We start from the raw sequence: 258,395 nt of genomic DNA, 5'->3' as shown, positions 1-258,395 counted from the left end.
TAGTACACTATATATGAGATATACTTTATGAGATGTTTTATGGTATACTAGGGTTTTCGGAAAACCTACCACTTATTATGCTATTAGTTGGTTTTGTTTCTGGGGACTCACGTGAGAACTTTTCAGTGGGTCACCCATCTTGAGAATGCTCACTTGAACTCGCTTAACTTCGAGGTTCTGATGGAACCCAAAGCCAGTGAGTTCCCAAAAGGCCGCGTACTATATGGAGGTGGGCATGTACATATAAGTCACATCCCAGTCTCAACTCCGTCGTAGCACGATATTGTCCGCTTTGGGCCCTAGCCACGCCCTCATGATTTTGTTTCTGGGAATTCACATGAGAACTTCCTAGTGGGTCATCCATCTTGGGAATGCTCTCGCCCGAACTCGCTTAACTTTGAAGTTTCGATGGAACCCGAATTTAGTGAGTTTCGAAAAGGCCTCGTGCCATATAGAGGTGGGCAAGTACATATAAGACACATCACCTCCTCTCCGTTGATCCATGTGGGATGTTACAATAAGTCATTTATTCTTGTTCTCATGCATTCTAAATGGCTTGCGTCACCCTCAGGTGTCGGCCAGCACGTGCCTATCCTGGTGTTCGTGAAATATAGGGGTCGTGGCGTGTCAATCACTATCTCGTTCCCCATTGGTTTTGATTGAGATATGTCCGCTTTCACATTGATCACAAGGCTTTCAATCGCCCACGTACTCTCATACAAAGATATTGGACTACTTTTTTCGTTCAAATGTCAAATATCTGACATTTCGAAGTTTTCTGCCAATCATTTTGAGAGCAATGGTAGACTTTTCCTCGTAACAAAATTGAAGAGTCATTTCGTCACAAGGAAATTTACAGATACGCTTCTCAATTCTTTTTCTAGAAAACATATTAGAATTCCGATGGGTTTAGAACCGAAACCATTGGTAGTATTTTCGGTTCCACCATGTTCTTCCTAATCTTCTTCAGCTTGCTTCTGTCACAGCATCATTGTGCTGAAGTTTATGAAATAACACCGTCACAACCATTTTCACAGACACAAACCCTTGTCTCCCCCAGCCGCATTTTTGAATTGGGGTTCTTCAGTCCTAATGGTTCGATTAACAAGTACGTGGGGATATGGCACACGGCCATATCTCCGCGTAAAGTTGTATGGGTTGCCAACAGAGAAAATCCTATTGCAGCTTCAGATACGTTGGCTAATTTGACAATTAGCAGCAATGGGAATCTGGAGCTTGTAGATGGGAAGCAGAATTCTTTTTGGTCAACGAATATTTCAGTGCCATTTAATGGTTCAGCTGCAGGGCTTTTGGACAGTGGAAATCTTGTCGTAGAACATGACGATGTCGGAGCTGATCCATTATGGCAGAGTTTTGATTATCCTAGTGACACACTTCTACCAAGTATGGTGCTGGGATTCGATAGTAAATCCGGGAAGTGCAGTTTAATGAAAGCCTGGAAAAGTGAGAGTGATCCATCAGCTGGCTTGTTCTTGGTTGAACTTTCACTGGACGTTCCGTCACAAGTGTTCATTTGGATTAATGAATCGAAACCCTACTGGAGAAGTGGGGCATGGGATAAATCAAGGTTCATCGGGGTACCGGATATGAATAATCAATATCTAAGTGGATTCACTCTAAATGATGATCTGAACCAGGGAACAAAATTGTTTTCTTACAGGGTTTTTAACAATACGCCTTCATATCTTGGCATCTCTTCAGACGGAGTACTGAGTTTTTTTAAGCCTTCAGACAATGGCAGCAAATGGTGGATTCCCTGGGTGGCACCGGTGAATCCATGTGACATTTATGGAACGTGTGGAGTTTATGGTGTCTGCAAAGGTTCTGAATCTCCAAATCCAAATTGCGAGTGTTTGAAAGGGTTTGTACCAAAAACAAATGTGGAATGGAGCAACAGAAACAGGACTGGAGGGTGTGTGAGGCACACCGAATTGTTTTGTGATCAGAGTAACACAAGCAGGTTATTTTCTTCGGAAGGAAAAGAAGATGGGTTCCGGAAGATGGTGGGATTAAAGCTACCAGATTTTTGTGAGCTTATCAAAAATCTGGAGGCTGACGAGTGCAAGATACGATGCCTAAATAATTGTTCTTGTCAGGCTTATGCGCAAGTTAATAATATAGGGTGTTTGGTCTGGTCCAGTGACCTTATTGATATACAAGAGTTTGCCTCTGGCGGGATGGATCTTTATATTCGCCTAGCAAACGGAGAATTAGGTAAACAAATGAGAATTATTTCCTGCAGAATAATTAGAAGTATCTTTTATTTTCTGTCTCATACTTTACTCATTGCAATTCATAAATTCATTTTTTCAGATGAAGGAAAGCCTGTAAAGCTAATTGCTAGCGTCACTGCTGTTGGTTTTATCAGTATCTTGACTGCCATAGCTTTCGGCGTTCAGAGACTGCGCGGTAAAAAAACAGGTAGGAGAATAACATAGAGTGATAGCAGCTGATGCATTATTCAAATTAGTATATAACTTCGATGCATAACTTCACAAGAACATATTTACTGCTTCATATCCATTACTTGATAACCTTGTTGTGATGAAGAAGTTGTGATTGTTATATTTTCGAAACAGGGAACACGAAAGAAAAAATGAAGTTAATGCAGTTGAATCATACAAGTGATAATTCAAGGGACAATCTCCAAGAATACATAAGAAAATATGATCCATCAGAGCTATTCATCTACAATTTTGACAGCATATTAAATGCCACAAACAATTTCAGCAACATGAACAAACTCAGGGAAGGAGGTTTCGGCCCTGTTTACAAGGTGACTATTTATTTATTTATTTCAATTCCAAAATACAATATAGTGTTTTCAACACCGGCTAGAAGCCTAAAACTACAGGACACGGACATAAATCGAATGCTTAATATGTAGGGTAAGCTACAAGAAGGAAAGGAAATAGCAGTAAAAAGACTATCTAGTAGGTCGGGGCAAGGCATAGAGGAGTTCAAGAATGAGATGCTGTTGATCTCCAAACTCCAACACAAGAATCTTGTTAGGATCATGGGCTGCTGCGTCAAAGACGATGAAAAGTTACTGATATATGAGTTCATGCCGAACAGAAGCTTGGATACTCTTCTATTCGGTTAGTTTCACTGCCACCTTTCATGTTCCGATGAAATTTCTCATTGTTACATATTGTTCTTTTGTTACCACAATTGGAAATCCCTTAGCTCTTTGTAATCCCCCGATTCTTATGATTTTGTTACTATTATTGATCACATTTTTTATGGATTTTATCGATTAGATCGTACGCGCAGAGCATAGCTTGATTGGGCTAGACTCTTCAATATTATTCTGGGAGTTGCTAGAGGACTTCTTTATCTCCACCACGATTCCCGTTTGAAGGTAATCCATAGAGATTTGAAGGTTCGTAACATTCTCTTGGATGAGAATATGAACCCAAAAATTTCAGATTTTGGATTGGCATGAATCTTTGAAGCGCCACGGAGTCTAGCAAATACTCACAGGGTTGTAGGAACACGGTATGCACATTCTTTTCCTATTATTGGCACTTTCATTAAGACTAGAAACAGAGAAGACATTTTTTTTCCAGTTATTAATACAAATGAATTGCTTGTGCAGTGGTTATATGTCTCCAGAGTATGCCATGGATGGGATATTTTCTGAAAAATCTGATGTCTATAGCTTTGGCGTCTTGTTATTGGAGATTATCGCCGGCAAAAAGAATACTAGCTTCTATTACAACGAGGAACAGCATGGATTTTTAGCTCATGTAAGCTAATCACTCAAAATCTTCATTTGGATTTGTGTTTTTAAGATGCTAAATATGGCAGATTATAACAATTGTAGGCAACATTTACAATATGACTTTTGTCAGGTTTGGCACTTATGGAATGAAGGCAGGGGACTGGACTTGCTAGATGAAGTATTGGTGGGTTCATATTTGTCCTCAGAAGAAATGAGATGCATGCACATCGGACTCCTTTGCGTGCAGGACAAGTCTGAAGATAGGCCAACCATGCCGGACGTAGTTTTCACACAAAGTAGTGAGACGGATCTTAAACTACCTAAGCAACCTATATTTTCTTATTTCCGAATCTCTCTCTCTAATCCTAAACCCCGATATGACAATATTTTCTCCGCAAATGAAGATACCATACCGTGATCGAAGGTCGGTAAGCAATAGAACGTTGTTACATCACAATGCAATGGATTTTGGCGATTGCACGTGTAAATACAAGTAGGGTTATTGCACGTGTAAAAGTTCCGCAGCTTATAGACCGCAAATCTGTTATTTAATACACGGCGATGTCTTATTATCCTCAAACAATTTCACAATTTCAATGGTAGGCTGAGGTGACAGATAATCGAAACATTTTGTTTAGTGAATTGTTTCTTCTGAATCTTATTTGACGCAGCACAAAGTGATGAATGGGTTACCAACGTAATCTTCTGTAGAACAAAGTTTGGAATTTACCAGAAAATTGAAAGAAATCTCGAAAGGTTGTGTTTGATAAATTCTTGAATGCCCAAATGATTACATCCAGATGACTTAAATGAAGTTTTCAAACGTTTGGAGCAACTCAAAAGGACTGTTAGAAATTAAAACAACATTAACTAAACACTAATAGGATGGAGAAACAAGATTTGATTTTTAATACAAAACTTTAAATGCCGTTTTGGAGGATGAAACAACCCCGGATGATCATCAGCTATCGTACTTCACAGCAAAGAAGTGAGTTGGACTTGTAGCATCGTTTCCTTTCCGAAAAGGTATCACATGCCCAAATCGGTGCTCGGACATCGAATCTGCAAATTTCTAGTGTGTCCTTTTATCTTCCGACGGTCCATTTCCTTTTCGATCTAGTTTTTCATTTGTTCTACATCATTATTTTTGTTAGATCTCACATCACCCAGGGGAGAGGATCCTCTATGCCTTATATGTACATGCTCACCTCCATATAGCATGAGATCTTTTTGGAGCTCAGTGGCTTCAGAGTTCATCGGAACTCCGAAGTTAAGCGAGTTTGTGCGAGAGCAATCCCAGGATGGGTGACCCACTGGGAAGTTCTCGTCTGAGTTTCCAGAAACAAAACCGTGAGGGCGTGGTCGGAGCCCAAAGCGGACAATATCATGCTAAAGCGGAGTTGAGCCCGAGATGTGGTGGAGCCTGGATTGGGATATGACAATTTTCTACTAAAATTACAATCATGCATGGAAATCACACATAGCATGATATGGATGGACAAACAAAGTGATGACACTGCCCGCAGTGCAGATCGCCTCAGACTTGTTTTTGTAACAATTTTGATCAAGGCGGGTGCTTATCTCTGGCTAGTAAAATAAAATTTTCAAGATGTAAAATTCGGAACTAAACAAATTAAAAAAACCCCACAAATAAAAGCATTTTAATTCTCAGAAAACAACCTTTAAGCTTTAAGCAGCGGTACAAACACATCGTCTCACCGGTAATGATCTACACAATATATCTTGTCCCGTTCATCGTTTATGAATTAGGCACCCCAAAAATCATATTTACCAAAAAAAACAAAAAAAAAAGACTATATATATGCATATGATATTTTCAGTCTGCAGGAGATCCAACTGCTCTCAGTTCGCCACGTGAGGCGAGAAACTATTGGTAGCAATGAACCGTTAGATATGTACAGAAGGAGCCAAAATATATATCAAAGTCTTGTGCATGACTTTGACAGCATTGGTTGAAGTTTACCGATATGCTTGAAACAGGGACACCTATGTTTGAAATGTGAATCATCCACCTACTCAATTTTAGCCCAAAACAGTATTTCAATGTTCGTTCGTATTGCTTTTCAGGGAATTTTTTAATCATGCAGATGCAAATTAGAACCGAAAGTTGTTGTGTTTGGCTCATATACTTATGAGTTGGCAACAATTTTGATAGTGTAACTTTCTGAATGCTACAAGGAAATGGCAGCAGCCATTTGTGATTTTGTGTTTGGCTTTCGGTTGTGGCATGGAAGTCTTGTTTCAAGAGAAGACATGGTGACCGCCACAAGCAAAGATGGAAGCAAGCAAGTCTTGACTTTGTGTTTGCTTGCATGCAATTGTGCATGTTTTATTTTCTATGCATTGAATGGCAAATGGAGAAAAAGTTGTACTTTATAGGCTACGTATAGAAAAGGGTGTTGAATATGCCATGTGAACTTGAGATTTTCTTGGTCTTGGTTGTTGGCATAATTGTTGGTGCATAAGTGAAGGAAATAGTTATGCATTGTGTGTGCATCCGGAGGAGAACACAAAGGAGATAAAGTGTATCTTGTACTAGTTATTCTCATAGTGAAGAGTAATATCTATCCGGGGACGTAGGCAGGATTTTGCCGAATCTTGTAATTCTCTCGGTGTCTTTATTTCTTGTTCTTTAAACTGTTCAACTGTGTGTTTGTATTTTGGTGAGATAATCTGAATATAGTTTTGCACTGACCGGCCAAAGTACAACAAAAGTAGTGTTAATGCTTTGAATTCCTCCATGTTCTTCCTATTCTTCTTCAGCTTGCTTCTTCTGTCACGGCACCATTGTGCCGCAGTTTACGAGATAAGTCCTGCATAACCATTATCTGCGGGACAAACTCTTGTCTCTCCCGGCCAGGTTTTCGAATTGGGATTCTTCAGTCCTAATAATAGTTCCGGTATTCATTCATGTTAAAAGCTTTATATATATAATCACTATATTCATACTGCAGGGGTTATATATCACCTGAATATGCAATAGAAGGTCTGTTTTCAGTAAAGTGGGATGTTTATAGCTTTCGGGTATTGCTGCCAGAGATTGTAAGCGGCAGAAGGAACACTAGCTTTCCATCAAAGGAATACTTGAGCCTTATTGCATTCGTAAGTACACACATGATGTTTCAAATGCTCAGTGCACGCTATTTACTTCTCTAATCCGTAGCTGTAACATTGGAACGACACTTTGGAATGTTTTCAGTCACCCGTGTATTCCCATACTATTGTATATGCAAAGATAGTGTTAAAGAAATCAACCCCATCTCATTAAAGGACCTACACAAATCTAGAATAAAGAATTCTAGAACATTCACTAAGGTTGGTTAGCTAGATTATCCAAGTTAAAGTAGTACTTTGTGGAAATGACTAGAATATTGTTTCTTAAGTTGGTGGAAGAGTCTAGAAGAATGGTGAGGTTTCCACCAACATGCAAGATTAGTGTAGATAATTCTAGCTTAGGAAGTTAGCGGAATTATCTAGATATCTCTAGCATGGTGTGTCCATGCTTCTCCAAGGTTCCATCCATGCCTATAAAAGGAGAAGACATCCACACCATTTGTATCAACAAATCAACAAGCAACCAATCAATTAAGAAGAGCTAAGTAAGAGAGTGGGAAGCCTTGTAAGTAGTCTTGTAAGAGTGTGAGTGCTCTAGAGTTTGTCTCTAGAAAGTAAGTGAGTGTCATTGCTTCTAAGAGTGTCCTTTGAGAGTGTTGTAATATTTGTTTGTGTAATACAAGTAATTTGTTTACTTGTATTGTCTCTCCAACACTTGTGTTAGAGCTGAGTACTCCAAGTTTTTTTTTTCACCCCAACAGACTAAGTTTTCAGTCAAATGTCAAACATCTACAACGATTTCTTTGAGAGCAATGGTAGAATTTTCCTTATAACAAAATTGAAAAGTCATTTTCTCCCAACGATTTCTTTTTTTTATTTTTTTTTATTTTTTAACCCAGATACTCTTCACCTTTCTTTTTCTAGAAAACGTATTAGAATTCAAATGGGGTTTGGAAACGAAACCATTGGTAGTATTTTCGGTTCCACCATGTTCTTCCTAATCTTCTTCAGCTTGCTTCTGTCACAGCATAATTGTGCTGAAGTTTATAAAATAACTCCGTCGCAACCATTTTCACAGACACAAACCCTTGTCTCCCCCAGCCGCATATTCGAATTGGGGTTCTTCACTCCTAATGGTTCGGTTAACCAGTACGTGGGGATATGGCACACGAACATATCTCCGCGTAAAGTTGTATGGGTTGCCAACAGAGAAAATCCGATTGCAGCTTCAGATACCTTGGCTAATTTGACAATTAGTAGCAATGGGAATCTGGAGCTTGTAGATGGGAAGCAGAATTCTCTTTGGTCAACAAATATTTCGGTGCCATCTAATGGTTCAGCTGCAGAGCTTTTGAACAGCGGAAACTTTGTCGTAAAAGATGATGATGTAGGAGCTGATCCATTGTGGCAGAGTTTTGATTATCCTAGTGACACACTTCTACCAACTATGCAGCTGGGATTCGATAGTAAATCCGGAAAGCGCAGTTTCTTGAAAGCCTGGAAAAGTGAGAATAATCCATCAGCTGGCTGGTTCTTGGTTGGACTTTCACGGCAGGTTCCATCACAACTGTTCGTTTGGATTAATGAATCAAAACCCTACTGGAGAAGTGGGGCATGGGATAAATCCAGGTTCATTGGGGTGCCGGATATGGATAGTCAATATCTAAGTGGATTCACTCTAAATGATGATGTGAACCAGGGAACAAAATATTTTTCTTATAGGTTTTTTGACAATACCCTTTCATATATTGGCATCTCTTCAGACGGAGTACCGAGTCTTAAGCTTTCGGACAATGGCAGCAACTGGTGGCTAAGCTGGGAGGCACTGGTGAATCCATGTGAAATTTATGGAACATGTGGATTTTATGGTGTCTGCAAAGGTTCTGAATCTCCAAACCCAAATTGCGAGTGTTTGAAAGGGTTTGTACCGAAATCAAATGAGGAATGGAGCAATGGAAACTGGACTGGAGGGTGTGTTAGGCACACCGAATTGTTTTGTGAACAGAGTAACACAAGCAGGTCATTTGCTTCGGGAGGCAAAGAAGATGTGTTTTGGAAGATGGTGGGATTAAGGCTACCAGATTTCCATGAGCTTATCGAAAACCTGGGGGCTGACGAGTGCAAGATACGATGCCTAAATAATTGTTCTTGTCAGGCTTATGCGCAAGTTAATAATATAGGGTGTTTGGTCTGGTCCAGTGACCTTATTGATATACAAGAGTTTTCCTCTGGCGGGAACGATCTTTATATTCGCCTAGCACACGAAGCATTAGGTAAACAAACAAGAATTGTTTCCTGCAGAATTATAATAAGTATCTTTTATTTTATGCCTCATACTTTACTCATTGCAATTCATAAATTCATTTTTTCAGATGAAGGAAAACCAGTAAAGCTAATTGCCAGCGTCACTGCTGTTGGCTTTATCAGTATCTTGGGTGCCATAGCATTTGGCGTGCAGAGACTGCGTTCTATTAAAACCGGTAAGAGAATAAAATAGAGTGATAGCAGCTGATGCGTTGTTCAAATTAGTATACAACTTCCATGCATAACTTCACAAGAACATATTTACAGATTGATATCCATTACTCGATAACCTTGTTGTGACTACTATATTTTTGAAACAGGGAACATGAAAGGAAAAACAAAATTAATGCAGTTGAATCATACAAGTGATAATTCAGGTGACAATCTTCAAGAATACATAAGGAAACATGATCCGTCGGAGCTATTCATCTATGACTTTGACAGCATATTAACTGCTACAAACAATTTCAGCACCACGAACAAACTCGGGGAAGGAGGTTTCGGCCCTGTTTACAAGGTGACTATACACTTGTTTATTCATTTCAATTTCTAAAGGAAATTATAGTGTCTTCAATACCGGCTAGAAGCCTACAACTACAAGTTACAGACATGAATCGAATGTTTAATTTATATTTGTAGGGTAAGCTAGAAGAAGGGAAGGAAATAGCAGTAAAAAGACTATCCGGTAGCTCGGGGCAAGGCATGGAGGAGTTCAAGAATGAGATGCTGTTGATCTCCAAACTCCAACACAAGAATCTTGTTAGGATCATGGGCTGCTGCATCAAAGGCGATGAAAAGTTACTGATTTATGAATTCATGCCGAACAGAAGCTTGGATACTCTTCTATTTGGTTAGTTTCACTGCGACTTTTCATGTTTCAATGAAATTTCTCATTGTTACATTTTGTTCTTTTGTTACCATAATTGGCAATCCCTTACCTCTTTGAAATCCTCTACTACTTATGATTTTGCTACTGTTATTTCTTACATTTTTATTGATTTATTGATTAGATCCTAAGCGCAAAGAAGAGCTTGATTGGGCTACACGCTTCAATATTATCCAGGGAGTTGCTAGGGGACTTCTTTATCTCCACCACGATTCCCGTTTGAAGGTAATCCATAGAGATTTGAAGGTTAGTAACATTCTCCTGGATGAGAATATGAACCCAAAAATTTCAGATTTTGGATTGGCCCGAATCGTTGAAGCGACACAGAGTCTAACAAATACTCACAAGGTTGTGGGAACACGGTAAGCATCATTCTTTTCCTATTATTGGCATTTTTCTTAAGACTAGAAACAGAGAAGACATTTTTGTCCAGTTATTAATACAAACGAATTGCTTTTACAGTGGTTATATGTCTCCAGAGTATGCCATGGGTGGGATATTTTCTGAAAAATCTGATGTCTATAGCTTTGGCGTCTTGCTATTGGAGATTATCGCCAACAAAAAGAATACTAGCTTCTATTGCAACGAGGAACAGCACGGATTCTTAGCTCATGTAAGCTAATCACTCAAAATCTTCATTTGGATTTGTGTTTTTAAGATGCTAAATATAGCAGATTCTAACAATTGTAGGCAACATTTACAATATGACTTTTGTCAGGTTTGGCACTTATGGAATGAAGGCAGGGAACTGGACTTGCTAGATGAAGTATTAGTGAATTCATATTCGTCCTCGGAAGTAATGAGATGCATGCACATCGGACTCCTTTGCGTGCAGGACAAGTCTGAAGATAGGCCTACCATGCCGGACGTAGTTTTCACACTAAGTAGTGAGACGGATCTTCCACTACCTAAGCAGCCTATATTTTCTTATTTCCGAGTCTCTAATCCTCAACCCAAATATTACAATATTTCATCTGCAAATGAAGATACCATAACCGTGATCGAAGGTCGGTAAGCAATGGAACGTTGTTACATCACAATGCAATGGATTTTAGTGATTGCACGTGTAAGTATAAGTAGGGTTATTGCACGTGTAAAATCTGCTATTTAGTACACGGCAACGGTTTATTATCCTCAAACAATTTCACAATTCAATGGTAGACTGAGTGACAGATAATCGAAACATTTTGTTTAATGAATTCTTTCTTCTTAATCTTATTTGACGCAGCACAACGTGATGAATGGGTTACCAATGTAATCCTTTGGACAACAAAGTCTGAATTCACCAAAAAGTTGAGAGAAATCCCGGAAGGTTGTGTTTGATTAATTCTCAAATGCCCAAATGATTACATCTAGATGACACAAATAAAGTTTACAAACATTTGGAGCAACTCAAGGGACTCCTAGAAATTAAAATAACATTAACTAAACACTAATAGGATGGAGAAACAAGGTCTGCTTTTTAATATGAAACTTTAAATGCCGTTTTGGAGGTTGAAACAATCCCGGATCACCAAAAGCCACTGTACTTCACAGCAAAGAAGTGAGTTGGACTTGTAGCGTCGTTTCCTTTCCGAAAAGGTATCACGGGCCCAAATCGGAACTTGGACATCGAATCTGCAAATTTCCGCTGCGTCCTTTTATCTTCCAATGGTCACTTTCCTCTTCAATCTAGTCTGCCATTTGTTCTACATCATTATTTTCTACTAAAATTACGAATGGATCATGCATGGAAATCACACATAGCATGATATGGATGGACAAACAAAGTGATGACACTGCCCACGGTGCAGATCGCCTTAGACTTGTTTTTGTAACAATTTTGATCAAGGCGGATGGTAAAATAAAATTTTCAAGACGTAAAATTTGAAACTATGAAAAAAAAACCCCACAAATAAAAGCATTTTAATTCTCAGAAAACAACCTTTAAGGCCTTAAGCAGCAGTACAAACACATCGTCACACCGGTAATAATCTACACAATATATCTTGTCCCGTTCATCGTTCATGAATTAGGCACCCCAACAATCATATTTACCAAAAAAAAAGACTACATATGCATATGATAATTTCAGTCTGCAGGAGATCCAACTGCTCTCAGTTCACCACGTGAGGCGAGAAACTAATGGTAGCAATGAACCGTTAGATATGTACAGAAGGAGCCAAAATATATATCGAAGTCTTGTGCATCACTTTGACAGCATTGGTTGAAGTTTACCGATATGCTTGAAACAGGGACACCTATGTTTGAAATGTGAATCATCCACATACTCAATTTTAGCCCAAAACAGTATTTCAATGTTCGTTCGTATTTCTTTCCAGGGACTTTTAAATCATTCTGATGCAAATTAGAACCGAAAGTAGTGTTAATGCTTTGAATTCCTCCATCTTCCTATTCTTCTTCAGCTTGCTTCTTCTGTCACGGCACCATTGTGCCGCAGTTCACGAGATAAGTCCTGCACAACCACTATCTGAGGGACAAACTCTTGTCTCTCCCGGCCAGGTTTTCGAATTGGGATTCTTCAGTCCTAATAATAGTTCCGGTATTTATCTCATGTTAAAAGCTTTATAGATCTAATCACTATATTCATACTGCAGGGGTTATATATCACCTGAATATGCAGTAGAAGGTCTGTTTTCAGTAAAGTGGGATGTTTATAGCTTTTGGGTATTGCTGCTAGAGATTGTAAGCGGCAGAAGGAACACTAGCTTCCCATCAAAGGAACACTTGAGACTTATTGCATTCGTAAGTACACACAAAATGTTTCAAATGCTCAGTGCACGCTATTTACCTCTCTAATCCTGCACAACCACTATTTGAGAGCAATGGTAGACTTTTCCTTATAACAAAATTGAAAAGTCCTTTTCTCTCAACGATTTCATTTTTTTTTTTTTTTTTTTTTTCCCAGATACTCTTCACCTTTCTTTTTCTAGAAAACGTATTAGAATTCAAATGGGGTTTGGAAACGAAACCATTGGTAGTATTTTCGGTTCCACCATGTTCTTCCTAATCTTCTTCAGCTTGCTTCCGTCACAGCATAATTGTGCTGAAGTTTATAAAATAACTCCGTCACAACCATTTTCACAGACACAAACCCTTGTCTCCCCCAGCCGCATTTTTGAATTGGGGTTCTTCAGTCCTAATGGTTCGATTAACAAGTACGTGGGGATATGGCACACGAACATATCTCCGCGTAAAGTTGTATGGGTTGCCAACAGAGAAAATCCTATTGCAGCTTCATACTGCAGGGGTTATATATCACTTGAATATGCAATAGAAGGTCTGTTTTCAGTAGAGTGGGATGTTTATAGCTTTCGGGTATTGCTGCCAGAGATTGTAAGCGGCAGAAGGAACACTGGCTTTCGATCAAAGGAACACTTGAGCCTTATTGCATTTGTAAGTACACACATGATGTTTCAAATGCTAAGTGCACGCTATTTACTTCTCTAATCCGTAGCTGTAACATTGAAACGGAGTCACCCACATATTCTCATATTATTTTTACTAGCCTTTGTGCACGTGAGTGAGACATTTTTTGAATCGTGGTATGCTACGCATAACTTACATATTTGAAATGTATTTATATTTGTAAATTGAAAAAAGGAATGTCAAATATTTGAAGTAAATGAATAATCTTAGATCATGCTAGAAGAAACTCCCCATAAACCAATTAAAGCAGCTGAATTCACATAATAAAATTAGTCTCTATAGAATTTATATTAAGAATAGAGAAAATAATATTTAATAAACAATTGATTAAATCACATTATTGATAACCCATTGTGAGGTAAGCCCACCCTTTACCCTTAGTGTAGATAATATCGTTTGTTAAAAAAAAAAATCATTTGACAACTAATTTAATCACATTATTATCCGCATGTAAAAGACCTTTTTTTTTATAACCAGCATTACACGCATCTTAAGATGTTTTGAACGTGTTTAAAAATAGAGAAAAAAAAAATTCAATAAACAACTTATTGAATCACATTATTGTTAGCCTATTGTGAGGCTAAACCCACCACCTCCACTAATATCGTTTGATAAAAAAAAATCATTTGACAACTAATTTAATGTAATTTAATCACACTATTATCCGCATGCGAAAGACCTTTTTTTATAATCGGCATTACAAGCCTCTTAAGATATTTTGAACATGTTTAAAAATAGAGAAAATAATATTTAATAAACAACTAATTGAATCACATTATTGCTAGCCCATTGTGAGGCTAAACTCACTCCCTCCCTCTTAGTATAGATACTATCGTTTGTTAAAAAAAAAAAAAAATCATTTGACAACTAATTTAATCACATTATTATGCGCATGAGAATGATTTTTTTTTTTTTAATATAACCACGCCTCTTAAGATGTTTTGTACGTGTTTAAAATAGAGAAAAGAATATTTAATAAACAACTGATTAAATCACATTATTGCTAACTTATTGTGAGGCTAACTAAGCCCACTCTCCTCCCCATTAGTGTCGATAATATCATTTGTTAAAAAAAAAACAATCACTTGACAGCTAATCTAATCACATTATTATCCGCGTGTGAATAACCTTTTTTATAACCGGCATTATACGTCTCTTAAGATGTTTTGAACGTGTTTAAAAATAGAGAAATTGAATCACATTATTGCTAACCTATTGTGAGGTACAAATAAAAAACCACAAAAAATTAATTATTAAAAAAATACTATTCAAATGACGAAAATGCCCCTACCTTATTTGATGCATTATTTTGAAATGCCTTTGAAGTTTTTATCTTGGGGGCATTTTTGTCCAAACATTTTTGTTGAAGTTTGGTAACACCAAAATAACTATTCACCTTTTCCATTGGCTTTATATATAGATACTAGCCTACTTGCGCAGGGAAGGCTTTTTTTATAATTACGACGCTCTACACGCGACTTATACAATTTAAATGTATTTATCTACGCGGATTTGAAAAGTGAATTAAAAATTAAAAAAATGAATATAACCTTATCATATATTTGATGAAAGCAAAATATCTTTATACATAACATTTCTTGTGAAGACTCCCATAATTCACAAACACATAAAACACATAGTAAAACAACACAACACACTAATTATTAACAAACCACCGAAATTAGGACTTCAATTTAAACACGATAAAAGCTAAAAGGAATACCAAAGTTTATTCAAACTTAAAAAACAGAACGAAAAAAATATTCTTAAAATGTGATGTTAACAATTCTCTAATTTTAGATCACTCACCTTTAGTGCCGAAATCCTTGAAACAGAAAGGAAATGATGCAGAAACGTGAAAGCACAGTATTTCGAAACCTTCTTATTTTTCTTTTTTTTTCACAACATGCAGAGCTGAAAATTTTCAAACACCTGTATTTGTCAAAGGAACTGATCACATTATATCCAGTGAAAAAATTTGTTTTTTCGGAGACTAATGTTAACAATTCCCTAATTTTAGAATCACTCACCTTTAGTGCAAAAATCCTTGAAACAGAAACAGAAAGATGCTGAAACGTGAAAGCACAGTATATCGAAAACCTTTTTTATTCAATAAGCATCACGCAAGCTGTCAAGAACAACTAAAAAAAAAGTATCAAATAACACAAAAGATCAACTGCATTGTACACAATAGGAGAGTGAGAATTAAGAAGGCAGCAAGAGTCACTATATCTCTCTAATTGTTAGAGCTATGACCTGTCCTTTCACATGTAATTAGGTTGGGTCAGGCTGCGAACCAAATTAATATCAAGTCAAAAACTATTTAAGACTAGGAAGTCAAAGGTTTTGTTTGACAATTCTGAGATTGCCCAGATCCTGCTGAGTCAAGTCAACTTAGCAATTCAAGCGCCAGTAAAATTCCTCCATTTCTTCCAGCACATTAAAGTCAACTTAAACAGGTTTGGCCCAAGAAATTTGGCCCTTTCAGGTATTGGCTTCGGTGACATACAGGTCAAAATTTTCATATAGTACAGTAAAACAGCTTTTGAAGGAAGTCATTCGGAAGTTGTTCTCACAATTAAAATAAAAAAAGTTGTATAGCTCATTACCAATTAATAAATCAATGACCAAATAACCAAAATTTTGCATTCTTTAATTTGTTTGAAATTAATTTCGTCTCTGTCTTTTTCAAATCTGATAAAATCCCCAAACACACAAAAAACAACAGCTAACTATCTTTTATACACTGTAAAGAACGACATGCATCTTAACCCATTTAACATATTCATAAAATAACATCAAACACATTTATGCATTAGATTATATAAAAGTGAAGTCTCACAACATTCATAAAAAATTATTACTTCGTTAGAGAGAAGCTTAAAAAAAATGTAAATTACTCACCTCTATTACAAAAACATTACAACAGCAGATAAAAACCAAAAAAGGAACTAAAGCCAGTAAGAAAATCACAAGACTCACAAAAAATGATACAAACCCGGCGACTTAAAAATCAATTCTAATAAAATTGAAAACCCAGTAATTCTGGCAGTCACCGTACCACTGAGAAAACATCAAAAACCAAAATCAGATGCCAAAAGTCCATAAAATTAAACCAAAAGAGAAGTGAAAGGGGAGGGAGGCCAAAAAAATAGGCCTTTGCTATTTAAAGAGAATGAGAAGGCTGAGAAGCATTTAAGACAAACCTAATTTTTATAGACCTGGCAGTGAATCTTCAGGGTTGATACAAAGATTTTGTCCCAACATAGCTAAAAGATTTAGACGCTGGGTTACAGACCTACACCCTGTTATGCCAGTGTGTTACGCCAAACAAATAACGTGATCCCATATGTTTTAACGCTCTCACATGACATTATATAATTAGTCTAAGATGTCACAGCCTAAAAAGGTATAGGAAAGCTCTCTCGATGAAATTAAAAAGAAAATAGACATTCAAATACGCCCTGATGGAAAGTAAAGATGTATACCTTCTTCCTTAGGCGACTCTTCCTTGCTACTTCTCTGTTCTGGGCCAGCCTACGTAGTGTCTGTAGATAAGTTAGTTTAATCGGATTAGCATTTAAGATCGAAAATTACTTCCTAATAAAATCACGTTTATCAATAATCCAAATATTCTAACCTTTTGGTCACCAGTAGTTCTTTCCTTTGCCTGCTATATGGAATCCACTACCATTAGTGCTCCATGCTGCACTCCATGAAGCTATAACAAAATCGTATCTCACATTAATCCACTGACAATAAAAATTAGAAAGCTTAATAAAGTTTACAGTAAAATATGCAGATTTAAAGCAAATCAATTTAGATATGGGCCATGTTATTAAGCTAGTAGTTGAATTGAAAGCATTCTGGAAACTATCGTTTTAACTAACAAAGCGATATTCTAAATTACTATAATTTACGGGAGGGAGATTCGAACTATAATGCAAAGAGGCTGAGCCGTCAGCCCAACTGACCAAACAAACGTCTACACGTTGATTGAAGCTTGAAACAACATGGATGGTAATCCAAAATTCCAAATTCCAAATGATTCTCAATTCCACTAAGGCTATAGAAAGATTCCCATGAAAAAGTATGGTAGCAGTCTGGCAAACACATATGCTCATGAAACAGAGACCACAGAGAGAGATGGTGATACAAGGTTTTTGTCATCGGTGTCAACATTCGTATAAGTGTCAGTCTGCTGGCTGTTTCTCAAATTGTCCGTTTCCAGATGTCATCGTCCCTTTCTGTTGCTAGTACATGCATGGCTGCTGATGTCCCATGTCCACACACCTTATTCCTCCGGTTATAGTTGATCCTATGTCCATACACCTGCCAACGTTCAAGGTCCTGTAGTGCAAGCTATTAGGTACACCGCCAACATTGTTAGCTTTTAAGCTGAACATGGAGCCTACACCAAATTAAATGTGACATCCAACATCGCCCAAGAGTGTGATCCTTATATGTATATTCCCATCCCTACCTAGCACGAGGCCTTTTGGGAGCTCACTGGCTTTAGGTTCCATATGAACTCCGAAGTTAAGCGAGAAGGGGGCTAGAACAATCCTATGATGGGTGACCCACTGGGAAGTTGCTCGTGAGTTCCCAAAAACAAAACCGTGAGGGAATGGTAAGCCTCAAGCGGACAATATCGTGCTACGGTGGTGGAGCGGGCCTGGGAAGTGATTCGCCCCGGGTCGGGATGCGACAATTTGGTATCAGAGCCTAACCCTGGTCGCATATGTGCCGACGAGGACGTCGGGCCCCTAAGGGGGGTGGATTGTGACATCCCACATCGCCCAGGGGTGTGATCCTTATATGTATATTCTCATCCCTACCTAGTACGAGGCCTTTTGGGAGCTCACTGGCTTTGGGTTCCATAGGAACTCCGAAGTTAAGCGAGTAGTACGCGAGAGCATTCCCAAGATGAGTGACCCATCGGGAAGTTCTCATGTGAGTTCCCAGAAACAAAACCGTGAGGGCGTGGTCGGGGCCCAAAGCGGACAATATTGTGCTACGGTGGTGGAGCGGGTCCGAGAAGTGGTCCGCCCCGGGCAGGGATGTGACATTAAAACCCATATGTTAGAGAGGGAAAGAGACAGAAATGAGAGAAAGAGAGAGAGAAAGAAAGGATACTTGGGCTTAAAACAACAACATCATCGTGAGGGAAGGCGGTAATAGACTGTTCAAGCTCTCCAAGATTCGTAAAACGCGTTTGGTTCCAATCACTGTCGTCTCTCCTGTTTTTTCACATCGCAGAAAAAACAGAGCAATTGGGTTTATCTTTTACTGCTAAAAATCTGTATACTCCCATAAATTTCAAGACTTTATGTTTTTTTCGGCACAACCCATTTCTCATACGCCATTAAAACAAAACCAGTGGAAGAAAAAAACGTAAACAAAAACAGTAAGAAGAAGGGAGAGAGAGAGAGACCTGAAATAGAAGTGAGAGTGGGAGTAGAATTCTGGGTTTGTTGACGCTGCTTTGAAGCTCTGCATTTTTTTTTTTTTACTGATAGGGTGGTGATTCCTTCTGCCTGTATCACTTTAAAGCAAAGAAAATGTCAAAAAAAGACGATCTTCATACAACCTTTTACAGTTGGAGAAGGAGAGAGAGAGAGAGAGAGTGAGAGAGAGAGAAAAAAACTGTCACATCTCGGTCCGGGTGGGACCACTTCCCGGGCCTGACTCTACCGTAGCATGATATTGTCCGTTTTGGGCTTACCATTCCCTCACAGTTTTATTTCTGGGAACTCACGAGCAACTTCCCAGTGGATCACCCATCCTGGGAGTGCTCTCGCGCGCTACTCGCTTAACTTCGGAGTTCCCATGAAACCCGAAGTCAGTGAGCTCCCAAAAAGCCTCGTGCTAGGTAAGGATGGGAATATACATTTAAGGATCACTCCCTTGGGGGGCGATGTGGGATGTTACAATCCACCCCCGACGTCTTCGTCGACACACACGCGACCAGGGTTAGGCTCTGATACCAAATTGTCACATCCCAGCCCGGGGCGGACCACTTTCCAGACCCGCTCCACCACCGTAACACGATATTGTCCGCTTTGGGCCCCGATTACGCCCTCATTGTTTTGTTTTTGGAAACTCACACGAGAACTTCCCGACGGATCACCCATCTTGGGAATGCTCTCGCGCGCCACTCGCTTAACTTCGGAGTTTCTACGGAACCCGAAGCCAGTGAGCTCCCAAAAGGCCTCGTGCTAGATAGGGATGAGAATATACATATAAGGATCACTCCCCTAGGTAATGTGGGATGTCACAAAAACCTCTCTAACCCAATGAAAGGTGCTCCTATCAAGTCCTTTAGTAAACATATCTCTTATGGGTTCATCTTTTACCTGCACAAAAAATAAAAAAAATAAAAACTCACAAACCAAAAAATAAAAAAAAAATTAACTTTCATTTCACTCAATGAACTCAAAGTATAGGTAGAAAGATCGTCAGGAGAGGATCAACTTTCTCTCTTGGGCCAAGACCAAATTCCGGTGGGATTGGGCGGAATCAGCAAAACTCCGCCAAAAACCGTCATTGTTCTAGGCTCCAATCTTTGACCACAGTTGATTTTGAGGTGTGGGTGTCATATCAGATGGAAGAAGGTTCTGATATGAATCCGTAGGCTCCGAATTTGTGCGATTTCGTTGCCGTATGAAAAAGTTAAGATGAAATGAAGTTTTTGGAGTGGAAGAATTAAGGAGGAGGAGAGGAAGAACAGCAGTGCAGCTGCTGATCTGCATGCAGGGAGCAAAAGGGAAAAGTAGAAATGAGGAAAGCAAACTGACAGAGAAAAGCTTGGGTATGGCTAAGGAGGAGAGAGAGGACTTTTAGAGAGAGGACTTTTAGAGAGAGAAGGCAGAATCTTTTAGAGAGAGAATGACAGAAGCAGAAAAGACCGAGCTAGAATGAAGCGGTGGAAGACTGTAGACTGATTGAAAAGGCAAGATATTATTAAAAAATAAATTTACCAAATTACCCTTGTTTTATTTTCTGCATTCTTTTTTATTGCTTTGAAATGTTTTTGGCTGAGGGGCATTTGTGTCCAAAACATTTTGTCGAAGAGGGTGACCCCAACATGGGCCTCCGGCTTTGTATATATAAAAAAGAAGATATGCAAAAGATGGAGGACTACGTTTTCAGTCAAATGTCAAACATCTACAACAAAATTTTCTGCCTTTGACTTTGAGAGCAATGCTAGACTTTTCCTTACAACAAAATTGAAAAGTCATTTTCTCTCAATGAAATTTACAGATACTCTTCACCCTTCTTTTTCTAGAAAACGCATTAGAATTCAAATGGGGTTTGGAAGCGAAACCGTTGGTACTATTTTCGATTCCACCATGTTCGTCCTAATTTTGTTCAGCTTGCTTCTGTCACAGCATCATTGTGCTGAAGTTTATGAAATAACTCCGTCACAACCATTTTCACAGACACAAACCCTTGTCTCCCCCAGCCGCATTTTCGAATTGGGGTTCTTCACTCCTAATGGTTCGGTTAACAAGTACGTGGGGATATGGCACACGAACATATCTCCGAGGAAAGTTGTATGGGTTGCCAACAGAGAAAATCCTCTCGCAGCTTCAGATACCTTGGCTAATTTGACAATTAGCAGCAATGGGAATCTGGAGCTTGTAGATGGGAAGCAGAATTCTCTTTGGTCAACGAATATTTCGGTGCCATCTAATGGTTCAGCTGCAGAGCTTTTGGACAGCGGAAATTTTGTCGTAAAAGATGACGATGTCGGAGCTGATCCATTGTGGCAGAGTTTTGATTATCCTAGTGACACACTTCTACCAAATATGGTGCTGCTGGGATTCGATAGTAAATCCGGAAAGCGAAGTTTACTGAAAGCCTGGAAAAGTGAGAGTGATCCATCCGCTGGCTTGTTCTTGGCTGGACTTTCACGGGACGTTCCATCACAAGTGTTCATTTGGATTAATGAATCGAAACCCTACTGGAGAAGTGGGGCATGGGATAAATCAAGTTTCATCGGGGTACCGGATATGAATAATCAATATCTAAGTGGATTCACTCTAAATGATGATGTGAACCAGGGAACAAAATCTTTTTCTTACAGGTTTTATGACAAAACGCTTTCATATCTTGGCGTCTCTTCGGACGGAGTACTGAGTCTTAAGCTTTCGGACAATGGCAGCGACTGGTGGCTTAACTGGGAGGCACCGGTGAATCCATGTGACATTTATGGAACATGTGGAGTTTATGGTGTCTGCAAAGGTTCTGAATCTCCAAATCCAAAGTGCGAGTGTTTGAAAGGGTTTGTACCAAAATCAAATGAGGAATGGAGCAACGGAAACAGGACTGGAGGGTGTGTGAGGCACACCGAATTGTTTTGTGATCAGAGTAACACAAGCAGGTCATTGGCTTCAGGAGGAAAACAAGATGGGTTTCGGAAGATGGTGGGATTAAAGCTACCAGATTTTCATGAGCTTATCGAAAATCTGGAGGCTCACGAGTGCAAGATACGATGCCTAAATAATTGTTCTTGTCAGGCTTATGCGCAAGTTAATAATATAGGTTGTTTGTTCTGGTCCAGTGACCTTATTGATATACAAGAGTTTCCCTCTGGCGGGAACGATCTTTATATTCGCCTAGCAAATGGAGAATTAGGTAAACAAATGAGAATTATTTCCTGCAGAATTATAATTAGAAGTATCTTTTATTTTCTGTCTCATACTTTATTCATTGCAATTTATAAATTCATTTGTTTTTCAGACGAAGGAAAGCCAGTAAAGCTAATTGCCAGCCTCACTGCCGTTGGTTTTATCAGTATCTTGAGTGCCATAGCGTTCGGTGTTCAGAGACTGCGCCGTAAAAAAACAGGTAAGAGAATAACATAGAGTTATAGCAGCTGATGCATTATTCAAATTAGTATATAACTTCCATACATAACTTCCCAAGAACATATTTCCTGATTGATATCCATTACTTGATAACCTTGTTGTGATTGTTATATTTTCGAAACAGGGAACACGAAAGAAAAAACGAAGTTAATGCAGTTGAATCATACAAGTGATGATTCAAGGGACAATCTTCAAGAATACATACGAAAACATGATCCATCGGAGCTATTCATCTATGATTTTGACAGCATATTAAATGCCACAAACAATTTCAGCACCATGAACAAACTCGGGGAAGGAGGTTTCGGCCCTGTTTACAAGGTGACTATTTATTTATTTATTTCAATTCCAAAAGGAAAACATAGTGTTTTCAACACCGGCTAGAAGCCTAAAACTACAAGACACAGACATAAATCGAATGTTTAATATGTAGGGTAAGCTACAAGAAGGAAAGGAAATAGCAGTAAAACGGCTATCTAGTAGCTCGGGGCAAGGCATAGAGGAGTTCAAGAATGAGATGCTGTTGATCTCCAAACTCCAACACAAAAATCTTGTTAGGATCATGGGCTGCTGCGTCAAAGACGATGAAAAGTTACTGATTTATGAGTTCATGCCTAACAGAAGCTTGGATACTCTTCTATTCGGTTAGTTTCACTGCCACTTTTTATGTTTGAATGAAATTTCTCTTTGTTACATTTTGTTCTTTTGTTACCATAATTGGCAATTCTTTAGCTCTTTGTAATCCCCCACTACTTATGATTTTGTTGCTATTATTGGTTGCACTTTTTATGGATATATTGATTAGATCCAAAGCGCAGAGCAGAGCTTGATTGGGCTAGACGCTTCAATATTATTCAGGGAGTTGCTAGGGGGCTTCTTTATCTCCACCACGATTCCCGTTTGAAGGTAATCCATAGAGATTTGAAGGTTAGTAACATTCTCTTGGATGAGAATATGAACCCAAAAATTTCAGATTTTGGATTGGCACGAATCGTTGAAGCGACACAGAGTCTAGCAAACACTCACAAGGTTGTGGGAACACTGTAAGCGCATTATTTTCCTATTATTGGCCTTTTATTAAGACCAGAAACAGAGAAGACATTTTTTTCAGTTATTAATACAAATGAATTGCTTGTGCAGTGGCTATATGTCTCCCGAGTACGCCATGGGTGGGATATTTTCTGAAAAATCTGATGTCTATAGCTTTGGTGTCTTGCTATTGGAGATTATCGCCGGCAAAAAGAATACTAGCTTCTATTACAATGAAGAACAGCACGGATTTTTAGCTTATGTAAGCTAATCACTCAAAATTTTCATGTGGATTTGTGTTTTTTAAGATGCCAAACATGGCAGATTCTAACAATTGTAGGCAACATTCATAATATGAATTTTGTCAGGTTTGGCACTTATGGAATGAAGGCAGGGGACTGGACTTGCTGGATGAAGTATTGGCGGATTCATTTTCGTCATCAGAAGTAAGGAGATGCATGCATATCGGACTTCTTTGCGTACAGGACAAGTCTGAAGATAGGCCAACCATGCCGGACGTAGTTTTCACACTAAGTAGTGAGACGGATCTTCCACTACCTAAGCAGCCTATATTTTCTAATTTCCGAAACTCAGTCTATGATCCTCAACCCCAATATGACAATATTTTCTCTGCAAATGAAGCTACCATAACCGTGATCGAAGGTCGGTAAGCAATAGAACGTTGTTGCATTACAATGCAAAGGATTTTGGTGATTGAACGTGTAAGGACAAGTAAGGTTACTGCATATGTAAAATTTCTGCATCTTGTAGACCGCAAATCTGCTATTTAATTACCACAGTGGTAGACTGAGTTGAAAGATGATCGAAACATTTTAAGGAATTCTTCTTCTGAACCTTATATATTTTCTGTTAGTCCTTCTAGAGATCGTAACCATCAAACCCTAATTTGTGTATGGAGAATCTACCGCTTGAGCGGCAGAATACAGTTATACCACAGCTTGAGCGACAGAACTCAGTTACACCTCCGCTTGAGCGGCAGAGAATTACATTAAAGGTTGACGACACTAACCTGTCCAAGTCTTAATTCCGGAAACTGCATTAGTGCATTAGTTAGGCTAAATTCAATATATATAACTCACTTAACTTATAATATTACACTGTCAAATGTTTGATGAAACTCACATTAAGTTTCTTACATTTTCCTCTATAAATACGAATGGATCATGCATGTGGAAATCACACTTGCATGGCAATGGCAAGCATGATATGAATCGACAAACAAAGAGATGACACTGCCCGCAATGCAGATTGCCTTTGACTTGTTTCTGTAACTATTTTGATCAAGGCGGATGCTTATCTCGGCTAATAAGATAAAATTGTCAAGATGTAAAATTTGAAACTACCAAAAAAAATCATGAACAAAAGCACTTTAATTCTTAGAAACCAACATTTAAACAGCAGTACAAACACATTGTAGCACCGGTAATGATCTACTTACTGTATCTTGTCCCGTTCACCGTTCATGGATTAGGCACCCCAACAATCATATTTACCCTATACATACATACATACATACATATATATATGATATTTTCGGTCTGCAGGAGATCCAACTGCTCTCAGTTCGCCACGTGAGTGAGAAACTAGTGGTAGCATTCTCATAATGAACGTTAGGTGTGTCCCGAAGGAACCAAAATCTATATCAAAGTCTTCTGCATGACTTTGACTGCATTAGTTGAAGTTTACCATCCACATACTATTGAGAAATTTATTTCATCTGTTGTAAAATCGACGATGTGTGTACAGTGGAATAAATAAAATAAGACACAAAATTTACGAGGTTCCTCTACAGTCAGTGTGACTGGAGTACGTCCTCGGGCAGCAGTAGTGCTTTGATTATAATTTGAATAATAAGAGTACAAAGATAACTCTATTTATTCTCTCCTCTCCTCTTCCTCTCTTTCTCTTCCCTCATCTCTTTTTTTCTGTGCTCTGTATTGAAAACATACGGAGTGCTCTATTTATAGAGCAACTCCAAGCACACATCTTTGACAATATAATATTTCTTCATCCCCCAAGTCAAGATTGATTTTATGGGCATTGAAAATCTACCCAGTTTCTATGTGGGCATTCATTACCCACCTGACTTTTCAACACTTCCCCTTGGATGCCCACATATCAACATGAGTTGCCTCATTAAGATCTTGATCTATTTTTAGATGTTCCCCCTTGATGAGTATCTTCCCCTTATTTCAAATTATTTAGGCTGATCATTGATCCTGCTGCTTTAGTCTTTTAGCGGCGATAGTTGCCCAATGAGGTGTTTCACTTGTTGTTAACTTTCCACAGACTTGTTCTTGAACTGGGTTGGAGGGTCTTCTGCTAGACTTCCTCCAAATGTCTAAATTTACCTATTTTATCTGGAGCTGAATTTGATTCAAGGGTGGTGGACACTTGATCTTGAATCGGACTTGTGATTTCTTCAAAGACCGTCTAGGCTTGATCTTGAATGAAATTGGACCATGAGGAGCTTCATGTGACAAGTGATCTTAGGCTTTGTCGGGGATGAACTGACATGTGTTTGTTGTGGTTGTCTCCATATGCTTCAATGTATCATTTTCACTTGCCTTACTTGCTCCCCTTGCAGAAGTGGTATTTTCCTTATGCAGGTTTGACATCTTCTCTTGTAGTATTTGTCCTCTGATACAGGAGTGGAATGCAAACCTTGCATTTGAATGGACCATCACTTCTTGGTGGCAGCGAAAGTTTGAGTGGAGGTTCCGACATATTGCTTTCTCTGTCCTTGTCTTGGCAGGTAAGAACAAGGACAAAGGAAAGGACAAGGAGATTGCATGATATGAGATACTCTTACTCTCGTCCCTGATGATATGAGATACTCTTACTCTGGTGTGATTTGTTTGTAGAGGTATTCTCGGAGAGGAAGAAAACTGAGTATTTCGAGATACTTTGTGAAAGATGCATTCTCGGAGATGAGGAAGAGTTAGATATGTTTCAGTTCTGCCTTGCCATGGAGGACAGAGGTTGACATATATATGGATTTCCCAATAACAGGTAGTAGTGTTGTGCCTTTACTCTTGTCAGCAACTGTGGTGTAATTAGAACAGTAAGATTCATGCGTTTTCAACTTTATCAGAGATCTTTGACAAAGTTGCACGTGATATCCAAGAGCTGAGATTGCGTCTGAGAAATGTTGACAGACGTCATGCAGGGAAATCCGGCTTTTGAAATTCGAAAATCGGTGTCTCTTCGATTTTTGAATAAGTGTTCCTGTTGCCCCCCCTTTTATAGAGATATCAATTTTGTTCAAAAACATTCAGAAAATTGTTGCCTGCAGAAATTTCCCTTTCTTGCACTTCTGAGATTTTATCTGACTTCCTTCATCATTTCTGAAAATGGCTTGCCCATCTAATATTTGCTTAGATTTAAGTCTAAAGATTGATACAGACGAGCAGCGTCAGGATAACATATGGCGCCCGTCCTTCTCATCTTCTAATGGTCCTCTTACGGTTGGGGACTCTGTGATGAAGAATAACATAACCGCTACAGTGGTAGCCAGGGATCTTCTCACTCCAAAGGACAACAGAATCCTTTCAAACCGGTCTGATGAGGCAGCCGTTCAAGACTCATTGGCTCTCAGTGTTCAATGTGCAGGCTCTGTATCCAATATGGACCAGCGCCTACTTGCTCGAACTCACCAAGTTGAATCATTAATGGCTGAGGTTGCAAGTCTTAAACAAGAGATTAGAGGGCTCAAGCATGAGAATAGAGTGTTACATATGCTTGCAAATAATTACTCTACGAGCATGAAAAGAACGCTCGACCAGCTACTAGAATCCGAATGTCGGACTCAAAATGACAATCGGGGGTTCGAGTCTTTATTCCAAAGACATCCATTGTCTTAGCTGTCTGGAGTTCCACCAAGTATTGAGACTACAAATAATCAACTTCTGGTGTCTTCCCCTTCTGGGGTACTTCCGAGTACTAAGCCTTCACATGAGCAACCTTTGTGAAGGTTCCCTCTTATTTGTTTGTTTTAACTCATGTGTATGTAATTTCTCGGAGATAAGCTTTATTTCATTCAGTGTATTGTGTTAAATACAATAAAGCATATATTTTACTAAGATGTGGTACTTCTGGACCAAATATCAATTTATCTTTACCCCTCGCGAAGATAAATGATCATTCTTAGTGTCTAAATCATTTGAGTATTTAACTCATGATCTTCAATCCATATGATTCTTTAATATCATAAATATCATGGATAAGATTCGTGTTGGCATATTGTTCGATTCTGCAGTTCGAGACAATATTTCTCTCAACACTTTATAATCTTTCTTGACTCTTCAGGAGTCCCAATTTAATATCATCAACTCTTGCAAGAGATTTTAGTATGTTGCAACAATACCATAATGAAAGTACTCACTAAGGCAGTATATATCATCCATTGGTATTGAGTACATATTTTATGCTTTACCCTTCGGGGGCTTTCTTCAAGCAATTTGAATCCTTCAGGGATTTTCTACATTTCATGACACATTTTCCTTTAGAATTTATACAGAGCAATTCGCTTCCATGTATATTTGAGGGATTTACTTATGGAGATATGATGTGGGTGACTCATAACCCTTCGTATATAATTCTCCATTTATATGAACTCGTTTCTAACCTTGTGTCATATCATGTGGATGTATTTCATGGTATTACAAATGCCCATATGTAACCTTCTAGGTTCAACATCTTTTGGCTATTTGTATTGTATCCAAGTATATAGGTCTATTTTTCCACGTTCTTACAAAATTGTAATGGATTTGCCTTTATCCATTTTGGCCCATAATTTTGTTGATAGAAAAAGAACGGGACTCAATATCACCACAGCTCATTGATGAATTTAGTAGCTACTTGTAAAAACCAAAATTATCATTGGTTATCATCAATCTTTGATCCCATATTCTCATGTGCATGCGCATGCATAAAAGCTTTTCATTTCTTTTGGGATATTCATTGCCTCTTCAAGGGCATTACACTATCTCTTCCAGGATAGTTATAATTTAGAGAATGCGGATCATAACCTCCTTTTGAGCGTTATAGAGCTTGGATTTTAATCTCCACTTCGGGAGTTGAGTCATTGGAACTTATACGTCTATCATGCTTCATGCATGAGACATCAATATTCCCATGTCCGCGGATTGACCTTTTCAGGACAAGTATCCTTACGGCAACTGTCATGCGTCTGACATGCGACAGTTATGCTTCGGGAATGCAATAGTTTTAGTAGTGCCATATTCTTCTTCTTTTGAAGGACTAAACCTTTTGAATTTGAGGGTCTGCCACGCTTCAGGCGTGCAACAGATAAATCATTTGCTGCCATATTATTTTGTCCAACAGGGACATTAATTCTTGTAGGCACATTTGCAGCAAGTATATGCGATTTCATCACTTTAGTTGCATCATTAAATGCATCTGGCATTTGATTTGCATATCGTTGCATCATTTAATTATTCTCACTTCGTTTGTATATTGATTGCTTCATGAATCAAAATAAGACAAATTCTTTTCGTTCTTCTGGAACGGTTTTTTTTTTTTTTTTTTTTTTTTCTTATCATTCTTCTGGAACGAAGTTATTTTCTCCCCCTAACGGCGGGAAAATTATCTTATCAAAATGACAGTCTGCAAACTACGCGGTAAATATATCCCCAGTCAAGGGTTTTAAATATTGAATGATAGATGATGTTCAACATCAATGCCTAATCCGCAATGATGCTTCATTTCAGTATGTTGTGACAGTGCAATAGGCACATAGATAACACAACCAAAAACTCGTAAATGTATAATGTTTGGCTGGTTCCCAAACACGAGTTGTACTGAGAAGTATTGATGGTTTTCAACAGGTCTCAACCAAATCAATAATGCATCATGTAAAATGACATGTCCTTATGTAGAAAATTGGCAATTTCATTTTCATCAACAGAACGCGGGTAATCAATTTCATCCGCTTAATAAATGCTTCTGCTAAACCATTTTTGAGTATGGACATAAGGAACTTCTGGTCCTTATTTAATAGTCTGTAGACTGAGACTCTTATGGCTTTTATTGCAATTAAGTTGAGGCACTACGACACTTCAAACTTAAGGTACTTATCAAGGAACTTCATGTCCTGATCTTGAGGATCAAAGGACTTCATGCTCGATCTTTTTGTTTGATGGAACTTCAGGTCCAATCATTTTTATTTGATGAGGATCAAGAAACTGCAGGTTCTGATCTGATCAAGGAACTTCGGGTCCAGTATGTACTCATCGTAACAAAAAGAAGTACAATAAATAAATTAAAGCAATAGGCGGTAATTCCAGCCATAATGAATAAATTGCATTTAAGTAAATAAAGCTTGTGACAAGGGCTTTAATTCAGCATCATTCACATAAATCAAAACTTAAAGCAGTAGGCGGTAAAACAGTCCATGATAAATAAATTGCTTTAAAGTAAATAGAACTTGTGAAAGGGTTTTAAACCAACATCAATTCACATAAATAACAAGAAGTATCATACCTCCTTTTATTTATTATTTTTCTTTCTTTTGTCAGCACTTATTCAAACCTTATTATTGTTACTTTTCTTATTTCTGTAACATGGTGCCATGCACCAACATAAACCTATTTATATTATTTTGACCAAATGGTGTCATGCAACATTCAAATCCTTTTATATATATATATTTTTTTTTTTCTTATGTTGCAGTCAACATCCCTTTTTTTTTCTTCTTCACATGTGCCTTGCCATTCCATCAATCCCCCTTTTCTATTATTTTTCTTCTTCTCTGTCTCTGCCAGTCTCGAAACACAAGGCCAGCTGGATAGTTATGGAGGTTGCCCAAATTCAATTCAGAGACTGGCGTTGTTCTTGCATGACCCAGGGAACATGGCATCGTGAAGCAAGAACCTCCTTACAGAGACATAGATGACAGTGGGGTTGACGAAGGCACAAGAGAGGGAGGCCTGTGTGGATTCATTCTTGCCATCACCATCTCAAACAACCAAGTATTCATGGGAGTTCTCAAGATCCGTCGAAAACAACGTGATCTGGGTTTCCAAGTCTGATGAGATTCTTCTGGATCTCTGGAAACCAGTTGTCAAGTACGAGTTTTCTCATCTTGTGACGACTTCAGGTCGTAAATTTCAATTCTCACCGGAATTCGGTGGGGCGCTTCTGGCGCAGTGGGAGAGACGAAAAATGGACATACCTTTTATTCTGAGATGAGAGGTGGATAGTGCTTCACCGGATTTATGGTGTTGTGCTTTCCACTGACATAAGAGTTTCTCGTGCTGATAACGTGTTGTAAAATCGACGATGTGTGTACAGTGGAATAAATAAAACAAGAAACAAAATTTACGAGGTTCCTCTACAGTCAGTGTGACTGGAGTACGTCCTCGGACAGTAGTAGTGCTTTCATTATAATTTGAATAATAAGAGTACAAAGATAACTCTATTTATTCTCTCCTCTCCTCTCCTCTTCCTCTCTTTCTCTTCCCTCATCTCTTTTTTTCTGTGCTCTGTATTGAAAACATACGGAGTGCTCTATTTATAGAGCAACTCCAAGCACACATCTTTGACAATATAATATTTCTTCATCCCCCAAGTCAAGATTGATTTTATGGGCATTGAAAATCTAACCAGTTTCTATGTGGGCATTCATTACCCACCTGACTTTTCAACATCATCTGAATTTTAGCCCAAAACAGTATTTCAATGTTTCAATGTTTGATCGTATTGCCTTTCAGGGAATTTTTAATCATTCAGATGCAAATTAGAACCGAAAGTAGTGTTAGTGCTATGAATTCCTCCATGTTCTTCCTATTCTTCTTCAGCTTGCTTCTTCTGTCACGGCACCATTGTGCCGAAGTTTACAAGATAAGTCCTGCACAACCATTATCAGAGGGACAAACTCTTGTCTCCCCCGGCCAGGTTTTCGAATTGGGATTCTTCAGTCCTAATAATAATTCCGGTGATAATAAGTATGTGGGGATATGGCACAAGAGTATTTTTCCTCGAAAAGCTGTATGGGTGGCCAACAGAGAAAAGCCGATTGCAGCTTCAGACACCTTGGCTAGTTTGAGAATAAGCAGCAAGGGGAATCTGGAGCTTGTAGATGGAAAACAGAATCCTCTTTGGTCAACGAATATTTCGGTGCTATCTAATGGTTCAGCTGCATCTCTTTTAGACACCGGAAACTTTGTCGTAAAAGATGATGATGTCGGAGCTAAACCGTTGTGGCAGAGTTTTGATTATCCTAGTGACACACTTCTACCAAATATGCTGCTGGGGTTCGATAGCAAATCTGGAGAGACGAATTTCCTGACTTCCTGGAAAAGTGAGAGTGATCCATCGACGGGGATGTTCATGGTTGGATTGACACCACAGGTGCCATCACAGATTGTAGTTTGGATTAATGGATCAACTCCCTACTGGAGAACCGGGCCATGGGATAAATCAACGTTCATCGGGCGACCAGGTTCAGATGATGGATATACAAGTGGATCCAGATTAGATGATAATGAAAAGGAAGGAACAAAGTATTATTCTTATAATTTCGGGGACACTTTGGAATACGTAGACATCTCTTCAGACGGTACACTTAAGCTGCATAAGTGTTCGGAACGTGGAGAGAACTGGATTCTTGACTTTGTATCACAAAATAATTCATGTGATAAGTATGCAGCATGCGGACCTTTTGGGGTTTGCAAACGTTCTGAATCTCCAACAACTCCAATATGCAAGTGTTTGAAAGGGTTTGTACCAAAGTCACACGAGGAATGGAGCAAAGGAAACAGGACAGGAGGGTGTGTGAGGCAAACCAAATTGTTTTGTGAGACTAATACAAGTCAGTCAGCCGCTTCGAGAAGAAATGAAGACGGGTTTTTGAAGATGACGCAGTTAAAAGTACCAGATTTTCATGAATATATCAAGTCTTCAGATGCACCAAAATGCAGGACACAGTGCCTAAAAAATTGTTCTTGCCTGGCTTATGCACATGTTGATAACATAGGCTGTTTGGTCTGGTCTAAGGACCTTCTTGATATACAGGAATTTGCCTATGGCGGAGAAGATATTTTTATTCGCCTGGACCGCTCAGAACTAGGTAAATAATAACATCGTTTGTACAGCTCCAATTAGCTAGCTATATGCTTTACACAACTTCTCTGTTACAAAAACAATTTTTTCAGGTGAAGGAAAGCCAATAAAGTTAATTGCCAGCCTTGCAGCAATTTGTTTGATTAGTATCTTGGGTGCTGTATGGTTTGGTTTCCACAGGTTGCAAGCTAATAATAAAAAGGGTAAGAGAATGAGATGGATGTGAATGATATGAAAAAACTAGCAAAAAATGCTTGGTTTGATCTGAATTATTTGTTAGTCCGCTGATCTGACTTGGTTTTTGATTCTTGTGTTCCATATCAGGAAACGCCAGATTAACTGATACAATTGAGAACGGAAGAGACACTCTTCAAGAATATATTGGAAATCATGATCCATCAGAGCTGTTCATCTATAATTTCGATAGCATATTAATCGCAACGAACAATTTCAGTATCACAAACAAACTCGGGGAAGGAGGATTTGGCCCTGTTTACAAGGTGATTGCGCATTCATTTTTTTCTCTATCTATACTATATTATCACAACAGCTACAAGCCTACAAGTATACAACTGCAAGATACAGATATGAATCTAATGATTAATTTTTCGCCGGCCTCGTGTAGGGTAAGCTGCAAGAAGGGAAGGAAATAGCGGTAAAAAGACTATCTAGTAGCTCAAGGCAGGGCATGGAAGAGTTCAAGAATGAAGTGCTGTTGATCTCCAAACTCCAACATAAAAATCTTGTTAGGATCTTGGGTTGCTGCGATAAAGACGACGAGAAGTTACTGATTTATGAGTTCATGCCAAACAGAAGCTTGGATACTCTTCTATTCAGTTAGTTTCTTTCACTGGCACTCTTTATGTCTTGCTACAATTTCTTTTCGTTAGCTGTCGCGTTCTTTAACTAAGGTATTGGTAATCTCTGTTCTATTTGTTTTAAATTGTACATTTTTAATGGGTATTGTGATTAGATCCAACACAGAGAGCAGTGCTTGATTGGGGTAGACGCTTCAATATTATTCTGGGTGTCGCTAGAGGGCTTCTTTATCTCCATCGTGATTCCTGTTTGAAAATAATACATAGAGATTTGAAAGTCAGTAACATTCTCTTGGATGAGAAAATGAACCCAAAAATTTCAGATTTTGGATTGTCACGAATCATTGAAGCAACACAGAGTCCAGCAAATACTCACAAGGTTGTGGGAACACTGTAAGCATCATTTCTTTGGCTCTTAATGGAAGAACATTTTTCTTAAGACAGTACACAAAGAAGAAATATTATAGCTAAATACTAATTAATGAATTGCTTGTCAGTGGTTATATGTCTCCGGAGTATGCCATGGGCGGAATGTTTTCTGAAAAATCTGATGTCTATAGCTTCGGCGTCTTGCTATTGGAGATTCTTGGGGGTAGGAAGAGTACCAGCTTCTATCACAACGAAGAACAGCTAGGCTTCCTATCTTATGTAAGCTCACACTCTAAATCTGATAAACTTGAAGTTATGAGCAGATCAGTTTAGAAATTGTGGCCAATATATATGAATTTTGTCAGGCATGGCACTTATGGAATGAAGGCAGGGGATTGGAATTTGTAGATGAAGTGTTGGCCGATTCTTATTCCTCATCAGAAGCAACGACATGCATGCATATCGGGCTTCTTTGTGTGCAGGACAAGGCTGCAGATAGGCCTACCATGCTGGATGTAGTTTTCGCGCTAAGTAATGAGAAGGATCTTCCACCACCTAAGCAGCCTATATTTACAAATTTCGAAAACCCATCAGTCTATGATCCTCACCCACATTACAACAACATTTTCTCTGTGGATAACGCTACCATAACAATGATTGCAGGACGATAAGCAATCCCATACCGTCGCATCACAATGCGACGAATTTCGACCATTATTTTGAAAAGTTCTTACACCTACAAGTCAAGTTAGGACTAGTTTGGTATTGTTGTGCTTAAAAAAAAAAAAAATACTTGTGCGGTTGTGTGCTATTAATTTAATTGCTTGACAAACAATGGTCAATTATTAACTATACTTTGTTGTTTGTAAAATATTTATATCTTAATTTAAATCTATTCTAAATTCTAATTAGTATACAAATTACTTTAAAATGTTAAAATCTTTTAAACTGAATAGTAAGAATGATCAAAAGATCTTCAATACTAATTGCTTTAGTCTAAAGTAGGGGGGAGAACAAAGGATCTTGGGGAAAATTCAAATTCTCTCCATGTGAGAGTTCCTTCTCTCTTCTTGAGAGTCTTTTCCACCATCTGTGTGAGTAATTTCTCCACCGTATAACATCGTTGCCGACGACCCTCGCTGTGGTGGGGGTCGGAAGAGAGCTTTTCATTTCGCTGTCTATTTCTTAGTTTTTACGTTAGTTTTCTCCCCAGTTCTTCCTGATTCAACCAAAATGTTTCTACCCAAAGCCTATCTTCCCCAAATACTTTCAATTCGATTTGTAGTCAAATTTCAACGCAAATTTTTGCAATCTTTTGAGAGGGTGTGTAGAGCTTTGGTGGCCTAATCGGCTCGGGTGTTTACAACACCACCTCCCTCTCTCTGTCTGCCTTCTATGGCACTGTCGTTTGGGGTGTTCCCATAGACTTCTTCCACTTCTAGCTGAGATTGGGGCAATCAAGACAGCTTTCGTGGTTGGGTTCCGTGGAGTTGCTCGATTGGATTTGGCATTGGCAGGAAGATTGGTTCTGGGTTGATCGGGAAAACTTTGAAGGCGATGGATGCTAGGGTCAAGAAACGTCTTTTGTTTTGTCTCTAGTGTTGGGCTCTTTTGTTGAACTTTGTTGGGAGTCAATTTGTGTGTCTGGTACTTTTTTGTATGTGGGCCTTTCTTTGTTATCTAGTGTGTGTTTGAAATAAAATTGTCTCATTTCTTGGCAAAAGGTTTTATCCCAAAAAAACAAAAAAAAGTAGGGGGGCGAATCGCACTCCGAAATTTTGCCTGAGTTTACCACCGCGCTGATTTCAGCCCAAACTTCGCTTCATTTACAAGATAGCCACTGGGCTTAAGAACGGGTCTTCACTCTTTGGGCTGGATCTGGGCTTTTGACTCGGGGAGAGAGAGGGAAGGGCGACAGAAGGGTTGAGAGGGAGAGGTTCGCCGGGATTTCGGGTGTGGATTTTCGGGAGGGACATGGGGCCGGGTGTCCTGTGGTTGATGCATCGGTCAGAAGGTTGTTGGGGGGAGGAGAGGAGGGGGACAGAGGGACTGACGGATTGGAGAGAGATGGGAGCTACGGGTATGTGTCGACCATCGTAGAAAGGGTGGGGGATGGAAATGCACTTCGTCTTCCGTTTGCTTCCTGAAACCCTAAGCTCCGATCTCCCCTCCCAATTTCTTTCATTTTCAACTTTCCCGGGAAACAAACAGAAAATTCCAGAACCCTTCCTTTGCGAGTTCCTATTTCCCTACAATATGACCTCCCCCCGCTCGCTCACTGTAAATTCCCTAATCCCCCTTCCCAATTTCCTTCCTCTTCAACTTTCCGGAAAACAAACAGAAATTTTCCAGAACCCTTTCTTTGCGACTTCCTATTTCCCTATAATATCACCCTCTTTCTCTCCCAAAATCCCTAATTCCCACTTCAATTCCATATCTTTCCATCAAATTCACCGTAAAAGATCAGTCTTTCGCGTATGATTTCTTTCTGGGTCCGGTTTTTGAGCCCTGGTTCTACCGGTATTGCGTAACAAGGCGGAGGGCAATAGCGCAAGGGTTTGGAATTAGTTTATCGATCGTTGCGGTGGTTAAAAATGCTACCTTGGGGTGGATTGAGTTGTTGTCTGAGTGGAGCTGCTCTTTACCTTCTTGGCAGGAGCAGTGGCAGGTCAGTTTATTCTCTCTGTTTTTCGATATCAAATTAGCTTTACTGATGATCAAATTGCACATTTCTAAGTTGTCAGTAACTTTTTTTTGTTGGTATGTTGAACTTTGGTGTTTTGTGATTACACAGGGATGCAGAGATTCTTAAATCTGCCACTCGGATTAATCAGTTAAAGGAATTGGGTATGCGCCTTTCTTCGAAACTGAAAGATTAGTTTTTGCTTCATTTTTTTTTGTTTTGGTGCCTTGCTTGAATCAAATGCATTTTCATGTGGAACATTTGGTGGGAGAAGATTTATAGATTTATTTACTTTTCTGGTGCTAGCCGTTAGTTTGTTTGGATTTGTTCCCTGAAGTAGAGTTGATTTCTACTTTGACTTTTCAGCAAAATTGTTGGATTCTGAATGTAGATTGCCATTGGTGGTTGCAGTTTCGGGGAGAGTTAGCTCTGAAACCCCCATCAACTGTGAGTTCACTGTTTTACGAGGTGTAGTTGTGGAGGAAACAGTACACAAATCATAACTCTAAAGAACATATTTGGATGCTTTCGTTGGTTGTGTTTTCGTGTGATTGGTAATTAACTATATTGTTTATCTTCTTCAGGCAGAACAACATTTTTTTGAAACACAATGGTGCTGGCTCATGGATACAGGATTATGCTTTGATGCTTTCAATGAGTAAAGAAGTTCCCTGGTACTTGGTAAGAATTCTCTCTCTACATGCCCCTTCTTGTGCTTATAGAGTAAATATTATTTTTAATTCACTTGGAGCTGAAATTTGACTAACTGGATATGATGGTGGTTCCTGGAATTTTTTATTTTATTTTATCAGGATGATGGACCTGGTCGTGTGTTTGTGGTGGGAGCACGAGCTGCCACAGGATTTGTGTTGCCGGTTGCAAGTTAGGTATTTGAAGAGTTCGTACGTTGGACATTAGATTATCTCCAAGGCCTCAAGGTTTACTTAGTTTAGTAATTGTTATATAATTCTGAATGATTTGTTTTTCATTTCATGGAAAGGACCTGTTATTTGATTTAACTGAGTAATTTAATGGAAATATATTGTCTATTTTTCCATACTTCGTTTTCTCTGCAACCAAACAGGGGCTGTGAGTTTTATTTTTTAAAGGATGTACTAAGGTTTTGGCTAAATTACCAGACCTAATTAGGAAAAGGAATTGCTGAATTAGATTTCTCAATCTCTTTTGTATGTTGTAGAAGGCTATTTAATTTATGCAGCTCTTGTACCAGTCTTTCTTTTTCGGCTTTATTTGATTTATTCTCATTTTTACTAAACTCATGTTTCCATTTCCTTTTTCTGTTTATCATACGTAAGCTGCTACTACGCGCTTGAATGCATTTTATTAGTGGCGGGATGCGAAGAATGCTAGATATATGTGCAGGATTGCTTGATTAGTGTTAGGGTTTTAACAACTAATTGTTAGCAGCTAGAAGCTCTGGTTAGATGAATGCTAATCTGATTTTCCTTACAGTACTTGAGTGCCAGTTTCATAGTGTTTGTTCCCTGCTGTATACCTGCTGTACAGTTTCATTTCTGTTTCTTCATAACTCTCTTGGTCCTGGGATATATGTAGATTGAGTACAACGAATGTCCAGTGTTCTCTAACTGTTGGGGTATTTGTCATAGGTGTAGTTCAAGAAATTTAACGTTTAGCAATTGGCGAGTTAGATGGAGCCGTTGGGCTTTACTATCTTTGTAGCAGCCTGCCTAACATTTTTTAGGCTCTACACTCTACCATCCAATTTAATGAAAAATTCAAAGATTGGACGATATTGATTACAGAAATGAAAAAAAATACTATGATATTAGAAAGGTGAAAGTAATTCTGTTAGAAGAAGCGGCTAGCATGATGGGTAATATTTTAAGTTTGTATTTTTAAGAGTATTCGTTCTGCGTTTTTACTTCTGTCCTTTGTATGTTTGCAGTAAGATCAATGGGTTCAAACCCTTGAACTGAAATTTGTTTGACAGTCTTGAAAGTGTTTGGCTTTTTGGTGCTCTTTAATGTGCACTTTCTTTTGGCAATGGATACATTCTTCAACAGGAGTGTGTTATTCCGGTTTGTTACTTTGCTAAGGAAGCGAGTTGCTCTGTGCTAAAGGAGGATGGTGAGTTGAAATCCCTATTTAAGGTTATCAGATGCTATTCATTGTGATTTGCAAGGTTTTCCAAAATAACAACATTCAAAACAATGGGGTGGTTTCGCTTTTCACAAATTTACATTGGTTGTCATCTGTAAATGTTATACAATGCTGAGTTCCAAACTTTATCTCTGGCATTTTAGTGCGTTTTAGATAGGATGCAGTTATGGCCCAATAGCTATGTAATTTTTTTATCTTATTTTTTTCTTTCCATTATTAGGTGCACAGTACAGGGCAGACAAGCTTAGTGGGTTTCCTAAATGACGAGAAATTTTGGAATTGAAAACATGATGGGATTTTAGGAACTACCCATGGGCTGTAGTTTTCCCCATTTGTAATTAGCAATTTCTTTAATCATGTTAGTTTGATATTGTTTCGGTGCTCAGAAAATTTAAGGATTTAAAATATCATGGGTTTGGGGTTTTAAGAAATACCCAAGTTCTATAGTTTAGCGCCTTTGTTCTTATTAGGATTCTTCAACTTTGATTTGGATCAATTTTCGGTCTGCATGTTGTAATTGAAGTTAAAATTCAAAAGTTTTATAAATCTTTGATTGATTGATCAAGTTTACAGTATAGATGATGTAAGCATTTGTCGCCAAGGGTTTGAGAGAAGGGTGGTTTCACAGGAATTGAAGCTCTGGCTCTCGGTTGTGAGTTCCATAAATATTTGATTGTGCAAATATACAATGATTTGTATTTTATGTCGATGATCAAAATGTGATCATAATCAATATTTATATATAGATAGAGATGGAATAGGTATGAGTGGTTAATGAAATCTGTTCTGTTGTGTTTTTATTTCTACAGGAGAAGCAAGAAATTACAATTGAAAAAGCCATGTGTAATAAGCAGAAATGTATCACCATTGTGAAAGGGCTACACCTTTTTGGTGAGCTATCTGTTGTATTATATCCTTTGTCTTTCTATTTGGAGATTCTTATTTTAATCCTACCATAATAGGTAACTGCAATTTACTTTTGGATTTGATTCTTCACCGATGGGATGTTGTGGGGGCGTGATTTGGGGGAGATAGGGGAGGGGGTTGGTTGCAGAGAAAGGGTGAGGGCGGGTGCACGATTAGGGGGGACAGAAAGAGAGTTGATTGGGTGCTCGGTTTGAGGGTAGGGTTGAGGGAACAAGTGTGTTGGCTGCACAGAGAGGGTGGGGTTGAGGGATTGTATCTCTCCCTCTGTCACATCTCTTCTTCTTGCATTTACCCTTTCCTTCCATTTGGGATTGTGTTGGGGGTTTTGTTTGTAGCCTGTGATTCTACGTGTGGTTGTTTAATTTGGTTTTGTTTTCAGTTTCAGGAGACCCTGGTTTTTTGTTTTTTGGGGTTTTTGTTTGCAGCCTCCAAAGCTGTCTGTGCTCACGCCCTATGATAGCAGTGGTGAGCTTCCCTTTCAAAGATTCATTCTTTCCAGTATTTAGGGATTATGAAGTGATTTCTCTGCTTAATTTGGAATTGGGGTTACTTTTTTCTTATAATAAAAATCTGTGTATGCCACCCGGAAGCTTCCCTTTCAAAGATTCCTTCTTTCCAGTATTTAGGGATTATGAAGTGATTTCTCTGCTTAATTTGGGATTGGGGTTACTCTTTTCTTATAACAAAAAACTGTGCATGCCACCTGGAACAGTAATTGGGTTTTGGGGTTTGTTGCAATGAAGGATTTAAGATTTTTCCCAATATAATTATGGTGTTTAGGTTTTTGAAATTTGGGCTTTTCCGGATGTATTATGGTGTTTAATGTTTATTAGTATATTTTGGGTATTTAATCTTCGCTTTTCGATTACCAAGATGAAGTTTTTTACTAATTTTTGTTGATTTGATTTGTGATTTTTGTAAAAAATGAAGCAGAGTTCAAAGTCGAGAGGGAAAGAAAGCACAGATTCCGGTTCACAATTGAACAATCTGCAATTAAATTCAGAGATTGTTGGGTAAGCATTCGTTTTCTTCTATGTATAATTTCTTTGAGAGGTGATATTGGTTGGTGGTTTTACACGAGATGATGTCAAATTCATATTTGGACTAAGAAAATAATATGCATGTTTGCTAAAGTCATAGATTTGCTTTCGACTCCCGTCCAATTGATATTTCGTGCTGATCGAATTTTGTTTTTGTGTTTAATTTCAGGACTTCTAAGGTTAATTGCGACCTGGGTGATCAGAAAAAAGAAGGGAAAAGAAGTGACTTTGTGGAGGAGTGTCCGACAATACCAAACAAAAATCCAAAATTGCTCTTCAACCAGTGGGTTAAGTGTAAAGTCATTCAATCGGTTCTTCAACTAGTTTTTTCAGAAACTTACTATTCCTGCCAGATGCTCAAATATTATGTCTTCTACGTTTCTGGTTTCCCTTTTTCAGTTTTCCCCCAAGTAGTGGGCTGACCACTTGAAACTATGAGTATAATACTGCTAGCACAGTACGATCTACAAATGAATGCTTTCTTATAGCATGCATATCCATATATAGCAAGCAAAATTTCACTTCATTAGTTCTTACGTACTACACCGTCTTTTAAATTATTGTGTGAAAATTATTCATGTGGTTAAGGTTAGTGCATTCAAGTCTTGTAGTAACCCACGGGTTTTTTACTAGTTTTTTGCTATTTCAGCTAGCCAAATGACATAAACTCCTACAACTGGTCAATTTATCATAAGCATCTCCAATACTTACGGTTATTTTAACAAAAAAAAAATTGAACTAGTTTATTAATTAAAATCCTCATCTTTTTATGTTTTATTATCATAATTAAAATCAGCCCACTATCTTCCTAGAAGCACCTCTCAAACTCTCTCTCTCTCGCGTGAGTTGTTAGGTTTGGACCGTTTGGTTAATAGACTAGCCGTAGTCTTAGTTTATCAGTATTGTATATTAATTAGTCAGGTTGTCAAAATTGGTTGCAGTCAGAGTTCGTGTAGAAGCTTCTTTCACCGTATAAAACACAGATGTCAACTTATATTATTTACTGAATGAAAGTAACCAGTTTTATAATCTCAGCTGTTGAAATAAAATGTCAAACTGGAAATTTCCGTCACGGCTTATGCTGCTGAGATTCAATAGACGAATTTCTTGACTTCGGGGAAAGGTGAGATTGATCTTTATTGGATTGACACCGGAGGTGCCATCACAAGCCGTAGTTTGGATTAGTGGATCGAAAACTCCCTGCCGGCGAACCAGGCCGTTCTGATCCTCAACCATAGTCTGTGAATTTTCTCCCCATATGAAGCTACCGGATAAAAATGATTGTAGGACGGTAGGAAATTCTTGCATCACAATGCAATGACTTTCCGGTCATTCCAAAATGTGATACATAATTTGTCTCTTTATTAAGATTGCGCGGAATCCGCTAGAACGAAGTGAGATTGGTTAAAATTGACTGTTCTATCATTTCTTTGTTCATTAGTTAGATTAGTTAAAGTTCATTGTAAGCTGCTGGTTTTCGGGCAATTTGTTAGAAGCTTCTTTTTCATCGAAAACACAGATGTGAGCTTATTATCAGTTACTGAATGAGAATACAGAATTTTATAATCTCGGCTATTCAAACAAAATTAATTTCAAACTATCTAAGAAGAATCAGATTACGAAGATAAATAGCACTGGAAAACACTTGTTTGATGCATATTGTTGATGTTGTATTCGTCAGATGCATCTCCTTAATTCGCTAAAAAAACATCTTCTTAACGGTCTGATCCAATGCTATTGCACATTTAGTCAAATTGACTATATGGGTGAAGAAAACTATATTAATAACTGATTAACTGGTCATATAAGCAAATTTTTTATACGATTATCACATCTAGAAGCAGCCGAAGACAAGTTCAAAGTTCTCTCTGCAGGTGATTATTTTTTTGCTGCTCAATCACCTCCAAGGATTATCATCATTAATCAATTAATGGCCGCACCATCAATACCAAGTGTAACAGTAAAGGTAGAGGGGCCTTCTCCGCCTGAAGTTCTGCGGTCCATCTGCTACTGAAGGAGTTTTTTCTTCTGAATTGTAGAACCGAAAGTGCTTTTAGTGCTATGAATTCCTCCATGTTCTTCCTATTCTTCTTAAGCTTGCTTCTGACGCAGCATTATTGTGCTGAGGTATATAACATAACTTCTTTGCAACCATTAGCGCAGGGACAAACTCTTGTCTCCCCCAGCCACATTTTCGAATTGGGTTTCTTCAGTCCCAACAATTCCGAAAATAAGTATGTGGGAATATGGCACAAGAATATTTTTCCTCACAAAGTTGTGTGGGTTGCCAACAGAGAAAAGCCTCTTGCAGTTGCAGACGCATTGGCTAGTTTAGCAATTAACAATGGGAAACTTGAGCTTGTAGATGGGAAACGGAAATCTATATGGTCAATCAATATTCCGGAGTCATCATATAGCTCAGCTGCAGTTCTTTTAGACACTGGAAACCTCGTTGTTGCGGATGATATGGGAGCTCAATTATGGAAGAGCTTTGATTATCCTGGTGACACATTTCTTCCTGGAATGTTGATTGGATTTGATAGTGAATCTGGAAAGCGGCATGTCTTGACTGCCTGGAAAAATTTGAACGATCCATCAAGAGGGTTATTCTTGGTTGAATTGGCACCACAGATCCCAGCTCAGATATTCCTTCAGATTAACGGATCAACGCCCTACTGGAGAAGCGGTCCATGGGATAAATCAAAGTTCATAGGCATACCCGAAATGGATGATCAATATCTTAGTGGTCATATGGTGCTTGATTATGAGCAACAGGGAGCAGCGTCCTTTTTCTATAGTAGTGCATATAACAAAAATTTGGTATATATGGATATCTCTTCGAACGGTAGACTAAAGACTATGGAATCGGAACATGGTGAGAACTGGCGTATTAACTGGGAGGCCCAAAAGACTCCATGCGACTATTACGGAACATGTGGACCTTTTGGGGTTTGCAAAGCTGCTGATTCTCTAACAGCTCCAATCTGCAAGTGTTTGAAAGGGTTCGTACCCAAGTCACTTGAGGAATGGAGTAAGGGAAACATGACAGGAGGGTGCGTGAGGAAAGCCAAATTGTTTTGTGAGAGTAACACAAGTCAGCCAATTGCTTCAGGAGGAAAAGAAGACGGGTTTCAAAAAATAGAAAGCGTAAACCCACCAGATTTTCATGAATATATTGTGAATATGGATTCCCAAGGCTGCAGGACGCAGTGCCAAAATAATTGTTCTTGCCTGGCTCATGCATATGTTACCAATATAGGTTGTTTATTCTGGTCCCAGGACCTTATAGATATTCAACAGTTTTCCACTGGTGGAGTAGATCTTTTTATTCGCCTAGCAGATGCCGAATTTGGTAAGTGATAGTATCCACTTGCACAACTCTATTAAGCAATATACCTTCTTTTCTATCTTGTATAACAGTAATACAAATTCCTTTTTTTCAGGTGAAGAAAAGCAAACAAAGTTAATTGTCAGCCTTACATCTATATGTTTTATCAGTATCGCTGCAGTAGTGTTCGGTTTGCGCAGGTTACACGCTAAACAAAAGGGTAAGATAATGAAATAGAGGCATGTAATCAATGTATTAACACGATCTTTGTATTAACCAAATCAGTATAACTTCGTTTTTGTTTCTCTGACTCTGAATTTGGTTGTTATATTTGCAAAATCAGGAAACATCAAAGTAACAACAATGCGCATTGAATTGAATGACACGACTAAGAATTCAAGGGACACTCTCGAAGAACTTATAAGAAAACATGATCCATCAGAGCTTATAATCTATGATTTTGATAGCATATTAATTGCTACCAGCAATTTCAGCATCAACAACAAACTTGGGGGAGGAGGATTTGGCCCTGTTTACAAGGTGATTATTTTGATTATTTTGCTATTTCTAAAGGGAAATGTTGTATTACGACACTGGCCACAAGCCTACCACTGCAAGATACAGGCATGAATTCAGTGGTTAACTTTTCGTTCTTTTTAGGGAAAGCTACAAGAAGGGAAGGAAATAGCAGTAAAAAGACTGTCTAGTAGCTCGGGGCAAGGCATAGAAGAATTCAAGAATGAAGTGATGTTGATCTCTAAACTCCAACATAAAAATCTTGTTAGGATCATGGGTTGCTGCATTAAAGATGACGAGAAGTTACTGATTTATGAGTTCATGCCAAACAGAAGCTTGGATACTCTTCTATTCGGTTAGTTTTCTTTCACCGGCATCTTTGTGTCTTGCTACAATTTCTCCTTGTTACCTATCTTTCAATATCATCTGTTGGTTTCAGTATCTAGACCTCAAAATCGACTTTAATGTAATATATCAGACCAATCTACACACTGTACTTATGGATGGCATTATTGGTTACATTTCCAATATGTGCACCGATCAGATCCAATGAGAAGAGCAGTGCTTGATTGGGCTAAACGCTTCAATATTATTCAAGGTGTCGCTAGAGGACTTCTTTATCTCCATCATGATTCCTGTTTGAAGGTAATACATAGAGATTTGAAGGTCAGTAATATTCTCTTGGACGAGAACATGAACCCGAAAATTTCAGATTTTGGACTGGCACGCATCGTTCAAGGGACGCATAATTTAGAAAACACTCAGAAGGTGGTGGGAACTCTGTAAGCATCATTTCTTCCTATTCTCATAATCGTCGTTCACCAACTAAAGTTTAACACATAAATAGCTCATAATTGTCAATTAAGTGGGACTGAATTTGCCTGTGCAGTGGCTATATGTCTCCAGAGTACGCCATGAGAGGGATATTTTCTGAAAAATCTGATGTCTATAGCTTTGGGGTCTTGCTATTGGAGATTATCGCCGGCAGAAAGAATACCAGCTCCTTTTACAAGGAACAAGAGCTAGGTATCCTAGCTTATGTAAGTTCCTCTACGAAAACTCGATGCAGCAGTTCAGTCTAGCAATTGTAGCCAACATATATAACTTTTTTCAGGCATGGAACTTATGGAATGAAGGCAAGGGATTGGACTTTGTAGATGAAGTATTGGAAGATTCATATTCGGCATCAGAAGTGATGAGATGCATGCATATCGGGCTTCTTTGCGTGCAAAACAATGCTGCAGATAGGCCAACCATTGCAGATGTGGTTTTCATGCTAAGGAGTGAGACAGATCGTGCGCAGCCTAAGCAGCCTACATTCACCTTCCAAAACTCTCTATCTGATATTCAACCACACCATAACCATGTTTGGTCTGCAAATGAAGTCACCATATCACTTCTCGAAGGACGATAGTAAAAGAATACGTGTTTGAAAGAGAACATCCCCAGCTCATTGAAGTCCCTACTCAAATTTACAAGTCAAAAGTCAGAGCGCTGCACTATCTAGAATATCTAAATAAATATCTTAAGATTGTTGTCATGGAATGTTAGTGAAAAATCTAGAAACAAACCACAATTGTGGTTGAGGCAATATTTTTGCTCATCACCCTCAAGTGCTGACGTTGCTTACCATCCTATTTATTACCATTATATGAATTTAAATTTTGAGATCTGTGTAGTAGATAGGCACAAATCTCAAAATTTAACTCATCTAGTGATAAATAGGACTGTCGATAATTATTAAGAATATATTGTAATCAATGTATAATATTGTGTTTGTCTAAACTAGGAAAGGTTATTCCATGAATTATGGATTGTATCTTTATAGGATTAGAATTAGGGTTTGACTCTTCTATCTTGTACTTGTATATATGGCTTACCTAGCCTCTGTAAAATATATGAAAATATTCAGCCGTATTGCTTCTTCACACATTCTCGCATACATCCCAGAACCTACCTAGCTCTTTCTTTAATTTGGTATCAAAGCCTAGCAAAGTTCCCCTTCATCAAACCCTAGCAAAGTTTCCAACACCATAACAGGCAGTTCAACATCCAATACCAACACAAACAACAGCCCTAGTATGGATTTATCACATCTATACTACGTTCACCCTTCAGATCACCCTGGCCATATCCTTGTTTCTGAAAAACTGAATGGCACTAATTATTCCTCCTGGAGCAAGTCCATGCTCCATGCTTTACGTGCTAAAAATAAAATCGGGTTCATCGATGGTTCCCTTCAACCCCCTTCGGAAGATAAACAACCAGGAGACTATGCCTTATGGGCACGCTGCAACAGCATGATCCTATCATGGATCTCCAACTCAGTCGAATCTCATCTCTCTAACAGAGTTGTTCATGCCACATTTGCGTACAAGATTTGGGAAGATTTCAAGCATCAGTTTTCCCAGCAAAACACACCAACAATTTACCAAATCCAGAAACAGATTGCCTCTCTGTCTCAAGGCTCCATGACTGTCTCAGCATACTTTACTGAACTTAAGCATCTCTGGACCCAACTCGATGCTTATGAAGACCCCGTCATCTGTAACCTGATGGTGATGGATAAGCATCATGAGCAACGAGAACAGTACCGGATTATGCAATTTCTTATGGGTCTTAACGACGTTCACGACACCGTTCGCACTAGCATCCTCATGATGACACCATTGCCCAATATTCATCAAACTTATTCCTTTGTCAGCAATCATGAGCAACAACGTCAGTTGACATCAGAACAACATCAACAATCGCCATCTGATAATTTTTCCCTTGCTACCGCAGCACAGACCCGCAACTCTACCCAACGCTGTGATCATTGTAACCGAGAGGGACACACCATCGACAATTGCCGTACTCTGAAATACCATTGCAGTTTCTGTGACAAACGGGGACATACAGATGATAGATGCAAGATTAAGAATGGCACGTGGGTCCCTAACCCTAATAGAGGACACGGCAACAAAAACGGTCGACAGCAAAGAGGCCCTTCCTCACGTCCCGTGCATGCCGCTCATGCAACATAAACCATCTCAGGTCCTCAAGGGCCATCAATGCCGCATCCAACATGCCCTCCTGCACCCACCACTACCAATCCATTGAGTGCATTCTCTGCGGATCAGATTCAACAATTAACTCATGCTCTCTCTTTACTTTCCTCTGGTAATGGGAACGCCTATGCAAATGCCGCAGGTTTGAATTCCTTTACTTCCATTAATTCTGCGTTTACTAAACCATGGATCTTGGATAGTGGAGCTACAGATCATATCGTTTCTGATTCTACTTTATTTACCACCATCAAACCTCCGCCTATACCCGCTGTTAATTTGCCCACTGGTTCTTCAATTCCCATCACTTGCACTGGCACCATACCATTTAATTCTGACATACCTTTGGCCGATGTTTTGTGTGTTCCGTCCTTTAACCTCAATCTCATGTCCGTTAGCAAAGTGACTGCCTCTCTCATTTGTTGTGCTATTTTGTTTCCCTCCTTTTGTGTTTTGCAGGACTTGGCTTCAGGGAAGATGATTGGTTCGGGTAAGATGCGTGATGGTCTTTACTACATGTCACCTATTCCACAGCCACCGGCCTCTCATCAAGTCTCTAATGCCTCCCATTTATGACACCAACGCCTTGGACATCCATCCCCTTATTGTCTCAAATTAGCTTCCTCCTTGTTATCTCCTCATACTATTTCCTTTGACAATAATTGTAGTGTTTGCCCTTTGGCCAAACAGACAAGACTTCCATTTTCTTTAAGTTCAATATCAACTTCTGCACCATTTGTTTTATTACATTGTGACATATGGGGTCCTTACAAAATTCCCACTCATACTGGGGCTCGTTTCTTTCTCACAATTATGGACGATTTTAGTCGATACACCTGGGTATTTTTAATGTCTCACAAATCTGAAACACAAACTCTTTTAAAGTCCTTTATCACATTTGCTCACACTCAATTTAATGCCACTGTTAAAGCCATCCGCGTAGACAATGGGTTTGAATTCCTATCCATGAGAGGTTATTTTCAATCCACTGGCATCGAACTTCAACGCACTTGCGTTTACACCCCCCAACAGAATGAGGTTATTGAGCGCAAACATCGCCATATCCTTACAGTGGCCCGTGCTTTACGTTTTCAGTCCAACATACCCCTCATATTTTAGGGTGATTACGTACTCACTGCCGTCTACCTCATCAACCGTTTACCTTCACCCTTACTTTCCAACAAATCACCCTTTGAACTCTTGTACAACCGTTCCCCATCCCTCGAGCATCTACGTGTTTTTGGATGTCTCAGTTATGCTACCACTGTTCATCCTACCCACAAATTTGAACCTAGAGCTCACCGGTGTGTTTTCGTTGGCTATCCCATAAGTCACAAAGGGTATAAGCTCTACAATTTGGAAACAAAAAAATTTTTGATCAGTCGTGATGTCAAGTTTCATGAGACTTCCTTCCCATTTTATAATCTTTCATCTCCTAGTTTCCCTCCAACTACCCTTAACCTTCCTACTCCAAACCCTACGTCATTTTCTCCCATTTCCACTTTACCCCCACACCTTGATGTCCCTTCCACCATCCCTGCTGACACTGCCCATTCCCCGGCCAACATTTCCTCTCCCACTACCCCACCTATTACCCCCCTCCCTGACACTATTCCAGAACCCATGCCCCATTCTCCAGAACCTGTGCCCCACTCTCTTCACCCTGACCCCCCTCCACCTTCCACTGACATTCCCACTTCTTCCCTGCCCCTACTCCCTTCTCTTCGGCAATCCACTCGTTCCAAACAACCCCCAACATGGACTAAAGACTACCACATATCTCACTCCGTCCATCATCCTTCTCTGGCGCCACGTTCTACCCCAGGTACCCGTTATCCCCTCTCTAATTTTCTTTCCAACTCTCGTTTTTCTCCTACCCATTGTTCCTTTTTAGCTAACATTACAGGTCCCTTTGAGCCCACCACCTATGCAGAAGTTATCCTCGATCCACATTGGCAACAAGCTATGCGCACTGAATTAGATGCCTTACACCATAATCACACTTGGGACTTGGTTCCCCTTCCTGTTGGTCACAAGCCTATCGGCTCCAAATGGGTTTTCAAAAAGAAGTACAAGTCTGACGGTTATCTTGATCGTTACAAGGCTTGTGTTGTTGCTAAAGGATACACCCATGATGAAGGTATTGATTACCAAGAAACGTTTTCCCCACTGCCAAACTCACCACCCTGCGTTGTCTTCTTACTGTTGTTGATGCCCGTACTTGGTTCATCCACCAGTTAGATGTTCAGAATGCATTTCTTCATGGCACTCTTCTTGAAGAGGTCTACATGGAACCCCTTCCAGGTCTTCGCCGACAGGGGGAGACTCTTGTATGTCAGCTCAACAAGTCCCTTTACGGACTCAAACAGGCATCTAGAACTTGGTTCACTACTTTCTCAAAGGCTATTCAAAAGGCCGGATATCATCAATCGAAAGCAGACTATTCCTTGTTCACTAAGGTCCGAGGTACCTTAATCACTGTTGTTCTTATTTATGTTGATGACATACTTATCACAGGAAATGATCTCCAAGAGATAGAACAACTCAAAGCTTTTCTTCTTAAACGCTTCCACATCAAAGACCTTGGCGATCTTAAGTATTTTCTGGGTATTGAGTTCGCACGCTCAGACAAGGGAATTTTTATGTCACAACGAAAGTATGCACTCGATATTCTACAGGATTCTGGACTACTTAGTGCACGGCCATATCATTTTCCAATGGAACAAAACTTAGTACTTACATCCACTGATGGTGCATTGTTGAGTGACCCAACCAAATACAAAAGGTTAATTGGGAGGTTGATATATCTCACAGTTACTAGACCAGACATCGTTTATCTCGTTCGTACCTTGAGCCAGTTCATGCACGAGCCGCGAAAACCACATTAGGATGCAGCTATGAGGATTCTTAGGTATATTAAAGGCACTCCAGGTCAAGGTTTACTATTTTCAGCGAACAATAATCTTGACTTGAAAGCTTTTTGTGATTCTGACTGGGGAAGATGTCGTGCCACAAGAAGATCAGTTACGGGATATTGTGTTTTTCTCGGCAACTCACTCATTTCGTGGAGGTCCAAGAAGCAAGATAATGTGTCCAGATCATCAGCTAAGGCGGAATATCGTGCTATGGAAAATACTTGCCTAGAAATAACTTGGTTGCGATACATATTACAAGATTTACGAGTTCCCCAGAAAACTCCTGCTTCATTGTTTTGTGATAATCAAGCAACTTTGTATATCGCAGCAAATCCTGTTTTTCACGAACGTACCAAGCATATTGAGATAGACTGTCACATTGTTCGTGAAAAATTACAAGCTGGAATAATCCGTCCTACGTATGTGCCTACACTCTTCCAGTTGGCTGATATATTTACGAAGGCTTTAGGGAAGGATCAATTTATGAAGCTGCGAGACAAGTTGGGCGTTCATAATCTTCACTCTCCAACTTGAGGGGGAGTATTAAAAATATATTGTAATCAATGTATAATATTGTGTTTGTCTAAACTAGGAAAGGTTATTCCATGAATTATGGATCGTATCTTTATAGGATTAGAAGGGTTTAACTCTTCTATCTTCTAACGGATTTTTGAAGATGGCGCAGTTAAAAGTACGATATTTTCATGAATATATCACGTCGTCGGATGCAGAAGAGTGCAAAACACTGGCTTATGCATATGTCAATAATATAGGGTGTTTGGTCTGGTTAATTAGGTGGTGTTAATACTGACTGTTGGTCCATTTCTTTGTTCATTAGTTAGGTTAGTCAAAGTTCATTGCAAGCCGTTGTTTTTCTGGCAATTTGTTAGAAGCTTCTTTTTCGTTGCAAAACGCAGATTTAAGCATATTATCAGTTACTGAATACAGAATTTTATAACCTTGGCTATTCAAATAAAATTAATTTCAAACTACTTACGAAGCAGCAGATTACAAAGACAAATAGAACTGGAAAACACATTGTTTAATGTATATTGTTGATGTGGTATTCGTCAGATGCATCTCGCTAATTCACTAAAAAAAGCATCTTCGGTATTGTGACTGCATCTATACATACACATTTAGTCATTTAGTCGAACTGACTTTATATGGGTGAAGATTACTATATTAGTAACTGATTAACTGGTCATATAAGCAAAATTTTTATAGGATTATCACATCTAGGAGTAGCCGAAGACTAGTTCAAAGTTCACTCTGAAGGTGATTATTTTTTTTTTGCTGCTCAATCTCTTCCAAGGATTATCCTCGTTAATCAATTAATGGCTACATCATCAATACCAAGTGTAACGTTAAGGGTAGGCTCCAACCGGGGAGGGGCCTCCTCCTCCTGAACAATCAATTCGTTACAAGCCAGCGCATGATTTTGTAAGCATTGGTACAATTTTCTTCACAATGGAGTTTCTGCTGTTGTATCTATTAATATAAAGAAAGAAAGAGCGAACACAAATGCAGTTCACTAAGAAGTTCTGCGGTCCATCTGCTACTGACAGAGTTTTTCTTCTGAATTTTAGAACCGAAAGTGCTTTTAGTGCTATGAATTACCCCATGTTCGTCCTATTCTTCTTAAGCTTGATTCTGACACAGCATTATTGTGCTGAGGTATATAACATAACTTCTTTGCAACCATTAGCACAGGGACAAACTCTCGTCTCTCCCAGCTACATTTTCAAATTGGGTTTCTTCAACACTTACGAAAATAAGTATGTGGGAATATGGCACAAGAATATTCTTCCTCGCAAAGTTGTGTGGGTTGCCAACGGAGAAAAGCCTCTTGCAGTTGCAGATGCATCGGCTAGTTTAGCGATGAACAATGGTAATCTTGAGCTTGTAGATGGGAAACAGAAATCCATATGGTCAATCAATATTCAGGAGTCATCTAATAGTTCAGCTGCAGTTCTTTTAGAGACTGGAAACTTCGTTGTTGCAGATGATATAGGACATCACTTATGGAAGAGTTTTGATTGTCCTGGTGACACACTTCTACCAGAAATGGCACTGCAATTTGATAGTGAATCTGGAAAGCGGAATGTCTTCACTGCCTGGAAAAGTTTGAATGATCCATCAAGAGGGTTATTCTCGGTTGAATTGGCACAACAGATCCCAGCTCAGGGATTCATTTGGATGAACGGATCAACTCCCTACTGGAGAAGCGGTCCAAGGGATAAAATCAAAGTTCATAAGCATACCCGGCATGGATGTTGAATATCCTAGTGGTTTTAAGGTGGTTGATTATGAGCAACAGGGAACAGAATCCTTTTCCATTAGTTTATATAAAAAATTTCTGGCATTTTATTATATCTCTCCAAATGGTATGCTAAAGCTTATGTATTCGGAACAAGGTGAGAACTGGAGTATTAACCGGGAGGCCCCAAAGAATCCATGTAACTATTATGGAACATGTGGACCTTTTGGGGCTTGCAGAGCTTCTGATTCTTTGACAACTCCAATCTGCAAGTGTTTGAAGGGGTTCGTACTAGAGTCACTTGAGGAATGGAGTAAGGGAAACATGACAGGAGGGTGCGTGAGGAAAACCAAATTGTTTTGTGGAGGTAACGCAAGTCAGCCAGTTGCTTCGAGAGGAAAAGAAGACGGGTTTAAAAAAATAGGAAGGGTAAACCCACCAGATTTTCGTGAGTATATTTTGAATATGGATCCTCAAGGCTGCAGGACGCAGTGCCAGAATAATTGTTCTTGCCTGGCTTATGCATATGTTAACAATATAGGTTGTTTGATCTGGTCCAAGGACCATATTGATATTCAGCAGTTTTCCACTGGTGGAGTAGATCTTTTTATTCGCCTAGCAGACGCAGAATTCGGTAAGTGATAATATCCACTTGCACAACTCTAATAAGCAATATACCTTCTTTTCTGTCTTGTATATTTTTGTAATACGAATTCATTTTTTTTCAGGTGAAGGAAAGCGAACAAAGTTACTGTCAGCCTTACATCTTTTGTTTTATCAGTATCGCAGCAGTAGTGTTCGGTTTGCACAGGTTGCGCGCTAAACAAAAGGGTAAGAAAATGAAATGGATGGATGTAATCAATGCATTAACACATGATCTCTGTATTAACCAAATCAGTATAACTTCGTTGTTGTTTCTCTGACCCTGAATTTGGTTGTTATATTTGCAAAATCAGGAAACATCAAAGTAACGACAGTCCGCTTTGAATTGAATGGTAAGACTGAGAATTCAAGAGACGCTCTTCAAGAACTTATAAGAAAAAATGATCCATCAGAGCTTATAATCTATGATTTTGATAGCATATTAATTGCTACCAGCAATTTCAGCATCAACAACAAACTTGGGGGAGGAGGATTTGGCCCTGTTTACAAGGTGATTATTTTGCTATTTCTAAAGGGAAATGTTGTATTACGACACTGGCCACAAGCCTACCACTGCGAGACACAGGCATGGATTCAGTGATTAACTTTTCGTTCTTTTTAGGGCAAGCTACAAGAAGGGAAGGAAATAGCAGTAAAAAGACTGTCTAGTAGCTCGGGGCAAGGCATAGAAGAGTTCAAGAATGAAGTGATGTTGATCTCTAAACTCCAACATAAAAATCTTGTTAGGATCATGGGTTGCTGCATTAAAGATGACGAGAAGTTACTGATTTATGAGTTCATGCCAAACAGAAGCTTGGATACTCTTCTATTCGGTTAGTTTTCTTTCACCGGCCCTCTTTATGTCTTGCTACAATTTCTCCTTGTTACCTATCTTTCAAATTCATCTGTTGGTTTCAGTATCTAGACCTGGAAATCGACTTCAATGTAATATATAAGAGCAATCTATACACTGTACTTATGAATGATATTATTGATTACATTTCCAATATGTGCATCGATCAGATCCAATGAGAAGAGCAGTGCTTGATTGGGCTAAACGCTTCAATATTATTCAAGGTGTCGCTAGAGGACTTCTTTATCTCCATCATGATTCCTGTTTGAAGGTAATACATAGAGATTTGAAGGTCAGTAATATTCTCTTGGATGAGAACATGAACCCGAAAATTTCAGATTTTGGACTGGCACGCATCGTTCAAGGAACGCATAATTTAGAAAACACTCAGAAGGTGGTGGGAACTCTGTAAGCATCATTTCTTCCTATTCTCATAATCGTCGTTCACCAACTAAAGTTTAACACATAAATAGCTCATAATTGTCAATTAAGTGGGACTGAATTTGCCTGTGCAGTGGCTATAAGTCTCCGAAGTATGCCATGGGCGGGATATTTTCTGAAAAATCTGATGTCTATAGCTTTGGGGTCTTGCTATTGGAGATTATCGCCGGCAGAAAGAATACCAGCTCCTTTTACAAGGAACAAGAGCTAGGTTTCCTAGCTTATGTAAGTTCCTCTATACGAAAACTCAATACAGCAGTTCAGTCTAGCAATTATGGCCAACATATATAACTTTTTTCAGGCATTGAACTTATGGAATGAAGGCAAGGGATTGGACCTTGTAGATGAAGTATTGGCAGATTCATATTCGGCATCAGAAGTGACAAGATGCATGCATATCGGGCTTCTTTGCGTGCAAAACAATGCTGCAGATAGGCCAACCATTGCAGATGTGGTTTTCATGCGAAGGAGCGAGACAGATCGTGCGCAACCTAAGCAGCCTACATTCACCTTCCAAAACTCTCTATCTGATCTTCAACCACACCATAACCATGTTTCGTCTGCAAATGAAGCCACTATATCACTTCTCGAAGGACGATGGTAAAAGAGAACCAGCCCAGCTCGCTCAAGTCCCTACACAAATCTACAAGTCAAAGTCAGAGCACTATCTAGAATTGTCTAAATAAATATCTTAAGATTGTTGTAAGTGAATGTTAGTGAAAAATCTAGGAACAAACCGCACTTGTGGTTGGGAGAATATTTTTCTCACCACACATAGTTCAACACTTTATTTTTTTACTGTTAAATGAGTTTAAATTTTAAAATTTATGTAGATAGACACAAATTTAAAAATTTAAACTTATTCAACAATAATAAACAAATGATAAATATTACAACCACATGAGAATGAATACACGCTGGTAAAATAATTAAGTAGGTCGATCGGTTGTAATTAGAATATTACTAGAACTTGTCTTGAAATAGTGGCTGGGTTGTGGTCAGCCATAGCACCGACCTAACAAAGTCGGCTAGTATCATCTGTACGATGGCTGCTATATGTAAGTGTAGGGAACAAGCAAGAGAGTGCTAGCTTGTAATGAAGTTGTGTTGCTCTTTCCCTTGTGAAGTAGTGTTATAATATATTATGGGCGTGTTTGTTTGCCCTCATTAAAGTTCACTAGACTGGATTGCTTTGCTAAGACTACTAATCCCGTGTTTGATGCAAGCTGGACTAAACTTAAATGAGACTAAGTTGGACTCGTTCCAACTAAGTGCTTCGCTAGGTCGTCCTAGTCCTAGTGAGACCCCCCAAAAAGCATGGGATTCCTAATCCCATCTCCAACATCGTTTGCAAGCCCTTGTCTACAACTCCGACTCCCTTACCCATGCCCAGATCTTAAACCCACTGCCTAAATCTCAAAATCAACACCTAAAATTCAAAACAAAAAAATGCAAAACCCCCAGAATTAAGCACCTGCAGACGAATCCCCCATGCAAATTCAAAATAAAAAGGCAAAATCACCATAAAATTTCGAGATTTTCCTAGAAAATCAGTGAAGGTGGTGGGTGGAGAGCTCCGATAAATCCTATATGCGAATCTTTGCATAAGGAAAAGAGGGGGAGAGTGGGCGAGGAAAAGTGGGAGAGGGGAGGGAGAGAGTGGGCAGAGGAAAATAGGGAGAGGTATACGGAGAGGAAGAGAATTCTAGAAAATGGTGAAACAGGATAAAAGGTGGGAGAGGGGAGGGAGAGAGTGGGCAGAGGAAAATAGGGAGAGGTATACGGAGAGGAAGAGAATTCTAGAAAATGATGAAACAGGATAAAAGGAGGGAGAGGATAGGGAGAGACTGGCAGAGGAAAAGAGGAATCAGTTAAGATGATTTTAGAAAAAATAAAATAAAAAGATATTGGCTATTAGATAGAAAGATAATTCTAGAAACCAAAAAAATGATAAATTATTAATAAATGTAGATTAAATAATATAATATTTGAATCTTTTAGTTATCCTGATTCTTAATCTGATATTGCACTAAACATTTCACTAAGTTAGTCCAGATTAATCTAGTCTAAGCCAATCCAGTTTAGTATCTAAAACTAGTTTAGTCCGAGATAATCCGGTACAACAAACGCACCCTATAAGTGTAATACAAATAATTAGTTTACTTGTCTTGTCTCTAGCCATTAATAATTAGAGTTATGTACTTTAATCTTTTTTAATAGTTTGGCACAACAATCAAAAGAGCGTGAAAGTTGTGTGGCTGAAGTCCTTGATAGTTTGAGGGTTGATTCTCATTCAAACCGTATTCAATTAAGAATTTGAGTGATTTTAATTGAGTTGTAAATATTTCGTGTAAAAATTTTAATTCAATTCTTTAGAAATCTCATGGGAAGAGATAAGATTTATAAGAATTTTAATAAAGGATCTTAAAATCCTAATTGAATACCTTATGAATTTCAGAGAATTACTTAAAATCCTAATTGAATACCTCTAAATTTATTAAAATAATTAAAATTTCTTAAAATCTCAGTTGAATACACCCCAATTTACACATATGTCCCTCATCTATTTCTTGTATTTTATTTTTCTTGCTTTATGAGGGGTATGGTTTTTCCTTTTTGACTAAGTGTACTTTTTCTTTTGTATCAATAAAAAAATATGTACCGTCGAGATTTTTTAAAAAAAAAAAAAAAAAAAAATCTGATTTATACAAAAATATTAATTAGAGATCATAATAAGTTAGGAATCATAATTATCGTCTATCAGATAGGCGGAAGCAAAATTTGATCGGGGCAGGTGTTAATTCAAATCAATCACACCGGGCGTCAAAGTTGGGTGCTGGGAATCCTTGATTTCAACTTCCCACACCATATTCACGTTTTCATTTTTCACAACAACATGCAATGCTAGAGAGATTAAATTTGTAAATAAATTCTTAAAAATTAAAGGACATAGAAAGTGATAATTAATTTATTACTTAAACATTAATAAACGTCCTTATTCCAATTAATAACACATTATTTAATTTATAAATTTAATCTCCCTAACATTACATTTTCACAATATATTCCTTTTGATTTTTCTATTGTGATTATATAACTTGCCAGCAGATACATCTGTGTTTTATTCTTTTCTTTTCACAATAAAGTTTCTACTTTGTAGTTTGAATTAAAAATAGAGAGAGGAACAGCCAAAGTTTGACCATCCGAGAAGACAAACTTTGTAAGATTTGCCGGTGGAACTTTGACCCGTAAAGTATAGTCTTAAGTGCAGGAAGTGTTAGGATTCCTTTTCCCACATCGGTTAGAGGATTTGAAAATAAGATCTTTAAATACATTTATTTTATTATAATTAATATCGAGATCTTTTGTATTAAAACCGTGAGATAGCATGTGGTTAAATGAATGTTGGAATGTACCTATAAGCCGTCCTGCTTTCGTCGCTCTCGACTTCTGCCGTCGCTCTCGACTTCTGCTTCTATATCGGTTAGAAGGAATAGGTGTGAGATTCGGTGAGAGGAAAGAAGGTGAGGAGGAATCTATAGACTCAGCACTCAGCACTCATGGAATAATCATGGATTATTGTTGACGTAATTTGATTGTTTCCTCTTTTGTAAGTTCTTTCTGTTAGTTTATTGTTCTTGAATTTTAATTTTTCTCTTTTCCGACTTGGAACAGTCAACCTCGGGTGAAAGAATCGTGATGTGACCATCATCGTCTCTTTCACAACTCACAACAACGAAATTGCGCAAGGCTTCGTCGATTTCTGTCAACTCCAACCACGGCCAGTGTTGGGTTAGCTATCGACTGCCCCATCTCCATCTTCTTTGTCTTCTTCCGCTTCTCCCTGTGCATTCCAGTTTGATTTTAGTTCAGGTACGAATAGTGGAGTGAGAGTGTTTGCTTTTTGGTTTAGCTGGTTCCACCTCTACATTTTCAACCTTTACTTGATTTTCCCAATTGAAAAACCCTAGAAATTTCTGATTTTACTGTAATTATTTAAATCATTGTCAAAAATTGATTGTTTTTTTTCTTTTCTTTTCTGTTATGTGATTCACATTGGGGTCTCTGCATATGCATATGGGTTATCGTGGGAGAGTCTCAATTGGGGCTCTCAGCAACATAAAGCATCGAGTTTTGTCTTCAGAAACTCAAGACTCTTTTTTATATATTGGTGGAAATGCAGAGATGGGTGCTCTTTGCTGCTGCCCTTGCCTTGAGGAATTCCAAGAATATGCGCTTTCGAGCAATTCATAGGCATTGCTTATGTCTGAGATACTTCTTCCACCAGCTGGGTAGGTATAAAAGCCATGATCAACTCAATACTTTGTCGGTTCTTCCGTTCAGGAACTCTCCTAGGAAATTTACGTAGTTTTCTATTATCGGATGCATTTGGTTATATAAATGTTTTAGATTTATTGTCTGAAAATGAAAGGGCAGTGGACCATAAATTGGCATGTCAATTGGAAACTGAGGGGCCTGATGCAACTAAACAAATCTGTCTACATTACTTCTAAAAATTTGTAATGTTAATGATGGCTACAAAGTAAACTGTTTGAAATCATCTATCAGTTTTAAGTTTGGGCCAACTTACTTGAATAGAAAGACATTTTCAAGGTTATTGTTAAATGAAAATGTTCTGTTTCTTATGCGTATTAGAAAAGAAAAAAAATTCATGTTTCATTCTGAGTTCATGTTTCTTCCCAGTATGTCTAGAAGTATGAATTTTCCTTTTTGTTGACCTTTTTAGTCGGTGCTCATATTCTTTCTTACGCGTAGTAAATATGCCTTGTGCTTCTGTATTTTTTTCTTTTAATGAGGCTTGATTCAAATATGCATCAACTTGATTCAAATATGCATCAAATTGATTGATTATACTGCTGTGTTCTCTCTCTGTAATTTCTTTTTTTCAATTTACAACACTTTTAAACATTGAAGAAAACCTAGGATTCTGTTTTTTTTTTTTTTTTTTTGTCAAAAAACCAAGGATTATAGTAAGGTTTTCAATTTACAAATGGTTTTTCTGTTCGGATTTTCTTTTTGTGAGTTTTGTGTATGAATTTGTAGCATGATCTTCCACTGCATCATCCAAATTTTGCATTTGTAAATTGTCAAAGAAAAACAAAGTATGAGGAAATTATAGGAGATTGTGTCGGCTTTGGCCATGAAGGGTATCAGCAGGTTGTTCCCCCATACAGGTGATTAATCGTTTTTCAGTATGTGTTCTATTGGGATGAGAAAGTGAATGAAAAAGATGATTTTTTTATTTGTTGGTTGATTTGTGTATGGACTATGTATTAAATTATTATTATTTTTTTTAATTTTTTTTTTTTGGGGATTTTGTGTTTTGTGTAGAACCAGCAATGCAAGAGCAGGATCTGATCAGTCACACCCGAAAAGAGGTTTGTTTCTCAAATCACATTCATTAGTTTGATTATTAATGTACTTGGGAAGGCTCTTCAATATGATTTTCTAATTTCTCCTTTCCAGCATTCTCTTTTTGGTGTTTGGAGTATGTATGTGATTTATATTTGATTATAGAATAAAAATTAATAAACACGAGATGCAGCAATTAATTTGCATCCTTATGACAACACATGTATGAGAGTGCATTCAATTTCAATGTGTGTATGTGTGACAGGATGTGCCTGCTTGCTGCTGCTGGGTATGCTTGCTGTTGCTTCTCGCGCTGTTAATTTTTTTTGTGTGTGTTGATTTGATTAACAATTCAAGCGTATCTTTATTTTGTTGGTGTGTGTTGGTTAGCAGCCAGTTTTATATATTGGTTTTTTATTTGGATTTATAGCACTGAGGGTAAAGGTGAACGGTGAATCGGTTTGTATGGGCTCATGTATCTTAAACATGTAGTGAGAAGTGAGGATTTTGTTTTAGTGTTTTAGACAATCTGAAGGAATATGTAGATACTATGATTTGGGGTTGCTTTCTTAAACCATGATAAAGCAGTCAAAGTAATTTTAACATAGATATCATTTTTTATGTAATGCATGAGTATATGAAATGTTAAGACGATAATATATCAAGTGATTTAAAATTCAAAGAGAGACAATGAACCGTGTTTGATATTTTGTTTGTCTTGATTCGTTTAAATTTGGGCGTTTTTCAGTTGGATTCATGGGTTTCGTTTAAGATATCATTTTTGGTTTATGAATGGTTTGCCAATGCAAAAGTTTGCATCTTTTCTTTGTTGGATTCATGGGGTTTTCTTAAGCTTTCAAGTTTTCAGTATTTATCAAGAAATTTTGGGTTTCATTTATTTTTCAAACTAGACACTTTTTTGTTAAGATTTTCTTTATACTTCAGTAAATGATTGCTTCTTTACCTGTAAATTTTCAGGTTGTACCCGCAGCAAAGCGCGTGCATTTTTTTCTAGTATACATCCATTATTTAAGTATCATCATTAATTTGATTTGTTCATGAAGAGAACATATGGGTTTTTGTGGTTTAGTATTCCTCTCCAGCTTCCTTCTTCTGTCACGGATTTCTTGTGCTGCGGAAGTTTATAACATTACTTCTCTGCAACCATTAGCACAGGGACGAACTCTCGTCTCCCCCAGCCGCATTTTCGAATTGGGATTCTTCAGTCCTAACAGTTCTGGTAATAAGTATGTCGGAATATGGCACAAGAGTATACTTCCGCGGAAAGTTGTATGGGTGGCCAACCGAGACAACCCTCTTGCAGTTACAGACGCGTTGGCTAGCTTGACAATCACCAGCAACGGGAATCTGCAGCTCGTAGATGAGAAGCGGAATGCAGTTTGGTCAACGAATATTTCGGTATCATCTAATGGTTCCCCAGCTGCACTTCTTTTGGACAGCGGAAACTTTGTCATCGAACTCAAAAAAGGAGATGAGTACTTGTGGAAGAGCTTCGATTATCCTGGCGACACTCTTCTACCGGGTATGCGTCTGGGATTCAATAGTAAATCTGGAAAGCGGAGTTTCTCGACTTCTTGGAAAAGTGAGAATGATCCATCAACCGGGAAATTCTTGATTGGATTGACACCGCAGAACCCGGCACAGGTTTTCATTTGGATTAATGGATCAACTCCTTATTGGAGAAGCGGTCCGTGGGATAAAGCGATGTTCGTCGGCATACCGGACATGGATGATCAATATCTAAGTGGATTTCATCTGGATGTTAATGTGCGGCAGGGAACAAAGTATTTCTGGTACAATTTATTCGGCGAGACTCTAGCATATCTGTACATCTCTTCAGAAGGGGTACATAAGTATATGTATTCAAAATATGGAGAAAACTGGAATCTTCACTGGGAGGCCCCAAAATTTCCATGTGACATCTATGGAACATGTGGACCTTTTGGGGTTTGCGAAGCTTCGAAATCTTCAACAACTCCAATCTGCAAGTGTTTGAAGGGGTTTGCGCCTAAGTCAGTTGATGAATGGAGCAGGGGAAACAGGACAAGAGGTTGTGAGAGGCAAACCGAATTGTTTTGTGAGAGTAACACAAGTCGGTCAGTTTCTTGGAGCAGAAAAGAAGATGGGTTTTGGAAGATGTCAAGTGTAAAACTACCAGATTATCATGAATATTCGTCTTTGGATGACGAGGACTGCAGGATACTTTGCCGAGATAATTGTTCGTGCCTGGCTTATGCTTACGTTAACACTATAGGGTGTTTGGTCTGGTTCAAAGACCTTATTGATATTTCAGAGTTTTCCTCTGGTGGGGCGGACCTTTTTATTCGCTTAGCAAACGCAGAACTCGGTAAGTGACAATATTGTTTGCACAACTTTACTTACAAATATCTGTTGTTTTCTGTCTAATACGTTATGTAATACACATTCATCTTTTCAGGTGTTGAACAAAAGAAAATAAAAATAAAGTTAATTGTCAGCCTCGCATCGATTTTTTTTATCATCATGGCTGCCATTGTGTTCGGTTTGTACAAGTTGCGAGCTAACCAAAAGGGTAAGAGCGTGAGGTAGAGGGATGCAGTCAATAGATTAACAATTCATTAGTTTACGATGCCATATATCTTTGGAATCTTCAATATAATAAAGTAATTAGATGAGCATATTGATCTGACTTCTTTGTTGTTTCTCTAACTCTGAATTTTGGTTGTTTTATACTTGCAAAATCAGGAACCATCAAAGTGACGAGAAATGAGATTACATTGACTGATACAACTGATTCATCAAGAGAAAGTCTTCAGGAATATATTCGAACGCATGATCCATCAGAGCTATTAATCTATGAATATGATTTCGATAGCATATTAACTGCTACTAGCAATTTCAGCATCACAAACAAGCTCGGAGAAGGAGGATTTGGAGCAGTTTATAGGGTGATTATTCGTTTGCATTTTCTTCATTTGAAAGGAAAATATATAATGATATAGACATAAATGTAATGTGTAATATGTGGATGTAGGGTAAGCTAGAAGAAGGGAAGGAAGTAGCAGTAAAAAGACTATCCAGCTGCTCGGGGCAAGGCGTAGAAGAGTTCAAGAATGAAATGTTGTTGATCTCCAAACTCCAACACAAGAACCTTGTAAGGCTGATGGGCTGCTGCATCAAAGACAATGAGAAGTTAATAATTTACGAGTTCATGCAAAATAAAAGCTTGGATACTCTTCTATTCGGTTAGTCTCACTGGCCCTTTATGTTTGCCTTCATTTTCTAGCGATTAAGATCGATGTTTTCATTGTACCATATGCATCAGATATGTGAATGCAATAATTAGTTTCATTTTGAATGTGTTCATTTATTAGATCCAATGAGAAGAGGAGTACTAAATTGGGAGAAACGCTTCAATATTATTAAAGGTGTGGCCAGAGGACTTCTTTACCTCCATCATGATTCCTATTTGAAGGTAATACATAGAGATTTGAAGGCAAGTAATATACTCTTGGACGAGAACATGAACCCGAAAATTTCGGATTTTGGACTGGCACGTATCTTTCAAGGGACACAGAACTTAGCAAACACTCAGAAGATTGTTGGAACTCTGTAAGCTTCATTTCTTCCTATTCTCATAATTCTAGCGGATAATTCTTAGTTGGGTAAATTATAGCGGATGATTCTTAGTTGAATACTAATGAATTTCTTGTGTAGTGGCTATATGTCTCCAGAGTATGCCATGCGCGGTATATTTTCTGAAAAATCTGACGTGTATAGCTTCGGGGTCTTGGTATTGGAGATTATTGGCGGCTGGAAGAATACCAGCTTCTATGACCATGAAACAGAGCTATGCTTCCTACCTTATGTAAGTTCAAACTCTCAATCTTAATGTGAAACTGTGAAGCTTAAACAATCTATACGAAGCTTAATACATAATCTAACATTTGTAGCCGATATATATATGACTGTTGCCAGATATGGCACATCTGGAATGAAGGAATGGGATTGTGCATAGTAGACGAAGTATTGGCGGATTCATATTCGGCATCAGAAGCAATGAGATGCTTGCATGTTGGACTTCTTTGTGTACAAGACAATGCTGCAGATAGGCCAACCATGCCGGAAGTGGATTTCATGCTAAGTAGTGAGACAGATCGTCCACAACCTAAGCAGCCTCTATTCACTTTCCAAAACTCAGTTTCTGATCGTAGGCCGCGGTATGATAATACTTGCTCCGCCAATGAAGCCACCATAACGCTTCTTGAAGGACGATAGGCAGAAGCTAAATGTTATTTCGCAGTGAAATGTTAACATCCTCTAATGCCTTCCAAACTTGGTTGCACGGACACTCCGAAACCCCAAACTGTAGAAACGTCGGACACGCCCCGGATACGGTTTGGACAAGGTCAAGACAAGGCAGGAGCTTTTCTTTAAATTTCAAAAAAATTTGGGGGCATTTTTGGAGATAAATAAAAATTTTGAGGCAGCTTTGTAAATATTAAAAAAATTGAGGGCAGTTTGTAAATATAAAAAATTATAAAACCTGAAGTTTGTAAGTTCCGTTTATGGTGGGGGTGGGCGGTATCATAAATATAAAAACTCCTTGACTCCAAAATTAGAGGCAAGCATTTCATATTTTGATTAGGTGAGTATTGTTTTTAATATATGTAATACTTATCATATTTTAATCACCGTGTTCTAATCCTCTTTATGTTCTTATTTTTTGAGATTCGTTATGTCCAACATAAATTTTTAGAAACTTCGAATACGACGACAATGATACGAGAAAATACTTTATAATGACTTGAGAAAATACTTGATAATAATTTTTGTAGAAATTTACAAAATCGCTGTCTACTCGCACTATTTTATTATGATGGGTGAAGACAATTCGTCACTAGTCCTTTCACGCAAGCATTACTTTTATAGTATTTTTTTTTTTCCTGTTAATTTACCATGATATCTTCAAGTTTCCCAAATACTCTCAAAGTTATGGTTAGTAATTAAAAAGGTTGGAGACCAGAAACTGGGAACAAACAAAGGGACCCAAAAGTACCAACCCCAAAAGAGTGTAAGCTAATGCCGACAGAATAATCGACTATCAAACCACTGAAATTAGCGGAGTGACAAAGTAGATAACACCACATTAGCTAAAACTTCAGTACTTAAGTGTCATCATTCATTGTTTTAATGATCATTGAACAAAAGTTAATTGGATACAAATGGTTCTTAACACTCAAAGTTTTTGTGTTTTCTTCATCTTACTTTTCTTCACTTTGCTTCTTCTGTCACCGGTTTCTTGTGCCGTAGAAGTTCACGACATAACTCTGTTGCGACCGTTAGCTCAGGGACAAACTCGTCTCGGCAGGCAACGTTTTCGAGTTGGGATTCTTCAGTCCTAATAATTCTGCTAACAAGTACGTGGGGATATGGTACAAACATATACTTCCTCGAAAAGTCGTGTGGGTTGCCAACAGAGAAAAGCCTCTTGCAGTTACAGATACCTCGGTTGGTTTGACAATCAGCAGCAATGGGAATTTGGAGCTTGTCGATGGCAAACAGAATTCTGTTTGGGCTACCAATTTCTCGGCGAGGCCATCTAGTTAGAATAATGGTTCAGCAGCAGTTGCAGTTCTTTTGGACAATGGAAACTTTGTTGTCAAATTTAATGTAGGTGTACCAGCTGATCGGTACTTGTGGGAGAGCTTTAATTATCCTAGCGACACGCTTCTACCGCGAATGCTTGTGGGATTCGATAGTAAATGTGGAACGAGGAATTTGTTGACTTCTTGGAAAAGTGAGAATGATCCGTCAACTGGGATGTTCTTGGTTGGATTGTCACAGCAGGAGCCATCACAGTTGGTTATTTGGATCAATGGATCGACTCCCTATTGGAGAAGCGGGCCGTGGGATACATCAAAGTTCATCGGCGTGCCAGGAATGGATGATCAATATCGAAGTGGATTTAATCTTGAGGATAATGCGCAGCAGGGAACAAAGTATTTCTCTTTTAATTTGTTTGCTAAAACTATTGAAGCATTTATGGACATCTCTTCCGAAGGTGTATTAAGGCTTATGCATACAACACATAGCGAGAACTGGAAAACTTTCTGGGAAGCCCCAGCGGCAAAGAATCCATGTGACAAGTATGGAGCATGTGTCCCTTTTGGGGTTTGCAAATCTTCTGAATCTCCAATCTGCAAGTTTTTGAAAGGGTTCGTGCTGAAGTCACATGAGGAATGGAGCAGAGGAAACAGTGCAGGAGGGTGTGTGAGGCAAGCCAAATTGTTTTGTGAAAGTAACACAAGTCAGTCAGTTGCTTCGAGAGGAAATGAAGACGGGTTTTCAAAGATATCAAGTGTAAAACTACCAGATTTTCATGAATTAATTTTGTTCTTGGATAGAGAAGAGTGCAAGATACAATGCCTCAGTAATTGCACTTGCCTGGCTTACGCGTATGTTGACAACATCGGGTGTTGATCTGGTCCAACGAACTAATAGATATTCAGGAGTTTTCGTCTAATGGACAAGATATTTTTATTCGCCTCCAACACACAAAATTTGGTAAGTTATAATAGTGATTACACAACAACTTAAATATGCAGTATCTTTAGTTTCTGTCTCATGCATTTCGTACTATAAATTCATTTTTTTCAGGTCAAGGAAAGCGAACAAAGTTAATTGCCAGCCTCTCGGCTATTTGTTTTATCAATGTCTTGGTTGCCATAGTGTACGTTTTTCACAGATTGCAAGCTAACCGAGGGGGAAAGAGACAGATAATGATATAGAGGGGTAGCAGTTAAGCATATTTACTAGTTGCAAGCTTACTCTTTTGAGATTGGATCTTAACCTCTGATTGTTTATTTGATTATTGTAGTTGCCAAATTAGGAAACATCAAAGCAACAACAAAGTTTGAACATGCTGATCTGAACGCTTGCATGTGCTTATAAGTAGTTGGTGTGAAACCCCGTCCCAAATTATTGTACTTTTTGTCGGATATTTTTGTGTTTCGTCCCTTACGAACCGTGGGACCCACATGGGATTTTTGTCCCCTTGTAATAACCCGTCCCGGGATTTACGTGGGAAAATAGGTATTTTTGTATTTTCAGTAAGTTTGGGGGATACCTTCCTTTTTAAAATTGTTTTTTAGCCTTAATTGGTGAGCCCAAGGGGGGCCCACCCCCTGTTTTTGTTCCCCGTTCCCTTTCCCTTTCCCTTTCTTTTCTTCTATTTCTGAAAAGTCTTCTCTTCTCTCTTCTCTCTTTCTTCCCGTGCTCTCTCTCCTTTCTCCCCCTCTCGGTGCTTCTTCCTCCGACAAGAACACACACACACACACACCCATGCCCACACCTATAACTCTTTTCTAACCCCATGGTTGTGTTTTGGACGTCAAACCATGAAGAAACAACCTCGGAGACATTTCCCAGTTTTCCGGCGAGCACCGCCCCTTTCGAGGCAATTTCCGGCCAAACCACGGCGAGTTGGCCGGCGTGCGAGGTATCAATCTCTTCGTCTCGCTGAGTACTACAACTTTCCTTTTTGTTTCACCTAATTTCTTTGAGTATTGAAGAAGTTATGCTCATTTGAATCTTACTCAGTTCCGGCGGACACCCGTGGCTTCCAGGCTGTTTTCCGGCCAACTCCGACCACAATGACGGGAACCAAGGGTATATTTCGATTCCTTACCTTCGGGGCTTCAATTTGGTATATTGAATGACATGTTTTGGTTGAGTTTTGAGCTCCAACGGAGCTTGGGAATTCTCCGGCCGAATTCCGGCGTCTCCGGCGCACCCAGGCCTTCGGGCCGTTCTCCACCCTCACACGGGCCTTAGGCCTGTTTGGTCTTTGGCCCAAAACCCTAACCCTTTCCATTTTTATTTTTATTTTGTTTCTTTAAAAACCCAAAAGGCCTTAGGGCCTGTTAGCCCAAAACCCATCACCCTTTCTGTTGTGGGCCTTTGGGCCGTATGGGTTCAAGCCCAACCCAACCCACCTAAAACCTAACCCAATTACCTTAGACCCAAACCCGGATCCAACCCAAGTCCAAACCCTTTAACCCAATCCGGATCCAAGCCCAAACCCATTGACCCGTGACCCGTGACCCGTGACCCTGACCCGTTGACCTGACCCGTGACCCGTTGACCCTGACCCGTTGACCTGACCCGTGACCCGTTGACCGTTGACTGGGTCAACGGTCAGCGTTGACTTTGACCGGTCAACGGTCAACGTTGACTTTGACCGTTGACTTTTTGGGTTTTCGTGCGGGACCCCCCCAGGCTAATTTCGACGTCCTGAACCCGTTTCCGATGTCCGTTTTCCCAAATTCAATCGTTTGAGTAGAGTTTGACTAAATGTACCCTTTATGTGCTTAGGGGCGTTTATCTGTGGCGTTTCCTTCTTCGCTAAGTGGCGTGGCTTTTCGACGGCGAAGTACTGTGAGTGGACCCCTTCTAAAAATGCATGTTTTAATGGTAGAATTGCATACACAGAAAAGCATGACTTTATGATTATGTTTTATGAACGTTTTACGAGATAACATGCTTACTGAGGCTAGTTTGAATTATTACTATTTTTCCTATAACCCATGTTCTTATAGCATATCTGATGGATGACGATATGATATTTAGAACATGTTTAGAACACCTCTTTATAGTATAGATGATGGATGACTTTATACTATGAAGTTGATTTTCAATATATGTATGTTCACTGATTTTGTACTTACCTAGTTGTCCTTTCCGCTACGGGACGTAGGGATAGATCCGGTCCGTCCCGGGCGACGGTTTGGTGTTGGCATAGGGCCTGGAGTGTGTTTTCCTCTGACTGTCTGCTCAGAGACGGGGAGCCGGCAAGGGGCCTGAAGTGCATTTTCCTCTGACTGTGTGCTCAGAGACGGGGAGCCGGCATGGGGCCTGAAGTGTTATATTGGACATTCACTAGTGATTATTATTTTATGCGAATGATGATTTGAGACATTGCACGACATGCTAGGTTTCGGAAAACCTATGTTTCTCATTATATATATGTGTTTTCATAAAACCTGGGGGTTAGTACGTTGATAACTGTTTTATATTATATATATATCAACTTGGTCCACTCATGTTTGTTTTGCGCCCCCTTCAGGACTTAGAATCGAGGCATACAATCCCGACGTCCAGGCACTTCCGCATCGGCATCTTCGAGTCCTCTCGGTGTAGGACCCACTCCTTTGTTTCATTCAATTTTATTATTATTTTCTTTTAGTGTTCTAGATTAGTGGTGTGCTCTGAACACGGTCCTTATTTACATATTCATTATTCTTTTATATTTATAAACCTTATTTATCCCTTGTTTTCAGCATTTGCACTCAATAAATGGCTTTCGTCACCCTCGGGTGTCGGCCAGCACGTGCCTATCTTGGTATTCGAGGAATATCGGGGTCGGGGCGTGTCACCCCTTATCCCCCACCTCACCCGGATCCCCCTTTCCCTTTTTGGGATTTTCTTATCCTTCTCTCTCTCTCTCCCTCACCTCTCACATCCTCTCTTTTGCTCCACCCTCCCCGTGCACTCTCTTTGTCAACCCTCCCTCTCTCCACTGAGTTTTACTCACACAAACAACAACAACCCCAGACCTCATCACTGGACGTAGAGGTCTCAAGAACCCCACACCCCACACCGTGGAACTCCACAATGATGGTGTCACTGTTCATCGTCTTTCCCAACGTGTTTCGTAATTTTCTGAAGTTGGTAAGCTTCTAGAAACTCTTGGGATGTGTTTTAGGGTTAGATTGAGGCTTGTTTTAAATTGTGTTTATGTGTGAATCGCAAAAAATAGCTCGAACTAGCTTTTCCAAATTTTCCGGTGAGCACTGCCCCTTTCAAGGCATTTTTTGGTCAAAACACAGTAAGTTAGCCATCGTGCAAGGTACCAATCTCTTCATCTCGTCGAGTACTACAACTTTTATTTTTGGGTCACTTGATTTGGTTGAGTAACGAATAAGTTATAAGCGTTTTGAAGTGGTGCCCAGAAACCGGCCAATTCTAACCTGAAAACGGGTCAACCCGACCCAAATCCTTTGAACCCAACCCAAAACCTTGAAGCCCAACCCAAATCCTTAGGCCAAGCCTTTAGGCCTGAACCCAGGCCTTAGGCTCAACCCAGTTTCCAAACCCATCCACCCTATAAACCTTATGGACCTAAGCCCTTGGGCCGTACGAACTTGGGCCTCTGGCCCGGTAGATTTAAGCCCAAAACCTTTTAAGCCCCCGCCCAGCCCATTGAACCGGTTTGACCCAAACCCCAGGCCCGTTTGACCCGATCCAGTTGGAATATTCCTCCAGGTCGGGTTAAACAGGCATGTGTTGACTTTTTTGAAATTTACTTACGACCCTTCTTAGGATAATTCGACGTCCTGAATCTTTTTTATGTCCGTTTTCCCAAATTCAATCATTGTAGTATAGTTTTATTAATTGGACATTTTATGTGCTTAGGTGCGTTTATTAGCGGCATTTCCGTCCTTCCTATTTCGCATGGCTTTTCGATGACAGAGTATCTGTAAGTGGACCCCTTCTAAAATGCATGTTTTAATAGTAGAAATGCATACATGAAAATCATGATTTAATTGTTACGTTTTATGAGTAAATTAGATTTACACTTTATGATTATCATGCTTTACTGAGAATATTTTGGAATAACATACGTTATCGAATTTATGTATAGATTGGATGACTATTTACTATTTATGAACATGTTTTTACACTCTTTGTAATATATATGATGGATGACTATATACTATGAAGATGTTTTGAGATATATATTTTTATGTTGGAAATATTATATTCAATGATTTTGTGTTTGTCTAGTGATCAATGTTCTGCCTACGGACGATGATACTTATATTGGCTTCGGCCGGGCATAGGTTGGTGGCTTCGGCCGGTAGATACTTATATTGGCTTCGGCCAGGCATAGGTTGGTGACTTCAGCCGTGAGATACTGATACATGATACCATTATTTAGCACACTATACGATATATGTTTTATGAAAGGTTTTATGGCATGCTAGAGTTTTCGGAAAACCTATTACATATTATGTTACATGAATTTTCATAAACTTTAGGGGTTAGTACATTGTTGAATAATTATGTTCGTACTATTTATATATCAATTTGGTTCACTCATGTTTGTTTTACGCCCCTTCAGGACATAGGAACGTGGCGTACGATTAGAGCTACGAGGCTTTTCCCTACCAGTGACATCGTGCCACCCTCTCTACTTTGACATCACTTGTAATAGCACATTCCGCTTGTATTCTTAATTAGATGTATGCTTTGAACATGTCATGCATTATCACTATCACTTATTTGACGATAGAATATTACCTTATGTATTTCGCATGAAATTTATATGCATGTTTCACATGTTCTCAGCATATGCATTCATTAAATGACTTGCGTCACCTTCGGGTGTCACCCAACACGTGGCCATCCCACTGTCCTCTGGACATTGGGATCGAGGCGTGTCAGTTGGGCTATTCCTTGTATTGCCAATTGATTTTACGATAGAACCTCAACTTTCTTCAATAACACGTGTAAATACGTTTCATGCAAAAAGGCAATCCCAGTAATCGCACAAGATACAAGTATCGTCCTTTCTTAAAACCGTCTTCGTACATTGCACTTTTTTAATGTGGCTTTTTTTTTTCTTGTGCTTCAAGAAGTTTTTCATAGTTTCTTGGTGTGCTAAATTGATACGCCTTTTTTTTATATTAAAAAGGGAAAAGTGCACCATGACTTTTAAAAGCCCTAGTTTTTGGCTAGGAAGGAATGCAGGTCAAACAGATTCGTCGTCATTCTCAAGCAATCCGGGAGAACTACATTCTGTAAACAAGTCACGATAACAACATTAGACGGAGACAGAGAAAAACAGTGCATACGTCCGTGCACGATTTAATTTTTTTAGGTTACACTGGACGGAATGAAATCCTTTAACTTAGCCTAATCCTAACCCATATTTCTACTCACCCTCACCACTTGGGCTACTGCTAAGCACTTTATGTGCTTTAAGTTTTTCTTCAAAAGGTATGACTTCACTTCGCAAGGTACATTATATGATTACACTTCACAGACAAACAAGATATACTGTGCAGATCATCTAGGACTTTTAGTCACGCAAGAGTACAGAAACAGACTCAATTATAAGAGAATAAAAAAGAATAGAAGTTCGATAACTATGCAAGCAAAAGAGCCTGCATCATTATCGAGCTTCAAATTTAGTTATTGTCAGGTCGTTTATAGAACATGATTCCTTCGAAACTGATGGATCAGCATTACTGCAGGGGTTTTTTCTGAATACAAATGCAGGCTGCTTAGGTACTGGAGGAGATGCTTCGCCACTTAACATGAAAACAACAGCTGCCATGGTTGGGCGGTCCTCTGGATCTTCTTGCACACACAAAAGGCCAACCTGAATGCATCTCATGACTTCCTCGGACTGATATGACTCTAATGACGAATCTACAATTTCTAAGGCTCTGTCTTCTCTCCACAGCTGCCAAACCTGCAGTTGATAGTATTTCATTTGAGATAAGGCATGAAAAAGTTTGAGGGGTAGATTGCAACAAAAATTAGTGTTTTTTACATGTCCTATCAAGTTCATGGAATGATCCTCCTGATATAAACCGTTGTTTTTCTTGCTGCTTACAATCTCCAATAATATGATCCCAATACTAAAGACATCCGACTTTGTTGAAAATCTCCCAAACACTGCATACTCTGGTGACATATAGCCACTGCATATGATGAAAAGAAAATGTTAAAGCCAAATAATAGTTTATAGTTAAATTGATTGTGTAATGTGAATATTTGGTGATTCATTCCATCAATAAATGTTTGAGCACAAGTAAAATTCTTACTATGTTCCAACAATTCTGTTCGTCTTGTCCTGCAGTTGGTCCCCATGGAGTATTCTTGCCATGCCGAAATCAGAAATTTTTGGGTTCATCTCAGCATCTAGAAGAATATTGCTGGTTTTTAGATCCCTATGGATAATCCTAACTCTTGAGTCCTGGTGAAGATACAGAATCCCACGAGCAACCCCATTGATGATTTCAAAACGCTTATCCCAATCCAACAAGGACCTTCTTCTGTGATCTGCATCAAGATATTTCTATTTATGTAAAATACATGTTATATATCTCGCTATGAAGCTTCGAGTATGTTTGGCATAGTTTTAGAAACAGTAAGAATAAATGAATCATTCCTGTAGACATACCAAAAAGAAAGTAGTCTAAACTTTTGTTTGGCAAGTGTTCCAAGACTAATATCCTTTCTTCTCCCTTTATACAACAGCCTAAAAGTTTCACCAGATTCCGGTGTTGAAGTCTCGCTATCAGCGCAACTTCATTTTTGAATTCTTCAACCCCTTGTCCAGAAGTTTTTGACAATCTTTTTACAGCTATAATCTGATCATTTGGTAACTGGCCCTGAAGCAACGAATCGGTATTACAATTACTACTAGGCCTTCATGCTTTACAATGAAAAAAAAAAAAAAAAATACTCTGAGACTTGAAGAAACAGAACAAAATTATACTGCTCAGAAGAAATCATACAGTTAAAAAATGTGCAGGACTTCTAAATTGGGATTTACCTTATAAACAGTGCCAAAACCCCCTTGGCCGAGTTTATTAACGGGCGAGAAGTTGTCTGTGGCCGCTAGTATGGTGCTCAGGTCGAAATATTGCAACTCGGGGTGTCTCCCAGTTTCCTCAAGTTCATCTACCTCCACGTAGTCTGTGCTATCACAAAAACCAATTGCAGACATTCATTTAGATGAAATTGGATTGCTTTTATTTAGATCAAACCATTAAACAACTCAGAGGGGACGACTACTTCTCATACCTTTTGTTTTACTCTTTTTGTTATGACGCCGGCAGGCAAACACAATGATTAATACCAATGCCAGCAGTACCGAAACGATTGGAATAGCCAAAGCGCCACTCCTCAAAAAACCCTTTGATTTGTTGGTATGCTTAGCTACACATTCGAGTTGGACAAAGGATTAGAAAACCATGAAAAACAGAACTAGTAAGGACACTGAACCAGACCAACAAAATCACTACCTAATTCGATTTTGTCCACACGAACATATAAGTCTCGTCCCAACTCTGTGTGCACTAAAATGTCCATCAAATCATCATACCATGTCATGCAATCAATCCGCCCTTCCCACTCTATGCTCATATACGCTGTGCACAAACAATTGTTTAAGCACGCTTGCTCACACTCTTTAGCACTCATGCTTTTAACCAACTGTGCGTTCAAAGCATCCGGATCTTTCACTCTTTGAACAGTCACAAACCCATCCCCATTCCCACATTTCAACCCCCCAATTCGCTTACTCACGCACCCATCCGACCCATTTCTCTGATTCCAATCATTCACAGATTTTGGTTCATACCCAGGTAAACACTCACACTCAAACATATTAACATTGTCAGGGCTACATACGCTGTTAGCACCACACTGTCCGTACTTCTCACACCGATATTTTGGTGCAGCAAAAGTTTCCTCCCACTGATCATCAGCATCACTCCATTTCAGCTGCTGATACAATCCATAATCCCTCAACACCGCTCGTGCTACAGAACCGTTATCACTCGGAGCAAAATAATTGTACATTTCCTCATCATTGCTCACAAAATTCCGCCACGGACCCGGATCAGATCTCCAATACTTGCTCAAACCCTTAAACAAAACAATTTGAGGGATGGCGGTTGAATTGGAAACTATCCTTAAACTGTAGTCCCCGGTTCCAGGGATGTTTTCCGTAATCCAAGATGTCAATTTCCATTCCAACCCAGTTTTCCAATTGAAACCAATTTTCATTCCTGGAAGTAGAGTGTCAGTTGGGTAATCAAAACTCTCCCAAATAAAGCTCTCACTTTTATTTTCCTGGAAAAGCACTAAATTTCCAGAATCTAAAAGCTGAGCCACAAAAGTGCTTCTGGTTTGGACATCGACAGACACATTCGTTGACCAAATGGAAATGTTCCCAGCAGCAGAGAGAACCAGATTTCCGTACCTGTTAATTGCTAGAACTCCGGAACTATCGTTGACGGGGTTGTCTCTGTTTGCCACCCAAACAACTGTTTTTTGAGGTTGATCTGCATACCAGATTCCGACGTACGTGGAACTACTGGAGTTGTCGGGCCTGAAGAAACCCAACTCAAATTTTCTGTCTTTGGAGACTAGAGTTTCGCCGTCCTTGAGCAGTTGGTTGAGTGCTATGGTGTCAATGGATGTGCAGAGTGGCATAAGGAGGAGGAAGAACAGAAACAGAGGCTTGAAGGATAACATTTTTCTTCTGGGGATTTGGGATTTCGCATCTACGATGAAGAATTATCCCTGATATTTATCTTTTTCTCTTGGAATTTCTGCTGCTTATTTGGATTGAGTAGTTTATCCGGCAACTGGCAAGCATGGCTCGAGTCAAGGAGACTTCGGATGTTGACAGTCATATCAGTTTCGTCGAAGAATAATCGGTTAGAGTTTTGTGCTTCAATCGCCCCGCAAGACTTCGGATATTGATTTTTCTTTATTTGGAATCATCCGGTCATAATAAGTACCCTCATTTTGATTAATTCAAAACCGACGGCTCAGTGCTGTCTCCCTCCTCCGTATTTCTTCTATCATTTTTAACACGTGTCATACCATTTAATACGCACTCAACTTCATTTTAGGGACAGCAGACCCGCTGCCAAAACGGACACAATCATAATCACACCACGATCTCATAATGTCCTTCAATACTCGCCGCGTCTCATAATGTCACACAGCATAGGATTTGTCCTAATTCTCACAAATTTATCGTCATTTGACTAGAATGTTATATTGGTTATAAGACAGAATTTCTCTTTCAACTACTAACATAAACATACGGTGATGTGCGTTTGAACAATCTTAATCATTTGAGATTAATAATCCTTGAATATTAGGTGATAAGCATTAGGCTACAAGACTTACATTCACTGCATACATAAGCTATACCAATGGTAAAATGAACTTAACCATCATGGGATGACCCAATGGTCGGGACAAATTCTATGCCCGCATTCCACACAGCATGTCCTGAGTTTATTTTTAATGCCTGTGAACCACAGGATGGTGGCCAGGGGAGGATGAAATGTCTTTGTAAGTCTTCATTTTCTCTGGAAAGGTGGACTACAGCGGCGAAACCACCAGTTAATCCCTTTCTCAAAGAAGAATAATCAAATGAACATGAAAGGTGACAACATGGTGATTTATTAATACTCCCAAGTGTGATTTTTTTTTTTATTGGAGAATAAGAGGTCACCGTCCTTCACATGTTGATGATTTCCCTGGACGTGCAAATCGGAAGAGGAAAACCACAAGCAACACTTTCATATACATTTTCGGGGCATCTGTGTGTTTGAATCAATGGATTTTAATTATTTTTCTGTGATTTTCGTACCTATACGTTCACATTGTTGCTATTTTTGATATCCCCATTTGATGGAAGTCTCTCTCCGACTCTAATTACGTTGACTGTGATTCAACCACAGGAAGTTAAAAAAACTGGAAAGACCAAAGAGAACCATATAACAAAAAAATAAATAAAATGGATCTGGCTTTTGAACGTTTCAAGGGTTATCTGCAATTTGACAAATATGAAATATTCTCCACCTTCAACCACAATAAAGTATCAGAATTATTGCAACAAGAAAGACAGTGAAATGATCAAGTCACTCAAATTCAAAGGTACTCGAATATCTTAAAATTGCTAAGTCATCTGAGCTCAAACTCCCGATCGCTTAGACTGCATCCGTATTCTCTCATCATTGCTCAAAAGATTCGTGTTCCAATCGCTTACGCATACATTGAAACCGCACGTTGCTTTCTAATGCATTTCCGGTGTGTCATACAAAGGCCAACAAATGCCAGCAGTATAGGAACAGACAATTATAAGGGAAATAAAAAGAATAGAAGTTCGATAACTATGCAAGCAAAAGAGCCTGCTGCATCATTATCGAGCTTGAAATTTAGTTATTGTCAGGTCGTTTATAGAACATGATTCCTTCGAAACTGATGGATCAGCATTACTGCAGGGGTTTTTTCTGAATACAAATGCAGGCTGCTTAGGTACTGGAGGAGATGCTTCGCCACTTAACATGACAACAACAGCTGCCATGGTTGGGCGGTCCTCTGGATCTTCTTGCACACACAAAAGGCCAACCTGAATGCATCTCACGACTTCCTCGGACTGATTTGACTCTAATGACGAATCCACAATTTCTAAGGCTCTGTCTTCTCTCCACAGCTGCCAAACCTGCAGTTGACAGTAATTTCATTTGAGACAAGGCACGAAAAAGTACGAGGGGTAGATTGCAACAAAAATTAGTGTTTTATACATGTCCTATCAAGTTCATGGAATGATCCTCCTGATATAAACCGTTGTTTTTCTTGCTGCTTACAATCTCCAATAATATGATCCCAAAACTAAAGACATCCGACTTTGTTGAAAATCTTCCAAACACTGCATATTCTGGTGACATATAGCCACTGCATATGATGAAAAGAAAATGTTAAAGCCAAATAATAGTTTATAGTTAAATTGATTGTGTAATGTGAATATTTGGTGATTCATTCCATCAATAAATGTTTGAGCACAAGTAAAATTCTTACTATGTTCCAACAATTCTGTTTGTCTTGTCCTGCAGTTGGTCCCCATGGAGTATTCTTGCCATGCCGAAATCAGAAATTTTTGGGTTCATCTCAGCATCTAGAAGAATATTGCTGGTTTTTAGATCCCTATGGATAATCCTAACTCTTGAGTCCTGGTGAAGATACAGAATCCCACGAGCAACCCCATTGATGATTTCAAAACGCTTATCCCAATCCAACAAGGACCTTCTTCTGTGATCTGCACAAGATATTTGTCTTTATTTAAATAAATGTTATATATCTCGCTATGAAGCTTCAAGTATATTCGAAACAGTATGAACAAATGAATCTTTTGCTGTAGACATACCAAAAAGAAAGTAGTCCAAACTTTTGTTTGGCAAGTGTTCCAGGACTAATATCCTTTCTTCTCCCTTTATACAACAGCCTAAAAGTTTCACCAGATTCCGGTGTTGAAGTCTTGCTATCAGTGCAACTTCATTTTTGAATTCTTCAACCCCTTGTCCTGAAGTTCTTGACAATCTTTTCACAGCTATAATCTGACCATTTGGTAACTGGCCCTGAAGCAACGAATCAGTATTACAATTACTACTAGGCCTTCATGCTTTAAAATGAAAAAAGAAATACTCTGAGACTTGAAGAAACAGAACAAAATTATACTGCTCAGAAGAAATCATACAGTCAAAAAATGTGCAGGACTTCTAAATTGGGATTTACCTTATAAACAGTGCCAAAACCCCCTTGGCCGAGTTTATTAACGGGCGAGAAGTTGTCTGTGGCCGCTAGTATGGTGCTCAGGTCGAAATATTGCAACTCGGGGTGTCTCCTAGTTTCCTCAAGTTCATCTACCTCCATGTAGTCTGTGCTGTCACATAAACCAATTGTAGACATTCATTTAGATGAAATCGCATTGCTTTTATTTAGATCAAACCGTTAAACACTTCAGAGGGGACAACTACTTCTCAAACCTTTTGTTTTACTCTTTTTCTTATGCTGCCAGCAGGCAAACACAATGATTAGTACCAATGCCACCAGTACCGAAACTATTGGAATAACCACAGCGCCCCTCCGTCTCAAAAAACCTTTTGATTTGCTGGAATGCTTACCTACACATTCGAGTTGGACAAAGGATTAGAAAACCACGAAAAACAGAACCAGTAAGGACACCTAACAAGACCAGCGAAATCACTACCTAATTCAATTTTGTCCACGCGAACATATAAGTCTCCTCCCAACTCTGTGCGCACTAAAATGTCCATCAAATCATCATACCATGTCATGCAATCAATCCGCCCTTCCCGCCCTAAGCTCATATATGCAGTGCATGAACAATTGTTTAAGCACGCCTGCTCACACTCTTTATCACTCATGCTTTTAACCAACTGTGCTTCTATCGATGCATCTGGATCTTTCACTCTTTGAACCGTCACAAACCCGTCCCCATTCCCACATTTCGACCCCACAATTCGCTTACTCACGCACCCATCCGACCCATTTCTCTGATTCCAATCATTCACAGATTTCGGTTCATAACCAGGTAAACACTCACACTCAAACAGATTAACGTTGTCAGGGCTACATATGCTGTTAACACCGCACTGTCCGTACTTGTCACACCGATATTTGGGTGCAGACCAATATTCCTCCCACCGATCATCGGCATCACTCCATTTCAGCTGTTGATACAATCCATAATCCCTCAAAACCGCTCGTGCTACAGAACCATTTTCACTCGGAGTAAAATAATAGTACATTTCCTCATCATTGCTTACAAAATTCGGCCACACCCCGGGATCAGATCTCCAATACTTGCTCAAACCCTTAAACACAACAATTAGAGGGGTGGCAGTTGAATTGGAAACCACCCTAAAACTGTAGTCCCCGGTTCCAGGGTCCTTTTCGGAATTCCATGATGTCAATTTCCATTCCAAACCAGTTTTCCAATTGAACCCAATTTTCATTCCTGGAAGTAAAGTGTCGGTTGGGTAATCAAAACTCTGCCAAATCAAGCTCTCACTTTTATTTTCCTGGAAAAGCACTAAATTTCCAGAATCTAAAAGCTGGGCTACAAAAGTGCTTCTGGTTTGGACATCGACAGACACATTCGTTGACCAAATGGAAATGTTCCCAGCAGCAGAGAGAACCAGGTTTCCGTACCTGTTAATTGCTAGAACTCCGGAACTATCGTTGACGGGGTTGTCTCTGTTTGCCACCCAAACAACTGTTTTTTCCGGTTGATTTGCATACCAGATTCCGACGTACCTGGAACTACTAGAGTTGTCGGGCCCGAAGAATCCCAACTCAAATTTTATGTCTTTGGAGACTATAGAGTCGCCGTCTTTGAGCTGTTGGTTGACTGTTATGGTGTCAATGGATGCGCAGAGTGGCGAGAGGAGGAGGAAGAACAGAAACAGAGGTTTGAAGAACATTTCCCTTCTGGGGATTCGGGATGCGCAGAGTGGCGAGAGAAGGGGGAAGAACAGAAACAGAGGTTTGAAGAACAACATTTCTCTTCTGGGGATTCAAAATTTTGTATCCACGATGAAGAATTGTCGCTGATGTTTATGTTTTTCTGTTGGAATTTCTGTTGCTTTTTTGAATAATTTGCCCGGCAACCGCCAAGCACGACTCAGATCCAGGAGAGTTGGATGTTGACGGTTAATCGGTTCCGTCAAAGTTGACTGTTGATTTTTTCTTGAATAATACGTTGACTCTGAAAACTAGTAAGATCTCCAACTCAAAATTCTTTGTTTTTGAATTACAGGATTTTGTAGAGACTCCTACTTAAAATAATAGAAACTCCTAGGAACTTCTACTCACTACTCAAAACCCTAAACCATTATGAATCATTATGTAAAGATCATCTTCGTAAAAAATAAATTAAAAATAAGTTCGTTTAGTCAATTTATTGTAGGAAATACATAGATGGTTTCTAGTACTTTTACCAATCTCGTTCCTTTGTTTTTATACATTTTGATGACTACACAACTTTATTAATTGTTTTTTTTTGAGAGACAATCTTTATAGAGTTATTTATAAGATGAATGATTTTGATATTAAACATGAAATTCTATAACTTGGCCACAAACAGTTTTGAATAGGAACTCCTACTCATCATTTAAGTAGCTAAGTAATTATTCATTTTTCTTACGATGTTCCAATGACTGTTGGTCTTATCCTGCAGTTGATCCCCATTGAAAATTCTTGCCGTAATCTGAAATTTTCCGGTTCATCTCAGCATCTAGAAGAGCATTGCTGGTTTTTAGATCCATATGCATAATTCTAAGTCTTGAGTCCTGATGAAGATACAGAATTCCAAAGCGTTTTTTTTTCCAATCCATCAAGGACCTTTTTCTGTGATCTGCATCGAGACGATAGGTTTGGTTTTTATGTAATCGTCATTTAGTATATTTTAGCACAAACTTCAAATATATGCTTCATTACTTTTGGACATACCAAAAGGGTGGGGCTCCCCCCACACACTCATCCTTCGTTCCACACTTAATATTGTATTTTAATCTACTTCAATTCATTTGATTCAATGAACGGAAATTAAGATAAATGTATGAGAGGTAAAAAGATGTGTGGATATGCAACTGTTTAAGGGCTAACATCCTTTATTCCCCTTTGTACAATAGCCTAAAATTTTTCACGAGATTCCTGTGTTGAAGTTTTGCTATCAACGCAACTTCCTTAGTTTCTCATCCATTCACAGATGGACGTTAATACAAACTAAAAGGACATAAGGGAGTGGTTTTACTCAGTAGGAACTGATTAGGGCTGTCGCAAGTTACCTTGAAGCCAAGATCTCTGCCCCTAAGTCTGGTAGTATAGCTTACTTCCATACACTAGTGGTGGTAACTAGTGTAAGCTGAAAATGTAATCATAAACCAGTCCTATCTGGTGTAAGACGAATGGACATGTCCAAGGTAGGGACAAGCTGAATATACTACAATATAAAACATACACCGTGTAAGTTGAACGTTATGTCCTTAGTATAAAAACTGAATATAAATCATACATATGTAAGTTGAATGTCATGTCAGTTAAAGAAACCACAAGGGTTGATACTATATATAGCACGAAAATCCATATAAACTCATAATCCTCACTTTTGGCTAATAATCTGCTTCAAGCCGTCGGTAGTTACATCACATTAGGAGTTTTGGATTTTTATGTGTTTGTTTTGTCAACGGTTTATCTGTCTAGATTATTCAACCATGGGGCCTAGACGCCTAGGTTGAGCATGGCGTCATATGACCTTCCTGAGATCGTTCTTGCAATAGGAGTAGAATTTTCTCCTTTTTTTAATTTCTCCTCTCTTTTATTCATTCTTATTTAAACGGTTACGATTACGCTACGTGTACATCTTGTTTTAAATTTTTTATATAGAGAATAAGACAAAAAGAATAGTGTGAGAGGAGAGAATGGAAGAAGAGAGAGATTAAAAGAGAAGAAAATCATACTTTCATGCAATAATCATATCATAAGAGTCACTAATTAAAATAAGAGAGATTGTCGCTGAAACCATGAGGGATGATTCCGTGCGGGCACTCATATAGGCCATTAAAGTTAAAGGGTATAGGAAATGTGGGGCTGGTGTGAAAAGGGTTGGATGATTGACGTAAATTAGAAAGTTTAGATTAAAGAATTTCTATCTTTTTCAAGAAAAATATAATTTTTCTTTTTGTATAAAAAATGACATCACGATTCCATCAAGCATAAACGGGTATTAAGAAGCTATTGGCTATTAATTGATTTCAATAATATATACTCATCTGCTCCACTGAGGACGGTCTGTTCATGTTTGGGATCATTGCTCTAGAATGTGAAATGTGAAATGTGAAATGTGAAATGTGAAAGGGAGAACCGACCATGACTCGGGTTTAAGACTTATTGTCCTCATCACATTTTAAAAGTCCTACGCCCACCAGCCGCCACCAATAACATATATATTATAAAGGAATTTAGTATTTTTAGTGCTAGAGTTGTTGGGAGTTGGAACATCTCTAATTTCTTTTGGGGAAATTTCCAAAGTGGATTTTTTGAGGCTGTAAAAACACTAGTCCCAGAGAGTGATGGGGCCATGGTGTCAATTTCTGCTAAAATTTGGTCCTGAACTTGATGAAATGGTCAACCTTCATGCCTGACCAAGTCCAATTTTTATCTTTACATTTCTGGAGATGCAGTAATTTTTATTTCCTCTGTGTGATATTTTTGTATTTTGGACATAAATTTCCGCTATTTGGTACAAATTTTTCTTTCCTCTATGTGACATTTTTGTCTTTTGGACATAAAATTTGTACCAAATAGCAGAAATTCAAAACGAAATTTTGTCTCACACAGAAAATTTCCTCTAAAATGATTTACTTAAGATTCGATTGTTAGCTATTTCATTTTTAATTTTTTTTGTGCTACAGATAGAGCCAAAAAAAAAGAGAGAAAGGGAAGCTGTGGGAAGGAAGAGGAAGGAATACAAGAGATTATATAAAACAAAAACCTGAAGGTGAAAACAAAAATCTTTTGCATTTTTTGTTTTAATTTTCCTTTTGGTTAAATCATCCCATACACATTTGCTCCATATACTTTTTATTTATCAGCCTAGAAATGGAAAATAAAAATAAATCATGAATTATAATGTTAGTGAAAAAGGAGCCCTTGATTAGCTTAGTTCTGCTCACAAATTATAATGCTAGTGAAAAGAAAAAAGACATTTACGATTCACACTATATACAAAAATCCCTCACATACAGTATAATAACAACCAGATCGTAACAGTTTAGATTGCTAAGTCTTTTTTCTTCAAAACTAAACTTCAAGTACATTTTTACTATGACAATGAGTTAACCCCGAAGTTTAAAGGCTATTGTTCCTTTTTCTAATAATATGGAAGAAAAAAAGAAAAGAAAAAAACACTAGAGAACAAGAAGTCTATTTCTAATGACTCCAAAACAGTTATTAAAAAAAGTTTAAACTAAACAAAAATGAGACTTCGTATGCCCTTAAAAGTCCAACCTGGCTAACCCAAACAATGTCGTTCCGCCATCTCACTGACGAAACTTCCAAATTTTATGCAGGGATTTTCTAATAAAAAAATGCTGCAAATGTTTGACTTTAAGAGGCCACATCCAACCAAATTGTTCAAAGTCCAGAAGGCGTTGCATTCTATGTGGAGTCTGTGTCCAAGTTTTCTTCCACGAGTACCTTTCGTGGTGGACCAAAAATTATTATTTACGTATCTTTTACTTAATTTTTGGATTAAACAAACAAATAATAATTACAAGATTACTTAACCAATATTAATACATTTAGCAAGTAATCAGTAGTGCTTTGGCAAACCTTTGTTCTGCAATAATGAATTTTCTGAAAGGTCTGCTAAATGTTTTAGTTCTTCAGCACCTCCTTCTCCAGCTCTGCTCTTCCTTGGACACCATAAAATTTGATCAACCTGTCGGAGACGGTGATTTCTTGGTGTCCAAGAACGAGACCTTTGTCCTGGGATTCTTTAGTCCCGGGACATCTACCAACCGCTATGTCGGATTTTGGTACAAATTTTCGGAAGACTTGGTTGTGTGGGTGGCCAACAGAGATAATCCCATCAATGGCAGCTCAGGAGTTCTCTCAATAGGTTCTGATGGAAACCTAGTGCTACAAGCCAATACTAGCCAAGGCCTTGTTCCTCTGTGGTCAACAAATGTTTCGATATCACCAGCGAGCAACGGTAATATTTCTGCGCAAATTCTTGATTCGGGAAGCCTTGTTTTGGCTCAACAAGGCAGCCAGGATGTTTTTTGGCAGAGTACTGATCACCCTACAAATATTCTTCTTTCGAATATGAAAATCGGGTTGGACAGAAGAAGTGGCATAAACCGGTTCCTCACGTGTTGGAACTCGGACAATGATCCTGGGACGGGGAATGTTTCGTTGAGAATGGACCCGAATGGATCGCCTCAGTTGATCTTGTACAAGGATGACGCTAAGTGGTGGAGGTCAGGACAGTGGAACGGGATTCAATGGGGAGGCATACCTGCCGTGCAGCGGAACGTTGTGTTTAAGATCAATTTTGTGAACAACCAAGATGAAATTGCTGTGCGGTGGACTGTTCTTGACCCTTCAATTTACTCGGTGATCACAATAGACGGGTCGGGAACACTCAACCAGCTATCATGGCAGGACAAGCAGCACCAGTGGGTTTCGCTTTGGTCGGCACCATTGGATGCCTGTGACAGCTATGGCAAGTGTGGTCAATTTGGCAATTGCAATCCTTACACCAACAGTGGGTTCAACTGCACATGCTACCCCGGATATGAACCAACCTCACTGCAGGATTGGGATTTAAGAGATGGGACAGATGGGTGCAAGAGGCCTCAGGCCTCGCCGTCCATGTGCAGGAACGGTGAGGGTTTTGTGAAGCTGGAGAATGTAAAGGTTCCAGACACGTCCTCTATAAAATTGGAGAATAATTTGAGCTTAGAAGCGTGCGAGGAGGAGTGCTTGAACAACTGCTCGTGCTTGGCATATGCGAGTGCAGATGTGAGGAATGGAGGGACTGGATGCATGACATGGTATAGAGATTTGATGGATACTAAGCAGTTCACAGAAGGCGGGCAAGATTTGTACGTTCGCGTTGATGCAGTAGTTTTAGGTACATTATTTTCCTACAGATTGCGTCAATTACATGTTTCAACTTCATACCATTCATAGCACTAGTGAATTGATTTTTTTTTTTTCTTTTTTTCAGCTCAGTATAAAAACAAGTCAGGAGGGAGAAGGCGACTGGCTATTATATTGGTAGTGTCAACTTCTGTCGCCTCATTGCTCATCCTCGCAGTTCTATGTTGGTTCAGGAAAAGGAGCAGGAAAGGTATGCGAAAAGGAAAAGTTTCCCCTTCTATCGTCTTGTAAATTTGTTTATCAGCTTTATTTCAGCTCAAATTTCATTTTCTTTGTGAAATTTTTTATACCCTGAAATTTCAATGGAATTGAAACAGGGAGAGGAGGAGAACCTAGATTTCTGAATGATCCCGCTGCTTCTGGTGTACGAAGCTATGAAGATTTGCCAATAAAAAATGAGGTTGATGAACACAGAGGAGACACAGATTTACCTTTTTTCGATTTAACCACTGTGGTTGCAGCCACAGAAAACTTCTCTTATGCTAACATGCTTGGACATGGCGGCTTCGGCACGGTATATAAGGTACTTTCCCTAGAACATTTTGAGCGTCTCAGCGTTGTGTGGCTTCAAATAAAATGTGAAATACGCTTCCGTGTACTTTGTTTAATCTGCTGCAAATATACCAATACATAAGCTCTGTGACATTGAGGCAGATAAGACAGAATTGGATGTAAACATTATATCGATCTGAAGTTGTCATTAAGATTGTCGAGTCTTCACTGTGATTTCAGGGATGTCTAGCTGATGGACAGGACATAGCTGTCAAAAGATTATCGAGAAGTTCAGGACAAGGCGTAGATGAATTCAAGAACGAAGTAATGCTTATAGCAAAGCTTCAGCATAGAAATCTTGTGAGGCTTTTGGGTTGCTGCATATATAAAGAAGAGAGGATGCTAATCTATGAATACATGCCGAATCGCAGCTTGGACTTATGCATTTTCGGTATGCGATCTATGAATACATGCTGAAATTAAGAGATCCTAAACTTGTAGCCAATAGAAGCTTTTATGTGTTGTGTTCAGATAAAAACAGAAAGTCGTTGTTAGATTGGAGAACGCGGTTTCAAATTATCATTGGGATTGCTCGAGGCGTCCTATATCTTCATCAAGATTCGAGACTAAAAATAATCCACAGGGATTTGAAAGCAAGCAATGTTTTACTGGATGGTTCAATGAACCCAAAAATATCAGATTTTGGCATGGCAAGAATGTTCGGGGATGACCAAATTGAAGCAAACACGAACAGAGTTGTTGGCACCTAGTAATTCTCTCCTCTCACTTGAAATAGAACTCTAGAGCTGATATGTTTTTTAATACTGATAATGTGTGATTGCAGCGGTTACATGTCACCGGAGTATGCTATGGATGGGCTATATTCCATAAAATCCGATGTGTTTAGCTTCGGAGTCTTGGCACTAGAGATCATTAGCGGCAAAAAGAACAGTTTCCAATACGAAAACACCTCTTTGAATTTGGTTGGACTTGTAAGTAAGCAGATAATTTTTCAAATGATAAATCTGACTCTTGAATAGTCCAATGATCCAAACATTGTGCTCACACTTGTTTCAGATATGGGACTTGTGGACAGAAGGAAAAGTCTTGGACATAGTTGATTTGTCACTGAACCAGTCGTATTCGACTCACGAAGTTATGAGATGCATTCAGATTGGGCTCTTGTGCGTACAAGAAAACGCAACAGACCGGCCAACCATGCTAGATGTTGTGTTCATGTTGGGGAATGAAACGAATCTTCCACATCCAAAAAAGGCAGCGTTTAGCTTCAAAACTGGTGGTCCGGATTCTTCAACATCTAGAGGAGCTTCCTCTGTAAATGATGTAACAGTAACAGTTATGGAAGCTCGTTGAGTTTGCACTTTTCAGGCCTCGTAGAGATTTTGCATTACTTCTTAAAGTATTTGTACTCAAATTGAGATTTCTTTGTAGGTGAAGATTTTAAATTCAAATTCAAATCCTAGAATCCAAACGAGGCCCAAATGTTTAAATTTTAGATCAAACATGAAGACGTGTGAGTAACAAATTGAAATTCTCAATTGTAAACAAAAATCTTGGCCGTGACAGGTAGTGTGTGAATTCCCCTTCTTAACAAAACAAGTTATAGTTTTTAACTTTTTTTTATGACAAAAATAAGCTTGGAATTTTGACAAAAGTTAGAAATTATAAATTGATATGCACAAATTCTCTTGTTTTGAATTTATAAACATAGAAATTTTAATTTTTCGCCTGAAAAAAAAAAAAATTTGGAATTTGGGAATCCAATGTTTAAAATCCATATAAATGAATGTCATTTCTAAATTTCTATAAGTGAGAGTTTAAAAATAAAAAAATCCTATTCAAATTCGATCGTTCTTTTAGGTTAACAAAACAAGAAAACTTTCAAATTCTTTACAAATTCTAAAAAATAAAATTCAGTCAATTATATTTCTATCATTTTGAAAGGCTTATTATATATTAACACCCCACAAATTGTTGAATAAACTCCACATTTGCTTTTTCACTTAAAAATTATCTTAATACACCCAACATACTTTCCCATAATACCCCCACACTCTACATTCTCAATATACAATTATACACCTTATATTTTGTACATACACCCCACATTTCTCAAATCTTATAACAATTATTTTTTAATTTTCAAAAACTGAATCTAACCATTACATTTAATTTGTCGAAAAATTTCAGATCATTTGGACGTTTAATTTGACATCTTCAACGCTGCAATGGGCAAATTAAAGTACAATGTTGCCTATGATTTAATTCCCTTCGCCAAACCAGATGGTACAAGTGCTGGCACTTAGGATGATTTGGTGCATCAAGTATTTATCAGGGTATGTAGTACTAGAAACTAGTGTAGAGTTCTCTTTTTTTTTTTTTTTTTTTGGGGAAACTAGGAATAACATTCCAAGGCCAGAAGCCAAAAGGTACAAGCCTACAAAGAGGCAAACACCAAGGAAGGCAGAACGAAAACGACATTGATGAAAAGGGATACAACCAGAAGATGCATCAACCAAGTTGAGCGTCACCCCAAACACCGCCCCAACAAATCAATGACGACAAGGAAGATCATCATTGTTCAAAATGTGAACCAACGAAGATGGGGCCTGACGACCACCAAATAGTATCACACATCTCCGGAAAACCAACCGATGCAAGAAAATCCGACGCCATATTGGCTAATCTTCGGAAAATCAACATTTTCTTTGCTGCCACATACAACGACCTGTTTGCTCTAATTGTTGCATCTGCTGCCACTACATCGAAATTCTGTCACAGATTATTAGTATTACAACTAATGATAAAATTGTGTAGAGTTCACTTTGTTTAACAATTTTATCATTAGTTGTAATATTAATAATCTGTGACATAATTTCGATGCAGTGGCAGCAGACTCGACAATTAGAGCAAACAGGTCGTTGTATGTGGCAAAAAGAAACTGCTGAAGTCGTCATCACCATGGCCGCACTGGTGAGCCAAACGGATGAACAGCTGCAGGGATCGAAAAGAGGAAAAAGGCAAACAAAAGAACTCCCAACACAACACCTCCAACAAATACCAGAGATAAAGCCTTTAATTTGGACCAAAAATGCTGACTGGAATTTGACAAAAATGTCGCCTGTGATTTAAATCGTATATGGGTTTGTTTTCAATTCCACTATTAAAACTCATTTTGTCTGTTTTTAATATTTGGTGGTAATTTAGATGTTTAATTCTTCATATAATCCTTGTAATCCCTAAAAAATATGAATATAGAAGTTTAAATAACGCATCAATATCGATGTCATCGAAATCACTAAAACAATGAAAAATATGAAGTCTTATCTCATGTGAAGCTTCCAAAACATCGATTTCGTGTTTTATTCGTCAAAAACAATTTTTCTCAATTAACATGTTTGTAGTTTCATTGGTTAGAGTTTTATTCAACAATGGAGGGTGGGAGGGTTTTGATAGTTGATAAAATAAATAATACGATAAAAGTGATTTGGGATGTATTTAGAAATTTTTATTTATTTTTAAAACCTAATAAGGTCAAAATTGTCATTGCATAGTGGAGTAAATAAGTCATTTAATATTAAATTTTAATATGAGATGCAATTAACATTTTGTGAAGTCTAATATAAAAAATCTTTTGAAATTTCTTAATAAGCTCAAATTTCTTTATCCAGCATAAAGCTAAATTGAAATTCTCGGATAAATACGATGGTAGCACGCTAATGACTTTTTTGTTAAATTATTATTAATACTAAATTGTTGGATCACATGCTAATGACTTAGGTTATAAAACATTTCTTCTTCTTTCAACGATGTCTTCATACGTGGACCCAAAAAATGATGTCCTCATATGTTATTACACTCCACACAATATACTGTAATTTTATGCTTATCTATACTCTTTTTTTTTTTAATGATTTTAATAGTCACCCCGCGGCACTGAAAGCGATTATATTACTTTACTCTAAAGTAGGGGAGGTGGCACTGCGCAATTTTGGGTGTAGATTTCAGTTCATTTACAAAATTGCCACTGAGTCTCTCATTCCCTCCCTAAAGACCTCTTCTTTGCTTTCCCCAGTTAAAGACTGCGATTCGCCACTGAGCTCCGAGTTCAGGGCTCTGTCCCTCTACGGCGGTAGAAATGGAGTCTCCACCTCCTCGGCGATGGCCACGGAGGCTCAGCTCTCGACCCAAGAAGTCAAATTGAAGGATGCCCAGATGGAGGTAGCTGATAAGCCTGAGAAAGTCGTGCTTCCAACCAACGAGTCCTCCGAAAGCCTCATCAGAATTCGACACACGGTATTTATTGAAATTTCATTGCATTGGATTGGATTTATGATTGTGTTATGTTAAATTGAAGTAGGAGGTGGTTTCCTGTTGAATTTTTTGAATTTTTAGATTCGTAGGAGCTTCCCCTTTTTGAAAGTTTGATGCTTTTAATCAACCATTTTCAATTCTACGTTACTAATTGTCACCTGATTCTGTTGTGAAGAATGAGGAAGTGAGGATGAAGAAAATAAGAACATAACTTTTCGGTAATTTGAAATTTGATCGAATAGGACATGGAAAAATGGGTGTACAGCAGTAGATAAGCTGGGAGAATTTTCATCCTGTTTTTGGGAATGTGAGAAGATACATGGGTTTCTGTATTTTGATAAAGTGTTGAGGTCGAGCTATGTTCATTTTTTTCTGAATTTCCTTGTAGTTTGATATCAATGGCGCCTTTTCCGCTGTTATGGTGATGAACTATTTATATGTGTTTGACTGCAGTGTGCACACGTGATGGCCATGGCTGTTCAGAAGCTCTTCCCGGATGCAAAAGTGACAATTGGTCCGTGGATAGAAAATGGGTTCTATTATGATTTTGATATGGAGCCTTTGATGGACAAAGAGTTGAAGAGAATCAAGGAGATGGTAAGTGGAATTTCTGTATAAGTTATCATGTTTGTATCAAAGTTTTGAAACCACGAAACTATTGACAACTATTCATGAGCATTTATTTTGTGATATGTAGGATCGCATCATTGGTAGAAACTTACCACTCATAAGAGAAGAAGTTTCAAGAGATGAAGCTCACAAAAGAATAACCGCTCTCAACGAACCATACAAATTGGAAATTTTGGATAGTATTAAAGAAGATCCCATTACCATATATCATATTGGTAAGGGTTTCACTATTTTCAGGCTCAATATAGTATGGAAGGTGATGATTTAATGTGCAGGAACTATGCGTAAATGATATTTTTATTAGCTACACAAGTGAAATGTACAGTGTTTGTGTTGAGTCTTAAGATTGAAATTTAAAGGAATAAAAAAGAGAGGGCAGGGGTGTGCTCAGGGGAAACAATGTTGTTGGTGCTCTTTAAATATGAGTTATTGATATGCAGATTGAAAAGGAGATTAATTTGAAGGTGGGAGGAACCTTTTGGTCAAGCTAACCAAATTATACTTATGTTTATACAAATGCATGATTTTACTGGGATTTGATTGTGTTTTGAACTAGCATCCTGTCATATTAGACTGTCTTTATGTCATAATTCCTCATACTATGCCGAATTCTTCATAGGTGATGAATGGTGGGACCTATGTGCGGGGCCCCATGTTGAAAAAACTGGAAATATTAACAGAAAAGCTGTCGAACTTGAGTCTATCGCTGGTGCCTACTGGAGAGGAGATGAAAAGAAACCGATGCTGCAGAGGATCTATGGCAACGCATGGGAGAGTGAAGATCAATTGAAGGCATATCTTCATTTCAAGGAGGAAGCTAAACGTCGAGATCACAGGCGCCTTGGTCAAGTTCTTGACCTGTTTTCTAGACAGGTACTCAGAATTGCCCTGAATCTCTTTCTGCTGTTTACGCAGATTTATCAGTTAGCAATCCCATTATTTGTAGTTATGAGGATTCTTGCATTGAACATTTTCGTTGTTGAATTTTCACAGAATGATGCTGGTGGGGGTTTAGTGTTCTGGCATCCAAGGGGTGCTATTGTGAGGCATGTAATGGAAGATTTGTGGAAAAAGATCCACATAGAACGTGGTTACGATCTGCTGTATACTCCACATGTTGCAAAGGCGAACCTTTGGCAGATGAGTGGTCATCTGGATTACTACAAGGAGAATATGTATGATCAAATAAATGTTGAGGATGAACTTTATCGGCTTTCGACCAATGAACTGCCCCTATCATGTCTTGGTTTACAAAAGGAAGCCTCACTCATATCATGAATTTCCTATTCGAGTTGCTGAGTTGGGAACCGTATATAGATACAAATTATCTGGAAGCTTGCATGGTCTTTCTTGTGTAAAAGGTTTTACTCAGGTATCGTGTTAGTATTTGCAAACTGTTAGTCTATAATCCTAGGTGTATGAAGTGTTTTTTCTTTTCTTTTTTGTTTAACCTCGGGACCTGTTGCAGGATGGTGTCCACATATTTTGTCTAGAAGATCAGATCAAAGATGAAATAAGGGGTGTCCTAGATCTTACCGAAGAACTTTTGTTGCAATTTGGCTTCAGAAACCTGCTTTTATATGACAATCCAACAATCCAAACTTAGCAGTGTCAAAGAGAGGAGCTTCCTCTCTAAACAACGTGACGATAACTACGGTTGTAGCACGCTAATGGTTAGGTTATACAGCATTTCTTCTTCTTTCAATTATGTGTTCATGTGTTATTACACTTGAGACAATGTACTGTACTTCTATGCATAGTACATACTGTTAATTTTCTTTTAATGATTGTAATAGTCTCCTTGCGGCACTGAAGGTAATTATATTTTCTTTGAACAACGGTCGAAAGCAACATAAAGATATGTCGACATATTCAAACCTAACAAAACTATTGGTAGAAAAAAAATGCATCGGATATGTGGAGAGAAGAGAAGGAATTAGGTATGGTCGATCCATCTCTGGGTCAGACGTACTTTGCGTGCAAGAAAGCGCATCAAAGAGGCCAACCAAGTCGGAAGTTATTTTCAGAAGGCATTACGTGGTGTTGAATTTTATGACAAAAATGAAAGGTAATATCATTCATTACCGGTCGTACAGACTTGGCCCCATTCAGAGCCAATTTGTCTTATCAATCTACTGAATACAACTGGAAGTCGAGCGTAATGAAGAAATCTTGTAGTGTAAACAAAAGAACAAAATGAAGAAATCTTGTAGAGAAAGAAAGAGAATCAAGAAGAGAGAGGGAGCAAGATTTAGAGAGAGAGAGAGAGAGAGAGAGAGATATATATATATATATATATATATATATATATATCTACTGAATATAGACTGGTCGCACAGCGTATGCCCCTAAATTAGCGTTACTCGAAACTCGATCAAAGAAAAAGAAAATCCAACCTTTCCGGCTTTTTGTTTCTGCATGTCAAAAGAAGCAGCCATTTTAGCACTTAAACTCCTCCATGAGAAAGCTAACAATGAATTCTACTGAATGCTTTTTTGTCAGTACTGTATTGCTCATCTTCCTTGCGATTCTTCCCTCTTCCATTTCGGTTACCCTAGACGCCATTACACCAAACCAACCCCTAAGAGAGGACGACGTTCTTCTCTCCCCCACTAAAATCTTTGCACTAGGGTTTTTTAAGCCAGGCAATTCTCGTAGCCGTTACATTGGAGTTTGGTTCAACAAAATTTCAATCAAAACCGTTGTCTGGATTGCAAACAGAGAAAACCCCATAGTTCCTACTGCTGGAACTGGACTTCTAGCCATTCATGGAGAACATGGTGGCCTTGTTATTTATGGGGAGGACCAAAATACCCCTATCTGGTCCGCTAATCTCACCGTCTCTGCTCCAAACAATTCCGTGATAGCCAAGCTTTCGGATAAGGGAAATCTTGTTGTTGAAATTAATGGTGAAAAGGTGTGGCAAGGTTTTGATTATCCCACAAATACGATGCTTCCTTTTATGAAAATTGGGCTGGACAGGCGGTCCCGGTTGAACCGGTTCCTCACAGCTTGGAAGTCCCAAGATGACCCGGGAATGGGCAACTGTTCGTTCCGGATGGAGCCAAGCGAGAGTCCACAGGAGTTCTTATACATGGGTCAGACTCGATTGTGGCGGACTGGACCTTGGACCGGTGAAAGATGGTCCGGGGTGCCTGACATGGTAAAACTATTCTTCACCAACGTTACTTTTGTGAACAATCAAGATGAGGTATTCATCATGGATGTAGTTCCTGAATCAACCTTCGTAAAATTCGTGATCGATGAATCAGGAAACATTGAACGGTCCGCATGGGACGCTGAAGTGCATAAATGGGTCCGGCATTGGTCGCCGGATTGGCAGTGTGATTCTTACAGGGTGTGTGGTCCGAATAGCATTTGTGACCCATACAAAAACTTTGCGGATAAATTTGAGTGCAAATGCCTACCTGGATTCGTACCCAAGTTGCAACATGAGTGGTATTCGAGAGATTGGTCAGGCGGGTGCGTGAGGCAAAACGGATCATCCGTTTGCCAAAACGGGGAAGGGTTCGTGAAGTTGGAACGCGTGAAGCTGCCGGATACTTCTACGGCACGTGTGAACATGAGCAGGAGTCGGGAAGCATGTAAAGAAGAATGCCTGAGAAATTGTTCTTGCACGGCATACGCAAATGCAGATGAAAGGCAGGGAGGGAGTGGCTGTATAACATGGCATGGGGACTTGATGGACACAAGGACTTATTTGGATACGGGTCAAGATTTAGGTGTGCGAGTTGATGCAACTGTTTTAGGTATATTTGCTTATCAATTTATCTTCTTGCTTCTCTTTTCCTTGTCAATAATTGTGCTCGTAAAGCCGAGGTTCCATGAAAAAAAAATCTTCTTTCTTTATTTCATTAAAAAATTGAGGAATTATTATTTAGTTTGGTAGTTGTACGTTTATTATCATTCTAAAAAAAATCATTTGGCACTGGCCTCTTGCCAACTAATAAAAGTGAAATTGTTTCGTCAAGAGTATAAGATGACTTTTTTAGAGTACTCATTTTTTTATTAAAAATTCAGAAATTTCTATAAATTAATACTAAAAATTTAGTTCTTATGTTCATTGGAGCTTTTTACAATGTTTTTTTTTTTCCCGAATTTTTACAAGTTTTTTTAAACATGGAAATAAATGCTTGTATATCTGCAGCTCAATACGCAAAGAAGTCAAACAGTTCTTTTGGCAAGAAGAGGAAGCTGGAAGTTTCAGTAGCATGTGGTCTTTTGTTCTTCCTCGTGTTTTCCCTTGCATGTTGGTTGGTACAGAGGAAGAGAAAAGGTAAACAAATTTCCTTTTACTAGGTTGCCCTCTAATCATTCACAATTATGCAACTGGATATTGGTTTTAATTATTTAAGAACACAATATTATCTGTTTATGTACTTTTATCACAGGTAAAAAACGTCAGGATAAATTTTTCAATGTGACCATAGCATCAACCTCCTGGGAAGATTCTTCTGCTAGAACAAATATTGATGAAAGTGGAATAAACTCTGAATTACCATTCTTTGAACTAAGTACCATAGTTAAGGCCACAAATAATTTCACTTCCAACAACAAGCTTGGAACAGGTGGTTTCGGCTCAGTTTATAAGGTATGTAGTTGCCCTCAGATAATGTCTCAAATCATAAATCAAACTTTGAATAGACATTTTTTAGATTTATTTTTTAGCCATCTGCACTCCAAATCAATTATTTTTTCCCTTCTAGTTTAAACAGAAGAACATAATGAATAAATCTTGCAGAGATAGAAAGAGAATCAAGAAGAGAGAGGGAGCAAGATTTAGAGAGAGAGAGAGAGAGAGAGAGAGAGAGAGAGAGAGAGAGAGAGAGAGAGAGAGATTTTAGACAGAAAAAGTGAATCTTTGTTAATGGTTTCAGAAAAAATACAAGGTAGTGATCCATAAGGATATATATCCAAACTATATTGCTTACAAGCTAAGCTAACATTTAGCTCACAGGCTATTGACACTTACAAACAATAGGATTACAAGACCATTACAGTTAACAAAAATCAAGAGACCCGTCCAATAAAGACTGGAAAGGTTGACTCAAAAATATATTTGATTAAAATTTAAACCCAATGAATAATCGATAAGTGGTGGGAACTATCTTGTTTCTACTTTTCACATTCATCTTAGATACCAACTAGCAAGAATGCCCACACGATACTGTAGGTTTTGAAACTGTATAAAACATGTAGAAAGTTTTAAATCTATATATGATAAGTCATACTACTTATATATATATATATGTGGAAATCTATTAACATTTACAATAAGGAACAATAAGCAGAGTTGAACTTCCTTAATCTAATGGGTTTGCTTCTTCACTTCGTTTCTCCCTCTTTCTACATAAGTTTTCATTTCTTTGTTACAAATTGAAAAAATAGAAGTTAATGTGAACAAATGACAGTTGGATTTGTTAAAGGATCCTCTTGCTAAAGATCAGAACAACAAAAGGACTAATAAAAAGTTAGAAAAATGGCTTACGTAGTTGAGAACTGTTGGCGCACCTTAAATATTGTCTGAATCCAAGTTTTACAAATCGTTCGTATTCAAACCAATCAATTCAACTATACTTAAACAAATTTGGTCTAAACTGTTTAAAAACTGAAATATAAACCCTCATTTTGCATAATTGTTAACTCAGAAAAACAAATGCATAAATGGACAGATGGTGTTTTAGAGAAAAGTTTCTTTATCCTGATATTTAACAGACAAATTTTGAAATCTAAAGCACTTAGCATACTTGAATAAAAAAAACTTGACAAAGAGAAACCTCAATGATCTGGCTCAATTCATCGTTGAAAATTTGGCCGAACTGTGATTCGCTCACTCCATTCCTAAACTAAAGAAAACCAAACCAAGTTCACCAAGAATTATGCACGATTTTTGTGAAATTATACAATGAATTATACAACATCGTTAAACAAACATGGACAGGAGCTGATCTTAAAATTTATTTAGAAGTGGTTAATCTTATGCAAGCCAAAGAAGATTGGGAGCAATAAATTACGAAACATTTCCAACTCTTTTTACCTAGCATGTCATGTCCTTTCATTGATTGTGAGTAAGGCCTGATTCACTACCTTAAGCCTGGGGATCTCAGCTTCTTCAAAATGAGGCATCTCTTAACTCTAAGGAACTAACTAAAAGGGCCATCTGATTTAACACTCATAGTGAATCTTATCACCTGTGGTTGTATTTTAAATATCTTTAAGAACCAATCGGCCGTGGTTTGTAAGACAGGACTGAACTTAGAAAAAGATGATACCCAGTAACATCGATACTTAAATTTGTGGTAGGACTGGAATTTTCTCTCTTTTTTCTTAAAGATAAAGAGATAAAGCCTTCATTTGGATATAAGGATTTAAAAGAATGAATCCACATTTTGACAATAAGCTAATATTTGTTAGAACCATAAAGATATAACATATATAATCCACGAAATGATCAGATTTAATGTAATAACTGAAACTGAAATGACCATGTCCAATGAATCATTTGAAATCCATGTAATCCTTCCATCACATAAATATAAACATTATACCCACGCACCTAAAATAAAAACATGAACCAAAATTACTAAGAAACTGGAGCGTAATAAACATATACGCCCCTGCAGCTATTGCCTCATTAAGAATATCATTGAAACGGTGTGAATCGAGTTTATGATCAGAACCTATCACTGAACAGAATAGTCTGCAAGAGATTGAAACCATAAGTATCAAAAACAGGAATCCAAATAACCAAAAGGATAAATGCTTGTTCATATTCCCCTTGCACTGGTTGTACCTTTAATTCAACTCCGCTTCTAGTTCGCCGATGCTTTTAGTGATCAAAGGTTTTGTTCTTGGAATTCGAGCTTTAATTACAAACCGGGCATATGATAGTTGCTCATTTCCTTCATTTTCTTGGCATCCATAAAAGCTAAAAGCCCTGCCATATGAAGTAATAATTCAAAATACTGCGATCTTTTGTTATTTCAATCGCGTATCTCCTTCACTTGAAGTAGTCAAAGCATTTTTATGTATATGCATTGAGTTTTACTCCTTTGTTAATGTATAAATGCAATTTCAAGGGGAGGATATATATATATATATATATATATATATATATAGAGAGAGAGAGCTACGAATATGTTGATAATTTTCTTGAAAGGTAAGTGCACTATAAATTGAATTTGGATTATAAATTCAGGGTGTGCTTGATAATGGAAAGGAGATAGCAGTGAAAAGACTAGCCAAGAATTCTGGCCAAGGAATTGGAGAGTTTAAGAATGAAGTTGTGCTGCTTTCAAAGCTCCAACACAGGAACCTTGTGAGGATCATAGGTTGTTGCGTTCAAGATGAAGAGAAGATGCTGATCTATGAATACTTGCCAAACAAAAGTCTTGACTTTTTCATTTTCGGTATGTCTTTCTTTTACTTTTGTTCTTCTTTTTATACAAGCAATATTGTGGAGGGGAAATCAAGCTCAGGACCTCAGGTGCAAGATTGAATGCTCTTAACTCAACTCAGTTACAAGCACCTTTCTTTTCACTTGTGTATCTAAAATTGTCGGTTAAAAACCTTGAACCAAGCAAGAATACAATCTAATATACTTTGTTTACTTTTTTCCCTTACAAAGCAAAAGAGGCGTTCTTGGATTGGACAAGACGCTTTGAGATAATCTGTGGGATTGCTAGAGGGATCTTATATCTTCATCAGGATTCGAGATTAAGAATCATCCATAGAGATCTAAAGGCCAGCAATGTTTTGTTGGATTCTGCTATGAACCCCAAGATTTCAGATTTTGGTATGGCTAGGATATTTGGAGCGGAACAAATTGAAGCAAATACAAACCGTGTGGTTGGGACATAGTAAGTTTCATTCAAAACTGAAAGTACACCTGTTTTTGTTAATACAGAAAGAAGCTGTGATAATTAATCAATTTTATTTTGTTGCTTCAGCGGTTATATGTCACCAGAGTACGCAATGGAAGGACTTTTTTCAATAAAGTCTGACATATATAGCTTCGGTGTTTTACTACTAGAAATTGTTACTGGCAGAAAGAACACTGGCTACTACCACGATAGTCCTTACTCAAATTTAGTTGGACATGTAAGCATAACATTAAGACATTACCAAACTTCTCGTCATTTGCTTTTATAACTTGATGATTAATTTGTAAATGGTTTTTAGGTTTGGGACTTGTGGAAGGAAAATAGAGCCTTGGAAATCATTGATTCATCTCTGCGAGAATCATACCCTGTCAACGAAGTTCTAAGATGTATTCACATTGCCCTCTTGTGCGTGCAAGAGCAAGCGAAGGATCGTCCACTCATGTCAGCAGTGGTTTCCATGTTGGGTAATGATGCAGCAATTCCTTCACCAAAGCAACCTGGATTTTTGTTGAACAGAGGTTATCATACTAGTGGAGACCCATCATCCAATATTGATGGAGCTTACTCTGTAAATGACATGACCTATACAAAAGCAGAAGGTCGTTAAGGAGAGAACCAGACGTATAATTGGACATACTATATTATTCAATTGAGAATCACATGATGAGTGAGATAAGAAGAGAGGATATACCCCAATTTCACTCAATAATTTACCTTATAACTAGGGATCTAAGTTCTATATTAATTTGCAACACTCATCATTTGTCTTGTTGTAAATACATGTTATAAAATATATGCCCTATAATTGGGGATCTAAGTTCTATATCTGCTATACTCATCATGTCTTGTTGTAAATACAAGCTATAAATTATTTGTAACATTCATCATCAGTCCGACCAGGCTACATAAAAGTACTTTTGGACCACCAAAGACATGTAGGAAGGTTGACAACTTTATGACACAAGATTTTAGGAGCAAGCCTACTCAGACACTAATCATGCCACGTGTCAACCAGCAATCAAAAGAAAAGGTCACTACAAGAAAAAAGCTCTTTTGCGACACTTTATTTGCAATAGAGCACACGGCGTCCCAAATACCCAAAAATTAGCGCACATAATGATTATGAAAAAACTTTTGCGACACTGTTCTAACTAACGTCACAAACACGTCTCCACGTCAATAGACATTTGATAGACACCTTCCCAAAAATTTTAATTTTATTTTAGCGCCCTCTTTTTCCTATTAGGCGCCTTAATTTCATATGAAAAATTCCACCAGTTTTCAATTTTGTTGGTAAAGTTAGCGGCTGCCTCTCAAACACTCCATCTCCGTCTCTTTGCCTATGTTCTCCCAATGTCTCAAACTCTCAGTCCTCTTACGGTCTCTCTCTCAGTGAGCTTGATTTGGACTGGTCTCTCTCAGGTTGGAATCTCGATTTCAAGTTCTATAGTCCCGATTTTGGTGTGCCTTTTAGTTTCCTAGGGTTTCTTTCTACGAATTTGTTCAATTAATTATTTTATTGATTTTCTGTGCCTTTTGATTTTTTATTTCATTCGTGTGTCCTGTTGTTTGGGATTAGAAAAATTGATTTTGATTGGTCTTCGTTGTTATTTTAGTTGTCGGGCTTTGTTTTTGGGTTCTCTGCATCTGCCGGTGACGAGCCTCACACTCCCACCACGGCTGCGGTTACGGCATCGGACAAGGCCATGGCCACGAAGAGGAGAAATCTGGTCCTTGACACAACCATCAGAGACTGGGTTCTCATCTTCCTTACTGCTTCTTTTACAACTGCTGCCCCCACGCAGCCTTATTGTGATTTTATCTATTTGTTATTGGATAATGTAGCTTAATCTTTAACCGTTGGATTGATTTTAGAGGAAAAAGAAAAGAACAATTTTTGCATGCTTAAAAGTTAATTCCTTTTTTGTTGCTTAATGTTGATGATGATTGTATTTAACTGGCAGGGTTATGTTAAATTGGATACATAGTTTCACTATCAGGTTTGGGTTCCCAGTGTTGGTTTAAGGTATTGGTCGGCTTAAAGAAATCAAGGGACAACAGTTCAAAACTTTTGAAGGTATAGAGCCTCCAAATTTTTTTACTTTGTTTAGCTTTTGTTAACAAAATGAATCTGAAGCTGTAAAGTGACCAGCAATTGAAATCAAGTTAGGAAATTGGGTCAGAATTTGGAAATCTTAGATGAAGTGTATGAAGGTTTAGAATTTTAATTTATGCCATAGCTATCTTGCAATTAGCTTCTCTTATAAAAACTTGAAGGCATCACAATCCATGTTGCAGTCATAACATACATGAGTTGTATTAGCGTTTAACTTAACAAACAAATACTTTTACCTGGTGAGCCTGTGGAATTTTGCTTATATCTCTGGTTTTGCATTCTTCTTATTCAGTGAATGGTATTTAGTTTGAATCTTGATAGCAATGAAGATTTGGTAATAAAGTTGAATGATGTTATTACATAGCAATTTTTCCCTTTTTTGATTCAGATGAAAACTCAGAACTGTTCTAAATATAATGGCCATTTCATGCTAGATGAGGACCAATGTCATTTATACATGAATGAGCACTTGTTACGCTGGTTTTTATGTTCCTAAGACTTTCTTTCACCCATTGCAGGCTAGAAAATTTACGGCGTTTCAAAGGGATTGTAAGATTGCAAATAATGACCCAAGCTTATCATGTTACAAAGCAAGCTACAACTATATTGAGCTATCTTCACTCATGGAGCAAAGTACATGCTGATGTTAAAGCTCACCAACTCTGTATGGTAACAGAAGACGGATCAAGCAAAACAAATAGAGAGTCAACAAAAACTTGAGGCAAAGTTTCATTATATAAAGGTGAGACCAGCAGCTTCCACATCTGTCAGGTTGCTAGACTTCAACTTATTTTATATAGGATTCTACAAGTTTCTTCATAATCTTGGTGTGCTTATGCTACAGAACCATCACAAAACTAGGAGTGTCAAAACTTTGATTCATGTATAATCTTGGTGTGCTCGTTCTACAGAACCATCACGAAACTAGCTTGTAATCTGCTATTTCTTCTTGTCATTCTGTTGATACTGATGTCAAACATGTTTCACTATGGCAGGAAAATGGATTTTTAATTGTTCCTAAAGGTCAGGCACAGAATCATGACCATGACCACAAGCCTCACACTCATTGGTGTATAATGTATACGACCATTCAACTAACTTTAAGTAAAACTATAGTAGTGCTTTCATAGTTTTGTCGTACTTGTATATGATAATACAATGCAAATTTTTCAATAATAATATGTTCTAGTTTGTAAAATTAAATAGAATAATTTGTATCTGGCGTCAAATATGGCGCTAGAATTTTTTTTACACTTGGATATATTATTAACGACGCTTTAAATAACGTCGTAATTTTGTCGCAAATAATATTTGCGACGGTCAATTTGCGTCGTAAATAGTTGTTAAAACATTTTCGACATAGGTTTGTTGCGACACGTCCATTGCCGTCGCAAGGCGGTTGCCAAAAGCTTTTTACGACGTTTTAATCACTTTTTGTGACGTGTCCGTTTTGTCGCAAAAGGGCCATTTTTTTTGTAGTGAGTCTAGGATGGGACCCAAAAGTGGTACGGCCTGTTCTGAGTGATGTGGTTAATTAATCAAGGCCGAGCAGGACGCTAGGAACACATTGGACCTTTGGATGTTACTAGAAATGTTGCCTGGGCATTGCTGCGGAATACAAATTGTATGAAACATTATGTATGAATGATATAAAAGATTATGTTATAAATGAAATTGTGAGATGCATACAATTGCCCTCTTGTGTGCTCAAGAGTATGCTACTGACCGGCCAACCATGTCGGTTGTTTTCCAAAACAACCTGCATTTTTATTGAGGAGGAATTGTACTAGTGGAGATCAATCAAGAAGTACTGAAGGTGACATGTACAGAAAAAGAAGCTCGCTAAAAAAAGACCTAGGATATCAAAAATGTTTCACAAGATATATATGTAATAGTAGTAGTTTGCAAAAGACAATATTAAGCGCATACAATTTGTTACTGTGTGAAGAAAGGGTGAACCAAATTTACCATACTTTGAAAATGAAGATTCTCCAAGCAAAGTGAACCTTGCTGATGTTATTAAACACACAACAACCAAGCTTTATCCCATATTAAGTTGAGTCGGTTGTATGAATCTTAGAACATTACAGCATTCGGTTTTGCTCCAAATCTTTTGTTAGATAAACTTCTTGATGTTAGAACTCATAAAATTTAAATAAATAAATTAAAAAAAAAAAAAAATCCACTTCTTGTGGCTTTTTGGTTGATGCATGCATGCCTTCACACAAAAGCTTGGACTTTTTCAAATTTGGCGGAGCTTTTAATTCCTAGTATTCCTAATTCACGTATGCTACGGTCAATCTCAGGCGTGTATATAAAAGGTGGAGATATGGAGCAATGTGCATGTCTACGTACAGAAATCAATTCTTCGAAAAGAAGTATTAGCCATAAATTATTGGAATGAAACAATAAACGGTGTATAAATGGCCGTGTGTCTACAACTAGCCATAAATTATTAATTATAATGAAACAATAAACGATATAAATGATCGTGTGTCTGCGTACAGAAATCAACTAATCATAAATTATTGGAATGAAACAATAAACAGTGTCTAAATGGCCGTGTGCAACTAGTTTAGAAAAATCAAACAGCTTCGTTTTAAGATCATCCATTGGCTAATTAACAAGTTTAGAATTCTCATGAAGTAAATAAAACTATGAGTTCTACTTTGGCAGCTAATGAAGTCAGTATTATGTTGCTTTATCTTTCATGTTCCCATCTTGCATTTTTACCCTAGACACAATTACCCAAAACCAACCCATAAGACGGCGAGGTATTGTCTCTAGCCGGAAAATCTTCGCAATCGGGTTCTTCAGCCCCATAAGTTCTTCAGACTGCTATGTTGGAGTTTGGCATAACAAAATTCCAGAGCAAACCATCGTTTGGGTTTCAAACGGGGACAACCGTATTAGCCATTAACAGAGATCATGGAGGCCTTGTCATCTATGTAAATGACCAAAATACCCCTCTCTATTGTCGAGACCAAGAAAAGATGCTAGAATATATGAATACGTTCCAAACAAAGGTTTGGACAACTCTTTCATTTTTGGCACTGTCTTATTTTATCTTTTAATTTCTTTACTTGTCACTGGAAACTAAGGAAGCACGAATTTCTTATTGGCTTTTTACGTTTTAATATTATCTGCGGGATTGCCAGAGAGAAAGTAGAAAGAGCGGGAAGCCTTTTTTTTTTCTCTTTCTTTTCCTTTTTTTTATTTTTTTTATTTTTTTATATATACTTTTTAAGTTTTTAAATATAATAACAAAAATGTTTTTTTGTTATTTTAATCTTTCTATTTCACACTTTCATATTGACACTCAGTACTATAATTTGGTGATATTACTCTTTACTTGTAAGTAAAAGATCTTAGGTTCGAAAAATGTTCCACAAGATATATGTAATAGTAGTAGCTTGCAAAATATAATATTAAGTGCATACAATTTGTTACTGTGTGAAGAAAGGGTGAATCAAATTTACCATGCTTTGAAAATGAAGATTCTCACATCAAAGTGAACCTTGCTGATGTTAAATTAACAACAACCAAACTTTATTCTATTGAGTTGACTTGGCTGTATGAATCCTAGAATGTAACATCACTCAATTTTGCTCAAAGTCTTACGTTAGATAACCTTATCGATGTTAGAGCTCATAAAATTTAAGAAAAAAAGAAACGTGACTTTTTGTGGCTTTTTGGTTGATGCATGCATGCCACACAAAAGCTTGGACCTTTTCAAATTTGGCGGACCTTTTAAATCCTAGTATTCCTAATTCAAGTATGTTACGGTCAATCTCAGACGTGTATATGAAAGGTGGAGGATGGAGCAATGTCCATGTCTACGTGTAGAAATCAATTCTGAGAAAAGAAGTACTAGCCATAAATTCTTGGAATGAAACAGTCAACGGTATATAAATACCTGTGTGCAACTCGTTTAGAAAAAATCAAACAGCTTCATTTTAAGATCATCCATTGGCTAATTAACAAGTTTATTTATTTATTGGCTAATTAACAATTTTAGAATTCTCAAGAAGTAAATAAAAGTATGAGTTCTGCAGTGGCGGCTAATGAAGTCAGTATTGTGTTGCTTATCTTTCTTGTACTTCTCCCATCTTGCAATTTTACCCTGGCTGGAAAATATTCGCAATCGGATTCTTCAGCCCCAGAAATTCTTCAAACTGCTATGTTGGAGTTTGGGACAACAAATTTCCAGAGCAAACCATCAACTGGGTTTCAAACAGGGACACCCGTATTAGCCATTAACAGAGATCATGGAGGCCTCTATGTAAATGACCAAAATATCCCTCTCTATCAAGATTTTAGGTTGCTGCGTTCGAGACGAAGAAAAGACGCTATAACCTATGAATACGTTCCGAACAAAAGTTTGGACTACTCTTTCATGCACTATCTTATTTTTGCTTTTAATTTCTCTACTTGTCACTTGAAACTAAGGAAGCACGAATTCCTTATTAGCTTTTTAATTTTTAATATTATCCGCGGGATTGCCAGAGTGAAAGTAGAAACAGCAAGGAGCCTTCTTTTTTCTTTTCTTTTATTGTTATTTTAATTAGAATTGTTGGACTCGGTTATGTGTTATATTAGCACGTAACAAAAGTTTATACAAAATTGTGACAAAATGAACACATTAATTTGCGACAACCATTTTGAAGGGCTGTATTTATCGATTTTCAATTTCAATGACCACCTTGATTGGATGAGTCAATTTCAGAGACTATTTGTGATAAAAACCCGGCATGTAAATTCTTTTACGTATGAAACTTGTGGAGAGAACGCGATGCCCTGGAAATAATTGATTCATCCTTGGGTGAATCGTACCCGTCAAAGAAGTTGTGAGATGCATCCAAATTGCTATCTTATGTGTGCAAGAGTATGCCACTGACCGGTCAACAATGTCGGCGGTTGTTTTCATGCTAGTTAATGAAGCAGCGGCTCCTTCACCAACACAACCAACATGTTATTGCAGAGGAGACCCATCAGCCAATGCTGAAGGAGAAAATTCCGCAAATGACGTGTGACACATTCACAATGTCTATCGATCTACTTGATACAACGGGGGTGTGGTAATAATTAATGAAGTGGAAATTTTAAACTGCGGTGTATGATTGGGAGTCGCAGGTGAGTTCACGTTGCATCAATGAAAAAAAAAAATAATAATAATTACAACTTACAAGATTACTTAACAATATATTAATACATTTAGTAAGCAATCAATAGTGCTTGGCAAACCTTTGTTCTGCAATAATGCATTTTGTGAAAGGTCTGCTGAATGTTTTAGTTCTTCAGCCCCTCCTTCTCCAGCTCTGCTCTTCCTTGGACACCATAAAATTTGAACAACCCGTCCGAGACGGTGATTTCTTGGTGTCCAAGAATGAGACCTTTGTCCTGGGATTCTTTCGTCCCAAAATATCGACCAACCGCTATGTTGGAATTTGGTACAAGTTTTCGAAAGACATGGTTGTGTGGGTGGCCAACAGAGATAATCCCATCAACAGCAGCTCAGGAGTTCTTTCAATAGGTTCTGATGGAAACCTAGTGCTGCAAGCCAATAATAGCCAAGGCCTTCTTCCTCTGTGGTCAACAAATGTTTCGATATCATCAGCGAGCAACGATAATATTTTTGCGCAAATTCTTGATTCAGGGAACCTTGTTTTGGCTCAACAAGGCAGCCAGGGTGTTTTTTGGCAGAGCACTGATCACCCTACAAATATTCTTCTTCAGAATATAAAAATGGGGTTGGACAGAAGAAGTGGCATAAACCGGTTCCTCACGAGTTGGAACTCGGAAAATGATCTTGGGACGGGGAATGTTTCGTTGAGAATTGACCCGAATGGATCGCCTCAGATGATCTTGTACAACATTGAGGCTAAATTGTGGAGGTCAGGACATTGGAACGGGATTAAATGGAGCGGGACACCTGCCGCGCAGCCGAAGGATGTGTTTAAGATCAATTTTGTGAACAACAAAGATGAAATTACTTATCAGTGGACTGTTCTCGACCCTTCAGTTTACTCAGTGTACACAATAGATGGTTCGGGAACACTCAAGCTCCTAGTATGGCAAGGGTAGAAGCACCAGTGGGATTTGCTTTGGTTGGCTCCATTGGATGCCTGTGACAGCTATGGCAAGTGTGGTAAATTCGGCAATTGCAATCCTACTATCAATGGATTCAACTGCACATGCTACCCCAGATATGAACCAATATCACCACAAGATTGGGATTTGAAAGATGGGAGATGCGGGAGAGGCGGGTGCAAGAGGCAGCAGGGCTCGCGGTCCACGTGCAGGAACGGCGAGGGGTTTGTGAAGATGGAAAATGTAAAGGTTCCAGACACGTCCTCCATAAAATTGGAGAAGAATTTGAGCTTGGAAGCGTGCAAGGACGAGTGCTTGAAGAACTGCACGTGCTTGGCGTATGCGATTGAAGATGTGACGAATGGAGGGACTGGATGCATGACATGGTATAGAGATTTGATGGATACTAAGCAGTTAACAGAAGGCGGGCAAGATTTGTACGTTCGTGCAGATGCAGTAGTTTTAGGTACCTTATTTTCCAAGAAATTGCCTCAACTACATGTTTCAACTTCATACCATTCATGGCAATGGTGCATATATTTTTCTTCTTTTTTTCAGCTCAGTATAAAAACAAGTCAGGAGGAGGGTATTTTTCCAGGAAAAGGCGACTGGCTATTATATTGGTAGTGTCAATTTCTGTCGCTTCATTGCTCATCCTCGCAGTTCTATGTTGGTTCAGGAAAAGGAGCATGAAAGGTATACGAAAAGTTTCCTCTTCTTTTGTCTTAAATTTGTTTTGCAGCTTTATTTCGGCTCAAGTTTCATTTTCTTTCGTCTTGGAAATTTTTATACCCTAAAATTTCAATGGAACTGAAACAGGGAGAGGAGGACAGCCCAAATTTCTGAATGATCCCGCTGCTCCTAGTGTACGAAGCTACGAAGATTTGCCAATAAAAGATGTGGTTGATGAACATAGAGGAGAAACCGATTTACCTCTTTTCGATTTAACCACCGTGGTTGCAGCCACAGAAAACTTCTCTTCTGCTAACATGCTTGGACATGGCGGCTTCAACATGGTATATAAGGTACTTCCCCTAGAACATTTTGACTTTTTGAGTATCTCAACATTGTGTGGCTTCGGCGTCTGTGTTGTCATTAAGATTTTCCAGTCTGCACCATGATTTCAGGGATGTCTAGCTGATGGACAGGAAATAGCTGTTAAAAGATTATCGAGAAATTCACTTGACAAGGCATAAACGAATTCAAGAACGAAGTAATGCTCATAGCAAAGCTTCAGCATAGAAATCTTGTGAGGCTTTTGGGTTTCTGCATACATAAAGAAGAAAGGATGCTAATCTATGAATACATGCCAAATCGTAGCTTGGACTTATGGATTTTTGGTGTGCCATCTTTACACACTGCTAACAAATACTTTCAGTTTCTGACATTAACCCTGAAATTAAGAAATCATAAACTTGTAGATAATAGAAGCTTTTATGTGTGGTGTTCAGGTAAAAACGGAAATTCGTTGTTAGATTGGAGAAAAAGGTTTCAAATTATCATTGGCATTGCTCGAGGCCTCCTATATCTTCATCAAGATTCGAGACTAAAAATAATCCACAGGGATTTGAAAGCAAGCGATGTTTTATTGGATGGTTTAATTCATTATATTCATTATATTCATTTATCAAATTCATTAAAGATTTTAGGTTGCTGCATTCGAGACGAAGAAAAGATGCTATAATATATGAATATGTTCCGAACAAAGGTTTGGACTACCCTTTCAGTTTTGGCACTGTTTTATTTTTGCTTCTAATTTCTTTACTTGTCACTTGAAACTAAGGAAGCATGAATTCCTTATTGGCTTTTTACTTTTTGATATTATCACGGGATTGCCAGAGAGAAAGTAGAAAGAGCGGGGAGCCTTTCTTTCTCTTTCTTTCCCTTTTTTTGTTTTTTGTTTTTTTACTTTTTAAGTTTTTAAATATAAAAACAAAAATGTTTTTTTTATAATTTTAATCTTTCTATTTCACACTCTCATATTGACACTCAGTACTATGATTTGGTAGTATTACTCTTTATTTGTAAGTAAGAGATCTTTAATTTGAAAATGTTCCACAAGATATATGTAATGGTAGTAGCTTGCAAAAGATAATATTAAGCGCATACAATTTGTTATTGTATAAAGAAAGGGTGAACCAAATTTACCATGCTTTGAAAATGAAGATTCTCACAGTAAAGTGAACCTTGCTGATGTTAAATTAACAACAACCAAACTTTATCCTATTAAATGAAATCGACTGTATAAATTTTAAAATGTCACAGCATTCGATTTTACTCAAAGTCTTCTGTTAGATAACCTTATTGATGTTACAGCTCATAAAATTTAAGAAAAAAAAGAAACGTGACTTTTTGTGGCTTTTTGGTTGACGCATGCATGCCACACAAAAGTTTGGACTCTTTCAAATTTGGCGGACCTTTTAAATCCTAGTATTCCTAATTCAAGTGCGTTCCGATCAACCTCAGACGTGTATATAAAAGGTGGAGGATGGAGCAATGTCCATGTCTACGTATAGAAATCAATACCCTGAAAAGAAGTACTAGCCATAAATTCTTGAAATGAAACAGTCAACAGTATATAAATAGATTTGTGTCACTCGTTTACAAAAATCAAACAGCTTCATTTTAAGATCATCCATTGGCTAATTAACAAGTTTATTTATTTTTATTTTTTTTTGGCTAATTAACAAGTTTAGAATTCTCAAGAAGTAAATAAAAGTATGAGTTCTACAGTGGCGGCTAATGAAGTCAGTATCGTGTTGCTTATCTTTCTTGTACTTCTCCCATCTTGCAATTTTACCCTAGCTAGAAAATATTCGCAATCGGATTCTTCAGCCCCAGAAATTCTTCAATCTGCTATGTTGGAGTTTGGGATAACAAATTTCCAGAGCAAAGCATCATCTGGGTTTCAAACAGGGACAACCGTATTAGCCATTAACAGAGATCATGGAGGCCTTTATGTAAATGACCAAAATATCCCTCTTTGTCAAGATTTTAGGTTGCTGCGTTCAAGATGAAGAAAAGACGGTTTAACCTATGAATATGTTATGAACAAAAGTTTGGACTACTCTTTCATGCACTATCTTATTTTTGCTTTTAATTTCTCTGTACTTGTCACTTGAAACTAAGGAAGCATGCACTATCCATGTGCAGGAACGGCGAGGGGTTTGTGAAGATGGAAAATGTAAGGGTTCCAGACACGTCCTCCAAAAAATTGGAGAAGAATTTGAGCTTGGAAGCGTGCGAGGACGAGTGCTTGAAGAACTGCACGTGCTTGGCATATGTGATCAAAGATGTGACGAATGGAGGGACTAGATGCATGACATGGTATAGAGATTTGATTGATACTAAGCAGTTAACAGAAGGTGGACAAGATTTGTACGTTCGTGCAGATGCAGTAGTTTTAGGTACCTTATTTTCCAAGAAATTGCCTCAACTTCATTAACATTCATGGCAATGGTGCATATATTTTTCTTCTTTTTTTCAGCTCAGTATAAAAACAAGACAGGAGGAGGGTATTCTTCGGGGAAAAGGCGACTGGCTATTATATTGGTAGTGTCAATTTCTGTCGCTTCATTGCTCATCCTTGCAGTTTTATGTTGGTTCAGGAAAAGGAGCATGAAAGGTATACGAAAAGTTTCCTCTTCTTTTGTCTTAAATTTGTTTTGCAGCTTTATTTCGGCTCAAGTTTCATTTTCTTTCGTCTTGGAAATTTTTATACCCTGAAATTTCAATGGAACTGAAACAGGGAGAGGAGGACAGCCCAAATTTCTGAATGATCCCATTGCTTCTGGTTTATGAAGCTACGAAGATTTACCAATAAAGGATGAGGTTGATGAGCACAGAGGAGAAACAGATTTACCTCTTTTCGATTTAACCACCGTGGTTGCAGCCACAGAAAACTTCTCTTCTGCTAACATGCTTGGACATGGCGGCTTCGGCATGGTATATAAGGTACTTCCCCTAGAACATTTTGAGTATCTCAGCATTGTGTGGCTTCGGCATCTGTGTTGTCATTAAGATTTTCCAGTCTGCACCATGATTTCAGGGATGTCTAGCTGATGGACAGGAAATAGCTGTTAAAAGATTATCGAGAAATTCAGGACAAGGCGTAGATGAATTCAAGAACGAAGTAATGCTTATAGCAAAGCTTGAGCATAGAAATCTTGTGAGGCTTTTGGGTTTCTGCATACATAAAGAAGAGAGGATGCTAATCTATGAGTACATGCCAAATCGTAGCTTGGACTTATGCATTTTTGGTGTGCCATCTTTACACACTGCTAATAAATACTTTCAGTTTCTGACGTTAACCCTAAAATTAAGAAATCATAAACTTGTAGATAATAGAAGCTTTTATGTGTGGTGTTCAGGTAAAAACGGAAATTCGTTGTTAGATTGGAGAAAAAGGTTTCAAATTGTCATTGGGATTGCTCGAGGCCTCCTATATCTTCATCAAGATTCGAAATTAAAAATTGACACGCCCCGACCCCGATATTCCCCAAATACCAGGATAGGCACGTGCTGGCCGACACCCGAAGGTGACGAAAGCCATTTATTGAGTGCAAATGTTGAAAACAAGGGATAAATAAGGTTTAAAAATATAAAAGAATAATTAATATGCAAATAAGGACCGTGTTCAGAGCACACCTCTAATCTAGAACACTAAAAGAAAATAATATAAAATTGAATAAAACAAAGGAGTGGGTCCTACACCGAGAGGACTCGAAGATGCCGATGCGGAAGTGCCTGGACGTCGGGATTGTATGCCTCGATTCTAAGTCCTGAAGGGGGCGCAAAACAAACATGAGTGGACCAAGTTGATATATATATAAGTAATAAAACAGTTATCAACATACTAACCCCCAGGTTTTATGAAAACACATATATAATGAGAAATATAGATTTTTCCTTAATCTAGCATGTCGTGCAGTGTCTCAAATCATCAATCGCATAAACAATAATAATCACTAGTGAATGTCCAATATAACACTTCAGGCCCCATGCCGGCTCCCCGTCTCTGAGCACACAGTCAGAGGAAAATGCACTTCAGGCCCCTTGCCGGCTCCCCGTCTCTGAGCAGACAGTCAGAGGAAAACACACTCCAGGCCCTATGCCAACACCAAACCGTCGCCCGGGACGGACCGGATCTATCCCTACGTCCCGTAGCGGAAAGGACAACTAGGTAAGTACAAAATCAGTGAACATACATATATTGAAAATCAACTTCATAGTATAAAGTCATCCATCATCTATACTATAAAGAGGTGTTCTAAACATGTTCTAAATATCATATCGTCATCCATCAGATATGCTATAAGAACATGGGTTATAGGAAAAATAGTAATAATTCAAACTAGCCTCAGTAAGCATGTTATCTCGTAAAACGTTCATAAAACATAATCATCAAATCATGCTTTTCATGTATGCATTTCTACTATCAAAACATGCATTTTTAGAAGGGGTCCACTCACAGTACTTCGCCTGTCGAAATGCCACGCCACTAGCGAAGACGGAAACGCCACGCCACTAGCGAAGACGGAAACGCCACAATTAAACGCCCCTAAGCACATAAAGGGTACATTTAGTCAAACTCTACTCAAACGATTGAATTTGGGAAAACGGACATCGGAAACGGGTTCAGGACGTCGAAATTAGCCTAGGAGGGGTCCCGCACGAAAACCCAAAAAGTCAACTGTCAAAGTCAACGTTGACCGTTGACCGGTCAAAGTCAAAGTCAACGCTGACCGTTGACCGGGTCAACGGTCAGACCGGGTCCGGGTTCGGGTCAACGGGTCAAACGGGTCAGGGTCACGGGTCAACGGGTCAGGGTCACGGGTCACGGGTTTTGGGTTAGGGTTTTGGGCTTAGGTTGTTGGGTTTTGGGTTTAGGTTTTTGGGTTTTGGGTTTTGGGCTGCAACCAAGGCCCTAAGGCCTTTTGGGTTTTCAAATGAAACAAAAATAAAAATAAAAAAGGAAACGGTTGGGCTTTTGGGCTAAAACCCGAAATGGCCTAAGGCCCGTGGGGAAACAGGGATGGCCCGAAGGCCTGGGTGCCCGGAGAAGAACACCGGAGTTCGGCCGGAAAGTTCCCAAGCTCCGTTGGAGCTCACAACTCAACCAAAACATGTCATTCAATATACCAAATTGAAGCCCCGAAGGTAAGGAATCGAAATATACCCTTGGTTCCCGTCATCGTGGTCGGAGTTGGCCGGAAAACAGCCTGGAAGCCACGGGTGTCCGCCGGAACTGGGTAAGATTCAAATGAGCATAACTTCTTCAATACTCGATGAAATTAGGTGAAACAAAAAGGAAAGTTGTAGTACTCAGCGAGACGAAGAGATTGATACCTCGCACGCCGGCCAACTCGCCGTGGTTTGGCCGGAAATTGCCTCGAAAGGGGCGGTGCTCGCCGAAAAACTGGGAAATGTCTCCGAGGTGATTTCTTCGTGGTTTGACGTCCAAAACACAACCACAGGGTTAGAAAAGAGCTATAGGTGTGGGCATGGGTGTGTGTGTGTGTGTGTTCTTGTCGGAGGAAGGAGCACCGAGAGGGAGAGAAAGGAGAGAGAACACGGGAAGAAAGAGAGAAGAGAGAAGAGAAGACTTTTCAGAAAAAGAAAAGAAAAGAAAGGAAAGGGAAAGGGAACCGGGGAACAAAAACAGGGGGTGGGCCCCATGGGCTCACCAATTAAGGCTCAAAAACAATTTTAAAAAGGAAGGTATCCCCCAAACTTAGTGAAAATACAAAAATACTTATTTTCCTACGTAAATCTCAGGACGGGTTATTACAATCTACCCCCCTTAAAAGAATTTCGTCCCGAAATTTAAAATCACAACTTAAACCAGAATACTTGAAAATAGGAAGAAGAATATATGTATAAAGAGAATTCAAGTCAGAGTGGGTGCATCAAAGAGAATATGCCACACCGTCGCGAGCGGGTTGCCAAATCCTCTATCATGCCTCCAAGCTCTTACTTTCTTCCCCATCAGTGTAAAAGTAGAAACATACTTTAATAAGATATAAAGTCGAAAACATATATAGACGTAAGTTCAAAAATAAGTGCGCAAAATACTATAGTGTCAAAATAGTCAAAATAGATATATAATAACATATAGGTCGAAAACTCGCACTTAACTTAAAACTGAAAATGGAAATACTTCCCCCAAAACATTTGTAACGACGAAAACAAATAATTAAGAAAAGGAAGTTAAAATACTTACACTGAAAAATCAAAACTGGAACTCAAAACTGAAAAATGAGAGTAGGTCTCGCCTAAGCATACGAACGTCACGTACTCCGTGAAAAGATGCGTCTCTAGGTCAAGTCCTAACAATAGCAAATCCGTACCAACTGCTGAAGACGAATCTTCCTGGCCACTTGCTTAACGAACCCAACGAATAAGTTTTCAATACCACAGTCGGCCGCCTGTGATATCGATCACACATTTGTTGTCTCGATAAGCAAGCAGTAATTTGCTGAGGGTGCACAATTTCACGCGTCGTAAATTCAATCTTTTGAATACTAGTTCACAATACTCTCCTGCTAACCAATATTGCCTGTAGAACTCTCGTACCACGTCGCAAAAATGGCGTACTCAAACCGAACTAAACAAAAACTGTCGTCATAAAACTCTATCCAGTATCAAGCATACTAATCTCCTCAATTCTTCCAAATGTGACCAACTACTCCAGTGTTTTGCCAACAAAGAACCCATTTGAAAACTGTACCTTGGAATTCAAAGGAAGTGGCTACCATGTTGCTAGTAGACCCAAAAGCTCAAGCCAAGCAAGCAGAAAACGAGAAGTCACCTTTCCCAACAAGCAGTATCTCTTGGGAATCATTGTAGTGCTCAAACCACCTCTCCAATTTTGCTTAGTTGCAGATTTCTAGTAAAACAAGGTCAACGTTGATGGAAAGAATGACTCTCAAGTGATCAACCTAAAAACAAATGAGAGTACACACTTTTCGAGAGAAGTGTAAAGATTTTTCGATTCTCGCCTCGACCGCGCTGGGGTGCCAACCCAAAGTGTACTAAACAGATCTGCTAGAAGTGTTTCAATAACCACGTACTCACAACGAGTTTTGAAGCGGAACAGTGAAAAGATGAGTTGAGACAGCACATAACATTGGAAAAAAAACCGATGTGATGCCTATGAATTATAGTAAGATGGTGATACAATCCGCTGACCTTCTGTACTCAAACCTTCATTCAACTCTTACTAAAAGATCGCACAAACATCACGTTCACGTGCTCACGAACTGAAGGATCCTGGTGCCAAGGTAGTGGAAAACTACGTTGAGGCGAACACATCACATCATCGAAAAGGTCTGCCAAAGTACGATATGATGATTATGAATTGCAGCAAGATAATGAGTGGTGACCATTCAATTCAGCGTGAAGATAATGATGCAATCTACTGCTCACCTGCACCACAATCTTCACCAGCCTCTTACCACAAGACGACTCCAACCTCACACCCACGTGGAACTCTTTCTGGTAGGTAAGGTAAGCTTGTGAAAAGACTATGCTCCCAACCTTTCTGTCTGAAAAGATAAGAATTGGGTGCATACTTCCGCCGAATTAATCGATCGTGAATTCGTCACTAATTGAGCGAGAAACCATGTAAAGAAGGCTAAAAGAACACTTAAGAATTTGAGGATCAAAACAAGTTTATTAAAACTAGAGTACAAGATATCTGGATAAGTGAGAAATCATGCCAAGAATAAACAAGCGAAAGAAGGTAAAGATGCAAAAATAGGAATCACTGTTTAAGATTATTTGGTTAATCAACACGGCAAGGTTGACTGGTTCCTTAGCCAAAAAGGAAATAGGTATAAGCTCAAGAATAGTCAAGAACTATTAATAAGATCTGACGAGGCCAAAGACATTTCGAAATTCACAATACGTTGTAAGGTGTTTCAAAGTTCAAAAATTAAACATAGAACCTCTGAACCAACAGAATGACGAAGAAGAAAGATACAAAGCAATCTGCATATGCATGCAGTCACACGATTGGCTACCTCAAAGTGATGCCCTTAAGCAAACCAAAACTCAATGAGTCCAGAGAAGTTCAAAGTAAAGCTCGATCTTCGTACAATGATGAATATGGTAATCTCAAGCCATTACACTGAAAATTATAAGGCTAAACAGTTAATGGACAAGAGCACTGGTCAGTTGGGCTACAAGCAAAATGCTAAGTTCACCTCCACCGAAAGTATATGGACAAGGTGCTAGGACTTACCGTCTAGTGCCAAATTCAGGGGAAGTTCAAGAAGTCTGTTTATCCAAACAAGTATAGATCTTCATCAACCAAATCCAGCTACAACAACAAAAAGAATTGCAACTCATTTTGGAAAATTGGTGGGAATAGCGTCTGCTACCGAAGAGTCACTTAAGAAATTATCTAATTTAAATGAAGTCAACGCCTGAAGAATTTGGTGTCGAGCTAACGCTCAAAGGTTAAGGAACTTCACTTCGCCGTTGAGGTAAGCAAGGAGGTTACTGGTAGAACAATCATCGAAGATTCATTCTACCGATTCACACGAGTTTCTTCAGTGGTAATGAGCCTGAGAACATTGATTTGCTCCCGCCAACTACCACTTACTAATCATCGTCACCACTAGCACTTACTTGCTTTCTCAAACACGCACTTCGAATATTTCAAGTAGTTGCCACTGCAATATGACTCTGCCCGCCATTCCTAGGGAACGCATGTCGCAGAGTGATGTCATCGTTTCAGGGTTCTAGTTGATCTCAACCAACTCGTACCGTCAAGATTTTTCCACTTCTCGAGATTTCGATGTAGAGCTGACTCTGCCCGCAATTCCTAGGGAACGCATGTCGCAGAGTGGCATCGCCATTTCGTATCTACAGCTGATCTCGACTAGACTTCCTCAAACTGAGATTTCTAGAACACGTCGCTTCCAAGTAACACTAACTGTGCCTGCCATTCCCTGAGAATGCACATCGTAAAGTACAAAACAGCTTCATATCTTCCAAATTCAACTCACTTAGGGTTTTTCCGTTTCTCAACGCTCCTAGGTAAAACCAATTATGTCCGAAATTCCCAGGGAATGCACGATGTAGAGTATCGATCCGATGTTTGAAAGTCATCCAACAATCCACTTCCTCACCACTGAGGCACAATCCCGACACGAATTCTTGTATTTCAACCAGAAAGTGAAAATTCAAACAAAGAAAGGTTTGCACAACTATGTCGAATGACACCAAATTCGGAAGTCATGACATCCAAATGATGTCATGGCAAACACACTACTACCGTAACAGAAGGTCCTAAGTATGCTCTGAACAAAACCACGCTCTGATACCAATCTGACACGCCCCGACCCCGATATTCCCCAAATACCAGGATAGGCACGTGCTGGCCGACACCCGAAGGTGACGAAAGCCATTTATTGAGTGCAAATGTTGAAAACAAGGGATAAATAAGGTTTAAAAATATAAAAGAATAATTAATATGCAAATAAGGACCGTGTTCAGAGCACACCTCTAATCTAGAACACTAAAAGAAAATAATATAAAATTGAATAAAACAAAGGAGTGGGTCCTACACCGAGAGGACTCGAAGATGCCGATGCGGAAGTGCCTGGACGTCGGGATTGTATGCCTCGATTCTAAGTCCTGAAGGGGGCGCAAAACAAACATGAGTGGACCAAGTTGATATATATATAAGTAATAAAACAGTTATCAACATACTAACCCCCAGGTTTTATGAAAACACATATATAATGAGAAATATAGATTTTTCCTTAATCTAGCATGTCGTGCAGTGTCTCAAATCATCAATCGCATAAACAATAATAATCACTAGTGAATGTCCAATATAACACTTCAGGCCCCATGCCGGCTCCCCGTCTCTGAGCACACAGTCAGAGGAAAATGCACTTCAGGCCCCTTGCCGGCTCCCCGTCTCTGAGCAGACAGTCAGAGGAAAACACACTCCAGGCCCTATGCCAACACCAAACCGTCGCCCGGGACGGACCGGATCTATCCCTACGTCCCGTAGCGGAAAGGACAACTAGGTAAGTACAAAATCAGTGAACATACATATATTGAAAATCAACTTCATAGTATAAAGTCATCCATCATCTATACTATAAAGAGGTGTTCTAAACATGTTCTAAATATCATATCGTCATCCATCAGATATGCTATAAGAACATGGGTTATAGGAAAAATAGTAATAATTCAAACTAGCCTCAGTAAGCATGTTATCTCGTAAAACGTTCATAAAACATAATCATCAAATCATGCTTTTCATGTATGCATTTCTACTATCAAAACATGCATTTTTAGAAGGGGTCCACTCACAGTACTTCGCCTGTCGAAATGCCACGCCACTAGCGAAGACGGAAACGCCACGCCACTAGCGAAGACGGAAACGCCACAATTAAACGCCCCTAAGCACATAAAGGGTACATTTAGTCAAACTCTACTCAAACGATTGAATTTGGGAAAACGGACATCGGAAACGGGTTCAGGACGTCGAAATTAGCCTAGGAGGGGTCCCGCACGAAAACCCAAAAAGTCAACTGTCAAAGTCAACGTTGACCGTTGACCGGTCAAAGTCAAAGTCAACGCTGACCGTTGACCGGGTCAACGGTCAGACCGGGTCCGGGTTCGGGTCAACGGGTCAGGGTTCGGGTCAACGAGTCAAACGGGTCAGGGTCACGGGTCAACGGGTCAGGGTCACGGGTCACGGGTTTTGGGTTAGGGTTTTGGGCTTAGGTTGTTGGGTTTTGGGTTTAGGTTTTTGGGTTTTGGGTTTTGGGCTGCAACCAAGGCCCTAAGGCCTTTTGGGTTTTCAAATGAAACAAAAATAAAAATAAAAAAGGAAACGGTTGGGCTTTTGGGCTAAAACCCGAAATGGCCTAAGGCCCGTGGGGAAACAGGGATGGCCCGAAGGCCTGGGTGCCCGGAGAAGAACACCGGAGTTCGGCCGGAAAGTTCCCAAGCTCCGTTGGAGCTCACAACTCAACCAAAACATGTCATTCAATATACCAAATTGAAGCCCCGAAGGTAAGGAATCGAAATATACCCTTGGTTCCCGTCATCGTGGTCGGAGTTGGCCGGAAAACAGCCTGGAAGCCACGGGTGTCCGCCGGAACTGGGTAAGATTCAAATGAGCATAACTTCTTCAATACTCGATGAAATTAGGTGAAACAAAAAGGAAAGTTGTAGTACTCAGCGAGACGAAGAGATTGATACCTCGCACGCCGGCCAACTCGCCGTGGTTTGGCCGGAAATTGCCTCGAAAGGGGCGGTGCTCGCCGAAAAACTGGGAAATGTCTCCGAGGTGATTTCTTCGTGGTTTGACGTCCAAAACACAACCACAGGGTTAGAAAAGAGCTATAGGTGTGGGCATGGGTGTGTGTGTGTGTGTGTTCTTGTCGGAGGAAGGAGCACCGAGAGGGAGAGAAAGGAGAGAGAACACGGGAAGAAAGAGAGAAGAGAGAAGAGAAGACTTTTCAGAAAAAGAAAAGAAAAGAAAGGAAAGGGAAAGGGAACCGGGGAACAAAAACAGGGGGTGGGCCCCATGGGCTCACCAATTAAGGCTCAAAAACAATTTTAAAAAGGAAGGTATCCCCCAAACTTAGTGAAAATACAAAAATACTTATTTTCCTACGTAAATCTCAGGACGGGTTATTACAAAAATAATCCACAGGGATTTGAAAGCGAGCAATGTTTGAGTTATACAATGGTGGTGAGTGTGCAGAAGGCCTTGCTTGTGTTCTTAGTGTGCTCGTGTGCTTGCTGCAATTCGTGGCTTGCTGTGCTATTAAGAATGGCTTCTCAAGGTTAGTGTTTTCATGGGGTTTTGATTCACATGAACATATTAGGTTTAACAGAGTATGCCACTGAGCTGCCAACAATGTCGGTGGTTGTTTTCATGCTACGTGATGAAGCAGCAGCTCCTTCACCAAAACAACCAGCATTTTTATTGGAGTTATATATAACAGTGTACTGAAGGATAAAATTCTGTAAATGATGTGACATGTAGTAGCATGGAACCTCGCTAAAACTCTTAAGATATTCCGAAATGTTGTATGTCAAGCAACTATTGGTAGCTTGTAAAAGGTTATTAACCACAAAAATTTTGCTTCAAATAAGTAGGTTCCAATTTTCTTTCTTGTGCATTGACATGCGGGGCATGTCAGAATTATTGGTCTCAATTACGAAGTAATTGAAGAGAAATTATACTAGTCTAGTTAGCTAATTCTATAAATTATGTGACAGGTACTATGGTGGGGGCTTAGCTAACAGAAAACTTGACGCAAAATCAAGCACAGTGACGTTCTAGAATTCATACAACTAACTTCACTTAATAAGATAAGACTTTATTGTTGTTGTTGTTGTTTGTACTATGGTGGATGCTTGATCGCTAACAGCCTTGGATTTGAAGGAAAATGATCCTCGCCAGATCCTTTTCCTAAGGATCCCGTGATCTCACCTATTCATCTTACATTGTGCAGTAAAAAATCATTTCAAAATTTAAAATTACATATGAATAATACCTAACGAAAACTGACCATACGATATACGATGAACGGATGAGATCACGGGATCCCCAAAATCCCTAGGAAAAGGATCCTCGCCGGATCATTTTCCGAATTTGAAATGTAAATCCGTCCACTACATATGACACATTCACATTTATTAGAGTTTAAGAATGAGATATTTGTGTTAGGCAAACTTCATGTCCAGGAGAGAAGATGTTGATCTGTGATGCTTTGCTTGCCAAATAAATAAAAGAAAAATGGGTAAAGTACAAAAAACTACCTCAACTATGGATCAAACGACACTTTCATACCTTATCTTTTAAAATTGACAATGTCATACCTCATCTTACGAATTTGTGACAATGTCATACCTTCCGTCAGTTTGTCTGTCATCTATTCCGTTAAGTAGTGACGTGGCTTAAAAAAATAATTAAATATTAAAAAAATAATTAAATATTAAAAACTAAAATTATAAAATCATTTAACAATTTTTTTTTTACATGGGGACCCACCCTTTATCCCCCTCACCTTTCTTCCCTTCTCCCGTTTTCCCCCACCCCAAACCCAGATCCCATCCCTACCCGCTCCCGTCTTCCCCTAACCCACCCCCCAAACTCATCACCCTCAACCTTCTTCCCCACATGTCTCCCCTGAACTCATCACCCTCACCCTTTTTCCCCATTTAAGTCCCCAATTTTTAATTTACTCAAACAAATCAAATCCCAATTGGAATTTCGCAAATTGGGTGTGCTCTGTTGCTACCCCTTTGACACCTCTGCCTTGTGCATCCATCCTTTTCTTTCTCCCCTGTTCAAATCCCAATTGGAATTTTGCAAGCTGGGTATGCGTCGTGACGGCGTGCTCATGCATCTATGGATTGCTGCATCGCAATAGAGGAATTAGAGCGAGAAAGGTGCCGGACTCGCCGATCAAGGCGCGTTTATTAACCCGATTCTTCGCTAAAAGCCTGAGCTTGGCCGCTGCAGATTGCTTCACGACAAGCGACGGCGATTGGAGGCCGTCAACACAGATCTTGATCGTCGGCTGAAGATCCTCCGACAAAATGCTCTCGATGATCTCGGTTGAGAAGTTCTCCCTCTGTAAAAACCCCTGGCATGGTTCCAGTTCTGGCATAGCCTCAGATAATATAAAGGTCAGCGCGTTTCCGGCGACGGCAAGCTTGCGAGCCGTTTTAATTCTTCCGATATGTCGTTGCTACATGCGGATAAATCACTAAAGGCTTGGGATAACTAGAGGTACTCCTCGTCGGAAGACATAGACTTACTGGCGGAACTATGGGTGCGGAGGGCGAGCTCGCTGAGGCGCATGTCGACGACCGAATCAGTCAGATTCTCGGAGACGAAAAGCTCTTGGCGTGGGTGCAGAGGACGAGGTTTGTGAAGTTTAGGGCTTGGAGCTTGCGGACAATGGCAGAGCCGACGAGGTTGTTGTTGCAATGTGAAAGGGAGAAAAGGGAGAGAGATGGGGGAGGGATGGTGGTTCTAGGCACGGCGAGGGAGAGTGAAGTAGGGATGGGATCTGGGTTTGGGGTGGGGGAAAACTGGAGGAGGGAAGAAAGGTGAGGGGGATAAGGGGTGGGTCCCCATGTAAAAAAAAAGTTAAATGATTTTATAATTTTAGTTTTTAATATTTAATTAATTATTTAATTTAATTTTTTTTTTAAAGCCACGTCACTACTTAACGGAATAGATGACAGACAAACTGACGGAAGGTATGACATTGTCACAAATTCGTAAGATGAGGTATGAAATTGTCAATTTTAAAAGATGAGGTATGAAAGTGTCGTTCGACTCATAGTTGAGGTAGTTTTTTGTACTTTACCCAAGAAAAATTAATGAAAATGACTTGAAAACTTTGACTTTTAACAAAAATGACAAAAAAGTATTGTATGTAAATAGTATCAGGAGTGACATTTTAGAGTAAAAATATCAATTTTCGTTAAAGTAAACAATACATTAAGTGTTTGATTAAAACTCCAATAAATAAATTCCAAGACTCGTCAAATTGGTTTACCTTTATTTTATTTTATTACGGATCGCTTTTACCATTGTGTCCATACTAATAACACGTAGCATATTTTACCATCTACTAGCACATTACGTGGTGTTGAATTTTATGACAAAAATGAAAGGTAAAATCATTCATTATATATTGTAATTCATTTATCAATTTTCCGACATATATATTTGCATTCTTCAACAGCGTGAACATCTCTCTCCCTAGCCACTATGGGTCGTACTCGGCCCCATTCGGAGCCAATTTGTCTTATCAATCTACTGAATACAACTGGTGTGGTCAGAATTGATGAAGTGGAGCTTTCTAGCTAGGATCAGTTTGAGGGAATTGTTATGCCTCGTCCACATGTTTGCCTGGAAGTCGCGTGTAAGTTCACGTTGCATCAACGACTGGAAGTCGAGCGTATGCCCTTAAATTAGCGTTACTGAAAGTCAATCAAAGAAAAAGAAAATCCAACCTTTCCGGCTTTTTGTTTCTGCATGTCAAAAGAAGCAGCCATTTTAGCACTTAAACTCCTCCATGAGAAAGCTAACAATGAATTCTACTGAATTCTTTTTTGCCAGTACTGTATTGCTCATCTTCCTTGTGATTCTTCCCTCTTCCATTTCGGTTACCCTAGACGCCATTACACCAAAGCAACCCCTAAGAGAGGACGACGTTCTTCTCTCCCCCACTAAAATCTTTGCACTAGGGTTTTTTAAGCCAGGCAATTCTCGTAACCGTTACATCGGAGTTTGGTACAACAAAATTCCAATCAAAACCATTGTCTGGATTGCAAACAGAGAAAACCCCATGGTTCCTACTGCTGGAACTGGACTTCTAGCCATTCATGGAGATCATGGTGGCCTTGTTATTTATGGGGAGGACCAAAATAACCCTATCTGGTCCGCTAATCTCACCGTCTCTTCTCCAAACAATTCCGTGATAGCCAAGCTTTCGGATAAGGGAAATCTTGTTGTTGAAATTAATGGTGAAAACGTGTGGCAAGGTTTTGATTATCCCACAGATACGGTGCTTCCTTCTATGAAAATTGGGCTGGACAGGCGGTCCGGGTTGAACCGGTTCCTCACATCTTGGAAGTCCCAAGATGATCCAGGAATGGGCAACTGTTCGTACCGGATAGAGCCGAGTGAGAGTCCACAGGGGTTCTTATACATGGGTCAGACTCCATTGTGGCGGACTGGACCTTGGATCGGTGAAAGATGGTCCGGGGTGCCTCAAATGGAAAATAGGATCTTCTTCAACGTTACTTTTGTGAACGATCAAGATGAGGTATCCATCATGTATAGTACTGTTTATGAATCAATCGTCGTAAAGATGGTCATCGATGAATCAGGAAACATTGAACGGTCCGCATGGCAAGATGAAGTGCATAAATGGGCCAAGCATTGGTCCGCGCCGGATGGGCAGTGTGATTTTTACGGGAAGTGTGGTCCGAATAGCATTTGTGACCCATACCCAAAATTTGCGGATAAATTTGAGTGCAATTGCTTACCTGGATTCGAACCCAAGTTGCAACATGAGTGGTATTTGAGAAATTGGTCAGGCGGGTGCGTGAGGCAAAAAGGTTCATCCGTTTGCCAAAACGGGGAAGGGTTCGTGAAGTTGGAACGTCTGAAGGTGCCGAACACTTCTACGGCACGTGTGAACATGAGTATGAGTCGGGAAGCATGTAAAGAAGAATGCCTGAGAAATTGTTCTTGCACGGCATACGCAAATGCAGATGAAAGGGAGGGAGGGAGTGGCTGTATAACATGGCATGGGGACTTGATGGACACAAGGACTTATTTGGATACGGGTCAAGATTTATACGTGCGAGTTCATGCAAATGTTTCAGGTATATTTCCATTATCAATTTATCTTCTTTCTTCTCTTTTACTAATCAATAATTCCCCTTACAACACCCAGGTTCCATTTAAAAAAAAAAAAAAAAAAAAAATTCTTTCTTTATTTCATTAAAAATTTTGAGGAATTATTATTTAGTTGGGTAGTTGCATGTTTGTTATCATTCTAAAAAAATCATTTGGCACTGGTCTCTTGCCAAATAATAAAAGTGAAATTGTTTCGTCAAGAGTGTAAGATGACTATGTTGGAGTACTAATTTTTTTATAAAAAATTCAGAAATTTCTATAAATTATACTAAAAATTTAGTTCTTATGTTCATTGGAGCTTTTTACAAGGATTTTTCCCGAATTTTTACAAGGATTTTTAAAGATGGAAATAAATGCTCGTATGTATATCTGCAGCTCAATACGCAAAGAAGTCAAACAGTTCTTTTGGCAAGAAGAGGAAGCTGGAAGTTTCAGTAGCATGTGGTCTATTGTTCTTCCTCGTGTTTTCCCTTGCATGTTGGTTGGTAAAGAGGAAGAGAAAAGGTAAACAAATTTCCTTTTACTAGGTTGCCCTCTAATCATTCACAATTATGTAACTGGATATTGGTTTTAATTATTTAAGAACACAATATTATCTGTTTATGTACTTTTATCACAGGTAAGAGAAGTCAGGATAAATTTTTAGCATCAACCTCCTGGGAAGATTCTTCTGCTACAACAAATATTGATGAAAGTGGAATAAACTCTGAATTACCATTCTTTGAACTAAGTACCATAGTTAAGGCCACAAATAATTTCGCTTCCAACAACCAGCTTGGAACAGGTGGTTTCGGCTCTGTTTATAAGGTACGTAGTTGCCCTCAAATAATGTCTCAAGTCATAAATCAAACTTGGAATAGACATTTTTAAGATTTATTTTTTAGCCATCTGCGCTCCAAATCAATTATTTTATTATTTTTTTCCTCTACTCACCCTTGTAGTTTAAACAGAAGAACATAATGAATAAATCTTGCAGAGAAAGAAAGAGAATCAAGAAGAGAGAGGGAGCAAGATTTAGAGAGAGAGAGAGAGAGAGAGAGAGAGAGAGAGAGAGAGATTTTAGACAGAAAAAAGTGAATCTTTGTTAATCGTTTCAGAAAAAATACAAGGTAGTGTTCCATAAGGATATATATCCAAACCATATTGCTTACAAGCTAAGCTAACATTTAGCTCACAGGTTATTGACACTTGCAAACAATAGGATTAGAAGACCATTACAGTTAACAAAAATCAAGAGACCCGTCCAATAAAGACTGGAAAGGCTGACTCAAAAATATATTTCATTAAATTTCAAACCCAATCAACAATCGATAAGTGATGGGAACTATCTTGTTTCTACTTTTCACAATTATCCCACACGGTGCTGCGGGTTTTGAAACTGTATAAAACACGTAGAAAGTTTTAAATCTATATATGATAAGCCATACTACTTATATATATGTGGAAATCTATTCACAAACCTATTGTTAAGCCATAATACTTACGTATAAGTGATGGTTGCATGGTATAAATCTTCTACACACAAAAAAGCAAGTGTTTCCCACCCTAGGAAATTGTTAAGCACCTATCAAATTAATTGATTGGAAACAGTATGGTGCTTCCCAATGTAAAGAGTTAATGACACTAAAGCAGCAGATTAGTGAATAGATTAGCAAATTGTTAATTATGATTTGTTTTGGGTCCAAAGAAATCTTGTTAGGTGATGGTGAATCAATATGAAAGTAAACAATGCTGATTTCAAAATGGATACTGAAGAGCTATTCATTGAATGAAGTAACTATTAAATCTGTTTAATTACATCAGTTTTAGTGAGACGTAAACAAAACAATTCTCTTCTCTATGCATGAGAGTATGACAAAGTTAAAAAAGTCGAACATTGAGATATAATAGCTTGTATAAACGATGTTCAAAACATGAAAACTGACGACTAATTAAAGATATTTTACTTGTAGGTTTCTGAAAACAAATTCAATAAAAAAACATAAAATTAATAACCACCTAGATATTAATCGACGATTTATACAAAACTCAGAAAAATTTACTAAAATTCATATAAAATAACATAAAAAATCTCATAAATTAAATGATTATTCAGATAAAATGGAATCACATCAAAAGAAATTTAAACGAAGAACTCCATCTGAAGCAAATTTCACATGCAATAGTTCTAGAAGATGCCTAAGATGACAAGGAGTCATTTGAGACCATCGACTCAACCCCATTCGAACGCAATCACAAAATCAAAAAGGACAAAATGGGCAAACAAAAAAAATGAGGCAGTACCTATCTTGAGCTTGAAGGAGAGAGAAGGAAGAACGACGGTGCCCTTCATCTGCAGAATTTTTCCGATGTTGTTTCCGGCCGTCGCCGCCAGCGCTAGGAAGATCGACTCTCACATCCCAAGAACCCTAATTTATAAACTCCCAATCAAACGCAAGAAATTCAACATACCGTAAGACGCTTTCTGACGGCCAAATTCATCGACAACGGAGGCGGTTGTCGACCGTCAATGTACCACCATTTCGCGCCCGCCATGTTTGTGGCTTTCAACCGTCACTACTTGGTTTGTGGGCTTCACATCGGGAGATACGGGGAGCGGAGAGAAAAGAAGAGCAGAGGAAGATGAAAGATTGTGGATTTTCCAGTAGAGAAGGAGAGAGAGGAGGGATGAGAAATGACAGGAGAACGCACGCGTAGGAGAGAAAGAGGAAGAGAGGTGAGAGGAGAGCGCGTCTCAAACCCTCTGGACAAAATTGTGGGCAATTTGGTCAACAACAAAATAGTGGCAGAGTTGTAAATGGAATGAAATCCGGTGAAAACACTGTTCATTTGAACAGTTCAATTGAAAACTTTACTTTAGACTAAAGTAATAATTCAAAATACTGTGATCTTTTGTTATTTCAATCGCGTATCTCATTCACTTGAAGTAGTCAAAGCATTTTTATGTATATGCATTGAGTTTTACTCCTTTGTTAATGTATAAATGCAATTTCAAGGGGAGGATATATACAGAGCTAGGAATATGTTGTTTATTTTCTTGAAAGATGAGTGCACTATAAGTTGAATTTGGATTATAATTCAGGGTGTGCTTGATAATGGAAAGGAGATAGCAGTGAAAAGACTAGCCAAGAATTCTGGCCAAGGAATTGGAGAGTTTAAGAATGAAGTTGTGCTGCTTTCAAAGCTCCAACACAGGAACCTTGTGAGGATCATAGGTTGCTGCGTTCAAGATGAAGAGAAAATGCTGATCTATGAATACTTGCCAAACAAAAGTCTTGACTTTTTCATTTTCGGTATGTCTTTCTTTTACTTTTGTTCTTCTTTTTATACAAGCAATATTGTGGAGGGGAAATCGAGCTTAGGACCTCAGGTGCATGATTGAATACTCTTAACTCAACTCAGTTACAAGCACCTTTCTTTTCACTTGTGTATCTAAAATTGTCGGTTAAAAACCTTGAAACAAGCAAGAATACAATCTAATTTACTTTGCTTACTTTTTTCCCTTACAAAGCAAAAGAGGCGCTCTTGGATTGGACAAGACGCTTTGAGATAATCTGTGGGATTGCTAGAGGGATCTTATATCTTCATCAGGATTCGAGATTAAGAATCATCCATAGAGATCTAAAGGCCAGCAATGTTCTGTTGGATTCTGCTATGAACCCCAAGATTTCAGATTTTGGTATGGCTAGGATATTTGGAGCTGAACAAATTGAAGCAAATACAAACCGTGTGGTTGGGACATAGTAAGTTTCATTCAAAATTGAAAGTACACCTGTTTTTGTTACAGAAAGAAGCTGTGATAATTAATCAATTTTATTTTGTTGCTTCAGCGGTTATATCTGGATTAATTTTATTTTGTTGCTTCAGCGGTTATATGTCACCAGAGTACGCAATGGAAGGACTTTTTTCAGTAAAGTCTGACGTATATAGCTTCGGCGTTTTACTACTAGAAATTGTTACTGGCAGAAAGAACATTGGCTACTACCACGATAGTCCTTACTCAAATTTAGTTGGACATGTAAGCATAACATTAAGACATTACCAAACTTCTCTTCGTCTGCTTTTATAACTTGATGATTAATTTGTAAATGGTTTTTAGGTTTGGGACTTGTGGAAGGAAAATAGAGCCTTGGAAATCATTGATTCATCTCTGGAAGAATCATACCCTGTCAACGAAGTTCTAAGATGTATTCACATTGCCCTCTTGTGCGTGCAAGAGCAAGCGAAGGATCGTCCACTCATGTCAGCAGTGGTTTCCATGTTGGGTAATGATGCAGCAATTCCTTCACCAAAGCAACCTGGATTTTTGTTGAACAGAGGTTATCATACTAGTGGAGACCCATCATCCAATACTAATGGAGCTTACTCTGTAAATGACATGACCTATACAGAAGCAGAAGGTCGCTAAGGAGAGAACTAGACGTATAATTGGACAGACTATATTATTCAATTGAGAATCACATGATGAGTGAGATAAGAAGAGAGGATATACCCCGATTTCCCTCAATAATTTGCCTTATAACTAGGGACCTAAGTTCTATATTAATTTGCAACACTCATCATTTGTCTTGTTGTAAATACACGTTATAAAATATATGCCCTATAATTGGGGATCTAAGTTCTATATCTGCTATACTCATCATATGTCTTGTTGTAAATGCAAGCTATAAATTATTTGCTACATTCATCATCAGTCCGACCAGGCTAGCTACATAAAAGTACTTTTTGACCGCCAAAGACATGTAGGAAGGTTGACAACTTTATGACACAAGGTTTTAGAAGCAAGCCTACTCAGACACTAATTATGCCACATGTCAACCGCAATCAAAAGAAAAAGTCTAGGACGGGCCACAAAGGTGCTCCGACCTATTCTGAGTGACGTGGTTAATTAATCAAGGCCGAGCGGGACGCTGGGAACACATTGGACCTTTGGATGTTACTAGAAATGTTGCCCAGGCGTTGCTGTGGGAATACAAATTGTATGAAACATTATGTATGAATGATATAAAAGATTATGTCATAAACGAAATTGTGAGATCGATGCATACAATTGTCCTCTTGTGTGCTCAAGACTATGCTACTGACCGGTCAACCATGTCGTCAGTTGTTTTCCAAAACAGCCTGCATTTTTATTGAGGATGAATTGTACTAGTGGAGATCAATCAACAAGTACTGAAGGTGATTGAGCAATGTGCATGTCTACGGTCAATATAAGGCGTGTATATAAAAGGTGGAGATGGAGCAATGTGCATGTCTACGTACATAAATTAATTCTCTGAAAAGAAGTACTAGCCATAAATTATTGGAATGAAAGAATAAACGGTGTATAAATGGTCATGTGTCTACGTACAGAAATCAATTCTCTGAAAAGAAGTTCAACTAGCCATAAATTATTAATTAGAATGAAACAATAAACGGTGTATAAATGGTCGTGTGTCTATGTACAAAAATCAACTAGTCATAAATTATTGGAATGAAACAATAAACAATGTCTAAATGGACATGTGCAACTAGTTTAGAAAAATCAAACAGCTTCGTTTTAAGATCATCCATTGACTAATTAACAAGTTTAGAATTCTCATGAAGTAAATAAAACTATGAGTTCTACTGGCTGCTAATGAAGTCAGTGCTTTATCTTTCATGTACTTCTCCCATCTTGCATTTTTACCCTAGACACAATTACACAAAACCAACCCATAAGACGGCGGGGTATTAGTCTCTAGCCGGAAAATCTCCGCAATCGGGTTCTTCAGCCCCAGAAGTTCTTCAAACTGCTATGTTGGAGTTTGGCATAACAAAATTCCAGAGCAAACCATCGTTTGGGTTTCAAACGGGGACAACCATATTAGCCATTAACAGAGATCATAGAGGCCTTGCCATCTATATAAATGATCAAAATACCCCTCTCTGTCAAGATTTTAGGTTGCTGTGTTTAAGACAAAGAAAAGATGCTATAATCTATGAATACGTTCCGAACAAAAGTACTACTCTTTCATGCACCATCTTATTTTTGCTTTTAATTTCTCTATTTGTCACTTGAAACTAAGGTTGCACGAATTCCTTATTAGCTTTTTAATTTTTAATAATATCCGCGGGATTGTTGCTAGAGTGAAAGTAGAAACAGCGAGGAGCCTTTTTTTTTTTTTTTTACTTGTTATTTTAATTAGAATTGTTGGACTCAGTTATGTGTTATATTAGCACGTAACAAAAGTTTTTACAAAATTGTGACAAAAGGATTGTATTTCCACATGAGTGTGTTAGGTATCTATTTATACTATATTTGGTACTCGAAATACAATATAAGAAAAAAATTGAATAAAAAAAAATCAAGCATGTGGTACGTTACACCTTTTTTTCTCTCCCATGCTCATTTTCGTATATTTCTTACCTTTGGAGTGAGCAAATTAAAAAAAAATCAAGCGACAAAATAAAATATATATGAATATAAGGAGAAAAAAAATATATACAAAAATCATTTCCGAGGTGTATGTTGGAGAATACAAAGAATATTATGGGGTAGATAAGTATTTAAGTATGGCATCAACAATACCATATACATAAAATTAAGGATTAATCCAAGTCTTTGGACACACAAAGCTTAGGCTTAGGATGCGTTATAAATAGGGGTCCCCCCCCCCCCGGGCCCGCCCCGCCCCGGGTTGGTGCACTCCTGTCAAAAGCTTCATTCACTCACAAACACCATCGCACGCACAGAAAAGAAACAGAGAGAAAGAGAGACTCTTCCATCAATGGCCACCAAAATCTACATTGTGTAAGTTTCTCTCTCCTCTCTTCGATCTCTCCCTCCCTCTCTCTCTCTCTCTCTGTCTCTCTCTCTGCATGTTGGTGCTGAGTGATTCATTAACATGTTTTAGTGCCAAGAATGGAAGATACTTGGTGTTTCTTGTTGCTACCATTTTATGCTTTCTGAGTTTTTTTTCATTGACTTGTATATGAATAAAGATGAAACCTTTCCTGGGTTAATCGGTGTTTTTATTTCCTCCCATATTGTGATTTCTGGGTTTTGTTTATTTCATTATATTAAGTAAATATGTAAGATCTTTAATGAATAAAGGTGAAATCTTTTTTTCTGTGTTGATCAAGTTTGCTTCTTGGGAGGTGATGGATTGAGTTGTTGTAAGTTAAGTAATTAAAAAGATGGGCATTTTGATCGAGATGATGATTGGTGGGGAATTTGCGTTGGCATTTTGTGTTGACTTGTTTTTGGGATGAACATATGTTGGAACACTTAATTGTAAATGATCACTCATTAACATCTGCTAAGGTTAATCAATTTAGTGTTAATTAATTTACTTTGGGAGTGCTAATTTAGGAAAAGAAAATACAACTTTCTGGGAGAATTTCCTCTTGTTTAATCAAAGTCAAACTTAAAGAATCCGGATAGAAAGTATTGCAATTTTTGTATTGTCCCATCGATTTCAGTTTATCATCCAGTTCTAAAAAGATTAGGGAAAATTTATCTGCCCTCAAAGAAAAGTGAGGTTGCGGCTAATGGCCTTAAGTGTCTAGCTTGTATTCTTCCAGGTATTTTTAATGTTTTAAATTTCCAATTATTTGTGTTCTTGCTCCTGGCCTCAACTACATGTTTCAACTTCATACCATTCATGGCACTGGTGCATATACTTTTCTCTTCTTTTTTCAGCTCAGTATAAAAACAAGTCAGGAGGAGGGTATTTTTCTAGGAAAAGGCGATTGGCTATTATATTGGTAGTGATTCTGTCGCCTCAATGCTCATCCTCGCAGTTCTATATTGGTTCAGGATAAGGAGCATGAAAGGTATACGTTAAGTTTCCCCTTCTTTCGTCTTCAATTTGTTTTGCAGCTTTATTTCGGCTCAAGTTTCATTTTCTTTCGGCTTGGAAATTTTTATAGCCTGAAATTTCAATGGAACTGAAACAGGGAGAGGAGGACAACCCAAATTTCTGAATGATCCCACTGCTTCTGGTGTACGAAGATATGAAGATTTGCCGATTGATGAACACAGAGGAGAAACAGATTTACCTCTTTTCGATTTAACCACCGTGGTAGCAGCCACAGAAAACTTCTCTTCTGCTAACATGCTTGGCCATGGCGGCTTCGGCATGGTATATAAGGTACTTCCCCTTCAACATTTTGAGATCTCTGCATTATGTGGCTTCGGCATCTGTGTTGTCATTAAGATTTTCGAGTCTGCACCATGATTTCAGGGATGTCTAGCTGATGGACAGGAAATAGCTGTTGAAAGATTATCGAGAAATTCAGGACAAGGCATAGACGAATTCAAGAACGAAGTAATGCTTATTGCAAAGCTTCAGCATAGAAATCTTGTGAGGCTTTTGGGTTGCTACATACATAAAGAAGAGATGATGCTAATCTATGAATACATGCCAAATCGTAGCTTGGACTTATGCATTTTTGGTATGCCATCTTTACACACTGCTATTAAATACTTTAAGTTTTCTGACATTAACCCTGAAATTAAGAAATCATAAACTTGTAGATAATAGAAGCTTTTATGTGTGGTGTTCAGATAAAAACGGAAATTCGTTGTTAGATTGGAGAAAAAGATTTCAAATTATCATTGGGATTGCTCGAGGCGTCTTATATCTTCATCAAGATTCGAGACTAAAAATAATCCACAGGGATTTGAAAGCGAGCAATATTTTACTGGATGGTTCAATGAACCCAAAAATATCAGATTTTGGCATAGCAAGGATGTTCGGGGATGACCAAACTGAAGCAAACACGAACAAAGTTGTTGGCACCTAGTAATTGTCTCGTCTCCCTTGAAAAAAAAAAAATTCAAGTAGAACCAATATTTTTTTTATACTCATATTGTGTGATTGCAGTGGTTACATGTCACCGAAGTATGCTATGGATGGGCTATATTCCACAAAATCCGATGTGTTTAGCTTCAGAGTCTTGACACTAGAGATCATTAGTGGAAGGAAGAATAGCTTCCAATTTGAAAATTCATCTCTGAATCTAGTTGGAATAGTAAGTAAACAAATAATCTTTCAAACGATGAATCGAACTTTCGAGTAGTCCAATGATCTAAACATTGTGCTCAAAATTGTTTCAGATATGGGGCTTGTGGACAGAAGGAAAAGTCTTGGACATAATTGATTCATCATTGAACCAGTCGTATTCAACTCCTGAAGTTATGAGATGCATTCAGATTGGGCTCTTGTGCGTGCAAGAATACCCAACAGACCGGCCAACCATGCTAGATGTTGTGTTCATGTTGGGGAATGAAACGACTCTTCCACATCCGGAAAAGGCAGCGTTTAGCTTGAAAAACAGTGGTCCGGATTCTTCAATGTCTAAAGAAGCTTCTTCTGTAAATGATGTAACAGTAACAGTTATTGAAGCTCGTTGAGTTTGCACTTTGCCAGCTCTTGTAGAGATTTTGCGTTACTTCTCAAGTATTTGTACTCAAATCGAGATTCCTTGTGTAGACAAGGCAATGCCTTTGAAATTGTCAATTCATCTCTGGGCGAATCGTATCCTGTCAACGAAGTTGTGAGATGTATCTAAATTGCCCTGTTATGTGTGCAGGAGTATTTTGGATATTATACTTTAATCCAACGGCTAATAGGTCACTATAGTTATGGAATGTAAGTAGGATTAGAGTTTAGTGACTCCAAGTAAAGATAATATTTCGGTTATTCTTGAAGAATAAGAGTTCATGATATTATGCTATTTGGATTGAGGTTTGGTGGATTATTTGTTTGTACAATAAGGAATCCTAATGACACTAGAACAGAATCCTAATGACATCATTATGGGATGATGCATTCAGTTTTTTTGTTTTTTTTTTGTTTTTTTTTTGTTTTTTTTTTTTAACAAATGATATTATCTACACTAAAGGGTTTGGAGTAGGGTAAGCCTCAAAATGGGGTTCAAATTCGCCTTTGGCGAGAGTCGAACCTTAAACCTTTCACTTAACAGTGAAGATCAAAATATTACTAAATCGTAGTAAGTGACAGGAGAATGCATAGGGTTAAGTTAGTATAAATGCTAAACATAGGTCCCTGCACATACCACCAAAACACAACTCAAAAGAATTCCCCATACGTTTGAGGTATACTGACACGCCCCAACCCAGATATCCTAATGATACATGGATGACATGTGTTGGCTAACACTCGGAAGTGACGAAAGCCATAATTCCATACAAACACAAGAAAATATCAGCACCTGAAGATCAAAAATAAAAAACAATAACAAGATCTTGAATTAAACATAAGGGTATCGGAAAGTTCAATGATCACAAATTCGAAACAAAAGAAATACAAATATGTCCAGAGCCTACTACTACACGGAACTACAAGTGCAAATAAGAATTCAGATTACAATTCAGCAAGAAAATCATACGCAAATGGAAGAGCTCAAAGTCACTGGTAGGGAAATGCCTTGACACTCGGGTTGTACTTCTCGTCACTAGGTCTTAAGGGGGCGCAAAACAGAAAAGGTGAGGGGACCATATTTATATTTATACTAATAATTCTGAACATAATAACCCCTGCGTTGAAAACAGATATAATACTACATATAAGTTTTTCTAAAACTCTAGCATGCTGGAAAAGTTCGTAATTGTAAAATCATCTCTAAAACATGCATCTTAAAATGCCCGAAGGCAAAACCATAAATCCCATCAAAGCTATATTCTCTAGGGGTATCATAGTCGCCCGAAAGCAGTACATGTCCATTGTCCAAAGACGAATTTGTATAACACTGGGTTACGTCAGTGAAGAACCATGGTAGGCCCCATCACCCGAAAGTGAAGCTGTACGACTTCGGGTTACGCCGGAGAAGAAACTCTATAACATCTCACACCAACATTAGTCGTGACTAGTGTAGCTGTCCGACACTGCTTTTGGCAGTGAAGCTGGGGGTATAACATATATCTCACTCCTCTTCATCACCATGTCCTATGGCCATAGACATCTAATACCCGTGTTGTGTGGATGTGCTGTATGATAACCCACTAGATATATATACCCAAAATATAACTCAAATCTCAAAGCTCAAGTCAACAACTCAAATCATTCTCATAAACCACAAATCCATAATATATCATAAATCCGCAATATCTCATAAGGCATAAAAGAAATAGTCGTAAACCTTTTCTAAGTGTGAAATCAATAGTTATAACTTATAACATTTCATAGAATGTAATTTAAATAAATCATAGGGTAAAGTATAAAAAACTACCTCAACTATTGGTGTCACGACACTTTCATACCTCATCTTTTAAAATTGACAATGTCATACCTCATCTTACGAATTTGTGCCAATGTTATACCTTCCATTAGTTTGGCGTGAATTTCTCAGTTAAATGCTGACGTGGCTTGATCCGGGACCTATTTTCTATTAAAAAATTATTAAAAACTAAAAAAAATCATTTAATAATTTTTAAATATTAAAATAATAAAGAAAAGTAAAAATATATAAAATAAAAAAATAAAAAATAAAAAGCCTCATGTCCCCTTTCCCCACCCCTCCTTCTCTCTCTTCTCCCCCATCTTCATCTTCTTCCCCATTCCAGCGCCCTTCTTGCAACCCAGAAAAAAGAAGAAGAAGAAAAAAAAAAAACCAATTTATCTGCCCCCCAACTCGTGATTTTCCCCTACCTCCTTCCTTTCTTCCCCCCTCCCGTCTTCCCTAAACCCGCACCCACCCTTGCACCCACTACCTACAACCCAAAAAAAATACCCCATATCCCGTTGAGGTGGAATCGGGAAACCTTCATGATGGGGTGGGAGTGGTAGATTTGGGGTTGGGTTTTGGAGGGGAGGAACTGGGTTTGGTTTGGGGTTTTTTTTTTTTTTTTTTTTTTTTTCTTCCTTCTTCTTCTTTGGGTGGGGATGGAGGGTTGATGGGTTTTCAATTTTTTTTTTTTTTTTTTTGGTTGAAGATTAAGCAGGAAGATGAAGATGGGGTAAAAGAGAGAAAGAGAGATGAGGTTCTTCTTTCTGGGTTGCGTTTGGGTTGATGGGTTTTCAAATATTTTTTTTTTTTTTTGGGTTGAAGATTAAGCAGGAAGATGAAGATGGGGGAGAAGAGAGAGAGAGGGTTCTTTTTTCAGGTGGGTTGACGGGTTTTCAAATTTTTTTTTTTTTTTTTGGTTAAAGATTAAGTAAGAAGATGAAGATGGGGGGAAAAGAGAGAGAGAGAGGGGGGAAGGGACGAAGTGAGGGGTTTTTTTTTTTTTTTTTTTTAACTTTTGTTTTAATATTTAAAAATTATTAAATAAATTTTTTTTAGTTTTTAATAATATTTTATTAATTTTTTTAATACAAAGTGGGTCCTGAATCAAGCCACGTCAATATTTAACTAAGAACGCCAAACTAACGGAAGGTGTAACATTGACACAAATTCGTAAGATGAGGTATGATATTGTCAATTTTAAAAGATGAGGTATGAAAAGGTTGTGACACCAATAATTGAGGTAATTTTTTGTACTTTACCCTAAATCATAATATAGAAATCCGTAAAGCAAAGTATAATATAAAGCGTATTCAAATTAGGTAATATGAATTTGCATGCTAGATGGTTAATTATAAAATACTCACAAGTACTTCACTCTTAGGGAGTCGCTTGAACTAGGGAGGACTGGATCACATTCCACCGGTGCACCTATACACAAATAGAGACTATTTAATAAAATGCTACTAAGGCGATTGAATTTTTGAAAACGGAGTGTAGATTTGGAATCAGAATGTCGAAATTAGTCTAGAAGGGTCACAGTAGAAAAACTCGAAAAAGTCAATGGTCAATTGGTCAAAGTCAATGGGTCGGGTCAAATGGGTTGGATCGGATTGGTTGGGTTGGGCCGAGGGTCTTTGGGCCTGGTTAATTAAAAGAACTTGGGCCTATTTTGATTTTAAGTTTTGGGCTATGCTATAAAATAAAAGGGCGGGCTTAGCCCGTTGGGCTAAATCATTTGGGCTCTGGGCTGAGTTGGCATGCTGGTCGGTTCGACCCGAGTTACTCGTGGGTCACCGGACCCATCGAAAAAGAACACCGGCTTTTGGCCGGAAATTCTCCCAACTCCGATTTGGGGTTAAACTTGCTGAAAAATCACAATTCAAACATTAAAAAATGATGCTGGAACAAGGTTATACCAATTTTAGAACACGAACGAGATCGAGTGTGTCAGAATTGGCCGGGATTCGTCACGAAACCCGTTGGGTTTCCTCGCCGGCTTCTGGAAAAAGGAAACAGAGTGCGTGCATAATAAATCTCAATGATCTTCCACCAAAATTCACATGCAACAACGTATCTAGTTACCTAGGATCGTGTCCAATTGATTTCGATTGTCAACACCCTTAAACTGACCGGAAAAACCACGGCTTCACCGTCGAAATCTGAGACCAAAAGAGTAGGTGCATGCAAAGAGTTAAACCCGCGATTTTTCGACATAATACTCGTCTAGATAGATTACAAATCAACACAACCAAGAAGGAAAAATAGTTCATACCTGCGATGACAATTCAAGAGAGTTCAAGCTCGGTGTCAATGGCAGAGTACGTAAAAGTGCTCAAATGCCACATGTAACCTCACAGGTGAGTTCCCTAGGTCCTAAAGATTCGAAGTTCAAGTTTCTAGAAGTTGGTTTGGTCCTTCTCTGTTGTGATGCTGCATATGACTGATGCAGCATCACTGATGTTGCATCTACTGATGCTGCATCAGGGATGCCGCATATGGAGTTTACTACCAAGGTGACTCTAGGGTAAATCTCTAGGGTAAGGCTCATTGTAATCTTTAGGGTAAGGGTATGTAAATCACCTTTCCCTTGATTTAAGGGAGGAGATTGATTGGGGTAATGTCTTTGTGTAAGGTTTAGATTAGGTAGGCAACATGCCTTCTTCTTTCTTGTCGTCTGCTTGCTGCAACCATCCTTTCCATCTCTTTTCCCTCTCTCTTCTCATATATACCCGAACTCACTCTTGTACAAAAATACATGAAATACACATTGAAACTTTAAACCAGAAAATCTACATTCTCGGAGATAGAGAGTGAATGCAAAAAAGAATTAGGAAGAAGAGAGAGTGTTCAGATGGTGGGGGATCACGGGAGAGGGAAGGAATAATGGGTTGGATTTTGGGCTTGTTGACACACAGCCCAAAGAACTGGACCAATTTGATAAAACCCAACACAGGGGTAAATTCGTAATTTTACAATTAAATTTTTTCAGTGCGTTGTTACGTATACAATGGTAGTGAGTGTGCAAAAGGCCTTGCTTGTGTTCTTGGTGTGTTCGTGTGCTTACTGCAGTTCGTGGCTTGCTCTGCTATCGAAAATGGTTTTTCAAGTTAGTATTTTCATGGTGTTTTTATTCACATGAACATATTAGGATTTACAGAGTATGCCACTGAGCGGCCTACAATGTCGGGCTGTCATTTTCATGCTAATTAATGAAGCAGTAGCTTCTTCAACAAAACAACCAGCATTTTTATTGGAGTTATAACAGTGGGGACCCATAACCACAGTACTGAAGGAGAAATTTCTGTAAATGATGTGACATGTAATAGCGTAGAACCTCGCTAAACTTAAAACTTCTGAGATATTCCTAAACGTTGTATGTTAAGCAACTATTGGTAGCAGCTTGTAAATGTTAACAATATATAGTGAATGGTTAGATAGTGTGCCATGTGTCAATGGATTAGTAGGGTTGTTATAAGGAGGTTAAGGCAGTTATAGCAAGTCTTAGTGAACAAGCTTGTAAAGTTAGTATATAACAAATGTAGTGAATGTAATTGAGTCATATAGAAAAATATTACAATAATACATTTCTCTTTCTCTCTACATTTCTTCCTTATTTCTTTAACACCTTAATAATCTTTCTGCATCAATACATCTCTGCAATATAATATGTTGCTTTACATGGTATCATTCGCCGGTTAAGCACCTCTTGCTTGCACGGTTATCTCGATCTTGGATTTCTTCATTCCGCTGCTCTAGATCTTCTTCTTCTTCTTCTCTGGTATTGTTTGTGTGTTCTTCTCTGATTTCGGGCCTCTACAAGTTCCCTATCTCACGATTGTTTCTCTTTACAATCGTGCCCGCCAAGTGTTTGATATATTTCCTGTGTGAATTTCTTCCTTCACAAGCTGCAATGGTGACTGCCACTCAACTCCAAATTCTGCAATCGCCAATCACCTCTCTTATTTCTACTGTTCCTACGTCGGTTACTGTCAAACTTGATGAGTCCAACTATCTCACCTGGCACTTTCAGATGCAATTGCTCCTTGAAGGCCATGGAATTATGGGGTTCTTGGATGGTTCTCTTCCCTGTCCTGCACGGTTTTTGTCTTCGGGGTCTGGGGAGTCTGATGTTGATTCTGGGGATTCTTCATCCAGAACTGATACAGATGAATACAAGGTATGGAAAATGCATGATCGCGCCTTGATGCAGCTCATCACTGTCACACTTTCCCCATCAGCGGTATCTTGTGTCATTGGTAGCACAAGTGCTCGAGAACTGTGGATTCGACTCAAGGAACAATTCTTCATTGTTTCTCGTGCCACCATATTCCAAATGAAGTCTGAATTACAGAATATCAAGAAAGGCCCTGATTCCATATCCCAGTACTTGCAGCGCATTAAGGAAGCTCGCGATTATTTGACTGCTGCAGGAGTGCATTTCGAAGATGATGATATTGTCATCTTAACCCTCAATGGCTTGTCAGGGGATTATAATACTATCAGATCCATCATTCGAGGTCGAGACAGTGTAATTTCTCTCAAAGACTTGAGATCTCAGTTGCTTGCTGAAGAAACAATGGTTGAGAATATTGCTGTTACACCATTCCTTTCTGCAATGATGGCCAAGAATTCTGAATCTGGTTCCAAGAACTCGTCTTATTCATCCAACGGGTATACTGGTAGTTCTCATCAAGGGAGTTCTGCAAATTTGAGTCAAGGGTATTCGAACACTCAGTCTTCGGGGTTTTCTGGTACAAATCCTCCACATATCTACTTCAAGAACAGTTACAATAAGCACAAGGGCAGAGGTAAATTCAACTATAATCCTAATTCTCGATCTGGGAACTTTAGAAATGTCTACACCACTTCTGCTTCTGGTATTCTTGGTGCGTCTCCCTCACAGTCAGCTTGTCAAATATGTGGAAAACTTGGTCATCTTGCTGATACATGTCGATTCCGGAACACTGAGGCTGTTATAGCTGAAGGATGTCAGATTTGTGGCAAAAAGAACCACACTGCCCAATTTTGCCATTTTCGTAATGCAACTATGTCTGGCACTACCCCTCAAATGTCTGCAATGCATGTCAATTCCTCATTATCCACTCCAACATCAAATGCTTCTTCTCAGCAGTTCTGGCTTACAGATTCAGGAGCAACAAATCATCTCACTGCAGATTTGCAGAATCTTTCCTTGGCTACACCTTTCCCATCCACAGAGACCATTCAAACTGCCAATGGTGCAGGTTTATCCATTTCACATACTGGTTCATCTGTCATTCATACACCTACTCAAAAGTTGAAGCTTAATTCAGTATTATTTGTTCCGAGAATTACTCAGAATCTGTTATCTGTGCACAGACTCTGTCTTGATAATCATTGTTGCCTAATTTTTGATGCTTTTTATTTCTGGATTCAGGACAAAGCCACAGGGAGGATTCTGTACAAGGGGAAGTGTAGTAATGGGTTATATCCAATACCAATATCCAGACCAGGTCTGCTTCAGCAACAGGGGTTTAAAGCTGCATTTCTTGGACAGCAAGTGCATTCTAGTGTCTGGCATAGCAGACTAGGTCATCCCTCCAATTCTATTGTCTCCACTATACTTAGAAAATCAAATATTCCAGTTTCTTCTGATGTATTACCTTCTTTGTGTCATTCTTGTTTACAAGGCAAATTCAGCAAGTTACCTTTTTCCTCATCTGTCTCCAAATCTGTAATTCCTTTTGAAATACTGCATAGTGATGTCTGGGGCTCTGCTCCCTGTGTTTCTATTGATGGATACAAATACTATGTGACATTCATTGATGAATGCACTAGATTTTGTTGGCTGTTTCCCTTGCATAATAAAAGTGAAGTATGTTCTGTGTTTATTCGATTATATCACTTCATCTTTAATCACTTTGCAGTCAGTATTAAAACTTTACAAAGTGATGGGGGTGGGGAGTATACCAGTTCTGTGTTTCAATCTTTTCTGATAGCCAAGGGACTCACTCACCAAATTTCCTGTCCTTATACTCCAGAGCAAAATGGCCTGGCAGAAAGAAAGCATCGCCATATTGTTGAAACCTCAATCACATTGTTACAGACTGCATCTCTACCTGCATCCTTCTGGTCTTTTGCTTGTCAAACTGCAGTCTACCTTATAAACAGGATGCCTTCCTCCACTATAAATAACCAATCCCCATTTGAGGTTCTGTTTCAATCTGTTCCAGATATTCAACACCTAAAGATTTTTGGTTGTGCATGTTTCCCCCTCTTAAAACCTTATACTAGGAACAAACTGCAACCTAAAACCAACTTATGCATTTTTTTGGGCTATGCATCTAAGTACAAGGGCTATATTTGCTTTGATGTTCTCTCCAAGCGATCTTATATCTCTAGACATGTGCTATTTGATGAGTGTGACTTCCCATATTCCTCTCTTGTCTCTAAGTCATATCTCAATTCCCAGAGGTCTAGTTCTCCAATTCCAGTAAGTTCAGTGTCTATTACTAATACCAATACTATTGTTGGAGCACCATCACCCACTTCTGTGTCTAGTCCTCGTGCTACCCCTACCTCTGCCAATGCCAAATTTCCCCAGTCTCCATATCTACTGGATCTATCTCAGTCCCCTTCACCAGCAGACACAAGCTACCCCATTACTGGCACTTCACCTCAGTGTACTTCCTCTGCTCTTCCTGTGGCTCCTGAGTGTTCCCCAGAATCGTTACAAGTCATTCTTCCTATTCCTCCATTAAACTTACATCCTATGCAAACAAGATCAAAGAGTGGCATTGTCAAGAAGAAAGCATTTCTTGCCCTGGTCTCTGAGTCTACAGATGTGGATTTATCCCAGATTGAACCCGTGTCTTACAAATCTGCTCTGAAATCTCCTGTATGGGTTAAAGCTATGGAGGAGGAAATTGAAGCCTTACATTCCCAGCACACTTGGTCTTTGGTACCCTTACCATCAAATCGAAATCTTGTGGGGTGTAAGTGGGTTTTCAAGATCAAGAGGCATGCCAATGGAACTATCTCACGATACAAGGCTAGGCTTGTAGCCAAGGGGTTCAATCAAGAGGCAGGGATAGATTATGGTGAAACATTCAGCCCTGTAGTTAAGCCTACTACAGTAAGGCTTGTTCTTGCTTTAGCTGCACAGTTTGGTTGGGATTTAAGACAGCTTGATGTCAAAAACGCTTTTCTGCATGGAATCCTCCAAGAAGAGGTATACATGGCCCAACCTCCTGGGTTTGTGGACTCTATCTATTCCTCCTCAGTATGCAAACTTCACAAGTCTCTATATGGTCTCAAACAAGCCCCAAGGGCATGGAATGAGAGGTTTACTAATTTTCTGCCTTCTCTGGGGTTTCAAACAACCTATGCAGATACTTCTTTGTTTGTCAAACACACTGAATCTGGGGTTGTCATTCTCCTTCTTTATGTAGATGATATAATCATCACAGGGAGTGCAACAGCTATAATTCCAGCAGTCATTGCTGCATTGGCAGCCGAGTTTGATATAAAGGATCTGGGATCACTCCACTACTTCCTTGGCATTCAAATTACAAAAACTGCAGAAGGGTTATTTCTTTCCCAGCACAAGTATGTTAATGATCTGTTGACCAGGACAGAGATGCATCTGTCAAAGCCCTGTGCCACTCCTTGCTTGCCTCATCATCGGCTCCTCAAGGATGATGGCACACCATTTGTTAATCCTGCATTATACAGAAGCATCGTGGGTGCTTTGCAGTATCTCACTTTCACACGCCCTGACATTGCATTTTCTGTGCATCAAGTCTGTCAGTTCATGCATTGCCTTATGGAGTCTCATTACTTGGCTGTCAAACGGATCTTACGTTATCTTAAAGGGACTCAACACTATGGTCTTCAATATGTCAAAGGTGAGATGGAGCTGAATACATTTAGTGATGCTGACTGGGCAGGGGATCCCAATGATAGACGCTCCACAACTGGTTTTGTTGCTTTCTTAGGGCATAATCCCATATCCTGGTCATCCAAGAAGCAACAAACAGTTTCTCGTTCCTCTACTGAAGCAGAATATCGCGCTATTGCTACAACAGCTACTGAGATCGATTGGCTCAAGCAGATTCTTGCTTTTCTGCAGATTGTCATATCGACTCCTTCCATAATGTTCTGTGATAATCTGTCCGCTATTGCTCTTACCTGCAATCCAGTGATGCATCAAAGAACCAAACATATTGAGATTGACATTCATTTTGTTCGGGAAAGGGTTGCTAAACAGTTACTTCATATGCAGTTTGTTTCGTCTACTGAGCAATTCGCTGATATTCTGACTAAAGGACTGTCTGCACCACTGTTTCGTGCTCATTGTTGCAATCTCAGCCTTCGTGATCCTCCTCCTGAGCTTGAGGGAGGATGTTAACAATATATAGTGAATGGTTAGATAGTGTGCCATGTGTCAATGGATTAGTAGGGTTGTTATAAGGAGGTTAAGGCAGTTATAGCAAGTCTTAGTGAACAAGCTTGTAAAGTTAGTATATAACAAATGTAGTGAATGTAATTGAGTCATATAGAAAAATATTACAATAATACATTTCTCTTTCTCTCTACATTTCTTCCTTATTTCTTTAACACCTTAATAATCTTTCTGCATCAATACATCTCTGCAATATAATATGTTGCTTTACAGTAAAAGGTTTAATCCAACAACTAATAGGTCACTATAATTAATAAGGATTGTTAAGGAATGTAAGTAGGAATAGGGTTTAGTTATAAGCTATAACTTGAGCTTCATGTAAAGATAATATTCTAATTATTCTTGGAGAATAAGAACTCCTAATATTATCCTATTTTGATTCAGATTTGGTAGATTATTTCCTCATACAATAACAAGTCCTACTGACATCATTATGGGAGGATGAATTAGGGTTTTTTTTTTTTTTTTTTTTTTTTTTTTAACAAACGATATTATGTACACTAAAGGGGTGGGGGAGTGGGCTAAGCCTCATAATAGGGTTCAAATTCGCCTTTGGCAAAAATTGAACCTAAACCTCTCACTTTCCAGTGAAGAAGAATACCACTAGACTGTAGTACTAAGTGGCGGGAGAATGCATTAGGATTGAGTTAGTATAAATACTAAACATAAGTCCCTGCACATACCACTGAATCACAACCCAAAGGAATTTCCCATAGGTTTGAGTTATACAATGGTGGTGAGTGTGCAGAAGGCCTTGCTTGTGTTCTTAGTGTGCTCGTGTGCTTGCTGTGCTATTGAGAATGGCTTCTCAAGGTTAGTGTTTTCATGGTGTTTTGATTCACATGAACATATTAAATTTAACAGAGTATGCCACTGAGCTGCCAACAATGTCGGTGGTTGTTTTCATGCTAGGTAATGAAGCAGAAGCTCCTTCACCAAAACAACTAGCATTCTTATTGGAGTTATGTATAACAGTGGAGCCCCATCACCACATTAAATTCTGTAAATGATGTGACATGTAGTAGTGTGGAATCTTGCTAAAACTCTTTAAGATATTCTGAAATGTTGTATGTTAAGCAACCATTGGTAGCTTGTAAAAGGTTATTAACCACAAAAATTTTGCTTCAAATAAGTAGGTTCCAATTTTCTTTCCAGTGCATTGACATGCAGGGCATGTCAGAATTATTGGTCTCGATTACGACGTAATTGAAGAGAAATTATACTAGTCTAGTTAACTAATTCTGTAAATTATGTGACATGTACTATGGTGGGGGCTTAGCTAATAGAAAATTTAGCGCAAAATCGAGCACAGTAACGTTCTAGAATTCATATAACTGACTTCACTTAATAAGATAAGACTTTATTGGTGTTATTGTTTATACTATGGTGAATGCTTGGTCGCTAACAGCCTTGGATTTGAAATGTAAATCCGTCCACTACATATGACACATTTGTTGTGTAATCGACGGTATGTGTGCAGTGGAATAAATAAAATAAGACACAAAATTTATGAGGTTCCTCTACAGTCAATGTGACTGGAGTACGTCCTCGGGCAGCAGTGGTGCTGTCATTATAATTTGAATAACAAGAGTACAAAGATAACTCTGTGTATTCTCTCATCTCCTCTTTTCCTCCTCTCTTTCTTTCTCTTTCTTTCTCTTTCTTTCTCTGCTCTATATTGAAAGCATACGGAGTGCTCTATTTATAGAGCAACTCCAAGCACACATCTTTGACAATATAATCTTTCTTCATCTCCCAAGTCAAGATTAATTTTATGGGCATTGAAAATCTACCCAATGTCTTCAGTTTCTATGTGGCCATTCATTACCCACTAGACTTTTCAACAACATTCACATTTATTAGAGTTTAAGAATGAGAGATTTGTGTTAGTCAAACTTCATGTACAGGAGCGAAGATGTTGATCTGTGATGCTTTGATTGCCAAATAAATGAAAAGAAAATTAATGAAAATGGTTTAAGAACTTTAAGTCTTAACGAAAATGACAAAAATGTATTGTAAGTGAATAGTACTAAGAGAGACTTTTTAGAGTAAAAATGTCAATTTTCGACTTGTCTTATCAATCTACTGAATACAACTAGTGTGTTCAGAATTGATGAAGTGGAACTTTCTAGCTAGGATCTGTCTGAGGGAATTGTTCTGTCTCGTCTCACATGTATGCCGGGAAGTCGCGGGTAAGTTCACGTTGCATCAACGACTGGAAATCGAGGGTGCGTTCCCCGTTGCATCAACGACTGTAAGTCGCCCGTATGCCCTTAGAGTTTCTGAAACTCAATCAAAGAAAAAAAATCCAACCTTTCCGGCTTTTTGTTTCTGCATGTCAAAAGAAGCAACCATTTTAGCACTTAAACTCCTCCATGAGAAAGGTAACAATGAATTCTACTGTATTCTTTTTTGTCGGTACTGTATTGCTCATCTTCCTTGTGATTCTTCCCTCTTCCATTTCGGTTACCCTAGACGCCATTACACCAAACCAACCCCTAAGAGAGGGCGACGTTCTTCTCTCCACCACTAAAATCTTTGCACTAGGGTTTTTTAAGCCAGGCAATTCTCATAACCGTTACATCGGAGTTTGGTACAACAAAATTCCAATCCAAACCATTGTCTGGATTGCAAATAGAGATAACCCCATAGTTCCTACCGCTGGAACTGGACTTCTAGCCGTTCATGCAGATCATGGTGGCCTTGTTATTTATGGGGAGGACCAAAATACCCCTTTCTGGTCCGCTAATCTCACTGTTTCTTCTCCAAACAATTCCGTGATAGCCAAGCTTTGGGATACGGGAAATCTTGTTGTTGAAATTAATGGTGAAAAGGTGTTGTGGCAAGGTTTTGATTATCCCACAAATACGATGCTTCCTTTTATGAAACTTGGGCTGGACAGGCGGTCCGGGTTGAACCGGTTCCTCACATCTTGGAAGTCCCAAGATGACCCGGGAACGGGCAACTGTTCATACCGTTTAGAGCCAACTGAGAGTCCACAGGAGTTTTTATACATGGGTCAGACTCCATTGTGGCGAACTGGACCTTGGACCGGTGAAAGATGGTCCGGGGTGCCTGAAATGGTAAAAACCTTCTTCTCCAACGTCACTTTTGTGAACAATCAAGATGAGGTATCCATCGTGGATGGTAATGTTTATGAATCAATCTTCGTAAAATTCGTGATCGATGAATCAGGAAACGTTGAACGGTCCGCATGGAAGGATAAAGTGCATCAATGGGACAAGTTTTGGTCCGCCCCGGTTGAGCAGTGTGATTTTTACGGGAAGTGTGGTCCGAATAGCATTTGTGACCCATACCCAAACTTCACGGATAAATTTGAGTGCCATTGCCTACCTGGATTCGAACCCAAGTTGCAACATGAGTGGTATTCGAGAGATTGGTCAGGCGGGTGCGTGAGGCAAAAAGGATCATCCGTTTGCCAAAACGGGGAAGGGTTCGTGAAGTTGGAACGTGTGAAGGTGCCGGACACTTCTACGGCACATGTGAACATGAGTAGGAGTCGGGAAGCATGTAAAGAAGAATGCCTGAGAAATTGTTCTTGCACGGCATACGCAAATGCAGATGAAAGGCAGGGAGGGAGTGGCTGTATAACATGGCATGGGGACTTGATGGACACAAGGACTTATTTGGGTACGGGTCAAGATTTATATGTGCGAGTTCATGCAAATGTTTCAGGTATATTTCCATTATCAATTTATCTTCTTTCTTCTCTCTTCCTTATCAATAATTCCCCCCATAACGCCGAGGTTCCATGAAAAAAAAATCTTCTTTCTTTGTTTCATTAAAAATCAAGGAATTATTATTTAGTTTGGTTGTAACATCCCACATCGATCAACGGAGAGGGGATAATGAGCCTTATATGTACATACCCACCTTCATATAGCACGAGGCCTTTTGGGAACTCACTAACTTCGGGTTCTATCGGAACTCCAAAGTTAAGCGAGTTCGGATAAGAATAATCACAAGATGGGTGACCCATTGGAAAGTTCTCGTCCAAAAAAAACCAGTGATTGTTCCGTCAGGAGTGTAAGATGAATTTTTTAAACAAAAAGTTCAGAAATTTCTATAAATTAATACTAAAAATTTAGCTTTTTACAAGGTTTTTGAATCTTGGAAATAAATGCTTGTATGTCTGCAGCTCAATACGCAAAGAAGTCAAACAGTTCTTTTGGCAAGAAGAGGAAGCTGGAAGTTTCAGTAGCATGTGGTCTATTGTTCTTCCTCTTGTTTTCCCTTGCATGTTGGTTGCTAAAGAGGAAGAGAAAAGGTAAACAAATTTCCTTTTACTTGGTTGCCCTCTAATCATTCACAATTATGTAACTGGATATTGGTTTTAATTATTTAAGAACACAATATTTTTTGTTTATGTACTTTTATCACAGGTAAGAGAAGTCTAGATAAATTTTTCAATGTGACCATAGCATCAACGTCTTGGGAAGATTCTTCTGCTAGAACAAATATTGATGAAAGTGGAATAAACTCTGAATTACCATTCTTTGAACTAAGTACCATAGTTAAGGCCACAAATAATTTCGCTTCTAACAACAAGCTTGGAACAGGTGGTTTCGGCTCCGTTTATAAGGTACATTGTTGCCCTCAGATAATGTCTCAAATCATAAATCAAACTTTGAATAGACATTTTTTAGATTTATTTTTTAGCCATTTGCGCTCCAAATCAATTATTTTTTTCCTCTACTCACCCTTGTAATTTAAACAGAAGAACATAATGAATAAATCTTGCAGAGAAAGAAAAAGAATCAAGAAGAGAGAGGGAGCAAGATTTAGAGAGAGAGAGAGAGAGAGAGAGAGAGAGAGAGAGATCTTAGACAGAAAAAGTGAATCTTTGTTAATGGTTTCAGAAAAAATACAAGGTAGTGATCCAGAAGGATATATATCCAAACTATATTGCTTACAAGCTAAGCTAACATTTAGCTCACAGGCTATTGACACTTGCAAACCATAGGATAACAAGACCATTACAGTTATCAAAAATCAAGGGACCCGTCCAATAAAGACTGGAAAGGCTGACTCAAAAATATATTTCATTAAATTTCAAACCCAATCAATAATCGATAAGATATGGGAACTATCTTGTTTCTACTTTTCACAATTATTCCACACGGTGATGCGGATTATGAAACTATATAAAACACGTAGAGAGTTTTAAATCTATATATGATAAGCCATACTACTTATATATATGTGGAAATCTATTCACAAACCTATTGTTAAGCCATACTACTTATATACAAGTGATGGTTGCATGGTATTAATCTTCTACACAAAAAAAAGCAAGTGTTTCCCACCCTATGAAATTGTTAAGCACCTATCGAACTAATTGATTGGAAACAGTATGGTGCTTCCCAATCTAAAGAGTCAATGACACTAAAGCAGCAGATTAGTGAACACGTTAGCGAATAGTTAATTATGATTTGTTTTGGGTCCAAAGAAACCTTGTTAGGCGATGGTGAATTAATATGAAAGTAAACAATGCTGATTTCAAAATGGATACTGAAGAGCTATTCATTGAATGAAGTAACAACTAAATCTGTTAAATTACAGCAGGAGAAGTCTAATATATACAGAAAGCCGCATAAGTAAATATATACCAACCAAAAAGTAGGAGAAGTAGTCAAAGCATTTTTATGTATATGCATTGAGTTTTACTCCTTTGTTAATGTATAAATGCAATTTCAAGGGGAGGATATATACAGAGCTAGGAATATGTTGGTAAGTTTCTTGAAAGATGAGTGCACTATAAGTTGAATTTGGATTATAAATTCAGGGTGTGCTTGATAATGGAAAGGAGATAGCAGTGAAAAGACTAGCCAAGAATTCTGGCCAAGGAATTGGAGAGTTTAAGAATGAAGTTGTGCTGCTTTCAAAGCTTCAACACAGGAACCTTGTGAGGATCATAGGTTGCTGCGTTCAAGATGAAGAGAAGATGTTGATCTACGAATACTTGCCAAACAAAAGTCTTGACTTTTTCATTTTCGGTATGTCTTTCTTTTACTTTTGTTCTTCTTTTTATACAAGCAATATTGTGGAGGGGAAATTGAGCTCAAGACCTCAGGTGTAGGATTGAATGCTCTTAACTCAACTCAGTTACAAGCCCCTTTCTTTTCACTTGTGTATCTAAAATTGTCGGTTAAAAACCTGGAAACAAGCAAGAATACAATCTAATTTACTTTGCTTACTTTTTTCCCTTACAAAGCAAAAGAGGCATTCTTGGATTGGATAAGACGCTTTGAGATAATCTGTGGGATTGCTAGAGGGATCTTATATCTTCATCAGGATTCGAGATTAAGAATCATCCATAGAGATCTAAAGGCCAGCAATGTTCTGTTGGATTCTGCTATGAACCCCAAGATTTCAGATTTTGGTATGGCTAGGATATTTGGAGCTGAACAAATTGAAGCAAATACAAACCGTGTGGTTGGGACATAGTAAGTTTCATTCAAAACTGAAAGTACACCTGTTTTTGTTGAATAATACAGAAAGAAGCTGTGATAATTAATCAATTTTATTATGTTGCTTTAGCGGTTATATGTCACCAGAGTACGCAATGGAAGGACTTTTTTCAGTAAAGTCTGACGTATATAGCTTCGGTGTTTTGATACTAGAAATTGTTACTGGCAGAAAGAACACTGGCTACTACCACGATAGTCCTTACTCAAATTTAGTTGGACATGTAAGCATAACATTAAGACATTACCAAACTTCTCTTCGTCTGCTTTTATAACTTGATGATTAATTTGTAAATGGATTTTAGGTTTGGGACTTATGGAAGGAAAATAGAGCCTTGGAACTCATTGATTCATCTCTGGGAGAATCATACCCTGTCAACGAAGTTCTAAGATGTTTTCACATTGCCCTCTTGTGCATACAAGAGCAAGCGAAGGATCGTCCACTCATGTCAGCAGTGGTTTTCATGTTGGGTAATGATGCACCAATTCCTTCACCAAAGCAACCTGGATTTTTATTGAACAGAGGTTATCATACTAGTGGAGACCCATCATCCAATACTGATGGAGCTTACTCTGTAAATGGCATGACCTATACAGAAGCATAAGGTCGCTAAGGAGAGAACCAAACGTATAATAGGACAGACTATATTATTCAATTGAGAATCACATAATGAGTGAGATAAGAAGAGAGGATATACCCCTGTTTCCCTCAATAATTTGCCTTATAACTAGGGATCTAAGTTCTAAATGAATTTGCAACACTTTGTCTTGTTGTAAATACACGTTATAAACTATATGCCTTATAATTGGGGATCTAAGTTCTATATTTGCTATACTCATCATATGTCTTGTTGTAAATACAAGCTATAAATTATTTGCAACATTCATCATTAGTCCGACCAGGCTACATAAAAGTATTTTCGATCGCCAAAGACATGTAGGAAGGTTGACAACTTTATGACACAAGGTTTTAGGAGCAAGCCTACTCAAACACTAATCATGCCACATGTCAACCCGCAATCAAAAGAAAAAGTCTAGGATGGGACACAAAGGTGGTCCGACCTGTTCTGAGTGACGTGGTTAATTAATCACGACCGAGTGGGACGTTGGGAACACATTAGACCTTTAGATGTTACTAGAAATGTTGCCCGGGCATTGCTGCAGGAATACAAATTATATGAAACATTATGTATGAATGATATAAAGGATTATGTCATAAACAAAATTGTGAGATGCATACAATTGCCCTCTTGTGTGCTCAAGAGTATGCTACTAACCGGCCAACCATGTCGTCGGTTGTTTTCCAAAACAGCCAGCATTTTTATTGAGGATGAATTATACTAGTGGAGTTCAATCAACAAGTACTGAAGGTGATTGAGCAATGTGCATGTCTACGGTCAATCTTAGGCGTGTATATGAAAGGTGGAGATGGAGCAATGTGCATGTCTACGTACATAAATCAATTCTCTGAAATGAAGTACTAGCCATAAATTATTGGAATGAAACAATAAACGGTGTATATTTGGCCATGTGTCTACGTACAGAAATCAATGCTCTGAAAAGAAGTTCAACTAGCCATAAATTATTACTTAGAATGAAACAATAAACGGTGTATAAATGGTCATGTGTCTACGTACAAAAATCAACTAGTCATAAATTATTGGAATGAAACAATAAACAGTGTCTAAATGGCCGTGTGCAACTAGTTTAGAAAAATCAAACAGCTTCGTTTTAAGATCATCCATTGGCTAATTAACAAGTTTAGAATTCTCATGAAGTAAATAAAACTATGAGTTCTACTGTGGCAGCTAATGAAGTCAGTATTATGTTGCTTTATCTTTCATGTACTTCTCCCATCTTGCATTTTTACCCTAGACACAATTACCCAAAACCAACCCATAAGACGGTGAGGTATTAGTCTCTAGCCGGAAAATCTTCGCAATTGGGTTCTTCAGCCCCAGAAGTTCTTCAAACTGCTATGTTGGAGTTTGGCATAACAAAATTCCAGAGCAAACCATCGTTTGGGTTGCAAACGAGGACAACCATATTAGCCATTAACAGAGATCATAAAGGCCTTGCCATCTATATAAATGATCAAAATACCACTCTCTGTCAAGAGTTTTGGTTGCTGCGTTCGAGACGAAGAAAATATGCTATAATCTATGAATACTTTCCGAAAAAAAGTTTGGACTACTCTTTCATTTTTGGCACTGTCTTATTTTTGTTTCTAATTTCTTTACTTGTCACTTGAAACTAAGGAAGCACGAATTCCTTATTGGCCTTTTACTTTTTGATATTATCACGGGATTGCCAGAGAGAAAGTAGAAAGAGCGGGGAGCCTTTTTTTTTTCTCTTTCTTTTCCTTTTGAAGGGCTGTATTTATCGATTTTCAATTTCAATGACCACCTTGATTGGATGAGTCAATTTCAAAGACTATTTGTGATAAAAATCCGGCATGTAAATTCTTTTAGGTATGGAACTTGTGGAGAGAATGCGATGCCCTAGAAAAAATTGATTCATCCCTTGGTGAATCGTACCCGTCAAAGAAGTTGTGAGATGCATCCAAATTGCTATCTTATGTGTGCAAGAGTATGCCACTGACCGGCCAACAATATCGATGGTTGTTTTCATGCTAGTTAATGAAGCAGCCTTCACCAAAACAACCAGCATGTTATTGCAGAGGAGACCCATCAGCCAATGCTGAAGGAGAAAATTCCGCAAATGACGTGTGACACATTCACAATGTCTATCGATCTACTTGATACAACGGGGGTGTGGTAATAATTAAGGAAGTGGAAATTTCAAACTGCGGTGTATGATTGGGAGTCGCAGGTGAGTTCACGTTGCATTAATGAAAATAATAATAATAATAATAACTGAAAATATGACTTTAGTTCCTGAAACTTATTTTTCTCTACATAAAATCCGATATAAGTTTTTTTACTGGAATAAAACCCATTGACTAGATTCCACATCAGCAAATTCATTAATTATATTTGACTTTACACATTTAAAAATTTCGATGCCCAAAACACCCCTATTTAAATGTTTGATTTACACAATTAATTCCACACAAATTGTAAGGGAGAATTAATGATATTACAAAAATAAAAAAATAATAATAAATTCATTGCATTATATGTAATAACAATAAAACATGCCTAATAAATGTAGTAATACATGCTTAGTTAAGTCAATAAAATTATATTTTACATTTCACACACACATATATATAACCAAAAAAAAAAAAAAAAAACATGCATGATATACATAAAAATTCATGCAAAATAATTTACCTACCTAATAAAGCAAACCCAAATATATGCAAAATAATATACCTACATAAAAAAATGTTATTATTTTATTCGATACTAGTTTACCTATTATTTGTACATATAATAATAAAACCCAATATATATGATGATACATACAAAATAAAATACCTACATAATGAAGAAATGTTATTTGATTCAAAATTAATTTACTTGCAAAATAAAGCAATTGTATTTTATTCAAGATTAATTTACCTATTATTTGTACATATATCTTATAACAATAAAATGTGCCAAATATATGTAATAACACATGGAAAATAAATTACCTACAAAATATATGTTATTTGCTCATCATAAATTTAAATATAGGTAGATTAATTAGTTTAATATGTTTGATCATATATGTAGTACTGTGCATGTATATGTATATATATGTGTGAACATATAGTAGTATTATATATATAGGTAAACTATATATATAATACTACTATACGTTCATATAGGTAAACTAACTATATATATAATACTACTATACGTTCATATAGGTAAACTATATATGTGCACACATATATATATATATATATATATATATATATATTAAGCTTATGGTAGTAATATATACATTTGAAGTATATATGTGTGTGTTAGGGGTAATAATATGTGCAATAATTATATTTTTTTTATTGTAATTAAGGTGAGTAATAACATTTATTGATTTTATTTTGAATATTGTGGTGCAAATTATAAATATTTTGTAATAATAGGTCAATTACTACTATACTTGGCATTCATTTTTAAATTTGGGTTTTGTTTAGATGTTTATAACAAGGTGGGTTTTCGTCTAGGAAATAAAAGTTACAAGGTCTATATCTATATCTAAAGAACCCAAATAATAATTACAACTTACAAGATTACTTAATCAATATATTAATACATTTAGTAAGCAATCAGTAGTGCTTGGCAAACCTTTGTTCTGCAATAATGCATTTTGTGAAGGGTCTGCTGAATGTTTTAGTTCTTCAGCCCCTCCTTCTCCAGCTTTGCTCTTCCTTGGACACCATAAAATTTGTTCAACCAGTCCGAGACGGTGATTTCTTGGTGTCCAAGAATGAGACCTTTGTCCTGGGATTCTTTCGTCCCAAAATATTGACCAACCGCTATGTCGGAATTTGGTACAAGTTTTCGGAAGACATGGTTGTGTGGGTGGCTAACAGAGATAATCCCATCAACACCAGGAGTTCTTTCAATAGGTTCTGATTGAAACCTAGTGCTGCAAGTCAATACTAGCCAAGGCCTTCTTCCTCTGTGGTCAACAAATGTTTCGATATCATCAGCGAGCAACGATAATATTTTTGCGCAAATTCTTGATTCAGGGAACCTTGTTTTGGCTCAACAAGGCAGCCAGGATGTTTTTTGGCAGAGCACTGATCACCCTACAAATATTCTTGTTCAGAATATAAAAATGGGGTTGGACAGAAGAAGACCTGGTTTGGTACTGAGGTGATTCTGAAAAACGTTGGTATCCAAAAAAGCTGGGAGCTGTTTTTGTGTTCGGTAAACATTTAGCTTCAGTCTTTTTTTCACAGTTTTGGGTGAAAAAAAAAGCCAAAAACAAGAAGTTGCAAAACCCAGCTTTGAAAAACCCTTTTTTTTTCACATTTGTTTTACATAAAAGTTTACCAAACACTATAATATTGCTTTTTTTTTTTTTTTCAAAAAAGTTTACCAAACACTATGTTACTTTATTTCACAGCTGCTTATTCTCACAGCACAGCAGAAACAACTTTTTTTCAAAGCACAACAATATGAAATAAGCCTGCAGTGGCATAAACCGGTTCCTCACGAGTTGGAACTCGGAAAATGATTCTGGGACGGGGAATGTTTTGTTGAGAATTGACCCGAATGGATCTCCTCAGATGATCTTGTACAAGATTGAGGCTAAATTGTGGAGGTCAGGACAGTGGAACGGGATTAAATGGAGCAGGACACCTGCCGCGCAGCCGAAGGATGTGTTTAAGATCAATTTTGTGAACAACAAAGATGAAATTACTTATCAGTGGATTGTTCTCGACCCTTCAGTTCACTCAGTGTACACAATAGATGGTTCGGGAACATTCAAGCTCCTAGTATGGCAGGGGCAGAAACACCAGTGGCATTTGCTTTGGTTGGCGCCATTGGATGCCTGTGACAGCTATGGCAAGTGTGGTAAATTCGGCAATTGCAATCCTACTATCAATGGATTAAACTGAACATGCTACCCCGGATATGAACCAATATCACCACAGGATTGGGATTTGAAAGATGGGAGAGGCGGGTGCAAGAGGCAGCAGGGCTCGCGGTCCATGTGCAGGAATGGCGAGGGATTTGTGAAGATGGAAAATGTAAAGGTTCCAGACACGTCTTCCAAACAATTGGAGAAGAATTTGAGCTTGGAAGCGTGCGAGGAGGAGTGCTTGAAGAACTGCACGTGCCTGGCATATGCGATTGAAGATGTGACGAATGGAGGGACTGGATGCATGACATGGTATAGAGATTTGATGGATACTAAGCAGTTAACAGAAGGCAGGCAAGATTTGTACGTTCGTGCAGATGCAGTAGTTTTAGGTACCTTATTTTCCAAGAAATTGCCTCAACTACATGTTTCAACTTCATACCATTCATGGCAATGGTGCATATATTTTTATTCTTTTTTTCAGCTCAGTATAAAAACAAGTCAGGAGGAGGGTATTTTTCCGGGAAAAGGCGACTGGCTATTATATTGGTGGTGTCAATTTCAGTCGCTTCATTGCTCATCATCGCAGTTCTATGTTGGTTCAGGAAAAGGAGCATGAAAGGTATACGGAAAGTTTCCTCTTCTTTTGTCTTAAATTTGTTTTGCAGCTTTATTTCGGCTCAAGTTTCATTTTCTTTCGTCTTGGAAATTTTTATACCCTGAAATTTCAATGGAACTGAAACAGGGAGAGGAGGACAGCCCAAATTTCTGAATGATCCCACTGCTTCTGGTGTACGAAGCTACGAATATTTGCCAATAAAAGATGAGGTTGATGAACACAGAGGAGAAACAGATTTACCTCTTTTCGATTTAACCACCGTGGTTGCAGCCACAGAAAACTACTCTTCTGCTAACATGCTTGGACATGGTGGCTTCAGCATGGTATATAAGGAACTTCCCCTAGAACATTTTGAGTATCTCAGCATTGTGTGGCTTCGGCATCTGTGTTGTCATTAAGATTTTCCAGTCTGCACCATGATTTCAAGGATGTCTAGCTGATGGAAGGGAAATAGCTGTTAAAAGATTATCGAGAAATTCAGGACAAGGCATAGACGAATTCAAGAACGAAGTAATGCTTTTAGCAAAGCTTCAGCGTAGAAATCTTGTGAGGCTTTTGGGTTTCTGCATACATAAAGAAGAGAGGATGCTAATCTATGAATACATGCCAAATCGTAGCTTGGACTTATGCATTTTTGGTATGCCATCTTTACACACTGCTAATAAATACTTTCAGTTTCTGACATTAACCCTGAAATTAAGAAATCATAAACTTGTAGATAATAGAAGCTTTTATGTGTGGTGTTCAGGTAAAAACGGAAATTCGTTGTTAGATTGGAGAAAAAGGTTTCAAATTATCATTAGGATTGCTCGAGGCCTCCTATATCTTCATCAAGATTCAAGACTAAAAATAATCCACAAGGATTTGAAAGCGAGCAATGTTTTATTGGATGGTTCAATGAACCCAAAAATATCAAATTTTGGCATAGCAAGAATGTTTGGGGATGACCAAATTGAAGCAAACACGAACAAAGTTGTTGGCACCTAGTAATTGTCTCCTCTCCCTCAAAAAAAAAAAAAATTAAGTAGAACCGATATTTTTTTATATTGATATTGTGTGATTGCAGCGGTTACATGTCATCAGAGTATGCTATGGATGAGTTATATTCCACAAAATCCGATGTGTTTAGCTTTGGAGTCTTGGCACTAGAGATCATTAGTGGAAGGAAGAACAGCTTCCAATTCGATAACTCATCTCTTAATTTGGTTGGAATAGTAAGTAAACAAATAATTTTTCAAACGATGAATCTAACTTTCGAGTAGTCCAATGATCTAAATATTGTGCTCAAAATTGTTTCAGATATGGGACTTGTTGACAAAAGGAAAAGTCTTGGACATAATTGATTCATCACTGAACCAATCGTATTTGACTCCTGAAGTTATAAGATACATTCAGATTGGGCTTTTGTGCATGCAAGAATACCCAACAGACCGACTAACCATGCTAGATGTTGTGTTCATGTTGGGGAATGAAACAACTCTTCCACATCCGAAAAAGGCAGCGTTTAGCTTGAAAAACAGTGGTCCGGATTCTTCAACATCTAAAGGTGCTTCTTCTGTAAATGATGTAACAATAAAAGTTATTGAAGCTCGTTGAGTTCGCACTTTGCCTGCTCTTGTAGAGATTTTGCAATACTTCTCAAGTATTTGCACTCAAATCGAGATTCCTTGTGGAGAGAAATGGAGAGAAAAGGCAATTCCTTTGAAATTGTCGATTCCTCTCTTGGCGAATCATACCATGTCAACGAAATTGTGAGATGCATCTAAATTGCCCTCTTATGTGTGCAAGAGTATGTTGGATATTGGACTTTAATCCAACGGCTAATGGGTCACTATAATTAATAAGGATTGTTATGGAATGTAAGTAGGATTAGGGTTTAGTTATAAGCTATAACTTGGGCTCCATGTAAAGATCATATTCTAGTTATTCTTGGAGAATAAGAACTCCTGATATTATCCTATTTTGATTCAGATTTGGTAGATTATTTTCTCGTACAATAACGAGTCCTACTGACATCATTATGGGCGGATGAATCAGGTTTTTTTTTTTTTTTTTTTTTTTTTTTTTTTGTGAACAAACGATATTATCTACACTAATGGGATAGAAGAGTGGGATGAAAGGTAAAATCATTCATTATATATTGTAATTCATTTATCAATTTTCCGACATATTTTTGCATTCTTCAACAGCGTGAACATCTCTCTCCCTAGCCACTATGGGTCGTACTCGGTCCCATTCGGAGCCAATTTGTCTTATCAATCTACTGAATACAACTGGTGTGGTCAGAATTGATGAAGTGGAGCTTTCTAGCTAGGATCAGTTTGAGGGAATTGTTATGCCTCGTCCATATGTTTGCCTGGAAGTCGCGTGTAAGTTCACGTTGCATCAACGACTGGAAGTCGAGCGTATGCCCTTAAATTAGCGTTACTGAAAGTCAATCAAAGAAAAAGAAAATCCAACCTTTCCGGCTTTTTGTTTCTGCATGTCAAAAGAAGCAGCCATTTTAGCACTTAAACTCCTCCATGAGAAAGCTAACAATGAATTCTACTGAATTCTTTTTTGTCAGTACTGTATTGCTCATCTTCGTGATTCTTCCCTCTTCCATTTCGGTTACCCTAGACGCCATTACCCCAAACCAACCCCTAAGAGAGGACGACGTTCTTCTCTCCCCCACTAAAATCTTTGCACTAGGGTTTTTTAAGCCAGGCAATTCTCGTAACCGTTACATCGGAGTTTGGTACAACAAAATTCCAATCAAAACCATTGTCTGGATTGCAAACAGAGAAAACCCCATAGTTCCTACTGCTGGAACTGGACTTCTAGCCATTCATGGAGATCATGGTGGCCTTGTTATTTATGGGGAGGACCAAAATAAACCTATCTGGTCCGCTAATCTCACCGTCTCTTCTCCAAACAATTCCGTGATAGCCAAGCTTTCGGATAAGGGAAATCTTGTTGTTGAAATTAATGGTGAAAAGGTGTGGCAAGGTTTTGATTATCCCACAGATACGGTGCTTCCTTTTATGAAAATTGGGCTGGACAGGCGGTCCCGGTTGAACTGGTTCCTCACATCTTGGAAGTCCCAAGATGACCCGGGAATGGGCAACTGCTCGTTGCGGATGGAGCCAAGTGGGAGTCCACAGGAGTTCTTATACATGGGTCAGACTCCATTGTATAGGACTGGACCTTTGACCAGTGAAAGATGGTCCGGGGTGCCTGAAACGGCAAAACTATTCTTCACCAACGTTACTTTTGTGAACAATCAAGATGAGGTATCCATCATGGAAGTTCTTTATGAATCAAACTTCGTAAAATTGGTGATCGATGAATCAGGAAACATTGAACGGTCCGCATGGGACGCTGAAGTGCAAAAATGGGTCCGGCATTGGTCGCCGGATTGGCAGTGTGATTTTTACGGGGTGTGTGGTCCGAATAGTATTTGTTACCCATTCTCAAACTTTGCGGATAAATTTGAGTGCAAATGCCTACCTGGATTCGAACCCAAGTTGCAACATGAGTGGTATTTGAGACATTGGTCAGGCGGGTGCGTGAGGCAAAAAGGATCATCCGTTTGCCAAAACGGGGAAGGGTTCGTGAAGTTGGAACGTGTGAAGGTGCCGGACACTTCTACGGCACGTGTGAACATGAATAGGAGTCGGGAAGCATGTACAGAAGAATGCCTGAGAAATTGTTCTTGTACGGCATACGCAAATGCAGATGAAAGGCAGGGAGGGAGTGGCTGTATAACATGGCATGGGGACTTGATGGACACAAGGACTTTTTTGGATACGGGTCAAGATTTAAGTGTGCGAGTTGATGCAACTGTTTTGGGTATATTTCCTTATCAATTTATCTTCTTGCTTCTCTTTTCCTTATTGATAAGTGTCCTCGTAACGCTGAGGTTCCGTGAAAGAAAAAAATCTTCTTTCTTTATTTCATTAAAAATTTTGAGGAATTATTATCTAGTTTGGTGGTTGTACGTTTGTTGTCATTCTAAAAAAAATCATTTAGCACTAGTCTCTTGTCAAAAAATCGTTTGTTGAACGTTTGTTGTTCCATAAATTAATACTAAAAATTTAGTTTTTATGTTCATTGGAGCTTTTTACGAGGTTTTTTTAAACATGGAATTAAATGCTTGTATATCTGCAGCTCAATACGCAAAGAAGTCAAACAGTTCTTTTGGCAAGAAGAGGAAGCTGGAAGTTTCAGTAGCATGTGGTCTACTGTTCTTCCTCTTGTTTTCCCTTGCATGTTGGTTGGTAAAGAGGAAGAGAAAAGGTAAACAAATTTCCTTTTACTAGGTTGCCTTCTAATCATTCACAATTATGTAACTGGATATTGGTTTTAATTAAGAACACAATATTATCTGTTTATGTACTTTTATCACAGGTAAGAGAAGTCAGGATAAACTTTTCAATGTGACCATAGCATCAACCTCTGAAGATTCTTATGCTAGAACAAATATTGATGAAAGTGGAATAAACTCTGAATTACCATTCTTTGAACTAAGTATCATAGTTAAAGCCACAAATAATTTCGCTTCCAACAACAAGCTTAGAACAGGTGGTTTCGGCTCCGTTTATAAGGTAAGTAGTTGCCCTGAGATAATATCTTAAATCATTCATCAGACTTTGAATAGACATTTTTTAGATTTATTTTTTAACCATCTGCACTCCAAATCAATTATTTTATTATTTTTTCCTCTACTCACCCTTGTAGTTTAAACAGAAGAACATAATGAATAAATCTTGCAGAGAAAGAAAGAGAATCAAGAAGAGAGAGGGAGAGAGAGAGAGAGATTTTAGACAGAAAAGGTGAATCTTTGTTAATGGTTTCAGAAAAATTACAACGTAGTGTTCCTTAAGGATATATTTCCAAACTATATTGCTTACAAGCTAAGCTAACATTTAGCTCACAGGTTATTGATACTTGCAAACCATAGGATTACAAGACCATTACAGTTAACAAAAATCAAGAGACCCGTCCACTCAAGACTGGAAAGGCTGACTCAAAAATATATTGCATTAAAATTCAAACCCAATCAACAATCGATAAGTGATGGGAACAATCTTGTTTCTACTTTTCACAATTATCCCACACGGTGCTGCAGGTTTGAAAACTATATAAAACACGTAGAAAGTTTTAAATCTATATATGATAAACCATACTACTTATATATATGTGCAAATCTATTCACAAACCTATTGTTAAGCCATACTACTTATGTATATGTGGAAATCTATTCACAAACCTATTGTTAAGCCATAATACTTATATATAAGTGATGGTTGCATGGTATTAATCTTCTACACACAAAAAAGCAAATGTTTCCCACCCTAGGAAATTGTTAAGCACCTATCAAACTAATTGATTGGAAACAGTATGGTGCTTCCCAATCTAAAGAGTCAATGACACTAAAGCAGCAGATTAGTGAATAGATTAGCGAATTGTTAATTATGATTTATTTTGGGTCCAAAGAAATCTTGTTAGGTGATGGTGAATCAATATGAAAGTAAACAATGCTGATTTCAAAATGGATACTGAAGAGCTAGTTAAAGCATTTTTATGTATATGCATTGAGTTTTACTCCTTTGTTAATGTATAAATGCAATTTCGAGGGGAAGATATATACAGAGCTAGGAATATGTTGGTAAGTTTCTTGAAAGATAAGTGCACTATAAGTTGAATTTGGATTATAAATTCAAGGTGTGCTTGATAATGGAAAGGAGATAGCAGTGAAAAGACTAGCCAAGAATTCTGGCCAAGGAATTGGAGAGTTTAAGAATGAAGTTGTGCTGCTTTCAAAGCTCCAACACAGGAACCTTGTGAGGATCATAGGTTGCTGCGTTCAAGATGAAGAGAAGATGCTGATCTATGAATACTTGCCAAACAAAAGTCTTGACTTTTTCATTTTCGGTATGTCTTTCTTTTACTTTTGTTCTTCTTTTTATACAAGCAATATTGTGGAGGGGAAATCGAGCTCAGGACCTCAGGTGCAGGATTGAATGCTCTTAACTCAACTCAGTTACAAGCACCTTTCTTTTCATTTGTGTATCTAAAATTGTCGGTTAGAAACCTTGAACCAAGCAAGAATACAATCTAATTTACTTTGCTTATTTTTTTTCCCATACGAAGCAAAAGGGGCGTTCTTGGACTGGACAAGACGCTTTGAGATAATTTGTGGGATTGCTAGAGGGATCTTATATCTTCATCAGGATTCGAGATTAAGAATCATCCATAGAGATCTAAAGGCCAGCAATGTTCTATTGGATTCTTCTATGAACCCCAAGATTTCAGATTTTGGTATGGCTAGGATATTTGGAGCTGAACAAATTGAAGCAAATACAAATCGTGTGGTTGAGACATAGTAAGTTTCATTCAAAACTGAAAGTACACCTGTTTTTTACAATTTTCATTCCTACGTCACAGTGCCACAAATGTGAGTACAACTTTTGTTGAATAATACAGAAAGAAGCTGTGATAATTAATCAATTTTATTTTGTTGCTTCAGCGGTTATATGTCACCAGAGTATGCAATGGAAGGACTTTTTTCAGTGAAGTCTGACGTATATAGCTTCGGCGTTCTACTACTAGAAATTGTTACTGGCAGAAAAAACACCAACTACTACCACGATAGTCCTTACTCAAATTTAGTTGGACATGTAAGCATAACATTACCAAACTTCTCTCCGTCTGCTTTTTATAACTTGATGATTAATTTGTAAATGGTTTTTAGGTTTGGGACTTGTGGAAGGAAAGTAGAGCCTTGGAAATCATTGATTCATTTCTGGGAGAGTCATACCCTGTCGATGAAGTTCTAAGATGTATTCACATAGCTCTCTTGTGCGTGCAAGAGCAAGCGAAGGATCGTCCACTGATGTCATCAGTGGTTTCCATGTTGGGTAATGATGCAGCAATTCCTTCACCAAAGCGACCTGGATTTTTGTTGAAGAGACGTACTGGTGGAGACCCATCAGCCAATATTGAAGGAAGTTACTCTTTAAATGACATAACCCATACAGGAGTAGAAGGTCGCTAAGAAGAGAACCAGACATATACTGGGAAAGACCATCATTGAATTGAGAGTATGGTCACGTGGTAAGTGAGATAAGAATAAAGGATATACTCCAATTTCACTCAATAATTTACCTTTTAACTAGGGATCTAAATTCTATATCTACAACACTCATCATTTGTCTTGTTGTAAATACATCTATAAATTGTGTGCCTTATAACTAGGGATCTAAGTTCTATATTTGCAATACTCATCATCTATCTTGTTGTAAATACAAGATATAAATTATTTGCAACACTCGTCATCAGTCTGACCAGGCTACATAAAAGTACTTCCCGACCGCCAGTGTCACGCCCTGATTCCGATGTACATCCAGAATCAACACGTAACGTCACCAAGTATCCGTATATCTACCCAGCCTTCGGGATATGGACAAAGCATAACTCAAGATTCGAATTGTGTAATAATTTTTCGTTTACTAAATGCTACATCTAACCTCTTTGTTGGACTGCTTACATACCCTCTGATGGGATCAAGCCATTCGTAGTTCATCATTTGTTTAACTCTGAACATTTCGTAAAACATTTCCTAGCAGAAAACATAGAGTACCACACTACAACCATAAGCCAAACAAGAGTTGTCATCTTGCCATTCACACTCACATATGCTTTCCAACACCATTCCACAATCACATCAATTAATAACTCATACAATACACCAAAATGTCGGGCTAGAGAGACATAGTTCGACCAAAGCTTACATCTCTGAAGAATATGATTTTGGACCACTCAACGAAATCCAACAACATCATATTTTGGACCACTCAATAGAACCAAAATACCAAGCGGGATTCCGGACTACTCAACGGAATCGCGGAGTATAAGGGATTCCAAACCTCTCAACAGAATCTGAGTGGATAGGATTTCAGACCACTCAACTAAATCGCGGAGTACAATAGATATCGGACCACTCAACGAAATCCAAGGCATGATGCAATTCCGGATCACTCAACGAAATTGCAGAGCACGAAGGAGACCACTCAACGGAATTCAGATGGAGCAGGGAACTAGATTACTCAACAGAACCGCAGCAGAACCCAGTTCCGGACCACTCAACAAAACCAAGTGGAAGTCTAACATAACAACGGCTCGAAGAAACAAAACATGAATCAAGTGCTCAATTTACAAAGGCTTAACAAAATGAAACAAAGCACAAGTACTAAATTTAGAATGGGTCGACAAAGTGAGAATGAAACAATATCGAAGCAAACAAATCCCCATGACAATGGGTTAACGGTCCACCACTAGCCCTCGCATTTCACAAACAATTCAACATGCATTTCAAATCACATTTCACAAATGTTTCCAATCCACAATCGAATCACATTTCATAACAATAGATCGATGGCCAAATATAAAAATACATTTTAATAGAAATCACATTTATTAAACCAAGTCATATCCACAAATGATATTATATACGAAACCAGGGTAATAATCATGTCACATTTATTAAAGTCACTCACTAAACAATGTAGACCCACTAGACTTCACTTAATCTCCAGTAGTACTAATTTTAGTATTTAAAACGATTCGAGACATGTTGACCAAAGTCAACTCGCAGACTTGCAATCACGATGGGGTCCACAACCCTACGTAATTCAATCTGGAATATCCACCCACGGATTTATGATCCGTAATTTCCCAAGAGTCTCATTTATCTTCTAGAACAATATCCTAAAATTTCGAAACGAACAGTCGGATCTCCGCCAATTGCTAGAATTAGGTGGAGGTTAACAATTAGTTTTACAAATTAAAAAAATTCAATTCATCAAGATCCGTATGTCGGATTTCCGATCCGTCAGTTTCTAATGTCCTCAAATATTACGTGCTAAAATGCATTAAAGTTTGGTGAAGATCCAATGGTCAGATCGTCGATGGTTATGTCTTCTACTTTTCTACTTTCCCTTTTCTATGTTTTCCCCCCATGTAGTAGGCTGATTACTTGAAACAATGAGTATAGTACTAGTGACGCAATATGATCTACAAATGGATGGTTTCTTATAGCATGCATATCCATACATAGCAAGCAAAGTTTAACGTCATTGGTTCTTAGCTACTACATCGTCTTTTTAGCTACTTTGTGTGAAAATTATTCATGTCTATCATGAATAATACATTCAACGTCTGCAGCAAAACGCAAACACATTTTCTAGTAACCACCATAACTAAACTATTGGATTGGAGGGGATTAAAAGGGGAGGTGTCACAAGTTTTACATACGGTCGACAAGTGGATGTGACTAGTGTTGACTAGTGTTATTACTAGTAGGTGCTGTCAAAATGAGGGGAAAAGCTATCCCAATTTGAAACCAAGTTAGTCCCCATTTTCTTAAGCTCACTCTAGCTCATCTTCCATGAGAATCAAATCAAGCCTGGTCGCAAGCTCAAAACTAATTAAACAAGTCAAATTTGAGCACAATAGTGTTCGGTTCCGCTAGACTAGTCTGAGTCCTACGTTTATTTATTTGTTGGGATTTGCTCGTTAATTCTTTTCTATAAAATTGTTTCTTGCAAGAGAAAAGCGTATAATATTGACCAACCAATAGAATTATAGTGGTCTAGCATAAATCTTGTATATTATCACATGGTTTTTCAAACTGAAAAGCGAATAATATTGACCAACCAATAGAATTATAGTGGTCTAGCATATATCTTGTATATTATCGCATGGTTTTTCAAACTAAATTAGGCTCATTTGGAAGTTCTTTTAAAGTGTTTTTGGTTAAATTGTTTTTGAGTTCTAAAAGTGTTTTAAGTATTTTTTTTTTGCAAGAAACATCACTTATATGCTTCTTGTGGAAAATATTTTAAGTGTTTATCTGAAATTCACTTGCATTTTTATTAAGAATTGGTTTCAAAACATTCTTATTAAAAATATTTTTAATTATTTTAAAACACTTCTAAACGTACAATAAAAACACTAAAAATTAAAACAAAACTACGTAATAAGATGAGCATTTCGGTTAACACGCACACCAAAAAATTGTATTCAAAGGGTGGCATTGTTCTAGTTCCAACATAATTTACTTATCCACTTTGGTAACGTGAAGAAGAGGTATACCATGAATTTAAACTTTGACAAAAGAAAGCAAAAGAGTTAAATAAATTATTATAACACGAAGGAGGTTGAGAATTGTTTTTATCTACATGAGCTACTGAATATTGAAGTAAAATAGCATGAACTAACTAAAATTGACCGTCACCAAGTTGGTTTGGTGACTTTTTTCTCATTAATTTGGGAAGATGGTACTAAATTCATATCTTCTATCTCGTTGATCAAAAGAGAAAAGCTATAAGGCATTTTTGCAAGTACTTTTAAAACTACTAAAAACGTTTTTTTATAAAAACATTTGTGAAACCAATCTTTGGAAAAATGCAAATAAATCCTGAAATAGTATTTAAAGTGCCTCCTACAAGAATTACTAGTTATGTGGTGCTTTTGTAGGAAGCACTTCAAGTGTTTTTCGACCCATAATTTTTTCTCTAAAAATACTTTCTGTCATTTTAAAATGCACTTCCAAACAAGCTTATAGTTGATTATAAACATAAATATAAATATATTCTTAAATTAATATATGATCATTATCTTCTATTCATACAAAACAGACATAGAGTAAGGTAGCTAGCCACGATATACACAGTTGAATGATCCATTTCCAGTGGGACCATTCTTAGTTCCATGGATCAATTTTAGTCGTTACTCTTTGATGTATATTTAGATATACAATCAAGCTATTTAGAAATACAAAATTAATTTACTTAGTGAGGTACTTTTTAATATATGACGGTTTCATCATATTAAAACTCACATATAACGTACCAGATTTCTGCGTCGAAATAGAATCACTCATACATGTATAATATGTATTAAAACGTATTTTCCAGCCCCCACATAAGGTCTTATCCAAAAGTAATGTTTAAACTAAAGATGAACAATTCCTCTTTAACAATAAACAGATAAAGTTTTTTTTATTTTTTATTTTTTTTTATTTTTATAACGATAAATCGATAAATTGAACAATCTATCCTTATTGCCTATCTATGAAATTATTGATCAAATTAGGCTTTTATCTTATATGTCTTTTATATAAGTCACACCATCCACCGTTTTTTGTGCGTTAATAATCAAAGGCTGAGTGTCGTCACGAGATTTAATTATACATGCACGTCATATTCACATGAAGGGTTTTTTTATTTATTTTTATTTAAGAAATGATAGCAAGTTTATAACATCTCACATCGCCCAGGGAAGTGGATCATGTAAGCCTTATATGCATATTCTCATCTCTACCTAGCACGAGGCCTTTTGGGAGCTCACTGGCTTCAGGTTCCATTGGAACTCCGAAGTCAAGCGAGCAGCGAGCGAGAGCAATCCCATGATGGGTGACCCACTGGGAAGTTCTCGTCTAAGTTCCCAGAAACAAAACCGTGAGGGCGTGGTCGGGGCCCAAAACGGACAATATCGTGCTACGGTGGAGTCGAGCCCGGGATGTGGTGGAGCCCGGGTTGGGATGTGACAAATTTTCTATTAGTGAACAGTAGCAATTACTAGGGTTATGGTTATCCCATGGATACAATTTCTAGGGACCAAAATATGGTCTGGAGGTAATTCGCACAAACGAGCAATAAAAATAATCCTCTATTGGCTACCACAAGCGTGCGCACACTAACACAAGCATTCTCAGTACAAATCTGCCACAAAGACGGCAAACGCAAACACAACAGACTTATACCAACTCACCCGTAAAGTCACTGCCCTATAAACGAGACCACATCAAGTATCGCTAACAAACAAAGCTAAATCAAAACTACCGATCACACGCGGGGCCACATTAGTCACTAGGCCACATCTCTCTCTAGGCCACATCAAAACCACTCCTAATGAAGTTTATAATCTTATCAATTAAATGTCTTTATTTAATCTTTTGACAACAAAAAAGAAAGGTCGTAATTAAGAAATTGATTTAATAACGATCAAATATAAACTTTATGAGACAGACCTTGCGTAGTTGCATTATAAATATGGAGGAAAACATTCGACGATAATCCTAACAACTGAAAAATTAAGCACGATTGAGTCTCATTCAACCTACAAAATAATAAACTTTGCTCTTTTGCCAACCGTGACCATATAACCAAGTTATTAATCACGCTTGAATCAGAGTGTACACATTTCATGATGCTTGTGTTGATATCGTTTGTGTTTTCAAAACAAATGTGGACGGAGAACTTAAGGTCCATCGAATCACGTTTACTTGGAATGATTTGATCAAAGTTTAGCAGAGTTTGAGATTTTTTAACTACGTGATAAGTTAGTCTTACGATATTTCGTTTCTAATTAATATAAAATTTCTTAAATCGACTCGTACATTATATGAAGATGAAAGTGATATATTCATATACTTATTTTTTACTTCTCACATATATTTGCTAATTTTTCTATCATTAATCTTCTTTAATTCATTTAATTTAAAGCTAAAAATTAAAAAAAAAAATGTACAAGAAATAAAAATAAGCTATCTTATTTATATTACTAGGTCGAGGATCATTGTGTCCCAAAATCCTTCCCCAACTTGATTAGAAGACTTGTCAAACTTAATGTGAGATTTGTGCTTTCAAAAAATTTCAGTGTGACTTCAATTTGTGATCGGAAGAAAGGGTTTTTTTCAAATGTCATTTCAATTAAATAATAATATATGACGTACAATTAATGTTCTAAATACATTAAAAAAATATGTCGTGTCTTTTATGATGTGAAAATGGCGTGGATAATTGGTTACGTGATGATAAAGGGAGGAAACACGTGTATTGCAAGGAGGCAAATGTTTATGGCTGGCAATGTTGACTCTACTAGGGGCATTTAAGTAAATTCAAAATCAAAGTAAAGGTCGTGATTGATTGCATGCTTCAACTGTAGGGTAACTGTTGAGGATTTTCCGTGACAGTGATTAAAAGCAGACAACCGTTAGAAACGAAAGGAAAAATCAAAGTTACGAAAACACCCCTGTGCAGTATTGGCCAAAGACGGGACCTTTTGTGTCCTTAAGTTGAAAAGACGAGTGAATGATGACTTTCTTTCTCCAATAAATAGAGATGCTAACTGGATAGATCATTTCAGTGACCAAGCAATTAACTTGGATAGAGTTTGCACAAAAACACAACGAGAGTAAAATCCTTAATCCAAATATGTCACAAAATACTATAGATGCAACAAATCTGAATCCGCGTTTTAAGGGATTTCCAATGAGAAAATACAAGTTTTGAGATGGAAAAATCATATTTACATTTCTCATAGTTGTACATGAAGCTATACTCCAATGGGAATGGTAAAAATTTGAGATCCTATTTAATTTTTTTCTCTTTGATTAGTGGGACTCATGTAAAAAAAAAAAAAAAAAAAAAACTAAATTTAGGTTCTTGTTTACATCTTTCCATGAATATGGATAATTTATATTTCGTCATTGGATAATTTTTCAGCAAAGAAAATATATAAAATGTTAATTTCTAAGTATTTTGAGAGACGCCCCTAAAAGCAAAAACTTACTTACCATTATAATTGTTGAGTAATCTGAAATAATTACCTACCGTTATACGATTTAAATTCTAATTATGCAAATAATTATCCAACGTTATGCGTTTTAAAATCTAATTATGTAAAGATACGCGATTGACTTAAAATACAATAATTATAAACTTATAGCATTCCAAATTGGAATAATCCGATAGGTGTATTACAATTGTGTGTTTCTTTTTTGGCATGAAAATGCGTACTAATGTGTTGTGAGTGTAGGATTTGGTGGTGAAATTCTCCGTCTCTCCTCTCTCCTCTCTCCTCTCTCCTCTAGCTCGAAGTCTCGAAGTCTCTCTCAAAGACACTCTCCACCAGTAGCACCCGAAAACCTCGTAAACCCTTTTTCATCCATTTCATTTCTTTACCTTACCTAGTGACGCGAGCGAGCGAGCGAGTTGAGAAATGGCGACTCAGTTCCCGGACGATTTCAAGTGCCCGATTTCCCTCGAAATAATGTCCGACCCTGTTATACTCTCCTCGGGTCACACCTTTGATCGGGCCTCCATCCAACGCTGGCTCGACGCCGGCCACCGTACCTGCCCAATTACCAAACTGCCCCTCCCCGAACACCCTTCCCTCATCCCCAACCACGCCCTCCGCAGCCTGATTTCCACTTATACCCTTCTCTCCCCTGCCAAATTACAACTCCAGTATCACCACCACCACCACCACCACCAATACCATCACCACTGCCAGCAGCGCCACTCCCAGCCCCAAAACCCAATATCGACGCTTACCTCTCCAGCTTCCACCCTCGAGTCCAAGCTCGAATCGCTCGACCAGCTCACTCGCCTCTCCAAGCGCGACGCCGCCTTTCGCGCCAAGCTCACTGAGTCCGGCGCCGTCTCCACCGTCCTCAAGTGCGTCGACTCGGAGGAGCCCCGCCTCCAAGAAAAGGCGCTGACTTTGCTGCTCAATGTCAGCTTGGACGACGATAACAAAGTGGGTCTTGTCGCCGAGGGAGCAATCGCTCGAATCGTGGAGGTGCTCCAAGGTGGGTCCCCCAACAGCCGTGCCGTGGCAGCGACGATGTTGACGAGCTTGGCAGTGGTGGAGGTCAACAAGGCCACAATCGGGGCATACCCGTGTGCAATTCGGGCTCTAGTTTCGCTTCTCGGGGACGGCAAAAGTCGAGAGCAGAAAGAGGCGGCCACGGCGCTTTACACCATCTGTTTGTTTCCGGATAACCGGCGGCGGGCTGTGGAATGTGGGGTGGTGTCGATTTTGATCCGAATTGCTGAATCGGGCCTCGAACGGGCGGTTGAAGTTCTGGGTCTTTTGGCAAAGTGCAAGGAAGGTAGGGAAGAGATGGAGAGGTTTAATGGTTGTGTGGGGATTTTAGTGAGGGTTTTAGAAAATGGGAGCTCCAGGGGAGTTCAGTATGCCCTGCTTACTTTGAATTTGCTTTGTTCTTATAGCGAACAAATGCGTGTGGAAGCGAAAAATGAAGGGGCTTTGGCAATTTGTGTAGGTTTGGTTGAAGATGATAATGAAGGGATTGGAAAAAATGCTTCTAATTTGGTTCAGATTCTCAGTGGGAACCAATCCATGAGGTGAATTGTGAATGGAAGTCCAAGAAATGGTCGATTTTGCGGGTTAGAATGATCAGCGTGAGGGGAGGTGAGTTGCGTTTTTGGTTTATTGTTTCTCCTTCTGTTGGGATATTATTATGTACAAAAGAAAAAGGCTTTAGATTTTTGTTGGGATATCGTTCTTTGTTTCTTGTACATTCTGAATAAGAAAATGTACACAGATGAGATGGATTTCTGTTATTGAAGTTTGTATTATGAAAGTTTTACATTGGTAATCTGAATTGTAAGTTGCCTCAGCTTATAGAATTTTATTGGCTTCCAAGAAATGGATTCCTCTGTCCTATCTTAGATACTTCCGTGCCAGCTCATAGTTTCCGAATACTGTCTACTTATGTATCTTTTGTGCTATGAACTTATAGCTCGAGATTCAGTTTATAGTATGAAATCATATCCAAATGAATAGATTCAACGGTGATTCTCGGATGTGAACCCTAGTGTTTAAAATAGTAAATCAGTCAATCAACAGTTACGTAAGTGTTCGTATGGGATATGAATGATGAATCTCTACTGTTGGATTTTCCATAAATCAATAAATGATTAGGATTGTAGAAAGTTAAGAAAAGTGCGGTCAGTGACATATTTTTAGTAATGACGAGATCAAGAAGGTTGCAAAGGGAAAGTATTTTACAAGTTTTTTCCATGCTACCTTCTTTGGGTATGTATAGGTGGTAGTTGTGGTGATCAGAAACATTTATGTTTCTCATATGTCTTTATGTAAGAATGCTTTCATATTTCCGATCAAAGGCGCTTCTGATTGTTCTGGTGCCTTACTCTGGGGAGCATAAATGGCCGAGAAGTTGTTTCTCTTAAGATGCTTCTCACCTAAGCTCAGTTTCATTTGTGGAGTAACTATTGATATATGATGAAATCCTAGCTTCTTACTAATGCATAAATGAAGAAACTCAAGACTCGGGTCTTTGTATACTTTACGTCTCACATGATCCTTAATTTCTTATAGGTGTTTATTGGATTCTCCTTTCCTAGTTATTTTGTTAGACAAACTTTTAATATCATCAGTTTTTTATTTGGGATTCCTATGCTTATATGGGTAGTCTGTGTCCCAAGGCAGCTCAGCTATGTATCATTAACCACTGCCTTCATATTCATTCTGAAGAATACCACCAGTTGACTTTAATTTTGGTGTGTAGATGACGTAATTTAAAAGCTACCGCATTTTGAATATTAGGAATTCCGTCTGCTGCAGTTTCTTCTAAAGTCGAGGGTATTTCTTGTTAGAAATTTTGTATTTGGTCCTTTTATTGTAATGTAACTGTAGTTTTCTTAATTATTATCCTTTAGGCCTCGTTTGATAGGGAGGACTAACAGAGTTTTCAGGCATAGGCAATGATCTTTCTGTGTTGGCCCCTCGTGCATGTTTCTGATGGCCGCTACTATGTCGGTTTCCTCAAGTTATTCATATCTTTAATGTGAGTCGCTAGCAAGTTAATAAATGTCATTACTTGAACTGTGTTCAGTATTTTTAGGGTATGTTACGAAGGCGCCTCGCATATGTGTCTTCAGCATGAAGTCAGGGATGCTGAAATGGATACATTCCACTGTATTTCGTTCTTCTGCAATACAGTCTGTGGATGAGGAGATAAGCTAACTGAGTTTCCGGCGTTGCTTATGATGTTGGTTTATCTGATACAAGGTGGCATCCCTCGGCCCCTGTTGGTCAGCACCCAGAGCGGCATTCCTTTTCGGGACCTAAACCTGGTAGGCTGTTTAAAGTTTCATTCTTCTAACTTTTTCGTATTCTTTTCCGGATAAATGTTCTTCTTCTTCTTCTTCTGGCATTTGAAGCAACATATATAAAAATAGGAGCTTGTGAAATAATTGAATTCATGGACAGCCGCCTCTATCTCCTTCGCAAAGTTGACCTTGTTTTATATTTGTCCAGGGGCCCTCAATATTTGACGAATGATTTTTTTTTTTTTTTTTTTTCCTTTTTATAAAAAGGGACCAGCTTATGGCTTTGCCACAACAGTCCACCATTTCAAGGGCCGGAAAGACTCAGGTAAGCATTTCAGTCTCCTTTTGATCATCATCGTATGATTCACCAACATCAGGAATCGATAAGTATGGAATTCGTCCCCAACCACTACGTCACGCATGACAGATCTATCTTCTTTGGTGGGGGCAGTCGCTATTGCCGGCCTTCCACTTATCCAAATAAATGTATGTAATGTATGGATTGTGGAATTTGTGCAACTACCTCTTTGTAGGGTTTGTAATTTAGAAGACCACGCGTTGGGCAAAATTTAGTGTGAAGTTGACATTGTATGAAATTAGTACGAGACGACATTATGCGAAATTAATATATGAAATTGATGGGAGATGTCTGTTCGTGTTGGAGATTTACGTATACTGCCTTCTCGTGTTCTTGTTTTGTTTTTGCTTATTTAGTAAAGTGCCATTTATGTGGATTTGAACTTGTGAGTATACATTACGAGGAAAACCTCAAATTTGGGTACAAGTAGAGGTGTATTTCCCCATTAATATCCCTTTCTTCATGTCACGTGACGAGAGAGTTACTGAGGAGGAGACATACCGGTTTACACCACCGTAGAATGTTGCTAATCAAACGATTCAAAATGAAGGATTGCATCATTGAACGCTTGGATCATATCAGTCGTCTGACAATCGCAAAATAGGAAACTCTCTGATTTTGGTCCCAACTAACCCACATTACGATGACAAAAAAACTAATCCACATTACCGAATTATCTCCTGTGGTCGTGACTTGTGAACAGTGAACCCAAGCTTCAAGCAAGCACCAACAAAAGCCAAAACCACAGCCATAATTATGGGGTAGAAGATTCAGGTGGCATTTATGCATTAGAAAGTTGAAATGGAGTTTTTAAATTCAAAAGTATGAGATGAGTCATTGTCTCTCTCTAGTTTTCTTTTCAAGAAGAAGAAAAATTTCGGTAAAACATCCTGATCAGATTGTACTACATGAAGTTGGATAATGCCCAAAGATAATAGGGTCTAATATCCGACCATCCAGCTGATCATATTGTCTTATCTAAAGTTCTCTATACTCTAACAAGCAATGCTCTTCTCTTCTCTTGGATATTATACGATGAAAGGGCCATGTCATTTTGGTTTGGAGTTCAAATTAGGGTGGTGCTATCCACAACCTTACTTTTACCTCTCATGCACCCTCTGTAAATTTTTGCTGTTTAGATTATCTTCAATTCATTCTATCGGACGATCGAAAATTAAGAGACATGTGTACACTCAAATTAAGAATAATGCGTAAACTGTATGAAATTGATGAGGGCATGGAAGGAATCATCAATCATGGAAGATTGGAAATAAGAAGAGAAGCACGCTTAAAGACAAGAGCCATCGATGATGCCCTCTGTTTCTTCAGATGGTTCCCTCTCCATATTCATTCTTCAGAGAGAGAGAGAGAGAGAGAGAGAGAGAGAGAGAGAGAGAGAGAGAGAGAATTTTACAGCAAAGACACTCTCATCATTTAACCTTTGCCACATTTTTCAGGCCAAAATCATTTCGTTTTAAAAAGGATTATAGTTAATTAATTAAGATTAAGCATCCTGCATTCTCATAATTCTATCATGTTGACAATTTGGGGCCACTTATTTCTCGCATCTAATCTTTGATTTGACCATAAATCTTTAAGGTAGTTAACTTTCTTGAGACGTAAGATGATGAAACATTTTTCCTGTCAAAATTTGCGTTTAGGGCATTCAAACACTCCACCGTCATGATATCTGGTTTGACCACATGAAACAAGCATATCGGGGAGAGATTTTTCAGTGTAATCGGAACACATGATGGTACACCACGTGTCACTCTACAAATGATTATGATCACAATAAAAATTTTCTCCATAAACCCTCGTGAAAGGGAGAAACTTGCAAGGTCTTATGTTCTCGAACGACCAGACTAAGGGGATTATCTGACCAACTTATAAAAGAAGGTTACTCTTATATTGAGTTAGTTTTAACATAAATAAATTAGGTGACATCTAAATATAGAGTGGTGATTTTATTTAAGGATAGAGAGACACTCCATCTAATCTAAGTGTTGGATGAAAGAATTTCTCCTGTATGAGCGTGTATACTCCTTTGTTTTATTAGACTGGATGATCTTGTGACAACTAAAGACCCATTTAGTAATTTTATTTTCCATTTTTTTCATTTTTATTTTCTTCTGTCCAACAAAATTTTTTTGAAAACTATATATAGAACACAGGAATCAATGTTAGTGCTTCTTTGCAAGTGCTTTTAATTATAAAAAGCGCTTTTAAAGAAATTATTTTTAAGTTTCAAAAAACACTTCAATTGTATTTTCATGATTCATTTGTATTTTTACTGAAAGTTTATTTACAAAATATTTTTATCAAAAATATTTTTTAATTATTTTAAAAATATTTCCGGACGAGTTATTAATTTATAAAGTTATAATCACAACACGTCATAAAGAAGCCTCCAAACTCTTCTACTCCAGCCCTCCACCAGACATTGCATCATCAATGAGCAAAGCTGAAAGTTGAACAATACATAAAGTACACGCAATTCGATAACGTTCCAAACTATATGGATAACAAGAAGGGAACGAGGAGAGTATTAATTTAGACCAAGATGGTTGGGCGGCTCAGACTTTTTGTAACCTTTGAATCCCGGCAGCTTCTTCTTCTTGTGGGCCGCTCTTCTTCCAATTTGCAAAAGTATTGGTCGCACATTTCGGGAAATATTCATTTTTTTATTTAGAAATTGAAATAGTTAATTACTTGAAATATATTTTTCTTCTTTTTTTTTATTTTTTATTTTACGAGTTTCTGGAGGCATCGACAAAGTCAAATATCCCTAATGGGGATGCGGATACCTCATCGTTTGGCCGTACGCACCTGACTTTTCCTGCAAATTATGTTTAAGCACATTACACTCTATCTTTAAAATAATAACAATACTAATACACCACTAAATTATTTTTAAATTAAGGGTAGAGCTATCCATCTATCTTTTTTTATCTTTCACGTGTGTGTGTATATATATCAATTTTTATCACCTGATCGAATGAATTAAAGATGATGAAAAGAGATAAAGTAACAAATGATGTGTGGAAAGTAGAAAAGAGATGTGTGGATAGCAAATTAACAACATCCTAAATTAATATTCAATCTTACTTAGTTATTACACCCAATAATCAACTATGGGATGGATTTATGCTAGAATTCTTGATATTGTCTAAGTCAAGCCATGTGTTTTGATCAATATGTTTTCAATCTAGAAAAAAAAAATTATTTTGAAAATGAAAATTTGAGTGAAATATATTGATTTTCTATAGTATGAATACAAGTTAAGTATGATGACCTATGCATGACATATGACTTACATCATGAGGATTGTATTTCCATGTGAGTGCATTAAGTATCTATTTATATTGTAGTTGGAACTTGAAATGCGCTATAAGAAAAAAATTGAAGAAAATAAAAAATCAAGCATGTGATACAATAAGGTGGGGAATTGATTTTTGTTACACCTTTTTTCTCTCCCATGCTCAATTTTGTATATTTTTTATCTTTGGAGTGAGCAAATTGAAAAAAAAAAAATCAAGTGACAAAAATAAAATATATATGAATATAAGGAGAAAAAAATGTATACAAAAATCATTTCTGAGGTGTATATTGGAGAATACGAAGAATCTTATGGGGTAGATAAGTATTAAGTATGACATCAACAATACCATATACATTACGTATCAAGAAACACGGATCCACTAATTGATAGAGTAAGCTCTTTACTAACAAAGTCAAATAAATTCCATTTAAAATAAAATAAGGATTTTACTAAATACAAAAATAAAATTAAGGATTAATCCAAGTCTTTGGACTCACAAAGCTTTGGCCTAGGATGCGTTATAAATAGGGGTCCCCCTCCCAATGGTTGGTGCACTCCTGTCAAAGCATCATTCACTCACAAACACCAACGCACGCACAAAACAGAAACAAAGAGAAAGAGAGACTCTTCCATCAATGGCCACCAAAATCTACATTGTGTAAGTTTCTCTCTCCTCTCCTCTCTCTGTCTCTCTGTCTCTCTGCATGTTGGTGCTGAGTGATTCATTAACATGTTTTAGTGCCAAGAGTGGAAGATACTTGGTGTTTCTGGTCCATTTTATGCTTTCTGAGTTTTTTTCATTGACTTGTGTATGAACAAAGATGAAACCTTTTCTGGGTTGATCAGTGTTTTTATTTCCTCCCATATTGTGATTTCTGGGTTTTGTTTATTTCATTAAATTAAATATGTATGGTCTTTGATGAATAAAGGTGAAATCTTTTTTTCTGTGTTGATCAAGTTTGCTTCTTGGGAGGTGATGGATTGAGTTGTTGTGAGTTAAGTAATTAAAAATATTGGCATTTTGATTGAGATGGTTGGTAGGGAATTTGCATTGGTATTTTGTGTTGACTTGCTTTTGGGATGAACATATATTGGAAGATTTAGTTGTAAATGATCACTCCTTAACATCTGCTAAGGTTAATCAATTTAGTGTAAATTAATTTACTTTGGGAGTGCTAATTTGTTTCCTTAATCTTCCTTAGGAAAAGAAAATACAACTTTCTGGAGAATTTCCTCTTGTTTAATCAAAATCAAACTTAAAGCATCCGGGTAGAAAGTATTGCAATTTTTGTATCGTCCCATCGATTTCAGTTTATCATCCAGTTCTAAAAAGATTAGGGGAAATTTATCTGCTCTCAAAGAAAAGTGAGGTTGCGGCTAATGGCCTTAAGTGTCTAGCTTGTATTCTTCTAGGTATTTTTAATGTTTTAAATTTCCAATTATTTGTGTTCTTGCTCCTGGTCTTGAGTGGGGTGAGGGTAGGGGGAGACAAGGCCTGTTTTTCTTCAATTTTCATGATCGATGCATGAAAGTGAACTTTACGCTACCGTGTGTATCGGTCAATAACTAGAAAAGGAGGGATTAGTAATTGGAATAGATTGAAAGACTTGAGGTTTAAAGGATACTGTGCTGATGTACAGTAACAACCGGAAAGTGATTGTGATATCTGACCTACCTTTTGAAATCATAAACCGGGAGAGAGAGAGAGAGAGAGAGAGATGCAAGGCCTCTGCTTTCCTGCTTTCCATGGTCCCAGAATGCATCATTATTATGCATCTTTCTTTCTGTTCATATTGATATGCAATTATGCATATTAGTTCCTTTCAACATATACATTTGCTTCTGAACAGTTTTACATTTCTTCTATTTTACACTCTTGTGAAATGATCGAACACTTAATCATACGGGTGAAGTTTATGGCTCTTTGAAGGTAGTGTAATCATGTTTTGTCATTGGCAAGCTTGGTTCAGAGCTTCGTCTCCCATTGGTCATTGTCCTACCATATTCTTTTGGCCAGTTGAATAAAATCATTTTCTGTTGTAGTACTACAGAACTTTCATTTTACACCACATTCATTCGATTATATCATGTAATGAAAGAATGCGCCAGCAACTTCAAGGGCAAAATCATGTTTTCTTTTTGTTTTCGAAGAAGATTGTTACAATTTAGCACCAAATGTTAACTGCTGTTACAAATTTGAGTTAATTTTAAAATCATGCTCTGCATTTTACAGTTACTATTCTACATACGGACACGTTGCCAAGTTGGCACAAGAGATACTGAAAGGAGCTCAATCTGTCGAAGGAGTAGAGGCCAAACTATGGCAGGTACAAAATTGTCACTCTCTTTCAACGAATCAACATGCTAAATTATCACAGCTACAGAAAACATTTGTTAGCCAGAGTACTATTTTGGGCTACCTTAATTTTGTTCTTAGCAAGTTGTCTCAGGAAATGTTTTTTTTTTTTTTTTTTTTTTTTCTTTTTCTTTTTACCCCTTTGAGAAACATAAACGTTCCTTTCACATTTTGGCAACAAGCAATTGTAGACTTGTAGTTTATCCCAAAGCGGCGCGTTCTTTCAAAATGTCTAGTTTGATCTTTGATGTATAGAAACTAAGGTTCTAGAATACATAGATGTCCAGAATCGCTAGCTTACTTAAACCTCACATTTTGGTTTGCACAGTTTAGAAGTCGGGGAATCATGTAGTTTTGGATAAAGATTAAGCTGACTCGAGTGTGTACTCTTCATGATGATTTGGGGATTTGTCTTTTAAAGGGATATTGATTTCTCCCCTGCAAAATTTCAACGTAATTAACCCGGTTCAATATACTTGGCCCCTTAACAGGTACCAGAAACTCTGCCAGCAGAAATTCTTGCAAAGATGGGTGCACCACCAAAGAGTGAAGTGCCTGTAATTTCACCTGAGCAACTTGCTGAGGCTGATGGGATAATCTTCGGTTTCCCTACCAGATTTGGAATGATGGCTGCACAATTTAAAGCATTTTTTGATGCAACTGGAGGTTTATGGCACAAAGGTGCACTTGCAGGCAAGCCTGCTGGACTTTTCTACTGCACTGGATCTCAAGGTGGTGGACAAGAGACTACCCCGTAAGTTTTCAGCTAACATGAGTATTTCTTTCCGTTAGGTGTCTTGATGTACAAGAATAAAACGAAAAGGGATTTCTTGAACTGTTTCTCGTTCTATAGCTATTGCGCTGCACTTTACTGAAATACTTGCCATGTGATTTTTCTTGACCTGTTTTTGATTTATTTGAAACTGTGCAGCTTGACAGCCATTACTCAGTTTACTCACCATGGAATGATCTTTGTCCCAATCGGATACACGGCCGGAGCTGGCATGTTCGAGATGGAGCAGGTCAAGGGTGGCAGCCCCTATGGTGCAGGAACTTTTGCTGGGGATGGCACAAGACAACCTTCTGATCTAGAACTAGAAATTGCTTGCCACCAGGGAAAGTACTTTGCTGGCATCGCGAAGAAGCTTAAAGGATCTGCCTGATTATGATGATATATTACACAATCGCTGTTTAGCATTTGATACTTGCATTTCTTTTGTTCTTGATTCTGAATCCAGTTTTCAATTTGCATTTTCGTGTTTTCGTAAAGAATAATTTGCTGTGTCGAATGTATTTGTTGTAACAAGTTTTATATCGAATAAACTGTTCCTATTACTGAAGATTAAAGTTTGTATACCTTATACAATGTAAAATTTACTGGAGACTAGGTCTCTTACCAGTTGTTACACCTTTCATTTTAACTTGGATATAGCATTGGCTGTGGGAAGTTTCACATTCGGATATCAAATGAGGCCAATCCTCCCATGTAAAACAGAAGTTATCCCATGAACGCTAAGGTGATGCAACATAGCTTTGAATTTGGTGAGCTATCCAATCCAATACGCAATCATGGCCTAAGCCTCAGCATTCCAAACAACGTAACTTATAACCTTGTAAGCTATCCAATCATATGCACCAAACATGGCCTACGAGCCACAATTATCAAAGGCACGAGTGGCTTCCCATAGTTTCATCATCGTGCACCTTATGTTGCTGAATATCTACATGATGGGTGATTGAGTGTGGTCCATACGATCTTATCACATTCACTTCAGGTCCAGGATATTCTAGTTATGGTCATGGAGTTCATAATACGCAGAAGGCGTTTGTTGTCTCACGTTTACAGGAATTTTTTTTGGTTACATTGGAGGAATCGAATATTGAGCTCAAAGGGTTACTTTCACAGGGCTTTTCATTCTATCTCATGGGATGTTCATCTAAAAGAGTAAATTAGGCACCCACATAAAATGGTGAGCCCATAGCCGATAGCTGCTAACGAGGTATCACTTGGGCTCAAACATAAGTAGATGTATTTCAAATTTTGCTGTGTTTTCTTTAACAACATAATTCTCTAAATTACTCTTAACGTTTAAAACGAAGACTCATGCTGTGTGCCAAAAAGCGAACACACTATTATAACTAGTCTAACTCACGTCTGTGTATTTCAAACTCATAACTCAATTATAAGCTTTATGTAATGATAATGAGGGTTAAAATTTAAGGGTTGGAAGATAAGATTCAATTTTAGAAAGAAATAAGCCTTTCGAAGCTGGAAAACGTCAAGGTGAAGACAAAAATAGAGTTTTACATTGATTAGCCAAAACAAGAAAAAGAAGTATTGATCCATTAAAGTAAAGATTTGTAATTGCCGGAAGTCGTAGATTTTGCTTTATTTATAACAACACAACACAATGATGCCAAGATGCTTTCCTTTTAAGTATTCGTTTTATGTTTCTTCTTTTCAAATAAGTAAACCATAGCAAGGGATTAAGATCCTCTTTAGATCTCACACTCCAGAGCTTACGGACCGAGCAACTTGGAACATTTAAGAGAGAGAGATATTTGAACGTTAGAGAGAGATTGTATGTGAGGTGGGTTAGTAAAATCTACTAATAGAGACTGCAAGATTTAAATTGAACGGTTTAAATTGCTCAATCTGCAGACTCTTGAATGTGAAATCATGATAGGATCTCGATCTAGTAAAAATAATTAAAGAATTCCATTCTTCCATCGAGAGAGAGAGAGAGAGAGAGAGAGAGAGAGAGAGAGAGAGAGAGAGAGAGAGAGGAGCTAGCTATAGCAAATGGTATTGATCCCGATGCTTCAAAGTGTTCGGTATCACACCCTTTCGCCGATCAATTTCACAAGTCACGAAAAGAGTGGGCGCCAAGAGATACCAGTCCCCAACAGATTTTGAACCATTAAAGTACCTTCCTTCTGCTTTCTCTCATGATTAGTCATCTTCGATAGGGATTCTTCAATTTAAGCTTCTTCTTGATTAGGCTCTTTGTTTCAAAATTTGTTCAAAGCAACTTTCAACAAACAATGACTAGTAATATATATACATACATGCATGCATGCATCTTAGAGCATCTCTAAATAAGATGTCATTTTTTTTTTAGTACTTAAGATGTCAAATTTTAAATATAAATCTTAAATTTGACAGCTTATATGGCACTTTGACATTTTTTAGAGTTTTGTTCTCCATCCGATATATCAAATTAAACTATTATAATAAATATTTTAAACAAAAAACAATAATAAAATTAATAAAATACATTTATTAATCAATTAAGAAAATTTGAACCTGTTGTCAATCTTGGCAACAAGGGTGAGGGAATTCATGTCATGCCACATTAGACTTTTCTATAGAAAAATATTGTTGCTGTCTTTTTTTACTGTTAATGTTGATTTGGATATTTTGACATTTAACAAAAAAAAAGCTCTTATATGGTACGGATCTTTTTTGAAGTTATAGCATATATATACAGTGACGAAACCGGGAATTGTTGGGAAGAGGGGCGAACTTAAAAGAGTGTAAGGTTAAAAAAATGGCAACAACCAAATCCTTTTATATAGTATTGTCTTCCATAATTTATCAATACAAACAAATTTCAATTGTTGTCAGCGAGATTTCATGTCATAAAAAATGTCACATAATAGACTCGTAATCAATAAAAGTAAATACATCTCTCTCAATATAAACAATCATGCTATTACTGAATCATTGATCTCCCATTTTGTACACAATGGTGTTTTCACAACATTATGGCAGAAAAAACTCTCTCAACTGAAGCAGTTGCAGCCGGTAACACCGAAACCAATGTAAGAAGCTTGTACGCTATCATATAGCTTTCACACCTCCCGATCTTCACCAACTTCTTTGCAACATCACTAATTCCTCCCGGTCTTAGATTCTTAATCCTAGAGTCAAATATTAGATTCTTAATCCTAGAGTCAAATATACCATATGACTACTAACTAATTAAACCAACAATTCAATTAATCAATACCAATAATCATATGAATTATTCAATATACCAAAATTCAATTCAATTAATCAAGAATCAAGAATTCAATTTTTACCCTAAAAAACAATTTCATTCATCAATAATCATAGGATTCATATCTATAATCAATAATCAGTAATTAATAACTATAGTAGTGTATTACTCTATGATTCTATATTAATTAAACAAAATTTTGTATTAACTAATCAATTAGTGTTCATTATAATATAAATTAAGAAAAAATAAAACACGAAAACCTTTACTTTTTTATTGGTTTTAAAAAGGGAATGGGGGACGTGTGAAGGCAGAGGTAACGGGGACCATCGGTCCCCACTTCAATTATTTTCTTTTAATCGACTAATTGAAACGCACCGTTTGGTTAAGGATTTTTCAGGAAAAAAAAAAGTAAAGTGCAGCAGGAACTCAAAAACTAAAAAGCAGGCCAAACAACCATAACTTCTGACAAAACCAGAGGGACGGAATCACCGTTCTTAGGCTTAATTTCCAACAAGAGGAGGGGGCGAACGCCCCTCTTTATCTCTATGGAGTTAACGAATATAATTCGTGTTTACTGGACAGCACAAGTTTGTAAGCTCTATTGACTATAGTTGGTCAGGAGTTTTGTACATATTAGGTTAATATTTGATATTATCAAATATGTCGTTTAGATTGCAAATGATGAGCCATAATTCTGAAAGTAACAGCACATATATAGTGTTACATCTGCACTGTTCGTGTTGGGAAAAGTGTGGAAAACTTTAACCCCATGCAGCCATGCTATGACAAAAGTTCCAATACATGAACAAACACCCAAAAATAAAAAATAAAAAATAAAAAAAAATGAATAATTCAATCAAAGGGAGCTGCTGGTTCGAGTTGCCACCAAGGATATAATTAATATTACATCTACTAATTAATAAAATCTTCTTTGTCAACAAAAAGATGGTGAAAAGACAAATTAGTCTTCTATTACACAAAAAAAAAATTATGGGCAATAATGTAATTTCACAGGTCTAAATTTTACTGTTTTTTATTGAAGCCTCACTTACTGATGATGTTAAAATATCTCCAATATTAAAAATAAAAAATAAAAAACCCAAAAAAAAAAAAAAATCTCCCACTCCCCCACGTTCTCTCTCTCTCCCTCTCTCCCTCTCTCCCTCTCTCCTTCTCATTTTCTACAAAAATGTGTTCATACACACAAGTGTGTAGGTAAATGCTAGTGTAGATTATGGAATCGTAGAAGTTAAAAGATAATCAACATTTTTTTCAAAAAAAAAAAATAATAATAATCAACACTAGAGGATAACGTTATTTTACCAAACATACGTTTATATTGCCAAGCAAATAATTGATGATTCAGATTCACAACCTAATCAACACATAATGTGTTTCTTCACAAACATGCATACATGCATGTATGAGGTGTTACGCTACATATAATATAAGAAAATTAACTGAAATAATTATTTTACAAATTTTAATTGATAAACTCATCAAAATCAAATATTGATGACTTATAGATCATATTGATGATATATGGATTAAGTACAAACATCATATCTATCAAAATATTAAAAACATATAGGTCAAATACGAAAAAACAAACTGATTATGCCAACTATTAAAATTTATAAATTCATCATTTCAACTAATTTTTCTTTACATGTTTAATGGACGAACCTTATAATTGCTTGGCCATTCCATGGGAAGAAATTGAAGGATAAAAACATATATTAATGTTAGGGTTGATTTTCACCCAAAATAAATAAATTGTTAGGGTTGATGTTTTACACGCGCAAATACATGCACTCGCGCATGCACTATCTTTCTATCTTTCTCACTCTCTCTTTCTCATGACTCATGACCAGATTCACCAGAAACCCTAAAAACAGGCACAGTGGGCCGCCCTCTGACTTCCCACTACCACATTCCAAACATATAAATTAAACAAATTGAAAAAGTGAAAACGCCAATCAAATAACCTCCACTCACACATCTTTCCCTCCTGTTCTTACAACAATCAACAATATATACATATATATATATATATATATATATACACACACACATTATATAAATCAATTAACTACAATTCAAATCGCTTTAAATCTATTTAGTTTTCTCTTCTCTGAGATAATGGAAAGGTGGTGGTGCCAACCCTCAACATACATGAACAGGAACAAAAGGCAGCTCTTTACACCCCATCTGCTAAATTCAGCTGTTGTCAACAACTTAATATCCCTAAACCCTAATATAATATCAACTTCCGCTAAATTTAGCACCTGTTCCTGTTCCAAACCCATCTCCTAACTAATAACTTATATTAATTAGTTTTACATAAAAATTGAAATGGTCTATAATATTTAATCGCTTGCTAGCCGTACATCGATCATTAGTCCTGCTAGCAGTTGGCTCAGTATGGACTTTAGTCTGTCGACCCTTACCAATTTGGCTTCTATTATATTATTAGGCCTTGGCTTCCTCAGCTCCTCTTCTGATCACCTGAAAGTTGCTCCAAATGATGGTGTCCAAAAATCAGCTGTGGTCTCATTAGCAACCGGAAATGTGCTTGAAATTGGAACCAAACAGAGTCCTAGGCTTTGTAGATCTTGTTGTGCTCCTTCCGAGGCCTCCTCCATTTTATCAGTACCCTGTTGCTGTTGCATGGGAGCTCCATTTTTCATATATGGAGTACTTAAAACCTGAAATATTACATAAAGAAAAACTTATATATCAGAACTAAGTCCAGACTTGTATAAAGAATTTCATTAGGTCTACCTTCTTTTTGAAGAACAACCCAGAAAACAAATTAATCAATTACTTATTTTGTTTCTGTAGGCAACTAGGGTTTCTTAATTTAACAAGTCTAAACCCGAAAAAAAAAAAATAGAGTTACTAAAAGGAACGTACACTGACTTGATCGTGGAGGAATTTGATGTACTCAATAGCTTCGTGGAGAACAGAAGCTGTATCAGTCTGAAAAAGAAAAACAAAAAGGATTCAAGGTAAGTTTGATGAATTCCTCTATTTAGCAAATTAGTAAAGTGTTTTTTTCTTGAAAAAGTAAAGAAGAAAACAACAAAACTCTACCTTTCCGAAAGGTGAAACCAATTGCTGGAGGGCGGTGATCCGATCCCCAAGCTTCTCTTTCCGAACCTAATCAATAACAAATTAATCAAGCCTTAATTAAAATTTTAAAAATCATTTTGACAAAGAAAAAGCTTGCTAGCTCATCAATCGATGGCTGCTGCCAAAAACTTTTGATTAGATATGTGTGTCGTACCTTAAAAGTCGGTAAGGGTGAAGGTGTTTCAATTCGAGCTCTTTTGAATACAGGTTCACAGGCGCTGCTGCTACTTTTCTTTACAACAGAGGAGCTTGAATCTTGGACATCTCCATTAGTATTGGCCTGAAATTTCGAAATTTCAACATCTAAATTGTTAGTCTCAAACCCTTTTGTCATACATATGGTCATAAACCCTAGCTAGCTAGCTATATGTTGAATAGGTAAACTGTAAGGTTCATTACTTACCTTGGTGGTAAAGTTGTTGGAATTGGGTTTCTTTTCATGAAAAGGTGACAGAGAAGGTGTTGTATACTGTGCTTGTGAAGAGGAAAACAGATCATTACTAGATCGAATAGTATTGTCTTGATTTAAAGCCGCGGGAGCGGGGGCGTTCCAGAAGGGTGTACTAATGTTATTGGAAAAGTGCAAGCTACCGCCACCACCAACACCAGGTTGTAACTGCTTTGGAAGCGCTGAGGGTCTTAGGCAACTGTTTGGAGAGTATCTCGGCGGCCAACAATTACTAGTAGGAGAAGGTGATAATAACGAGCCATTTGAAAACTGATTGTTGTTGAAAACTGATTGTTGGGGTTGGGTTTGAGGTACTGGTTCAGAATCAAATAGAGTTTGCAACATTAAGGCTGAGGAGAAGCCGTAAGAATTAGCAGCTGATGACGATGAGCTTATAGGAAAGCCAGAAGACGATGGTGAACCTAATTGGTCTAAAGAGAAATCTTGATTCATGGGCTTGAAAACATTTATGAGAGAAGATGATTCTTCATCGCCTAGGGCGCCGGTGTTCAACTTGGTGTTCATACCCATATCTTCTTGGAGCATAGAATTATGAAAATTGCTCTCACCTCTTCCACTACCACTGCGACTACAGCAAGATAATTAAGATGATAAAAGTCAGTGATGTTGATATAAAATTCAATTTCCACATAAAGCTAATTAGTACTATATATGAATTCAATTTCCCAATCATTAAAGTTCATATCATATTGATTTTTTTCCCTAAATCAATGAATAGAACTAAGACTAAATAATTAAGGGTTTTCTCATGCATGGATTTCAACTAATTAAGAAAAGTAGCTATTTAGCTAGCAAATGAATTAAACGAACTTACAGGAGCAAAGCTTGGTTGAAATCTGAGGGTGTTGAAGATAACGATGATGAAAGACCAAAACCTATCATTTGCAAGGTGGAATCATGATCAGGCTTTTGAACATCTTGATATTGATCAAAATTAGCAATAGAATTACTATGATCACCACCGTCATGGTCATCAGAAACCGAGTTATTAATCTCACCGCAGGAAGACCTTGTTGCCTTGATGTCCACCATGTCGTTGGGGTAGCCGAAGCCCCCCATATGATCATTAAAACCCACAGAACACGGTGAAGCCGCCAGCACGTGTCTCGATGAACTCCACCATGAGTTGCCGCCACAAATCCTGGCCTGAAACTCCTCCGCCATAGTAGTATTCAGCTCAAAAGTATAACGCTTCGGTCACCTTTGTCCCTTGTTCTTAATTTGCCTCTTGGTTTGAGGTCTCATGAAGTAGAAGTATTGATCATATAAGAGTGAGAGGGAGGGGCTATAACTATACACACACACACACACAATAAGGAAATATGAAATATGGTTATGTGAGCTTTGCAAAGTTGCAATTTATAAAAGTATATATCTCATACGGTTAGGGCCTTAGGGTATAGTAGATGCAAATTATTTTACGGGAATCCGGTTGACATTTTTTTAAGGGAGATGATTGGACAAATGAGAGAGAGCGTTCTGAATCGAATTTTCTTTGCTTTTTCTTTTAGCTTTGAATTTATTGTTATTTATTATATTTTATCCATATGTTTTTTATGCCCTCGTCTCTTGCCTTTCATTTTTTTAGAGTTATTTTATTCTATATTTTATATATTATTTTTGTGTGGAAAATTCTTATGGTGATGCTTGTGAATAAAGGGATGAATGATGATGATGATGATGGGGTTTGATCTGACCACCACCTCACTGTTTTAGACGAATAACTTGCTTCTTTTTAAATGGTCTGTGTTGAAATCAGACGGTTGAATTCAGATCAGGGTCTTAGAATAATAATGGAAAAGTCCAAGCCCTAGTATTAAAATCTCAAGATTAGGACCCATGGGGGGACTACCGGACCACGTATAAATGATTATGGGTTATTAGGTTACGCTTCTATGTTTCGAATTTCTAATCCCACGACATCGCAAGGGGCGAGTGACGTTCAGAGTCTTCATATGCTATTTGATCCTCAACAAATGTAATGTGGCACTTGTAATTTTGCATTTTTATTCGCATCTTCAATGTAGGATGATGAGTAGTTTACGGTTTAACTAAATTCAAAACAAAGTACTTGCTTGACTTGATTATAATCTCCATATAAAAGAGCGTTTAAAATGATGATCAGGGACATCTCAAACTACTTCAAACTAAAGAAGGCTTATTATATTAACATCTCACAAATTGTTGAATAAACTCTACATACTTAATACATCCCATATTTGCTTTTTCAATGAAAAATTATCTTAATACACCCCACATAATTCCCCATAATACCCTCACACCTCACATTCTCAATATACACCTTACATTTTCTACATGCACCCCATATTTTCTATACATCCCATATTTCTCAAATCTTATAAAGCTTTTGATTTGGATAAAAAATGCCGACTGGAATTTTGACAAAATATGCCGCCTAGGATTTAAAGCATATGTGGATTGTTTTCAATTCCACCATTAAAATTAATGTCGTTTGTTTTTAATATTTGGTGGTCATTTTAGATGTTTAATTCTTCATGTAATCCCTGTGATCCCTGAAACATGAATACCAACATAGAAGCTTGAATAACGTAGCAAAAGTAAGATTAAATAATTATCGATGTTGTCAAAATCACTAAAACAATAAAAAAATTTGAAGTCTTACCTCATGTGAAACTTCCGAAACATCGATTTCGTGTTTCATTCGTCAAAAATAATTTTTCTCAATCAACATATTTGTAGTTTCATTGGTTAGGATTTTTTTCAACAATGGAGTGTCGGAGAGATTTTGATAGTTAAATTAGATAAATAATACGTTAAAAGTGATTTGAAATGTATTTAGAATTTTTTTTTTTTAACTTGATAAGGTCAAAATTACCATTGCATAATAGGGTAAATAAGTCATTTAATATTAAATTTTAATATGCGGTGCATTCAACATTTTGTAGGGTGCTAATATAAAAAGGCTTGAAGAAATTGACATATGACAAAGCAAACCTAGCGACTGTAATTTGCGCAGCACACCATATTTGCCTAACGCCTTGTGTAGGAAAATGGTGTGTTGTGTATGCTTATTTTCAAAATAACTTAATATTTTCATGGTATGAAATCTTTAAAATATAGGCTTCCTCCTTTCATCAAATCTTTTTTCCTATTCTAACAAACTTCAAGACCTCTTTTAGTACTGAATATCACTAGGCCAAATGATCATCAGTCTTATCTCTTAAATTTCGATGATAAATTTGTCATTCTAAAGCTATATTAGATAGCCCCAACAATGTTGAATCAGAAGTTTATGTAACCACCAAAAATACCGAATGCAATCATGCATGCTTATCTCACCACAAAGATCAAAGGGGTTAGGATTTTAAGCCAGCAAGTTGGGGACTTTGGGAAGTTACGGGAGAAGAAGGCTAGCTCTATAACACTAGCTACTCAAGAAGGCTAGCTCTACAACACTAGCTACTCTTTAAAGTGTGGTGGTTAATTCAGTAAGCGCAGTTGACTTGACAAATAATCTAGCTGCTGCTCCAATTTTCCACAGTGGGAGTCAGATATTTCTAAATTCGGATCCCTTTGAAAATTTAAGTAAGAAGAGCATCAAATTTGTGGCTGATCATCACCATGCATGTACAGTACAAGGAGAAAGAAACACTTGGGCTTTTAGACTAAAACCGATTAGCAAGGACCACATTTATATAGAATGAATAAATATTTAGGAAACTAGATATTAATCTTTCAAAAAAGATTTAGTTTAGAATAATACCGTATGCAAGATTAATAATTGAATTAAGTCCTTGACCAAATAGCCACGTCAGCCTACATAATTCCACATTAGGTTGTCATTTATTTCTTTGTTGGTTTATGTTTTATTCTTCCAATTATACCCTTTTGTGAATGTTTGTAACGAAGACGTTTTTTTTTTTGTTAACAATCATAGGACGTCATTTATTATAGCTTTTTTTTTTTTTTTTTTAAGGATGTATAATGTATATCATGATACTTTGCAGTAGTTTTTTTATTCTCATTCCAATTTCAAACTGATTTTAGTTTATATTTTAGAAATTAGTAATTCATATTCTAAAATTAAGAGGGCTATGTATATAGTATTTGTAATGCCATCACTATTTTTTTACCATGGAACCTTAAAGTACAAATATTTAAGCGCATTTGACTAGATCCTATGATTTAGGTGCATTACATATTTAGGTGCACCCACACTATGATTACATATTTACATATGCGGTACTATGATTACAGTATCGAGTATGATTACATACATGGAACCTAAGGTACAAATATGTAGGTGCACCTACTATGATTACATATTTACATATGCACCTAAATATGTAATCATACTATGATTTAGTCGAATGCACCTACTATGATTACATATTTAGGTGCATTCGTTTACTGCATTCATGTGGGTACTATGATTTGAGTGCATTCGTGTAGGTACTATGATGTAGGTGCATTCAAATAGATAACATATTTAGGTGCATTCAACTAGATACTGTGATTTAGGTGCATTGTAGTAGGTACCATAGTTTACGTGCATTCGACTTGGTACTATGATTTATGTACATTCGACTACGTACTATGATTTAAGCACATTAGGACATGATTTAAGTGCATTCAATTTTGTATAATATATGATTTGGGTATTTTTATTTCCTCTATGCTTTGGATGATGATAATGAATAATTTGAATTAGGTATTTGTTTAATTCTTGTAACGTATCACTAATAGTTTTTTGGACGTCTAGATGAGGTATATTTATTGTTTGAGAAAGTCAAACAATAATCAATGCCAAACAATATGGAGCAAAATAAAACCAAATATTTAATATGGGCATTATGGGAACAAAAAAAGCATTAAATCTTTAAAAATATATATATGAATTTTAGTATTTATGCTGACATGGAAATATAGTCAAAGGAATATAATGAATATATAATCTAACATAAGGTTTTAATTGAATTTCAATCTTTATCAAGGATTAAAATAAAGAAACCCCATAAATATTCTTGATGGCGGTCAATTAGGGCAAATGGACGTGCAGGGACGAGTTTTCATTCTCAACTAAGCAAAACGCATTCTTACAGCCCATATTTTTTGACATTTCATTCAGATGTTGGTGACTATGTATGTTCACCTAATTCTTCACAAAAAATAATAAGAAAATGGTTGACTGCAATTATACATGGAGCTCAAAAGGAGTGTTAGGTCAGATCCATGAGTTTCTGCAACTGCTTTCCTTAATAATGATGTAAGGAATTAGCAAATATATTTTGACACATACTGATCATACAAAATTGTCAGCTTCGGCACACGTGTGGAATAATTTGTTTCTTTTAATGAAATGATACAAAAATTTGCATCCCAAATTGTGTATAGCAGTGGTGAAAAACAATCATGCATATGCATTTTAGTTCGGGTTCGAACTCTACCCATTACTCTTCTCCAACTAACTATTTAACTCATTAACACTATCACTGTACTAAAAAAATATTCTCAGAAAAGCTTCTGGTTTGAACTCTACCAATTACTCTCTCCCAACTAACTATTTAACCTACCAAGATTACCATGCTCAATGAAATATTCTCATAAAAACCTTTTAAAAAATCGACCAAAAGAATTAATAAAGGGATCCGAAAAAGAGGATATAAAAGAAGATCTTCGAACTGCTAATAAAAAACTCCAGCAGAAAAAAAAAGGATTCAAGTGAATTACAGATATGACTTGTTTGATTTAAATTAGAGAGTATTTAACTGGTTAAGCATGATTATGACTTATCCTTTGAGAAGCAAAATGAGTCAACCGGGGACCCATTGGGGCAGGCACGCGTGCGTCGACACTGGGGCCTCTCAAACTTTGGCTGAGCTCGACAACAGTCAAATGGCCCTGAGATTTGAGGGACGGGTTTTCCTTCAATTTTTGTCATTTCTCGTAGCTAACACGACGAAGCCAGCCAGACCGCCCATCTCTCATCCAATCACAACCGTCCAATCTCATAACCAAATCATGGGTGGCATCCTTGTTCATTAAATAATCCATTATCCAAAACGTGGTAGTCCTGCAAACTAGAGGGAAAAATAGAAGAAAAACCATGGTAATCCAGCAGGACAATTAGAAATGTGAATTAATTAGGAGGCCAGATTAAGCGATCTAGGGAGAGAAGATTTGAACACAGTATTACGAGTATAAAGATAAATATTCTATAGTTAAATTATAAGGGCTTGTTTGGAAGCTTTTAAAATGATTAAAAAAAATTTTGTTAAAAAAATTTTTAGAATCAATTTTTGGTGTTTTTAAAATAACTTTCAAACGAGTCTAAAATTTTTTGCTACTATTAGAAGTTAATTATGTCAAATAGTATCAACCACTAGTCTCGATAGTTATGTCAAATTTTTACCGAGTACTAATTACAAAATGTTTACTTTCTTACATGTTTTTTGGCACAAGATGTTGCATTAAAAATACTTTCTCTTATAACTTAAAAGTCATTACCCTAATTAATGGCATGGGATAAGAGAAGAGTCGCCTCTGCACTTGAGAGAAAGACACGATATACTCGCTTTCTTTTTTGTCTTGATAAAGAAAAGGAAATTAGGTCACAGCCATCCAACTTTTGGATCTTCTTCTTGTATTTTTATGCATTCAGAAATGTTCCTCCCAAAAACTGACCACTTTGGTTGGACCCTCATGCTCATGTCACGCCTTGTGACTCCCTACCACACCGCCGAATGGTTTTGTTCATCTTTGTTCTTATAACTAATTGCTTAATATTAATTAATTATATATGTTATGCAATTAATTGCGATCATTACACTAAGTTGCATCTATTATTATAGGCGCGTGCACTAATTGGGTTATCTCAAACATAAAAAGAAGACCGTAATTATTTCGATATGTTCCTAAGTTTATTATAATCATAATGCGTGTATGATCTTCAACATTCTCTCATACATGCAATAATATGAAATTAAGTGATTATTTAACCTTAGCTAGCACTGGTGATAATTTACTATTTCATATTGGTATCGACTATGCAATTGTATAACGAAATTAATGATGTCATGCTGAGCAAGTCTTGAGGTGTGCACAAAATGAATTCACATGTAGTAAGAATAGCAGATTGAGATCCTCTCAAGAACTCACACTCCGGAGTTCATGAACCGAATAATCCAAACTGTTCAATCTAAATCATGCAATTCTTATTAATCCATTCCACTGACCCATCTTACACACAATCTCTTTCTCCAATGTCCAAATATCTCTCTCTCTCTTAAACAACCCAAATTGCACGGTCCTTGGAATAGTCGCCATTAAGTGGCATGCCTAATAAAAATGATATTAACAAGAAAAATGAGAACAAGATGAAAAAATGAGAAATTGATCAGTGATGGTTTTTTTGTTTTGTTTTTATAATTAAAAAAAACAATACGAGTTCGAGTAGCCACCAGTTGACCATGTGATTTTTATGTCCAATCTAAGGTAGTGGACCATTTGTGTTGTAAATCAAACGTGTTTGTCTAGCTAAGTATCCTTATAGTCAACCCCAAACTAAGTTAAACACGCACCATAGTGAGAGCCGTCCATTCTTTCTTTTTTCTTGTTTGCATTTATTTTATTTTCTTGTTTCAAATGTCTATAGAAAAGCTCTATTCCTATTTCGCGAGGTAGTCCACATCGATATAATGAAAGTGAGGGATTTAAACTTTGTTTCGAGCATGAACCCTAGTACCTTTGCCTCTCTTGCCCTTGCGATGAGTGGTTGAAGGCTGTGGTGCCTAAAGGACGGGCCAGACGCAATAGAGTGACGGCCCGAGAGCAGATAAATTTGTCCACATATAACAGTGTTTTTGTATCGTATTCTGTCAGTTAATCTGGTTTTGATTGCCGTTATTACTAACAAGAAATTCGATTAAATATGATATGAAAAAGCAAGGCAATAGCAGTGGTTATGGTAGTTTAATGGGAATTGGATGAGCTAATGGTATTTATAGACAGGCAATAATACATTATGTTTATCTTAGTGAGCAACGAAGCATATTAATTTGTATTCATCTATGGGGATAAGGCATGTTCAACTGAAAAATGATTAAAGTGCAAAATTAAAGCTCTAAAATTTGCTTTTTCGTGCAGTCCTACTACTTCTTTAATTTATCATTTTGATTAATCGGACAGCTGTTGTGTCTACTTGTTCTAATCTTTTTTGTCTTCACCTACTCTCTCTCTCTCTCTCTAATTACCCAAAAAGCAATTATATTCTAAATAAGGTTTTGTTCCCTCTCAATAGCCATCTCTCTCAAGATTGACTTCCACGAGTCTAATTCAACTAATTTCTACTACATTTTCCACCAAAGAGGAGGCTCCTATACTCCAAAGAATGACAAGTCATTAATCATTAGCTTTGTTGACCTCCAATATATGAAACGTTACCAAGTTAGTCCTCCCCCTTTGGCCCTCCTTCGTGTGGTGTAATGAGGTTGACATGGATATGTTAGATAAAAACATTCCTTTAGTCATCGATCATTAGGTCCCACATCTACTAAACCCTTTAATTAAGAAAAATTCTTAAGTCTAATCTAATATGTAGGTTTAATTCCAGGAGGATTCTTATTAGATCCTTCAATCATATCCGTTTATCGTATATTGCACGGTCAGAAATTATTGTAAATTTTTTTATTTAAAATTGAATATAAACAATACCTGACAAAAATTGGCTGCACGATATACAATAAACGAATGTGATTGGAGAATTCTCGGGATCCTCACAAAGAGGATCTGGTGAGGATCCTCGCTTGGTTTAATTAACTGGGACATTGATTGAAATATGTGTCATGCCCTGTCCCATGCTCTTCAAGCAAATCTTTCAATATCCCCAGCTCATTATGCTCTTTTTTACGTCTTAAACTGATTAAAAGCATGTAGAGTCCATTTCATGTAGATGTAGAGTAGAGCTCATCATTCATGTTTGTAATAATGTATCCTAGGTTTCTCAAATGACAAAATGTATCCTATATAGTTCCTTTTACTAGCCTTTAGATCTTTCTCAATTTTGATTGCTTTTCTTCAAGAAGCACTTTCAAGTAGTGTGTCTTAGATTACTAGTAATTGGAATTTCAGTAAACTTTCAACGTATTTTTAATAAAAATTCTAGCAAAAGTACTTATGAGTAGAAGTAATCTCTGAATAAGGTATATGTGCCCAAATAATACATGATTCTAAATTTATAGGGCTGATTACAAGATGTGGGTCGATAGATAACCGTCTCGTACATATGATATCATACATGTACATTGTGATTGTGATTGTGCATGATACATAAAATTCTTAAGCAAGTCAACTTTCTTGTAATTTATCAAAGGACTTGGAATATATCTCAATTGACTTAAAAGTTACATGAGGAAGTAGTTTTTGTTGCTTTCATGGTGGTAATTAAATTGGAGTTGAGAGATGGGTTGGACCTGCTCTTTCTGTTTCTTTCTCTAATGTCATAATTGTTAAAGAAATATTTTGGCACAACGAATGAACATTTTCTCACTCTCTTTTCTTTCTTCAAAAGCAACAAAAATATATACATTTCTTCTTGATTTTCTCTTTCTTGTCCCTTATCTGAGGTCATGCATGGTTTCTCAAATCTAAGTTTTATGTATAAAATTTGTAACCCACATCACAAGCATGACTGTGAGAGAGCTGACAATTGATCTCAAGATTAGGTTGCTCTAAAACTAACAGTACAGAAGATTCACATATAATTATGGCAAAAGTTGCCGCTTCTGTACGTAGCTGGTGGAGAACAGAAGAAGTTGGATGGTTAAGTCAATTGCCCTATACATATCATGATATAAAAGTACTAAATATCAAAGAGGGTTACACATATATACAACACCTAAGAGACAATTATGCATGGGGAATAAGACGAGACAACATTGTCATTTATGCTAGTTTTATTAAGGAAATCAAAATATGTGATATACCCCTTGTCCTAGACGGATCAATATTTTTTTTATAGACGAATTGCCAAATTTCATACCATATGTATGATTCAACACTTAATCACCCGTTAGCCCATCAAGAGTGAGATTTTATCCTAATAAACCTCGATGTATTTAGGAATAGACTTGTATAATATATTGAAATTTGTTTTGTCAATTTTGATCAAACGTGAGATTCTCAACACAAAAGTGATATTAGTTTCGTGGGACTTCTCTTTTCACTTTTAAATTAGGTCATAAATCCGAATCAACATCTCCATAAAGGTTCAAAATTAACCAATTTCTTTACTTAAATGTATACATAAACTAGAAAAACAACCCAATCTTATAAACAAAGGTTTATCTGTTTTACGTACCTTCCTATGTTCTTGTCCTTGCATTAAAATAAACAAGTTTTGTTGAACTACTATTACTTATAAGATTTGGAAAAATAATAATCAATAAAATTAGAGGCCATTTGTTTTAATTTTAAATATCACAAAATACATCCCTTAGACTCGTAAGTCTAGGAGATAAAATTGTCATTGACGTATTCGGTTGGGCTTTTTCTTCAACTGTATTCGACAACATTAGTGATGTAATATGCACCTAATCTTGTAAGTACTCAGAAAATCATGTACCAAATACGTAAAGGCAGTTGCAATAGTTGATAATTCATACTTGTTTCCTTCAAAAAGATCCTCTCAGATTTGGAACCTATTATATTAAGTCAATTGTGAAGAAGAAGTCAAGCAACCAAGGTCAGACCTTGCATGGTTGAATTCAATGCCTTGGGCTCCCCCTAGGGTTTAGGCCACAATTTGGAACCTGATTTGGTTCAACCCAAAAGAAGTTGGGTTGAGTTGCATTTTCCTCTTTCTGACCCAGTTTATATTATATATGGGTTGCTGGTTTTTCTGTTGGCCCATTGTCCTGTCGATCTCGCCAAAAATTGCACAATATCTTAACTCTCCCCATAACCATAACAAATCAAAGACTAGAGATTATATTCAGCAAAAATTATTTGATATGACACGTTTACTTGGAAATTTTCCTGATATAAGGAATGAGAAAGCATGCAATTTTACATCTATTTTTTAATCCAATACATTTCTCGTTCTAAGTTGGTAAACATGTTATTAGTTTTTCGATAAATAAAAAAAGAACACAATGAGCCTTAATTAGTTAATTCAAAAAACTCAACACAGTTAGCCAAATGACATGTGGGTGATAGTTCAAACGACATCTTCCACGACCTCCCTCTCTCTAATGTTCGACCGATGCTTTTTCTTTCTTATAGTTGCTGATTGTGTGAGATTCAAAATCACAACTGAGAAAAGAACATCCCTAAATCAATAGTCAGCTATTCGATACATTATGTTGAAAACAAAATCATTATCTATTTGAAATATGCACTGAAAAGTAAATCAAAACTAGTAAATTTTTTTTTTTTATTTGAACCCATTTGTTTTATCTATACACCCAACTTAACAATTATGTCCAACAAACTCTCAAATTTGCCCTTAATAAATAATAAAAATGGGTGTTTTTATGTCTTCACCCAATAACCCTAAACCCACCACACCTCACCATTATTTTCGGAGAATCCAAATCAAACTTCCGCCAAAATTTATCCCCAAGTCATCAACAACTATCAACTCCTTCCATTCTTTTCCTTCTTTTTCTCCTCCTCCCTCGTATCATAACCGTGATAAGAATATGAACCATCATTTCCTTTTGGTGCCATCGGTGGGCATCGACCATGACTCCTCACTTCTCCATCAACACTAATTCACACCCGTCTTTCTTTCCCGATTGATTGGACCCAAGTTCGCAGAGAGAAACAAAAAAATAAAAAAAATAAAAGGAGAGCATTAATTGGATTGTTGGAGCTTCAATTGTGTTTGCCGGAAAAAAAGGGGTGTCGTGGCTTGTCGGGGAGCGTGAAAGCCTCCCTTTGTGTTTTCCCGATGAGGTTGGCTGGAGCATATACAAGTTCTAATGTTTTGAAATTCTTTCTATTTATTTCAGGGCACATTTGAAATTTTATTAAATAAATTTTTAAGTTGGGTGTAAAGATAAAATATACGGTTCAAATAAAATTTCTCCTAGTAAAAGCGTTCCCTAATTAATTGCACTTGCACTTGCACTACTCTGGCAAGTGGCAACCATGCCATTATCCAATCCAAGGGTTTCGGTGTCAAACGTCAAGCACAAGTAGCGTCTAATGTGCGCAATTCTTCTAGTTGGGACCAATATGACATTGACAAGCCAACAGCTCTAGACAAGAGTGCAATCGGCACATGCTGCCATGACTTTATACACTTGCCACCTTCCTAAGCAAAGGAAATTATGCAACCGAACAAATATAAAAAATATAAAAAGGGCAGAAAATTTGTTGAATCTCATCGTCTTTCAAGCGAAATTTCTCAGGATTCCTTTTCAGTCACATCTCAATCCACTTTCTGGCAAAGGTAATCCTCTCTAATCATATGTTTATGAAATCCTTAATCCTTCGTCCTCTTCACATGTTGATCTCTCTCATAAGTGAACCCACCTTTCCTTTTTCTTGCACACGAGTCGGTGAGGCGCACATTTTCTTCACAACTGGATAAGATTTGTGTGTATGGGAATTCAGTTAGAAGATAGATAGGAATCACAAGCAATTGTAATATTAGGGTTCACTTTGATGTTGTAGAATTCAGTGTAATTCCTCTGAAGTTGCGGAAAACACGAATCCTAGAACATCTGGAATCCATCAAGGGAGAGAAAATCGTCTGCGGATCGTGTCGATTGATTCATAAATGGCATTCTACAGCTCCAACTACTATGAGGCTGGTGATCTTGGTGAGTATAGTTTAACCCCTTATGCTGATATTCATGATCATCATGCTTCTCTAGATCAAGGACCAACATCTTATTATTATTCCAGCCATGAGCCCCCCACCCAAAACTCGTATTATTATTCTAGCCATGAGCCCCCCACCCAAAACTTGTTTCAGTATGATCCAACTCCATCTCAATATTATTATGCTTGTCAAAATTCTTACACAAAACCTCTATCCATCAATTACTACCCAAATGTTTATAACCCGAGTTATGATGCTGAAGCGACTCAGTTTATGATATCTTATTCCGTTTCATCCAAGTCTAATGAGCTTGAATTTGAAGAGTATGATCCTACGCCTTATGGTGGGGGATTTGATATTGCTCAAACTTACGGAAAGCCCCTTTCGCCTTCACTTGAAACTTGTTATCCTCGTTCTTCTGGGCCTGCTGCCCTAAGTCCCACCTCTTTAGAAGGTGTCACTGATGGCTCTATCGTGCCGTGGAGTGGTAAGCAAGAACCCTCTGAGCAACCACCAAAACCCATCAACGGAAGCCAACCGATGCAGGCGGTTGAAGAAGAGAAGCAGCACCAAGAGAGGATAGAAGATCAGCCAAATAAAGTTGAGGAAAGTGAAGAAGTTGTGCAGGGTAGTTATGAACATGAGCAGCAAGTGTATAATCAAGTTCCTAGTGGATATGGACTGGAGGCCATGGATATTTGTGAGAGTTTGTTTGGGTATTGGCCTTGCCTGGCTCGTGATTTTAAGAGAGGCAATGGAAATGCTGATTCTTGCTATGAATTTGGTAGTGGTCAAGGAAGATATGGGAATCCATGGAAAGGAACTGCAGATTATCTTTTCGGAAGCTCAAATCCGTATGGACAAATAAGGGATGAAGGAAGCAACTATTTACAATAGGCAGGATTGGATAAACTGAAGATATTAATTTGGAGATTGTAAGAACTCTGTCTTCTTGTTACCCACAACTTTTTCAAGTTAGAATCTTTGTTTGTAAGAATGAATAATGATGTTGGACAAAGCATTCTTAATAAAAGCTTCTTTGGAAGTGCTTATTTGTAAAGTGGTACGCACTATTGTTTTTGGAAGTGTTTTTACTGAAAGCGTTTCTGTTAGAAGCTAGCACAAAGAAATTTTCACTAAAAAATAGTGTTTCATGAAAAAGCATTTGGTAGGTGCCATCCAAAAAGCACGATAAATGACTTTAACAATCCGAAAATACTTTTAAGTTTTTCTTTCGAACAATATCAAAAACGTTTCGAAGGAGTAAAAGCACTCCAAAACACTCTCCAAATCTGTGTTTGTTCTTAATCAATTCTTGGAGTAAATTATTGTTACTAATTACATTCTCTGTTAAGGCGACATTAATAACAGCAGTTAAGGCATCAGCAGGCAAACTTAGGAGGGAAAGGACCATTAGCATGCATGGATCAAAATCATCGAATGGAAGCATGTGTGCCTTATGAAGACATAATGATAAAAGGTTCATCAAGAAAGCATACGTCGGATTTGATGGTTTATAAACGATCATGCTGCTTGATGCATCAACAAAATGATCTTCCTTAAAAATTTGACAAGAATAATGAAGTTTATGTACGGAAATATGATTACATACACCAATTTTCTTAAACATGACAGATTCTTGTCTAATTAGGAAAAGAAGTATCACTAAATCATTAACTAGTGTGCACCTCCTAGAACTATCACATTTTACTCTCTTAAACATGAGAGATTCTTGTCTAATTGTCTTTGACGGAAGTATACGACACTAGACACAAGGGCGCGCAACTAGCAAGGGATGGATTTTTTAGTGTGTTGGGAATACGTTCCTGTACAACAAGTGTCATAATATAAATGGTTGGATACTTGATCAAATAATTTCCAAGCACTTGTATTATGACACTTGATACCGGGCTATGTTCCTAACACACTGAAAAAATTCTCCTAACTAAGAGAGTTGAGTGTGACCAAAATACGGAGAGAATAAGGATATTTTGTATGTGTGGTTGGACAATCACATGATTCGAAAAGTATATAATAAAATATTAATATATAAAAAATATTACTCTTACCACATCACATTTTTGGTATGTCCGTCCATCTACTTTGTGTAATAAATTACTGTAAAATATTACTTATAAATAAAGAAATGAAAAAACTAGTAAATAAATCTTATTGAAGAAACTAGTAAATAAATTGTACCTTTTTTTCAGTTTGTGCATTAATATCTTCTCATGGTAGCTTTCCCCAAAATGAAACCTTAAATAAAAAGGAAAAATGTTGAAAAAAATTTGAAAACTTTGAGTTTTAATGATAAGGATAAAATAAAAAGTAAAATAAATAGTTTCAAGATTGACTTTTTAGTGTAAAAAATATAATTTTCCATTAAAATGAACCGAAAATTTTTCGATAAAATTCCCCGTATAAAAACCTTCTTTGAAACCTCAGACATTCAGCTTTTGTCTGTCCTTCCTTCGCACAATGTCTCTGACACCAATATCTTTGCTCACTCTCTGTCTCCTTCTCTTCCTTCTTCCTCCCACCGCCACCTCAACCCTCCACAACCTCCTCCAAAGCCAAGGCCTCCCCGCCGGGCTTTTCCCGGACAATGTGAAGTCATACAATCTCGACCAGACGGGCCGCCTGGAGGTGCATCTGGACCGCTCGTGCATGACCAAGTTTGAGACCAGAGTCTACTTTGAAAGCATAGTCAGAGCTAATCTCAGCTATGGCGTGCTCAGAGGCTTGGAGGGTTTGACTCAGGAGGAGCTTTTTCTTTGGCTGCCGGTGAAGGGAATCTCAGTGAGCGATCCGTCTTCTGGGCTGATTTTGTTTGACATTGGTGTTGCCCATAAGCAGCTTTCTCTCTCTCTCTTTGAAGACCCCCCTGTCTGCAAGCCTCAATCTCAAGGTACAAAAAAATCTCATCTTTTTTCTCTCTCCTCTCTCTACAAATTCAGTAAATTGTACAGATCTTTGAAATGAAATGTGACTTTGGGAATTCTTATTCCCCACAATTGAATTCCAATTGTCTATTTGATATTTTGATCCAATGAATTAGTGAAGGGAAGTAATTTCCGCACACCCTTTTCTCCTAAGTACATCCCGATTTTTATGTGGCGTTTTAATTGAATAAATCTTAGGAGGGTGCGTTGAACGAGAAAATGAGTATATGGAAATCATTTCCTATGCATTATTGCAATTTTTAGCATTAAGGTTGGTAAAATTGACATTAGAACCATGCAATGCAGGCATTTCACTGAAGAGTGAAGGAGGAAGGAAGATTGGATTTCAGGCCCAGAGATGAAGATTTGATCTTTTGTCACTTGACAGTTAATCTTTCTCCTCTTTTTGTTTTGTGGGTATTTTTCTCTTTTAATTTTGCGCAAAAAAGATTGCATGTTCATAGAAGCTTGTTGGGATTGTAAACAAAAGGAATGGAAAAGTGAGGCTAAGATTTGGAATCAAATGGCGCAATTTTGGAATTTTGCTCAATTGGAAATTTTGGGGTTTTTATATTTTTGTCTCAGTAGTTGCTTGGTCCCCAAGCCTGCAATATTGGTTAGCTGTCTTGTGGTATTTGCTTGTGTTTGTTTTTGTTGACACTTTCGTGGGATGGTGCAGTCCCTTATGTTCTTTTATGTTGTCAAGCTATAGCCAAACAATTTTCCATTTCTTTAATTAATACCTTCATTTAGATTAAATTAGAATATCGCTCGGATCAAAACATGATGTTCCAGAACCTTCTGGATTGCCATATGCCAAGTGAAATTAACAAGTAATCAAAACAGAAAACAATGTTAGTTGTTTTTCAAGTTGTGTTGTAATTGAAAGTGATTGTATGATCTGATCCTTCCATTTTGCTCTACATGTCATTGATGATCTCCAGCATCAATTCCCGGGTTTGCTCAACTTCGAGCGTTTCGCAGGAGAATCCCTGAAAATCATTAGAATTTATATTAACTTCTGGTGCAGATAAAATTTCACAGCTTTCTTTGTTTTTGCTGTGACTTACCGTTACACAGGATGAAACCATCATTGCTCCGCTGGAGGTAGTGATGCTGGTGTCAGTGAGTTCGAAGCCAAAGGCGGTCATGGCTCCCATCAGTTTTGTGAACCCTCCTCGTTTCTTCTCGAGGACTGCCTTCACCCAAAGTTTGTTTCCATCAATCTTGGTCACATTCACCTCTGTCTGCCAAACCAGCAACAACATTGAAAATATATGAGCAGAAAAAAACTCCTATATTGTCCTAAGAGATTGAATATGCTTAGTTGTTAGCTGGTTGTTGAAACCTGAATCCCGAATTTCTTCATCTCTTCTGCTGCATCAGGATGAGTTTCTTCTGTGTTCGGCTCCAGTGTTTCTTCTGATGATGCTTCCATCTCAAAAATCTGGTCCTTGAGGAGGTTTACTTTCTGCTGCAGCTCCTGGATGTAAGTGATGGCATCCTCAACAATGGTTGCTTTGTTCATCTGAAACACGGCGAAAAACCATAGATGAGATACTCATGTTAATAACGGAAACTGGTAAAATTTAATGCAGGCAATCAAGGGCTTTGAGTACTTGCATTTGTGATATTCGGAACCAATGCGCGTAGTGCAAGGAGTCTTCCACTTAGCTTCTCCCTTCTCCTCCTCTCGGCGAACAGATTTTTGGATTTGAATTCGCCGTCAGTTTTGGATTTGAAGCTCATCCTTCCCCCTCCGCTGCCTTCTTCTTCTGCTAAGCATGATTCATCCAAGACACAACTCACAGAGTTCATATTTCTGGCTATGTTTTGATCAAAGTTAGTTTTAACAAGTGAGAGAGAGAGAGAGAGAGAGAGAGAGAGTAGTTTCTGTTACGAAATCATATAGATGGTCCTCACAAGGGTATCATTCCATTGTGTGTGAGGGAGAGGAATTTTTTAGAGTCTAACTAACTAGAGAGAGAGAGAAGGAGAGAGAAATGTCCTAGACATTCAGTTTAGTACGTCCAATTGGTTAGGGGTTGTTTTAATATGTACACTTATAATATATTTTTACTGTAGTAATCTTGATCGCTCAATTTAATCCGTTGGATGAGTTTAAAGAGAGGAACAAGAAGTAACTTGATTTCAAAATCTAGCATTCACATGTGTATGAGGTTTGCTTTTAAAAGAAAATTTTCACACTCGTTTTCTCTTTATGCGCTTCTATCTTGTTTTCTAACACTTATTTCTCCCTTAATTGATCGTATCCAAAAGTTTAAACAAACGAGTAAAAGTGGATAACGAGAAATAGAGTGCAAAAATCGAACGATTGTTTTTGTTTTTGAATATATTCATGTCATGCCTGCTGGTCTTGTTGACCGGAAAAAGTACATAAACGTTTGAAGGTTTGTTAGGGCAGACAATATTCCTTTCTTGTAGAGTGTAGAGTACACTTACTTTGTAAGGCCGTTCTTTCTAAATATTGTCTAGCAACTCAGCTGTGCTCCGTGTACTTGTTCATGTCACATTACTTTTACCAACAGAGGAAAGGTAAAAACCAAACAAGTTAATCTGCAATGCTCTGAAGACTTGTAGAGGGTGGTAGTCTATTTTTTTATTTTTATAAATCGCCCACTGAGAGGGAGCGGGATTCAAACCAAATTGTACATATCTTCAAATAAAGGCTAGTTTGGAACTGTTTTTAAAATAACTGAAAAAGTTTTTAGAGAAAATGTTTATAGGTTTCAAAAGCACTTAAAGTATTTCATGCAAGAAACACTAGTTATGTGTTTTTTATAGAAAGTATAAAAAGTATTTCAAGTGATTTTCTAGGATTAACAGACTTTTTACTAAATATTAGTTTCAAAATTTCTTTTACCAAAAAACGCTTTTAGCCATATCAAAAACAATTCCAAGTGAGCCCTAATTTTTTCGTAGTTCATCTTTTTCCCCAAAACTTCTATGGCTAAAGACTGGGCTTCTCTTTGCGTTCGTTGACCTTAAACCATCACTTGACCTACTCCAATATGCTTAACGGGTTCAATTTTCTTTTGGGCTGCTGTCAAGCCCAAACCCAAAGAGTTAGAGTATAAACAAAAAGAACCACAACCCGGCGGCCACCACTTCCGAGACGATGTCGTTCTCTCGCGTCCTCCAGCGCGCCTTCTGCACCGCCACCCAATCCAACGCCGCCACCACCACCAACAGCATTGGCGCCATCTCCACCAACCTCTACAAAGAGCGCAACCTGAAACGCCTCGTCGAGAAGTTTAAGAAGTCCTCCGAGCTCTACCGCTTCCGTACCAAAACCCCCATTTACGAGGACACCGTCCGCCGTCTCGCAGCCGCCAAACGTTTCAAATGGATCGAGGAGATCCTGGAGGACCAGAAGCAGTACCCGGACTTTTCCACGGAGGGATTCGCTGTCCGACTGGTTACGCTTTACGGGAAAGCTGGCATGTTCGAAAATGCCGAGAAGGTGTTCGACGAAATGCCTGAGAAAAGCTGTGAGCGCACCGTCTTGTCCTTTAATGCCCTCTTGGGTGCTTGTGTTAACTCCAAGAAATTCGACAAGGTTGATGAGGTTTTTAGAGGGGTCTCGCAGAAGTTGTCAATTGAGCCGGATGTGGTGTCGTATAATACTGTGGTCAAAGCGTTTTGTGAAATGGGTTCGTTGGAATCGGCGGTTTCAATGCTTGTTGAGATGGAGAATAAGGGTGTTGAGCCGGATGTGATCACATTCAACACGATCATGAATGGGTTGTATGTGAATAATCAGTTTTTGGCAGCCGAAAAATTATGGAGTCGAATGGTGGGGAAGAATGTTGTGCCTGATGTTAGGAGCTACAATGCCAGGTTGCTGGGATTGGCTTCGGAGAAGAAAACTAACGAGGCGGTTGAGTTATTCGAGGAAATGAGGAACAAGGAAGTGAAACCTGATGTTTTTAGCTTCAATGCCTTGATCAAGGGATTTGTTAATGAGGGGAAATTGGAAGAAGCTAAACAGTGGTACCGAGAACTGGTGAAGAGTAGTTGTGCTCTGCAAAAATGGACTTTCCAGATGCTTGTTCCCTTTGTTTGCAAGAAGGGTGATTTGGACTTTGCCTTTGAACTCAGCGAGGAAATTTTCAAAAGGCGCCTCCTTGTCGATGTGGAACTATTGCAGGTTGTGGTGGACGGGCTGGCTAAGGCTTCCAGAATCAATGAAGCAAAGAAGATTGTGAAGCTTGGGAACACAAATACTTACCGGCGTTACAATTTGCAGTTGCCTTCGGAGGACTAATGTATTTCTGTTGTTCTTTGTTCTGTTTTGCATGTTGAACCATTTGTGGTTTTATTGCTAGACCCTTTAAATTTTACTATTTAAATTCGTGAAAGCTTCAATAATTTCTTCACTTTTATAGCCTTGAATAATTAGTACACAGATTCAGTTTCATACAGCATGGATTTCATATACACCTCAAGAGATGGAAGGTGCTGGTTGTCATCGTAATTATACATCAACGGGACCATTCTTGCAAGATTAAGGGAAGCCTTGGTGAACGTCGCTGGAAAAGGGTAATTTGGAGAGACCAGTTCCTTGTTCAGGTTCTTCCATTCTTTTGAAATCATATTCACAGTATTTTCTTGTGCTTCCTCCATGGCAGAACCTGGATGTTCTTGTAAGTAGCACCTTACATATGACCCGTCGTGCCCACTTTGATTCTCATCCTTCAGCCAAAATAAGCACATTTTGAGAGATATGAACAAGACATTTACTCTATTTGCAGTGTTTGATATGAATCTAATTATATATAATCACCTCTGCGCTTCCAAAATCGTCCCAAAGCCGAAGAATTGCTGCTGTGGAAGACACAATTGCTGGAGTTTGATTCAACAGCTCCACACTTTGTTTGGTATTACCTTGACCCAAGAGAAAGAAGATATGCACCATCACCACATTGACACCAGAAGAAACAATACCATTCTTTAAGTAGTCTTCTGCCTTCGGCAAGTGCCCCGATTTGAACCATTTTGCTTCTAGTAAAAATGCATTGCACAGACTCCCCCACTGCACGTAATTGTAGAACGAAATATCTGTTAAACCTTTCTTGAGCAAACTAGTAGTTAAATTTCATGACACTAATCCGGTTTAATATATCACCGCTTTCTTCAACGAATGTAACGGGTTCCACCCGTGCTTTTGATAGACCTCGCAGCTGATTTCATTCGTTATATTGTAGAGAGCCTCGAAACATATCTTCATATAGTCCGGTAAGTGCTCTATAGCACCAATTTCCCATCTGCAGCATAACATTTAGCCCAATTTGTGGTGAAAACTGGTGAAGCAAATTAAGAAATTACAGGACATTTTACCTATTGACAGCCTCAGTGAAGAGAGTGAGTTCATCAAGCGTCCCATAAACATCGAAAATGTCATCAATCAAATAGATGAATGAGATAGGTTTTGTGAGCTGAATCCTCTCCTCTGACAAGTTTGGATCTGTTAGGCATGCCATGGACCAAATGTACCATTTAACTGGCTCGTCTCTTGCAAACTTCAGCTCCCTTGTCAATCCCAGCTCTTTCCACCACCTAATTAATTTGTTGGATGAAATAAACAGACAAATTAGGGTTTCTAAAGTACTGCAGTTAAACGTATACTTTTTCAATCGGATGTATTCTCAATATTGCTGATATTGTGGTATTTCAACCTCGTAGATATGTGTCTAACATGACCGCTGATAAGTTTAACCGTATTTTAAAAGTTGCAGTTAAACGCACGACAGAAAAACCCCATATATGTATATCTCTGCTACTTCTAAAGTCATTGTCAATTAACTTACTTGGAAATTTGAACAATCTCCTTCTGGTGTAGGGACTGAACCAAATTAAAATCCGTTTTTGCCACTTCTTGTAGCATATTTAGCCATCTATTATTCACGCCAGCTTGGGAATTAGAAAGAAAAAAGTTCTTGGCCATGAATGAGGCCAAGCTTCGGTGGTGGGGGCACCCCAGTGTGTTCTCCACAAGTCTGGCCTCATGAGGACCAAGATATGACAGTGATCTATTTAGGAGATGACCGCTCAATTTTCCAGCTTCATCAAGTGCATCTTCTCCTTCCATGCTTAGTTGTGAAGCTTCATACACACTCATCAATCCCTTGACCTCTTCACTGTTTAACCTTTGCTTAAAATACTTTCCTTCTTTTTCCTTGAAAAGGTTAAGCACATCTGTAATTAATAACAAAAGTTATGCTTGAGAGTGATTGACTGGTAACGGGTATCAATCTACAAAACTATGTACATATATGAAACAAATTGTTACCGAAATTTTATTATACTACTCACCCTCGGGCACGAAGTGACCATGTTGTCTGAGTAGCCGGAATCGAAGGGAAACTTCATGAAGGTCATTTTGTTGATGAGAAAGGGCATTAGCATGACTAGATACGATTAGGTCAATTTGTTCTTCGAAGTGGTAATCGATACCTAGACGTTGAATGGCATCGATCATGTTCAAACTTTCTTCTCCTACTCTGCTCAATAGATTCCTGAATACCTCCAACTTTTGTTCGTGTTGGGAACGAATGTCATCCTGCAAACAAGGTGGAGTTAATGGAATAGTGGACATAGGTTTGGATATAGCTGAATGAGATTAGAGTGCCCAAGATGTAGGTTCATTTTTTGAGCAATATTTGGAGGAGTGGACATAGCAAAGATGGCCTGAGAAGAAAATGCCATAGTAGGAAGAGAGAAATGGAGCAAACCCAAAGTGAATGAGAATGACAAACCCAGAGAGTCTTGGATTATATTTATAATGGAAAGGTGGTGTGTAAATCACCAGTCATGGGAAACACTCCTTCTTTTTTTTTTTTTTTTAAGAAAATCTCGACCATATAAAAGAAATTTGATAACGAAAAAAAAAATGTGAAACACTCTTTCTAACTAGGGGTTTTTTTTTTTTTTTTTTTTTTAAAAAAAAAGAAAATCTGGACCATATAAGAGAAATTTGAAAACGGAAAAAATGTGAAACACTCTTTCTAACTAGGAGTGGAGCCATGCATAGATTGTAGGTGGCCTTGGCCCTCCCGCATCACTTGAGCAAGCTTGCATGTGTTCAAAAGGAATATAAAGGACTTCGAATATGTTTATAAGAAATTAGGTTATTTTTGATAAATTAATTTATGAGTGAAGATTAACGACCATACATGCTTTACATCACTTAATTTGCTCATATTCTTAATATAATAAATTTTAGATGAAAACCCTTTTTTTTTTTTTTTTTTTTTATGCGTTTAGAATGTGTTATCCATTCCAAATGGAATATTGTGGTGTTTTTGTGTTTGATTTATTTTTGTGGACTACAAGTCTACCAGTACAACCGTACAAGGCTATACGACGAAATCCCATGGGCAAAAAATCTCGACGGTACGAAAAAATCCCTCATTATGTCATAATTTTATGAGGTTCGAAAAAACAAAATTGCCTGATAATGTCATGAGATTCTGCAGTTCGGACTGTTTATTTTAACAAAAAATTATATTTTTACATTAAAAAGTTAAATATGGTGTTGTTCACTTTACCCTTTATTTTGTCATCATTGTTAAAAATCAAAGTTTTTAAATTATTTTCATTAGTTTTTCTTTTTAATAAATATCTTCGTGATATTTGTACCACATAACATATATAAAATCTCTCTTCTCATCAATTTGGAATTCATTATTAAAATGCTCGTGTGGCGAATTTTCAAGCCTAATATATGAATAACACATACGGGTTATGTGACCGTTGAGTTTCACACTCGAGACAACTTAATTTGGTATCATGAAAGAATTTGAGATTTCATTATAAAACTAATTGGTAATATGAGGAGTAATCTAACTTATTTATAAACATATGAATCCGGAATCCCTGTGATTCATTTTCAATAATAATTATACATCAATGGGACCACTCTAGCAACATTAAGAGCGAGTTTTGTGAATGGTTGCTTGGAAAATGGTGGGGAAGAAAGGGAAAGATGGGCGCCGTTGGTCGATGCTGAGGCAGGAGATAGAGGAAAAAAAAAAAGAAAAGAGAGCAGGTGGTTAGGGGAGGGAGGATTGCAGAGGGACAAAACGGGGGTGGGTTGGGCGATGAAAATGGAGGAGGAGAGGAGAGAAGGTTGCAGCGGACCCAAGCCGGAACAAGGGCTGGAGGTTGGAGGCACCGGATCTAGGGTTTGGGTTGGTAGGCGACAAGATTAGGTTTTTATTTATTTATTTAATCCTTGAGAAGATTAGGGAGAGTGAATGAATGACGAGTTTTCCTTTAATTGGAAACATTTTTATTTTTATTTTTATTTTTAAATCTCGACGGTATAAGGGAATAATACTTATATGTCAATTTAATAAGTTCATCTTATTAAAAATTGATTTTATGTATCGTTTTATCACATTATGTGGTAAAGTAATGTACTACAACAAATAAGTAATTCATTGATCAATGAATCAAGTGATGGTCCCTCATCAAAAAGAAAGAAAACAAAGACAACCATACATCATCATAGAACTACTAAAAGGTGGGGATGAATCGAGCCAGTACTTATTGTGTTGAGAGAGTGAATTTTATTCATTATCAATTTGATTTTTCATTGACTAATTAATCACATTCTAACATATGATAATAACTTTGTAAAATTCTTATTTGCGAGATTTTGTAATAGAAGACTGGTATGAGAATCATAAGTTTCTATTCTTTTTTTCTTTTAATAAGAGGACAGCCAAAGAAGGTGAAAAAAAAAAAAAAAAAAAGCACAATATCACCATCTTCCAAAACTAACAAGGAGAGCCAAAACCAAGCCACTCTTGAATCCAAACTATATATAATTAGAGCAACGCGATTAAACAAAGCTTGCATGAGGTCTCTGGTGACCTTTTCCTTTTCTCAAACTTGATCAATCTATGCTTGGCTAATGGCTGCGCTGGTTACTTGGCCTTGTGCAAGAAAACTATCATAAAGCAGCGACTTCATATTCTCCTCAAGGCTTGGAAGGCGATGTTGAGAATTATAATCATACATCAATGGGACCATTCTAGCAACATTGAGAGCAAGTTTTGTAAAAGATGCTGAAAATGGATTTGATGCAGAGAAACATTCTTGGTTGAGAAACTTCCATTCTTCCGAAATCCTATGGACAACGAATGCTCGTGCATCTTCGTCTGAACAACCTTGGTTTTCATTCACGTAACACTTTATGTATGAACCATCATATCCATCTTGGCCCTCATCCTTCAATTAATCAAGAAAATATAATTAATACTATATCATCTTCTTTTTTTAACAGGTGCTAAACGTAACTCAAACTAAGTAAATTAAGTACGAACCTTGGCACTTCCGAAGTCATCCCATAGCCGAAGAATCGTTGCAGTCGAGGATATAAGGCTAGATATGTTGAGGTTGTCCAGAATATGTACAGTTTCCTTGGTTATACCTTGACCCAGTAAGAAGAATCCATGCGTTAAAACCACAGGCACCCCTGAACTGATGAACCCATTGTTCAAGTACTCTTCCGTGTTTGGCAAGTGCCCGCAACTAAACCATCGCGCTTCTAGTAGGAACGCTTTGCATAACGTTGCCCACTGCATGGATACAGTAATAATATTAACAATAATTCAAGATCTGAGCTGCAACGATTAAGTCCTTGAATCAAAAGTTAATTTATATACCGATTTTTTAAGGGACTCTATAGGGTTCCATCCATGCTTTTTGTGCACAGTGTGGCTGGTTTCATTGGTAATGTAATAAAGAGCCTTAAAACATATCTTCATGTAATTTGGTAGTTCACCAGTTGCGTCAATGTCCCATCTGCATATATAATTAATTACATAATTAATATTACATAATTATTGTTTTGTCCTATTTATGTAAATATTTTGTATCAAAAGTGAGGGTAAAATTAAAAAAAAATAAGTACATGATTGTCATTTTCTAAAAAAAAAAGGATAAAATAGGAAAAATAAGGATATGATTGTCATTTTGTCAAAAGTTACAAAATTACTATTTTGCCCTCATTTTGTTAACAAAAAAGTGTGTATCAAAAGTGAGAGCAAAAAGGAAAAAAAAAAAAGAGTTGACAATGAGGGTTCTCATAATATTATAGATAGATTAATTACATGCGTGATGTCAGCGCATGACTATGAATTTAGACTGCTGATTATACTCATGCATGACTCAAATTCACAGTTTAGCAATATAATCTCATTTTATTTGCACACTGTTGTAACATGTAGGATATCATAAAAACACGCAACACGTACCTCTCAACTGCAGCTGTGAAGAGAATGAGTTCATCGAGAGTCCCATGAACATCAAAAATATCGTCAATTATGTAGACAAGAGAGATCGATTTTGTGAGTTCAACCCTTTCCTCTGATAAGTTTGGATCTGCAAGGCATGCCATCGGCCAGGTATACCATTTAATTGGCTGGTCTCTCACAAACTTCAACTCCTCAGTCAATCCTTGTTCTTTCCACCACCTAATTAGGATGAAAAATATTGTTATCAATTAAACGGAGTACTAATTCAAAATGAAGTACTTAAATCAGTGTCTTTGATCTGAACTCACTTGGATACTTGTTGAATTTCATTTCGGATTAGAGATTCGACCATGTTGAACTCTAGTTTTCCTAGCTCCTTCAAATCATTGACCCAATTCTCCTTTCCTTCGAAACTAAGCAAGAAGTTTTTAGCCATGAATCTTGTCAAGCTCTTGTGATAAGGATGCTCCAATGAGTACGCGACCGCTGAAGCTCGATGATCATCGAGATTGTTATGCATCCAAGCGGTAAGAAGCTGGTGGCTTCGTCTTCCCTCTTCAACAAGTGCCTCTTCTCCTTGGAAACTCATATGAGAAGCTTCATATAATTCCACTAGTCCGTTTATGTCGACTTTGAGTTTCTCATTGTTCTTGAACTTATTAAACACATCTGTTATTCACAAGAAAAATTAATTACTATACTAGCAATGGTGACATTAACTGAAAATATATGCTTCACTTAACTGGTCGTTTTAGTAAAATAACATTTTGCTGTAAAGTTAGCACAAAAAGGAGAATTGAGACCAACCTGTGGTTACATGATAACCTTGCTGTCTCAGTAGTCGAAAACGAAGTGAAACCACACGAAGCTCATCACTACATTCATCGTTATAAGCTCTCGTACATTGCGTTTTCATTATTGCTTCAATCTCCTCTTGGAATTGATAATCAACGCCGAGGCGTTGCACCGCGTCGACCGCAATCAATTGTTCATCTTCTCCGATATTTGCGAGTGCATCCTTCAATTCCTTCAATTTTTCTGCATAGCGAACCTGAAGGTCGCCCTAAAAGGGGAAACATTGAACTTAATAAGACACCAGATTGAATTAATTACATATTAAGAGAAAAAAGAGAGAGAAGATACTGTGTGGAGTAAGTAGGGTTAGTTTTGGTACATCTGTGGGTGAACCGTGGAGCAATTTGGATACTTAACATATATACAGATTACTTAAGGGGAGGGATCCCCATTTTTCTAAAAAAATGGGAAACACGCTCCCCACCGTTGGATTTAATTTTAATGAAATTGTGTGGTTGAGATTGTATGGCCTGTGTTTGAATCTTAACCACACAATTTCATTAAAACCAATTTAACAGTGGGGAGCGTGAAAAATGGGGATCCCTCTCTTTAAGCAATCTGTATATGTATATATATGTGTGTGTATATATGTACAAGTTGGGTTATTAGTTTTGGAACTTACAGTAAGTTGTTCGTTGGAGGAAGTAGGGTGAGCTTGGAGAAAGTGTGCCATGTTCTACAAGAAAGAAAAGAAAGAAGGAAATTCGAGTTCTGGATGAGAGAATATTCTTGTTGGGAGTTAAGTGAGGTGATCAGCTCATGGTGATTCCTAGTCAATTTATAGGACAAATATCCCTTGGCATCCCAGGCAAGATGGCGAAAGCATCCAGAACGCGTTTAACATAACTTTAACGTGGTGGGATCAATATGCATGAGTGGCGCTGAGTACTTGAGCTCGGTCCGTGCCTAATACACATCGGTTTTCACGATTTTTTTGTTGGGAAAAGAAGGAAGTTGAAGAATCCAAATCACCTTAGGCCTTTTTAAGGATCTGCATGTATTTGCTGTAAAATTTAGTCAACCACCTTAGTTATATGCTTAACTATTGTAGCTCCCATTTTTAACCGCGCTTTGGGGATGGGGGGTGTCATCAGATTTTGGTGGGCAAGAATGCATCTAACCTCCCAGTGATATTTCTTTTATCACTCCCCCTGAAATTTCATTTCAATTTTAATTTTTCCTTATAAAACTCAAATCTCGCATACTCCTTTTTAAGGGAGTAGCGAAAAGTAATCTTAAAAATTTCAAGACTTAAAGCCAAAACCCTATCCACATAAACCAAAACCCTATAAAACTCTTCTCATTCTAGGAGAGGATAGCCACATAAACCGAAACCCTATCTACCACACATTTTGGAGGTGGGTTGTCTACCCTTTTATTTCTATACTCTCTTCATGCCTTCCTATTTGTATGATCACAGTTAAGTCACGTCAACATTTCATATTCTTATTACTTTTTGTTTTATTATTTTTATAAAAAATTAATATAAAATATTAACTTAACTTTACCGTAACCTCTCATATCACAGAAGGGTATAAAAAGAGTATGAAAATAGAATGACACACAATCCATCTCCCACATTTTTGGGCTAAAAGCTGACGAAACCTTAATTAAGAAAAACGTGGTCAGTGGGTTTAGATAATAAATATTATTTTTTTTCGTTTTTTTAAATATATATGTAACTTTTTTTTTTAAATCAAGTAAAATCCAACTTAGGAGTGTTTTGGAAGCATGATCCAGTCTACTATGTGTCAAAATATAAGTGGTTGAATACTTAAAAAAACAAATTTTTCATCATTTATATTATAACACTTGGTATACCGAACTATGTTCCCGATAATTAAGCAGGTTTTTGTTATTTCTAAGGCATCTGCTACTAGTTAGACTTCATGCAGAACGTAGTATTATGATGCTAATAGATGCGTTGTATATGCTTGAGTTGGGTTAGGCTGTCGTTTTCGATTGTGTTGAAATCGGGCTTCAGGCGTCCCCTACAGGATCATCGATGTAACTGCAGTTTTTTCAACCAAAAAAATTGACTATCATTTTTCAAGCAAAAATAACCAAGTATTGAATAAATATGCCATTTGAAACTGTTCGAACCATTTCATGAGGTCCGAAAAGTATTTTTCTTTTAGAGAGATTATATTCACACATCCTAATTTACTTTTTTATACCTTTTTAATTTTTTAATATTTTCTACACACCACTAAAACTTGATAAAAAATATTAAAAAATTAAAAAAGTGTGAGAGAAGTAATTTGAGGTGTGTGAATATAATCTTCTTTTTTTTAAAAAATAAAAAATACGTAACCTAATAAAAAATCCTAGCCAGAAACATTACCCAAATATTCTATATGAACTTTAATTAGAAATTTACGGTGCTGCGAAAATTTGCTGAAACGATAAAAAATCATGTGTTCCTTTTGTAAAAATGAGATGAATTTTTGCGACATCTTTCCCATGAGCTTTGTATGAGTTTCAAAAACCGAGTAAACCTCGACCTCGTGTCGTGAGTGTTAACTCATACCATTTATTGAACGTGTATGAAATCTTTTCCGTGCGAAACGGGGAAAATGTTACAGGTCATACTATTTCTTGAGTCAAATACGTGTATTATTATCAATATTTAAAAAAGTTAACAATGCGGGGATAATACACGAGAAAACATGAGTTATATAGCTCATAGTTTTTTTTAATTTTAGATTTTTATCACAAATAATCATTGAAATTGATCCATCCAATCAAAATGGTATTTTAAATTGAAAATCGATCAATGTAGTCTCTGAATATAACTGCTGAAGTGGTCTTTCCATTAAATTTTTTTCAAAACTTATGGCTGACATGACACATGTGAGACCTAGTAGAATTAAATATTCCCAGTTACTCCAGCTGGTTCTTGCCAAACCACGTCCCCTATTGCGAGGTCCGATTCCTCCCTCCGTCTGCAGCGCAGCTGCTGCCATGTCCACGACGTCGAGCGCAGTCGTGGTGTCGTTAGGGTCTCCCGAGATAGAGTCAGCACGCTACTCCACTGCACCCTTCGTTCCTCCCTCCCTGGACCCTTCCTCTCTCCCTGTAAATCCAAATCCCAGCACCCTTCCTTCCTCCCTGCAAATCCAAATTCATGCACCCTTCCTCTCTCCTTGCAAATACAAATCCATATTCGTGCAAATCCAAACCACCACCATCCAAATTCCTGCAAATCCAAACAACCACTTCCTTTTAAACAAATTTGAAAATTTAAAAAAAAAATTAAAAAAAGAACAGAGGAGATCGAACGATCTACTTCCCCCTCCGACCCAATCCGGTAATCCCTTCCGCACACCACCCTACTCTCCTCATTACTCCCTCTGATTACTCCTACGTTTTTTTTTTTTTTTTTTTTTTTTTTTTTTTTTTTTTTTTTTTGTCTTTGGAAGAACCAAAACATGCAAGAAACCAACCCATGATTTCGACCTCTCTCTCTTTCCCTCCTCCTGGTGTCTTAAAGATTGTGTCTTTCTGCAAAACATGGTGGGGAAGATGGTGGTTTGGTGCTTGGGTTGGGTGCTCACAGGTCACAGCCTCTCACGAAGTGTTTTTTTTTTTTTTTTTTTTAATTTATTCATTTGTTATTATTTTCAGAATATAAAATTAATTATTTTTCAAAATTTTAATTTATGTGGGACCCTACGTGTGCCATATCAGCACATTAACAGAAGTTTTGACGAAAATATAACAGAAGAAGAACATTGATTTACAACACTCATATTCAGGAACTACATTTATTGATTTTCAAATTCAGAGATTGTTGATTGAGTATGTCAATTTTTAGGAATCATTTAAGATAAAAACCTTTTTTTTTTTTTTTTTTTTTTTGATGGAATAAATAAGATGATCCTGCTCGAGCAATTTTATCATGACCTAAAAGATCAGATAAAGCATTCGTCAACCTCACCCTCTGACAACTTCCAGAGATAACTCATACAGAAGGCAAAAAGAAAGAAATTAAGCAGGCAGGAAAGGTGCCTTTACAACACAGATGATACATTTTCGGTTCCTATCCAGTGAGTACAAACTAGCATAACGAAACATGTCTCATGCATCCTGCTTCGTGGCTAATTCTGCGTACCAACAACATTTACAGAGCTATCGAGTTCCATAGCTCGTAAGCAATATAATAACTTCATCTTCTAACTTACCAAGGTGATGGTTTTTATTTTGTTCACTTCGAGGAGGGAGAATTGAGCTTCTTTTCGAGTAGCTTGGCCTTTCGAAGAGCATCCAAGGCCTCAGCTTGTTTTCCAGCACGTTTCAAATTTACCGCCTTTACCTTCTCAGCCTTGATCTGTTCTTCCAGCTGACTTCTATCTTGGATTATGTTATTGTTCTTACCAACATTAACTTTTGAAGGCTCTGGTCTTTCCGGGCCTTGAGATAAATTAGTAGCACTTTCAATTCCAATTTCTTTCAAGGCAGCCAGTAGTTGAGGATCAAGAAGCCCCTCAACAGAGACATTATCCACTGATTCTACTTTGTCAACGGTTGTGGAATCATGAGCAGCTGACGCCTCCAACTGATTCTCAAGTGCCTTGGCTAATTCAAACTCGGCTTCTGCTTCTTCCATCCGACCCTCCCTACGCAACTTCATAGCCTGACGTTTGTGGCCAAGAGACTCCTGTTGCAACTTGAAGCGATCACGACTGGACAAAGGTTTTGGGTCCAAGGATGGTGAACCGTGATGCTTTTGGCTAGAAGATGGGATGTCTCGTGACTGTAATGGTTGGGGTTGGCTCTGCTCGCGAGTTGTATTTTGTGTGGCACTGGACGCCTCACTTGAAGTAGTTTTGGACTGAGGACTGCCTTCATCAAGACGCTTCTCCAATAACTTTGCCTGCTTTAGTTCCTCACGAGCTTCGGTCAGTTTCCCTTCTCTCTTTAAAGCTAATGCTCTCCTCTTGAAACCCAGGATTTCTTGCCGAATGGCACTTTGGTTGCTCTGAGAAGCAGATTCCTGAACCAAATTTGCTTCATTAACATCTCGCTTATCTTCCTGTTTATCAAATTTATTATTTTGGCTTCCTACATTTACATTCGAACATGTCTGGGATCCCAACTGAACGGGAGGACTGGCAGTAAGGGAATCAACAGAATCAAATTTTAGGCCGTCATCTTGTTTTTCAGCAGGCCTTTGAGAACTTCTCCAGTCATCCCCCGTCAACAAATCCAATAAGTTTCCAGATTGGACAGGTGCAGAAATATGACTAACGCCTTTGGCTGCTCTTTGGTCATCTGGAAAATAATTTTCGCCCGAAGCACCCAATTCCACTGGTAATGGTTGGTTTCCTTTAGCTAACTGTGAGGTTAGAGGAACAGACTCAGAATTCCTTGCTGACAACATAACTACTCTGTCAATTGGAACCATTGCCGCCTCAGTAAACCTTCTAACATCTGTATCATGCTTCAAATTCCCTGGCTTTTCAGTGTTAATTAGCAATCCGAAATTCTCAGATTTCTCTTCCCTTGAATCATCATGCAGACTCAAATCCTTTGGGGCTTCCATCTCTTCAATTTGAATCTCTAGCACTTTTGCCATTCTCAAAACTTCCTCAGCTTCTTTGGTTTCTCCCTTCCGTCTAAAGACAAGAGCCCTTCTTTTTAAATCCAGAAGTTCCCTTTGGATTGCACCCATATTTCTTGATGCAGAAACGGCTGGTTTGGAAAAGGAAGTTCCCTCTGAGAAAAGTGCTGGGTCCTGTGTACTATTTCCTGTTACATTACCTCCATCTCCTTCCTCCTCAACACTATTAGGAGGAGGTTCAGTGATATCTTCCTTGGGTGCTTCCATCTCCATCATCTGGCCCTCTAGTGCTTTTGCCTTTTTTAGCAGTTCTTCTGCATCCTCGGTCTCTCCCTGGCGCCTCAGAGCAAGAGCTTTCCTTTTCAACCCTAAGAGTTCCCTCTGAATCTCAGCTTTGCTTCTCCTTGATCCTCCAGCTGGGACATTAGCCGGGGCTTGAGTTGCAGAGGGTGCACTGACCTTCATGGAGAGATTATCCGTTTGCTTAGAAGGTTCCAATGACGAATTGGTCCCTTCATTATCGTCATCATTCCAACCCAAATTCTTTAGCATAGAAAGATATGCTGGATCATGCATATCCTGATCTGTTACATTTTCTCCTTCCTCGTCTGCAACTGGCAGACTTTCAGAGACATTGGGAAGCTCATGTGCCAAATCTGGGACTTTATTGCCAACAGTCCCAGGCATTGCCTTCTGTACAGAACCATTCTCTAGCTCTTCAAGCTGCTGTTCAAGAACCCTGCCCTTCTTCAATTCTTCGTCAGCCTCATTTAATCGTCCTTCCCTTCTCAGAGAAAGGGCTTTCTTTTTTAAGCCCAGAAGCTCTTTCTGAATCATTAATTTACTCTTCCTTGCAGGTTTGGAGTCCATACGTTCCATTGTACTAATATTTCCATCATCCACCATAAATGACTTGGACGACTTATCTGCAGTTTGTTTATGCATTGTCGCACGATCATTTGCAACATTGCCCTCTTGAGACTCAAGGCTTTCAAGGTCCCTTTCAAGTAGTTTTGCCCTCTTTAGTTGCGCCATTGCCTGTTGAACATTACCTGCCCGTTTATGATTAATTGCCTCTCTTTTTAATGATTGAATTTCGCTTAATAGAGCTTCCCTGTCAACGGCAGCAATCTGGGGAGAAGTTTCCACATTATTAGAATCTTGAGACCATCCTAAAGATTGTAAAGCAGCAGCTATTTCTGGGTCCTCCATATCCTCATCTGTCACTTCGAAATGACCATCCAGATCATCGGAAGCACTAATAAGATGATCAAAATTAAAGCCATCCTCCTGCTCATACTGAATTGAAAATTCTTCCTGTTTGTCATCATCCATACCACGAATCAACACAGATATCTCATCATCGGATTCTTCAGCCTCAGCCAAGAATTCCTGTTCCTCAAGTTCCTTCTCTAGGACTTTAGCTCTTTTCAGTTCCTCCTTAGCTTCTGTAAGTTTCCCCTCACGCTTCAGCATGAGAGCCTTCTTTTTAAGTTCAACAACCTGGGTTTTGTCAATGGCCCTAGTACCTTTGTTTTTATTGGTCTTTTGTAAGACCTCTCCCAAAAGAGAAGAAAGTTCACCGTCCAAACTCAGACTTGCTTGCTTTTTGTTTTCATCAAGGAGATCCATATCGGACCATCCTAGCTCTTTAAGCTCAGCAGAAAGATCATCTTTTTCTTTACCCACTGAAGGAGTGACCTTATTTCTTCTTCCAGATTCGGAAGGCCCATCTTTAATCTGGCTCTCCGCCACATTAGCAGAGAGTAAAACCTTTCTACGCTCTTTTCTCAAAGATATTTCCAATGCATCAGCCTGCCTCTCAAGCTCCTTCCCTCTCTTAAAGGCTCTTAATGCTTCCGTAGACTTCCCTTCTCCTTTAAGGACTTTATACTTCTTTTTCTCATCCAAAGCTTGCTGACGCAATTCCTCAGGAGAAGCAGATCCACCACCACTCTGTAAATTAGGCTCATCAACAGAAAGACTTCTATGTATTTCTCCCACCCCCTCGTGGCTGGAATTTTGTTGAATATTTGAACATGATGCACTACTAGCAGCTCTCTGCATACTGGAAACCACATTACTATTTGACTCTTGTCCTAATTCCTTTATGTCACCACCGAGAATCTCGTCCAAAACTTCATCCTCATGATTTGATGTCAACTTTGAACTCCCTGCACAGAAGGTTATACGTTTGATACACAAGGTAAAATTATAGGGCAGAGTAGTTAAACAAAAAAGCATGTGGCAGAAAGACATAACTAGCACAACCAGTGACTGAACAAAAATGTTCAATGCACAACTGAACTACTGACAACCTTAGAAGAAGTCAAAGACGGTACCTCTCACAGCTCTACTCTTGTGTCCATATCTCTCAAAGCGTGCTGCTTCTTCTAGCTTTTTACAAGGGTCACATATACGCACAGGCGAATCACCTTGCCCACGTAAGAGCATTCTTTGCTGGGTGCAACTGTTGCAAAACAAGCCACCACACCTCCTACAATGATGCTGAAATTCCAAAATGTATATTGTCAAGTACGGGACTGATAAGAGACTACGTAAGAAATATTACATCGAATCATATCAGAACATTAAATAAGATTATCACATCGAATGATATCAGAACACTAAATAAGATTAAGTTTCATAGACAGTCCTCTACTACAGTTTTGTACCACTAGGCAAAGAGACTTATGTGCCTGTTTGCAACTCCAAGAGCGGCAAAACAGCACATTCTGGCAATCAAAAAGCGGTTCTCACTATGTTTGCGAGAAAAACTTAAATGTAGAAACACCCCTAGGAAGCACTTCCAAGAGGCTTTTCAGGAAGCACTTGGAACTTCGATGCACTTCAAATAAAACCACTTCTAGCAATAGTACTTATGAGCAAAAGTGCTTCCTACAGAAACAATCCTAAAAAGAGTCCTAAGTGTACATCATTAAACCAATTTTTAGCACAACACAAACCGTAAATCCCCATTCCAATCTTTTACTAAACAATCCTGTATCTCTACAACACAAAAATACAATCACCATTCTTTCCAAAACATTCAAAACAGACAGCCTATGATTCCCCACAACGTTCAAAACGGAAGGCCAAGAATCGAAGAATCCCAATCTTGGTCGAATCCACATATAAAACAAAGAAAGCAGCAATCTTTCGGCACCCAAAAATCGAAAACTGAATAAATACAAAAATTAGTAAAGAATCCACAGATGGCTCATTGGATCGACAGGGGCAGAAGAAGAAGTGAACCTTGCGATTGATGAAGGTGAACTGAGAAGAACATCCCTGGCAGTGTGAGGCGTCAACCACCCAAGTATTCCCTCTCAGTGACGGCTTCGGCGGCAGCCCGATCTTCTCCAACATCTTTCCGCTCCGATTTTTCCGAATCAATCAATTAATAACCAAAAAACCATTAAAAAAAAAATCGAATTTCTCTGAATTTTTTTTTCCAGCTTTAACTTTCTCACGGATCTTAAGCTTTGATACCCACAAAAAATAAATAATTAATCAATCAGATGGGTTTGATGAATCAAGAAGGGAAAGGAAAACTGATTTGACGACGACGACCATGTCACGTTGGGTTAGAAGACGCATCAAAACAGCGTTTGCAACGCGGGTAATCTGACAGCGACAGTTTGAGGCCTCAACGATGACGACGACGACTCGTTGGGTGGGAGTTGGACAAATTTTTAGTTTTTTTATGAAACGACGTCGGAGGAAGAGACTCGGTGCAAATGTAACAGCCCAGTCTTTAGGTCTAATTGGGCTTTCATGAGGCCCATTATAGATTTTTGGTTTACCATTCATTTGAGGCCCATGGTGAGGACACAAAGCCCAGCAACGTTTCTAGGTCCACAGAGGGTTTAACACGTGCATTTGTTAATATTATATCTTAGGCTTATTGATATCAATTATTTTGTCCACTCATATTATAGTCGAAGCGGTGTGGCTATAGCAGCCGCCAGGTGGAAACGAAGGTGGCAGAATTAGTTGACTGGCATATGTATTGTCCCCTAAGAAGTGGGAGAGGAGGTGGTGGCACTGTGGCGGGTGGAGGTGGTGGGTTTGTTCCATGGAAAAGAGTATTTGGACTTAGGAGACTAGGAGACTATGAGTGCAAAATACTCAAAGTTCTAAACACGTTAGATGCTAGTTGAACAGGAGGTTAGGATCTTGTGCTTAGGCAGATTTAGGTAGATTTATATAAGTTTATTATCATATCGGATAAATAAGTGTCTATTTACATTACAAAAAAAAATAAAAATAAAAATAAAATAAAAAAACCAATACTTGTATTGGGAATCAAATAAAGATGAAATGGACTAAAGCCAATAAGCTCAGTAAGCAAATTAGCAAATTACAAATATAAGAACAGTTTTCACAACTGAATTAATTTAACAAATTCCTTTGTGTAGGTTACGCGTTGGACCATCTTCAAAGGAGATGTCAAATATGCCAAATAGGATTAAAAGACATTTAGGTGTTCTCCAATAGATATGTCATTTGACTTACTTTCTAGCTGCCTTTTTTGACAGCAAACAAGGAAAGAGTCAAATATATTTAATTAAATTTTTTTAATACATGGATCCCATTAACAAACAATAGAATAAAAATTACAACTAATTTTAATTATTTTTTAATAGTTAATGTAACTCTAAGCCCAATAAAATAATAAAATAAATATTTGACATATTGGTAAATAAGATAATTTAGCACTTGTATTCAATTTGCCACATCAGCCATCAAATAAAATTTTAACATATTATATTTGACATCTCCTTTGGAGATGCTCTTACCCACTTTAATTTAATTAGTTAATAAAAACAACTTGGAACGGCCTAGCATGCCACCTAGACCGTCTAGTCGCTCCTCAATTTTAGTGACCATTTTGCACAAAACGCAACAAAACTCCACCTCGCAGCGCCTAGCACCGCCTAAGCAGCCGCTTAGGCCGATTTAAAACTAAAAAAATGCTATAAGAAAAGCTAGACAAAGTAAATTTGAAAACATACAAAACTACATGATCTCCTCAAAGTAAAAGCTTCTTGGCTTAAGCATTCATTAAATGCACACTTCATCCAACAAGTTGGAAGACTACAACACTAATCTCACATTAATCAAAAATGTTTTTTTGTTTCTGGCTCTCCAAAAACAAAGATGCAGTGATCGTCTCAAAAATGTTGGTCCTTGGAGTTCTTACTTGATTCAAAAAAGCACCAGTTTTCTTGGTTGCAAGGCCTGCATTTATATGGCTCACGCAACCCCATTCCATTTTTCCTACTTTTTTACCGCTACAGAGTTGACTGGCTGAGGAGAAGACGTTGTTAATCATTGACTAATAAAGTGATTAGAAAACTAATTTGCTGCCTTTTCCATAAACAAATAGTTATGGTAAAAATTGCTTTGGTTTCAACCACCACGAAGTGGTCTAGTGGTTGAGACAAATTCTAGATCTGTATTCAACACGGTTGGTCTTAAGTTCGATTCGTTAGTCTTGCAAAAATGAATTATCGTGACTTCATTATCCGTTGATCCCCTTTTAATTTTTTTTTTAAAATGCTTTCGTTTCTACAACCTCAGTTACTTGTCTCTACGAGTATAATAGAATGGTTTATGGTTGTAAAGTTGGGTTAATGAGCCCCCCAACATCCGTTCCCTTGCTAGATTGTTCGCTGATTCCGCGCTTCTGCTACGACTAGACTCGAAATTCAATGATAAAAAATAAGCACAGTAACCAATACTATTAATTCAATCAACTGTCATGTCATATGATTTACAAAATTTAATTTAGACTACTACCCTTGTCCAACAAGCTATTGTTATGCCCTTTGAATCATGGGATATTTTAATGTGTTAAAAAGTTCAACACATGCCAAACTCTTGGAACTTTTGGAAGAAGCTGAAGAATTTGCATAATTTTGCTTTGACTTTGAATAAACCTTTTTAGCTATTTGGTACTTTTGGAAGAAGCTGAAGAATTTACATAATTTTGCTTTGACATAAACCCTTTTTGCCAGAGTATATATACAGTAGAAATTAAAAAAAAATGTTATTAGTACTCCAAGGTTCTCATTGTGTACTCCAATTTTTCTATATTTAGGAAAAAAAAAAAAAAAACTTTAAGAAAGCAATGAGATTTTTGAAGTAACAATAACAATTTAAAAAAAAAAAAAATTGTTGTTAGCACTCTAAAATAGTCGTGAGCACTCTTACCTTCTTTGTTTTTAGAAGAAGATATAACGCATAATGGGTATTTGGAATGCCAATAACAGATTCCACAAAAACAACTAAAGTTTTCGACTTGCATTATGGAAAGAGTGTAGGCAAGTATCGAGTACTTCCCCTAAAGGACAATCTTAAGTTCAATGCACCAGTCATCTTCATCTCCATCGTGCCACAAACGCCGAACTCCGATGCCTTCCATTGCATGCTCTGCAAATCTGCTCTACGCTTCCGAGTCTCTGTTGGGAGATCGAGTTTCTTCGTGGAAAGCGGAATGATCTGCTCACTCTCCTCTTTCTCGTCCCTAATTTCTTTACCTGTGTCAATGAACAAGGAGTCTAAGGTCTTGAGATTGTAAGCTTCATGAAATAAGCTTCGGAGTTTTAATTGCTCCGTAGCGAAAGCTTCAACTGCTTTTCTGGGAGGAAACTTCGAATTTTGAGCGAGATGTTTCAAAGTTTCCGTTGAGAGCCTTTCGTAGTTCAGTGCACAACAGATACTCATCTTCTCCTCCCTGAACAAATCAGCACGACGCTGCATAGAATACTAAATCAGTACTCGAATTCGCAATATTAAAACAATGCAGATCATGCTTCATGCATTTTTTTTTATTTTTAAAGTAGCATACCTTAAAATATGCATCAATTGCTTGGTAAAGTTTGTCGTGAGATTCTCGCGCAGAATGTGGCAGCATCGTGGCTAATGCTTCGAATTTTGAAGGATTCAGGTGAGAATCTGGTGCTACTTCTGCAAGGTATGAATCCATCAACTTCGCGACACTTTTTAAGCGACTTTGAGATACACGGTCTCCCCCTTCAAGTAGAAATGACTTCACTAACTTCAAAACCAAACTCACATCGTATACATACTTCTTGGTGCGCGGAGATGGAACGAGTAGAAAATCAATTGTTGCTTGATCCAGCTGAGAACCTATCAAGTTCACTAACTTGTTTACACACTTTTTGCTAACTCTCAGGCACATAGCCGCTTGGTATATCTTGAATAAGCCTTTGACAGAAAGAAAGCTTCGGTCTAGCAGAAAAAGCAGACCGATAACTACTTCTGTGATTTTACGCTTCTCACCTCGCGTGGCACCGACAGACTTAGATTGGTGATAATGGAAGAGAAACTTGAAAATTGTAGTATGGTCGAGCTCCTGGAATATCATCCTTCTTACCACCTTCTCGAGTAAATCGGTGTTCAAGAACATAAGGTCTTCCACCCACCATGTTCTTCTTAAGCAGTCAGTTTTCGGACTATAACTGCTCCTTCCACTTGAAAACCGAAAACTTAAATCTTCTGACGAAGAAGCATAAGTGCTTGTAACATACGGCGAAAAAAGCTTGGCTATGATGGAGTCTAGGAGCTTGTGCAATACTGACGATAAATTTAAGGCGGGAAGTAAATCTTGGCATTGCTTTAGAGCTACCACAAGGTTAGACCATGTCCAAAAGCTGATCCCTTCAAGAGATTTTTCGATTTGAGACAGTATGTTCGGTCTTCCAGAGCCATCACCATCGCCTCCCATCTCCATGAAATGCGCGACGCAGAACAATAGGACAATGTTCGAGGGAGTTATCTCAATTCTTCCATTGTTGTAACAAAACCTTGCCATGAGCTCAAAACCCTCTGCGCCTCCAGGAAAGTCATGGAATATCACTTTTAGGCACCTCGACGCTCCAGTCAGTTTACCAAACAATTTTCTAAATCTACCAGAGTAAGACGCCAATGTTTTCTGCAAACGTGTATACGAATTCAGAGAAAATTTTATCAGAATATCAAGTTGTTGCAAACTAGTGTCTCTCTCGAAGAGAAACAAGAGAGAGAATAGTAAGGGAAAGACAAGAAACGCATGCATACTATCATTTCTTCATTAATGAACAAGACAAGAAAACTTTGTCAGATATTTCGAGAACAAAAACTGATGGAACCCAGAAGAACATTTTGTGAGAGGTCGTTCGCTGTCGAGATTTAAATTTTTGGGTGGTCCTATACACGATGCGATTCAATGGCGGAAATTAGAAATATCCGTTTCACGAGGCCTGCATGACTACTACCTGGGTGAAAATTATTGAGGATAAAATGAATAGAAACAAGATAACGAAGCGTGACAGGCGTGACGATATGAATACTGCTCGACAAAATTTAAGAACATGTTGCAAAGGAGGAGAAAAATAGGATTGATAAAACTAAAACAGCAGAATTACCAACAAAAAATGAAGAACTGAAAGTAATTACAAAATCTCGATTGTCTTCGTTCACAAACTTGAGCAGATATGAATGATTACGGAGCAAACAGCCGGAGAAAAGAAGATTTACCGTGTCAACCATGAAAACTTCTTCGCCATTGACGTCTACTTGAAGATCGCAGCAACCTCCCATTTTTCAGAAACACACAGGAAAATGAAAATCTTGACTCAAAAGCATTACATATGGAGTCTGGGAAACATTTCACTTTTCAGATTGACCCAAAAAATAGAATAGTTGAAAGTGCTGGGTTTGAAGCTGCTGTTTTTTTTAGCACATGACATCAATGATCATAGAGAAGTGAAAAGACAATGGAGGGAATAATAAGAAACAAGAGAATCTTCCAAGAAAACGAATAATTATCCACCTTTGTACACTGTTTCTATCTCTCCTGAGACAAGCGAGATAAACACAATAATATATATATATATATATATATATATAATATCAGTTACAAGGTAAATTTTCTTCTGTATATTTTTTCGCACCTAATAAGCGAGATAAACATAATAAAATATACAACCAATTACAAGACATATTTTCTCAAACTAAGCATACTTTTTTTATAAGTAAAGCAGTAGAAGTTTATGATCCAAAGTCTGATTATTTTATTCTCCGTGACTCATGCAGCTAATTTCGTCACTGTTCTTGTCCTACGCCCTTTTCTTTTTCTACCCTAAATCGCCATCAATTCTCTCTTTTAGTGGATGCTGGGAGCCCACAAAACAAATTCGGGCAAGTGAAGACTTGGTCTCTGGTCAAAAACGATGTTCTCAGCTGTTATTTCAGACAACATGGAAGGTTAAACCAAGAGAATGCAACATAAATCAACTTTTTAATCACTTGACGAGCGAGATTGAGACAAGTGTGTATACAAAAAGAGAGATCGCAGATTGTCTCCGGGTGTAAAGCTATCAGTTAACAAGTTCCTTGATGTCGATTTTTACTTTAAATCGGGACTACAATCAGGAGAAGAACATGCTTAACAGAGTAACTTTCTGAAAATTATCAAACTAACGAGAGTCGATGAACACTTCTCCGAACCCTTTTTAAGGGAAAAGGAAGGGAAGGAATGAAATTAAAGGAACACTCCTTAAACCAAGAATCTGTATCGTAAACTCTTGCTACAACTGGCCTCGTAGGCAACAGAACACTCTTTTTCCACTTAAGGGAAGGAAAATACAGTTCTACAATGGTGCCATCGGAACCACGAAAATGAAAAGACAAATAGAGAACACAATGAGATGAGTCGTAGAGATAAGACACCTCTTGGGCTAGATGATTGCAACCAATTTTGTATGGCAATAAACAAGCGAATGTGGCTTGGTCGGCCTGCTTGTTGTCCCAGCTACTTGAAACAAGCAAGTTCGCCAGCAAAACTCTGAATCTCTATACCACGAAGTGATGTCGAAATAGGAGCAAGAAACACTCGAGCATTTAGTAACCATTTATCTGAGGCCTTGGAGTTGGGCCCATCAGCCGAGAAAAAGGCTGGGTGCGGCCAGGAATGCCCCTTTGGCCGGCAAATCGATCAGCTAATTTTGGATCGGAGACTGATCTGGAAAATGCTTGGGCAAGCTCAAGAGCTGAAGCCGCTTTCCCATGCATCAGGCCAACAGCATCAGGGGAAGATGGTTTTGGCTGTTCAGGCTTCCGCCAGGTCTCTGGTGATGGCGGCCTCTCTGACTGTTGCTGCGGTCTCTCAGGCTCTCTATTGTTCCTCCTACTGTCATTACGCCAGTTCTTCTGCATATCGATTTTCTCAACATCTACCCGATTATCCCTCCTATCAAATTTCTTTCCAGTCCTCTGATCAAAAGGATGATTCTCAGCTTTCTCACTGTGGCGAGAAGGATTTGCGTGCACAGTAACTCTATCAGGCCTGGCAACTTGATGTTCAACCCTTCAAACAACAGTTATTTGTTCGTAAGTAAAAATACCCAAATTTCCAAACTTATATAACAGAAAATTTCTGAGATAGAGAATAAGTCACTACTTGTCAGAATGCTGAGCTGTGTCAGGATTGGTGATCACATCATCAACCCCTCGCTCCTTCAATACCTGATATACAAACAGAAAAAGGTTCAGGAATGGGACACGAAACCACCACCAGCATTAAATCAAGACAATAGTACTATTAGGCAATGGTCATGACCAAATGGAACTGAAATATCAAATCTTGGATTAAAAACTCACCAGTTCTCGTGGGCGAGCACCACCAAATAATGCAACTCTGCATCAATCACGGATTTCATTTTATGTTACTTGCAAGTATCAATGTATAGACCCAATATTAAGAACAACAAGTGCATATTCTATTGCAAACGCCACCAAGAAGAGTGGAAGGGTAATGTTTCTGTCATGCTACAAATTCAATCAATGCTTCTCTAATAGCTGCTGGACTCCAAACCCAAATTGCATAAGCAGAATAGTGCGAGAGGAGGTGGGTTTGGGGATAGTAGATTTAGGTTCAAATATTCATGTAACCAAAAAACAAAACAGAATTACTAGACTCTGAGAGCAACAATTGTGCACATCTTCATCTAGAAGTCAGGAAAATAAAACATATATAAGAGACAATATTGACTTCATTGCAAATTCTGTGGAACAAAAGTGGAAAACAAGATTTTAAATTTTTCCCTTAATAAAAATATATACACAACACAGTTAAAACATTACTTATGCTGTATCCAGAAAATGTACATAACATAACCAACCCATGGGATTGGTTCAATGGCCTAAAGACTTCTAAAAAGCAATAATTATGGCCTCAAATCAAGCCAACCTTTTTTGGAGCAACAACCGCGAAAATATATTTACTTCTATGAAGCAAAAAGTGTAATCAAAGTAGAGTATATGATATCTAGTGGTTAACTAAACAAGCAAATTGAAACAATTTTACTTTTTATTCTGTGCCAAGAATTTCATTTAGTTTTTAATTGTTGGGCTAAATATCATAATTTCCATAGAACAGAACCAGAAAGGGGTCAAAGGCCCCTACGCCTACTACAAGAAAAAAAATGGCAATAGGACCAGAAATACGACCCAAAGTCGAGAAGTCTCAAAACTATCCAAGTCGTCCAAAATATGCTCAAATTTCAGACGACGACGAATTGAACCTAACCAAGCTCCCAGACCTCAAACCAAATTCCCAGCCCAAGATTAACAACTAAAACCTTTTGAATTAACATAGTGATACAACATACTAAAATCACCATCAAGCCTCCAATTATTTTGAGCAGATAAATTTTTGAATTGTTATGGAGAAAAGATCTCTACTGTTTCACACATATTTAAGCCACTGCATTCATCCTCTAAATTTATTTTTTTTACCAAGAAAAGAGATAGACTAGAAAGGAAACCACAATCAAAACCATTGATTGCATACCTGTCTCTTTTGGCATTTAGTTCCAAGTGTTCAGGAGGCTGAGATCGGGGCCTTAAATTCAATTTTAGATGGTCCACTGCCAGTTTGCCACCATCAGAGCCTGCTGACCCAGGTTTTGGAGCATTCATATATCCATACGCTTCATTGACAGTTTCCACCTGGACGGACTCAGTCACCCTCTGGGACTCCTATAATCAACCAAACAATGAGAATTTAGTGCATTCAGTGCAAGGTGGAACCCCATAGACCCAAGAATCTCTATAACACACTTTGATAACCATGTCAATACCTGTGCATTAACAACTGGAGCTTCCAAACCCTCCAGTGGCTTTGTTCTTGGAAGTAACTTCAACTTGGGTCGCTCTACAGGTTCTGAAGATGCTGCGGCCTGCACGTCAGCCAGGCCAAATTTTCCATCAGATGGAGCAGGTTGAACCCTGTTGTTATAAACAGTTGGCCTCCTTTCTCTAAGATCTGAATTAATCGGAGCCCTAGAACTCTCGTAAACAGGTAGCTGAACACCATCATGAATTTGAAGACCCCTTTCTGCGTGTCTTGCCAAGGCTGCATCATAATATTCCTTTTCAACAATCGCATCTGGCCTCTTGTAAGTATCACTACCAGAACCCTTGGAATGCAATCCACTCTCTGTTTCGGGAGATCTAACAACCTCGATATTTGTCTGATAATTGATTAAAGGCTTTGATTGCCATCTACCCGAGGACACCTTATCGAGTGCACTGGCATGGGCCAACTTTTGAACAGCACTTTGTCCAGACCCAGAAGATTGCACCGGCTCAGATATACCCGCCATCTCCTTCCTCATTGTCCATGCATTTGGATAAGCCACACCAACACCACGCCCGCCATTGCCACCTGAGCTCTGCGAATTACCTCCAACATGAGCTGTCTCGCTAACCCTCTCTGAGTAAGAACTCACGGCCATCCTCGGTGATTTCGGTGCTGAAGCCCGCCCCTGCATGCCGGATGACACCCCTGCAGATACAAACGCCTGCTTGGGCTCGGCACGGGTCAGGGGAACCCGAATGCTATCATCGCTGATGGTCCGGCGTGGCATCGACCCACCATCGAGTGGCTTGCGCTCGTCCTCATCAAAGTTCCGGCCAATGTGCACGGAGTGAGTGAGAAACGGAGTCTTGTCATCGAAATGCCTCGTGGCTGGAGACGTGTGGGGTCGAGAACGATGGTCGGCCCGCCCCGTAGGATTTCCCCACGCGGTGGGTCGGTCGTAAGTTGAACGATCCGTAGGCCTAACAACTCTGCAGATCAAAAAAAATCCAAAATTGGTGCGAAAATCAACTAGGGTTTTTCAATCCATCACTCGAAAATCAAAGCAATTACAAAACCCAGATCCAAAAATCGGAGATTTACAGATATGAATCAAAAGCAATAGGCTTTTTCAATTCCATAATTTCCCATAAAACAAAATATATAAAAATCAGGGAAAAGGGTAAACAGGACTTACACCCCAGGAGCAGAAGGGAGAGGGAGATCAGAGGGAATCGAACCGCCATGGAAGTCCTTGAGCGTCATGGTATTCCCACTCACTTTCTTCTTCGACATCTTTCTCTCCCCCTCCTCTCTCTCTACTTTCTCTCTCAAGATCTTCCCTTTGATTCAATTTGTAGATTTTGATAGGGAGATTGGGATTGACGAGGACAGAGATTGGATTGGAGGAGAAGAAGCAGAGGGAAAAAGCTTGGGAACCTTGAAAGATCGCCTCTCTGCTTCTCTCGGAACAACTATTTCACCACTTGCGTTCTTTCCCGTCCGTAGTGCTTGTTGGGCTCTCCATTTGATGATGATAGTGTCTTTCCCCTGATGCTGGTCCTGGCCGTCCGATCATTGACCGACCTATGCAATCTACTATAAGATATTCCCTCTTTTTTTTTTTTTTTTTTTTTCCTCAAAATGTTTTTAAAATATATAAATAGTAAATTATATTTAAATATACAAACAAGACAACAAAACTAATGAAGTTGGAGAGATGCTAAAGTTGTAAACAGTTACCATTGGTTGGGCCCGTCATGGCCAGTGCATGCGGTTATGCTCGTAATGTTACACTTATCATCTAATTATATTATTAATTGTATTATTTTTGTAATAGAGGTTGACTCTACCAACATATATGGATATCATCTCTATTAGAGATGATACAATTAGATAGTAAGAATAGTATTTTTGTTGTAAATATACATTTTAAAATTAGTGTGACTTAATATTAGTTATATTTATCTTAATAACATGTTCAAATAAGTTTTTTCAAATTTTGAAATAATTAAAGTTTGTTTTGTTTAAGTCGGTCTGTTTAATGAACCAGCCCAATCCCGAGCGGGATTGGCCTTAATGTTCTATTAAGTGGTTTGCCCCAAGTACAATTCGTTTATTAAGTGGGCCAACCCTAGCACTGCTCAAGCCCACGTGGCCTGTTTGGCACCTCTAATCCCCACATAGAAGAATGCAAGTATTATCCTATATAAATTAGGTAAGTTAGTTTTGTCTGCATATCGTCCCTTTGCACTCAATTTTGATCCTCCTCCTCGTATCTTGAATATCAATTTGTTAAAAGTATTTTGCTTAGTCAGATCTAGTCCTTGGATTTTAGTCAGAAAAATTAATTATGCTGAATTCTAATTGGAGAAAAAAAAAATTCAGAAGATAAAATCATTTTTCCAGTAAATTAAATTATAGCCAAAATTCTTAAATCCTATCCCCTTGCGATTTGCATGTATGCAAAACTTTGAGAATGCTCTTCAATCATGGTATTTAATATAAAATGAAAAGAATGCCTCCATCAACGAGATTTTTATGAGAATATCTCTGTTTATATGGTATTCATCCAAAAGCAGAATAAATTAAAATCACAATCCACATCCCATGAACATGATTTTCAGTCCTTTTGTGGTGTGTATATATAATTAAGAGTATTTTGTTAAAGCGATTATGAACATGTTTAGCAGAAAAAAAAAAAGTTATAAGTGTTTTAAGATGAAGCACATTAAGTTTTTTTTCTTCAAAAAGTTCTTGCATTTTTCTTAATTATATATATATATATATATATATATATATATATATATATATATATATAGATAATGCGCTCAGTAACAATGTGATTGTCGCTTCTAAAAATTTAAATAATGTGGTTAATTAGTAAATGTGATAATAATAATTAGATTCTAATTTAAATAGATTTTCAATCTATTAGAGAGCCATTCACAATTAGACACCAAACTTACCCCTTCTGGGTTTTACCCTCGATGTCCACCATTAAACGACCACACATTCTTCCTCTTTAAAACGACGTCAAAAAATAAAAAACTTGCTGAGCTTTCGTCTTCGTACTCCAGCCAGTCACTCACTCACCGGCACGCCGTGGTTTTGCGGGTCGTTTGATCAAACAATGGAGTCGAAGTCGATCACGTGGGATTTGGTGATCGGCATTGCGACGGGGTTCGCATTGGGATTGTTGGTGGGGATGGCGGCGCTCTGCTGCGCCAGAATCCGTCGGGGGAGGTGTAGGCGGATACAATCACAGAAGTCCATTTCGGCCCAGAAAGAGATGGCGGCAGCGTCAGTCGCGGGCAAAGGAGTGAGTAACGGTGGCGCTGACTCCTCCAGCAGCACCACCACCGTCTCCGAGCTCTCGAAGTTCGGGCAGGACTCCCCCAGGAATTCGGAGTGGAACAACATGCCCATGTGGCTGGAGGGACTCCGGCGGAAGAGCCTCGTGTCCGCTTGCGGTATTCCCAAGTATTCTTTCAGGTATGTATGTTTGTAAACATGTATATTCTGTATGTATTCTGAAATTTGTTATGTCTGGTTGTTTACGGACGTGGGTCCTGAATTTGCACGCATGTTTTACTTTGGTCCTTCAATAAAGGTTTTTTTTTTTTTTTTTTGTTTAATTTATTTTAACAGTCACGTGTCTCAATACTAAGCTGACATGTCGGAAATGACTACTGGCACAACGGGGTGGTGAGAAATTTTTAGTTGTGACGAGAATACGGATGGTATACCACGTGTTTTTATGCAAGTGATGGAAAATTTTAATTTTTAAGTTATTAACCTTTTAACACACATAACCCACCATTTATATAGATACATGTGGTATACCATCTCGTGTGACGGTCACACTGAAAAATCTTTCCGGGGTGGTGCCTTACTACACCACGAGAGATTTTTCATTGTGACCGTCACATGAGGTGGTATATCACATGTTCCTATATAAAATGGTGGGTTATGTGTGTTAAAAGATTAATAACTTAAAAATTTTCACCACTTGCATAAAAACACATGATGTATCATCCGTGTTCCCGTCACAACTAACAATTTCTCCTGCACTGCAGACGAACGCATGGTAGCCAATTTGCTGCGTCTTGATTAATAACATCTCAATCAGTATAAGTGTTTGCATTCAAAATATCTCTATGTAAGGCAATTATAAACCATAGAATTTGATGGACATTATTCAACAGGTACAAATATGAGAAAAATATGTCATAATAATTTGGTATTGCACTCGTTATCTATGAAATTCGAACTTACATACAAGTAAAGAAGAACATAATTAGACTGAAATATTTAGTGGCTCTAAACCATGAGCTGGACCGATTACACTCCCCTCCCCTAGTTGATCAACATTTTCATCCTTCGCCAAGTGCTTATTTCTATGATTTTCAACTTTTTTTTCGTACTTAACAAGTAAACATTGAATCAAAAAACCAAAGTGAAACACGAGTATAAATTCAGAAGCCAATCTCACAATTTACCTTTTATTTGTGGAAAAGTATTTATCAGATTTTTTTGTTTGTTTTGGCAGAGATATTCAAGAGGCAACTTATAACTTCACAACAACGATTGGGCAAGGAGCTTTTGGACCGGTCTACAAAGCCCAAATGAGCACTGGTGACACTTTTGCCGTCAAAGTTCTTGCTTCAAATTCCACCCAAGGCCAGAGCGAGTTTTTGACTGAGGTAAATTCATACATTCATAACACCAAGATATTGATGGGATGCATTGGTGCAAGATGCACCGGTGTTTGAATGGCTATATTAAGCCGTTAAAATCCAACTATGTAAATCTAGCAGTCAAATATACCGACATATCCATACTTCGATTAATTGCATTGTAAAATCTTCTAACATTCATTACGCATGTGCACACATGTGCGTTCAGGTTCTGTTACTTGGAAGACTACACCACAAGAACCTTGTCAACTTGGTCGGATATATTGCAGAAGTTGAGCAACATATGCTTCTTTATAAGTACATGAGCAACGGCAGTCTGTTTTCTCATTTGCATGGTAACAACTCTCACAAAACCCTAGATTTTTCATCCCGCAACGCACCGGTTTATTTGATTTCCTAACACGAATAGACACATCCTTTATCGTTTAGAGCCTCTCGAATAATTTCAAGAAATATGCCCAAGTATAACCGATTACTAACCGCAAATAGAAAATAAAAACCGATGGGACACTAAACACGCGGTAACTGTACATAAACCAGAGTTTAGTGCTCACTTGGTTTAGTATCGATCCTTCACCTTCAAGTTATAATTTTAATTAAAAGTTCATAACCGGCTCTATTTGTTCATATCTCGGTTTAAGATTCATTTGGAAATGCAGATGAGAATCAGAAGCCATTGAGCTGGGATTTGAGAGTTGACATAGCTCTTGACATTGCAAGGGGATTGGAATACCTGCATTATGGGGTTTGCTTTTCATATCAGTTTCCTGCAAATCAACACCACTGATTTGGAACTGCCTACTTAAGTACTTATCCATCTCCATTCTCCTTCTTATTACAGGCCGTTCCTCCCGTTGTGCATCGCGACATCAAGTCTTCGAACATACTGCTTGATCGGTTGATGAGGGCTAGGGTATGTGACTCGCGCAGAACGTTTTTGGTTTCTGAAATCTCTCCTGTTTTTGGAAGTGTGCCGATGAGGTTAATTACTCTTAACAATTAAACAGGTTGCTGATTTCGGGCTTTCAAGACAAGAAAAGAACGAAACTCGTTCGTCAAATATCAGGGGGACATTGGGATATGTCGATCCTGAGTATGTGTTGACGAAGATGTATATGAAGAAATGCGATGTTTATAGTTTTGGAGTGCTGCTCTTTGAACTTATTACAGGCAGGAATCCGCAGCAGGGTCTCATGGAATATGTGGAACTTGTAAGAATTCTCTCTCCTTTTCAAAAACTATAAGTAACGATATAAGATTCGCATTGTATGACTATTCATGCCGATTTCTAGGCTGCTATTGACACGGAGGATAAACTGCGGTGGCAAGAGATTGTGGATCCCCGCCTTGATGGAAATTTCAACGCAGAACAACTCTCTAACGTTTCTGACCTTGCGTACAAATGCGTGAGTAGTGTCTCCAGGAACCGGCCTTCGATGAGGGACACTGTACAGACATTATCGTTGATTTTGACAAAGAGGCATAACACGGGGAACTACACGCATTGCTCAACTCCTGCAACCGAAGAAACTTTCATTGAAATAGATCTGCTGGAGAATGAAGATGTTTTGATTGAACGTTGAGGGGGACAAGTTGTTACCAAACTCATAATCTCAAGTCTTAAAATTGTACATCGAACTTGTTCATGCTTATTCTTCTTTGTCTTTTATTTTCTTTTCGCTTTCAATCCGCTTACTTTGTGATTTTAATTTTCGTTGTTAATTATTTTGATATTTTGTTTTCCTTTCGGAGAACAATCCTGTAGAATAACTTTATCATTCCACGTAAGTAAACATGTCGTAATTACTCAGTGGGAGCACCTTTTCCATAGAAAAGGATTGAAAAAGGAAAACACAAGTTTGCCAGTATAAAGGGAACCACATGTATTTGATACATCATCATCTCGACAGTCAGAGATGATAATTGTACACCATTCTTGTGGTTTAGCAGAAAAGCAAGCATCTAATTCTCATCAGAAAGCAACAAGAAGCCGCTGTTACTTTGTTGTCGCTGCTCGATTTTATTACCATTTACCGAACTCAGAAAATTAAGATGCTTTTTAACAAGATAACAAAAAACATATGGTAAGCCAGATGATAGATAGATAGCTAGCTAGCTAGATACACGCGGATTAGACACATGTTGTGATCCATATAACAGGAGGATCATGAGCCAGTGAGACTCAGTTTTTCTAGTTATGCAGCAACCCCTTGGCCTTGAAGTACTCCACAGTTTGGTCATATATTTCTTCGATGCCATACTTAAAAACGAACCCCTCCTTGATAAGCTTCTCCGAAGAGATGATCAATTTGGCCTTGGACGGAAAATCTCCAAACCTGCAATTGCAATGGAGAATGAGAAAACCATCCAAAATTGTACACTAGCCAGTTGAGCTGGTGGTCTAAACCCTTTGAACAATCAATGCAACTTGCCTACTTTAAGTTCCAAACCTTAATCAGAATCTTCTTGGTAGAAGTACTAGTACTTAAAACTATGAAACAAAAAAAACTCGGGGTAGATGAATCTAAACACTACTCATCATCAAAAACAGGAATTAAGAAATCTAGGTTTTCGAATACTAGGATTACGGGCTTACTCAGTGGGGACTTTGTACTGGGGGTATCTTTTGTTGAGGAACTGAGCAAGCTCAGGAACGCTGGTGTTGACCAGAAGCAGATTCCTTCTCAGCCAAAAATATATGCGCCCGGCAGACATCCTCCACATGTGAAATGGGTATTGAACCTGATAGCATTTGCACACCTTTCAAGGCCATATTTATGAGGAAATCATTTCCTGTAAAACAGTAAGAGATAACATCAGAACACCATGTGTATCGGAGATATAGTGCAAGTAGTAGTTCATAGTTCATTGTTCCCACTTCAAACCTGTGATTAAGGACATGGCAAGGATGTTACTGTGAGGGACGTCTGGAGTGAGAGAAGGACCGGCCATAAGAGAAGGGATCACAGTGATGAGATCAATGTTGTTCTCTTCGGCGAATTTCCAAGCTGTCTTCTCAGCTTGTGTCTTGGAGGCAAGGTACCCCTGAAAAGTCGAGAAATTTGAGAAAAAACTCTCGTTTAATCAATGTTGCTTTCCTTGGCGAATTTCTAAACAATAGCCTCATTGTCTTAGCTTGAGCATTACATACAGAAGATAAAAGCTTAGACACAAAGGATTTGATGATTTACCCAAGTGGGTGGCTTTACAGTAGTCAAGAACTCCAAATCACTCCAATCCTTTTCGTCCATGACCAAACCTGTTCCCTCAAGTGTATTGATCGAAACTGTAGCAGCTGATGATGTCAAAACAACACGCTTAACTGTTTGGGCTTTCACACACGATTTCAGAACGTTTAGTACCCCTTGGATTGCCGGTTTGATCATGTCGTTCTGCTCATTGACGGTGACATTATTAGCACAATACTTAAGCTACATGAGCTCTACAGAATGCAACATTTAATCAAGAAATTATCATAAATCCGTACCTCAGGGTCCTCTGAGGCAAAGTTGACAGGGGTTGCAACATGGAAAACAAGATCACAACCTGCTATCGGAGCATCGAAGCTCCCTTCATCAGTCAGATCTCCTGCTAAAATCTCTAGCTCACCCAACTCTTGTAGTGCTGTGACGTGGGAAACCTTCTTCTGATTGTCTGCACCCAATTGTATCAAAAAATGAAAACCAATTCATGGCCAGCACAGTAAAACAAGAATTTTACTGATACCAAAGTTCAGGTTGTTCTAAAAACTTACCGATAACCTACAAAATTACCTAGGCCTCTTTGTAGTCCAACAGTAAATTCAGATAGGTAATTAGATCATTCTGTGAACTTTTACCTTATCTTGTTACTAACACCTCTAGCCTAATGGTCATATTGGAGTCAGTCATTACATCACAAGTAGGGCGTTTTGAAGTTTGAATTCTTTTTCTTCAGAAACGAGAAAAATGAGAAATTTTTTAGCGTGACGGTCCTACGCATGGAGATGGAATGAAGCTAGTTCATAGTTACACAGAACAGCCTAAACAGGCGGACTGAAAGTGGGGCAGCAGCTTGTACAGAAGTAGTTTAAAATATCGTCGGAGAAAAAAAAGAGGAAGAGACGGAGTCTGACCTGGGTCTCTGACGGTGGTTCTGACGGCGTAGCCCTTCTGGAGTAGCAGCTTGACCAGCAGAGACGCCACGAACCCGGTGCCGCCGACGACGCAAGCCGTCTTCTTTGAGATGGGTTGTTGGGTGGCCATGGCTTCCACTTCCTCTATCAAAGTTTGAACTGGAAAGGTGGCTCGGAATTATGGGAATGGTGTTTTCTGTTTTGTGTATTATGGGAATGGTGTTTTCTGTTTTGTGTAATGGGGGCTTTACTGGTTAAATAGACCGTGGACGCGTTGTCGCTGTTGTTGCAGAAGTTCATCTAATCCGATCGGAAGAGGACGAAGGTGAGCACGTGGTGATCCAGGCACCACAATTTGGGTCCTTCCGTCGTAAATATCGGCCCAGGTCAATGGAGTTTTTGTTTTTTGGTGAAGAGGTCAAAGGAGTATGTCGACGTAAGAGCAACTCCATCGGGACAATTATTCCCATGGACTGGCGACTTCACCAACCCTATAGACAGAGCTGCATGCTTCAGCGCAGAGGGTGATTGGGCAGATGGGGGGCCGAGTGAGAGGCCCAGCTCGAATTAATGGCCCGAGAGCTCTAGGATCAAGTGATGCAAGGCTGACATCTTGGTAACACTAACATTGGTCACGTTACAAAATTAATAAAAATATAAAATATTAATAAAAAAAATGTAAAAAATTAATAAAAAATCCAACAAAAAATTAAAATTAAAAAAAACTAATAAAAAATTTATAAAATTAAAAAAAAAAAAAAAATCAATTCGGACGTTTCATTCCCCAGCTTTGTCTCCACTAACACCCCGCCACACTCGATCCCCGACCTTCGACCACTCCACCTCCTGCGCATCTTCTTCTTCTTTCTCTCGGACTTTGAATTCAACGGTTTCTCATCAGAGTTTGTCGCCAAGATTGGATTTGAAAGCTTCGATTGTCTGCTTCGACGGCACTATGTCTCACAATGCACCAATGGTGCATGCAAGACCATAGTTGCGTTCCACATGCTCCATTGATTCGACATATAAGGTTTTGAGGTTAAATTACTCAAGGAAATGGTGGTGATGGTGGCTAGTTTGCCACTGTGCTAGAGAGAGAGTTTGCGGAAATGAGGGAACTCCCTGGAACCAATGCACGTTAGGTGGCTTATTCACAAGTATAGCCGTCTTGCATGTATGACAGGTGGAACTTGAAAATCTAATGACACACATGTATATATATGTTTTCTTTCCAACGAGTTCACCCAAGGAAAATGATAGGTAATATCAAGCAAACGAATCTCAGAAGAGTTTCTTCGGGAAGTTCAAGAGATCCCTCATTCAGCTTGATTGTGTCAAACCCCAAGCTCTTACATTCCTGAGGAAATCATAACAGGACAGTGAATCAATGCCACTAATAACACCATACAAATACATACACATGGAAATTACTTGGATACAAAAAGTCGCGGAGCCACTCTAATCTACAAAAGAAGGGATCCAAGGCATAACCACTGCCCTGGCCACTCTAATGTACAAGAAAGGAGATCGACATCAATTCAAAACAGGTGATTGCACTGCCCTAGTCGCTCGAATCTTCGGAAAATTTGGATCAAACTTGGGTGCAAAAACGCAAAAGCACTACCCTGGCCACTCTAATCTCCCAAAAAATAACCATTTGATTCCTGGACAAAGGAGCTTATGGATTTAAAAGAATAATTTGAAGAATGTGATTCTTCTCAGCTGTCATACACGTAAGCGTCAAAGTTAATCTTGTAGATTAACTTTATCATTCCACATAAGTACTTTGAGATTTTATTTTCTTTTCGGAGAACAATCCTGTAGATTAACTTTATCATTCCACATAAGTAAACATGTCGTAATTACTCGGTGGGAGCACCTTTTCCATAGTGCAGGATTGAAAAAGGAAAACACGAGTTTGCCAGTATAAAGGGAACCACATGTGTTTGATACATCATCATCTCGACGGTCAGAGATGATAATTGTATACCATTCTTGTGGTTCAGCAGAAAGGCAAGCATCTAATTCTCATCAGAAAGCAACAAGAAGCCGCTGTTACTTTGTTGTCGTTGCTCGATTTTATTACCATTTACCAAACTCAGCAAATTAAGATGCTTTTTAACAAGAGAACAAAGAACATATGGTAAGCCAGACGATAGATAGATAGCTAGATAGCTAGATACACGCGGATTAGACACATGTTGTGATCCATATAGCAGGAGGATCATGAGCCAGTAAGACTCAGTTTTTCTAGTTCTGCAGCAACCCCTTGGCCTTGAAGTACTCCACAGTTTGGTCATATATTTCTTCGATGCCATACTTAAAATCGAACCCCTCCTTGATAAGCTTCTCCGAAGAGATGATCAATTTGGCCTTGGAAGGAAAATCTCCAAACCTGCAATTGCAACGGAGAATGAGAAAACCGTCCAAAATTGTACACTAGCCAGTTGAGCTGGTGGTCTAAACCCTTTGAACAATCAATGCAACTTGCCTACTTTAAGTTCCAAACCTTAATCAGAATCTTCTTGGTAGAAGTACTAGTACTTAAAACTATGGAACAAAAAAAACTCGTGGTAGATAAATCTAAACACACTACTCATCATCAAAAACAGGAATTAAGAAATCTAGGTTTTCGAATACTAGGATTACGGGCTTACTCAGTGGGGACATTGTACTGGGGGTATCTTTTGTTGAGGAACTTAGCAAGCTCAGGAACGCTGGTGTTGGCAGCACAGCAAATGTACCGACCAGAAGCAGATTCCTTCTCAGCCAAAAATACATGCGCCCGGCAGACATCCTCCACATGTGAAATGGATATCGAACCTGATAGCATTTGCATACCTTTCAAGGCCATATTTATGAGGAAATCATTTCCTGTAATACAGTACGAGAAACCATCAGAACACCATGTGTATCGGAGATATAGTGCTAGTAGTAGTTCATTGTTCTAGCTTCCAGCTTCAAACCTGTGATTAAAGACATGGCAAGGCCAATACTGCTGGGGACGTCTGGAGTGAGAGAAGGACCAGCCATAAGAGAAGGGATCACAGTGATGAGGTCAATGTTGTTCTCTTCGGCGAATTTCCAAGCTTCCTTCTCAGCTAGTGTCTTGGAGGCAGGGTACCCCTGAAAAGTTGAGAAATTTGAGAAAAAACTCTCGTTTAATCAGTGTTGCTTTCCTAGGCGAATTTCTATACAATAGCCCCATTGTCTTAGCTTGAGCATTACATACAGAAGACAAAAGCTTAGACACAAAGGATTTGGTGATTTACCCAAGTGGGTGGCTTTACAGTAGTCAAGAACTCCAAATCACTCCAATCTTTTTCGTCCATGACCAAACCTGTTCCCTCAAGTGTATTGATCGAAACTGTAGCAGCTGATGATGTCAAAACAACGCGCTTAACTGTTTGGGCTTTCACACACGATTTCAGAACGTTTAGTACCCCTTGGACTGCCGGTTTGATCATGTCGTTCTGCTCATTGACAATGACATTATTAGCACAATACTTAAAGCTACATCAGCTATATAGAATGCAACATTTAATCAAGAAATTTTCATAAATCCGTACCTCAGGGTCCTCTGAGGCAAAGTTGACAGGGGTTGCAACGTGGAAAACAAGATTACAACCTGCTATCGGAGCATCGAAGCACCCTTCATCAGTTAGATCTCCTGCTAAAATCTCTAGCTCACCCAACTCTTGTAGTGCTGTGAGGTGAGAGACCTTCTTGTGATTGTCTGCACCCAATTGTATCAAAAAATGAAAACCAATTCATGGCCAGCACAGTAAAACAAGAATTTTACTGATACCAAAGTTCAGATTGTTCCCAAAATTTACTGATAACCTACAAAATTACCTAGGCCTCTTTGTAGTCCAACAGTAAATTCAGATCGGTAATCAGATCATTCTGTGAACTTTTACCTTATCTTGTTACTAACACGTCTAGCCTAATGGTCATATTGGAGTCAGTCATTACATCACAAGTACGGCGTTTTGAAGTTTGAATTCTTTTTCTTCAGAAACGAGAAAAATGAGAAATTTTTCAGTGTGACGGTCAACGCATGGAGATGGAAGGAAGCTAGATCATAGCTACACAGAACAGCCTAAGCAGGAGGACTGAAAGTGGGGCAGCAGCTTGTACTGAAGTAGTGTAAAATATCGTCGGAGAAAAAGAAGGGGAAGAGGGAGTTTGACCTGGGTCTCTGACGGTGGTTCTGACGGCGTAGCCCTTCTGGAGCAGCAGCTTGACCAGCAGAGACGCCACGAACCCGGTGCCGCCGACGACGCAAGCCGTCTTCTTTGAGATGGGTTGTTGGGTGGCCATGGCTTCCACTTCCTGTATCAAAGTTTGAACCGGAAAGGTGGCTCGGAATTATGGGAATGGTGTTTTCTGTTTTGTGTAATGGGGGCTTTACTGGTTAAATAGACCGCGGAGGAGTTTTCGCTGTTTTTGCAGAAGTTCATCTAATCCGATCGGAAGAGGAAGAAGGTGAGCACGTGATGATCTAGGCACCACCAACAATTTCGGTCCTTCTGTCGTAAATATCGCCCCAGGAGTTTTTTTTTTTCGGTGAAGAGGTCAAAGGAGTTTTTCGACATAACAATGACAAACTACGAGAAAATTTTAATTGGGATGGAAACACGGGGTACATTAAATGTTTTTACGGTAAAAAAATTCGTTTTTTAGGTTATTAACTTTTTAACACATATATTTTACCATTTGTATAGTGACACATGATGTAACAACTCGTGTACCGATCACATTGAAAAATCTCTCAACAATGTACCATAGATTTTTCAGTGTGACCGGTACACGGAATGATACATCACGTGTTATTATACAAATTATGGGATATGTGTGCTAAAAAGTTAATAACTTAAAAATAAAATTTATCATCACTTATATTGAAACACATAATATACCACTTGTGTACCCGTCACAATTAAAAAATTTCCATACGGGAAAACCTAGAGTTCAACGAAACATGGAAACTGTGAGTGGTCATGTCCCAGGCTAAACACTGTCGGTAACTCGGTCGTTTGTGAGAGATTTTTCAATGTCATGGCATATAGAGTGATACATCATGTGTTATTATACAAATAATAAGATATATGTGTTAAAAAGTTAATAATTTAAAAAATAAATTTTTCCATCATTTACGTAAAAATACATGATGCATCATTCCGTATTCTGATAACTGAAGAAAATTTCTCGTCGTTTTTCCATCTTCCAGGTTGAGATGAACTAACATTCTGAAACGTGCAATCACACTAGCAGTCCATCTTCCCCTCAAAGTATCGCACCTACCCCAAAAGGGCAGGTGAAATAATGTTTTTATACATTTTTTCTCTTAAGAAAAAATATAATTATGTTTTACACCTTTTAAATTCAGAATGATTAACAAAATGTCACAGGGTTTCATTTTTCTCGTATTCAACCTTAAAGTATTAAAATTGTATTAATTTATGTTTTTGACCTGATTGATTGTATAATATTTTATTAAATTGATAACATGGTGAACTTAAAATTCTTGGAGGATTTTCAAATGAGATGTAAAAAATAGTAGCACCAATATTTTTCAATCAAAAAACCAAATTTGATGTAATATGACATAGATTGTTAGCCCTCACTTACGGTCAAAATTGAAAGTAGCTTCAAATTTTTGTAATTAATTATAAATGAATTTAATTAATTATATTTTTGGAGAGTGTTTTAAAACATTTATTATAATAATTTAATTGATGTATCGGATGGAAAGAAAAACATACGCTGTCAAATCCAAATTTTATGTTTAAATTTTGACATCTCTTTTGAAAATACTCTTAAATGGGCTAATGTGTACAATTTTAAAACTTTGTCTTACAAGGAAAGAGATCATCTCTAGATCTCTTCTATCAAGGCCATCGGATCAAGTGATCCTAATCTTCAAAATTTCATCCAACGGCAAAAAATTATCACAGCTTTTAAGGGTCATAACAGGTGAGCCGTTGAAAGAAATTTGAAAAGCTCGAATCACTTGATCCGTTGACCTTGATGAAAAAGATCTGGAGAAGATCTCGTTTTGTCTTACAATGCGAGAAATTAGAACTTCATGGTCTATTTTAAAAATCAACTCAACACTGCGTAGTTTTTCTTGGAGAAGACCATATTGTTTAATGAACCACTCTGATGTTCTCGGATTTGATGCTTCGAACACGGTCTTCTCCGCACCAAGGCGCCCAATGACCTTTGCGATTATGTCTGCATGCATCGAGCCAGCGTGTTTACAGACATCATCAGCGTCGTTCGTTCTCGTAACGGCCCCAGCTTCTAAGCATCTCTCAGCCCTTGTAATCAGAAGATCAACGTCTTCAACATATTCTAAACAAAGACAACAATCTTGTTCATAAGTATATAACCAGTAAACATACAGGTGCTCTTAATGCAGCACCATCTTTCGTGTAATATGATCAGAGCACGCGGCAAGAAGATGTTAACATCACAGTTGAAAAGCAATAATCGGAAAGATGAATGCAAGAAGAAAAAATCATCAGTCTCAGAAAATGACTGCACAAATTTTCATCGAAGCGGAGTAATATCAGTAAACACACACTTGGGGGCACAGGGTCATCACAAACATAGGACCAACATGGTTTTCCTTTCACAACTTGGTCAATTCCTATTCATGGTATCATGCAGCTTGGTGATCAAAGCGAAACACATATCGAAATTACATACACCAGACAGATTTGATGATTTCATGCCATTAAACTGACATTCTACATTTCTTTACTTAAGGTTGAAGCCCTTTTCTTCCTCCTATTTAGTCCTTTGTGCTATCATGCTATGCTATTTGTTTGCAAAAACGAACCTACCTTCGCATAACAGCTGAACAAAAGAACGAAGAGTGGCGATTAAGTTCTTTAAGCTTGGAGCTATTAAATGCCCCAATAAGAAAATCTACAATTTCTATGCGGATCTTCCGACAATATCTAGGTATCAAGGCGAACATATCAATCACTAATTGTTTCAGGAAAGATTGCACAGCATACCATATCGTGGGCTCGAGATAGCATAGGCTCCAAATGCTCTGTCACCTACAGGTATGTCAGACTTGTTAAACCTGATCGCAAACTGTGACTTCACTTTCAGACCACCTATCTTAATCAAGCGAACGAATCTCAGAAGAGTTTCTTCGGGAAGTTCAAGAGATCCCTCATTCAGCTCGATCGTGTCAAACCCCAAGCTCTTACCTTCCTGAGGAAATCATAACAGGACAGTGAGTCAATGCCACTAATAACACCATACAAATACATATACATGGAAATTACTTGGATACAAAAAGTTGCGGAGCCACTCTAATCTACAAAAGAAGGAATCCAAGGCATAAACACTGCCCTGGCCACTCTAATGTACAAGAAAGGAGATCGACATCAATTCAAAACAGGTGATTGCACTGCCCTAGTCGCTCGAATCTTCGGAAAAATAGGATCAAACTTGGGTGCAAAAACGCAAAAGCACTACCCTAGCCACTCTAATCTCCCAAAAAATGACCATATGATTCCTGGACAAAGGAGCTTATGGATTTGAAGGAATAATTTGAAGAATGTGATTCTTCTCAGCTGTCATACACGTAAGCATCAAAGTTAATCTCCCATTCCCATTCCCGAACCGAATTGCATTGGAATGATACTCTGCTTTCCTTGCTCCCCATGGAAGGAAGCCGAAATTCAAAAAGCAAAGAATAACAACAGGCATAAGTAGGAACTGTGAAGACAAGAAGCTTTTACCCAAAAACCACACCTAATTTCCCCTCCTAATCTGTCAGATAGACAGCCTCTCATCCTCCTTCTCCTCCTCCTCCTTCAACCAACCCGGCAAAGATGGTTAAAAACATGACTCCTCTCGTCTGCGTCCCGCTCTTGATTATGGACGTCGTGGCCGGAATACTTGGGATTCAAGCTGAGATTGCTCAAAACAAGGTAATCCAGTCATTCTTCATTGCAGACAAATCACTCTTTGACACGTATGCATAAACTTCCATTTCCTTGATTATAACGAGTTAACGATGGCACATGTAACGAGCCGAACAATGACCTAGATTTCAATAACTAATCTATAGATGGAAATTTCTTGGCATGTAAAAAACAGGTGCACCATTTGAAGGTGGGGATATTTGAGTGCAAAGACGCAAGTTACCAAGCCTTCAAACTAGGGTTAGCTGCTGTTGTGATCCTAGCAGTCGCACACGTAGTAGGCAACTTGCTTGGCGGATGCATCTGCATAAGGTCCAGACGAGATAACCAAGAAACCACAGCAAATAAGCAACTAGCAATTGCTTTCCTCATCTTATCATGGTAATTACAAACATTAATTAACTTTCTAATCATGATTAGCAATTCAGCACAAGTCTAAAATCTATATTCTGCAGGATAACATTGGCGGCAGCACTTTCACTGCTGATTACCGGGACGATGTTAAACTCAAAGTCGAGAAAATCGTGCGGGTTATCGCACCGCCGGATTCTGTCGATAGGAGGGATCTTATGCTTCTTCCATGGATTGTTCATCATTGCATATTACGTCTCTGCCAAAGCCTACATCAAAGAAGGGAAACCCAAACCACAAATACACAGCAACCCAACTGAACTTCCAGCTTAATTGTCAAAATGCTCACGAATTTCCGAACAGATTTTGATTTTCGCACTCTTGTTTTCTCCTTCGCTGAATCGTTCCAGTTATCCTACACAAATCCGATTCTGCATTCTCCATCTACACTACACAAATCCGATTCTGAACGCTCCAACTTGTAATATTTTTCAAAGTTACAAATTATATGAAGAACAGATTGGACTGTAAAATCTTATCCAGTAGATAGAATATAAAAGCACAGATCCACTTGAAAAACTGCTCAATCAACCAGAAGTTTTCAAATTTCCCAAAACACCAATTCGAAATTCATGTCAATTTTGTTTCTTGATTTGCAACCATTAAATTTAAAATTTCAAAGCGGAGATTGAATTTAATGAACAACAAATCGGACCCAGAATTTCACTTCTTTCGAGTAGATTGAATATTAAAATCACCAAAACAACCCAAAAACTGCGAAGCTAACCTAATCTAAACCACACTAATCTCCATTTTTGTCCTCTATTTTTACAAAAGGGAATTAATCGAAGCTCAAATTCTAGTCTTCGACGGGGCCAGATTTGCCGGTGCCAGTTTTCTTGGGGAGAAGCGTGTTGTGGATGTTGGGCATAACGCCGCCGTTGGCGATGGTGACGGAGCCAAGCAGCTTGCTGAGCTCCTCGTCGTTCCTGACGGCCAGCTGGATGTGCCTCGGCACAATCCTCGTCTTCTTGTTGTCACGTGCAGCGTTTCCAGCCAATTCCAAAACCTAAACAAATAAAAATTTAAGAAAAATCAACTTTTATCCTACAAATCAAGGTTTTGAAAAAAGAAAAATAATAAAGATGCAAATTGAAGAGCAATTAAGGTTTAGATTGAGAAATTGACCTCGGCAGCGAGGTATTCAAGGACGGCGGCGAGGTAGACAGGGGCGCCGGCGCCCACACGCTCGGCGTACTTGCCGGCTTTCAGGAACCGTGCGATACGGCCGACGGGGAACTGGAGACCGGCCTTGCTGCTCCGAGATGTGGCCTTCTTGGCGGCACCGGAGCCGATTGATTTTCCTCTTCCAGCCATGGATTCAGAGAGCGGAGGATTCAGATGAGAGAGAGAGAGAGAGTCTAAGTATTTGCGAAGTGAATGAAGTAAGGATTTAGCGGGATGAGACGATTGGGGAGTTTCTAGGTTTATAGAGGGGGGTTCGCCGCTTTGGGAGAACTAGAGCCAATGAGAGGGAGTCACGCGGATCGCAATCTGTGGCCGCTTGTTTTAAAATATTTGGACGGTTGGATGGTTATGTTTAGATTCAGGTGGTTCTTTTGTGCTTCTCTATTTGTGTGGAGCGGGAAATGCAAATTTTCACTGGGATTAAATATGGATTGACCAATTTTGACCATGTGCATTTCAAATTTGTTTTTCTTTCCATGCAGGAAATATTCCACACAATTTTATATTGTATTAGTATTTTTCTTCATCTGTAAATAAGAAGTCTAAGATTCAATTCTCGCTAAGTGACAAATTTAAATCACATTGTTACTAGTCCAACCCAACCCCTCCCACTTGAAGTTAAACAAAAAATATAAAAGTAACGTTAGGGATACTAAATTTTGTCAACTACATGACATAGAAGTTAAAGATTTAATTATTATTTAAACGTTGATAAACGTGCTTATTTTTTATTTGTGACACATTATTTAATTTACAAATTTAGTTTTCCTAGCATTATTCAAAATATAATGGAACTAGTCTCCCCCTCTCAAAAGTGAAACTTTTCGTAAACTCTCTGCCACCTCATCTTTGTGTCACAATTCCTATGGCACCATTATAAAATTTTGTGCCAAAAAGATGAGACAATGGAGTGTCTATTTTGAGCGAATTTCGTTATCCACCTTCGCTGCTCCAAGTCCCACATTCCTTCCCCATTCCTCTCTCAAATCCATTTCGAATTTGAAACAAAATCCCTATATGCACTTCTACCTTTTACCTTCAGATACAAAAGGCAACACATTTTTATAGATTTGCTGCTCTCCCATGGCTCCCACCGGGAATCCAAATCCACCAGCCACCGCGGCCACAGCATCAACCTCAACCTTTCGACATGCACAAATCAATTAAACTCACAAACCCAGCACCTGTTATGCACAGATCTTCAAGAACATGCAAACCCCAGACTACTCGCTTGCCTTTTCTTGCTAGTATCGCTTAACATACCGCTAAATACCGAGCTTTCGCTCAGGATTAGATAACGGGACTGGAAAATATAAGTGACAATATTGTGGGATTTTTTCTTGGGGATGAATTGATCCATTTTGATTTCTCACTTCTGAAAATGACGAGGCAGAGGAGGAGAGTGAAGGTGTGAGGTAAGAGAGAAAGAAGAAAGAGTTTGGCTGTTTGTACCAGGCAGCATCTCCTAAGCATGTCAAGTACCAATTGAGCCAGTCCTTGGTACTAAAAGGGAAAATAGAATCAATAGATCCACTGCCTGGCCACTGGTGCAAACACTTTGGAGATAACGTAAGACCTCCAAGCATGTCAAGTACCATACTACCCCGGAAGATCATATGAAAGACTCAATCAAATGATTGAATCAACTACAACTATAAGGATAATGAAGCATGTCTAACGAATTAAAATATGAATATGATTTGAACGATCTTATTTGATCATTCTCTTCTACGCTAAGATTAGTAACCGAAAACAAATGCAGCTATTCAACAAACTCAAAAGTGCCACAACATTTGTTTTCAAATGTTCGGATAACCAAAACAAGTACAAACGACGTAATGTACCTAAGATTTCAATGACACTCAGCAATATCGCTGCAGCATTATATACCCCTGCTTAACATCATCAGAGACGGCAACAATAACACCGCGGAACAATAAATACTCGAAGTAAAACAGAAGATAACACTCTGCCACAATAATAACCTCAAATAAACACATAGGAGCACACCGATGGCCAGTCATTATCCATGGAAAGATCGAATAGACAAACTAAGCAGTTAAACGCTACAGAATTCTTAATTAACATTTACTAAAACCTTAAACATGATCTTTCTAGACATCAACACAAACATCTCGACTTGCTATACCTGATCCAACATTCTAATGGCCGGATGACTTTAAAGCCTCCAGAATCACCTTCGTCTGATCTCTCATTAACTCGCTCCGCTTCACAAAAAGCTCCAATTCAGCAACGTGCAGCTTCCTCCACTTCTCCTTCAAGTCAGCTCGCTTGGACTCTCCAATCAACTCCAAACCTTGTTTCACCACACCCTCCGGTAATCCCAGCTCCCTGAAGCACTTGTCAAACCCAATCACCTCACTCAAACCTTCCGAAGAGCACGGATTCAGACCCAAATCCACCTTCGTGGCCTCTTTTGAACGCTCCGGTGAGCTCAAAATATCAGCTTTTATCGAAGCCAAAGTCTTGGTATTCCTAGCCTTCCCATTAGACTTTGGCTGTTCAGACGGCTCGTTGACACCACTCGACCCTTCGCCGCTGCCGCCCCATACCTTCTTCGACAAGTCAAACACCTTCTGGTCATGAGCTTTAGTAAGATTATACTTCTTCTTCTTCACATTAGTCGCATACTTCTTCTTCAGCCGACGAATCTTAGCTTGCAATTGGGATTTGTTCACATCCACCTTCAGCGATTTCTTGATAAAGTCATGGAACGCACCCATATCGGAATACGGGTCCGCCCCTTTCTTGGTGGTATAATCAACCATGCCTTTCAAGATAATTACCTCATCCTCATCGCTCCAAATCCTCTGGAACAGCTTGGACTTCTTCGCTTCCTCCTCGACCTGGTCCGGTTCCTGCTCCACCGCAGCTCCCTTCTTCTTTGGCCGCTTTGAATCCTTAGGCTCGGTCTCGCTGGGCCGTTTGGACCCGGATTTCGCCGCCGGCGTAGCAGTAGCCGCGGGCTTTGATCTGGGCCTCTTTGTCTTCGGCGTCTCTTCCATTGGCTTCGAAGCAATCGGCTTCACCACCAAATCCTTATCCACGTCGGAACCGGAATCGTCCTCGGAACCAGAGGATGAAAACTGCGGCTTCGAATTGGCGGCAGAGGAGTCCGGCTTCTTGGGCGGTGGCTTCTTCTCGGCAACCGGTGCTGAAGACGAGGTCTTCGGATGCAGAGGCTCTTCGGGTTCGGAATCTGACCCAGATCCGGATTCCTCTTCTTCCCCTTCTTCTTCCTCCGACGAGACTTCCTCACCTCCCGACGAAGAAGCTGCCGGCGGTTCGTCCAGCGGAGATGGGCGCTTGGGAGCCATGGAAGGAGATGGAGATTTGGGATTTTTTGGGAATTAGGGATTCGGACTGGGTAAGTGAGGGAGAGAGTGATTTTTTTGGGTAATTTTGTGTGTGCGAAACAGCAAATAAAAGTCACTGCGTGGAAAGCTGGGAGAGAGAGGAGGAGAGGAGGGGGGGGGTCAACGCAAGGACTTTGGAAAGTAGCACTGTGTGATAGATATCGTGACCGTTGGATTTTAGGTGTTCCGTTACATTTTCTACTCGGATTGTATGATGCTCTACACAAGAGAGAATCTTAGGGTGATGAACATTGTAATCAAAGGGCAAATCATACAAGTTATGAAGCAATCTTTATTGATTTAGAATCAACACGTTTCTTTTGCGAGATAGAGAGATGATTGTATATAAGAGTTTCTCTTCGCTGATAGGCTGCTTACACAAGAGATAACTTTTAATCTAAAAACCTAACATAAATTATTGATTTTGATAAACGTTAAGATTATCCTATTTAGTTGTATTCATAATTTTTTAATATTTTATTTCATGTAAATCACTGTATGTACGTAAACATATATATATATATGCTTAATCGTCTTGAGCATCGCTTTGTTGGCTCACTTTTGTCAAGGTCATGATGGAAACAAGAACATGGTAAACTTGAAACTGTTTCAACTTTTTATTTCTGCTTAATTTCTTTATTTTCAGTCTTGTATTCAAAGTTGTGTGCTACTCCCGACCCTTGGATTGCATGATGCCCTACACAAGAGAGTACCTCTGGGTGATGAACATTGTAACCAAAGGGCAAATCATACAAGTTATGAAGCAATCTTTATTGCTTTAGAATCAACACGTTTCTTTTGCGGGATAGAGAGATGGTTGTATATAAGAGTTTCTCTTGGCTGATAGGCTGCTTACACAAGAGATAACTTTTTATCTAAAAACCTAACATAAATTATTGATTTTGATAAACGTTAGAATTATCATGTTTAGTTGTATTCATGATTATCTAGTCTTTTAGTTCATGTAAATCACTATATGTACATAAACATATATATATATATATGTATATATGCTTAATCGTCTTGAGCATCGCTTTGTTGGCTCACCTTTGTCAAGGTCATCATGGAAACAAGAACATGGTAAACTTGAAACTGTTTCAACTTTTTATTTCTGCTTAATTTCCTTATTTTCAGTCTTGTATTCAAAGTTGTGTGCTATATTTGTTTTATTTTAGAATAGTTTTCTTGAATCTTCTCAAGAATTCAAAACTAGCTAGGGTTTTTATACAAATTATAGTATAGATATATATGTATCGACTTCATAACTCATGTATTAGCTTCCAAGGTTGTTTCGGAACTAAGCAGATACCTCAAACCTTCCAAGGTTGTTTAGGATTGTTTCTGAAAACTAAAAGTGCTTCTGACCAAGCGTTTTCTGGGAAACTAGGATGCACTCAAAATTTTAAGAAAAATCCATCATGCTTCTGATAAAAGCATTTGTACTGAAAGCTCTAATTAGGAGAAGTATTTCCTACATAAGCAACTCTGGTTAGGAGAAGTATTTCTTGCATAAGCAATTCCAAGCAGACCCTAAGCTTTGAATTTGAAAAGTTTATGTTCTTCCCATGGTATTTTAATTTTGCTTTTTATCATCTCTTCCACTGTAACATCATAAAATAAAAACTTATATCTTCTGAAGACGAATTTAACTAAGTTTATTCATGTATAGTAAATGCGTGGCGCCTCAACAAGTAGTGCTCCCCTTTGAAATTATCATTGAGATTTTGAGCTTGTTGACTGTGGAGTCTTTGCTGAGATTCAAGTGTGTGTGCAAACAATGGCGTTTGTTGATTCAAGACTACAAGTTCTTTGTTAAACACAGGGATCGGACCAATTATGTACTGCCACTTTCTTATCGATACAACCAGAAAAGTCACAAGACAGTCGCTCTTTCTAAAGAAGATTTCAAGCTTAGTTGTCTTTGTGCTGGTTTTTATGTGGAGTTGAGTGTCACTTCTCAAGTTTGCCGTATTAGAAATCCTGCAACCCGCCAAGTACTTTACTTGCCTGATGCTCCCAAGGGTACGAGAACACTGGACCTCGCTTTTAATTCGCTTACTGGCGAGTGTAAAGTGGCATCTATTTACCGGAGAAAGGCAAAGAAGACGGGTTATTTAGTAGGGCTTGAAGTTATAACTATTGGAAGGGATGAGAAATGGAGACCCTTGAAATATTCAAGCCCTAATTTACTCGAGTATGGCCAATGGTTGCTTCAACAAAGTTGTTGCGTTAAAGATAAGGTTGAATGGATTGTACATTTACCTGAAATTATAAAACATGGACAAGATCTGTGTGTTCAAATTCAATCTCTTGAGCCGTGGAGTGAACGCATCACTAACACTGTTCTTCCCAGAGGTGTTTTCTCGGATTTGACCAAAGTTTCATTTTTTCTTTGGATTAACTGTCCGGCGGTTGTTGAGGTAGCAGACGAAGCCCTTAATATCATGGTGTTAGAAGACTTCAAGGAACACAAATGGACTCCAAACATTACTGTTCCCTTTAATTTTTTAAAGGACAACCGACATTTGAAGGATCAAATTCATTTCGTCAAAAGTTGTTCTGCAGATCAACTCCGATTTTATGCGGGGGGAGATCAACTTTATACTTACAATTTGAGGAGAAGGAGTATTGAGGATACCGAATATTCACAGATAGCGGAGGAGCAATTAGCTCGTCATTCGTCAAACCTGATGACTCTCAAGGGAATGAAACCGGAAAGGAGCAGTTAACTGATAGAGTAATTATAATTTCATGTACAATGAGAAACTTTGCATTTTTCTGTTCATCTTAGATGGTCATATTATATCAGTCTTCCAAGGGAAGTTGAACCGTTTTTTTTTAACAAATAAGTTTGAACTTGTTAATTAGCTATACCAGTTGTTACATTAATTTGCATCATCTATAAATCAAAAATCTTGAGTTGCTTTATTACCACTTATTTTATAGTTGTACGTAGCTTGTTACATTATTTTTACGATAGATGTTCTCCCGACTCTTGTAAAACAGAGAGCCTTGTTGGTTTAAGAGTGTCATTTTAGCTTGTCTTAATTTTTGTTATGGTTTGGGAGCGCCACTCTAGCTTGTTTTGAATTTCTGTTAGGAGGGGATAAGTTAATAGAAACAGTGAATCAAATAATTAGTCTTGTCCACCAAGTTACCAACTTTCAAAAGTTTGTGAAATTGCGATCATGGTGAATTTTTTATCTCCATTCTTGTCCACCCAACCTCCATAAGTTTGTGAAACTGCGATCATGGTGCATTTCTTATCTCATTAGTTTTATTGTTCTCGGCTAATCTTATGAAAAGTACTCTTGTAACTCTTAGTTGTATATTATTTTCTTTTTAGACGAATTTCAAAGTCGCATTAGACATTTTTTTTAACCTTTTCAAGAAACCCCATGGTTTGGTGCCCTCTCTTGCATTTTTGGTGTTAGGGTTTCAGTTTTATTTATTATTAATTTTGTCAGCGAGATTCCCTTGCTATCGCAAATCTCGCCTCATTTGTCTAATTAAATTGATTTCTTATTAATTGTAGTTATTTAGACTTGTTATTCAAGTCAATCTCTGCATGCTATATATGTTTGTACAAATCAATTCAAGGAAAATCAATTTCTACATGGTATCACCTAGGTCTAGGTTATAATCTCTCACCAGATCTCACCATCGCAAATCCCTCCAGATTCGTCTAGATTGATCTCTCGTTAATTGTAATTGCTTGTAATAAATTAGACTTGCTATTCAAGTCAACCTCTGTTTGCACAAATCAATTCAAGGAAAATCAATTTCTACAAAAAGATTGTAGTCGGTTCTACATATTTCTCATATATTCATCATTTGAGCGTCACTTTCTTGATTTTACTAGCCTTGTATGCGTTGAATAATATGAAAGTCCCACATCGGCCAGCTTAATTTCAAAGTAATTGCAACTTGTATTAAATGGTTTCACTCATTATACGAGGTCCGGTATAATTGGTAGTGAGCCGCAAACCCATATCTTTGATATAATTCCTTCAAGGACATTCCAAATTTCCCATAGATTGTAATGCAAACCTCGTCATATTTGAATTCAGGTAAGTTCTTATCTCAATTTTTATAAGCTCTTGCTATTTACAGTCTTTTGATTCAAAGTCGTAACTTATTTAGAGTCGATCGGATTAGAAGGTTATTCTTAAACCCTAGGAATTAGGGTTTTTGGTTTTAAAGCTAGGGCTTGCATAAATATAAAAACGTTGTGCTTTATTCGATTAGCTAGCTTTGAATGAACCTTTTTGTTCTATTCTGATTTGGAATTTTTTTCCTCTATCACTGTAGCTTTGGATCTCTCGTGCTCGTGCTCTCCTAGTGTCCTTAGAATAATATATACTGAGACAATGATGCGTTACTACCAACGAAGACAAAGGCCGACACAAGTTTCGTCAGAGCTTCCCCTTGAAATTATCGTTGAGATTTTGAGTTGGCTTCCTGTGCTGTCTTTGCTGAGATTCAAGTGCGTGTGCAAGCAATGGTTTTTGTTGCTTCAAGACTACAAGTTCATTGCAAAACACAGAGATCGGACCTGTTACACCCTCCCACCTTCTTATCATTGCGAATGGGATAAAAAACCGTTTGTGACTGTTTGTGATGAAAATTTCATGCTTAAATGTTGTTGTTCTGGCTTGTCTTTGGAGAAGAGTACAACATCCCAAGTTTGCCGTATTAGAAATCCTGCGACCCGCAAAATGCTCTACTTGCCTGATGCACAGGTGTGTGACGCAGAATTTATGGACCTCGGTTTCAATTTACTAACTGGTGAGTGTAAAGTGTCATGTGTTTATTTCAATAGGGCACAGAAAGAGGTAGGTGTTGAAGTGATAACAGTTGGAAAGGACGAAACATGGAGACCTTTGTACAAACAAAACCAGAACTGGCTGCAACGAGGCAAAGCGGTGCTGACTCAATCTTGTTGTGGGGAAGATAAGGTTGAATGGGCTCTTCATTTACCCGAAATTATAACCGAGGGGCATGATATGTGCTTACAAATTCATTCTCTTGATCTGTGGAGTGAATGTCTCACCACCAC

The 258,395-nt window shown here is 38.1% G+C and overlaps 35 protein-coding genes, 5 long non-coding RNA genes and 7 pseudogenes across 56 annotated transcripts in view; 30 read left to right on the top strand and 17 right to left on the bottom strand.

Annotated features, from left to right (window-relative positions):
* Positions 1-903: 903 nt before the first annotated feature.
* LOC137721268 (G-type lectin S-receptor-like serine/threonine-protein kinase At1g61550) lies at positions 904-4,447 on the top strand (annotated as a pseudogene).
* A 3,329-nt stretch (positions 4,448-7,776) lies between these two features.
* On the top strand, positions 7,777-11,103 carry LOC137726247 (G-type lectin S-receptor-like serine/threonine-protein kinase At1g61500). Its single transcript, XM_068465141.1, has 7 exons — positions 7,777-9,093; positions 9,193-9,300; positions 9,445-9,641; positions 9,764-9,974; positions 10,135-10,372; positions 10,473-10,623; positions 10,729-11,103. Exons 1-7 carry the CDS (start codon positions 7,809-7,811, stop codon positions 11,023-11,025), a joined length of 2,487 nt encoding a protein of 828 aa, XP_068321242.1. The 5' UTR covers positions 7,777-7,808; the 3' UTR covers positions 11,026-11,103.
* A 4,230-nt stretch (positions 11,104-15,333) lies between these two features.
* LOC137726739 (uncharacterized) lies at positions 15,334-19,073 on the bottom strand. 2 transcript variants are annotated; one of them, XR_011067687.1, is made up of 5 exons: positions 18,874-19,073; positions 18,576-18,679; positions 17,080-17,850; positions 16,646-16,987; positions 15,334-16,502 (listed from the first exon to the last, which is right to left on the bottom strand). It is a non-coding gene; the product is annotated as an uncharacterized lncRNA (long non-coding RNA). The 2 variants fall into 2 exon arrangements; XR_011067686.1 differs by having other exon boundaries at positions 15,334-16,987.
* A 1,681-nt stretch (positions 19,074-20,754) lies between these two features.
* Positions 20,755-24,165, top strand: LOC137726246 (G-type lectin S-receptor-like serine/threonine-protein kinase At1g61500). The gene is made up of 7 exons (XM_068465140.1): positions 20,755-22,079; positions 22,185-22,292; positions 22,437-22,633; positions 22,746-22,956; positions 23,118-23,355; positions 23,453-23,603; positions 23,710-24,165. The coding sequence occupies exons 1-7, from the start codon at positions 20,792-20,794 to the stop codon at positions 24,010-24,012; spliced, it is 2,496 nt and encodes an 831-aa protein (XP_068321241.1). The 5' UTR covers positions 20,755-20,791; the 3' UTR covers positions 24,013-24,165.
* Positions 24,166-31,037: 6,872 nt separating this feature from the next.
* LOC137725908 (G-type lectin S-receptor-like serine/threonine-protein kinase At1g61550) lies at positions 31,038-34,453 on the top strand. The gene is made up of 7 exons (XM_068464747.1): positions 31,038-32,453; positions 32,539-32,649; positions 32,771-32,946; positions 33,072-33,282; positions 33,420-33,657; positions 33,762-33,912; positions 33,999-34,453. The coding sequence occupies exons 1-7, from the start codon at positions 31,064-31,066 to the stop codon at positions 34,302-34,304; spliced, it is 2,583 nt and encodes an 860-aa protein (XP_068320848.1). The 5' UTR covers positions 31,038-31,063; the 3' UTR covers positions 34,305-34,453.
* Positions 34,454-35,597: 1,144 nt separating this feature from the next.
* Positions 35,598-40,949, top strand: LOC137725857 (E3 ubiquitin-protein ligase SP1-like). 11 transcript variants are annotated; one of them, XM_068464670.1, is made up of 9 exons: positions 36,215-36,301; positions 36,428-36,480; positions 36,901-36,997; positions 37,129-37,254; positions 38,244-38,425; positions 39,268-39,349; positions 39,765-39,850; positions 40,316-40,398; positions 40,595-40,949. In XM_068464670.1, the coding sequence occupies exons 5-9, from the start codon at positions 38,423-38,425 to the stop codon at positions 40,845-40,847; spliced, it is 507 nt and encodes a 168-aa protein (XP_068320771.1). In that variant the 5' UTR covers positions 36,215-36,301; positions 36,428-36,480; positions 36,901-36,997; positions 37,129-37,254; positions 38,244-38,422; the 3' UTR covers positions 40,848-40,949. The 11 variants fall into 11 exon arrangements, with proteins under 11 accessions (XP_068320780.1, XP_068320781.1, XP_068320771.1 ...); XM_068464676.1 differs by adding an exon at positions 39,037-39,110 and having other exon boundaries at positions 37,129-38,425; XM_068464671.1 differs by adding an exon at positions 36,708-36,763 and having other exon boundaries at positions 37,129-38,425.
* Positions 40,950-42,486: 1,537 nt separating this feature from the next.
* On the top strand, positions 42,487-45,755 carry LOC137725856 (G-type lectin S-receptor-like serine/threonine-protein kinase At1g61480). Its single transcript, XM_068464669.1, has 7 exons — positions 42,487-43,777; positions 43,869-43,973; positions 44,097-44,293; positions 44,414-44,624; positions 44,814-45,051; positions 45,159-45,309; positions 45,384-45,755. The coding sequence occupies exons 1-7, from the start codon at positions 42,487-42,489 to the stop codon at positions 45,681-45,683; spliced, it is 2,493 nt and encodes an 830-aa protein (XP_068320770.1). The 3' UTR covers positions 45,684-45,755.
* A 595-nt stretch (positions 45,756-46,350) lies between these two features.
* Positions 46,351-47,295, top strand: LOC137721709 (uncharacterized). Its single transcript, XM_068460738.1, has one exon. The coding sequence runs from the start codon at positions 46,351-46,353 to the stop codon at positions 47,293-47,295; it is 945 nt and encodes a 314-aa protein (XP_068316839.1).
* A 4,520-nt stretch (positions 47,296-51,815) lies between these two features.
* LOC137726606 (G-type lectin S-receptor-like serine/threonine-protein kinase SD1-29) lies at positions 51,816-55,321 on the top strand (annotated as a pseudogene).
* A 2,374-nt stretch (positions 55,322-57,695) lies between these two features.
* LOC137725776 (G-type lectin S-receptor-like serine/threonine-protein kinase At1g61480) lies at positions 57,696-64,485 on the top strand. 5 transcript variants are annotated; one of them, XM_068464559.1, is made up of 11 exons: positions 57,696-57,951; positions 58,103-58,300; positions 58,611-58,719; positions 59,780-59,826; positions 60,779-62,168; positions 62,259-62,372; positions 62,546-62,748; positions 62,835-63,045; positions 63,175-63,412; positions 63,518-63,668; positions 63,779-64,485. In XM_068464559.1, exons 5-11 carry the CDS (start codon positions 60,872-60,874, stop codon positions 64,076-64,078), a joined length of 2,514 nt encoding a protein of 837 aa, XP_068320660.1. In that variant the 5' UTR covers positions 57,696-57,951; positions 58,103-58,300; positions 58,611-58,719; positions 59,780-59,826; positions 60,779-60,871; the 3' UTR covers positions 64,079-64,485. The 5 variants fall into 5 exon arrangements, with proteins under 5 accessions (XP_068320660.1, XP_068320661.1, XP_068320662.1 ...); XM_068464560.1 differs by lacking the exon at positions 59,780-59,826; XM_068464561.1 differs by lacking the exon at positions 59,780-59,826 and having other exon boundaries at positions 58,611-58,723.
* Positions 64,486-65,542: 1,057 nt separating this feature from the next.
* Positions 65,543-66,283, top strand: LOC137721594 (G-type lectin S-receptor-like serine/threonine-protein kinase At1g61390). Its single transcript, XM_068460673.1, has one exon. It carries the CDS (start codon positions 65,543-65,545, stop codon positions 66,281-66,283), a length of 741 nt encoding a protein of 246 aa, XP_068316774.1.
* A 791-nt stretch (positions 66,284-67,074) lies between these two features.
* On the top strand, positions 67,075-69,133 carry LOC137724531 (uncharacterized). Its single transcript, XR_011067451.1, has 4 exons — positions 67,075-67,301; positions 67,403-67,471; positions 68,177-68,239; positions 68,928-69,133. It is a non-coding gene; the product is annotated as an uncharacterized lncRNA (long non-coding RNA).
* Positions 69,134-71,583: 2,450 nt separating this feature from the next.
* On the bottom strand, positions 71,584-75,333 carry LOC137724530 (G-type lectin S-receptor-like serine/threonine-protein kinase RKS1). Its single transcript, XM_068463290.1, has 7 exons — positions 73,903-75,333; positions 73,682-73,816; positions 73,431-73,573; positions 73,056-73,266; positions 72,697-72,934; positions 72,423-72,573; positions 71,584-72,341 (listed from the first exon to the last, which is right to left on the bottom strand). The coding sequence occupies exons 1-7, from the start codon at positions 75,137-75,139 to the stop codon at positions 72,039-72,041; spliced, it is 2,418 nt and encodes an 805-aa protein (XP_068319391.1). The 5' UTR covers positions 75,140-75,333; the 3' UTR covers positions 71,584-72,038.
* Positions 75,334-76,111: 778 nt separating this feature from the next.
* Positions 76,112-80,030, bottom strand: LOC137724529 (G-type lectin S-receptor-like serine/threonine-protein kinase RKS1). Its single transcript, XM_068463289.1, has 7 exons — positions 78,675-80,030; positions 78,451-78,588; positions 78,200-78,342; positions 77,832-78,042; positions 77,486-77,723; positions 77,212-77,362; positions 76,112-77,129 (listed from the first exon to the last, which is right to left on the bottom strand). The coding sequence occupies exons 1-7, from the start codon at positions 79,987-79,989 to the stop codon at positions 76,827-76,829; spliced, it is 2,499 nt and encodes an 832-aa protein (XP_068319390.1). The 5' UTR covers positions 79,990-80,030; the 3' UTR covers positions 76,112-76,826.
* A 3,741-nt stretch (positions 80,031-83,771) lies between these two features.
* On the top strand, positions 83,772-87,238 carry LOC137724528 (G-type lectin S-receptor-like serine/threonine-protein kinase At1g11410). Its single transcript, XM_068463288.1, has 7 exons — positions 83,772-85,127; positions 85,224-85,346; positions 85,474-85,679; positions 85,889-86,099; positions 86,180-86,417; positions 86,493-86,640; positions 86,726-87,238. Exons 1-7 carry the CDS (start codon positions 83,837-83,839, stop codon positions 87,020-87,022), a joined length of 2,514 nt encoding a protein of 837 aa, XP_068319389.1. The 5' UTR covers positions 83,772-83,836; the 3' UTR covers positions 87,023-87,238.
* A 1,033-nt stretch (positions 87,239-88,271) lies between these two features.
* On the top strand, positions 88,272-92,400 carry LOC137721546 (threonine--tRNA ligase, chloroplastic/mitochondrial 2-like; annotated as a pseudogene).
* A 383-nt stretch (positions 92,401-92,783) lies between these two features.
* Positions 92,784-99,367, top strand: LOC137726029 (G-type lectin S-receptor-like serine/threonine-protein kinase At1g11410). The gene is made up of 7 exons (XM_068464887.1): positions 92,784-94,383; positions 94,782-94,910; positions 95,026-95,225; positions 97,833-98,043; positions 98,262-98,493; positions 98,584-98,734; positions 98,816-99,367. Exons 1-7 carry the CDS (start codon positions 93,072-93,074, stop codon positions 99,122-99,124), a joined length of 2,544 nt encoding a protein of 847 aa, XP_068320988.1. The 5' UTR covers positions 92,784-93,071; the 3' UTR covers positions 99,125-99,367.
* A 434-nt stretch (positions 99,368-99,801) lies between these two features.
* On the top strand, positions 99,802-101,794 carry LOC137723183 (uncharacterized). The gene is made up of 4 exons (XR_011066867.1): positions 99,802-99,939; positions 100,134-100,594; positions 101,152-101,375; positions 101,629-101,794. It is a non-coding gene; the product is annotated as an uncharacterized lncRNA (long non-coding RNA).
* A 4,087-nt stretch (positions 101,795-105,881) lies between these two features.
* Positions 105,882-109,053, top strand: LOC137721527 (G-type lectin S-receptor-like serine/threonine-protein kinase At1g11410; annotated as a pseudogene).
* A 2,199-nt stretch (positions 109,054-111,252) lies between these two features.
* On the bottom strand, positions 111,253-113,300 carry LOC137722403 (uncharacterized). The gene is made up of 3 exons (XR_011066759.1): positions 113,072-113,300; positions 112,902-112,970; positions 111,253-112,283 (listed from the first exon to the last, which is right to left on the bottom strand). It is a non-coding gene; the product is annotated as an uncharacterized lncRNA (long non-coding RNA).
* Positions 113,301-117,115: 3,815 nt separating this feature from the next.
* On the bottom strand, positions 117,116-119,183 carry LOC137722259 (uncharacterized). Its single transcript, XR_011066748.1, has 3 exons — positions 118,955-119,183; positions 118,785-118,853; positions 117,116-118,146 (listed from the first exon to the last, which is right to left on the bottom strand). It is a non-coding gene; the product is annotated as an uncharacterized lncRNA (long non-coding RNA).
* Positions 119,184-122,664: 3,481 nt separating this feature from the next.
* LOC137726673 (G-type lectin S-receptor-like serine/threonine-protein kinase At1g11410) lies at positions 122,665-128,924 on the top strand. The gene is made up of 7 exons (XM_068465612.1): positions 122,665-124,120; positions 124,530-124,658; positions 124,774-124,961; positions 127,237-127,447; positions 127,666-127,897; positions 128,022-128,172; positions 128,254-128,924. Exons 1-7 carry the CDS (start codon positions 122,803-122,805, stop codon positions 128,560-128,562), a joined length of 2,538 nt encoding a protein of 845 aa, XP_068321713.1. The 5' UTR covers positions 122,665-122,802; the 3' UTR covers positions 128,563-128,924.
* A 2,414-nt stretch (positions 128,925-131,338) lies between these two features.
* On the top strand, positions 131,339-132,988 carry LOC137726672 (G-type lectin S-receptor-like serine/threonine-protein kinase SD1-1). Its single transcript, XM_068465611.1, has 4 exons — positions 131,339-131,951; positions 132,075-132,268; positions 132,362-132,572; positions 132,685-132,988. The coding sequence occupies exons 1-4, from the start codon at positions 131,903-131,905 to the stop codon at positions 132,921-132,923; spliced, it is 693 nt and encodes a 230-aa protein (XP_068321712.1). The 5' UTR covers positions 131,339-131,902; the 3' UTR covers positions 132,924-132,988.
* A 13,183-nt stretch (positions 132,989-146,171) lies between these two features.
* Positions 146,172-151,053, top strand: LOC137726681 (G-type lectin S-receptor-like serine/threonine-protein kinase At1g11410). The gene is made up of 7 exons (XM_068465621.1): positions 146,172-147,507; positions 147,971-148,099; positions 148,215-148,414; positions 149,618-149,828; positions 150,047-150,278; positions 150,373-150,523; positions 150,605-151,053. Exons 1-7 carry the CDS (start codon positions 146,187-146,189, stop codon positions 150,902-150,904), a joined length of 2,544 nt encoding a protein of 847 aa, XP_068321722.1. The 5' UTR covers positions 146,172-146,186; the 3' UTR covers positions 150,905-151,053.
* Positions 151,054-154,555: 3,502 nt separating this feature from the next.
* Positions 154,556-158,001, top strand: LOC137721829 (G-type lectin S-receptor-like serine/threonine-protein kinase At1g11410; annotated as a pseudogene).
* A 779-nt stretch (positions 158,002-158,780) lies between these two features.
* On the top strand, positions 158,781-163,819 carry LOC137726476 (G-type lectin S-receptor-like serine/threonine-protein kinase At1g11410). The gene is made up of 7 exons (XM_068465413.1): positions 158,781-160,236; positions 160,555-160,683; positions 160,795-160,995; positions 162,112-162,321; positions 162,541-162,772; positions 162,917-163,067; positions 163,142-163,819. The coding sequence occupies exons 1-7, from the start codon at positions 158,928-158,930 to the stop codon at positions 163,442-163,444; spliced, it is 2,535 nt and encodes an 844-aa protein (XP_068321514.1). The 5' UTR covers positions 158,781-158,927; the 3' UTR covers positions 163,445-163,819.
* A 6,475-nt stretch (positions 163,820-170,294) lies between these two features.
* Positions 170,295-172,479, top strand: LOC137726447 (U-box domain-containing protein 8-like). The gene has a single exon (XM_068465381.1). The coding sequence runs from the start codon at positions 170,455-170,457 to the stop codon at positions 171,607-171,609; it is 1,155 nt and encodes a 384-aa protein (XP_068321482.1). The 5' UTR covers positions 170,295-170,454; the 3' UTR covers positions 171,610-172,479.
* Positions 172,480-177,519: 5,040 nt separating this feature from the next.
* Positions 177,520-180,799, top strand: LOC137725647 (NAD(P)H dehydrogenase (quinone) FQR1-like). The gene is made up of 4 exons (XM_068464405.1): positions 177,520-177,674; positions 179,250-179,343; positions 179,864-180,126; positions 180,304-180,799. The coding sequence occupies exons 1-4, from the start codon at positions 177,559-177,561 to the stop codon at positions 180,533-180,535; spliced, it is 705 nt and encodes a 234-aa protein (XP_068320506.1). The 5' UTR covers positions 177,520-177,558; the 3' UTR covers positions 180,536-180,799.
* Positions 180,800-185,472: 4,673 nt separating this feature from the next.
* On the bottom strand, positions 185,473-188,324 carry LOC137726898 (transcription factor bHLH112-like). 2 transcript variants are annotated; one of them, XM_068465851.1, is made up of 7 exons: positions 187,982-188,322; positions 187,798-187,858; positions 186,918-187,551; positions 186,669-186,794; positions 186,476-186,541; positions 186,296-186,361; positions 185,473-186,087 (listed from the first exon to the last, which is right to left on the bottom strand). In XM_068465851.1, the coding sequence occupies exons 1-7, from the start codon at positions 188,145-188,147 to the stop codon at positions 185,884-185,886; spliced, it is 1,323 nt and encodes a 440-aa protein (XP_068321952.1). In that variant the 5' UTR covers positions 188,148-188,322; the 3' UTR covers positions 185,473-185,883. The 2 variants fall into 2 exon arrangements, with proteins under 2 accessions (XP_068321952.1, XP_068321951.1); XM_068465850.1 differs by having other exon boundaries at positions 187,798-188,324.
* A 10,981-nt stretch (positions 188,325-199,305) lies between these two features.
* Positions 199,306-200,854, top strand: LOC137725451 (uncharacterized). The gene is made up of 2 exons (XM_068464139.1): positions 199,306-199,419; positions 199,644-200,854. Exon 2 carries the CDS (start codon positions 199,750-199,752, stop codon positions 200,689-200,691), a length of 942 nt encoding a protein of 313 aa, XP_068320240.1. The 5' UTR covers positions 199,306-199,419; positions 199,644-199,749; the 3' UTR covers positions 200,692-200,854.
* A 1,411-nt stretch (positions 200,855-202,265) lies between these two features.
* On the top strand, positions 202,266-203,293 carry LOC137725452 (uncharacterized). Its single transcript, XM_068464140.1, has 2 exons — positions 202,266-202,702; positions 203,043-203,293. Exons 1-2 carry the CDS (start codon positions 202,273-202,275, stop codon positions 203,096-203,098), a joined length of 486 nt encoding a protein of 161 aa, XP_068320241.1. The 5' UTR covers positions 202,266-202,272; the 3' UTR covers positions 203,099-203,293.
* Positions 203,294-203,656: 363 nt separating this feature from the next.
* Positions 203,657-204,554, bottom strand: LOC137721395 (transcription factor DYT1-like). Its single transcript, XM_068460492.1, has 4 exons — positions 204,360-204,554; positions 204,085-204,264; positions 203,807-203,983; positions 203,657-203,728 (listed from the first exon to the last, which is right to left on the bottom strand). The coding sequence occupies exons 1-4, from the start codon at positions 204,552-204,554 to the stop codon at positions 203,657-203,659; spliced, it is 624 nt and encodes a 207-aa protein (XP_068316593.1).
* Positions 204,555-205,872: 1,318 nt separating this feature from the next.
* Positions 205,873-207,193, top strand: LOC137725512 (small ribosomal subunit protein mS79 (rPPR3b)-like). The gene has a single exon (XM_068464225.1). It carries the CDS (start codon positions 205,876-205,878, stop codon positions 207,022-207,024), a length of 1,149 nt encoding a protein of 382 aa, XP_068320326.1. The 5' UTR covers positions 205,873-205,875; the 3' UTR covers positions 207,025-207,193.
* Positions 207,107-209,465, bottom strand: LOC137725510 ((3S,6E)-nerolidol synthase 1-like; annotated as a pseudogene).
* Positions 209,466-211,566: 2,101 nt separating this feature from the next.
* Positions 211,567-214,616, bottom strand: LOC137725509 ((3S,6E)-nerolidol synthase 1-like). Its single transcript, XM_068464224.1, has 7 exons — positions 214,500-214,616; positions 213,830-214,085; positions 213,331-213,691; positions 213,023-213,241; positions 212,432-212,570; positions 212,090-212,344; positions 211,567-211,994 (listed from the first exon to the last, which is right to left on the bottom strand). The coding sequence occupies exons 1-7, from the start codon at positions 214,548-214,550 to the stop codon at positions 211,665-211,667; spliced, it is 1,611 nt and encodes a 536-aa protein (XP_068320325.1). The 5' UTR covers positions 214,551-214,616; the 3' UTR covers positions 211,567-211,664.
* Positions 214,617-217,854: 3,238 nt separating this feature from the next.
* Positions 217,855-223,040, bottom strand: LOC137725834 (uncharacterized). The gene is made up of 3 exons (XM_068464637.1): positions 222,696-223,040; positions 221,783-221,948; positions 217,855-221,614 (listed from the first exon to the last, which is right to left on the bottom strand). Exons 1-3 carry the CDS (start codon positions 222,807-222,809, stop codon positions 218,085-218,087), a joined length of 3,810 nt encoding a protein of 1,269 aa, XP_068320738.1. The 5' UTR covers positions 222,810-223,040; the 3' UTR covers positions 217,855-218,084.
* A 2,712-nt stretch (positions 223,041-225,752) lies between these two features.
* On the bottom strand, positions 225,753-228,050 carry LOC137721329 (BTB/POZ domain-containing protein At3g22104-like). The gene is made up of 3 exons (XM_068460432.1): positions 227,988-228,050; positions 226,297-227,403; positions 225,753-226,202 (listed from the first exon to the last, which is right to left on the bottom strand). Exons 1-3 carry the CDS (start codon positions 228,048-228,050, stop codon positions 225,753-225,755), a joined length of 1,620 nt encoding a protein of 539 aa, XP_068316533.1.
* A 938-nt stretch (positions 228,051-228,988) lies between these two features.
* On the bottom strand, positions 228,989-233,110 carry LOC137725468 (uncharacterized). Its single transcript, XM_068464159.1, has 6 exons — positions 232,790-233,110; positions 231,593-232,583; positions 231,304-231,491; positions 230,112-230,148; positions 229,912-229,976; positions 228,989-229,818 (listed from the first exon to the last, which is right to left on the bottom strand). Exons 1-6 carry the CDS (start codon positions 232,885-232,887, stop codon positions 229,353-229,355), a joined length of 1,845 nt encoding a protein of 614 aa, XP_068320260.1. The 5' UTR covers positions 232,888-233,110; the 3' UTR covers positions 228,989-229,352.
* Positions 233,111-234,724: 1,614 nt separating this feature from the next.
* LOC137724059 (calcium/calmodulin-regulated receptor-like kinase 1) lies at positions 234,725-237,874 on the top strand. Its single transcript, XM_068463015.1, has 7 exons — positions 234,725-235,086; positions 236,144-236,297; positions 236,500-236,626; positions 236,951-237,036; positions 237,133-237,204; positions 237,299-237,502; positions 237,584-237,874. The coding sequence occupies exons 1-7, from the start codon at positions 234,725-234,727 to the stop codon at positions 237,872-237,874; spliced, it is 1,296 nt and encodes a 431-aa protein (XP_068319116.1).
* A 413-nt stretch (positions 237,875-238,287) lies between these two features.
* Positions 238,288-240,765, bottom strand: LOC137724459 (anthocyanidin reductase ((2S)-flavan-3-ol-forming)-like; annotated as a pseudogene).
* A 1,695-nt stretch (positions 240,766-242,460) lies between these two features.
* Positions 242,461-244,870, bottom strand: LOC137724458 (anthocyanidin reductase ((2S)-flavan-3-ol-forming)). The gene is made up of 6 exons (XM_068463200.1): positions 244,599-244,870; positions 243,975-244,141; positions 243,678-243,878; positions 243,372-243,531; positions 243,063-243,279; positions 242,461-242,800 (listed from the first exon to the last, which is right to left on the bottom strand). Exons 1-6 carry the CDS (start codon positions 244,726-244,728, stop codon positions 242,656-242,658), a joined length of 1,020 nt encoding a protein of 339 aa, XP_068319301.1. The 5' UTR covers positions 244,729-244,870; the 3' UTR covers positions 242,461-242,655.
* Positions 244,871-246,313: 1,443 nt separating this feature from the next.
* LOC137721319 (protein HEAT-STRESS-ASSOCIATED 32-like) lies at positions 246,314-248,098 on the bottom strand. The gene is made up of 3 exons (XM_068460421.1): positions 248,078-248,098; positions 247,437-247,641; positions 246,314-246,765 (listed from the first exon to the last, which is right to left on the bottom strand). The coding sequence occupies exons 1-3, from the start codon at positions 248,096-248,098 to the stop codon at positions 246,314-246,316; spliced, it is 678 nt and encodes a 225-aa protein (XP_068316522.1).
* Positions 248,099-248,195: 97 nt separating this feature from the next.
* LOC137727118 (protein DESIGUAL 2-like) lies at positions 248,196-249,174 on the top strand. Its single transcript, XM_068466053.1, has 3 exons — positions 248,196-248,366; positions 248,536-248,741; positions 248,816-249,174. The coding sequence occupies exons 1-3, from the start codon at positions 248,268-248,270 to the stop codon at positions 249,042-249,044; spliced, it is 534 nt and encodes a 177-aa protein (XP_068322154.1). The 5' UTR covers positions 248,196-248,267; the 3' UTR covers positions 249,045-249,174.
* A 204-nt stretch (positions 249,175-249,378) lies between these two features.
* On the bottom strand, positions 249,379-250,157 carry LOC137727119 (histone H2A.6-like). Its single transcript, XM_068466054.1, has 2 exons — positions 249,900-250,157; positions 249,379-249,780 (listed from the first exon to the last, which is right to left on the bottom strand). Exons 1-2 carry the CDS (start codon positions 250,086-250,088, stop codon positions 249,571-249,573), a joined length of 399 nt encoding a protein of 132 aa, XP_068322155.1. The 5' UTR covers positions 250,089-250,157; the 3' UTR covers positions 249,379-249,570.
* Positions 250,158-251,909: 1,752 nt separating this feature from the next.
* LOC137727117 (probable transcription factor At1g61730) lies at positions 251,910-253,380 on the bottom strand. The gene has a single exon (XM_068466052.1). It carries the CDS (start codon positions 253,295-253,297, stop codon positions 252,122-252,124), a length of 1,176 nt encoding a protein of 391 aa, XP_068322153.1. The 5' UTR covers positions 253,298-253,380; the 3' UTR covers positions 251,910-252,121.
* Positions 253,381-254,997: 1,617 nt separating this feature from the next.
* On the top strand, positions 254,998-256,065 carry LOC137721287 (putative F-box protein At1g47790). Its single transcript, XM_068460396.1, has one exon. The coding sequence runs from the start codon at positions 254,998-255,000 to the stop codon at positions 256,063-256,065; it is 1,068 nt and encodes a 355-aa protein (XP_068316497.1).
* Positions 256,066-257,706: 1,641 nt separating this feature from the next.
* The window catches only part of LOC137727050 (putative F-box protein At1g50870), a 6,136-nt gene continuing 5,447 nt past the window's right edge, over positions 257,707-258,395 (top strand). The window contains exon 1 of the mRNA XM_068465993.1: positions 257,707-258,395. This exon is cut by the window's right edge and continues 125 nt beyond it. Within this exon, the coding sequence (XP_068322094.1) occupies positions 257,707-258,395 (689 nt within the window).

The sequence above is a fragment of the Pyrus communis genome, chromosome 2, assembly GCF_963583255.1.
Source record: "Pyrus communis chromosome 2, drPyrComm1.1, whole genome shotgun sequence".
Taxonomy (NCBI): Eukaryota; Viridiplantae; Streptophyta; class Magnoliopsida; order Rosales; family Rosaceae; genus Pyrus; species Pyrus communis.
This window is presented reverse-complemented; position numbering and strand designations above follow the sequence as displayed.

Coding starts and splice junctions, on each gene's coding strand:
- LOC137725856 (XM_068464669.1), top strand. CDS start 42,487: ATGAATTCCTCCATGTTCTTCCTATTCTTCTTAAGCTTGCTTCTGACG. Junction 43,778..43,868: donor CCTAGCAGATGCCGAATTTG/GTAAGTGATAGT, acceptor CCTTTTTTTCAG/GTGAAGAAAAGCAAACAAAG. Junction 44,294..44,413: donor GATTTGGCCCTGTTTACAAG/GTGATTATTTTG, acceptor CGTTCTTTTTAG/GGAAAGCTACAAGAAGGGAA.
- LOC137725776 (XM_068464560.1), top strand. CDS start 60,872: ATGGGTTTTTGTGGTTTAGTATTCCTCTCCAGCTTCCTTCTTCTGTCA. Junction 62,169..62,258: donor CTTAGCAAACGCAGAACTCG/GTAAGTGACAAT, acceptor TCATCTTTTCAG/GTGTTGAACAAAAGAAAATA. Junction 62,749..62,834: donor GATTTGGAGCAGTTTATAGG/GTGATTATTCGT, acceptor ATGTGGATGTAG/GGTAAGCTAGAAGAAGGGAA.
- LOC137725834 (XM_068464637.1), bottom strand. CDS start 222,809: ATGTTGGAGAAGATCGGGCTGCCGCCGAAGCCGTCACTGAGAGGGAAT. Junction 221,949..222,695: donor TCACCTTCATCAATCGCAAG/GTTCACTTCTTC, acceptor TTGGAATTTCAG/CATCATTGTAGGAGGTGTGG. Junction 221,615..221,782: donor CAAGAGTAGAGCTGTGAGAG/GTACCGTCTTTG, acceptor CCTTCTGTGCAG/GGAGTTCAAAGTTGACATCA.
- LOC137726681 (XM_068465621.1), top strand. CDS start 146,187: ATGAGAAAGGTAACAATGAATTCTACTGTATTCTTTTTTGTCGGTACT. Junction 148,100..148,214: donor GCTAAAGAGGAAGAGAAAAG/GTAAACAAATTT, acceptor CTTTTATCACAG/GTAAGAGAAGTCTAGATAAA. Junction 149,829..150,046: donor TCTTGACTTTTTCATTTTCG/GTATGTCTTTCT, acceptor TCCCTTACAAAG/CAAAAGAGGCATTCTTGGAT.
- LOC137727119 (XM_068466054.1), bottom strand. CDS start 250,088: ATGGCTGGAAGAGGAAAATCAATCGGCTCCGGTGCCGCCAAGAAGGCC. Junction 249,781..249,899: donor TTGAATACCTCGCTGCCGAG/GTCAATTTCTCA, acceptor TTATTTGTTTAG/GTTTTGGAATTGGCTGGAAA.
- LOC137725468 (XM_068464159.1), bottom strand. CDS start 232,887: ATGTCGAAGAAGAAAGTGAGTGGGAATACCATGACGCTCAAGGACTTC. Junction 232,584..232,789: donor CTCCCTTCTGCTCCTGGGGT/GTAAGTCCTGTT, acceptor TTTGATCTGCAG/AGTTGTTAGGCCTACGGATC. Junction 229,977..230,111: donor GTGCTCGCCCACGAGAACTG/GTGAGTTTTTAA, acceptor TTTGTATATCAG/GTATTGAAGGAGCGAGGGGT.
- LOC137726029 (XM_068464887.1), top strand. CDS start 93,072: ATGAGAAAGCTAACAATGAATTCTACTGAATGCTTTTTTGTCAGTACT. Junction 95,226..97,832: donor GTTTCGGCTCAGTTTATAAG/GTATGTAGTTGC, acceptor TTATAAATTCAG/GGTGTGCTTGATAATGGAAA. Junction 98,494..98,583: donor AACCGTGTGGTTGGGACATA/GTAAGTTTCATT, acceptor TTGTTGCTTCAG/CGGTTATATGTCACCAGAGT.
- LOC137721319 (XM_068460421.1), bottom strand. CDS start 248,098: ATGGGGAGCAAGGAAAGCAGA. Junction 247,642..248,077: donor TGGGGAGCAAGGAAAGCAGA/GTATCATTCCAA, acceptor TGATTTCCTCAG/GAAGGTAAGAGCTTGGGGTT. Junction 246,766..247,436: donor TATCTCGAGCCCACGATATG/GTATGCTGTGCA, acceptor GTCTTTGTTTAG/AATATGTTGAAGACGTTGAT.
- LOC137726476 (XM_068465413.1), top strand. CDS start 158,928: ATGAGAAAGCTAACAATGAATTCTACTGAATTCTTTTTTGTCAGTACT. Junction 160,996..162,111: donor CGGCTCCGTTTATAAGGTAA/GTAGTTGCCCTG, acceptor TATAAATTCAAG/GTGTGCTTGATAATGGAAAG. Junction 162,322..162,540: donor TCTTGACTTTTTCATTTTCG/GTATGTCTTTCT, acceptor TCCCATACGAAG/CAAAAGGGGCGTTCTTGGAC.
- LOC137725908 (XM_068464747.1), top strand. CDS start 31,064: ATGTTTCAATGTTTGATCGTATTGCCTTTCAGGGAATTTTTAATCATT. Junction 32,454..32,538: donor CCTGGACCGCTCAGAACTAG/GTAAATAATAAC, acceptor CAATTTTTTCAG/GTGAAGGAAAGCCAATAAAG. Junction 32,947..33,071: donor GATTTGGCCCTGTTTACAAG/GTGATTGCGCAT, acceptor GGCCTCGTGTAG/GGTAAGCTGCAAGAAGGGAA.
- LOC137725451 (XM_068464139.1), top strand. CDS start 199,750: ATGGCATTCTACAGCTCCAACTACTATGAGGCTGGTGATCTTGGTGAG.
- LOC137721709 (XM_068460738.1), top strand. CDS start 46,351: ATGGATTTATCACATCTATACTACGTTCACCCTTCAGATCACCCTGGC.
- LOC137724530 (XM_068463290.1), bottom strand. CDS start 75,139: ATGTTATCCTTCAAGCCTCTGTTTCTGTTCTTCCTCCTCCTTATGCCA. Junction 72,935..73,055: donor TTTAGACTACTTTCTTTTTG/GTATGTCTACAG, acceptor ATCTTGATGCAG/ATCACAGAAGAAGGTCCTTG. Junction 72,342..72,422: donor CCATGAACTTGATAGGACAT/GTAAAAAACACT, acceptor TATCAACTGCAG/GTTTGGCAGCTGTGGAGAGA.
- LOC137725857 (XM_068464670.1), top strand. Junction 39,350..39,764: donor GAAAGGGCTACACCTTTTTG/GTGAGCTATCTG, acceptor TTTTGTTTTCAG/TTTCAGGAGACCCTGGTTTT. Junction 40,399..40,594: donor TTAAATTCAGAGATTGTTGG/GTAAGCATTCGT, acceptor GTTTAATTTCAG/GACTTCTAAGGTTAATTGCG.
- LOC137726898 (XM_068465850.1), bottom strand. CDS start 188,147: ATGGCGGAGGAGTTTCAGGCCAGGATTTGTGGCGGCAACTCATGGTGG. Junction 186,795..186,917: donor CCAACAACTTTACCACCAAG/GTAAGTAATGAA, acceptor TCGAAATTTCAG/GCCAATACTAATGGAGATGT. Junction 186,542..186,668: donor CACCCTTACCGACTTTTAAG/GTACGACACACA, acceptor GTTATTGATTAG/GTTCGGAAAGAGAAGCTTGG.
- LOC137725452 (XM_068464140.1), top strand. CDS start 202,273: ATGTCTCTGACACCAATATCTTTGCTCACTCTCTGTCTCCTTCTCTTC. Junction 202,703..203,042: donor CTGCAAGCCTCAATCTCAAG/GTACAAAAAAAT, acceptor CATGCAATGCAG/GCATTTCACTGAAGAGTGAA.
- LOC137721395 (XM_068460492.1), bottom strand. CDS start 204,554: ATGAACTCTGTGAGTTGTGTCTTGGATGAATCATGCTTAGCAGAAGAA. Junction 204,265..204,359: donor TGGTTCCGAATATCACAAAT/GCAAGTACTCAA, acceptor GCCGTGTTTCAG/ATGAACAAAGCAACCATTGT. Junction 203,984..204,084: donor TGAAGAAATTCGGGATTCAG/GTTTCAACAACC, acceptor CTGGTTTGGCAG/ACAGAGGTGAATGTGACCAA.
- LOC137724458 (XM_068463200.1), bottom strand. CDS start 244,728: ATGGCCACCCAACAACCCATCTCAAAGAAGACGGCTTGCGTCGTCGGC. Junction 243,879..243,974: donor TTGCCTCAGAGGACCCTGAG/GTACGGATTTAT, acceptor GTCAATGAGCAG/AACGACATGATCAAACCGGC. Junction 242,801..243,062: donor CAGTACAATGTCCCCACTGA/GTAAGCCCGTAA, acceptor TTGCAATTGCAG/GTTTGGAGATTTTCCTTCCA.
- LOC137724529 (XM_068463289.1), bottom strand. CDS start 79,989: ATGTTGTTCTTCAAACCTCTGTTTCTGTTCTTCCCCCTTCTCTCGCCA. Junction 78,343..78,450: donor GAAAAAGAGTAAAACAAAAG/GTTTGAGAAGTA, acceptor GTGACAGCACAG/ACTACATGGAGGTAGATGAA. Junction 77,363..77,485: donor AACAGAATTGTTGGAACATA/GTAAGAATTTTA, acceptor CATCATATGCAG/TGGCTATATGTCACCAGAAT.
- LOC137721287 (XM_068460396.1), top strand. CDS start 254,998: ATGTATAGTAAATGCGTGGCGCCTCAACAAGTAGTGCTCCCCTTTGAA.
- LOC137721329 (XM_068460432.1), bottom strand. CDS start 228,050: ATGGGAGGTTGCTGCGATCTTCAAGTAGACGTCAATGGCGAAGAAGTT. Junction 227,404..227,987: donor AAGTTTTCATGGTTGACACG/GTAAATCTTCTT, acceptor ACACGTTTGCAG/AAAACATTGGCGTCTTACTC. Junction 226,203..226,296: donor CAATTGATGCATATTTTAAG/GTATGCTACTTT, acceptor TATTCTATGCAG/CGTCGTGCTGATTTGTTCAG.
- LOC137726672 (XM_068465611.1), top strand. CDS start 131,903: ATGCTCATCCTCGCAGTTCTATATTGGTTCAGGATAAGGAGCATGAAA. Junction 131,952..132,074: donor CAGGATAAGGAGCATGAAAG/GTATACGTTAAG, acceptor GAACTGAAACAG/GGAGAGGAGGACAACCCAAA. Junction 132,269..132,361: donor GCTTCGGCATGGTATATAAG/GTACTTCCCCTT, acceptor CCATGATTTCAG/GGATGTCTAGCTGATGGACA.
- LOC137727117 (XM_068466052.1), bottom strand. CDS start 253,297: ATGGCTCCCAAGCGCCCATCTCCGCTGGACGAACCGCCGGCAGCTTCT.
- LOC137724059 (XM_068463015.1), top strand. CDS start 234,725: ATGGAGTCGAAGTCGATCACGTGGGATTTGGTGATCGGCATTGCGACG. Junction 236,298..236,499: donor AGAGCGAGTTTTTGACTGAG/GTAAATTCATAC, acceptor ATGTGCGTTCAG/GTTCTGTTACTTGGAAGACT. Junction 237,503..237,583: donor TCATGGAATATGTGGAACTT/GTAAGAATTCTC, acceptor GCCGATTTCTAG/GCTGCTATTGACACGGAGGA.
- LOC137726247 (XM_068465141.1), top strand. CDS start 7,809: ATGTTCTTCCTAATCTTCTTCAGCTTGCTTCTGTCACAGCATAATTGT. Junction 10,373..10,472: donor CACAAGGTTGTGGGAACACG/GTAAGCATCATT, acceptor TTGCTTTTACAG/TGGTTATATGTCTCCAGAGT. Junction 10,624..10,728: donor AGCACGGATTCTTAGCTCAT/GTAAGCTAATCA, acceptor GACTTTTGTCAG/GTTTGGCACTTATGGAATGA.
- LOC137726246 (XM_068465140.1), top strand. CDS start 20,792: ATGTTCGTCCTAATTTTGTTCAGCTTGCTTCTGTCACAGCATCATTGT. Junction 22,634..22,745: donor GTTTCGGCCCTGTTTACAAG/GTGACTATTTAT, acceptor TTTAATATGTAG/GGTAAGCTACAAGAAGGAAA. Junction 23,356..23,452: donor CACAAGGTTGTGGGAACACT/GTAAGCGCATTA, acceptor TTGCTTGTGCAG/TGGCTATATGTCTCCCGAGT.
- LOC137726447 (XM_068465381.1), top strand. CDS start 170,455: ATGGCGACTCAGTTCCCGGACGATTTCAAGTGCCCGATTTCCCTCGAA.
- LOC137725512 (XM_068464225.1), top strand. CDS start 205,876: ATGTCGTTCTCTCGCGTCCTCCAGCGCGCCTTCTGCACCGCCACCCAA.
- LOC137725647 (XM_068464405.1), top strand. CDS start 177,559: ATGGTTGGTGCACTCCTGTCAAAGCATCATTCACTCACAAACACCAAC. Junction 177,675..179,249: donor GCCACCAAAATCTACATTGT/GTAAGTTTCTCT, acceptor TGCATTTTACAG/TTACTATTCTACATACGGAC. Junction 180,127..180,303: donor GGTGGACAAGAGACTACCCC/GTAAGTTTTCAG, acceptor GAAACTGTGCAG/CTTGACAGCCATTACTCAGT.
- LOC137726673 (XM_068465612.1), top strand. CDS start 122,803: ATGAGAAAGCTAACAATGAATTCTACTGAATTCTTTTTTGCCAGTACT. Junction 127,898..128,021: donor AACCGTGTGGTTGGGACATA/GTAAGTTTCATT, acceptor TTGTTGCTTCAG/CGGTTATATGTCACCAGAGT. Junction 128,173..128,253: donor ACTCAAATTTAGTTGGACAT/GTAAGCATAACA, acceptor AATGGTTTTTAG/GTTTGGGACTTGTGGAAGGA.
- LOC137721594 (XM_068460673.1), top strand. CDS start 65,543: ATGCTTGTGGGATTCGATAGTAAATGTGGAACGAGGAATTTGTTGACT.
- LOC137725509 (XM_068464224.1), bottom strand. CDS start 214,550: ATGGCACACTTTCTCCAAGCTCACCCTACTTCCTCCAACGAACAACTT. Junction 213,242..213,330: donor GAAATTCAACAAGTATCCAA/GTGAGTTCAGAT, acceptor CATCCTAATTAG/GTGGTGGAAAGAACAAGGAT. Junction 212,345..212,431: donor TAGAGTCCCTTAAAAAATCG/GTATATAAATTA, acceptor GTATCCATGCAG/TGGGCAACGTTATGCAAAGC.
- LOC137724528 (XM_068463288.1), top strand. CDS start 83,837: ATGAATTTTCTGAAAGGTCTGCTAAATGTTTTAGTTCTTCAGCACCTC. Junction 86,418..86,492: donor AACAGAGTTGTTGGCACCTA/GTAATTCTCTCC, acceptor GTGTGATTGCAG/CGGTTACATGTCACCGGAGT. Junction 86,641..86,725: donor CTTTGAATTTGGTTGGACTT/GTAAGTAAGCAG, acceptor CACTTGTTTCAG/ATATGGGACTTGTGGACAGA.
- LOC137727118 (XM_068466053.1), top strand. CDS start 248,268: ATGGTTAAAAACATGACTCCTCTCGTCTGCGTCCCGCTCTTGATTATG. Junction 248,367..248,535: donor CTGAGATTGCTCAAAACAAG/GTAATCCAGTCA, acceptor TGTAAAAAACAG/GTGCACCATTTGAAGGTGGG. Junction 248,742..248,815: donor GCTTTCCTCATCTTATCATG/GTAATTACAAAC, acceptor TATATTCTGCAG/GATAACATTGGCGGCAGCAC.